This window comes from Schistocerca serialis, chromosome 1, assembly GCF_023864345.2.
Source record: "Schistocerca serialis cubense isolate TAMUIC-IGC-003099 chromosome 1, iqSchSeri2.2, whole genome shotgun sequence".
Lineage (NCBI taxonomy): Eukaryota > Metazoa > Arthropoda > Insecta > Orthoptera > Acrididae > Schistocerca > Schistocerca serialis.
In genome coordinates, this window is record NC_064638.1 from 594,226,552 (window position 1) to 594,514,909 (window position 288,358).

At 41.8% G+C, this 288,358-nt stretch overlaps 1 protein-coding gene across 1 annotated transcript; it reads left to right on the forward strand.

Moving 5' to 3' along the window:
* The first annotated feature begins 30,107 nt into the window (after positions 1 to 30,107).
* Positions 30,108 to 216,177, forward strand: LOC126417575 (zwei Ig domain protein zig-8-like). The gene is made up of 6 exons (XM_050085133.1): positions 30,108 to 30,774; positions 168,741 to 168,901; positions 201,094 to 201,304; positions 207,192 to 207,319; positions 212,620 to 212,788; positions 215,981 to 216,177. Exons 1-6 carry the CDS (start codon positions 30,711 to 30,713, stop codon positions 216,175 to 216,177), a joined length of 930 nt encoding a protein of 309 aa, XP_049941090.1. The 5' UTR covers positions 30,108 to 30,710.
* The last annotated feature ends 72,181 nt before the right edge of the window (positions 216,178 to 288,358 follow it).

The window sequence follows — 288,358 nt, forward strand, 5'->3', positions numbered from 1 at the left end:
CCTCTCCAGACCTTTAGGTACTAAATTATTGATGCTGCGAACGGGCATTAGAGCGACAGTGCCAGCTAGTTTTCCGACCCGCCTTCTGCAACGGAAGTGGCCGCTATCCCGTGGATATCGTCGTAATTGTTTTGAGGCGGCACACGGCTCCCGTTTCTGGAGCGTTTCTTTGCACTCGAATTACAGCACTGTGCTGACATTACATTCCAGTCGTAGTAATTATCTGGGTGGAAATTCTTGCCTTATTCTCGAAATGACTGACAGTTGGCCTCTCCAGACCTTTAGGTACTAAATTATTGATGCTGCGAACGGGCATTAGAGCGACTCGTTCCTACGATAGATATTCGACTACAGTTTCTCTGCTCTTGGAAGTCGTTGATCGTCAACAGTATTTCCAAAGAGTGTTTTATACTGACCGTCGGGGTAGTTAATAACTGTCGCCTCGCTCATTCTGGCAACCTATCTACGTTAATGGAATCATTTCCTCTGGAACAAAGCGTGGCTCCAAGTTCCATTCAGTGGAACCTTCGCATAGAAAAAACTCACGCAGACTTCCGCCAGTGGGACAGCCCCATCATCAGAGATGGCCTAACTGACTGCTGACGTACATGTTGCAGTGCTGAGCCAGGAACACAAGGCTCAACTGCATGAAGTCTGCATAGTGATGAATGAATGAAGTCCCATACTCCTTGACAGAGCGTAGAGGAACGTTGCGGGAGACCCGCACCGCCGTACTAGGCAAGGTCCTAGTAGAGGTGGTTTACCATTGCCTTCCTCCGACCGTAATGTGGATGAATGGTGATGATGAAGACGACATAACAATACCCAACCATCTCGAGGCAGGTGAAAATCCCTGACCCTACCGGGAATCGAACCCAGGACCCCGTGCTTGTGAAGCGAGAATATTACCGCGAGACGACGAGCTGCAGAAGTCTGCATAGTATTGCCACTACAGGTTCGCCTCAGATACAAGGTGTATTCTCATGGAGTTTAGTAACTGCCGTTGACTGATATTACCAGACTCGTACTAGTCTCCCAAATTCTCAAGGACTCCCAGTTAGAGGGAGTGTAATGACTGGTCTGCTTCAGAAACAGATGGCTGTAGCTTCCATGGGACTAGAGTAATTCCTCTATAACCGAATTCAAAATACTAGTTCCCAGCTGTAGGTGGAAGTTATCAATCTCATGTTATTCGATCGTTTTGCCACAGGAAACATTCTTACTGGTATAGCTCGACTAACACACCCAATCGACCAAGGGGAGGTCACCACGGCTAATCCTTCTGACATGCCATCGTTCTCTGCCCATGCGCTGCCACAGCTAACATTCCCCTGCCCTGTCTGTACTTCATGGACGACATCACTCCAGTCACTGTCTCAGACGTTTGCTGGGAAGGCACTGCACTGGCATTCTTATCAGCTATTTAGGATTCTAGGTTTATCTCAGACTCCACGTATTGCGCGCAACCTTGTCTGCATTCCTAGTTTCAAATCCTCCGAATTTTTCCTCTGCTGACTAAGGCGGGATTTCAGAGTACTGAACATTTCAGTGTGACCAGAGATGAGTGTATCGGACTGCCCCACACATTCGATCGGCGCTCCAAGCTTAGTGTTTTGCTCTTCAGTGTCTCAAGCGACATTTACTTCTTACTCGTCAACGCCTTTGAACTTTTCATCGTTTCCTCCATCTTATTCCAGCGCCGGCAGTGGAGGCGGCTGGAACCGGGGCCAGCGGATCACGCCTGGTGGCCATGCCACCAGAGTGGCGGGCTGGCGGACTCCTCTGGGTCGCACGACCCCGACCGTTAACCTGGCCAGGCTCCATACAAAGACTGGGTTCCGCCATGAGCGCTTTGAGATGCAGTCACGGCCAACAAACGGCTCAAAATAGCTTACGTCGCGTGTGTGGCAAGAGTTGGGCATTAAGAGTCACTTGTCTGGTTGTGATTCGCGCCTGCAACTGGCAGAGTCCGCGATAGCGTGGCGGCTCCCCCAATGTCATTTGGCACACGAGCGGCGAAGCCGGCCTTGGTCGGCGTTGTTGTGTCTGCGAGGACGGCGTCGCCGCTTGCGGCGGCGGCGGCGGCTGCACGTGGCGTCAGCGGCGTTGTGGGTGTCGACATCGGCGCCGTCGCCGTCAGCGTTGGCAGTGGAGGCGGCTGGAACTGTGGGCAGCGGATCCTGCCTCGTAGCCAGGCCACCAGAGTGGCGGGCTGGCGCACTCCCCAGGGTCGCAGAAACCCGACCGTTGGTCTGACCTGGCTCCATACGAAGACTGGGTTGCGCTATTTTGCGGAGAAGGGGGTGAGCGTCACACGAGGCGTCCAGCCTTAGTCTTTCTCTTTCTGCCCGATCACCTGATATGTTCCACAAGAAATCCCTCACCTAAAAGTGTAACTGCTTGCCACGAAACAAAAAGATAAGATCCGCGCTCTCTCTGAATAACAATTTAAATGTCGGTCGCCACCTACAGAGTAAGAGTAGGGAAAAAGAAATGATGCTCCTGTACTCGGCCAAGAGTGGCTAGCAACGGTAAGACAGCAAATATCCTTGCTGTTAAACCTAGTCAGTCCCGTCACAGTCGCCACGCCTGCACATCAGTAATGGAGCCCTGGCTGACCATGTTCTCTAGCAGATCGTTCACCTGAGGATGTTCTGTCCCAGCCGACGGACTTCGTCTCTTCTGCAAGTGTTGCATAGGCTACCAAGAAACTGGTTAAGGAAAGGGACAGTAGGGAAACCACAGACAGTGAAAGTCGGGGTAATCTGGCGCAACATATTTTCAGAAATCAACACATAAATTCAGAGTTATCCCTGTCACAAGTATTCATACATTGTTACACACGGATTGTAGCCACTGGACCAACATACGTGTTGTAGGACAAATTCAAAGCACACAAGATCACTCACAAACCCGTCATCCGTACGATGAGCAGTCCCCAGAGAGGGCACAGAAATGAAATAGCGGGTTTCACTATGGCCACAGAAACTAACCATAAGTCACTCTAACAGCAACAGTGTTTGTCCAAAACAGCTTACTACGTTACATGCTGCCTGCAGCGTTAATATGTTGCTGTAAAGACGTAGCACTATCGCAGTCGTAAGTATTGTAATTGCGGAGTTATTTAGAAACATCACGAGTGGCTCCCGGTTGACTAAACGTATGGTGTTCCCAGAGCCAAAGGAACCACTAGCCATTAATTGGCGGTAACTGCCGTACACTGAACATCGTGATGTTGACTCCTCTAGAACGTCTAATGGAAAGGGGCTGGAGAGGTGCTCTCCTGGTTATTTATAGGCTCCGTTGATGAGCTACAGTGCACCTCCGTGGTAGGCAAAAACATGCTTGCAGCCAACCTAACAGGGATGAGAGGTGGGACCGTTCCTCCTGTTGTGGACCCCTGTAGTAGAGTTCCGCACCTCACGTTCGGTGCCTTGAAATGGCGAGAATTCTCGGAAGGCTGGAGAACGGTGCGTACTTCCGTCACCACGTGGATCCAACAACGATATGAAACTGTGGCCGGGAAATTAAGGTAGATTTTGCCATCCTGGGCGTTTCCTGTATTAATTAAACCGGAGAATGCTGTAATAAACCTGCCGCCTCTAACTGATTGTCCTCTACGTAAAAAACACCTCGGTAGTCTGTGGACTTTGGAAAATTAATTTAGCGGTATTAACTGAATGATCAAATTTGATGAACTTTTAATTAATTATTCCACTGGTCGGAGTTAGCTGTCAGTTTACTTGTAATTTTATGTGGGGTCAGAATCTTATCAGACATGTGAGGGCTGGTCAGGATTGGTGCTGTGGCCTTGTCACGTGCTTTACAAAGTCACAGCATTACAACAGTACACAGGCAGATTGTAAAGGGTTCGAGGAAGGCTACATAGCACGGCAATAGCACCACTTTGATTATAAGTGGAACTGTTCAATGTAAAGTTATCTTACAAATAGGTTCTTTAATTCTTAACCTTTTTCCAAACTGAATTTCCATCAACTGTAACACTATGTGAGCGTCCAGACACGATCTCCGACGCAACGGCGTTGGACGCTGAGTTCCTCTGTTTCAACATTTCGTTGACAGGGAACGGGAACTTCATTTAAATTCCTTAAATCATTTATTGATGATTCTCTGAATAGTTGCAACTGTTGACAGAACCATTGATAAACGCTTTGAGAACATTGAATTGTTTCCAGTCTTCTAGTTTGCATTATATCCTTCGCATGCAGCACCCGCCGAGTCCCCTATTGCTTCGAAACGAGGTTTACTACAGATTCAGCTTTATAATTGCATACGTTTCAAGCTTTTCCCATGCGAAATGGATGCATGCACATCATTGGAATGAGGAAATTCTCAGAGTTTTTTAGTGATAGACGAATATTGCTCGTATAAAGCCCAACAACACGTGGTTACATTACCAATATGTGTAGATAAACATCGGAAAATGTGGGAAAAAATAAAATGAAAGTTGTAAAGTTGGAAAAAAACTGAAGGAAAATACTTATAAATTGTAGAAAAACGACAAAATGAGGGAAATTTGAGGGCGAATCATTTAGATTAGCATAAAGTATGCTAAACTGTGATTACTTTAAACTTTACATTCTTCTTAGCTAAAAAGCATTGGGATGACACTTTCTAGAGAGGAGCCGATGTTGTGGCGGTTCATTTATAGCATATTTAACCATTTAACAGTTGTTATCTCGGTCTGTATCAGTTGTTTGTTATAACCTGCGTTCGACTTCCATACAGTTTGTTTCGTCTATATATGACCTAGAGCGCACTCTTAAACAGCAGACCTGCTCCATACCACGGCCGTCAGAGGGCTTCCAACACATAGGTGATAAATTTTGTTCACCAAACCGATGGAAAATCAATTTCGGTACATTTACGTAGACCAATGAATATGTCTACGAGGTAGGTACACAGTAATCTTTTTTTTTCTTTCAAATGTAGAAATTGTAGATCGTTGTCATAATGAGTATGCATAGAATACTTGCAGTGTTGATATATATTTCGTGCATTGGAGTGTAAACAACGTTGCATTCCACGACTAATATATTGGGAGCCGGCCGCGGTGGTCTAGAGGTTCAGGCGCTCAGTCTGGAACCGCGGGACTGCTACGGTCGCAGGTTCGAATCCTGCCTCGGGCATGGATGTGTGTGATGTCCTTAGGTTAGTTAGGTTTAAGTAGTTCTAAGTTCTAGGGGACTGATGACCACAGATGTTAAGTCCCATAGTGCTCAGAGCCATTTGAACCATTTTTTAATATATTGGAAGTCACACCGCTTTAACATTATTGCATTTTTAAGTGCGGAACCGTGTAACCTTAGGAGTGTGTATTTATGTTCTACAACAATTTCTTTCTATCGGGTACCTCCTTGGTATGGACTCCTAACGTTAGAATAATACTCCAGAATTGATAGCACTAGTGATTTACGTAAAATGTTTCAAATTCGTTCCGTCTGAGGCTCCACCATGCATAAACCGTACGTTCCTTCTTCTTCTTTACCGTCTGTTATTTCACCTCAACACTCTGAAGTGTATCAGGCTTGTATCTACAGTCTTCACAGGACGGCAGTTACGGTACTGGAATGAGAGTACGGGCCTGTATCACTAGCGTCGATCGATTGTGTACGCATTCCGAAAGCAAAATACCGAAGTGTCATGAGTACTTCAAACACAGCTCGTTCTGTTCCTTCACGAGACGTCGAATATCGAGGGTATACTGCCGTCCTACATATGGTCTGCTCCAATTTAAATCGGAGACAATGTTGCAGGAAGGGTTGGTTGACGACAGTGGAAGAGTTAAAAAATGCCTAGAGAGAGAGAGTATCTAGAATTTTTCTCGGTATCCTCAACATATAGGTCAAAAGAACGGACAGACCGTTTCGAAAATGAGGACAGGGCGTTGTTACGGATATGATTCGTTGGTTCTGGAGATAACCATCAAAGATGTTGTTGAGATGTCTCAAGCTCTGACTCCCATCCACATTGGGAGAGATAGCATGTCGTAATGAAATCTTCCACAATTTATAATGTTTTGCGGCTAAGGAAAGTAATTTCTGCACCTCCTAATCTGCTACTGGTTATTTATCACACAACGAAACAGTTTTTGGAACACGTGATGTAGGAAGCGTAAAAGGGTTCACAATATCCCCACATGTATTAACACTCACAAAGTAACAGAGGGGTCAGCTTAGCAATGATACAGAGTTGAGAACCATGCTGCAGTGTCACTGGCCAATACCAACACGATAAGAAGATTTCTTGACATGATATCTCGTCTAGAACTGCAGTTTTTAACTCGTGACATTGGGTAAAATTCGTTGAAATTACGGAAAATCCTCGTAAAACTGCCAAATTTAGGTAAAATAAGTATAATTACGTGACCTCGGCAGTTTACTCATTCATCATCGACAACAGTATCGAAGACTGAGTTCACAGTTTTACTAAGTTGGATGGTACGAAATGCAAAGGCTCAGTCTAGATATACTTGGGGTCAGTGAGATGAAATGGACGGGAGACGACGATTCCTGGTCAGAGGAATATAGGGTAATATCAACAGCAGCAGAAAATCGTGTTACGGGAGTAGAGTTCATGTGAATAGAAGGTAGGGCAGAGAGTATGTTGCCGTGAACGGTTCAGTGAGAGGGATGTTCTTATCTGAATTGACAGCAAACCCACATATTTAGGGTATACATGCCGAAGTCACAAGCTGAAGATGAAGAGATAGTTCATGTATATGACGATATTGAAAGGGTAATACAGTACGTAACAGGAGACGAAAATCCCATAACCATGGTGAACTGGAATGCTGTTGTAGGGGAACGAGTAGAACAAAAGGTTACTAAAGAATATGGGCTTGGGACACGGAATGAGACGGGAAAATGACTAATTGAGTTCTGCAATAAATTTCTGCTAGTAATAGCAAATAATCTCTTCTAGAATCACACGACGAGGCAATATAGTTCGAAAACGCCAGGTGGTGGGAGAAGATTTCAATTACATTATGTGATGGTGAGACAGACTTTCGCAAATTATATAATGAATTGTAAGGCGTACCCAGGAGCAGATATAGATTCAGATCACAATTTAGTAGTGATGAAGAGTAGACTGAAATTCAAGAGATTAGTTAGAAAAATCAGTGCACAAAGAAGTGGGATATTGACGTACTAACAAATGACGAGATACGCTTGAAGTTCTCTAAGGCTATAGACACAGCAATATGAAACAGGTCACTAGACAATATGGTTGAAGAGTAATGACATATCTAAAAAGGGTACAAACAAGGTAACTGTGAGGAAACCATGGATAGCATAAGAAATGCTTCAGTTGATCGATGAAAGAAGAAATTACAAAAATGTTCAGGGAATCTCAGGAACACAGAAATACAAGTCGCTGAAGAATAAAATAAAAAGGAAGTGCAGGGCAGCTAAGACGAAATTGCTGCAAGAAAATTGTGAAGAAATTGAAAAAGAAATGATTGTCGGAAGGGTTGATTTACCATGTAGGAAAATCGAAACAACCGTCTGTGAAGTTTAAAGCAAGGGTGGTAAAATTAAGAGCGCAAGAAGATATCCACTGTTACATGCAGAGGTGAGAGTGGATAGGTGAAAAAGGTACATTGAAGGCGCCTATGAGGGGGAATTTTCGTCTGATGTGATAGAAAAACAACAAGAATCGATTTAGAACGGGTTGGGTATCCAGTATTAGAATTACAAGGAGCTTTGGAGGACTTAAGATCAAATAAAACAGCAGGCATAGATAACATTCAACAGAATTTCTAAAATCTCTCAGGGAAGTGGCAACCAAACCATTATCTACAATGGCGTGTAGAATGGGTGAGTCTGGTGACATATCATTTGTCTTTCGGAAAAATATCATCCATACAATTCCAAAGACATCAAACTTAACAGCTCACACTTCCAAGTTGCTTTCAAGAATAATATAGAAAAGAATGTAAAAGAAGAGAAAACTAAGGATGTGTTAGATGACGATCCGTTTGGCTTTGGAAAAATAAAGGCAGCAGAAAGGCAATTCTGACTTTGAGGTTGATAATGGATGTAATTCTAAGGAAGAATCAAGACAGGTTTGTAAGATCTGTCGACCTGGAAACAGTGTTCGACAACGTAAAAAGGTGTAAGAAATTTGGAACGCTGAGAAATGTAGGGGTAGGCTATGGAGAGAGACGGGAAATATACAAGAGCCAAGAGAGACAACAAGAATGGACGACCAAGAACGAAGTGCTCGGATTAAACAGGATGTAAGACAGGAATGTATTGTTTCACCTCTACTGCTCAGGCTGCACATCGAAGAATCAATGAAGAAAATAAAAAAAAAATTCAGGAGTGGAATTAAAATTCAGGGTGAAAGGAGATCAATGATACGATACGCTGATGAGTGACACTGAAGAAGACTTACGTGATCTACTGAACAGAAGTAACAGTCACATGACCATGGAGTATAGAATAAGAGTAAATCGAAGATAGACGAAAGGAATGAGATGTGACAGAAATGGAAACAACTAGAAACTTCATATTAGGATTGAATGTCAAGAAGTAGATGAAGTTAAGGATATGTACTACCTAAGCAACAAAATACACAATGACAGATGGAGCAAGGAAGACATGAAAAGCTGAATAGAGCTGGCAAAGAGGGCATTCCTCCCCAAGAGAAGTCTGCTAGTGTCAAACATAGGCCTTTATTTCAGGAAGCAATTTCTGAGAATATACGTTTGGACCAAGGCATTGTATGTTAGTGACATATAGACTGTGGGAAAACTGAACAGAAGGGAATCGAAGTATTCATGACATGGTGGTACAGGAGAATGTTGAAAATTAGATATACTGATAAGGAGGTTCTGCAGTGAATCGTAGAGGAAATAAATATGTGGAAAACACTGACATGGAGAGGGACATTTGTTAAGACATGGTATAAGAAGGAGCTGTAGGGGGCAAAAGCTTTAGAGGAAGACATTAGAATACATCCAGTAAATAACTGAGGACGTAGGTTGCAAGTGCTATTCTGCGGTGAGAAGTCTCGCACAGGTGAGGAATTCGTGGCGGGCTGCATCGAACCAATCAGAAGACTGATGACCCAAAGAAATAAAGTTACGAAATAACGAAGAGAGGGCAATGCGAAATGTAACTTGCTGCTAGGTGTAAAAATTTCTATGTTTTCTTTTCGATATGTGAATAGATGGCGTCATTCCATTATTCTGTATTGTTATTTATGAGTCTAAAATGTATGTACTTTTCACATGCGTGACCATTTACTTGCAAGACTTCCATAGACACTAATTTTGAGTGCTCAGACTATGGGAGATTGTTGATAATATACTGCAAAAGCGGAATGGTTATTCCAAACTCATTGAATACTGACTTCCCACTGTGGCCTCAACGGCTACCATTCACTGCACATGCTGCAGTCACAGCCTCTCCCCTCTGGCGAGTTCTGCCTCTTCCCACTGGGATATGTAGGCGGGGGCTGTAGCATGCTGTGGACCATTTGTGGAGAACAGTTAATTTTTTCGCTATTTTTCCAGTGGCCAGTATTTCCTAAATATACACTACGATGGATTTCTGCTGCATTGAAACAGTATTCATTGTCAGCCCGACACCAAGCGTAACAGGGCACAGTCTGGAGATGGATCTCTTAATGTACCAGCAGCGAGAGGATAGAACTGCCCTGGAAACTAGAATGAGTACCTATGTAAGGGTCCAGCTGCAGACTGGGAAAAAATATATTGTGGTCAACTCAACCTCAACACCGAACAAAGCAGAGCACCTGCAATGAATGGAGCTCTTTGTGTACAGTCACTGAGGACTTCAAAAGGAGAGTATCACTGCCAAAAATGGCACTCCTGACTAAGAGAAGTCTACTAGTATCAAACTTTGCCCTTAATTTGAGGAAGAAATTTCTATGAATTCACGTCTTGATAACAGCATTGTATGGTAGTGAAACATGGACATAGAGTAAACCGTAACAGAAGAGAATGAAAGCATTTGAAATGTGGTGCTATGGGCGAATGTTAAAAATCTGACGGACTGATAAGATACAGTATGAAGAGATTTTGCAACAAATTGGAGAGGAAAGGAATATGTGTAAAGCACTGACAAGAGGAAGAGGCAGGAAGGTAGGATATCTATTAAGACATGAGGGAATAATTCCCATTGTGTTAGAGGGAGCTGTAGAGGGCAAAACCTGTAGAGGAAGACATAGATTGAAACACATCCAGCAAATAATTGAGAACGTAGGTTGCTAGTGCTACTCTGAGATATAGGGATTGACACAGAAGAGGCATTCATGCTGCCCTGCATCAAACCAGCCAGAACACCGATGACCCAAAAGAAAGTATGGTCCTTGATGCTTCACGAGGAGTTTTTCATTTTGCTCTTTGGGGTATAAAGGTTTGCTAACAATTTACACTAGTGCATCCTCTTTTGCGGTAACCCATTTCCACATCACTCAAGACATTCCTCATTTGGAAAAACCTTTTTGTAGGTATGTTTTACTGTCTTCTAAACGTTTTTTAACCATCTTGGAAATTGTTTTACTGATTCACCTTGTGTTCCTAGTTTAGGTTGAAACACATAGAAAGGTGATAGTATTTTCCACCCATACATCACTTTGTATGGTGAAAGACCTGTCCCTGTTACACTTCTGAATTACATGTGCTCTCTACAAAACTTAAATAGGTACTTGTCTACATGTTGGCTATTTGCATAATGGCTTAACATGTTTAAAATTGCGTAGAAATCTCTCTCTGTTTGCTCATTCACTTGATGATGGGATGGGCTCATTTGTAGCTTCTTGATTCACAGTATACGGTGTAATTATTTCCCCAGACTGACCACAGAGTTAGCCTACGATTACCATCACTGACATTCCAAATTTGAGTAACCAATGGTTTCCTCGCGATCGTGAATATGTATTGGTTACTACCTGAAGTTCAGTTGACAGGTCCCAACACATCAGTTACTACATTATGCAACAGTTTTTCAGCTCCTGGTAATTTCTGTGACTCTATTTCCTGATGACTTAAATCTGCTGTTGAGGCCCATTTATCACAGTTCTTGACTTACTGTAGTACATCACAATGTCGTTTTTCCAACTAAAACCTTTCTGAAACTCATTTGTCAGTTGTCCTCCTACACCTTTGTATTGTATGGTCAAGTACATGTTGTACCACATTGGTTCTGAGTGTTTGTGGAAGTGGATAGTAAGTCCTCATGTTTTACAAACAACAGAGATTGCATTTTATACAGTTGACATTGTTTGTCAGCTGCCTGTGCCTTTTCCTACTCTGCTTGATTCTTACCTAAGGCTTGTAACGTCCCTGCTTCATAATAAAACTCACTCAAGTTGAGTGCCCATCTTGTAAATGGATTTATAGAGTCTTTTTGGCCGATCAGCTACTTTAAGGGTGCAAGATCTGTTGCCAATTTAACTTTCTTACAATTCCATTAACAACAAAAATAAGGAATTCCACATATTATTGACAACATCTCTTTTTGAGTTGTTGAGTGATTTCGCTCAGCCTTGTTGAACGGTATAAATGTGTATGCCACTAGATGTTCCACCAGACCTCCCCTCCCACTGTAATTCCGACTGAGAAAAAAGGCTAATGCATGTTACTATCATCATACAGAGGTATGAATTCCTTCTCGAATTCAAGGAATGCTAGCACAGGATCTGATATTAGTATTCCCTCCAATTTCTGAAGAGATTCCTGACACTCTGCTGTCCATTAAACCTTAAATTCTTTCATGCTTTTATGATAATAGTTACATAAGCCAATAAATGATTGCAACTGTTTTGTAGTCCACACTGCTTCATAATTGTACACTGCTGGTGTGACATGAGAATCCAGTCTCACTCCCTCTTGTCTGGTAATATAAAAATGATAAACTGTTCTTTTAGCAATATGACACTTTCCTATACTAAATGCAAGATGTACCATTCTCAGTTTGTTGACCACTTCATCCAAACATTTGACATACAAGTATTATATCCTCAAGATGAGCGATAAACATCTTTGGTTTCAACCCATGAATCACTCCATCTAACAAGCTTAGCAGGAGCATTTTATAATGCAGATTGCATCCTGCAGCCATGATATTGACGATAGCGACCTGAGGGTGCTGTGAGTTCTGTTTTAGTCCTCTTTCTGTATATACTTCAAGTTGGTGATAACCTCTTCCAAGAACCATTGTCGAAAAGTATTTACATTGTCCCAAATTTTTAAGGATTTTCTGACATTTGGGATTGTATACACATCTGTTATAGTGTGTGCATTCAGGAAACGGTATTCACCAGAGGATCTTTACTTGCTGCTTCCATCGAATGACATTATTTGTGCAATGACAATACTGGCTTACCAGGGATGATCGCTATGACTGATAACGCCTTCAGTTAGCTGCTGACCTATAAATTCGTGTACCAGCAGTTATAGCCCCATTGCTACTCTGTATGACGTCTTGTAGACATATTTTCGACTGCTGGAATGCGATGTAATGCGATGTTATGTTATGGTTCCAGAATGAGATTTTCACTCTGCAGCGGAGTGTGCGCTGATTGAAACATCCTGGCAGATTAAAAGTGTGTGCTGGACCGAGACTCGAACTCCGGACCTTTGACTTTCGCGGGCAAGTGCTCTACCATGTGAGTTTGGAAGGTAGGAGACGAGGTACTGGCAGGAGTAAAGCTGTGAGGACGGGGCGTGAGTCGTGCTTCGGTAGCTCAGATGGTAGAGCACTTGCTCGCGAAAGGTAAAGGTCCCGAGTTCGAGTCTCGGTCCGGCACAAAGTTTTAATCTGCCAGGAAGTTTCTTATTTTATGGTTGTAGGAATCAATGAACCATCAGAGCTGAACAAGTCATAGTATTTTACAACAGTGTCTCCATGGCTTCCAGTTCATAGTCTTTAAAGTGACCAACCTTGGCACATAGTATACATGCATTGACTGTTTGTTTGAGGCTATGAACATCTGTTGATTTACCAATAACATCCCCACTGAGTAAATCCAAATTTTCTACTATTAACCCTTCAGGAAACTCGCGCCGACAATCCCAAAGCCATCCAGGCCTACTGGAAACATAAGTTCGCCATTCATATGGTGGACACATTTTGTGTTTCTATGTATAACACAATGCCTTTTATTTAAATGCTTCGTAGTTCAGCAGTGGCTGAACCACCCATAAAATTCGTTGTCTTATGTCAAAATCCACAGTTACCCAAATCAACTTTCCTTTACCTGTTGGTACTTGGATATGCAAAACTGTCTTTCATGCAAATATTGCAGTTTAGTTGCTGACGTCTTCACAATTGGTATAACATGTGATGCTGAAACATTTGCAATCCTTACACCCTTGAGAAATGAATTCCCTCTACGTTCAACTGCGCGTCGCCAAAATCAATTTTGGCTGATTGAGGAAGCCAAGTCCAAGAGTCGTAGTTAATCTGTGTCTTACAGCTTGCTACACTTCTGTGTATTCAAGAAACTCTTTAGCTCCTATCTTAAGACTGAGCTATGTTGTGCCCAGTGGACCACATCATAATTTTCTTCTCCACATTATCTGCATCCAGGAATGAAACATCCTGGCAGATTAAAACTGTGCACCTGTTCGCATCTCAAGTCGAGACATTTGTCTTTCGTAGGGAAGTGTACTGCCGACTGAGCTACCCAGGCATGGCTCCCAATCCGTCCTCACAGCGTAAGTTCTGCGAGTACCTCGTCTTCTAGCTTCAAACCTTCACAGAACTTGTCAACCGAAATTTTCAAAACAAACATTTCTGAAATAAAGTATACTACGGTTACAGGGCGTAGCCAAAACCAGAGGAATATACCCACGATGAAATGTTCATTCTGCAGCGGAGTGTGCGCTGATATGAAATTTTGTGGCGCCCGAGACTCAACTTGGGATCTTTGTCTTTTGCGGGCAAGTTCTCTACGGACGGAGCAACCCAGGCACGACTCCCTACCCATCCTCACAGCTTCACTTCCGCCAGTACCAGTCTTTTACCTTCCAAACTTCACAGAACTTCTCAAACGAAACTTACAATAATAGAGCTTCTGGCAGAAAGAATATTGTAGAGACGTGACTTAGCCACAGCGTGGGAGTGTTTCCAAAATGAAATTTTCACTCTGTAGGGGATGTGTGCTGATATGAAACTTTCAGAAGTGCCAGTCTTGAAAGTTTCGCAGAAGAACGTCTATGAAATTTGGGAGGTAGCAGACAAGGTACTGGAAGCTGCGAAGTTTCATGTCAGCGCACAGTCCGCTGTAGAGTGAAAATATCATTCTACATACTGGAATGTTTCATACCCTCCTGCCCATCAGTTCCAGACTCACACATACATGCGCTCCATTGCCTACCAAAATTTATGTTCCCTATCGTGTACTAAGCCCATGAAGTAGCAGGCTGTCTCAGCAAACGCTTTAGCGGTATTTCCGTTTACTGGGAGTCTTTCATGATGGGCAAAACATTCCAGCTTTCGTTCAACACCTGCTTCTGTTTGTTTCGTTTAACAAGTTTCTTGCTTCTGCGTTCGTTTGCATCACACCGATAACATTCTGTTTCGAAGCCAAAGATTCGTCCATCATTGCTTTGGTATCTATGTCACTTTCTTGCAATTGTGTGGACTCTACGTGAAAATTCCGCACGAGACCAATTTTCCGCTTGTCTGAGCATGACTCGATTCGTTTCTGTATTTAGTGTCAACTCATACTTCTGTGCATTCACATTCAGAATTTATCAGTAAAGGCTTCGACAGTTTCATTGGCATTCTGCACTAATCTACTCACTAATCCACTCAACTTCACTCCGAATATGTTACATTGTTCTGTTTACGCTGCATCTGCCGTAACCCTCTGCTAATTGTTGGAATGTGCGAGCGTTTCTGTGAGTCTCGTGATACGTCACATACGTTTTTTCACAAGTTAGACATAGAATGGACATCTGTAGACACATTTCATCTATGTTTGGCTGTTGCTTAAACATTATTTGCGATTACTGTCACGTCCTCTGTAGCAGTTGCTGAAGAATCACTGGAGAAGGAGGGTACACTCACTACTGCCTTCACCTCATATTAAGCTGACTGTGACTGTTGCGCAGCCTACAAAGCTTGTAGTTACTTACTAAACTCGTCTTCCAAACAATTTTGGCTGTGTATTACCCTTTAACAATTTCAATAACTGCTTCATGACACTGGCTACAGCATCACTGTTATTATTAAAACTCATTGTAACATTTGATCTTACAAGACTAATAGGATGAAAACACTTCCTCTTTTAAAAGCAACAGAAAAATCTCCATAAACATAGTTACACCCAACAAATAAGCGTAGATAATCCTTAAGTATAATAATTACATAGAAACAGTCGGTACTACGGTGTGCTGCATTACCAGTGGTGCAAATTACTGGTGCCATTTTACTACATAGTGCACTATGTCCAGTTCATTTACAGCTCTCCCACCTCACGAGTACGAAATAAGGTTCCTTTCAAATTCCCCTATATTTAGACACATCTACTCGCTTCTCAGGTTTGGCAGAAGTTACTTTGCACATTGCACGCCAAACTCTACGTGCAATCACAGTCACAACAAAACAACAAAGGACAGCTGGTGCAGTTGTAGCTGGTATTCTCAGACGTCATTCGAGACTGCAGAAGGCTGTTTCTAATGCTGTGACATCCTCTCCTGGTTTATCAGTCTCTCCAGGACAACTATATCGGATTGACGTTACTGGAGGACCACTGATGGCACCAAATAGTAGAGGTGCCGAGAGGTGATTATGTTGTACGAATGATGTAGAAGAAACTGTAGAGCACCTTTTGGCAGTAATAAATAATGATTAGCAAGTTAATATTCATTCATTTGGATATACAGTTCCGTGACATCTCGTCAGCCACAGCAGACGCTTACTACTAGTGATACGGTGACATTCTGGTGGCTCCTGTTGTCGGCTCGACTGGCAAGACTGCGTATCATGCTATTCAGCTGAGGTCTTGCAAGCTGAGGTCTGCAGCCCACAAGCGAAACTTTAACCTGAGGTTGTGAGAGTATGCCTTCACACTGCGTTAGCGCATCCTCGATCCTACTTCGGATGACCTGGAGCGATCAGTTGGGATGTACCGTGAAGTCGGCTGACCCTGTACAGACCAGACAGGTAAACACTGGTACTCGAAATTGCCTACGCAGATCATCAGGAGCAGAAGTACCGAATGGCCCTTTAAGGCAGCGGTGACACTGATGTTATTGCAATAAGCAGCAAGAGATTTACTGGATTTGGAATACCCTCATTCTACCCAGTAGCGTTGTGGTATTAAAGACAGTACGAAGTCTCACAAATGGCAGATCACGGTTACTTGAATGCTACAATCTTTGTAATGACAAGCAGCGTGTTCACACGCACAGCTGTAACATGTAATGCACGGTTATGACTATACTGTATTAATAATTGAATCAATTGCTTCAGACAAACACCTGAATTAAGTTGGTCGTTAGACGACCTATTGAATACAGAGCTGGAGATTTGCAGTTTTAGGAAGACGGGCTGGAGGTAATGACATGAGGCCCTGTTCGATACGTCCTCTTGGGGCCTGCGACTTTACGGGTGCTGAGTAGTTATCCTTTCACTGTGTTGGCCTAACAATTTGTTACAGGTTCTTAACTGAACTTTCTAGTCTCTGAAAGATGTTGTTGCATTCGAGGTATTGCTCGTAGATCCACATAACAAGAGCCCACAAATATGCCTCTCTCTCTCTCTCTCTCTCTCTCTCTCTCTCTCTCTCTCTCTCACACACACACACACACACACACACACACATACACACACACACACACACACACACACACACACACACACACACACAACCACACACACACCGTGGATATTATACTGAATGGGCTTGAGATTGGTGCCAAAGTAGCAATGTGTGCTCATGTAGATGACCGACTTACAGTGTTGACTGTTTCTCTCTGCTACATAGCTATGTCGCCTGGGATTATGCTATTGTGAACTTAAGGAATATATTACTTTCTTCTTTCATAATTCCAGGTTATGTTGAAGCTAATTCTGACGTCGACCAACTATTGGCACTTTAATGGTGAGCACTCCCATAACCAAGGTAGTCAAGAATGTAGTGTTCCAAGAGACACCGTATCAAAGAATTTTACTGTACACAGGGAAACAGGCAACAACATCATCCGCTAAGTGCTGAGTGATCGTGGCAGGCAGTAATTGAAGAGGATCGTGACGAAAAAGCCCAACGGCCTTGCCGCAGTGGTAGCACTTGTTACCATCGGATTACCGAAGTTAAGCGTTGTTGGACTAGGCTTGTGCCTGGATGGGTCACCGTCCAAGTCTGTTGAGTGCTATTGGCAATCTTGGTGCACTCAGCCGGTGTGAGACCAAATGAGGAGCTACTTGACTGACAAGTAGCAGCTCCGGTTATGAAAAGTGAAAACGGCCAGGTGAGCGGTGTGATGTTCATATGCCCCTCCATATTGCCATTCAGTGACGCCTCTCGGCTGGAGATGAGACGGGGGTCTGTCGGTACCGTTGGGCTTCCGAGGCTTGTTCTGAAGGAGTTGTGACGGAAAATAAGACGAGGACAGCCGCTGAGTCTCTGCAGAACTTAATGTAAAACTTGCAAACCCTGCCAGCATCAAAACGATACGAACAGAGCTCGAGGAGATGGGATTTGGAGGGTGAGCTGGAATTTGTTAGACATTTTGTACACACCATGAGCTACTCTTGAGTTTTTTATAAGCCAAACAGGTATTCGAGCTCATAGCCGGTCATCATTGGCCTATGACGTAAATGATTGTAACTGGAAATCTGGTTCTGAAGCCACGAAAACCTCACCCTGGGCGCAATGGCAGAATGCCATTTGGTCGGATAAGTCTGGTTTCAAACTGTTTTAAATTTCAGGCAGGATTAAAGTCTCAACAGTGTACCGTGGTGAGATTTCGGTGATGATTTGCTCAGCAGTATCGTGGTATGCCAGGCCTCACGGGTATCCCTGAATGTCGTGTAGCTACCAACAATTAAATGACCGTTGTTGCCGATCCAGTCGACGCCGTAATACAGTATTGGCTCCAAAATGATGATGCTGTGTTAAAAGATGGCAGGAACTGTTCATAACGCTCGCATCCTGATGTACAGGCTTTGTGAGTTCGAGCTATAACTCTAGCACCTTCCGTGGTCACCATATCTCAGTATTATAGGATCATTGTGGTCTACTGTAGAGGAATGGTGCGTGCTCGTTATCCATCCCCGTTACCTGAAATTGCCATATTTTGCGGGCTGAATGGTATAAGGTTTCCTTGATAACATTGTTTATCATCTTCGAGACGATTGGAAACTGTTTTGAATTGCAGTGGTTTTCCTGAACCGTAATAGATATTATAATGCTGTCTGCTTTTGGTGTTTCCTTAAATTTCTCCACATCTTTCCATGTGTGTGTGTGGGGGGGGGGGGGGGAGGAGGGGGTAAGAGTGTGTGATTGTTGGTGTGTGAGTACCTATGCTAGTATGCAGCTTCTTTAGTGTATACGTGTACCTAACTTCTGAAATTTAGGCCAACAACGGAATGTCAGAGAACAGTGTCAAGGTTATCGATCGTGAGCCCATCACGTATTATAGAGGGAGGGAGTTGGAGGATTCTGCTTAAACGCGGCTTTGCCTTATCTCAAGCGCCTTAACGCGTCAGAGCCGATGCCGGAGTGGGATGTAAGCCGACAAGAGGCTCTTCGTTAGATAAGTACTTTGGCGCCTGTTGGACCGTATCAGCTGATTATAACACTTCCATAATGATGTCGCCCTCCACAGTTCGCGCAAATCCGCAGATTTTTGAGCCCTCTGAAGCGTTATTCGGCTAGCGACGCAAATGGGAGAGAGGAACGGGAAATTTGGCAAACGAGGATCTGTGAGCACCGCCCGATTGTCTGCACCGTGTCTAACCTAATAAAATAGATGCTTCAAGTTTATTTTCTCGTTAATGTGTTACATGAAGGTCGCGTTTTATATCTTGTCTTGTTCTGTTCGTTCTCAGTAAGAATGTGTATAGCAAAGCTTAGAAATAAGAAGACAGACTCATTTGATTCGTCAGGATGTAATCCTTTTCCGAAATGACATAAATATATCTATGATTTTAGTACTTCACGGATAGGAACTAGCTGGGAGCAAATGTCTTGAGACTTTGTAAATAACATGCTACAGTGGAAGCGAAATACTGTTGTTTTACATACATATAAAACCATACATTAAACATCAACTGAATATTTCGATTTTGGTTCAGTTGTATGTAACAACGTTGCCGCGGATCGCTAGGAGAAGGTGTTTCTCGACGAACGTAAAACGCTGTTTAGTAGTGCTATAAAATAAACGAAGGAAAAATGACAGTCGATTGTGCCAATATTGAGCAGCATTTCAGACAGCTAATTTACATGTGGAAATTTAAAATTCGTCACAAAGTAACATTCTAGTCGAGGAACACATGCGCAGAATTGTTCGTTTGTAAGCTAATTAATAAATTTTAATAGTAAGTGTTCTTTTACTTTGGTTTCATCATCGTGTCTTAATGCAAATACGGAAAAGAAATAATGACCACAGGAAACTTTAGTAGGTAATGCCGAAATACTTAGTCAGCCTGTGTGTAAATATGACTAAAGAATAACCAGAAAAAATAGTATATTCAGGTCTTCTTAACCCAGCAGAAAATAGTATTCAGAATTTCGTATCATAATTAATGTGTAACGATACAGTATTCTTCGTGTTAATACAGTTGATATGTCCTACATTACCAAGGCGAAAGGAGTTCGATTAGATCACCGTAAATGTTAATTACGAAAAATACATATGAGTTTACAATTTCAGACTAACTTTTTCAGGTGACTTTAAGGCAGAACAGGTCTAACGTGGTCGAACGCAGGAAGAAAAGCTACAGTTACTGTTTTCATTGTTAGTGCAGTCTTCAGTCTCAAACCTGTGGTTAGAAGCAGTTCTCCACGCCAGTCTATCCTGTGCAAACCCTTCGTCTCTGAATGACTAATTCAACCTAAATACATTTTAACCTGCTTATTGTACTCCTCCCTTGGTCTCTCTACGTATTTCACGCACACAATTATCTCACCTGTCGAACTGATGATACCTTGATACATTTTCTTTTATTCAAGTTGTACTTTAAATTACATTTTTCCCAATTCGATTACCTCCACACTAGATACTGCATGTACCCATCAAATCCTCAGCATTATTCTGTAGCACCATATTTCTAACCTTCCAACATTGTCTTGTCTAAATCCCTTATCGACTACATTCATCATCTATACAAAGTAACACTCAACACGAATATCTTTAAAAAATACTTCCCAAGACATAAATGAAGTGCTTATTTCAATTGTGGTACTACTACATTTTTGTTCATTTTGAGATCCTAAAGTTAAATGACCGCTGAAAAATCTGCAGTTGAGATAACGGGAATATTCAAGCATATAGCTTCTTGCTAGAAATGAACCTTTCTTTCTGTTTGTTTGGATCATTAATTTCAGAAGCATTATAGGGAGAAATGTGGAGGTAGTGGACTTGTACCACTACTGAAATAAGCCCTCCAAATGTACATTAGATGTTACCGAAAATCAGTCACATATTATATTCAGAACTATCAAACCTGCTGGAGAAAACAATTGCAACCAAAGATCTCAAAAAAGGTCCAAAAATTGATGCTGTGCCGCCACCCAAAATGTTTAAAATTGCTAGGTCGACCAAGGAAGAGGATGATACGAGAATTTCTTGAGGAGATAGTGACATGTGAAGTGGCCTAACAGCAAGAAGGAAGATTATAATGATGATGATGATGATGACAATGATGATGTTAACAAGTTCCTTTCTTTAGATATTCTTTTCTTGTTATGACTGATCTTCGTTTTGTCTACCCCCCTCCCCTCCTCCTCCCTCCGCGTTTGCAACCATCAGTTATTTTTCACACAGATAGCGAAACTCACCTACTACCTGTACTATCTTATTTCCTCGTATCATTCCTCAGTAGCACCTGATGTAATTGAAATACATTTCTTTGCCCTTGTTTTTCTTACTCTGATATTCATCACTTAAATTCTTTTCTAAGCATTATTCATTCAGTTCATAGGCTTTTCTAAGTCCTTTGCTGTCTGTAATATATTTAAGACGTCATCAGCAAACCTCAGCGTGTTTATTTCAAATCCAAATTTCTCCTTGGTTCCCTTTACTGATCGCTCATTATGCTGACCAAATAATATTCGGGACACGTTGCACCCCCATGATTGCACCCCCATGACTTGTTTCCCGATCACATATTCCATGTCATATCTCTTTTAAAACAACTGTCTGGCTTCTATACAAATTGTAAAAAGCTTCCACTAGACTCAATAATTCTATGAGACTGTTAAAATCACCATTGTCGAAAGATTTCAATGAATCTACAAATGCTATAGACGCAGGTATCCCTTTCTTTAGTCCATTTCATAAAATATGTCGTAGGTTCAGTACGGCATCAAGTGTTGCTACATTTGTATAGAATCCAAAATGATATTCCCTGAAGTCGGCTTCTTCCAGATTTTTCACTCTTGTGCAAGAGTGAATGATTAAACTGCCAGTTCAGTCATACTGACGACGGTCAGTACCTACATTCTTTGAAATTTGAGTTGTTTAATGCTTCTTGAAGTCTGCTGGTATTTGATATTCTTCAAATAAACATAATTCCTGGAGGAATGGTTATTGTCATGGCTGCCTCTACAAAGCATCTCGGAAACTCTGTAGGAACATTGTTAAGCCAATGACTTTGTTTCAGGTTAAGTCCGTAAGTATCTTTCAAATTCTTCTACTGCTTCATCTTCTACCCTACCTTCATCTAATTCTTTTATGCTTTCTATATTACTTCCAAGTTAATTTCGCTAATAGAGATCTCCTATATATTTCTTCCGCCTTGCAGCTCTCCTTTCAATACTTACTACTGACGTGCTATATTAGTTGATAATCTACATCTACATCAATACTCTGCAAATCGTGTCTGCATAATCATCCACTTGGTCGCAGGTGTTCCCCCGTTTTGAGGAAATCGGGAATAATTTGTTGCAAACTCTCTGAATGGAAGGATTTTCTTTTCGTTGTTACTTGTTTGCGGATTACTTCCGTAGCTCTCGCCTAGTACAGGCCTGTATTGCTAGGTAAGAATAGTTAAGAATAGTTTCCATGGTTGGATACTGCTGGAAAGTCACGCTACCATGCATCATCTACAGTAAGCCACCAATAAGAAACGAGGAGTTATTAAAGTGGATTTCTGTACTGGCTCTCTCTCTCTCTGCCATCTGCCTCCGAAGAGACAATTTTCGTCCTTTCCTCGCTCCTTGGTAACTTCGTTAGAATTGCTCCTCCAAGCCACAGACAGTCGTGCACCTCTTGAATTAACTTGAATTAAATGTTCCCAGATTAGCATATCTTCCTGTCCTTATTTTAAAATATGTACTTCAGTGCCCATTCCTAAGTCCTGTTACCGTCCATTCTGAACAGCTGGTGACATAACTGGGATCTCACTTAACTTATGATCTAGAAACAACTACTAATTTAGCAGCTGGATGCCACTTTGCGTATGTTGTCATGATAGTAAATAGAGTAGTTACGTGAGTGGCTTGGCCGTGAGAAATATTTATCCATTGATGCTACGGGGTGCGAGACTTTTTGATACTAAACATGTGTTAACATGTTCCCAGTTGATGATAAATTCTGATTTGGAGATGCAGTTGATACTGTCGTATAGCACATTTGATTTTACTGTAGGATGTGAATACAGATGAGTCAGTAAGGCAAAAAATGTAATAAAGATGTAATAAAATCGAACACCTACAGTCTTCCTTTCGATGTTATTCATTATATGGCTACCAATTTAGGTGATTCAGTACACCATCTTCAGGCTTTAACTGACGTTGAGGGGGTTAATTCCCATTGTATAGACGGTTTCTTCAAAGACCAACATGTATGAACTTATTTCCGTAGACGGTAAACGATGTAATCTCTCCAACCATCAGCTCCCAGTACCAACATTCGGCTAATCTTTCTTCTTATATCAATGGAAATGGTTACTACAACAGTCATATTTAGCAAGCAGTTTCACCTAAGCAATGAAAATAGAAGACATCCAAGAAGACAAGAAGAAAATTGCTATTTTACTTTTCTGTTGCTCAGTAACAGCGAAGATTAACCGGCTCTTGAAGAAATGTGAAATCATGAAAATCTTCAGGTTACAGAGAAGTTTCGGCAACTAATGAAGCATGTGAAAAATGACGTAGGCCTCCGAACACCTGAAATATTCAAAATACCATGAAAGTGTGGGCAGTTTTGTCCGGTCAGACTGTCGAAACTGTAGAACAACTTCGCATACAGCATGAAAGGTTTTTCCACCTACGCTATCCTGAAAAATCAGCTGTTGCGGTGCATGCACAGGAAAACGCTCACAAAACTGCATTCGACGATACGTCTACTATTAAGCGGACCAATGGCTTCTAAGATAGCGTAATTAATGCTTGAAGCAATAGAGATCAAGACATCACATAACACCCTCAGTAAAGACTGTGGCTTGTAGCTGAGTACGACCTGGATAGCGTGATCAGGGAACTGAAGCGAGCGCGGCGGTCACGCCACCTAAATATTGCCATCTATAGCGGGACACTAGGCACTAGTGACGTCACTGACGGCAGCGCGGCATTCTGGCAGCAGTTGACCACTCGATAATGTCAGAGGAGATGTGTGCCGAACGTTCAAGGATAGTGGCCGAGTGGTTTGAGGCGTTATGTCACGGACTGCACGGCCACTCCCGCCGGAGGTTCGAGTCCACCCTTGTGCATGCGTGTGTGTGTAGTTCTTAGCATAAAATAGTTTAGGTAGTGTGGAAGCCTAGGAATTCACACACATTTTAACACGTTCTATATCCTTTTAAACGTACGTAAGAAGGAGACTCCTTCAAGGTGTGAGCACCATCGGATAGCCGATCTATAGACTTGCAAATGAGAGAATCAGAGAAAGACCGCTCTTTGTCCGCCTTAAACCCAGTGATGCCACGGTCACAGCGTTTTTGTCAAGCACATCCACACGGGTTGGTATCTACCCACCGCTAGCTACCACCATCCAGCATAGAAACGGCCTGTTCTGGGGACCTCGGCATATCGATCTGATACCGTGTGAGACGCTGAAAACCTTGCGAAGGAACTGAGCCATTTATACAAACTTTTCAAGGAAAACGGTTACAGAAGACAGATTCGAAAACAATTTCATCTAGACCACGAAACAGAAGACATGCATAGAAGATTGCGTTTTTACCTTTTTGTGGCTCAATAACAGGAAAGATTATCCGTCTCCTGAAGAAACGCCAAATCGTAAGATCCTTAGATGCCAGCAAGGATCCGGTAACTAATGAAGCCTGTGAAAGACAATGTAGGCCTTAGAACACCTGGAATATGCCAAATGCCCTGTGGTACATGTTGGAAAGAGTATCTACACTATCTACGCCATCCCGGAAAATAAGCTGTTGCAGTGCATACACTGGAAACCGGATACCGAATTGCGTTCGATGATACTTTTATTTTTAAACGGACCAATGGCTTTGAACTTCATATTCTTACATGATCTGAGTTGAGACCGGCGAGAGCCAGGTCGTTTTCTATCCTAAGATTATTTACAGTGTCCACGAAAGGACATGAAGCAGTAGAGATCACACTATCAGACAGCACCCTCACTAAAGACTGTGGATAGCTACTGAGTACGGTCTGTGATCCTCGTATCGGGGAGTTGCAGAGGGCGTGGCTGTAACGCCACCAAAACACTGCAATATATGGCGGGACACTAGGCACCAGTGACGTCACTAACGACGGCGAGACTCTATAACCACGGCAGCGGCATTTAGGCAACAGTTGACCACATGACAGTGGCAGAGGAGAACTCTGCCGAAAGCTCGTGGGCAGACCCACCTGACGTGCCTTGAAGCCCCAGAAATACTATTAATGGAGATCGCCGAGAGAGCATGTATTCGAACATTATATTTTCATTTTCTCGAAACTGGATATCTGCTGGAGATCTCCAAACCGCGCTTGATACTTCAGCTGCCTCTCGTTTCGTTTCATGGTGGGACACAGAGCGATAGGTTTAAACTTAACCTATTCTTACTTCTTCTAATCAAACTTGCTTCTTACTTGTAAAATAGCGAATAAAATTATGGTTGTCAATCGAGGTGAGGAATCTTATCGTTGTGGAAAAAGAGTAATAGTAATACGTAACATAATACTTCATTATTCAGACAATTATAAGACAGTGAGGGGATTTACATTGTATACAGAGTATTTATTAATAATTAAAACTTTCGAAAATATAATTTTCGTATTCATATACTTAAACCGCACACCCAATGATTCAGCCGAATCTGTGTGTGCGTGACACTGTGATGGCACTGACACTCTACTGTCATTACTCTCGTTGGTAGCGCTGATGCTTGAAGTGAAAGTGTCAGTACAGTTATTTAATGACAAATGGTTCTAATTTTTCTTTAAATGGCTCTGAACACTATGGGACTTAACATCTGAGTTCATGAGTCCCCTACACTTAGAACTACTTAAACCTAACTAACGTAAGGACATCCATGCCCGAGACAGGATTCGAACTTGCGACCGTGGCAGCAGCGCTGTTCCAGACCGAAGTGCATAGAACCACTCGGGCACAGCGGCTGGAATTTAATGACATGATCATTCCTAGAACGAATAAAAAACTTTTCTTCTGTCATGTTTTTACGATGATGTGCTACGCAACATTAACGGATTTCTTCCTAAGTTAACAAGCCTAACAGTTTCGTCGCTGAGTGCCTCGAACGGCCAGAAAACGAAATTTTTATTATTACTTATGCATTTTGGTCCATATCAACTCTTTTGGATTTAAATAGTAGCGATACGTTTACAGACGAATACCTACATAAGGTTATGTTTCCTTTTGCTCGATTACTTTTCATCACTCAATAATAAACGTCTTTGGGCAACAATGGCCATTTCCAGATGGTGGGCAAACCTTCAATGCGTGAACATCTGTTGACCAAGTGTGGCCCGTGGTGTCTCGAGATAGTCTTTGTCGGTGAATTGCGTCATGATTCTCTCTTAAAATGTGGCTGTATCGATAGTGAACAGAACCAAATAATAAGCCAGTGGCCGATCTCCTTAAACGAAATGTCGCTATTTCAAATGGGTCTGCGAAAACTCGTCGACTTCTATAACTGTGTAGGCTTCCGCGGCCAGAGTCAGTCGACATAAAAGTTTTCTGGGTATGGTACCGCGTCATAATGAAAAGCTACTGCTGCTATAGAAAAGCCAACGTTTCGGTCACGATTGCAGCGGCCTTCTTCTGGTTCTAATGGTGCGTTCTAGCTATGCAGTGTGCTTTATATTTTGTTGTTAGTATTCACTGCGCATGCCATTACGTCATAATTTCAAAAAGATAGTCTGTTTATTGGTCACTTGAGGAAGAAGGAGAGGGAACATTATTTTAATAGGCCATTGCGGTGGAGGGAGTACGTGACCTCTGTTGTCCCTTGGCTCTTGTGTTATGTATCATGATTGGTGGCCACCGTCGAATGCGAAGTATGCTGCTATTTACCAACTGCTGGACGTCGGCCGCGTGGCGGCAGTTACTCGCCGGTAGAGCTCGTGCCCCGTGTCGACAGTGCGGTCTGTTGGGCTGTGATTCCTGGCAGCCAAGATGGGGCAAGCCTGAGTCCATCCTCCCTGTTCATGTTGCTAAGGTGTTTGAGTATTTCGATGGCCTCTCTGATTTTGCGTCTCGTCATAATTGGCTGCTTGGCCAACACACAGGCTTTATTTCTTCTCCGCAGTCATGGTGGTGTTCTGCCACTGCGGATTTGTTGTGTTGCCCTAGACGAATATAACGCTCGTGCTCCCGAATGCGCGTTGCTATTGGCCTACCAGTCTCGCCGATGTATGCCTCTCCACATTCGCATTCCACCTTGTGAACACCTGCAGTGTGTAATGCATCCACCTTGTCCTTGGTGGAGCCTAGCACGTCCTGGATCCTACGACGACTATAGAAGACAGGCTGCACCCCACCGCGGCGAAGGTGTTTGCCTATTGGATCAGTAACGTTTTTCACGTAGGGTAAGCGTACTGTTGGCTGTAGTTTGTCTATTTCCTGCTTATCTTTCTTGCTTGTGTTCGTCGACAAGGCTGTGTTTATCGACTTGTGGCTGTAGCCATTGGCTAAAAACGTTGTGCGTAATCTTTTAAGCTCAGGTGTGATGTTTTGAGCATCACTAAGGCGCTGCGCACGGACTGCCAAAGAGCGGATGACAGAGTTCTTCTGCGCTGGGTGGTGGTAGGATTAGGAGTGCAGATACCTGTCGGTATGTATAGGCTTACGATATACTCTGTGCCCCAGTTTGCCCTCCGTTCTCTTGTACACTTCGACGTCTAGAAATGGGATAGCACCATACTGTTCTACTTTCAGCGTGAACTGTATCTTCCCGTGCATACTGTTCAGATATTCGTGAAACTTGTGTAGCTCCGTTTCACCATGAGGCCATTAGCGAACGTGTCGTCCAACGTACCTAAACCAGCAACGTGGTCGTAAAGGAGCTGAACCGAGGGCTGCCAGCGGAGATAGGGGAGATGGTGAAACGGAGCTACACAAGTTCCACGAATATCTGAACAGTATGCACGGGAAGATACAGTTCACGCTGGAAGTAGAACAGAATGGTGCTATCTCATTTCTAGACGTCGAAGTGTACAAGAGAACGGAGGGCAAACTGGGGCACAGAGTATATCGTAATCCTACACATACCGACAGGTATCTGCACTCCTAATCCTACCACCACCCAGCGCAGAAGAACTCTGTCATCCGCTCTTTGGCTATCCGTGCGCAGCGCCTTAGTGATGCTCAAAACATCACACCTGAGCTTAAAAGGTTACGCACAACGTTTTTAGCCAATGGCTACAGCCACAAGTCGATAAACACAGCCTTGTCGACGATGACAAGAACAAGGAGGATGGACTCAGGCTTGCCCATCTCTGCTGCCAGGAATCAGAGCCCAACAGACCGCACTGTGAACACGAGGCACGAGCGCTACCGGCGAGTAACTGCCGCCGCGCGGCCGACGTCCAGCGGTTGGTCAATAGCAGCATACTTCTCATTCGACGGAGGCCACCAATCATGGTACATAACACAAGAGCCAATGGACAACAAAGGTCACGTTCTCCCTCCACCGCAATAACCTATTAAAATAAAGTTCCCTCTCCTTCTTCATTAAGTGACCAATAAACTGACCACCTTTTTGAAATTATGACGTAATAGCATGCGCAGTGAACACTAACAACAAAATATAAAGCACACTGCATAGCTAGAACGCACTATTAGACCCAGAAGAAGGCCGCTGCAATCGTGGCCGAAACGTTGGCTTTTCAATAGCAGCAGTAGCTTTACATTATGACGCGGTACCAAACCCAGAAAACTTCTATGTCGACTCGTCGATCTCGTCCATCCGTCGTATGTGGAGATTAAAAATAATCACCTACCTCGACAATTCGATGCTTGGCGTCTTTTCTACGTCAGATGAAATGGTGACATTGTCAGTAGCTATTGTTGACGATGAGAGCACGTAACGTGCAAACTACTTCCCTGACCCAACCTTCGCACGGTATTCGCCCAGCTAAGACGGCGTCACCAAACTCTCCCACTAAACCACATTTGTCGGACGTGCTTCGGTCATTGTTCAATAATATTGGTCAGGCGTTTCAGAGAGAAGTGTGAAGACTATGTAGAAATTACACGATAGACTTTTTTCAGAACTTTCGTAGCATGTGAAGCGTAGGAAACACAAAAGTGGGATATCAGACTTGACCAGCGTGATAACTGGTTTTATAAAGAAAGATTCAAGCCACTGAAAGAAATCAAGTTGTGTAAGGAAAACTTAATAAGTGATTTGAAGGAAATTATGCACAGTGGACTGTTGTCCGAATTTTCATAGTAAACAGAAGAGTAAAAACTGGACAGATGGGTTATCAAAGTAACCAGAATGAGGTCTGTTTTGCTAAAGAAAAAGGGTTAATTCGTTGAAAGTATTTGGATCTAACGAAAAAATTTACTTTATGATATGACAGAAATCTGAACTATTTCAACAACTGCTGGTAGCTGTGTAAATGTAGTGTTTGTGCATGAAAATTGACATTGATGTGATATTTAACTTAAAATAACAAACGTTTTCAAATGAATAAGTTTTGAAATAACCAGTCAATCGTATTGTGGCATAATTTTTGTAAAAATAAGAAATAAAATACATTAGAGATAAATTTGATACATCTTTTAATTATGATGGAAATGATGTACACCATTTCAGGCGTCAATTGAAAGTTTATTGTTCACTGTATAGCTTAGAATTTTAGAGGTTATTTGTCTGTCGAATTACATAAAGTCGCATTTGCTGTACATAATTTTGTGCATCATTCAAACGAGCGTTAAATATTTATCTGACGTGTTTTATTTCTTATAGTTTGACCAATCATTTCACAAACCATTTGAGCCATTTTTTCTCCAGTTTTGCTTTTACATAACACATAACAAGCTGTAGTGATAACTAACAAATTACTAACACATTTACAATTAACCACGCAACTGTAAGATATAAAAACGATCGCAGTGAATGATTCCACAGGATATCTAGCCATCTGAAAATGCATCAAAATGGGAAAGGCATGTGTTATACTGGCGGGTATGAAGATCTGGCAACCGTGGTTGTCTGCTTCTTTTACATGCTTGGAGATTGGCTGAATAGGTGCCTCCCGCATTATTTCTTGCATATTCCTTAAGTAACTGTGAGCTGACTATGGTCTCTGGGTGCTCGGTGCTCGAGGTGTGCTTGCGACCGCCTAGGGAAAAGCGAGGGCCCGTTGTGTGCAGCAGGTGCTGGATCGCAGGCGGCCCGGCAGAGGGCAGGCCGGTCGCTGGCGAGCGTCGCCGCAGTTCGGCAGCCGGCAGTTGCGGCCGAGGCGTCGCGTCGACAGGCGGGCGGTGGGAGAGGTAGGCTGACCCGCCGTGCACACGCTCCGCGTCCTGGGGCCGCCGCGATCCATCACACCGCGCTGCCCGATTGCAAGTGACGTTCGGTCAGATAGTTCCAAACGGAACTGGTATAGTAAAATGAACTTTAAAAAACGCTGATTTGTCAGTGAACTGCGTACTAAGACCAATTTCTCAAAGAAATTTAGCCCACTTTACAGACCGAACACTGTTTGTCTAACGACTTATGACTAAAGTATCAGTTCTGTTGAAGGAAATTCCACGTCCCATATCTTCATGAACAGTATATGTAGACGAGCCAAACGATGCACATCAGCTGTTATATTCTACGAAAGTCAAGTGACTGTATCAAAACTGCGGATAATATATTTGTAATTTATCCAGCTTGTGATTGAGCGTACATGTAGGCCGATAATCATATCTGTTTACGATAGTACGCTGCATCTTTTTCTATTATTCGGCAGAGAAGGTAACAAACCCAAAGTCGTAATGTGTTTGCGTACGATAAGCGTCTCGTTCCCGTAAATACTACCTTATTAAAAACGCCTGCGTGTGAAAATATCCTACCTAACGACTTTTTGTGTGACACTGACTCTGTGATATGTGTTGAGACATGGAGAGCCGTCTTCTAATGTTGCTGACGCTGCAGCTGCTGGTGCTACCCCCCGCACTGGATGGTGAGTGCTGAATAAATGTACGTAGAGTTGCGCTCACATTACTGGCAGCAGATTGGTTATAATCTGATGATATTCCTTGCGTTCGAAACTTTCTTTGTGTTAAACTGTTACAGGATAATAACTGAAGACTGGATGTGGATGACAGCACTGGCAGTTGTTTAATATTACACGAAATTAGGAACCTCATCCTACAAAATTACTTCACAGTAAGCAGAAATGATTTGTGATGTGTCCCGCTAGCGTAGGCGCATCTTTAACGTTTATAACCGAAAAAAGCTCACTCGTATATTCACTGATTTGTTCACTGAAAATGATATTTACTGCATTCACAGTAGTATCATGATTCACTCAATGATTCCAACACTGTTAGTAACAACTGTAGCTTTCAGTTACTTCGTTTTAATGCTTTAGCAATTGCCATGTGCAAAATATTCCCACAAAAACTTTTACTTCAAACTAGAAAACAAGAAATAAGTCACCCCAGCAGTCTGTATGGAAGAAAACACATTATAGTGCTATATTACCCTTGTTGTTTCCTATATAAGCCTCCAGAACTATATGAGATCGTCGTATGGGTAGTCTGCTTCTCATAGTATCCTGTTTCGCTCGTGGCATTTTTTACGACAATTTTCATACATGCAATGTAAATTCTTGCCATAGTATAATTGCTATATCCGCTCTGTCTTCATAGATGATGTATAAATTAATTATTACTTTCTAATACGTACTACAAAATTGTAGTCTCCTCTTTCCTAGCCACTCTTACTAATTCCACTATCGATAGTGATTATAAAATCTTAAAAAAATGACTTGTACTGTATATTCGGCGCTAGTCACATGTTGTTTAAAATTTTCTTTACAAAAGAGATTTTTCTATTAATGTTAAATTTACATTTACAATGCCAACGATTGCGCTCCCTTCCTTTGTTACAGCTCTGATTTTAGCACATTTTATAGTACTGCCTCATAGTTAAATCACGAACGTGAATTATAACGGCTGTTTCTGTGGAACATTTACTAATTCTTCTTTCCACAAGGAGCTGTATGGTTTATTGGAGAGTTATTGGCACTGTTGCATGGAGCAACTTTGCCACCAGGTGGTGTGTTTACTGAATTATGACTGTCTCAGGTCGGTGCATAGCGGAAGATCAATGTATTGCTGGAATGATTTTTTTCTCAGAAATCAACTCTCTCCTTGGTCAATAACAGTATTCCTCCAAGCAGTCTCTTCATTTTTCGGATTGAGGTGACTTCTCTGTCTCTAGTCCTTACTAAGCAGTTCGTTGTACTTTTAACCAATCCACAAAACTCCACACTACTCAGCATCTTTCCATAATCTTGTCGCCTTCATCTCAAAATTTGATTTTAATTTGTTTTTGTTAATCTTTTAGGAGTAGCTTTTTCTCAGTATGCCTGTAGAAGTAATTTTTTCGTGGATAGTATTTCTTGCAATATTCTTTAGTTATACTGTACAAATATAAAAATTATTTTAATTAAAATGCTGCATTTACTAAATATTCTCTCCGATGGGTCGGAATACCGTAAAAACTATCTTTCCAAATTTTTTCCAGAAGGTCATGATGTCACTATTTATTATGTCCAGTTCCTTGTTGTTCCCACCAGGTTAATTACTCTCACAAATACCGTTCTGCGATTAGCCATTAGGCGGTATCGACCTCTCATTCCATAGGTAAATAAATTATTACAGGATAACATACATGATGAAGTAAATTTAGCGTAGTAAAACGGCAGTAGATTAGTTCTAACCCATATAAGTAACAATGTCGAATTTCTTGCTTTAACCAGTTTCTGAGAATACATGGTCTATGTGAGCAGCTTCGCCTTTTTCCTCACTACAGTGGTGAAGGCATTTTATGTAGACTCGTTGTGTGAAGCAGAAAGCTGCAAATACGGGCTGATTATAATTAAAGTTAAACTTTCGAAACGGTACAAATAACAACACTTGTCAGAGTGACGTCACATTGCAACGTAATATTATCGGAGAAAGGTGAAACCGTATGGCAGAAGAAAAAAAATATTGTGAAAATTGATCATAGAATGCGCTGTATGAGTCAGAATACGCAAATGAAGACACCTGTCTTGCTCACGACCCAAGGAAGGTGGTATAAACACGACGGGTACACGGCTCTTTCTCCTTTCGCGTCTGCAACGTTTGCCATGACTGTCTCAATGCAGGATCGCTCTTTGCTTGTAAAGCTGTGTTACAAGAGTGATAACTGTGCACACGTCACTCTGCAGAAGTTCCGGACACTGAAGGGCTTGAAAAAAGGCAGTGATTAGATGACTGCCGTGGGTCTGGAGAAAATGATCTGTAAATTGGGGTCTTTTGTTGCGCAATCTGTTAGATCGCGGAAACGAATTGATTCGACGTTAGTGGAAGCAGTGGCCACAGCAGTGCAGGAGGCGACGAGTGGTGGTGTGAAAACGTATAGTGCCCGGAGAACTGGCCAAACATTGGACATACCCGTGAGCACAGTGCGTAGCATCCTATGAAACATCCTTCTTTGCTGTCCATTCAAAATTACCCATGTGCACGAGTTGCTTCCTGTTGACTTGCCAACAAGGGAGACCTTTGCTTTGGAATTTCTTGCTCCCATGGGTTGTGGACAATGATTGGCCATAAAAGATTTTGTGGACAGACGAAGCCCACTTCCATCTGAGAGGATATATCGAAATACATAATTGTGGAAATTGGGCAACGGAAAATCCACACCAAAATCAACCAATACCACTTCATCCTGAAAAGGTCTCTGTGTGGTGCGGGTTTACAGCATCATTTGTCATAGGGCCATATTTTTTCGAAGAGACAGGTTCTTCTGGTCCTGTTACCTGTATCATCACTGGTAAGCACTGTGAGTGTGTATTGCGTTACAACGTCATTCCAGCTCTCCAACAGCGTGGATGTGTAGATGGAAACATTTTTATGCAAGATAGCACACCTCAGCACATTGCAAATCCAGTTAAGTAGCTGCTGAAGCTCCAGTTCGGAAAAGTTAGAATTATCAGTGACTACTTCCAAACAGCCTGGCTTTCCCGATGATGTTAATCTGTGTGACTTCTGGTGGTGGGGCTATCTGAAAGATTGTGTTCAGTATTCCGATTGCAGACTTAGCCGCATTGAAGGCACGGATTGCGCAACACATTCTGAACTTCACCCCAGAAACATGTCGATCAGTTGTGGAACATACTGTTTCTCGATTTTAACTTGTTGCAGGAAACGGTAAACAGCATACTGAAAATGTTTTGCACCAGTGACACGAAAATTAATTATCCGATTTGATTTTTATTGATGATTTTTATACGGTTTTTGGTTCAGGACAGTTAAGAACCAATGTGATTGATGCTTTTTATTCGGTTTTGAGCCTAAAGACAATTAAAAACCGACTTTTCCTGTCCGATGTGATATCACCTTGCCGTGTTGGATGGGCTTACATAACTAACAGCATTGCACCTGTGCACCCATGCGCATTGAGTAGCACAGTTGGTTTAACTTCAAACGTACATTTTTGGCATTGTTGTATGATTCATTTGTCTTTTATAGTCGACCACTATTAAATTACATTGCTTAGAGCGCCATCTATTGCTATATTTTGTAACCATTTATTTTTCATCTGCCATACGTTTTCCCCCTTCTCCGATAATATTCAGTTGTAATTTGATGTCCTTCTATCCAGTGGTGTTATGTATACAGCTTTTAGAAAGTTTAACTTCATTTATAATACATCGGCTCTCCTGCTTTCCGGACACATGGATGTCGTTAACCGTGCTCACTCTGATGAACGAACATAAACTAGTGTAGGCACAATATCAGTAGCCAACCCGTAATTTCGGATATGTGCCTTTCGTGAGAGTGGTTTAGTGGTTGAGAAAGACAATAGATTCGAATTCATGAAGGCAGAGGTTATGTGCGCCTTCTGGTTACCCAGCTTGGCATTTGCTTTTGTTTCCCAGAAACAATTAAGGAACTTTAAGGCTTCGTTCCTTTGAAAACGATACGACTATTTCCGTATTTTTTCGTGTTCAATCTGAGCTTTTCCCCCGTCATTACTAACAAAGTCGTCGAAGGGGCATTAAATCATTCTTAGAACATGTCCTTAAATTGTAACCTGCGGATCTGGAAAATTAGTCACGCATTCTATTCCGCCATCTAAAGGTAAAGCTTCAGTGACTGATGAAGCATACGTTTTTTGTTTGCGTCTAGGATAGCTTACTATTTCAATATTCGAAAATATGACAGTGTTGCAAATATTATTTCTCTGGTCACTCAACCGCTATGCCTAAGAAAATTTTTGAGGTGTGTTAAGGATTGGACGCTTTTATCCTAATTAACATAGGTAAGTTTTGAGTTCTTTCTTTCAAAATCATACTGTTCATTGCCGTACAAGCCGGAGCCCAGTTTCTAAGAACATCGATCTCGGCAACATTGATGTCAAACTTCCTTTCACTAACAGGGAATGTCAGTAACGAACAATATTACCATTCTCTCTCTCTCTCTCTCTCTCTCTCTCTCTCTCTCTGCATATCTAGACAGGTAAAGGAAGCGTCCACTGCGTGGTAAACTTCTGAACTTTCTGTAAACAATACTGTGCGTAAACATGCCGTTCCATGCGTCTCTGGTCTAAGTTGACTCAAAACGAAGGTTCTTTTTCGCCCAATAATGACATTTTTTGACCCTGCAGTTAAGCCGGAGCTAATGAGGCAAGTACATTTCTTTTGTTAGGATCTATTTTTCTCCTAATGTCTTAATATCACTTCGTTATAGTGCTTCAACTAAAGTGAACATAGTGAATGAGAACAGTGTAAATGTTGACTTCGTACATCTGTCTTCATACTGCATATTACAAGCCCGTCGTCTGACTTCTTTTCTCGGTTTGCGAAGGAATCTAATATCCAGTTCTTTATGGCTGATTCGTGACATCAACGAGATAATATAATGGTTTGTCATAGAAAATTCTACGCAGATACTCGTTGGGTAATAAGAGCGAGCTATAACTGTAGACATAGTGACTACGCTTCTTTTCTATTATTTAAAGTACGTGTAAACTGCTTGACGTACTAAGAATATAAAGAAACTTCGCTCTGATTCTTCCGTGAGCAACACATCTTCTGTCAGTAACACATCAGGAAACAATTTATGGAATAATAATAATTCCCAGGATCTGTATATAAGTATAGACACTGAAGATGAATTGTTACAAATTCCAAGTATTTATACATACTTAAACAAAAATTTTGTCCATCATCGTAACTCTTTTCAACGAAAAAAACGTAATATAACATTCATTGCAACCTACCAGTCCAGGAGAAACTGTATAACAACATAGTTGTCAATCTTCTTCCATATTTTGTTTCTAAAATTTACCTTGTGAGACACAGCTTTGGTTAATACTTTCATATAATGCAAGAAAACAATGAAAGAGATATATTTCGTCGACATGAAAATAATGTTACGGATTTAATAATGTTGTGTGTTATTATCTTCCTGGGTTCCAGATAATGTATCGAATTGTTGAAGACTATTTGTTACGTACAATGTGCAGTAGAATTGGTCTTTAGGTCCTTAAGTCTTACAGAGTGAACCGTCTGACTGAAACGAGTTCCTAAGAATGTTTTAAATGTTCTGTTTGAGGCTCTACCAACTGAAGTAGTATTCGACATTGCGACGGCTGATGTTCTGAAAATTGCACATGAGAATGACGAGCAGTTGCCTTGCTGAAATATTGTGTAGTTAACATGCCACCAACCTACATACCTCTTAAACATAATGTATGTAGTTGTTTCAAGTACGTGCGTTGATTTGATTGCTTGTAACGCCATGTGGAAAAATCCTTTGATATTTGTTTTAATTTTTGCACTCTGCATGTGGTGTGAAATCTTGTGTCACCTGTTCACACCTGCTGTGACACTCCATTTCAGTTATAGCATTCCGCGAACACATATTTTCATTAGTACAAACAGAGCGGCCACTACCAGTGAGCCTTGGAGCTAGTTAATTTCATGAGACACACGTTATACGCACGATGTACGAAGATTTGTCCCGAATAGAATCCTATTCAGTAAAGTTCATTATTCTTATGGCAAACACTTGAGCAATAGAAATTGGAATTCAAAAATACGAATTATCGTAAAATGTATCCCAAGCGACATAACGTATTAAAATTAAGAGAAGTGCCACAGTATATTGATAAATGAAGGCCGATTTTTTCAATTTGATTGTTATATTAAGAAAAATTACTGTATTTATGTAGAGAGAAAAAGTACGTGTAAGCTGACTGTATTTTAAAGCTACTCCAACTTTCAAAAACAATACTATACTAAGTAGTTTGCCGTTAATCCTTCCTGTGAGCTTACTGTGTTTTGTCATTTTGTCGAGTGGTACTTATCAATTCGGTTTACCAAAGAAGTGTCAATAACCTGTAATAATATTGCAAATGCAAAATTAACTCTGTCTCTTACGTTTTGACGACTAAACCGCTGAACCTTTTAGATAAAATTTGGTATGAAGATAGCTTAAAAGCTGAAGGAAGACATAAGCTACTGTAGGAAGTGTGTAGTAAACACATTTTTTTATTTGAAGAATTTGATGCCAAATACGGAAAATTAACTACTCTATGAAAATGTTATTTATATTTTTGACTTTTGCACTTAACCATAGTTATGAAAATGCTTTTACTGTTTGATATATTCTACATAACACGATTCAACGTAGAGATCGCAACGTTTATACAATCCTCTACGTGTTTCATCCATATTTCCGTACTAACATCAGCCACAAACCCGTCACTTTCTAGCCGCAGAGTGTCGTGCATTAGCAGCTTGTTCTGATCTGGTTAGCATTGATCTTACACGCTACTGGGTTCCGCGGTTCAGTTCCCACCTGTGTGGTTTTTTTCCCTCTATTCGCATATGGTAGTATGCTTTGCCCTCATTAGTTTGATATCAACAATATCCAAGTCACCACACTGCGTCAAATAAAAAGACGTTACAAGCTCCAGAACATCTAAACCGGGGTCCCCTTGTCAATAAAGCCATAAGCGTACTTCATTTAATTTTGCTGATACGCAAGCACAGCCGTGGGTGACAGCTAGAATAGAATACCTGTATAATACACGGCGTGTGGTCTGAGGAACGCCATAGGCTACTTTAGAAATTCTTACCTATTGAGCATTACTAACATTTTTAATGTGGTATGCGGTAGTGGTATGCTGACGGCACTGGCGCAATGGGCGGCCACTGTCGGTGTTAGTAGATTATCCAGTGACAGTGCAAATCCGATGTTACTGTGAGCATGGCTTATGACATTGAGTTCCTACGTCACCTGGAATTGCTGGAGACGTTTGTTGGAGATATAACAAATAAAATGGGACGCTAAGCCCGAGATCTACATTTAAAACTATTACTGTAAGCCTCCCAATTGTAAGTCTGATATAGCACATAATTTTAAGAGAGCTCAAGCTGCGAAAGTCACTCGAATCCAAAAGACCTCAGAGCAATATAACGTCCGCCAGAACTTAGATGCACAGCGTCAGGCGGCGTTAAGAGCTGCAGAGAAATTAGAACAGTTGCAAACACGTCAGAATTTAGATGCTGAGGTTATAACTTCCAAGACACTTGCAGACACAACGACGGCATCATTTAGAGGCTGTTTGACAATCAGAGACGAAACTTTTCATGTGGAACGAGGAGGCGTCTCGTCAGCCTGAATTTAATTATGATATATTAATTATGTTAATCGTAGATTAGTCATAACAGGGAGATTTATCAATAATGTAGACACAATAACGGATTAAAATGAAAAGGAGAAACGGTTGGTATGTGCTGCTCTGGTGGCGAAATCTCAGATCTATAGTAGGTGAGCCAGAGACACCCTTGGAATCTCTACTCCTACACGAATGTATTAAGTCGAGGCATTTTTTAAATGAAATTGGAGAATATAATTTATGCTTTCAGATTCGACATACAGCAAAATAGCAGAAACACATTCTACATAACGGCGCTGTATATGTTTTTCTTTATACATGCGTCTGAACGCTACTATGTATTACTAGCTTACTAGATCACAGTCACTCTTCACAACAAAAGTATTGATATGCGAACGAAGCAGCAGGTAACAGCAAGTGACAAATAAAGCGAGAGTATCGTTGCCTCTTAAACTGAACATAATACTCATATAAGCTTATTGACGCAACGATCCCTTTGAAAAAGATTGTGCTCCGCCGAAAATGAACTCGTCGTTCAGGATGAAGATAAATCCTAATCTTCCTTTCTGTCTTTTCATTCCGTTAAGTATCAGAAAGCCAACAGCCTTGGCGCAGTGGTAACACCGGTTCACGTCAGACCACCGAAGTTAAGCGCTGTCGGTTTGGCCTAGAAATTGATTGGGTGATTATCCGGCCTGCCGAGCGCTATTGGCAGTCGTGGTGCTCTTAGCCATTGTGACGCAAACTGAGAGCTACTTCATTGAGAAGTGGTGGCTTCGGTCTTATAAAGTGACATACGGTCGGGAGGGCGGTGTGCTGAGCACACGCCCCTCCATAACCGCCTCCAGTAACGCCTGTGAGCTGAGGGTCAGTACCGTTGGGCCTCCATGGCCTGTTCGCGTGTTGTTAAGTTTTAAGAGTTATAAAGCAGTAAAGGTATTGGTCGGAGACATTATGTGAGGCTGTACTCCGAAGGAATAATCAATGTTCAGACTGGTATGATTGTAGATGTTGAATAGGTCTCACTATAAACGGATGTCCAATTCAAAACGTTGAATTCGTGTATGTTGTCTATCAATATCTTATATCCGTAAAGAGAGCGTGGGTATTAGCCGTAGCTGTAGTGCAGACGTTTGATGGGTTTTATTGCTAGTCTGATCACCTTTCGGGTCTAGATCGCCCACAGATCTGGCTTACAGTGGCGTCTAGTATCAACTTCAACCTATTAGACTGCTGTAATCACTCAGTGCAATGTATTTATTATTTCTTTTTTGGCCATCAGTCTACTGACTGGTTTGATGCGGCCCGCCACGAATTCCTTTCCTGTGCTAACCTCTTCATCTCAGAGTAGCACTTGCAACCTACGTGCTCAATTATTTGCTTCACGTATTCCAATCTCAGTCTTCCTCTACAGTTTTTGCCCTCTACAGCTCCCTCTAGTACCATTGAAATCATTCCCTCATGTCTTAGCAGATGTTCTATCATCCTGTCCCTTATCCTTATCAGTATATTCCGCATATTCCTTTCCTCTCCGATTCTGCGTAGAACCTACTCATTCCTTACCTTATCAGTCCACCTAATTTTCAACATTCGTCTATAGCACCACATCTCAAATACTTTGATTCTCTTCTGTTCCGGTTTTCCCACAGTCCATGTTTCACTACCATACAATGCTGTACTCCAGACGTACATCCTCAGAAATTTCTTCCTCAAATTAAGGCCGGTATTTGAGAGATTGGCCAGAAATCTCTTTTCTGCCATAGCGAGTCTGCTTTTGATGTCCTCCTTGCTCCGTCCGTCATTGGTTATTTTACTACCTAGGTAGCAGAATTCCTTAACTTCATTGACGTCGTGACCATCAACCATGATGTTAAGTTTCTCGCTGTTCTCATTTCTACTACTTCTCATTACCTTCGTCTTTCTCCGATTTACTCTCAAACCATACTGTGTACTCATTAGACTGTTCATTCCGTTCAACAGATCATTTAATTGTCCTTCACTTACACTCAGGATAGCAATGTCATCCGCGAATCGTATCATTGATATCCTGTCAGCTTGTATTTTAATTCCACTCCTGAACCTTTCTTTTATTTCCATCATTGCTTCCTCGATGTAGAGATTGAAGAGTAGGGGCCAAAGGCTACAGCCTTGTCTTACACCCTTCTTATTACGAGCACTTCGTTCTTGATCGTCCCCTCTTATTATTCCCTCTTGGTTGTTGTACATATTGTATATGACCCGTCTCTTCGTATAGCTTACCTATACTTTTTTCAGAATCTCGAACAGCTTGCACCATTTTATATTGTCGAACGCTTTTTCCAGGTCGACAAATCCTATGAAATTGTCTTTATTTTTCTTTAGCCTTGCTTCCATTATTAGCCGTAACGTCAGAATTGCCTCTCTCGTCCCTTTACTTTTCATAAAGGCAAACTGATCGTCACCTAGCGCATTCTGAATTTTCTTTTCCATTCTTCTGTATATTATTCTTGTAAGCAACTTCGATGCCTAACTGTTAAGCTGATTGTGCGATAATTTTCGCACTTGTCAGTTCTTGCCGTCTTCGGAATTGTGTGGATGAAGCTTTTCCGAAAGTCAGATGGTATGTTGCCAGACTCATATATTCTACACACCAACGTGAATAGTCGTTTTGTTGCCACTTCCTCCAATAATTTTAGAAATTCTGATGGAATGTTATCTATCCCTTCTGCCTTATTTGACCGTAAGCCCTCCAAAGCTCTTTTAAATTCCGATTCTAATACTGGATCCCCCATTTCTTCTAAATCGACTCCTGTTTCTTCTTCTATCACATCAGACGAATCTTCACCCTCATAGAGGCTTTCAATGTATTCTTTCCACCTATCTGCTCTCTCCTCTGCATTTAGCAGTGGAATTCCCGTTGCACTCTTAATGTTACCACCGTTGCTTTTAATGTCATCAAAGGTTGTTTTGACTTTCCTGTATGCTGAGTCAGTCCTTCCGACAATCATATCTTTTTCGATGTCTTCACATTTTTCCTGCAGCCATTTCGTCTTAGCTTCCCTGCACTTCCTATTTATTTCATTCCTCAGCGACTTGTATTTATGTATTCCCGATTTTCCCGGAACATGTTTGTACTTCCTACTTTCGTCAATCAACTGAAGTATTTCTTCTGTTACCCATGGTTTCTGGGCAGCTACCTTCTTTGTACCTACGTTTTCCTTCCCAACTTCTGTGATGGCCCTTTTTAGAGATGTCCATTCCTCTTCAACTGTACTGCCTACTGCGCTATTCCTTATTGCTGTATCTACAGCGTTAGAGAACTTCAAACGAATCTCGTCATTCCTTAGTACGTCGTTATTCCACTTCTTTGCGTATTGATTCTTCCTGACTAATGTCTTGAACTTCAGCCTACTCATCATCACTACTATATTGTGATCTGAGTCTATATCTGCTCCGGGGTACGCCTTACAATCCAGTATCTGATTTCGGAATCTCTGTCTGACCATGATGTAATCTAATTGAAATCTTCCCGTATCTCCCGGCCTTTTCCAAATACCTCCTCTTGTGATTCTTGAACAGGATATTCGCTATTACTAGTTGAAACTTGTTGCGGAACTCAATTAGTCTTTCTCCTCTTTCATTCCTCGTCCCAAGCCCATATTCTCCTGTAACCTTTATTTTAATCCTTCCCCTACAACTGCATTCCAGTCGCCCATGACTATTAGATTTTCGTCCCCCTTTACATACTGCATTACCCTTTCAATATCCTCATACACTATCTCTATCCGTTCATCTTCAGCTTGCGACGTCGGCATGTTTACCTGAACTATCGTTGTCGGTGTTGGTCTGCTGTCGATTCTGATTATAACAACCCGGTCACTGAACTGTTCACAGTAACACAGCCTCTGCCGTACCTTCCTATTCATAACGAATCCTACACCTGTTATACCATTTTCTGCTGCTGTTGATATTACCTGATACTCATCTGACCAGAAATCCTTGTCTTCCTTCCACTTCACTTCACTGACCCCTACTATATCTAGATTGCGCCTTTGCATTTCCCTTTTAAGTTTTTATAGTTTCCCTACCACGTTCAGGCTTCTGACATTCCACGCCCCGACTCGTAGCCTTTTACCCTTTCGTTGATTATTCAATCTTTTTCTCACGGTAACCTCCCCATTGGCGGTCCCCTCCCGGAGATCCGAATGGGGGACTATTCCGGAATCTTTTTCCAATGGAGAGATCATCATGACGCTTCTTCAATTACAGGCCGCATGTCCTGTGGATACACATTACGTGTTTTAATGCAGTGGTTTCCATTGCCTTCTGCATCCTCATGTCGTTGATCATTGCTGATTCTTCCGCCTTTAGGGGCAATTTCCCACGCCTACGACAACAGAGTGCCCTGAACCTCTATCCGCTCCTCCGCCCTCTTTGACGAGGCCGTTGGCAGAATGAGGCTGACTTTTTATGCCGGAAGTCTTCGGCCGCCAATGCTGATTATTTATCAAAATTCACGCAGTGGCGGGGATCGAACCCTGGACCGAACACGTTTTTGATTATGAATCCAAGACGCTACCCCTAGACTACGGGTCTAACTCAGGCTGCACTAACATGTTGTGCGAGCATATGGCTTTACTTTAGTACTTGAGAATAGCTCGTAACACTATCTTATCGCCATATCGGCAAAAGACTGTCCGTAACGGCAGCTTTAATTGTGGGTCAGTTGCCATTCGCAGCAGCTAGCTATCTCTGTATCAACATGGATGCTCTGCAAATCATATTTAAGTGCCTGGCACAGGGTTCATCGAACCACCTTGAGATTTCCGCATTATTCTCATCTCCTACAGCTCTCGGAAACAACGAACACCTATATCTTCCCGTACGAGCTGTGATTTCCCGTATTTTATCGTGGTCATCGTTTCTCCCTATGTAGGACGGTGTCAAACAAAATATTTTCATATTCGGAGGAGACAGTTGGTTATTTGAATTTTGTGATAAGAATCCGTGGCAACGATAAACGCCTTTGTTTTAATGATGTCCAGCCCAAATCCTGTATCATTTCAGTCACACTCTCTCCCATGTTTCGCAATAATACATAACGTGCTGCCCTTCTTTAACTTTTTGATATACTCCGTCAGTCCTATCTGGTAAGGATCCTCTGAAACTCTTCCTGTATGTCGCCTCTACTGTCGAGCATTGCAATTATTATGTATGCAACAGCTCCGCGAAAATCCTCATGCTACTGTCAACGGTGTCTACTAAGCCTTTTACGTATCATGCGAAGAATTATGGTGCTCTTTACTCCACTGAGGTACGCTGTTTTCTCGATCTCGTGGAGGACTAGGACTGCTGAGATTTTTAAAAATTTCGTGAATTCGACGTATCGATATTTCAGAACTCTGATCAGCCATAATAAATCGAGATAAAGATCGATATCGACCTCTGGTCTATAAAACTATCAGGTGCTGATTGTAAATATGAGATCTGTTTGCTAGAAATTCTTCAGTACAATCAAACAGTTGCTCTGATGTTGAGTACGCTCGTATTTTATTCATTACGAGGCAGTGCGCAACTGTACTGAATGCCTTTCGGAAGTCAAGGAACGCATCTACCTTGGTACCTGTATCTACTATTTTCTCGATCTCATGGAGAACTAGGACAGCTGAGATTTTAAAAAATTTCGGGAATCCGATGTATCTATACTTAAGAACTCTGATCAGCTATAATAAACCGAAAAAACCATCGATATCGACGTACCGGCCTATAAAAATATCAGGTGCACATTGTAAATATACTGCCAGTTTTAGAGCGATATATTTAAATAGTGATTTATTGTTAGATTTTCTGCAGTGGTGGCTTTAGGCGTCGGCGACGTCGACAGCCATTGACGGCCTCGCACCCTGGGGGCCCTCGCAGAAAAGTTGTTCCAGCTGTTAAAATTTTAGCTAACTACACTATGTGATCAAAAGCACCCGGTCACGTCCAGAAACATACACTTCTCATGTTAGTTGAATTGTGCTGCCATCTACTGCCACGCATTCCATATCAGCGACCTCAGTAGTCATTAGACATCATAAGACAGCAGAATAGAGCGCTCCTCGGAACACACGCACTTCGAATTTGGTCAAATGATTGGGAGTCACTTGTGTCATACGTCTGCACGCGAGATTTCCACACTCCTATACATCGCTAGGTGAAACGTGGACACTTGTAGCAGAAAAGCATACAGGCTGAATTCGTCTGTTGACTGACAGAGACCGCCGACAGTTGAAGAGGGTAGTAATCTGTAATAGACAGACTTGTATCCAGACCACAAAACAGGAATTCCCAACTGCATCAGGATCCACTGCAAGTACTGTGACAGTTAGTTGGGAGATGAGGAAACTTGGATTTCATGGTCGAACGGCTGCTCGTAAGTCACACATCACACCGGTAAATGCCAAACGACGCCTCTCTCGGTGTGGACGACTGAACAGTGGAAAAATGTTCTGTGGACTGGTGAGTCACGGTACACAATCTGGCGATCCGATGTCAGGGTGTGGGTACGGCGAAAGCTAGGTGAATGTGATCACGTGATCTGCCAGCGTGTGCAGTGCCAACAGTAAAATTCGGAGGCGGTGGTGTTATGGTGCGGTCGTGTCTTTCGTGGAGGGGGTTGTAACCCTTGTTGTTTTGCGTGGTACTATCACAGCTCAGGGTACATTGATTATTTAAACACCTTCCTGCTTCCCACTATTGAAGAGCAATTCGGGGATGGTGATTGCATCTTTCAACACGATCGAGCTTCTGTTCATAATGCACAGCCTGTGGTGGAGCAGTTACACGACAGTAACATCCCTGTAATGGACTTGCTTGCACTGCGTCCTGACCTGAATCCTATAGAACACCTAAGGGATGTTTTCAACGCCGACTTCGTGCCAGGCCTCACCGACCGACATCGTCACATCTCCACAGAGCAGCACCCCGTGAATAATGGGCTGCCGTTCCCCAGAGAACCTTGCCACACCTTTTGGAACATATGCCTGAGAGAACGGAAGCTGTCATCAAGGCTTAGGCTGGGCCAACAACATACTGAATTCCAGCATTACCGATGGAGGGTACCATGAACTTGTAAGTCATTTTCAGCCAGGAGTCTGCATACTTTTGATCACACAGTGTACCTGGACCATCTTCGTATTACTGGTTCATTGCGTGTTGTTTGACAGTCATCATCGACAGCTTGTTAAATAAAAATTCATTGAAATTTTGCTAACAGAAGTGTTTCGTTGATGTAGAACGATTCGGAATTTCCATAAGCGCTTACACGTATGCTGGAAATTAATTTATTCGTTGATAGCAATGGAATTTTTCTACTCGTCTGTTATTATGAGAATTTTACTCCCAATTCAAAAGTGTCACGTAACTAACTTTAGGTCAATGACGGAAGCAGCTCATGCATCACGAACATCATACATGATTGTCGTAATACATTACAAACGATGTCGCTAATTCGATTTATTTCCTAATACGTGTGTTGCAATAAATAAATGAAACAAATTGTGTGTGGAACAGCATATATTATATTATAACAAACAAAACGTTGCCAACAAAATAACAGCAAGAAAGACGTTGTAAATTCGCTATATCAGAAATCAAATAGGTAAAGTCTACAGCTAATTGCAATATTGTAATTATTTAAGAGTTGTATAAAAGGAAGTGCAATCGACTTTGGAAAGACGTAATACCAACTATCATAGTACATTTACCTAATGGTTGAAGGAAAACTGAACCGTTTTCCTATCAGCTTACATGTTCCACTGATGTTCCAAAGCACAACATGCGTCCGTAGATCAACCGTTAAGTGTTGCAGGTCCTCGCCGTCCGACTTTTAATACATCATTTCAGACGTGATTGTTTCACCCCTAATGCTATTTTACAACTTAGTTCAGGATTATCCTGTACAAATGGTAGGAAATTTAACAGTAGGTTATTTTCACTTTCGTAGTATATTCACAGTTATTTTACTCTTTAAAGGGCTTCATACTGCATTTAAGATTTATAAGAAACTAAAGTGGTGTGACAGATCATTACTAGAACTATGCTCGGTAGCACTATCGCTTGCATACAAGCTCTCACGTTATGCCGTATACCATGCTAAGCTATAGTTTGAATGTTAGTCAGATCCAGGAAACAATTTTAAAGTTTTCCGTGCATATTAAGCTAAAATTGTCTCAACGGTGTTGGCCCTACGGCAGGTCGATACAGCCTATGTGAAATTCGAAATTATCGAGAGAAACTGACATCTCTAAATATACCGTCTATCGTTCAAGCATATACGAGTACTTAAAGCGACGTAGAAACTGTATACGAATGACAGCAGACCTGGTTTCATTAAAGGGATACTTTTACTTCAGTAAATATATCTTTATTTTTTATAAGTATTCGTGGTAAAATGTGCTGTCAAATCAATATTTCAAGTTCGAAAATAATTCGATGACTATGTTCAGTCGATCTTAACAGTATTAGGCCGACCACTGTAAGAAACTATGGAATCTGTTGCTGAAACTGCTAGTAGACTTCTTTTGTCCTGAAATGCTGCCTTTGCCTGTGCTACCTCACTTTCATTTCCTTCATGCTACGTCCGCCATTTATTTGGTTAGGGAGCATAATTCCTGACCATGATCTATTTCATGGTCTGAAATTTTGATAAGTTTTCGCTACTCTCGTTTCTGCTATTCTTACTTTCGTCCTTCTCCGGTGTACTTTCAATTGACAGTATGTGCTCAATACACTGTTCATTTCAGTCAATAGATTCTTTCAGTCACCTTCATCTCCATGGGGAGAGTAGCAAATCATCAGTAAATCATCCCAAACATTCATCACATTCTTGTTCAAAATTTTATTCCCCTCATTGTTTCTCCGATAGACTGAGCATTGGGGGGAAAACCTGAATCACTGCTTTACTTCGTCTCAATGTGAGCACCTCGTTCTTGGTCTTCCATTCGTAATGCTCCCTCTTCATTCTTGTACATTTATCTGTTGTCTAAATAAAAATGTAGTACTGTATGTTCATTGGTTCAAAGTCTTAAATCTCCCAAAAATCTTCACTGATTGCTTTCAATTTTGACACAACCTTTCATTCGAACATGTTAATGTTTTCATGCACCTACTGGAGGCCCAACTATGGTATACAAATACATACTTACATATTTAATATAGCAAGGAGTTATCTTGTTCACAGAATTCTCTATAAGTACCTGTCCGATTTACTTAAAAATTTTACACGTTTCTGCAATAAACCTTCGGACAGACATAGGCCGTATTTTTATAAAATATATAAATGTATGTATAATGAATATTACGGAAATGTTGTTAGTCAAAACCCTCGAAAACTTCTTGACCAATTTATTTCAGATTTGTACAGGTCACTCACATGAACATTTATATGAACTTAGACTGAATGTCCAGGATTTCTGTTAAAACTGACTGCGAGAGTGAAAATGTAGTGCGTATTCTTCTGTGAAGATGTGCGGTTTTGTTTATTTCCCGATATCTGTTTTTACAGCAAATAGAAACGTTTTATTTATGGCTTATGACAATACAGTTATCATATTACCACCGAACTTGTAATTGCAATACGGACAAATAAGGCTCAAGGATGAGTAGAGAGACAGTAGAGGAGTAGAGAGACAGAGAGAGGGGTGAGGCTAAGGAGATGAATAATAGAGCGGTGGAGGAGATATATAGAGCGAGAAGGCACAAGGAGTACCTAAAGCGACGTAGAAACTGTATGCGAATGACAGCAGACCTGGTTTCATTAAAGGGATACTTTTACTTCAATAAATATATCTTTATTTTTTATAAGTATTCGTGGTAAAATGTGCTGTCAAATCAATATTTCAAGTTATACACGATTGCCATATTATTTTGCAGTTATAAAGTATTATGAGGTTCTTTGGTACTACTATATGAAAAGAAGACGTTATTTAACGTGATCACTAAATATGTCGAAATGTTATTAATCGACTTACTTCAAATTTACACAGGATACTGTACTAAATATTCGTGTGGTCGTGGGCAATATGAGTTTATTATTCGAACATTGTTAGCCAAAATCTCTGTAAGTTCTTGACCGATTTACTTTAACTTTACACTGTGGTGTACTAAACATTCGAACGAATAAAGACTATGTATACTTAAATTATATATAATATATTAATATACACAAATTTCTTTAACATGGGCACTTGTTAGCAACAATCTCGATAAGTTCGTCACCGATTTATTTCAAACTTTTACACGGTACCCTAATAAACATGGAGAGGGACATAGGCTAGATATTTTTAAGGAACAATGTGCAGTTTTAAATTAGCCAGCAGAGCATTTAAACCATTACACAAGTCTTTTCTCCCATGTATATTTTTCCCTTATTTATTTTTTAAAAAATGTGCTATCTTATTCTCTTCTTTGTAATCAGTTTTAACAGAATACACGGAATCTGTAATTATGCCATAATGGATCATCATTAGAAAACTACTACGGAATATGAATAGTCAGAAACTTTGCAACTTTGCATGTTCCCTGATGAAAACTGTGCAAGATACGATCATTGAAAATATTATTTTCACATATTCAACAGTTGGCGTGGTCTCTTCATACCCCGTATAACAACGATTTCAAGCGATTTCATTAATTTTAAGTGACTTTAGTTCTCAGGGTCCCGTTTTCAATGACAATAAACAAGGATCAAGGTCAGAGAAGAATGGGAAGAAGAGATGAGCAGAGAATGCCGGGAGGTAAAGGACATAGAAAAGGGGGAAGGAGGAGATGGACACGGAGAGGGGAAGGCGGAGATGGACGAGAGAGGAGGAGGAAGAGGAGGAGGTGATGGATATAGAGAGAGAGTGGAGGGGGGGGGGGGGGAGCGGAAGACTTCATGGCATGGACAAAGACACGAAGTTACGGGGGACAAAGAGACTGACAGAGAGAAGGAAAGATGAAGATTAGAACGTATATCCAATTCCTACCCATATTGAGAAACTACTAAGCATTACTCGGTTTGCTAGTCTCTCCCTGCAATTTTCTCCTGCTTTTCTGTGACTTTCGAACAATCTGCACAGTTTTATAACACTGAGCGCTTTTTCCAGGTCGGTATATTCTTGCTTACTCTTATCTCTAATTTCCATTATCAGATCTGGCTCTCTGGTGCTCTTACCTTTACGAAAGCAAACTGATCACGGTATAACATGCCTTAAATTCTTTTTTCCTTTTATCTGTTTACTTTTGTTGTCAACAGCTTGAAAGCGTGAGGCAAAGGTTGATTGCGTGATAGTTCTCGCACTTAAAGTGCCTTTACCGCCTTCGGGATTTTGTGCATGACAGTATTCCAAATGTCTACTGGTATGTCTCCATACTCATAGATTCCGTATACCAGCATGAACAGTCACATGGTTCCCACTTCACTTAATGATTTCAGATATTTCGAAGAAATATTATCTATCCCTTCCGCCTTTTCTGATACCCTATGTTTTCCATAGTGTCTGCCATTTCATCTTCGATCACGACATCAGAGAAATTCTTACCCTCGCAGAGGCCTTCAGTGTTCCACTCACCTATCCACTCTATTCTCTGCATATGGCTGTAGAACTCCCATCAAACTCTTAATCTTGTTGTTATTGCTTTAATATCAGAGATCTTTGTTTCGTCATATATGTATGATAAATCATCCTGAATACCATTTCCTTTTCAACTTCTTATTTCTGTCCTCCAGCCATTTCGACTTCGTATCCTATTCACACACATCAAAATAGTTTTGCATCACTTCGATTCCGAGAGTTCCTGGATCTGTACAGAAAATTCGAATAGAGATCAACATAAACATCATTTCCTCCCTGCTTACGGCTCATGAAAACCACAATCGCCAATAGTACTACCATACAGCGAAAACTTCAGCGGTTGTAGTCCTGATTGCTGCAACTTTAATAGCCAGTAGCACGTTCTCTTGCATCTATGCATGAATGTATTCGTAGTAGCATACTATCCACAAATTCATCATGGCTCTGTTGGTCCAGATTGTCCCACTCCTCAACGGCGATTCGGAATAGATCCCTCAGTGGTTGGTGGGTCACGTCGACCACAAACAGCCCTTTTCAATTTATCCCACGTATATTCGATAGGGTTCATGTCTGGAGAAAGTCAAGCTATGTCGTCATCCTGAAGGAAGTAATTCACAAGGTTTGCACGATGGGGGCGCGAATTGTCGTCCATGACCACCAGCGTCGTACGTCGGCTCCACATAATGCCACGCCAAAAAACTCGGCGGACAATGTGTATAAGGCGTTCAGCCTGGCCGGATTGGCTCCAAACACGTCTCCGACGATTGTCCCGTTGAAGGCATATGCGACACTCATCGATAAAGAGCACGTGATTCCAATCCTGAGCGGTCCATTCGGTGTTTTGTTGGGCCCATAGCCCGCTACATGATGTCGTGGTTGCAAAGATGGACCTCGCCATGGACGTCAGGAGTGAAGCTGCGCATCCTACATCATATAGCGTACAGTTTGAGTCGTAACATGTGTAAGTAGGCTGTTAAGGTTTTTTTATTGGTAACGCCACCTCTGTATGAAAATCACTGGCTGTGCTGTGCGCAGTCTGTGTCTAGTTTGCATTGTTGTCTGCCATTGTAGTGTTGGGCAGCGGCAGCTGGATGTGAACAGCGCATAGCGTTGCGCAGTTGGAGGTGAGCTGCCAGCAGTGGTGGATGTGGGGAGAGAGATGGCGGAGTTTTGAAATTTGTCATGAACTGCTATATTTATATATGATGATATCAAGGTAAATACATTGTTTGTTCTCTATTAATATCTTTCATTTGCTAACTATCCCTATCAGTAGTTAGTGCCTTCCATAGTTTGAATCTTTTATTTAGCTGGCAGTAGTGGCGCTCGCTGTATTGCAGTAGCTTGAGCAGCGAAGATTTTTGTGAGGTAAGTGATTTGTGAAAGGTATAGTTTAATGTTAGTCAGGGCCATTCTTTTGTAGGGAATTTTGAAAGTCAGATTGCATTGCGCTAACAAAATATTGTGTGTCAGTTCTAGCACAGTCATGTAGAATTGTTCAAAGGGGACGTTTCATATGGCGACCCTGCCAGGATACCTCACTGGAATCTTCTGATTTTTTCTTGTAGTTTGTGTAATTAGTGTAGCTATTGTTTATTGCTAGCGCATAATTGTAGAGAAAATCTCCTTTGTAGTTGCAGTCTTTCATTGTTGTACAGTAAAACATTTGTGGCATGCATGTAGATTTGCACCAAGTATTTCGCAGCTGCAATTAACTAGATATTATTTTCAGTGCTATGTTAATGTGTTCTCTTATTTTTGATCTTCAAATTGTGTTTTTCTGTGTTGTCGTGTGAAATACTGTGACAATAATGGCGTGTGAAAAACGTAATACTAGGCTCCAAAGTAAACTGAGTAATGACAGTGAAAATGAAAGCAGTGTGTTAGCGCCACCGAGTAATGAATTAACTGATGTTCAAAGTAGTAATTTGGTAATTGTGCATAGGGAAATGGAGCGGGCTGCAAACAATGGTGTAGACAGTGAAACAGGTAGTGAACAGGGAAGCATTATCGATCGATCGGTCGGCAACAGCTCGCTTCAGGAATCCGAAATGACAGGACACAATTTCGCAAATACTGTAGATTCAATTTTTGGGTCATCACCGTTTTCTCAAATAAGTCAAGACACATTTTCTGCTTGTCAAAATGTGAATGTTGCTGGTGCAAATGCACTGCCGAAAAGTGTAGAGAAACAGATTCCAGACACTAATACATTATTATTGCAATTAATGCAACAAATGGAACAAAATCAGAGACAAATGGGACAAAATCTTAAAAAGTTAGACACAGTGGAACAAAATCTTAAAAAGTTAGACACAATGGAACAACATCAGAAACAAACACAGCAACAGTTAGACACAATGGAACAAAATCAGAGACAAACACAGCAAAAGCTTCAAAAGTTAGACACAATGGAACAAAATCAGAGACAAACACAGCAAAAGCTTCAAAAGTTAGACACAGTGGAACAAAATCTTAAAAAGTTAGACTCATTGGAACAAACACTTGAACAAACACGTGAAGATTTAACTACTGAGTTACATAACATTGAATCGAAATGTCAAAAAGTCTGTAATGACGTAAAAACACAAATTTGTGAGCATTTTCAACCTATTTTTTCGCGGCATGAAAATGCATTACAGAATCACGAAGCAGCCATAAAAGAACTGCAAACCATTGTTCATGAAAATCATGAGACCTTGTGGGCTAAAATTGACTCAGTTGCATCTACCGATTCGGTTACGCAACTTGCAAAAACTCAGGAAAACTTAAAGGACACGTTAGATTCGATTTCAACACAAATGGACACTCTGAAACTTGGTTCAGAAAAACACACTGAGGAAATGTGTTCACTATCGGAGAAAGTAGCCGAACTTTCGGATCAGGTCACTAACTTATCTACAAAGGTAGATGATGATCTGAATGACACAAGACCTGTAGTCTTCACTGACACAGAAGAGTATGAACAAATTAGAAAATTCAAACAGAATCAAAATCAAATCAATACACAGTACAAAAGAGAAATCCGGGAAGTACAAGATCAGCTGACACAGGTAATACAAGAATTACGTATTTAAGAGGATACTCGCGCCCCTATACGGGAAGAGGGACACAGAAATACGGAACAGCCACAAAATAATAACACAGGGCATTTCGGAAGTTATGAAAGAAATTGGCAATGTGCACCGAATTTTGAGATGGAACGGCCGACATGACCTAACAATGACCGATATGCAACTCGGTGACATGATGATTTTGACTATAAGCTGCTCATTACTACACATAAATTCAAAACATTTAAGAATTCTGGCAACGACATTCATCCACAAGCATGGCTCCATCAATTCTCGCATTGTTTTCCTCCCAAATGGTCGTTAGAGCACAGATTAGAATTTATGTGTGGCTACTTGGAGAATGAACCAGCTGTAAGAATGCGATCGGTAATTCACGATTGCCACAGTGAAGGAGAGTTTTACCATGCCTTCCTCTCAGCATATTGGTCTCAAGCCACACAAGACCGAGTAAAACATAGCATCATAATGATGAAACGTTTCGAACAATCTGAATTTTCCAGTTTTATGAAATATTTTGAAGACATGTTGCATAAGAATCAGTATCTTTCAAACCCATACAGCCCCTCAGAACTCATCCGCATTTGCTTAATCAAACTGCCTGAACATTTACGACATATTATTTTGGCAGGACGTTGCAAAGACGACATTGAAGCATTTCAGGGACTCTTACAAGAATTAGAAATTGACACTGACAATCGCGGAATGCGAAACCAGGACCACAACAATTACAGGTCACATTCGTCGCAATTCCGCGATGAAAGAAGTAATAACTTGACACGACAAGGCTATTCTCACAACACAAATCGTGACCAAAACAGACACCACCCGTATGACAACCGTTGTCAGAGTACTAATAACTACAGGGAAAGACCACCTCTCTGTGGTAATGAGTATCACAGAGACAATAAGAGAAACAGACAATATGGGAACCAAAATAAATACTATCAAGGGAGACAGAATAACTTTAGACGCAACAGACCAGCGCGCAGTTACGATTCAGGGAGAAATTCTCCACCATGTGACTGACAAGAAAGAAACTATGGAATCTACCGACATGACGACAGACGATATGATTGTAACGACAGACCTGAATTGCATCAGAACTGGCGGGATTCAAACAGAGCAGGGCCCTCTCGTCACGGTGAATTTGTAGAAGTTAGGTCTCCAAATCCCAATAACGACGCGCGCCAACAAAGAGACAATAGGCAATGACTCACACCGCTGGCAGCAACAAAACGTACTTATGAAACTAACGACGCAGCTGCCGTAGCTAGTAATTACGTAAAAATGGATGACATTATGGACATCTTACTCCAAGAACACGACGTAAAACATAACAACATTGCATATCCTGTGATTCACATTACTGTAAATGACGTAAAATTTACGGCAGTACTTGACTCTGGCAGTCCCATCTCAGTAATTAGTGAAACAGCCTTTAGAAAATGCAACAAATCGAACGATTGCCCCACACTTCCGTTACGTAAGATTTAATTACAAGGTGCAATCTTTGGAAAAAGTGCAGATGTACGCCAACAAACCAATTTAGAATTCTTTTGTCAAAGCCACAGCTTCTCTACGAACTTTCTTATTGTTCCATTATTGTCGACGGAAATTATACTGGGAGTAGACTTTTTGAATGAATACAAAGCAGTCTTAAGCTTTCACGATGCTGAAATAAGTTTAGAGAAAGAAGGTAAGTCAATAGCTTTGAAATTTTAAGACTGGCTCTCAAACCATGATGAGGAAATTAATCGGCTTTACGTTCTGTTAGACAACAGTTCAGAATTTTCTACGGAACTAGACACTAACAATCACTCTGCAAGTACTGACAGGGATGACATCGACGGCATATTTGAAATTAATGAGTTAATTCAGAATAAAATTCAAACAATTGTGAATTGTAATGACACTGATAGGCAGGACCTTTTTGAGATTTTACAAGCACATTCCACAGTTTTTACTCACAAAACAGGAACAATCAAGGGATTTCAATACCAATTTCGTGTTCGTGAGCATACTAAATTTTGTGTTAGACCATACGTAATTCCGGCGCATTATAGGGACCCTGTTAGAACAGAAATACAATCTATGCTTAATGAGGGCATTATTGAGCCTGCAGTAAGCTCATACAACAACCCATTACATGTTGTTGAAAAGAAAAATGGATCGATCAGGCTTGTTTTAGATTCGAGACAAATCAATACTATCATCATTCCTGAAACAGACAGACCGCAGACGATGGAAGAACTTCTTCAAAATTTTAATGGTGTAAAAGTGTTGTCTTCCATTGATCTCAGATCCAGCTTTTAACAGATCGAACTTCATCCAGAATGTAGAAAATACACAGCTTTCCTTTGTTTCGGCGTTTGTTATCAGTTTCGGAAACTTCCTTTTGGTTTGAACATTTCTTCGGCAGCATTCATTCGTGGGTTAAATTCCATATTACCTGAGTTCTTAAAACGTCACATCACCTTATATGTGGACGATATTCTGATAGCAGAAGCTTCATGGGAACAACATAATCGCATACTCAACAGTTTGTTACGTATTTTTGCAGAATCTGGAATTACAGTTAACTTGGAAAAGTCTGAATTCGGTAGGACAAAGGTGAAGTTTTTGGGACATATTATTTCTTCTGAAAGGATTCAGCCGGATCCTGAAAAGTTAGAAGCAATCAGAGCCATTCCAGTTCCATCCACAAAAAGACAAGTCCGCAGCTTTCTAGGTCTCGTAAATTTTTACCGTCGTTTTCGGAATATGCAAATTCTTGTTACACCAAAACTTTGTTCTCTCACTGGAAAAAATACTATTTGGAACTGGGACGAACAAGCACAATTGGAATTCAATTCTTTGAAAGAAGCGTTACTTCACGCGCCAATCTTAGCTCATCCAGATCTGTCACAAGATTTCTGCCTTAGCACGGATTCTTCTAAAGTCGGTCTTGGTGCCCATTTATTTCAAGAAGCCATAGAAAATGACACTACCATTCAGAAAACCATTGGTTTTGCTAGCCGAGTGCTAACAAAATCTGAAAAAAATTATTCCGTTATTGAATTAGAAGCTTTAGCTATCGTTTGGGCATTTAACAAATTCCGTTTCTTTCCTTCTGGTAAGCACGTAAAAGTATACAGTGATCATCGTGCATTACAATTTCTTATGTCTTCAAAATTAAATCATGACAGGTTAAAACGTTGGGCATTGTTTCTGCAAGAGTTCCGCTTTACAATAGTCTACATTCCCGGCAAGGAGAACATTGTTGCGGACGCGCTGTCACGCGCACCGGCTGGGCTTGTGAAAAGTAACACAGAAGGCAACCTCGAGAAAAATTTCAGTATTCTTTACATTCAGAAAGTCGCCTTTGAAAACTTCATCACCACATCTTTAAAGGACATTGCTCATGAACAAGATAAAGATCCGATTTGGAAAGACATCAAAAGTAAGTGGCATGAAAAGACATACACTCAGATTCGGCATTATTACCTGGTTAGAAACAACATACTCTTCAAACGCTGCACTGTTGATGACAAGCTATGGGTACTTTGCATTCCAGACGATTTTGTTAATAAGCTCATTTGGTACATTCATTTCAGCTACGCACACTTTGGTCCACGAAAATGTTATCATATTCTTCGAACGACTTGTTATTTTAACAATATGGGAAAGCGAATTCGAAGAGTCTTGTCTATTTGTAAACTTTGTCAAAAGGCGAAACCATCTACTGTCTCACATCGTGCTCCGTTGTTTCCTATTATTCCTTCTAAATTAAAAGAATTTGCTGCTGTTGATCTCTTGGGACCCCTTGTCAGAACATCGAATGGATTTTCGTATGTTCTAGTCGCTGTTGAACTTACCTCAAAATTTGTTTCTTTCACTCCGTTACGTGAAGCCACTGGACGGTCTGTATCCAACGCCTTTGTTAAAAATTTCTTATGTGAAGTTGGACACGTTAGTAAAGTCATTTGAGATAACGGACCTCAATTTAGATCTGCTGTTTGGTCACGCACGCTTCGGAATCATAAAATCAAACCTCTTTTTATTTCATTGTACTCACCACATTGCAACCCGTCTGAAAGGATTATGAAAGAAATCAATAAGCTTTGCAGACTTTATTGTCACAGAAAGCATCAGCATTGGGACAGATATTTACACTTATTTCAAAATGTGCTGAATGAAATGCCTCATGATTCCACTGCTTTACCACCTATTCTTGTACTGAAGAATGAAGAACCACTGAACAGAATCAGAGAGCTTGTACCTTTCCCGAATACACGTAAACTTCGACACAAAGACATAATTGATTTGGCTCTTAAAAATGTAAAATCTGCAGCAGACACAAGGAGAAAACTACACCGTAAAGCAAATGCAAAGAAATTGTATATTGGTCAGAAAGTTCTCATTAAAGCTCATTCATTGTCACATAAGAAGAAACACTTGAGTCACAAATTCTTTCTAGTTTACAATGGACCTTACAGAATCCGACGTATACAACATGATAATTGCGTTGAAGTTGAAACTCTGCGTACTAGGAAGAGCAAAGGTTTACACCACATTCCACATGTAAAACCGTTTGTTGAAAGATAATCTGCTTTTTAACTTTGTCTTTGCCATAAAACTTTTCACTTCACATTTCTAGTATGCTTTGTCAGACTTAAGAAACTGTTAACATGCAACAATGTTTGAAGTTAAATATCCTGTCAAGAAACTGCTGTCGTAAATATTTCCGTAAGAAAGTTAAGTGACCACCTGCACGTAATGCGTCGCGGGCACCCACCTGGGCGACAGCCGCCCGAAAAAAAGCCATTAGCCTTTCAGTGGCACAGGTAGAATAAAAGAAAAGGGAGGCCATTGTCCTCGCTATTGACATTTCCTTGTTGAAAGCATACTGTGGAGCTCATAATTTATGATATCTACTAAAATGTCTAATGAAATGATTAGAAACATTTTACATCTATTGTCTTTGTAGTTAAGAGATTGCTCATTTTGTTTAATATCTGGTTTCCAGCTGTGTTGCAGCATTGGTTTCATAAAATAAAATGAAATGCATTTGCTAATGTGAACATTTTCTGTCAACAGATCTATTAAATAATAATTTTGTGATCCACATTCTTCAAAAAAGGAGCACTTGGAAAGGAAAGAACAATAAGAAGGGACTAGTAACAGTAACTGCATACATAATATTCTTTTCAAGTACATAGTAATATTTCTTTTACAATAAGTTGTTGTGGTGCACCACTTTAATTACTTAGACATTAAGATGTGATTATACATTTCCCTTACCTGTATTGTTATCTTTAGTGTACTATTTTTTCTGCTTGAGCTATGTCATGTTTCGATATAAGCTGCTGTTTGCCAGGCATAGTGCTACTGAACTTTAATTTGTGTTACTTTGCTAAGCCAGATTTATTTTTTTGTTTGCTGCGCATTGCCTCATATTAGTTGTAATGTTGAATTGCTTGGTAATTTAGATTTACTGTAGCTTGCTTTGCGATTTTCCATTTTTTTTCATTGCTGTTTATATTAATTGTTTTATGTGCTGCTGCATTGCCTCGTCCCTTAGTTTAGCATCTGAGCTCAGTAGATTTAAGTTAGCTTAAGAGGGGGTAGACTATATCAGAAACTAACTATGATGAATTGGAAGAAATGCATTGAGAAGATATAAGAAAATGGTTTGGCCAAAAAAAAAAGTAGTGTACAGTGGAGAAAAACTATTTTGAAAGAGGATGTGAACAGAATACAGAAAGCAGGCTTAGATAGTGATTTTGGGAATAATGATGAACAAAGGGAGATCTCCATGCAAAATACTGCAGTAAAACAAACCCTGTCCTTTCCCTTTTGTGTTATCCCACTATATGTTTTGTGTACCCTTGTGTATTTGTTTTCTTCCTGTCTCTGTGTACTGTTTCATAGAACTTTTTTCTCTTCTAATACTAAGTTACATTCACTATGATGAGGAATACTGTTATCCTCAAATACAATTGGCATTAATAATGTGTTATTTACTTTGTAAAGATGTTTAGACATTATTTATTCTGTTTTGTGTTAATGCTCATGTGTGAAGTTGATGTTTCAAAAGTTATTGTGATCTTTTATGTATGTACTCATGTCATAATTCCACTGATGTATATGTTAGTTCGATTCTTTTGTAAAGCCTGCACTACAAATGTTTTCTGTATTGTTATGTTTTTAATGATGTATTTTGTACCTTTGTAATTATATTTTCGTGTTGTTGTTGTTGTTGTGGTCTTCAGTCCTGAGACTGGTTTGATGCAGCTCTCCATGCTACTCTATCCTGTGCAAGCTTTTTCATCTCCCAGTACCTACTGCAACCTACATCCTTCTGAATCTGCTTAGTGTATTCATCTCTTGGTCTCCCCCTACGATTTTTACCCTCCACGCTGCCCTCCAATACTAAATTGGTGATCCCTTGATGCCTCAGAACATGTCCTACCAACCGATCCCTTCTTCTGGTCAAGTTGTGCCACAAACTTCTCTTCTCCCCAATCCTATTCAATACTTCCTCATTAGTTATGTGATCTACCCATCTAATCTTCAGCATTCTTCTGTAGCACCACATTTCGAAAGCTTCTATTCTCTTCTTGTCCAAACTATTTATCGTCCATGTTTCACTTCCATACATGGCTACACTCCATACGAATACTTTCAGAAATGACTTCCTGACACTTAAATCAATACTGGATGTTAACAAATTTCTCTTCTTCAGAAACGCTTTCCTCGCCATTGCCAGCCTACATTTTATATCCTCTCTACTTCGACCATCATCAGTTATTTTGCTCCCCAAATAGCAAAACTCCTTTACTACTTTAAGTGCCTCATTTCCTAATCTAATTCCCTCAGCATCACCCGACTTAATTAGACTACATTCCATTATCATTGTTTTGCTTTTGTTGATGTTCATCTTATATCCTCCTTTCAAGACACTGTCCATTCCATTCAACTGCTCTTCCAAGTCCTTTGCTGTCTCTGACAGAATTACAATGTCATCGGCGAACCTCAAAGTTTTTATTTCTTCTCCATGAATTTTAATACCTACTCCGAATTTTTCTTTTGTTTCCTTTACTGCTTGCTCAATATACAGATTGAACAACATCGGGGACAGGCTACAACCCTGTCTTACTCCCTTCCCAACCACTGCTTCCCTTTCATGTCCCTCGACTCTTATAACTGCCATCTGGTTTCTGTACAAATTGTAAATAGCCTTTCGCTCCCTGTATTTTACCCCTGCCACCTTTAGAATTTGAAAGAGAGTATTCCAGTCAACATTGTCAAAAGCTTTCTCTAAGTCTACAAATGCTAGAAACGTAGGTTTGCCTTTCCTTAACCTTTCTTCCAAGATAAGTCGTAAGGTCAGTATTGCCTCACGTGTTCCAGTGTTTCTACGGAATCCAAACTGATCTTCCCCGAGGTTGGCTTCTACTAGTTTTTCCATTCGTCTGTAAAGAATTCGTGTTAGTATTTTGCAGCTGTGACTTATTAAGCTGATAGTTCGGTAATTTTCACATCTGTCAACACCTGCTTTCTTTGGGATTGGAATTATTATATTCTTCTTGAAGTCTGAGGGTATTTCGCCTGTTTCATACATCTTGCTCACCAGATGGTAGAGTTTTGTCAGGACTGGCTCTCCCACGGCCGTCAGTAGTTCCAATGGAATATTGTCTACTCCGGGGGCCTTGTTTCGACTCAGGTCTTTCAGTGCTCTGTCAAACTCTTCACGCAGTATCGTATCTCCCATTTCATCTTCATCTACATCCTCTTCCATTTCCATAACATTGTCCTCAAGTACATCGCCCTTGTATAGACCCTCAATATACTCCTTCCACCTTTCTGCTTTCCCTTCTTTGCTTAGAACTGGGTTTCCATCTGAGCTCTTGATATTCATACAAGTGGTTCTCTTTTCTCCAAAGGTCTCTTTAATTTTCCTGTAGGCTCTATCTATCTTACCCCTAGTGAGATAAGCCTCTACATCCTTACATTTGTCCTCTAGCCATCCCTGCTTAGCCATTTTGCACTTCCTGTCGATATCATTTTTGAGACGTTTGTATTCCTTTTTGCCTGTTTCACTTACTGCATTTTTATATTTTCTCCTTTCATCAATTAAATTCAATATTTCTTCTGTTACCCAAGGATTTCTACTAGCCCTCGTCTTTTTACCTACTTGATCCTCTGCTGCCTTCACTACTTCATCCCTCAAAGCTACCCATTCTTCTTCTACTGTATTTATTTCCCCCATTCCTGTCAATTGCTCCCTTATGCTCTCCCTGAATCTCTGTACAACCTCTGGTTCTTTTAGTTTATCCAGGTCCCATCTCCTTAAATTCCCACCTTTTTGCAGTTTCTTCAGTTTTAATCTACAGGTCATAACCAATAGATTGTGGTCAGAGTCCACATCTGCCCCTGGAAATGTCTTACAATTTAAAACCTGGTTCCTAAATCTCTGTCTTACCATTATATAATCTATCTGATACCTTTTAGTATCTCCAGGGTTCTTCCATGTATACAACCTTCTTTCATGATTCTTAAACCAAGTGTTAGTTATGATTATGTTGTGCTCTGTGCAAAATTCTACCAGGCGGCTTCCTCTTTCATTTCTGTCCCCCAATCCATATTCACCTACTATGTTTCCTTCTCTCCCTTTTCCTACACTCGAATTCCAGTCACCCATGACTATTAAATTTTCGTCTCCCTTCACAATCTGAATAATTTCTTTTATTTCATCATACATTTCTTCAATTTCTTCGTCATCTGCAGAGCTAGTTGGCATATAAACTTGTACTACTGTAGTAGGTGTGGGCTTCGTATCTATCTTGGCCACAATAATGCGTTCACTATGCTGTTTGTAGTAGCTTACCCGCACTCCTATTTTTTTATTCATTATTAAACCTACTCCTGCATTACCCCTATTTGATTTTGTGTTTATAACCCTGTAGTCACCTGACCAGAAGTCTTGTTCCTCCTGCCACCGAACTTCACTAATTCCCACTATATCTAACTTCAACCTATCCATTTCCCTTTTTAAATTTTCTAACCTACCTGCCCGATTAAGGGATCTGACATTCCACGCTCCGATCCGTAGAACGCCAGTTTTCTTTCTCCTGATAACGACGTCCTCTTGAGTAGTCCCCGCCCGGAGATCCGAATGGGGGACTATTTTACCTCCGGAATATTTTACCCAAGAGGACACCATCATCATGTAATCATACAGTAAAGCTGCATGCCCTCGGGAAAAATTACGGCTGTAGTTTCCCCTTGCTTTCAGCCGTTCGCAGTACCAGCACAGCAAGGCCGTTTTGGTTATTGTTACAAGGCCAGATCAGTCAATCATCCAGACTGTTGCCCTTGCAACTACTGAAAAGGCTGCTGCCCCTCTTCAGGAACCACACGTTTGTCTGGCCTCTCAACAGATACCCCTCCGTTGTGGTTGCACCTACGGTACGGCTATCTGTATCGCTGAGGCACGCAAGCCTCCCCACCAACGGCAAGGTCCATGGTTCATGGGGGGATTTTCGTGTTATAATATTGTAATTGACACCAGTTAATCAAATTATTAACTTGTAAGTTCCATTTCACTGCACACGTTTCTGTTGGTCATAGTATATGGACGATATGTGAGAAGTAGGGACTGTTAGTGTTTGCATGTGTGTTAATCATTCAGCAAGGGACTGGATAACAGCATTGCTGGTTCTAAGGACAATCAGAAACTAACTTTGTGAGTGCACAAGTGGTGGTTTATGGACTTGCTGTATTCTCTGCACGACTCTTCGATGGTGATTGTGCACCTGCACAGTCGCAACAGATGGCTGCTAGCTTTCTCTACGAGGACTACAGTGGGTCTACACCTTTGATGACCCACCAGTACCATTATCTCTACAAGGACTACAGTGGGTCTACAATGTGATGACCTACCTACCAATAGTCTTCAAAACGTGGAATGACTCTGCTGTGGGTCTGCTCTGTTGTGGCCCATTACCTGTATGCATGTCAAGAGTCAGCACTGTCTTTCCGTTGGAAGGACAACACTCTTTCTTCAAGACTGCGTGGAAATCCACTACTTCTGTGTGCATTTTCTTTTACTGCTCAGACTTTGAGAAAAACACTGCAGTTTTACTGTGATGAATGATCAATACTGTCTTTATGGACTGTGAGAAAACTTTAGCTTTTGACCAACATTGTATGAATAAGTGTGTGCATTGGATTTCTTTCTTATTGTAATTATGAAAACTTTTTTCAAATCTGTATTGGCCACTGCCCAAACCAATTTGTAAAAATTTTTCGTGGGGAGCATGGGGGCTATGTAAGTAGGCTGTTTAGGTTTTTTTATTGGTAACGCCACCTCTGTATGAAAATCACTGGCTGTGCTGTGCGCAGTCTGTGTCTAGTTTGCATTGTTGTCTGCCATTGTAGTGTTGGGCAGCGGCAGCTGGATGTGAACAGCGCGTAGCGTTGCGCGGTTGGAGGTGAGCCGCCAGCAGTGGTGGATGTGGGGAGAGAGATGGCGGAGTTTTGAAATTTGTCATGAACTGCTATATTTATATATGATGATATCAAGGTAAATACATTGTTTGTTCTCTATTAATATCTTTCATTTGCTAACTATCCCTATCAGTAGTTAGTGCCTTCCATAGTTTGAATCTTTTATTTAGCTGGCAGTAGTGGCGCTCGCTGTATTGCAGTAGCTTGAGCAGCGAAGATTTTTGTGAGGTAAGTGATTTGTGAAAGGTATAGTTTAATCTTAGTCAGGGCCATTCTTTTGTAGGGAATTTTGAAAGTCAGATTGCGTTGCGCTAACAAAATATTGTGTGTCAGTTTAAGCACAGTCATGTAGAATTGTTCAAAGGGGACGTTTCACATGACGTCCTACGGCTGTACCAAAAGCGTTATTCAACATGGTGGCGTTGCTCTCAGGGTTCCTCGGTGCCATAATCCGCAGGTAGCAGTCATCCATTGCAGTAATAGCCTTTGGGCTGCCTGAGCGAGACATCTCATCGACATTTCCTATCTCTCTGTGTCTCCTTCATGTCCGAATAATATCGCTTTGGTTCACTCTAAGACAACTGGACACGTCCCTTGTTGAGAGCCCTTCCTGGCACAAAGTGACGACGTGGACGCGATCGAACTGCGGTATTGACAGTCAAAGTATGGTTGAACTACAGACAACACGAGCCGTGTACCTCCTTCCTGGTGGAATGACTGTAAGTGATCGGCTGTCGGACCCCCTCAGTCTAATAGGCGTTGCTCATGCATGGTTGTTTACATCTTTGTGACATCTCTGAACAGTCAAAGAGACAGTGACACAACAATCCCCAGTCAACGTCTATCTTCAGGAGTTCTGGGAACGGGGGTGATGCAAAACTCATTCTGATGTGTGTAGTTCATTGCTAAATGAGATGTGTTATTCTATGTCTGAATTTCCATTAACGTTTTTATACCTCCTTCCATAATCGATCAACTGAAGTATTCATTTGTTACCCTGGGTGTCTTCGCTATAACCTTCCTTGCACCTAAATGAGGAGGAAAAAAATACAGAAAAGGCAAAATTCAAAAACGTTGAGATCAGATTACTGTAGTGGCCAAGGAAGATACGATGATTCACTCTCGTGCACACAATACCAGTGGTGCATGATGCGATCTTTGGGATCAGGACCTCTATTGCATTGGAACACAGCATATTCATTGGAGGACAGACTTTGGACCTTGGAATTGACTTGATGAGCCAAAGTAGTCACATAATCCTTGGCAGTAATGTGATGTCGTAGTGAGCCCATGAAGTTTATACCACGATACGTCTGCCCAAATCATGACCGAACCACCGCCTGCTTCACTCTTTGTACATAGACATGGCCAGAAACTGGAAAGAATGTAACGAAAGACCCATTCGACTAAATTCCTTTCTTCCATTGCTCCGTAGTCGAGGTTTTATATCCAGTATCGTATTCCAAAGACTGGTATTTGCATCACTGATGAGTGGTTTTGGAATTCTAGCTCGCCTTGCTGTTTTTTATCCTTATGGTGATCCCTTCGTGTAGATTAGGTGCTGTCAGGGTTCGCTAGTGCCAAAATTTAGTTTTATAGTGTCTCTTCCAGCTTTCGTCGTTTTATTCTTTGTGATAATCCTCTTCACTGACTGTCTGCTTTCGGCTACTTTGTAACGCAACCAATCATGTGTTTAAACTTTTCCTCAATGGAGTCTAGGTCTTTCCTATGGTGCCTCTTTGGCTATCTTTGTTGTGGAAGCATGCACTGTACGGACGTCTATAATTTGCCCACGATCAGAGATAATGCACACAAACTGCACAGAACACTGCTGTGATCACGGGTGACAGCTGCATCGTATTGAGGACTTTGAACAGGAATTGTTCCTAGTGAAATAATAGGATGTTGCCTAAGTACGTTGTGATTCTCCATAAGTTTAATAAACACAACAGATACACATAACAGAGAACAGTCATTAATAACAAATTATCTATCACTATTTACAATATCCTTTAACGAAGGAGTAACTTCTCGATTGCCTGCCGGTGTGGCCGAGCGGTTCTAGGCGCTTCAGTCTGGAACCGCGTGATGACTACGGTCGCAGGTTCGAGTCCTGCCTCGGGCATGTATGTGTATGATGTCCTTAGGTTAGTTAGGTTTAAGTAGTTCTATGATCTAGGGGACTGATGACCTCAGATGTTAAGTCCCATAGTGCTCAGAGCCATTTGAACCATCTGAAATTCCCGATTCCATGACTATAGGAATCACGTGGCTTTGAGAACTCGTTGAAACATATTCGAAGCACATTTTTCATACAGAAGCAAGTTTTTTGAAGGGTGTTCATTAGAGAGCAGGAAAGTTGAAAACCTGAGGGTGCAGGATCAGGCGAATAAATTAGGTGTGAAATAACTTCCCATCCTATGTCGTGTATAGTGCTTTTTGTCAGTCTAGCAGTATGACGGTTCGCGCTGTTGTGGAACAGCATCACTTTCAGCAGTATTTCTGGTCTTTGTCCTTGGACTTTGTTTGATAGAGGCCTCAGTTGTTGACAATAAATATACTACTGGCCATTAAAATTCCTACACCAAGAAGAAATGCAGATGATAAACGGGTATTCCTTGCACAAATGCATTATAAGAGAACTGACATGTGCTTACATTTTCACGCAATTTGGGTGCATAGATCCTGAGAAATCACTACCCGGAACAACCTCCTCCGGCCGTAATAACGGCCTTGATACGCCTCGGCATTGAGTAAAACAGAGCTTGGATGGAGTGTACAGGTACAGCTGCCCATGCACCTTCAACACGATATCACAGTTCATCAAGAGTAGTTACTGGCGTATTGTAACGTGCCAGTTGCTCGGCCACCATTGACCAGACGTTTTCAAATGGTGAGAGATCTGGGGAATGTGCTGGTCAGGGCAGCAGTCGAACAATATCTGTATCCAGAAAGGCCCGTACAGGACCTGCAACATACGGTCGTGCATTATCTGCTGAAATGCAGGGTTTCGGAGGGATCGAATGAAGGGTAGAGGCGCGGGTTGTAACACAGCTGAAATGTAACGTCCACGGTTCCAAGTGCCGTCAATGCGATCAAGAGTTGACCGAGACGTGTAACCAATGGCATCCCATACCATCACTCCAGGCGATACGCCAGTATGGTGATGACGAATACACGCTTCCGATGTGCGTTCACCGCGATGTCGCCAAACCCGGTTGCGACCATCATGGTGCTGTAAACAGAAACTGTATTCATCCGAAAATATGACGTTTTGCCATTCATGCACCCAGGTTCGTCGTTGAGTACACCATCGCAGGCGCTCCTGTCTGTGATGCAGCGTCAAGGGTAAACGCAGCCATGGTCTTTGACCTGATAGTGCACGCTGCTGCAAAGGTCGTCGAACTGCTCTCGCAGATGGTTGTTGTCTTGCAAACGTCCGCATCTGTAGACTCAGAGATCGAGCCGTGGCTGCACGATGCGTTACAGCCATGCGGATAAGATGCCCGTCATCTCGACTGCTAGTGACATGAGGCCGTTGGGATACAGCTCGGCGTTCCGTATTGCCCTCCTTAACCCACCGATTCCATATCCTGCTGACAGTCATTGGATCTCGACCAACGCGAGCAACAATGTCGAGATACAGTAAACCGCAATCGCGATAGGCTACAATCCGACCTTTATCAAAGTCGGAAACGTGATGGTACGCAGTTCTCCTCGTTACACGAGGCATCACAACAACGTTTCACAAGGCAACGCCGGTCGACTGGTGTTTGTGTATGAGAAATCGGTTGGAAACATTCCTCATCTCAGTACGTTGTAGGTGTCGCCACCGACGCCAACCTTGTGTGAATGCTCTGTAAGGCTAATCATTTGCATATCACAGCATCTTCTTCCTGTCGGTTAAATTTCGTGTCTGTAGCACGTGGTGTAGCAATTGTAATGGCCAGTACTAAAGCAGTAGTGATGGTTACACCTCTAGGAAGCAATTCGTAGTACTCTACACCATTACTGTCCCATTGTTGTTGTTGTTGTCTTGAGTCCTGAGACAGGTTTGATGCGCAGCTCTCCATGCTGCTCTATCCTGTGCAAGTTTCTTCATCTCCCAGTACCTACTGCAACCTACATCCATCTGAATCTGCTTAGTGTATTCATCCCTAGGTCTCCCTGTACGATTTGTACCCTCCACGCTGCCCTCCAATGCGAAATTTGTGATCCCTTAATGCCTCAGAAGATGTCCTACCAACCGATCCCTTCTTCTTGTTAAGTTGTGCCACAAACTCCTCTTCTCCCCAATTCTATTCAATACCTCCACATTAGATACGTGATCTACCCGTCTAATCTTCAGCATTCCTCTGTAGCACCAGCTTTCAAAAGCTTCTATTCTCTTCTTGTCCAAACTATTTATCGTCCATGTTTCACTTCCATACATGGCTACACTCCACACAAATAGTTTCAGAAACGACTCCTGACACTTAAATCTATACTCGATGTTAACAAATTTCTCTTCTTCAGAAACGGTTTCCTTGCCATTGCCAGTCTACATTTTATATCCTCTCTACTTCGACCATCATCAGTTATTTTGCACCCCAAATAGCAAAGCTCCTTTACTACTTTAAGTGTCTCATTTCCTAATCTACTGTCCTGTCCCATAAGACGTATATTTTGTGAACGCCTGCAGATCTTTTACAGGGCGTTACTAATTTGTTTGAGCTTGACGATTCCTTTCTTTTCTTTATGTTAGTATACGGACACCACTTCTCGGCACAGTAACGATATGGGATAGGAATGGAAGGAGTTGTTCACGAGCCAGTTTAGTATGAGCAAGTAGAATTGCACATACGGCTAACCGCTGAGTTTTGCGATTATGGCTTGGAGAATGCGGCACACATACACCCTATTCATTCATGATCCTCATTGCGTACAAATATCGCACGATTGTGGAATTATCACTCTTCATCTGATTTATCAGTTCTCGAGTACACTGACTATGATTATTATGGATTAAAGGGTTTAAACGATCTTCGTTAAACCCCAAAGGTCTTCGTGAGCCTGAAAAGCTACTAATGTCAAAGTGATCCTCCTTAAAACTATGAAACCATTTTCTTGCGGTGCTCTGTGCAGTGGCAATATTCTCATACACGGATCAAATATTTCTGTCTCCCCCTATGCTGTAACCCATTACTGAACCCAAACATAAGAATATGTCGGAATCATTCCGATTTCTCCACTTGCCACTTCAGTATCTAGCGTCCACAGCTCCACTCTCGGTCTCCAAATGTAAGTAAGACAATAAGTAAACTCAAATACCAGCAGCAAGTTACAAATAAAAAACTGCAATCGATAATAAACCCATAGCAACTATAATATCAACATACAAAATAAAATCCATATGATCTTTTGCACCAACCTGATAGAACAGTACAGTCTTCCAGCCTGTGTATGTTTATCTATCCAACTTCGGTGATAATGCTTTGTAAGTTGTCCATTCCTTTTCAACTGAATTAGAGACTCTATTATTCATTATGGCAGTAACTACAGCCTCGGAGAACTTCAAACGTATCTCATTATTCATCATATCTTCGGTATCTCTCGTCCTCAGGACGATTCTCAAAAAGTTCAATCTAATCTTTATCATTTATGAATTCATAATCTTTGTGTGGCCGTCATATAAACCATATTCCCGTATCTCCAGGCTTTTTCCACGTGTACCTCCTCTCTTTGTGGTTTCTTAACATTGCATTCACTCATTTTTATGTTTTATTTATTGCAAAACACAATCAGTCTTACCGAGTTAGGTGGCGCAGTGGTTAGCACACTGGGCTCGCATTCGGGAGGACGACGGTTCAATATCGCGTCCGGCCATCCTGATTTAGGTTTTCCGTGATTTCCTTAAATCGCTCCAGGCAAATGCCTGGATGGTTCTTTTCAAAGGGCACGGCCAACTTCCTTCCCCATCCTTCCCTAATCCGATGAGTCCGATGACCTCACTGTCTGGTCTCCTCCCCCAGAACAACCCCAACCAACAATCAGTCTTTATTCTGTCTTGTAACTACAATGAAACTCATTTTATGCCGTCTTCCACTGTTTTACCTAGTACCATGTTCCGAGCCCCCCTATGATCTCTAAATAACCATCTCCCTTTACGTAACGATTTACGATTTTAATATCCTCATATACTCTCTCCATGGTTTACTGTCAATACTGAAGAGAGTAATCTTATCACTGAAGTGTTCAAAGTAACACACGGTCTGCCCTATCCTACTACTCGTAACGAATCATGTTATACCATTATTTTCGAGTGATAATATTACTCTATATTATTTAAGTCAGAAATCCTTACGCTATTTCGAAATCACTCTGTAACACCCCAAGTACAGATCCCATAATGACCACCCTTTTGTAGCAAAAATTAGTCATCCTAACAGTGACGGCAACTTCTGACAGTAAAATTTACTCTTGACAGTTTGATTTACAGGGATGATATATAAATACAAATGCTTATCATAAAGAAAGGATTAAATGAATGAATACCATACGATACAAAACAGAAACTTTAAGTAAAGATTCAATTATTATTTACGAAGGTTAATAGCCCAAACCATAAATCGACCTATGATAACATTTATCCTAGAAGCGAGTTGTAGCCGCATCGAGCTGTAAGTTCGCTGTGACTACAAGGTAGCTCGGCAATGGAAATGTTAACTTCACTTCTCTCTTGTATTTGGCAACAGTATTATGCATTTTAAACGCTGCAAGATTGTTTTGAAACTGACTTGAAGTTTAAAGTTTTACGAATAGCCTGGAAATATTAGTCAGAAGTCGGACTAAAGTAGGATCATCTTTACCGTTAGACGAATAACGGGATTTTCACGTATGTGACAGAAAATTGAATCGCGTGATTACTGTTTTGTGATGGGATTTAGCCTTTGTGATACTTAATAGTCACGAACATCAAAGGACACAGAAAGAGACTGATCGCCGACATAAACTCGATTATTAGACTTGAGTAGGCCACAAGTAAACGCAATCAGGAAGAGATTACAATTTCGCCGTATTGTCAGAAGTTATCGTCAAAGTCAGGATTACTGATGTTAACGCACATAATTCCCTGAATGCCATATCGGTGTGTGTGCTTAGTGTAGGGACAAACAATAATTACGAAAGAAATAAACCTTAATTCAACTTTAATTCTTCGTGTCGCGTACATCGATTAATGGACATTTAAAGTGTATTTTTGAAATTGACTGAGTCTTCGGATAACATAAAAGTGCCAAGTGAATTAGTGATAATTTAAACGCGACCTAGCGACGCCTTGACGACGGAATTAACAACTTAATATCCTCGCAAATTCCATAATACTTTTTAACAGTTGAATAACCATTCTCAAACCGGGCATAAGAACTATAGTGAGCAAGTTCGCTTAAACTGAAGGGTCTATCGCGAACACGCAAGGAATTTTTAGTTATTTCAGGTCCATGGAGGCATCGTGCTATCGAGTGATGCAGTCACTACACTTATAAGTAGAAAAGATCGACGGACAACGAATACAATTGATTTCATTACAAGCAAGGGCGGCGCACACACTCCGGCGTGCTGCTCGATCGAGACAATGATATCATTTCCGAGATACATACAGTATCTGAAAATAACCAGACAACGCGAGTAGTTTGTTTTTCTTCTAATAGTTACAGATTGGCGTTTTCGTTATCGAAAAACGCCCTTCCACGTCATCTGGACTGGGACACCCATCACCAATGAGCAGAGAGAGAACAGGGTGACAACTCCGACGACCTCCTCTGTATCTAACCCGAGACCTTTCTTACAGTTCCACCCTTCCCTACCCTGTTCACACTACTGACACTCCAACGCGCTGACTCCTAGTGTATTATACTCCCTTGGTTATTCTCACTTTTCCTCATGTTTTCCTTCCCCTCGGCGAGCTACTCCTCGCTTACTGAATCGAGGACTAATGCCGAATCTTTTAACAGTCGACGGATCATCGTGACCTTCTGCTTCTGTTTAGGGTTGATCATTGACGATTTCTCTGCCATTTAGGGACAATTTGATGTCCCTGGACGAAGGGTTCTTACGAATCTCTGTCAGCTCCTCCGCCCTCTTTGACAAAGCCGTTGGCAGAACGACGGTGAATCCTTATACCGAAATCCCTACACCATTGTTGATGATTTATATTCAGAACTTATTAGGAGACTAAGATCGAACCCAGGACCGAGGTCATATACATTTCCAAACAAAGACGATCACGCTGGCTCACGAATATCTACTTCTTTATTAAATATAGAAAATTACAAGATCAAAGCAGTATACCTCATGAACATAGACGGCCTCTAACGAGCCCTGACACCCTCATTGAATGTAATACAGTTCTAATGCGCTTGTATGATCTCACACAACTGCCCTGGACCTGAAACATCCGGATCTCTACATCTTATCACCTCACCATGATGATGTGGGAATCATACCGGTGGAGGTAACAAATCGGAGAGAGATCTAACGCCGCATCAGATGTAACTCTGATAAAATATCTGTTGGAGTGAAATAGATTTTCTTACACAATATACGAAAGTGAACAGATGTAGATAATACTGTACGGCGCTTAGTATACACTTTCTGTGCAGGATTCTAAAACGTCTTTTAATGAAACACATAGATTAACGTCGGGGGATTTGGAAGGTCGTACACTTTGACATTGCCTAGATGAAGCTGTCGTTACCGAAGATTTCTCGAAGCAAATTCGTCACCCGGCAAGCGACATGTGGTGTCGCCATATCTTGCTCGAATACAGTGATGTGATGTCGCTCCATGTTGCATGAAAAAACTGATGTGGACACAGTAGCATTCTTGCAAAGCAGTTTCTCATACGTAGAGATGTCACAATACACTAAAAGGACTGCAAGGTGTTATCTCCACGAAGAAAAAGGTATTGAGAATGAAGGAGCTTGTGAAACCACACCACGTAGTCACGTAAACTGAGTGCAGTGGATGTTTCTACAGAACATGTAGCGGAGTAGAAGCCCATATGCGCAAGTTCCGTGCCTCCACAGCGTCGTGTGGAGCAAAATTTGCCTCCTTCGTCCATACCACATTCCCTGGTCACATTTAAGCCTAACAATGCGCACCCAAAAACGAAGGGCAAATTCATGGTTTTGGAGTGTATCTTGGAGCTTCATTTCATGCACATTCTGTACCTTGTAGCGATGTCTGTGTATCATGCGTAGGAAAACTTTCTAACTGCTGACTAGGGACCAGATAATTCCCTCGACACAGCTCAAGCACTCAGAATGTGAGTCATGTGCTGGACTGTCGGCTATAGATACAGCAACATCATCAACAACTGCCACTGGAATGGGTAGCTTCCCTGTCCCTGCTGCACCCCCTGATTCGGCTGTTTCTTCAAATTTTTCTATCATATTCGTTGCTGCTTCGGTCACCGATATTCCCGCATAGAGAGCTCCCATTGCCTTTCGCACAGGATTTCTCAACCTCCTTAAGCCTTTACACCAACAGACGAGGAAGCACACAAAAGAAAGCAATACGTGTTGCTAAGGAACTAGCAGCTTACTGACGTCAGAAGTGGAAATATTTCACATTCTGACTCCCTCGCTGTCACCTGATGACAGAAAGTGACACTGATATTTTTCCAGCGCACTCCCTGATCACACCGATTTCTGGACATACCTACTATGTTTCGGCATCCCGAAGTGTATACAGCTGCACACGGAAATGGTCAGTTTAATTATAGCCCCGCGTCATCTCATTATTAGAAAGATATATTCTGGGTAGCAGAGGACATCACTATTCACAATATGTACCTCTCCGAGGAAAGTAAGTCACGATCAAACGTCGAAATAATTATAAAATGGCTCTGAGCACTATTTGACTTAACATCTGAGGTCATCAGTCCCCTAGAACTTACAACTACTTAATTCTTACTAACCTAAGGACATCACACACATCAACAACCGAGGCAGGATTCGAACCTGCGACCGTAACGGTCACGCGGTTCCAAACTGAAGCGACTAGAACAGTTCGGCCACAGTGGCCCTCGAAATAATTACAACATGCCAAAACTGTTGATGGAAAAGACACGATATCTTTTATTACTAAGCAGAGGAACTGCCAAATTACATTATTTTTCCTTGCTGAAGTTAACTTTGAACTTAGCAGTTCAACGGAAATTTGTATCATATTGGTTTTCGCAATGTGATATCAAGGTTGTCACAATTAATTAGTACGTTCTACTGGTCTCTTCCCCAATTACCAATCCTGAAACACTCCATAGACCATACCAGCACGTCCCACCCGTCATATATCTACAAATTCTTCTTCACCAAAGCTCCTTCCCCTTCCTGGCTGACATAATCACTCTTATCCCAACTCCAGTACAATACATCATTCGACGTTTTCACAGTGTAAACATCTGGAGGAATCAACCATCTAACTGCTTCAACAGACCATTTCTCACAGTACATGCTAGTCCTCCTATTACAAGTTTATCTTTTTCCGGTGCGAACAGTGTAACAGAATCTAATAAAGTCCTTCATTTTTATCTTGATGTCAAAAATCAGATTATGAGTTTTAGAACACGAGAAAATGGTTTTAAGGATTTGGAATGAAAAACCATTGTTCTTAATAATATAAAACGGGAAAAATTATTTTGTCTTCAATTGTTTCAACTGTTTATTTACATTTTTAAGTATGACTCTCACTGAACAGTGGTTGTTTTCCCACAGCCTGACGGGTGAGGGCATGGAGCTATGGTTGAAACAGAGTTGTCATGCCCGCAGGACAGACTGGCTTTGAATGGCAAACATTTCCATCCCATGATGTCAGTGAATATTAATAACCCTGAGTCTGCCTTACAGCCCGCACTCTTTGCCACATTCGTGCGTCTCCTGTTGCCATTATTACATTATCTTTGGCGGAAACTTTTGTTATAACATTTGTAAAAGGAAACGAGTGTTACAACGATGACAAAGTTTCGGTCAGACCCGTAGCTTGACTCTAATGGTCATTTGTTTAAGGCAATTGCTCACCATAGCCTGGAGATCCTGCTTCGAAATCCACAAGCTGGCTGGCTCTTTGAATTATTGCGATACACTCATCAAACTTCAGGACCCCCATTTCCACCAAATTTTACTGTTATTTCATACTGTGTTACAGTGATTTAATTATTGGATTCACTGCACTGGATTTAGTTCGACTCATTTGGTGTCACAATTCACAGTACTCCTGCATACCTTATCTTTTGCGGTACAGTTAACGAAACGAGGATCTTTGGTCATGTGTATCAAGGACAATGCTTTCATTAATTTGGCTGTTTACGTTTGAACTGCCTTCCAATGCTAGTTTTTATTTCACGTGGAATGTACACTGCTGGCCACCGTAAATGCAACACCAAGAAAGACAAGAGGTAGCACAACAAAATTTATTTTGTAGATAACATGTTGACCAAGTATCAAATGATTACGTTTACAGACGTCTGTGACATGTGGTTCCTGCCAGAATCAGTAGCCAGAGTAGCCGCCATTGTTGGAGATCACCGCTGCCACACGTCTCGGCATTGAGTCAAAGAGACGTTGGATGTGTTCCTGGGGTACAGCAGCCCAAGCAGCTTCCACACGTTGCCAAAGATCATCTGGTGTGGCAGCTGGGGATGTAATCTGGGTCACTCGTTGAGCAACCATGGACCACATGTTTTCTATCGGCGAAAGATCCGGAGAGCGAGCCGGCCAGGGAAGCACTTCAATCTGGTTCTTGACGAAGAACCTTTGGACAATGCGTGCCACGTGTGGTCGCGCATTATCCTGTTGAAATATGGCTGTGGCCGAGCCCTGAAGGTAAGGAAGGACAACTGGCTCCAGCACCTCGGATATGAAGCGCCGGCTATTTAAAGTACCGGCAACGCATACTAGAGGCGTGCGAGAATAATATCCAATACCGCTCCATACCATAATACCCGGTGCAAGACCAGTGTGGCGGTGCATAATGCAGCTGTCCAGCATCCTTTCTCCACGGTGTCTCCACACTCGAATCCGACCATCGTGGTGCTGCAGGCAGAAGCGTGCCTCGTCAGTAAAGACAACGTCATTCCATTCTGCCGTCCACATCCGTCTGTCATCACACCATTGGCGACAGAGACTTCTGTGGTTCTGCGTCAATGGTACACGAAGCAATGGACGTCTTGCGGACAGACCACTCTGCTGTAAACGGCGTCGAATGGTACGCGCAGACACTGGATGATGCGTTACAGACGCAATGTGCTGTGCTATGGTTGGGGATGTCACTGAGCGATCCGTCACTGATATGCGCACAATTTGCCTATCAGCACGTGCAGTGGTGCACCGAGGTGAATGCGATCGACCACGTCGGTCCGTCGTACCCTCCTGCATCCAACGGTCACATATCCGCATTACAGTTGTTTGGTTTCGTCCAACACGACTAGCGATTTCTCTGTATGATAATCCACAATCTCGGTAAGCCACTATCCTTCCTCTGTCGAACTCGGATACTTGATCAAACGATGTTCGCTGTTGTCTACGAGGCATAACTGATCGTCTTGTGAAGCAACCACAAGGTAAACACACGTGCCGAATGTACACTCGTCGAAATCGCCAAGCCTTAAATGGCGCTATGAGGTGGCGCCACAGGCGCGCATGATGTGCGTCTGTGCTGAAATTCTAATCAGTTGCATATCTCATCGCTGCAAACCCATGGTGAAAATTTCACTTGATTCGGATGCTTCCTTCAGGGTGTTGCATTTACGGTGGCCAGCAGTGTATATTACATGGAAAGTAAAGCATTCATCAACGTATTTAAATGGCATTATTTGGCGTACAGAATTTAATTCCTTTCACCACCAATCATTCCATTAATTTCAGTTTGATGATTTTAAATTAACATATGATACCACTCTTCCTAATAATAAACTCCCACGGTGGAATTGTACCTATTGCTTGCTGTCGACTGCGTTTTGAAAGACTGAAGTCGATGTCAAAATCCTGATGCCATCATAAACCATAGATGCGCTTTCACTGTTCGGCCCTAATCGATTAACAGTTCTATAAGAGCTGTGTGTACCATGAAATACCACTATTAACGTCGAATGATACCAACAGTTGACATCAACTGCGCTGATACGAAACGAGATTCTCAAAGGCTTCAGCGCTTGGAATTTCAAATTATCCTGGATGATGTCATGAACAGGAGTAAATCTCATCAGCTACGGTAAGTAAAGTTCTCTATTTAATACATAAGTCATTTCGAAACTTTGCAGTCCATTGTCAGAGTCAAACAAGTTGTGACTAAGTTGATAGTCGTACGGTATGTTACAACGTCAGCACCGTCATGTTCCCGTTCATTTGTAAATAGAGAGTAATATTCAAAAACTAATAAGTGGATAACTAGTAGCTAATGGAAGACAATTAGTTCGAGTTCAAATTTTTTGCCACGGTTCGATCAAAATCAACGAAGAGAGGAATATTCTAAGAATATGCGCTTTCTACTTCAGTAAAAGTTGGAAGATAGGTTTTTGAGTAAAGAATTCTTACGGATGTCCGAAAACCTATGAATTTGCAACTAAGCTTTCGATACTGTATGTCCTGTTTTTGGTTTTATCGGTAGCGCTTTGCGAATTTATTAAGGAGACTCTTCATTTGAATTCTGGAAAAAGTCTCCCAGATGTGGCTAAGCTATTTCTCGGCGATATCCTTTCTTCCAGAAGTACTAGATCCCCAAGGTATGTAGGAGAACTTCTTTGAAGTTAGGAAATACGGAGAAGAGGTATTAATGGAAATGAAGTTGTGAGGATGCGTGGTAAGTCATCATTTGATAGCTCGACACTTGACTACCCGAAACCGAATCTCCCAGACCCGGGTCCCCGTGCAGCACCCAGGACTATTCTAATAGGAAGCTTTACTCTTCAGTTGTTCCAAAACGCTTTTAAGGTTACTTATTCTCTTTGAAGCGTGTCCGTATCAGCTATACGATATGAGCCCTGAAACTCTGAGTTCGAGTAAGGTCTATGTACAATGGTAGCTACTATTTACTCGTAGAGCTAAGTTAGTATGAGATGACTTATAGAAATTTTCTTAACAAAATTGTTATCATCCTTGTGAAAAACCGAAACCTCCTAAACCAGTAGACCGATCACCGTTCTTATTTATTTATTAAAACGAACAGTTTCATGTACTGATTCAGAAGCTGAAATTATTTATATCTTCCTAGGTCCACACTGCAAAAGTCCATTACTGTGTAAATGGATTAACAGACAATAATGACGATTTACCCCTGTCTGACAACTTCAATTCAAATGGCCCTGAGCGCTATGGGACTTAACTGCTGAGGTCATCAGTCCCCTAGAACTTAGAACTACTTAAACCTAACTAACCTAAGGACATCACACACATCCACGCCCGAGGCAGGATTCGAACCTGCGACCGTTGCGGTCACGCGGTTCCTGACTGTAGCGCCTAGAACCGCTCAGCCACTCCGGCCGGTTGACAACTTCAGTCTATTGGTAATATGAAGCATAAAATATCAAGTAAGTACAGGTTAGCGCAGGGTAGAAAGAGTCCACATATAACTTTTAGCCCATAAGAAATAAGAAATCTACAAGAGGGACCTCGGTGAACAGTGATACAGCGTAGTATCTGATTAACAAGAATGAAGAAATTTCAGCTTGCAAATAAAATCTTGAGGTTTTGCCTTTATGCTGAGAATAGTTCTGCACAAATCGTCTTAATAATGAGGAGAGGTATTAGGTAGCTTTGGAAGACAGACATGAACTGCAACTCGCTGGTCATCAAAGCGGAAAACTAATCTGAAGATTTCTTTGTCAATAATACTTCGACGGATCTACAAATTATGTCAGTACTCACACAAACTCTTGGGGGAGGGTCTGTGAAACTAAAAATTACATCAACATTCTCCAAAACCCTTGAGGAAGGGAACAGGAGCTGATATCGCCTCCTACTGGCATCGACTCAACTGCATTTTTACTGTCATATCACACTTACACGAAAGGAAGCTACTAAATCGCTTGGGTGCCTATAGGCCTATAAATTTAGCTAGTTAGTAGCAAGAACAAAGTGTAAGCGGTTCTACTAGACATAAAGTCCAATTGAGGAGTTCCGCCTGACTTTATGTAGCCCACATAACATAACCGTCATACATATCCTTCTTCATGACAGTTCTCCACCGTAACTGTAGACACAAGGAAGACGACCACGCAGCTTTTACAGTCGGAAGTGTTTGATCACTTACTATACGTCCCGGACTTGCCATTCTACGATTTTCATCTCTTTCTCACATGACATTATGTGGACAGAAATCTGACAGGGAAAACGATGTGCAGACCAGCGTAAGAAATTCGCAGGAATCACGGGCAGCCTTCTATGACTAGTGGGTATTTGATCGTTGGTACCACGTTACTGAAGTTGTCTTAAGTCGAAGCAGTAACTATGGAGACAAATTGAAGCAAAGTGTAGCAAAATGTTGTAAAATACGTTTGGATTTTCTCTGTAGTTTCCATTTCACGACCGAACGCAGATTGTAACAGTAACCCTCGTAAATGACGTCCATCATTAACAAAAACAGTGCTTAAAATGTGGTGTGGTGATCTCTAAGCAGCACATGGTTCCTGCAGTTTAAGGTAAAAAGTTTCCTATCGTGGATAGATTTTGTCTCTAACTCTTTTTGATGAAGCACCAACGATGCAAGGCTACTGTAATACAAAACTTCTCTGAGCGCTGGTGGCACACGTCTGTGGTTGAAAATTGCCTCAAAGAATAATACTAAGCCCAGGAGAGTTGTGTAGTTTTAGAGTCAAATAAAGAGACAATTCTTTGGCGTATTGGGAAATGTTGCGGGTTTCCTGTAGTTAAACATGTCTGTCGTCTAACGAGAGAACTCAGTGGCAGTGCGCAAGAAATGTCAGACCATCTGACAATGAATCTTATCCGTCTTTATCAAGTGAATAGGTGGAAAGGTTAATGGATTACATATATGTAGGCGAATTTTCGTGTCACTTCGACTGTCGTGTTTACTATGTACGTGTGTGCCTCACAAAATAATTTATACGTGTCATCCCACATTAACACCATTGTGAAACAGGAGCGGTGCACTTCCAGAAGAGAGTGCATGTTCCGAGTTCTCCTGCAGACATAGTTTTGCTGCTGTACGGATAATTGATACACCACAGGATGCGAGTGAAATGGCGCTTCAACTGGAAATGTATTCTAAAGTTGAATTATGTGGGACGCTAGGATTCTAGTGATTAAAAACCTCTAAATTTTACATAGATTCGCCCCGGAATTCGGTCCTTACGTAGACTAAATACAATGACGCGTTCAGTCGTAGTGCCATAAGAACACCTTAGAGGGAAAGATTTTCCAACGACGAGGACGTTCACATTTTGGTTCTCGAATGGCGCCTTCACATCTTTCAGATGTCTTTTGTGCTGATCAGGCGTTCTATTTTTTCGATTTGCTGCCAAAAGTACATTTAGGGCTTGAAAATGGATTTCAGAATTCTCCATCAAAACTCACCTTTAGTTTCATTTAAAACTATGAAAAGGCGCGTGGTCAGTGTGAGAAAACAATTTTGACCATCATACCCCAGGAGAAGGAAATTGTCCACCTGGTGATCCCAAATAGCTCGACGGCATTAGTACAGTCGTAAAATTTATACTGATTTCGATTATGGAAGATCTTTACGAGACTATTTTCAGACCTAGTTCTGTTGAATGTTTATGACGTTAGTGTACAGCTTATTTTCAAAAATCGTATTTCACAAACCAGCTTTATTACACATGTATGTATGTATATTAAAACCTTCTTTAATTGATGCTGTAAAGGAAGAATATATTTTTCAGGAATAATTAATGGTTGTTTGGTATTTCGCAAAATTTCAGATTGCTTCAAAATGCAGTTATACAGTTTTAAAGAAGGTTAATTACATTCTCATTAGAAACATTTTTTGTACATCATGGTTTTGAAGATATTCCCTCCAAACCTAATATGCCAAATTAACCTTCGGGATGCGTTTTACTCTTAAAAGTGAGATTAGACTCAAGAAAAGTATTGCTTTACTTTTCCCGTCTATACACAAGCCAGTCTTCATCAAGATCCCTTATTGATATTTGGGAATGTTCCGTTGTGAGCCAGATCCAGTACTTTTAATTGCTGGATTCGAGAATTTTCTCACATCAACGGTGTGGCTATTTTCTGTGCTGTAATTGCACGAATACACGGTGTGAACTAATGAGAAAAATTATACGGAAAAGTTATCCACATTCAAAAACTGGCATTTAGCACGAACTTGTTATCTGTACTTGAAACACCAAAGCAGCAGGCAAACATTTTCTTTTGTTCCACATATGTTATCATGAAAACATGCACTAAACGTGGCTACGTAAATAACTTCTTAACACTGGGAATCTTACTTAGGGGTGTCCTTGGAGCTCTTATTGTTTCGCTCTCCCCTTTACTGGAACTTTCACCGTCTGATTCTCCTACACTGTTTATTTACGGCGTTGGTGCTGCAGGATCTTTCCCTTTGTAACCGCCATTACTTTTTGTTCTCTTTATCTTCTCGCTCCCTCTAGAGGCCGGAGACTTCAGCGTTCACTGTTCGCTCTCTTATTTCGATGTTGTTTCTCGACACTATTTGATCTCGTTGATGTGCCAGTTACTTTGACTTGCCAGACGCTTCCTTAGCATCTCCGACTTCTCTACGTCATCGTTTATGAGTTGTCACAGCTACGCTGCTTCCTTTTCTCGTTTTATTAATTTACTGGTTCACAACGATGTTCAGATAGGATTACCATTAGTTTCACTTGGCCTTGGCCGCTTGTTATAGTTAAACACGAAGAATTCACAGCAGATCAAGCTAATAATTATTGTACTTTTCCAAAAAAAAAAATCTTATCTAGAAAGGCGTCACAGTACAGAAACACAAGAAACTGGTATTAGGCAGAAGATAAGCTTGAATGCTAATCTGTAAAACGACGTTTACTGCGGCATATTAAGTACTAGAACCAAACAGTTTCTGATATTCATAATATAAAAATCATTCGACATTCTACGAAGAACTTTTACAGTGTTTCATTTCAAATAAGGGATCATAACCGTACAAAACAAAATCTAGTGGCCAATTTTACATTCAACCACTGCTGCTGTTTCTCATAAATAATCACGTTGAATCATCAAAGACTACAAGTTCCAAGTTGCGGGCAAGCGAACACCTTCAAATAATAGATGAACACTACATAAAGCTGAACAAAGGCTGCTCGGTCTCATATAAGGATTTTGCTGTAGCACATGTGACATACAAGTGCATGTTGCAACTACTGCAAACAGTTACGTACTGGACGCTATGGTTCTACAACTACGTCTATATATATACTGCGCCGCCACCGTATGGTTTGTGGCGGAGGATATCTTTACCACTTCGAGTCATTTCTTTCCCTGTTCCACATCCACGTAGTATGAGGAAAAACTACTTTCTATATGCCTCTGTATGAGCTCTAATTTCTCTACCTTATCCTCATGGTCTTTAAGTGAAATGTATGTCGGCAGCAGTAGAATCGTTCTGCAGTCAGCTTCAAATGCCGATTCGTTAAATTTTCCCGATAGTGTTCTCGAAAAGGAACATCTCCATCTCTCCAGGGATTCCCATTTCAGTTCTCGAGGCAACACCGTAATACTTGCGTCTTTCATGAACCTACTGGTAACAAATATAGCATCCCGCCTTTCAATTGCTTCGATGTATTCCTTTACTCCAACCTGGTGCTGAGTCCTAATAATCGAACAGCACTCAATAACATGTCGCACTAGCGTAGTATATGCAACCTGTCTTATAAATGAAGAATACTTGTCTAAAATTCTTCCAATAAACCAAAGTCGACATTTCGGTACCTGTACCACAGTCCTCTCATAGTCTTTCCACTTCTTTCTCTCTGTGACTTCCTCTCTTTTTATTTTTAATCGTCAGTCTTCTGACCATGAATTCCTCTCCCGTGCCAACCTCATCACCTCAGAGCAATATTTGCAACCTAGATCCTCAATTTTCATGCCCTACGATCCTGTCACTTCTCCGCATCAATGTTCTCTAGATATTCCTTTCCTGATCGATTCTGCAGAGGACCCCCTCATTCTTTACCTTATTATTCGAAGTAATTTTCAAAATTCGTCTGTAGCACCATATCTCAAATGTTTCGAGTTTCTTCCGGTTTTCCCACACTCCGTGTTTCACTACCAAACAGTACTGTACCCATAATGTAAATTCTCAGATATTTCTTCCTCAAATTAAGGCTTTTGTTTCACGCTAGTAGACTTCTCTTGGCCAGGAATGCCCTTTTTGCGTTTGCCAGTCTGCGTCTGACGTCCTCCTGGCTCCGTCCGTCGTGGGTAATTTTACTGCCTAGGTAGCAGACTTTCTTAACTTGATCTACTTCATGATTACCCATCCTGATGTTTAGTTTCGCGCTGTTTTCATTTCTGCTACTTCCCATTACCTTCGTCTTTCTTCAGTTTACTCTCAACCATATTTTTACTAATTCCGAATATTATCTAGGTCTTTTTCACTTTCACTGAGAATAGCAACGTCATCAGGACATTGTGTCATCGATATCCTTTCACACTGCATCTTATTTCCTCTCTTGAACCTTTCTTTTATTTCCGTCATTGCTTCTTTACTATATAAACTGAGCAGTGGGAGCGAAAGGCTGTATTCCACTCTTCCATCCTTTACTCCAAACACTTCATACTTGGTCTTCCACTATTATTATACCCTCATGCTTCTAGTACAGATTATCCGCCTCTCCCTATAGCTTATCCCTATTTTTCTCAGAATTTCGAACATCTTGAATCATCTTACATGTCTAACGCTTTTTCCAGGTCGACAAATTCTATGAACGTCTTTTAATTTTTCTTTAATTTGGCTTCCATTATCAATCACGACATCGGAATTGCCTCTCTGGTGCCATCACCTTTGCTAAAGCCAAAGTAATTGTCATCTAACATATCTTCAATTTTCTTTTCCTTACCTCTGTATATTATTCTTGTCAGCAACTTGGATTTAAGAGCTGATAAGCTGATTTTGCAGTGATTCTCGCACTTCTCGGCTCTTGCTATCTTCGAAATTGTGTGGATTTCTTTCTCCGTAAGTCAGATGGTGTATCAATAGACTCATACATTCCACGCACCATGTGAATAGTCGTTATGTTGCCTTTTCCACCAATGATGCTAATACTGTATCTTCTATCTCTTCTATATCGATTCCTGTTTCTTTTCCCAACACGTGATAAGAAAAGTCCTCCTCTTAGTGGGCGCCTTCAGTAAACTCTTTCCACCTACCCGCTCACTCCTCTGTATTTAACAGCGGCATTCTCATGGCAATCTTAATGTTACCAACCTTTCTTTTGGTTTCAGTGAAGAATGTTTTGGCTTCCCAATATGCTCAGTCACTACTTCCTACGATCATTTCGTTTTTCATGTCTTCACATTTTTGGTGCAAGTTCGTTAGCTTCCGTGTATTTCCTGTTTATTTAATTACTGTGTTATTTGTATCGCTGCAGTCCTGTATTTCTTTGCACATTTTTGTACTTCCCTCTTTCACTGGCCAGAGAAGTATTTCTTCTTTTACCCATCGTTTCTTCTCAGCTCCCTTCTTTGAACGGACAGTTTTCTTTCCAACTTTTGTGTCTGCCCTTTTTAGAGATGCCCATTCCTTTTTCAATGAACTACCTATTGAGCTATTCCATCTTGCAGTGTCTATTGCATCAGATGACTTCAAGCGTACCTCTTCATTCATCTTTATGCACTTCTTTGTGTACTGATTCTTCCTGACTACTCTATTAAACTTCATCCAACTCTCCATTACTATTAAATTGTGATCTGAATCCATATCTGCTATTTCAACGCCTTACCATCTGATTTACGAACCTCTCCCTGACCATCATACAATCTAATTGTAACTTCCCGTGTGTTTCAGTTTTTTCCCAGTACAGCTCCTCCGCTTGTGATTCGTGAACAGAGTATTCGTTTTTCAACGTTACCCTCAGATTTTCAAGTGGACGACTCTACTGATTCAGTATTCATCCACGACGGTTTTGCCTTCCGTAATGATCTTCATGAACTTTTATTTTCCTGTACCTCGAGCTAGCTGGCACTTATCACACCATCTCGAAATTTTGTATAAATCATTTTGTGAGCTGCTACAGCAACTCAGTGATGATACCTTCCCGTACATCACAGCATGATCAGCAAACAGCTGAAAATTGCTAACAGCTCTGGCGCTTGATCATACACGTTTTCATAATATTTTAGCAGTCCCTATATTTTAGCGGTCCCTTTACGCTTCCATTTGGCACTTCTGACGAGACTCCCGTCTGTAATGAACACCCGTAGTCGAGGACAACGTACTGTGATCTATGAGTTAAGGAGTCTTCGTGCCATTCACATATCTGCAAATCTATTCCAACATGCCCATGTCTCCATTAACAGTCTGCAGTGTGGCATCGTGACAAACGGATATCTATAAAACGGATATCTATAAACCTGGTTTCTGCCTGTTTCCATTCATCTATAGCTCGCGAAATACACGTATCAAAAAAAGTTTTCCATCACCTCGGTTCCACGAGTTCCGAAACCTGTACAGAAAACTGGAATAGCTATAAGCATAAACGTCATTTCCGCTCTTTTTATTGCTCATGGAAACCACACATTGCATGTTGTACCACCATACAGCGAGACCTTCAGAGGTGGTGGTCCAGAATGCTTTACATACCGGTACCTCTAATACCCAGTAGCACATCCTCTTGCATTGACGCATGCCTGTATTCGTCGTGGCAGACTATCCACACGTTCATCAAGCAAGTGTCGGTCCATGTAGTCCCATTTCTCAACGGCGATTCGGAATAGATCCCTCAGAGAGGTTGGTGGGTCACGTCGTACATATACAGCCCTTTTCAATCGGATCCACGCATCTTCGATATGGATCATGTCTGGAGTACATGCTGGCCACTGTAGCCGAGCGATGTCGTTATCCTGATGGAAGTCATTCACAAGATGGACATGTTAGGGGCACTAATTGTAGTCCATAAAGACGAATTCTTCGCCGATATGCTTCCGATATGGTTGCAGTATATGTCGGAGTATGGCATTCACGTATCGTACTATCGTTACAACGCACCAGCGGCGCACGTCGACCCCACATAGTGCCACGCCAAAACATTACGTGGGCGTTCAGCCTGACCGGATTGGCTCCAAACACGTCTCCAACGATTGTCCCGTTGAAGGCATATGCGACAGTCATCGGTGAAGAGAACGTGATGCCAATCCATTCGACATGCTGTTGGACCCATACATGTTGTCGTGGTTGCAAAAGATGGACCTCTCCATGGATGTCGGGAGTGAAGTAGCGCATCATGCAGCCTATTGCGCACAGTTTGAGTCGTAACATGACGTCCTGTGACTGCTCGAAAAACATTATTCAACATGGTGGCGCTGCTGTCAGGGTTCTTCCGAGCAATTATCCGTAAGCAGCGGTCATCCACTGCAGTAGCAGCCCTTGGGCGGCCTGAGCGAGGCATGTTACCGACAGTTCCTGTCTCTCTGTATCTCCTCCACGACCGAACAATATCGCTTTGGTTCACTCCGAGAGGCCTGTACACTTCCCTTGTTGAGAGCCCTTCGTGGCACAAAGTAACTTCCTTCGTCTAACAGGCGCTGCTCATGCATGGTTCTTTCCATCACTGGGAGGGTTTAGTGACATCTCTGAATAGTCAGTGGGGCTCTGTCTGTGATACAATATCCACAGTCATCGTCTATCTTCAGGAGTTCTGGGAACCGCAGCGAAGCAAAACTGTATTTATGTGTCTACTATGTGAGATAAGAGCAAGCGATGCTTTCTCAAACCGCTCTGATAAGCAGACAGAGGCTTTTCGCTCTCAAGCAAATACATAAAATTCTAACCGAGATTCCTTTCTTTATGTTTATATTCCGTTAATCCGCAATTCAAAGATGTTTCCCATACGAAAACTCGTTGTCCAAGAATAAATATAGATAATAAAACATTTTGATGGTTTTACGAAGCCATTCTTTTAAATACATCGAAGCTGAAGTATTCGTTACATCCATGTTATTCTTTTACTTCTACGTGTTGCGTTCACGCGTAATTAACGCATCCTGTGTGTTCAACATATAATGTCCAGCTCAAGTTGTTTCTGCCATCGTGGTCATTGTACGCTTCTTTGGCCGCTAAACATTTCTCCTTGTGGATATGAACTTATGTGACAATTAAGGGTACCAGCTGTTTAAGTGTTAGATGACATCTTCAAGCAAGACTCATTCACAGGACCTACGACTTGTCAAAAAAAAATGAAAAACTGAATGGTCACTAAGACATAATGTTCGATTAAAGCAGCGTAAGATAAAGTTACTAATTCTATATTTCAAAATAACTGCGTACATTTTTAATCGAGAAAACAGAAAACCAGAAGTAAACGTCGTAGTGCAGACGTCGATGTATTTAACTTTAGCTACTAACGTAGATGATGCCAATATCAGCGTGTGGTAACTACACTCATGCACATAAATTAAGGATAATTGCAGAATGTGGTGCCACACAACGTGGCACTACACAAAACTGACGCTAATAGCATAGGCACATAGGGAACACACAGACGCAGATCTGTATATCCACGGTATTGGTGATAAGATGAGAAAATCGTCCCAAAACACATGTGCTACAAAACGCCACTGTTTCCTGCGCCTGTACCCCGACATCAATATGGGATATGATCACCATGTACACATTCAAAGGCCGCACAACGGGTTGGCATACTCTGGATCAGGTGGTCGAGGAGCTGCTGGGGTATAGCCTCCCCTTCTTGCACCAGTGCCTGACGGAGCTCCTGAAGTGTCGTAGGGGTTTGAAGACGTGCAGCGATAAGTCGACCGAGAGCATCCCAGACGTGCTCGACGGGGTTTAGGTTTGGAGAACAGGCAGTCCACTTCATTCACCTGATATCTTCTGTTTCAAGGTACTCCTCCACGATGGCAGCTCAGTGGGGCCGTGCTTTATCATCCATCAGGAGGAAGGTGGGACGCACTGCATCCCTGAAAAGGCGGACACACTGGTGCAAAATGACGTCCCGGTACACCTGACCTGTTACAGTTCCTCTGTCAAAGAAATGCAGGGGTGTACGTGCACATATCATAATCCCACTCCACACCATCAAACCACTACCTCCATATAGGTCCCTTTCAAGGACGTTAAGGGGTTGGTATCTGGTTCCTGGTTCACGCCAGATGAAAACCCTGCGAGAATCACTGTTCACACAATACCTGTACTCGTCCGTGAACATAACCTGGCATCACTGTTCCAGTGACCATGTACTGTGTTCTTGACACCAGGCTTTACGGTTCTCCTGTGTCCAGGAGTCAGTGGAATGCACCTTGCAGGTCTCCGGGCGAATAAACCACGTCTGATCAGTCTTCTGTTGACTGTGTGTCTGGAGACAACTGTTCCAGTGGCTGCGGTACAGTCCCGAACAAGGCTACCAGCAGTACTCCGTGGCCGTCTGCGAGTACTGATGGTGAGATAACCGTCTTCTTGTGGTGTTGTACACTATGGACGTCCCGTACTGTAGCACCTAGGCACGCTTCCTCTTTGCTGGAATCGTTGCCATAATCTTGAGATCACACTTTGTGGCACACTGAGGTCGCGTGCTACGACCTGCGGTGTTTGACCAGCCACCGATCGCCCTAGTATTCTACCCCTCATAACGTCCTCAATATGTGTTATTTGAGCCATTACGTGTTATTTGAGCCATTTTCAAGACAGTCACCATTAGCACGTCTGAAAACGTCTGCACACTTACTCACTGCACCGTACTCTGACATGCACAAACATACCTCTGCGTATGTGGACTGCAGCCAGCGCCACTGTGCGACGAGTGCAGGTCGAATGCTCCGCATGGTCATACACCAAGGTGATTTAAACCCGCAAACCGCCCACCAGAGCGTTGTATCGCCATGTTATCAGCATTATCCTTACTTTATGAGCATGATTGTATGTTTGTCTTATGGCAGCTCCAGACGCACCAAAGAGATTTACGCTACTGGTTTCGGTATTTTACACCGTTTTCAAGGGTTCGCAAATGTCTACAAAAGACAGACAATAAGTGTGAAATGAAGCATTAGCAATTATACATAGAATTATTATTAATAGATATGTGACAACTCGTCGTATGTACAATGTATATAACCAGTTCGCATTACGTTAAGTACATTGGTGTCCAAAATTAAAGCAACAAACTGGAATTTTGCATGGTTGGGTTTATTTTTGCCATAAAACAATATAAACAGGTGATAGTATAGTAGGAACAATGTAAAGGAGACAGAATGTAACTGCCATATGCACAAATGTTTCTCGATTCTTGCAACTTAAAGGATTTGCACAAACATTCTGACAGCTGGTTATATGGTCAGCATGAGGGTGACCACAAATGGCAGCAATAATGGCCTGACAACGTCGAGGAATGCTGTGAATGATGTCGTCAGTCTATTGTTGAATCAATAACGTCCGTTATTCCGGCAGAGCTGCTTGCAAGTCTGGGCCAGTAGTTGGTGAATGCATACGGGATATGACTAGTTTCCCTAGGGCATCCCGAACATGCTCTATGGAGTTCACATCGTTAGACCGAGGAGGCCACGCTATGCGTGCAATAGCTTCCGTTTGCAAGAAAACATTAACCCGCACTGTATGAGGTCGAGCATTGTCGTCTATCAATACGAAACCTGGACCCGCAGCATCTCGCAACAATCGCGCATGAGGTCCCATGATCTTGTCACGACAACTGACACCAGGTAAACCTTGCCGATTCACGCATCCATACCACGAAGAGCTGTTCGAGCGGTGAACGTAATCCATGCCCACACCTTTCGGGATCCTCCTCGATATCGTTCTCTTTCCACAATGTTTGGTTTCTGAAGTCATTTTCCATGTTCCCTCCTGATGCGACACCGTCGAGAATCACTTTCCAGACCAAATCGGGACTCGCCTGTGGAAACAACACTGGATCACTGTTCGACCACCAAGGTAGCATGATGCCGACTCCACTGTAAACGTTAACTTCTGTGAAGACGCGTCAGACGTTCACATAGTCACCCAAAATAAAGGGCACTCTGCCGAAGCCTTCTGTACACCTTTTGCCTCTATACAACACGTCTAGTGGACGCTGGAAAGTCAGATGCCAGTTGCAATGTAATTCTAAGGCGGAATCGTCATGCCACGGTCGCCACATCCGAAAAACAACATCAAGCCATCGGGTCACATCAACTTGCGACAGTCCTGCTTCCTTTCTTTCTATGGCCCTCCGCCGCGGAGAGTCTAGTAGGTGTCATCTCTCTGCCATACTGCAACATCTGTGACTGTGTACCCGTTGATTGTGGATATGGGACTATCTGGCAAACACTACCCCGTTTGGTAGGTGCCCTGATGTCATCGTTGGCGTGGTCGTCCATTGACGGGTATGCAAACTTCCATACAGTACACGATCATATGGACATCTGTTAACAGTTTGTATGATTATATCGTGATTGGACACAGGACTGGGAAATAGTGGTTTGTTGCTTTAATTTAGGACACCTGCGTTTATGCTGACAATCCTAAACAACAGGAACCGGGTTTTACAGCTGAAGTACCGAGAACAGATAACTGGATAAGGAAGAGCTGTTTCAGCTACAAGGACGGAAGAGAGGAAGAGAGGCCAGAAGAGTGCACAGAAATCGGAGTAGACGGTAAAAATATATTACAAATTACGATTACCAAATTATGGTATATTACTAAAAAAGATCGAATATTAGAAATTAATAAAACGAAGATAGAAATCCTACGCTTATTGTGATGGCAGAGAGCGTGACTGGCGAATGAGGCGGTTGGTGTTTTCAACGGAGGGTCCGTAATTCTTTTCTTTTGCTTCTTTCTCTAATTTCATCAGTGAGACCACAGATGTGACGCCATGTAAGAACGCTCGACGTCCTCGACGTGGTCCACGTACTGGATATGAAGACCTGACTGACGCCATTGATAAAGACAAGCACTCTAATTGTGAAACAATCTGAGTAGGCACTTTGATATCACTTCAAGCAACAACATCACTGGCGGATGACGTTTAGAATCACGCCAAAACATTCCGTGAGCCAATACCCTAAAACCTAACCAGAAATGCGTTAAAGAAAACTCCCGGCCTCAGTATATTTTAAAGGTGAAAGCAACAAAGATTCTACGAAACAAGAATTCACAGTCGAGCGGCAACATGCTTAGTATTTCTCCACGTGCCCAGTTAGTAATAAAGATAATTAGTAACTAGAAGACATGGGAGCTGCTGTTCTAAGCTACACACAAACCTACTTAAGCTAGACGACTGACAATGTCATAACTGTGACCAAACTGACCGTACTTCGAACTATACCAGAAAGTCCTTTTGATAAACTTTGACTCAGCTAATGGGACTATGAGTTACTTCAACTGGATTTTCAATTTAAAGCGTGAAGCTAACCCTTTCATAACTAGGCAGGCACTAGCCTGTGTAACAGTACAACCAGGCATACAGCGATAGCCTTAGTAGTATTCAGCACACTAAGCTAAATTGTGACTATGGCAATAAAGCAGTTCACTGTGTAGTACTTTGCAGATGAAACATTAATATCACCACTGAGAAAGGTAGACCACGCATGTCCATTCTTCACTACACAACACAAGTACCAAGCACCAGGCATCATTAATGAACTTTCGAGAACAGAACCTCCAAACATTTCTCAATCATGGCATACTTAAATATTCCAATTGGACCGGCACGTCACGAAGGAAACTTCCCATAGGGATCCAAAACAATAACACTAAATGTAGTGAGCCGTGGCGCGGCTCTCGGGCGCAAGACGCTATCGATTACTCCTCTGGTTGAGGTTGGCACTATGTGCGATCGCCAGCACCTCCTGTCGGAGCGGGTCCTAACGGGGGAGTGAGTCCGAGTACGGGAGTCTTGGGCGGACAGCAGGGGAGAACGGACATTGCGGCCGCACTCTGACGCGACAAGAGAAGAGTTGTTGAGCCAGGCCGAGAAGGGAGCGTTGAGCAAGGCGGTAGTCAGCATCGCTTTCCGGGGGACAGAGAGTTGCGGCAGTCCAGCGAGCAGACACCAGCTCCGGGAGCAGTGCTCCGGTTTGTGGGCGTGACGTGGGTCGTATTTTGGCGCAGTATAGTTTGCTTCGTACGCATCTGCTGCTCCCTTTATGCCCACGTGTGTTGTTCTGTCCGTATGTGCATTGAAAAGGATACGCTCCGGCTGGAACAGTGGCTTATGCTTTACGTTCATGCACCCTGACCCATTTGTTTGCTGCAGGCAGCTGTAATTTCAGAGACTGTTTTTCGTCGCGATTGTCTTAGCCCGGTGGTGCCTAGTATCCGAGAACAAGACAGCTATCGTGTGAACTGTTGTTTTGGATTTTGGAGTCCTGTTTGGGCAACTTAGTTATCACGCACACAGTCCTAATCTTGTGGAACTGAGCTTTCAGTGACTGGCTCGTCTGCAAATTAATTAATTTAACCTTTGTGGTGTGTTGTTTTCTTGCTTTCAATGGTGAATTTCTTGTCATTCATTTGTGTATGTTTCGCCGTTAACGATAACTGTGAGTAAGATAGCAAGGTCTTCAAGGGCTTGCGTATCGTGACTGCATTTTTGGCAACTGTTTAATTTGATTTCTTGTTTATCGGTCTGGTGAAAACTTATGCCAAGTTTACTAATTTCCGCCTGTGGTCCGGAAGTTGGTTTGAAGGTAAATCCTTTGGTAAATCTTTAGTGGACCTAACTGTTAACTGATCTTGCGTTGAACTAATGCCATTATTAAATCGTTTCTTGTGTGCTATAAATTGTATTACCGTAGACAAGGAGACAGGGCACATTCTGTGATCGAGGGGTAGGCAAGGTTGCTGCTTTGCGCGTGGCGTCTTGTCGCTCGCTATCATTTCCCGCGTTAGTACGGGCGGCGTGAGATTTGTTTGCTCATGGTTGTATGGCCGCTAGTCAGCTGTGCCTGCTCCCGCTTCAGGGTGTGCCGTGTTTCGTAAGGCGTACGCCGACTTTCAGTCACTGTTACTCCTGTGTTGCTGTTGGTCGCTTACCGAAACGTTAGTCTGTTTTAGCACGGTGGCCACTGGGCCGTGACGATGTCGGTTGATGACCAGCGTTGGGGCGGTCGTCCGCTCTGAGTGCTTCGGTCGCTTGGACTTGGCAGTTACCTTCTGGTTAAACAGATCAAACTTGTTTATTTGCTGTAAATTCCTAAGTAGTTTGTGAGAAATGTTGTAACTCAGCTTTTCATTTTGGTAAGGCATTTTCCTATCTATGTTTTATTTAAATGAGAATTCTTTATTGGGGTTATTCACCTGTTGAAGCTTAACATAAAATTTGTTACTTACCTTTTATGATTTTACTTAATTTAAGCATTCTTGTAAAGCAGTCCTTTATCTACGTTTTATTGATTGGTAAATCTTTATTGGGGTTATTCACTGGATGAAGGTTAACATATGTTTGTAACCAAGTTTATGTCCTTGCTTAATTAAGATTTGCTAAGAGCCTTTATTGCTGGAAGATCATTAAAGCTTGCGTGCTTGTAATTGTGAATACTGTTGTCTGTCTGTGTTGTGGCCTACCCTTCCACTTCCACAGCCAAGCTGTCCTATCTACCAGTACAAGTAGTGCCTAAGGCTGCTGACAAAATACACGCTCACTGCTGCAAAACATAAAAGCGACAAATATTAATTACTATTCCTAAACACATTTCGCACACTAACAAACAACACACATTCCCAACCACCAACCTTCAGCCGTTTCCTAAAATATTCACAGTGGAGTCAGCGCATTTCATAACAGGTGATTATGATCACAAACACACACTACAATCACCGTGAACCCACGATGACGTCATCTTGCTAGTGGCCGCGCTGGGTAGCCGCTCGGTCTCAGGCGTATTGTCACGGTCCGGACTGATCCCCCCCGTCGGAGGTTCAAATCCTCCCTCGGGCGTGGGAGTGGGAGTTGTCCTTAGTGTAAGTTAGATTAAGTAGTGTGTAAGCTTAGGGATCGATGACATCGGAATTTTGGTCCCATAAGACCTTACCACTAATTTCCAAATTTTTTTCATCTTGCTAGTCCCTAGGAGAAACAACACTCACTAGAGCTGGCAGAAAGTAAGAAATCTATATTCTGCTCCCAACATCCGACAAGTGAGTAATGGACAAAATACACATAGCAAAAAATGTTTTGCATAACTCCAGTTCCCAGAAAACCTGACGATAGACGTTGACTGTTCAGAGATGTCAGTAAATCCACCCAAAGACGTAAACAACCATGTATGTGCAGTCCCTAGAAGTTGGCGGGGATCCGACAGCCGATCAGTTCCAGTCACTCCACCAGGAGGGAAGTACACGGCTCGTGTTGTCTGTTGTTAATCCATGCCTAAACGGTCAATACCGTTCGCGCGCGCATTGTCACTTTGTGCCAGGAAAGGGAAGTGTCCAGGTGTCTCGGAATGAAACAAAGCGATGTTGTTCGGACATGGAACAGATACAAAGAGACAGGAATTGTCGATCACATGGCTCTCTCAGGCCGCGTGCTTGAAGCACTTCAGCTAATAGGAAGAACACAGAACATTACGGAGCTCCACCATACCGTCCCTACCAAAGAAAAACCTAGAGGCTCCCATACCGCTAGCCAGTTCTGCACCACTGTAGGTCATGAGGCATTCGACCTCCATCGCAGCTGGAAATGCTAAGTCACGAAAAAATATGCTATGGAATTTCAATCTAACAGACGACGCCGCGGACGGCAGGTGGTGGAATTTTTAAAATGCCCGCAAGTCAGGACCGCACGGCATAAGTACATTGTACATGACACATTTTACACGTAGGCTTTTAGCGTCCATCACACAGTACTCAAAGTGCTGTACATAAGCGAAAACGTAGCGAGAAACGCAGGCCAGCTGTAACAATTGGCTGGATGCCTGCGGAAACATCTCTGCTCGCAGACACCGTGTTTGACTAGCGATACTGCGTGCTTATCTGTTTACGAACTTGGCAAATACAGAAAACAAGGAAGTTACATGGCACATACAGCAAAAGATGCAAAATAAGCATGGAGATTCAGTTACATAAGAACACATAAAAGACAATTTGAACAGTAAGAAAGTAGATTTTTTAAATATTTATCTGTTCATCGAGAACTTCGCTATTTTTTGTGATGCGCATAATGACAGATTTCAGTATCTTCCAGAATATTTACTAGTGCGAATTTTTCCATTTTATAGTAATCGGTGGTGTTATTGCTTATGCTCGTAACATTGAGTTCTGAAAAACTCCTACTTCTTTTTTGTTCTTTTTTTTTAAATTTAATCTGAGCACTTGTAATGGACACACCCTGAAGGTATTTACTTGTTGTACAAAATTTTGACCCAAGAGTGAAAATTACAAGATTAACGTTATGTGACTGCTTTCTGAAAGGAAAGACTTTCACAGTGATACAAGTAATTTGAGGAAATTGGAACATGTCTGTAAGTTAATGCAACATCTCGCGCAACACACTCTGACAAAAAATGGTTCAAATGACTCGGAGCACTATGGCACTTAACATCTGTGCTCATTAGTACCCTAGAACTTAGAACTACTTAAACCTAACTAACCTAAAGACATCACACAAATCCATACCCGAGGCAGGATTCGAGCCTGCGACCGGCGGTCACGCGGTTTCAGACTGAAGCGCCTAGAACCGCACGGCCACACCAGCCGGCCCCACACTCTGACCACCAGATATGATCTGAAATTACATCTCTTTTAGATTAGAAAAACACTTATCACTTGTGTCGACTGAAAAACGTTATACCAGTCCTCCGGAGAATTCTCCTTACGTGGCCGGCTATTTTAGTAACAGGCTTACAGAATTTATCTGAGGTTCCTTGCTGTTCTTTGCACTATCAATGTTATCGCTTACTTTAGAGGCCCTGTTTGCGAAAAAATCACCACGATCGTTGGTCACCATCTGAAGAAGGAAATTTAGACCTGATGACAAGTCCTTACTATCATTGATACGAAGTTGTAGCAAAAACGATGTTTGGTGCGAACTGCTACTGGGTTGTGTGGTGGTGCTCCTTCCCGTCACGTCTACGCGTCAACTCATTTGACTGCGCAGATTCTATACCACAGACTGGCGCATGTGCACCACTATACCATTACTTACGTAAGTTACCTGAAGAAAGCTTCTCAAGATAAAAAAGCATTTTACTGTCTGACAGATTTCCACAGAGCTATACCGTCGCTTTGGAACTTACGTTTCAGAATTTTTACAAAACATCGTTCAACAGTCATTTCATATTGCATAGTGATCTTCATGGTAACGGGGACTACGTATACAGTGTGAAGCGACATGTAACGCTGATGGACAACATGCTGCAAGAATTCCAAACCATAAGATCTGATGAAGACAGCATAGCTCTGTCGAAACCGGTCATGCAGTAATAAGCTTTTTTAGCACCCTTGTCTTGTGAATTTTTTTCAGTTACTATACTTTGCAGATCGCGCCAAGACTGACCAGCTCAGGAATATACAGCGTCATTTTTTCCACCATGTACAAGCGGTTCTAGGCGCTAGAGTCTGGAACTGCGCGACCGCTCCGGTCGCAGGTTCGAATGCTGCCTCGGGCATGGATGTGTGTGATGTCCTTAGGTTAGTTAGGTTTAAGTAGTTCTAAGTTCTAGGGGACTGATGACCTCAGAAAATTAGTCCCATAGTGCTCACAGCCATTTATTCAGTGTTACGTTGTTAACAAGACTGCTGTCTAATATGCGTTGTACCACGCAGCCACAGTTATGGAATGTGACGAAAATGGTGTGTACGCGCCGTAGCATGTTCTGTCTCATATGTTCACATCGGCCAGGCTGCATCCGAATAGTGTCAAAGGCGGCATGAAAACGCTGCTCCATTGCTTCGTACATCCTTATTCAAACTGTATTAAGACGGGACATAGCTGATATGACTTTTATTAAAAATGAAAATCCTCCAGCTGTACCTAATGTTTTATATTTGCTTCGCTGCTCCATTGTATCCACATCTGGAATGGGCTCTGCATACATGATACTTCTGAGATGGCCCCAAAACAAGAAATCGCGTGGATTGAGATCCGGTGAACGAGCAGGGCATGCAGCTGGACCCTCTCGTCCGATCCATCGACCACGCAAGACACAACTGAGATGCGTACCGACGTTAACAGCGACGTGGGCAGGAGCAACATCACGAAGGAGCCACATAACCCTTCGAATCATCAATGGCACTTCTTGCAGCAGGGGAGGCGAAGTCGCCCTTTTAGGTGACGTGGAAGGGAGACTGGTCACAAAATACGCTGGCCAATTATCCTAGCCCTCACATTCCAGCTGCAGTGATCCTGATGATTTGCTGCAACCGGGTAACTGCGCTGTCTAACGCGATGTATCCCGAGCAGGAAGGCACGCCTGTCCCTGGCACGAATCCGCCTGGCGGATTAGTGTCAAGAACCGGTATGCCGGCCAGCCCGTAGATGGTTTTTATGGTGGTATTCCATCTACCTCGGCAAATGCGGGCTGAATGCCCTTCTTCTGCCTGTTACAGTGTGTCAGCGATTACTGCGCAAACGCACTTTCGACATACACATGCATCATATTTATTGTACCATGCGAACGTTTGTGGTTACTTTGGTCTGGTATGAGACGTTCCACTGGGGGGCAAACTGCACAGTTATCCTGTGTTCGATGCGGGGCGGCGATGGGGTGCTTGGACATCTGCGGCCTGTTGTAGGGTTGTGAACCGCTGAGGGCTACGGCGGGACGGCGCCTCTCGTCGTTTCTTGGTCTCCGCTTTAATAGATACGTACACTCCTGGAAATTGAAATAAGAACACCGTGAATTCATTGTCCCAGGAAGGGGAAACTTTATTGACACATTCCTGGGGTCAGATACATCACATGATCACACTGACAGAACCACAGGCACATAGACACAGGCAACAGAGCATGCACAATGTCGGCACTAGTACAGTGTATATCCACCTTTCGCAGCAATGCAGGCTGCTATTCTCCCATGGAGACGAACGTAGAGATGCTGGATGTAGTCCTGTGGAACGGCTTGCCATGCCATTTCCACCTGGCGCCTCAGTTGGACCAGCGTTCGTGCTGGACGTGCAGACCGCGTGAGACGACGCTTCATCCAGTCCCAAACATGCTCAATGGGGGACAGATCCGGAGATCTTGCTTGCCAGGGTAGTTGACTTACACCTTCTAGAGCACGTTGGGTGGCACGGGATACATGCGGACTTGCATTGTCCTGTTGGAACAGCAAGTTCCCTTGCCGGTCTAGGAATGGTAGAACGATGGGTTCGATGACGGTTTGGATGTACCGTGCACTATTCAGTGTCCCCTCGACGATCACCAGTGGTGTACGGCCAGTGTAGGAGATCGCTCCCCACACCATGATGCCGGGTGTTGGCCCTGTGTGCCTCGGTCGTATGCAGTCCTGATTGTGGCGCTCACCTGCACGGCGCCAAACACGCATACGACCATCATTGGCACCAAGGCAGAAGCGACTCTCATCGCTGAAGACGACACGTCTCCATTCGTCCCTCCATTCACGCCTGTCGCGACACCACTGGAGGCGGGCTGCACGATGTTGGGGCGTGAGCGGAAGACGGCCTAACGGTGTGCGGGACCGTAGCCCAGCTTCATGGAGACGGTTGCGAATGGTCCTCGCCGATACCCCAGGAGCAACAGTGTCCCTAATTTGCTGGGAAGTGGCGGTACGGTCCCCTACGGCACTGCGTAGGATCCTACGGTCTTGGCGTGCATCCGTGCGTCGCTGCGGTCCGGTCCCAGGTCGAAGGGCACGTGCACCTTCCGCCGACCACTGGTGACAACATCGATGTACTGTGGAGACCTCACGCCCCACGTGTTGAGCAATTCGGCGGTACGTCCACCCGGCCTCCCGCATGCCCACTATACGCCCTCGCTCAAAGTCCGTCAACTGCACATACGGTTCACGTCCACGCTGTCGCGGCATGCTACCAGTGTTAAAGACTGCGATGGAGCTCCGTATGCCACGGCAAACTGGCTGACACTGACGGCGGCGGTGCACAAATGCTGCGCAGCTAGCGCCATTCGACGGCCAACACCGCGGTTCCTGGTGTGTCCGCTGTGCCGTGCGTCTGATCATTGCTTGTACAGCCCTCTCGCAGTGTCCGGAGCAAGTATGGTGGGTCTGACACACCGGTGTCAATGTGTTCTTTTTTCCATTTCCAGGAGTGTAAATACGTATATGTGGGGTTGGTGGGTTCTGCATACTTTCCTACATATGATTGTTATGAAAGTTGAAGCTACCACCCGGCCTCATCTATGAATAAGATGGATGAAATCCATGAATCGTGGTTGCCTGGTGAAGAAACCAGTGAGAGAAAACTGCTCCCGATGTGTAAAGTTTGTCGCTAGTAAGCTCTGCTAACGCTATAAGTGATAAAGGTAGTAACGGTTGTCATGGAGAATTAGGGTATTGACAATTGGCGTGGAGAATGTACCACGTGGTCGTCTGGACTACCCTCTAATGGCGGGCCCACCGCCTGTATTGACACCGCACCCGCCTTCTACAGCGTTCATCACATTTTCCTCCAGTTCTCGGGTCCGAACATTTAGAAAGCGACCTTCATGGTTTCTTGCTGCCTGAGACGACTCTGACTCATACAAACGGCAAGACACTGTTGCAGACATTGAATGCTACGGTTGTTGCCAGCGGGGATAGGTCTCCTGATACAATCTTGCTGCCCGCCGCCCGTTGCTATTTGCCTTTCCGTAAGTAAACATCATATCGGCAAGCTCCCGATTTCAATAGGGAACCATTGTGTAATAATTTTTCCCATGATCTTGTGAAGCCTTGTTTCCATACAATATGAATCAATCTAGCGCCATAGTTTCCCATAGGTGTTTCCTTTCCAGTTCAATTGGTAGTACCATTCTGCTGATGTGCAAAAGCTATCCTATAATGCTTCGGCTCGGTTATCCTACTGCTTTTTTCGGCCTCTGTGTCTCAGTGCGGCATACACTCCAGGGGTGGCTCCTATTGCTGAAATAACTTGTTTTAGGTGATATCCACACAGCTTTAAGTGATAAACACGCAGAAAATAACTGGGTCCTCAAATAACCGAGATTAGGATTTTTTATTCATCTAATAAATGTACAATGAAAAAATTAAATTAAATAGCCAAACAAAGGGAAACTTAGTTCAACCACCGTTCGATATTTCTTTCGAAAAATGGTATGTAGCCGAATACTACAAAAAGAATCACCAGTACTCTCCTGTTCAATCCAATTTCATTGTACTCTGCTCAAAAATCTTGTTGTGGTCGGGAATCGTATCACTATTCTGCCATTACGTGTAGTCGGCGTTAAAGGGTGATATATCAGGCTCAATAGTTCTGTTTTTCGTGTTAATTTGTCGTTTTCAAGCGCTACAAGCTGAGGAAGACTAATTGTGTAGACACAGGAAGCAGATCAGTTACTATCTGTTTTTATTGTGTACTATGAAGGAATTGTTATTAAGTTCTTGATTTTTTACATTCAAGGTAATTTTCTTCCCTTTCTTTACTTCGCAGATATGCTAGCCCATATATAACTTTTAAAACCAATAATTGTTGTACTTCATTGCTACGCCACTTCGTAAAAATACTTGTACGGTTGGTTTGGTGCCATTCGGCAATACAATTAATGTCCGGCGACGATAGCCTTAAACTGAGGTATAGACCAGATAGGGACAAGTCCTGCACTATGGACATACATAAGTCTCTGAAGCTACATCGCGCGGCAGCAGGGACGGTATTGTCTCACTGTTGCTGTACCAATTGCTATGCCGTGTGTTTGCTGATCTTTTCTGTTGCTTTTCCCATTTTTATAATAATACAATATTTCAAGCTAATGCAAATTTAACGAATACAAATTTATCCTTTCTAAAAAAGGTTTCTTTAAAAACCAAAAATTATAGCACTGCTGCTATGGCTAATTGATATTTCAGTTTTTTTGCTCAGTTACTTGTAAAAAGAGGAAAATACATTTGATACACAAGACCAAAAAAGTCCCGGAAAATACTGGTTATTCAAAAATAAAAACAGATATCGGTTGTAACCGATCGGCCTTTCCCATCCCTAACCCACTGTGAGTTTGCGTTGCCCACTGCTTCACCCTTGTGCGTGGCGGGCGAGTCGCTGCGGCCCCTGCCTGGAACGCTGCGCTGTAGTCGCTTTTGATACGCACTGACCGTTAACATCGACGAGCTACGCCACCGATCGGTAGTCAGCACCCTCAGTTTCCCCGCCGTTGATCACAAATCTGCAGAGCTGAACACTTTTGGTTTAAGGAGTGAATCTTCCGGGATACTTTGACGTTCAGAGTGTGGAGCATGGTGGAGAACATTCAATGCAGATTTTTCATCCTACAACCTTGTTCCATTTGCGAGTTGAGTCTGAGAATATAAAGACGCATACTTAAAGTAGAACATTTTCGCAGTTTGCGTGGAAAAATAATTCTATATATACGCACACCAGCGTGTCGTGAAAATGGTATGCCATGTACTGCTGGTGTTATGGGAATAAGGGTGATATAACTATGCTTAGTAGCACATTAATATGCATAACGGATTATTTTCTACTGTGAATAGTAATTATCGATCGCAGCATGGACGTCGTTATCATTTACCATGTACAATTCACCGCTACATGAATGCTACATTTAGCGGACCACTGTCTAAGAGTATCCAGAACACATACAAAGTTTAGCTGAGCATTCTTTCAATAACCAGTCAGGAGGTGTGGGAGAGACAGCACATGACTGCCTGCACAAAGACCATTCTGATTCACGATCTTTTGTGTATTGTGCCTGGTCCAGGGGATATGACTGTAGGGCATCTGCCTCAGGCTCTCTTCCAACACCTATTACCTTCTTTTTCCTTATATCAGTCCGCTTTCGCTAAGAAACCCATCCCTGTTGCCAATGAGGCAGGCACGGCAATATACATACTTCCATTGTAAACTGAAACAGCAAGAAACGCAGAGATATTTTCATTTTATTCAAGATTTTTAGTCATATCTGACACAACCAGTTTTTCCACCCTGTCACATGGTAATCGCCGCCCTGTATAAACTGCCCTGTTAAATTACAAGCTTACTTCCAGGAGTGGTGGTTCTGCTAAGTTCCCGCAGAGAAGGTTCTGTGAAGTTTGGAAGGTGCGGAACGATATAATGGCCGAATTGAAGGTGTGAGGATGGGTCGAGAGTCATGCTTGAGTAGCTCAGTTGGCGGATAGGAGTGGTATCGTGCTCCTGTAATCCAGCGGCCTGAGGGCCGGGTGTGGTGAATTATCTGAGGATGGGAGTACTGTTCCCAACAACACGGCTACCAACGACGCGAGATGAGTACGAAATATTATTCTGCCAGTGCCCCAGGAATACCTTGGAAAAGAAGTAGCCAGACGAGAACTAGCGACAGATATGGAGCCGGCCGGAGTGGCCGAGCGGTTCTACGCGCTACAGTCCGGAACCGCGCGACCGCTACGGTCGCAGGTTCGAATCCTGCCTCGGGCATGGATGTGTGTGATGTCCTTAGGTTGGTTAGGCTGAAGTAGTTCTAAGTTCTAGGGGACTGATGACCTCAGAAGTTAAGTCCCATAGTGCTCAGAGCCATTTTGACAGATATGGCGCATTATACAGAACGTTTACCTCCCAACGTCGGTACGCTCAACATGGTATGCTGTGTTAAATAGGAAGTTCGGATTCATTTGGCAGACACTGTATTATGTTTAAGCTGTGCAACAGTGGACACTAATGAATATCGTTTAGCATGTAGTGGCGCGGCTCCGGTGTGACACTTGGCACGATAGATATAGGCGTTCATGTTACGCACCGCCCCTCACACAATTTCATCGGACACACCTCTTTTCCTCCAAGAATCTTATTTTCCTGTCCGTAAAACAAATGCAGTGATATGGGTATGGGGAATGGTTGTGGGCTATGTCTACAACAAATCGGAAAAGGACAAAATGGACTTTTGGAATTTTCTCTTGGATGGACACGCGAAGCTGCAATAGCATAAGAAAAATAGGCAAGTCTTCGCTAATTATCTGCGGCGGACATTTTTCCGACCCGCCGACCAGATGGTGTGTAACAGGTGAGAAATGAGATAGAGGAAGTAAGCCGAGACAGACATCGATCACACTTAACGGAGCCTTTCGAGAAGACGATCCAGTCCTACCCCAACGTCTGGAGAACGGGTCGATAGATGCTCTATCGATCGTCGGGTGGTGATGAGGTGTCGCGCCACACTTGAATTTCATTTCATTCCTAGAGGAGCATGTTTCTGTTCTATTTGTACTATCAGCGATGTCGACATGTCATTTTCATTTGCTAATTTTCAATTTTATTCATTTCGTTACTTCATTAATTTCTAACTGGCCACAATTTGACAAAATTTGGACATTGTAGGCAAAAAAAAAAAAAAGTTGGTAGAGCTATTGCCGTCGAAAGACAAAGGTCCCGAGATCCAGTCTCAGTCCGGCACGAAATTTTAATTTGCAGAAGTTTCATATCAGCGCTCACTGCGCTGCGGAGTGAAAATCTCATTCTTGAAATGTACCTACACCATTCAGTGAGCTTCATAGAATGTTTAGCTATACGTTTTTTCTATGTAAGGACGTAGGCTTACACGGTCAACAATAATTTCAATACAATCCTTTGGAGCATTAGCCGTGTCATTTTGGAACATTAAAAGCAACTATGACCATAATTTTCCTGTCATATTCTCACTGACAGTAAATGGTGAATATGATTCTCTCTCCAGTCCAATTACAGAATACGTCAAATGGCTTAGGAAAGGAATACATATAGGTGGAATAACGTACAACTAGGAATGTGGAGGTGCGATTTACCGGAATGGATCGGTATTCATGCACTCATATTGTTAGCCACTCAACAGACTGTAATAGTAATTATAAATTGTATTTTTTCTGGAACATACACTCCTTCAAATGGAACAGTGCCTCTTGACATTAACAAACTAAAAGTAGAGTAAATTAGAATTTCAGTGGTGTTTGTTGAAGGGTTCTTGTGCGAGTCATTTATGAGACATCGTATTTTGAAATGTTTCCACACTTGCACAATTCCTGTGGTGGCACACACTAAAGAACAACACAAGTGCAAACACTAGTTATGTGGTTTCTGACCGATAATGAGAAAACTGACTATCACAGGTTGTTTTTAAAACGACCACCGACTGTAGCAACTCACGCTTTCAGTCTGGTATGGAATGCCTGCTGCACACGTGCTAGCTTTTTATCGGAGATGTTAGAGACTGCTGTAATACGTCGTTGCATATCATCAATGCGTAGTTGGTATGTCTTAGTAGACAGCGCCTTTCAGCTTTCCCCACATAAAACACAGGCATCAAATCCGAGGAGCGGGCTGGCCCAAGGAGAGATCCCCTGCGCTCAATCCAAAGACTAGAGTAAAAAAGTGTTCAAATTTGTGTGTATTCCTAAAGGACCAAACTGCTTACGTCATCGGTCCTAAGGCTTACACACTATTTAAACTAACTTAAACTAAACTATGCTAAGATCAACGAACCCGCTCATGCCCGACGGACGACTCGAACCTCCGGCGGGAGGGGCCGCAGAGTCCGTGAAAAGACGCCTCAAACTGAGCGGCCACTCCACACGGCGACTGGAGTAAGTCGTGAAGACGTGCTCAAGGACTTCCTGTAGTATAAGAAGGACAATCGATCGTGTTCGTGCCAAATGTCCCCCAGTCTGCAGAGGAACGTCTCCTAGGATCCGTGGAAGATGGTCTGTTAGGAGATTGCGATACCTATGCGTGATGAGGGTTTCGTCTATGAAAATTGGGCCTATGAGCTGATGGTTCAAATGGCTCTGAGCACTATGGGACTTAACTGCTGAGGTCATCAGTCCCCTAGAACTTATAAATACTTAAAGCTATTTAACCTAAGGACATCACACACATCCATGCCCGAGGCAGGATTCGAACCTGCGCGGTCCAGACTGTTCAAAATCGTGCGGTCATCACTTTACCTGTCAATGATTGGTAAATGTGGCTGCGTCACCAGACAATATAAGTGATACATTTGGAGTATTCTGCTTAAGGCCCATGAATAGAAGTTACCATGATTCTCGTAATCGCTTGTAGGCAGCTCTTGATGGAGAGAAATGTGACAGGGGTGGAACGTATGTCGATGGAGAATGTGTAGAGCACTTGGCTGACTCACGCCACTTCCGCGTGCGATTGCGCGGGAACTAAAGTTCGGATCAAAAGCAGTCGTCACATGTTTCCTTCTCTTTCACTACCACTTTCACGTCACGGGTTGAAGAGGTTGATAATTATCGAGAAGGCTGACGTGTCTTGGGATATCTTTACGAATTCACCGTAAAAAAAAACTAACTGCGTTCTCCCTGCAATCCCCGTACTCCATTGATAAGTCCCATCGTCCACTCACAACCTACTGCTACAGAAGAAGTGTCACACACTAACTGAGTAGCAAGTCGTAATTCACTGAAGGGACACACAACCACACTGTAACAGAACATAGCAACATCGTGCCTTGCAACTGCGCGGTTTGATTGCACTAGAATCCTGCAACAAACATCACAGACACTCGAGTTTACCGTGCGTAGGGTTTGTTAGTGTCAATAGGAATTGTTCCATTTGAAAAACTTTATTTTTGCAAGATAAATATACTTTCTATTACTACGATCTGTTGACTGGCTAATAACGAGCCCCTGACAAACAAACCTATCTGTTGAAAACATATATATATATATATATATATATATATATATATATATATATATATATATATATATATATATATAGAGAGAGAGAGAGAGAGAGAGAGAGAGAGAGAGAGAGAGAGAGAGAGGAAGAGAGTTTTCGAGTCATTGGAGAAGAACGTACAGAGCTAAGTGACCTTCAAATGCACCCCCACTGCCACACTCTGACCCCAGGAAACATAAATCTAGTATATGTTCACAGTACTCATTCTCACTGTAAAAGAAATTGGGACTACATAAGTTATTTCCCAGGTTCGACTTCAATGTTGTCTTCATCGATTCCTCTTATTACTCCACCGGCTTAGTCGAGCTCTTACAGTTTATAAGACTAATGTCTGAAATGTAGACATTTATCTAAATTTCACCTAAGAATTTTGTGAATTTTAATAGCAGAGAGCAAACAAAGACATTGTTGTATTCGTCAGGTCTTGTGACTACGAAGCTACTGTGCTTGTAAGCATTAAGTCTGGATCGAACTGTCAACGCAATTATTTGTAGAGAAATGTTCAAATGGTTCAAATAGCTCTAAGCACTATGGGACTTAACATCTGAGGTCATCAGCCCCTGGACTTAGAACTGCTTAAACCTAACTAACCTAAGGGCATCACACACGTCCATGCTCGAGGCAGGATTAGAACCTGCGACCGTAGCAGAAGCGAGGTTCCGGACTAAAAGCACCTCGAACCGCTCGGCCGCATTACAAAATTCGTCTACATTAATTATTTTAACAAAGTTTCCCAATCAATAGGAACCAAAAATGTCGAATATCGGAAATAGTTAGTGTAGTCGGAAATATTTATGCAGTGGTAGGAGGGTGTGCTGGAGACAACATAACACACATCATATCTGGTGAGCGCTATGAATGAGGTGGAAGAGTGTTTGAAGATCATTTTTATATGTTTTCCCTGAAAAAATAGAAAACAGTGGCGTCTGGCGAAAATGTACCCAGATTACAATTGAACTAGTAGTTAAATGATAAATAAAAGAGAGGAATTTATAAACAAAATTATGAACACGGAATTTGAAGTAAAAGAAAAGAAAAATTAGGGAAAAATGGACGAAATGAGTACTCCCGTAATAATCTTATTAACCATTGCCTTGAGGGGAAAATGTGTAATAGTAATAATATATAAAACATCTTGGTCAATGACGGTTATTTTTTGTACAGTTATCTTTCTCATATCTCTGGCAAAACTGTCGGCTTAATATTTCCTACAGTCTCAGTACTGGACTACTACTGATTTATTTAGTTATTGGCAATATTAACTAAAGTACAATTAACGTACATGAATAGTATAATCTTAAAAAATAATTCATGCTAAAACACTAAATGTACGAATTAATACCTAAATTTTCAATCCGTTGAAGGGCTTCCTCTCTCATATCAAAGATGTCTCTTAGATTTCCAGGATAAGCTCCTCCGCTACAGCTCATTACGACGTGTTTGATAGTATCATATTTATAGCCACAATTACATTGAGAAGATGAGGCATTTCCCACTATCGGAGGCTTTCTGAACAAATGTCACTGTCTGTACTAACCCAGTTACTTTTCTTCCACGTATGTCGCGGTAATTTCATGACGGATGACGCTGTAATAGGTATTATGAGAGACTGATGTTCGTGGCTGACAATGCTACTTCACATTTGTGACAACTGCAGTTCATGTTGAAATCCATTGCTTGCTCCGAGCAAGGTGGGGCAGTGGTTAGCTCATTGGACTCGTATTCGGGGGGACGACGGTTGAAACCCGCTTCCGCTCACACTGACTTAGGTTTTACGTGATTTCCCTAAGTGTCTACAGTCAACTGCCGGAGTGGTTCTTGTGAAACGGCACGCCGATTTCCTTCGCCATCCTTCCCTAATCCGAGCTTGCGCTCCGTCTCTAATGACTTCGTCGTCGACGGGGCGTAAAACAATAAACTACTCCTCCTCCTACTCCACTGCTTGCTGCGATTCAAGCAGTATAATGGCGATCGCCTGGAATCTAGTAGGTTCATTTCGAGTATAGGCACATCACTGAAAACATGAGATTGAGACGTGGCCGTGCGGTTCTAGGCGCTACAGTCTGGAACCGAGCGACCGCTACGGTCGTAGGTTCGAATCATGTCTCGGGCATGGATGTGTGTGCTGTCCTTAGGTTTGTTAGGTTTAATTAGGTTTAATTAGTTCAAAGTTCTAGGTAACTGATGACCTGAGAAGTTAAGTCGCATAGTGCTCAGAGCCATTTGAAACATTTGAGGCATTTTTATTGGTTTTCCGAGTTCTTTGAGAATGGCAATGTGTCTTCGCAAATCCGACGCCGCAGATTGTCGGCATAGTTGAAAGTTGTCGACACTGTTACAGAGAGATCAGATGTACACAAGTTGACCAGATCTGGTGCTAAAACCTAAATTTATTACGTCTGTGTGTATTAACCTTGAAAAGTGCATAAGTATTATTATCAGCTTAAAAATTTAGAAAGAATGAGTTTCGCTCTGCAGCGAAATGTGTGCTGATTTGAAACTTTCAGGCAGATTAAAACTCTGTGACGCACCGAGACTCAAACTCGGGAACTTTGCCTTTCACGGGCGAGTGCTCTACCATCTGAGCTACCCAAGCACGACTCACGCCCATTCATCACAGCTTCAATTCTGGCAGTACCTCGTCTCCTACCTTCCAGACTTCACAGAAGCTCTCCTGCAAACCTTGTAGAACTAGCAAGCCTGGAAGAAAGGATATTGCGGAGACATGGCTTAGCCACATCCTGGGGGATGTTTCCAGAATAAGATTTTCACTCTGCAGCAGAGTGTGCGCTGATTTGAAACTTCCTGGCAGATTAAAACTGTATGGTGGACCGAAACTCGAGCTCGGGACCTTTGCCTTTCGCGAAAAAAGTGCTCTAAAAGCTGAGCAATCCAAGCACGACTCACGCACCCTCCTCACACCTTCATTTTGCCAGTACCTCGTCTGTTACCCTCCAAAATTTAATCTGGTAGTAGTTAACATATAAGTTATAAGAATTATTGATCGGTTATACATAACACGTATTGAGAATCATGTTACATGAAGACTTAATGTTTCTAAATTGTTTAACCTTGATAACAGGCCAGGTCTTAGAGAACACTGAAAATATCTTACTGAAGATTGCATTGTAGCAAAAACCGAAAAAAGCTCATAATACACACTAAAACTGGAGGACCAGAGTGCAGTTATATCGCAATTTGATACTGATAACTAATTTTCAAATGGTAATATGTATGGCTAGCAAAGTTGGCATTAGGTATCGTCTTTTGTTAAAGACACCCCTGCTAACTCACAAACCTTCCATTCCGTAAATATTAACTTTCAAGAGACATCGGGTGCCGATGAAAGATGCAGCTCGCTTTATTTAATAGAAGCATAGTTGTTTCAGTGTCTCTGTTGCTAAAATTTAATTGGAGGCCAACTGGTAAAAAAAATAATCACACTGCGTAAGATCTCTCCTCATAAACCTTGAGTGGATTCGTAATTGGCAAAATACCTTGCGTGATGTGCCAAGTAAATGTGTGACATTATCAGTCAGTAATTGAGGAGAAATGGAATGAAGTTTTCTGTCAATGATAAATTCCACTATATTTGTAAAAAGTATTTATTTCTAAAAAGGAAAGGTTTTAGTACTTTTGTTCCAGCTTAGGAAGTGAAGTGAAGTGGAAGGAAGACAAGGATTTCTGGTCAGATGAGTATTGGGTAATATCAACAGCAGCAGAAAATGGTATAACAGGTGTAGGATTCGTTATGAATAGGAAGGTAGGGCAGAGGGTGTGTTACTGTGAACAGTTCAGTGACCGGGTTGTTCTAATCAGAATCGACAGCAGACCACCACTGACAACGATAGTTCAAGTATACATGCCGACGTCGCAAGCTGAATATGAACAGATAGAGAAAGTTTATGAGCATATTGAAAGGGTAATGCAGTATGTAAAGGGGGACGAAAATCTATTAGTCATGGGCAAGTGGAATGCAGTTGTAGGGGAAGGAGTAGAAGAAAAGGTTACAGGAGAATATGGGCTTGGGACAAGGAATGAAAGAGGAGAAACACTAATTGAGTGCTGTAACAAGTTTCAGCTAGTAATAGCGAATACCCCGTTCAAGAATCACAAGAGGAGGAGGTATACTTGGAAAAGGCCGGGAGATACGGGAAGATTTCAATTAGATTACATCAGGGTCAGACAGAGATTCCGAAATCAGATACTGGATTGTAAGGCGTACCCAGGAGCAGATATAGACTCAGATCACAATATAGTAGTGATGAAGAGTAGGTTGAAGTTCAAGATATTAGTCAGGATGAATCAATACGCAAAGAAGTGGGGTACGGAAGTCCTAAGGAATGACGAGATACGTTTGAAGTTCTCTAACGCTATAGATACAGCAATAAGGAATAGCTCAGTAGGCAGTACAGTTGCTGAGGAATGGACATCACTAAAAAGGGCCATCACAGAAGTTGGGAAGGAAAACATAGGTACAATGAAGGTAGCTGCGAAGAAACCATGGGTAACAGAAGAAATACTTCAGTTGATTGATGAAAGGAGGAAGTACAAACATGTTCCGGGAAAATCAGGAATACAGAAATACAAGTCGCTGAGGAATGAAATAAATAGGAAGTGCAGGGAAGCTAAGACGACATGGCTGCAGGAAAAATGTGAAGACATCGAAAAAGATATGATTGTCGGAAGGACAGACTCAGCATACAGGAAAGTCAAAACAACAGTTGGTGACATTAAAAGCAACGGTGGTAACATTAAGAGTGCAACGGGAATTCCACTGTTAAATGCAGAGGAGAGAGCAGATAGGTGGAAACAAAACATTGAAAGCCTCTACGAGGGTGATGATTTGTCTGATGTGATAGAAGAAGAAACAGGAGTCGATTTAGAAGAGATAGGGGATCCAATATTAGAATCGGAATTTAAAAGAGCTTTGGAGGACTTACGGTCCGGCGATATACCATCTGACTTTCGGAAAAGCATCATCCACACAATTCCGAAAACAGCAAGAGCTGACAAATGCGAGAATTATCGCAGAATCAGCTTAACAGCTCATGCATCGAAGCTGCTTACAAGAATAATATACAGAAGAATCGAAAAAAAAATTGAGAATGCGCTAGGTGACGATCAGTTTGGCATTAGGAAAAATAAAGGGACGAGAGAGGCAATTCTGACGTTACGGCTAATAATGGAAGCAAGGCTAAAGAAAAATCAAGACACTTTCATAGGATTTGTCGACCTGCAAAAAGCGTTCGACAATATAAAATTGGGCAAGCTGTTCGAGATTCTGAAAAAAGTAGGGATACGCTATAGGGAGAGACGGTCATATACAATATGTACAACAACCAAGAGGGAATAATAAGAGTGGACGATCAAGAGCGAAGTGCTCGTATTAAGAAGGGTGTAAGACAAGGCTGTAGCCTTTCGCCGCTACTCTTCAATCTGTTCATCGAGGAAGCAATGATGAAAATAAAAGAAAGGTTCAGGAGTGGAATTAAAATACAAGGTGAAAGGATATCGATGTTACGATTCGCTGATGATATTGCTATCCTGAGTGAAAGTGAAGAGGAATTAAATGATCTGCTGAACGGAATGAACTATCTAATGAGTACACAGTATGGTTTGAGAGTAAATCGGAGAAAGACGAAGGTAATGAGAAGTAGTAGAAGTGAGAACAGCGAGAAACTTAACATCAGGATTGATGGCCACGAAGTCAATGAAGTTAAGGAATTCTGCTACCTAGGCAGTAAAATAGCCAATGACGGACGGAGTAAGGAGGACATCAAAAGCAGACTCGCTAAGGCAAATGGCATTTCTGGCCAAGAGAAGTCTACTAATATCAAATACCGGCCTTAATTTGAGGAAGAAATTTCTGAGGATGTACGTCTGGAGTACAGCATTGTATGGTAGTGAAACATGGACTGTGGGAAAACCGGAACAGAAGAGAATCAAAGCATTTGAGATGTGGTGCTATAGACGAATGTTGAAAATTAGGTGGACTGATAAGGTAAGGAATGAGGAGGTTCTACGCAGAATCGGAGAGGAAAGGAATATGTGGAAAACACTGATAAGGAGATGGGACAGGATGATAGGACATCTGCTAAGACATGAAGGAATGACTTCCATGGTACTAGAGGGAGCCGTAGAGGCCAAAACTGTAGAGGAAGACAGAGATTGGAATACGTGAAGCAAATAATTGAGGACGTAGGTTGCAAGTGCTACTCTGAGATGAAGAGGTTAGCACAGGAAAGGTATTCGTGGCGGGCCGCATCAAACCAGTCAGTAGACTGAAGACCAAAAAAAAGGATGCATATCAAAATGTTAGTTAATCAAGGATCGCTGACTGAGGTTAAATTAAGTTCAATACATTAATATATTGCATCTCTGGTACATATTTTAACGTATTTAACCTCAGCTGTGCATCCTCAATGTACTCGTATTCTAATATGCTCTTGAAAGTGGGACAAATGTTTTAAAATACGGCTGTCCTTTCCTTTTAAATAAATAAATAATTTCAATCATTGATGTTGAATATCTGCAGATGTGGATGTCCCTTCTAGAGATACGTGGATGAATTTCATTTTACATTTGGCGCAATCAGTAAAATTTTCGTTGTAGTGTTATCAGTTTTGGGAGAATACCTTAAATTTTCGAATTTAAGCCTTACTGGCAATTGTGTAATAAGCACCTACTGGATTAACGGCGGTATTGAATTGCTGTAACAGCTAACTTTCGCTTCAGGCGATATGAAAGCCATTGTGTCTATCTGGTGAAAGGATGATTCATCTCAAATCATAATCCTATAAATACATCGTGAGATGTGGCAGTGGTATGTATAAGACTCGGATTTAGCAGGGTATCGATTCCGAAATACATGCGATCATCCTTTGTTTTCCTTATGCCACACTAATAGAATGCTGGATCTTGATCGTAATCTAGTTATGCCAACACTGAAATTACTCTTATTAGCTAGTGCTCTATCTCACTTAATCAACGATTGTATTGCAGATCTTATTATTTTAATCTGGAATATTAGATATTAGAGGTTACATAGGCTCGGAATGGAAGGCGCCTATAAAATGTCAGGAGCGTCTCTATAACGTTTTGCATGATACTTTAAAAATTTCGTTATGTTGCGGCCGCGCGGGATTAGCCGAGCGGTCTGGGCCCTGCAGTCATGGACTGTGCGGCTGATCCCAGCGGAGGTTCGAGGCCTTCCTCGGGCATGGGTGTGTGTGTGTGTGTTTGTCCATAGTATAATTTAGGTTAAGTGGTGTGTAAGCTTAGGGACTGATGACCTTAGCAGTTAAGTCCCATAAGATTTCACACACGTTTGAACTTGTTTTTGTTATGTTGCGTTCCAAGTTTTATCATTGTTACATTTGCACCCAAAAATGTCTCCTAAGGACTATAAGCATGTTTTAACCATCAGATGCTATAATTTTGTAAGTACTGTGTACGCCGATGTTCAGTGGTAGAACGCTTATATTACGACTTTTTTGGTCGTTGTATATCAAACACGATTTTTGTCTTTATTGATTTTTCCAGGTGATGCTGGTTGAAATAAGCCACTCGGGAATGAATGTAATACATACAATTGATGGCAAATAAATATTCTTTTATATGTACAAGTTGAACATTAATAAAACGGAGAAACTGGAGGGGACAGATTCCTCACTGGCAATGGAGTAAAAAGGTCCCATGAAGACGTGTCCGAAAACGCATCAGTAGCCCAGTAGAGGGCGTTGACGAATGGGATAAATGGCAGTTCCACTGACCACGCGCTGTGTCTTCCTTGTGTGCTCTTAGACTGTGAGATTAACGCACCATACTACAAGTAGCAGAATGGTACGATATTCATGCCGGAAACTAGCCGAAATGCAGTTTGTGAACGACCAATCAGACAAAACAGGGTCAAGAGGTAGCAAAGCTATACCGAAATAAGTACCCCCACATACACCAAACACAGCCGGCCGCAGTGGCCGAGCGGTTCTAGGTGCTTTAGTCCACAACCACGCTGCTGCTACGGTCGCAGGGTCGAATCCTGCCTTGGGCATGGGTGTGTGTCATGTCCTTAGGTTAGTTAGGTTTAAGTAGCTCTAAGTCTAGGGGACTGATGACCTCAGATGTTAAGTTCCATAGTGCTTAGAGCTAATTGAATTTACACCAAACGGATCAGACCACATTTCAAGTCCTCTTTGTGCGTTTGTGAAATCACAGATCCTTTCGGGCCAACGAACATGCAGGGAGGCCGTGGACTGTGTGAACACCAGTTTTGGAGGCCGGATTCTGCAGGACATTGAGGTGAACGGTAATACAAGTTCCAGGCAAGTGCCCCCCCAACATGGCGCAAGCCAAACTACGATTATGCGTTCCTTGTATGATAACCGCTACAATTACTATCATCTGCGGTACACGAGGAACATACGGCACGAGTTTTTTTGGAGGTTACTCAAAAGTGCTTGTGACAAACCGTGGTCCTTTTGAGAAGCAAACATTGGCTTCCCTCTACAGTCCCAACCCGTGCTCCTTTCTAGTGACCTAGTAGTCGCCGAGAATTTGAATCACATATCTCCTGATTTAGATTTTTGAACCTTACCCAGAAGAGCTTGAGGACTGCGGGCACGATTCGTTTGAGAAGCAGATGGTCGATCTCACTCTCCACTACGATCTCATTCTCATCTCTAGTGACGTAGTCGACGGGTAGTTAAATCTTATGTCTTAGCTATCGACAATCCAATAAAGAAATTTTACTGACTGCGTCCCTCAAAGTAAGATTTCAAAATAGTTCGATGTCAGATCGACCCCGGACTATACCGAAAGTACAAAGTTAATAAATTATCCCATTAGTCGTTTAGGTATCGTATATATTTTGATTTAATTCTGAAATGGACTGCAATTTTTTTATTCGTATGCTACCATCAAGTTTCCGAAATTTTTACGTGTTCTTATGTTCAGTGATTGAACATTCACTTCTATCTTTTAAATCAATGACCTCGACGGATGTCAAATGCTCTTACGCAACTAGTCTATATCTTTATCCAAGAAAAGGAAATAAATCGTATAAAAAGTATGACTACATAAATACACTCCTGGAAATGGAAAAAAGAACACATTAACACCGGTGTGTCAGACCCACCATACTTGCTCCGGACACTGCGAGAGGGCTGTACAAGCAATGATCACACGCACGGCACAGCGGACACACCAGGAACCGCGGTGTTGGCCGTCGAATGGCGCTAGCTGCGCAGCATTTGTGCACCGCCGCCGTCAGTGTCAGCCAGTTTGCCGTGGCATACGGAGCTCTATCGCAGTCTTTAACACTGGTAGCATGCCGCGACAGCGTGGACGTGAACCGTATGTGGATTTGATGGACTTTGAGCGAGGGCGTATAGTAAGCATGCGGGAGGCCGGGTGGACGTACCGCCGAATTGCTCAACACGTGGGGCGTGAGGTCTCCACAGTACATCGATGTTGTCGCCAGTGGTCGGCGGAAGGTGCACGTGCCCGTCGACCTGGGACCGGACCGCAGCGACGCACGGATGCACGCCAAGACCGTAGGATCCTACGCAGTGCCGTAGGGGACCGCACCGCCACTTCCCAGCAAATTAGGGACACTGTTGCTTCTGGGGTATCGGCGAGGACCATTCGCAACCGTCTCCATGAAGCTGGGCTACGGTCCCGCACACCGTTGGGCCGTCTTCCGCTCACGCCCCAACATCGTGCAGCCCGCCTCCAGTGGTGTCGCGACAGGCGTGAATGGAGGGACGAATGGAGACGTGTCGTCTTCAGCGATGAGAGTCGCTTCTGCCTTGGTGCCAATGATGGTCGTATGCGTGTTTGGCGCCCTGCAGGTGAGCGCCACAATCAGGACTGCATACGACCGAGGCACACAGGGCCAACACCCGGCATCATGGTGTGGGGAGCGATCTCCTACACTGGCCGTACACCACTGGTGATCGTCGAGGGGACACTGAATAGTGCACGGTACATCCAAACCGTCATCGATCCCATCGTTCTACCATTCCTAGACCGGCAAGGGAACTTGCTGTTCCAACGGACAATGCACGTCCGCATGTATCCCGTGCCACCCAACGTGCTCTAGAAGGTGTAAGTCAACTACCCTGGCCAGCAAGATCTCGGGATCTGTCCCCCATTGAGCATGTTTGGGACTGGATGAAGCGTCGTCTCACGCGGTCTGCACGTCCAGCACGAACGCTGGTCCAACTGAGGCGCCAGTTGGAAATGGCATGGCAAGCCGTTCCACAGGACTACATCCAGCATCTCTACGTTCGTCTCCATGGGAGAATAGCAGCCTGCATTGCTGCGAAAGGTGGATATACACTGTACTAGTGCCGACATTGTGCATGCTCTGTTGCCTGTGTCTATGTGCCTGTGGTTCTGTCAGTGTGATCATGTGATGTATCTGACCCCAGGAATGTGTCACTAAAGTTTCCCCTTCCTGGGACAATGAATTCACGGTGTTCTTATTTCAATTTCCAGGAGTGTATATTAAGACTAATACTCACTTTTCTGAGCATTACCCTTGGTTTTCACGCACTTACTTCAACATGTATTTACGACTGATTACGAGTGTCTACGTCTCGCGAGAAAGTCTGCAATATACTGTGCTCGGTAAGTACAATGGATATTTTTAGTGGTGCGGAGAGTGTAATTGTAGGTTAACAAATTTCTGAGGGCGAGACGAAGCTATTTGTCGGTCTTTATTTTTGTAAATTGTCGTGTTCCGAATCTGCTGCCGTTGCTGGGCAAAATACTGAAATTTTTAAACGATGGGCGAATAGATTGGTGTCGGCAGGTACTACATCACAATAGACAGAGAGATATTAAGTTAACGCGGGATGAGGGGGATGTCATCCTCCTATCAATGGAGCTCCTTCACAAAGGATGGCACTCACAGGTCGCCAATACCAGCAATTCTGTGGAATGCATGCACATAATACTACTGTCGCCTCAACCGATAATATTTCTATCAGCTCAGCGCCATGCCGAATACCAACAGGTTGTCATTCATGACGAATTCTGTTTCAATTTTCAATTCAGTGGCTTCTGAATGTAGGAATGGCCATTATAGGGGATCATGATTTACTCCACTAGCTCTTAATGGTTACCATTCTCAGAATCGACTTACATCACGCAGAATGTAGTGGTTCCACATATTAAAAGAATGTTGACATCTACTTCGAATAACTTTAAGTATATGATTTAGCCTTCTCAATCGTTAGACCTTCCACTCATCGGTATGTTTTAACATTTCCGTGAAATCAACATGTAGCTGTCTTAGGAACGCCAATGTAGTCGAACTGTGAACTGGGCAAAAATTGCCTGACAAAACAATCTTCGGACGAAAGACAATCAAAGCTGAGATGCAGTCAAGAATTTTGCGACTCATTATAGGATTGTATGAAATGATTTGGTATGGTTGATAATAAATACCTTAATCTGGGTATCATTGTCTGTCATGTGTAGAGATTATTTCGTTCTCTTTTAATAATTCCGTTATGTTGTAGAAATGATACTGCAGCGAGTTGCTAATCATACAACAGGTGTCATGTACCTTCTTGGATACGTAATGAATACCTACATTGAAGTACGAGAAAATGCGTCAACAAACTTCAGTATAATAATGCTACTTGTTATATGAGGTTATTATTAGTTCCCAAGCCGAAATATTGAGAAAGAGAGTTTGCGCACCTTTCACTTCTAAAATGGTTGGTTTCGTTAAAAAATTTAACTGTACCTCTCTACAAAGCAGTAGGGAAATAAAGTGACATGTAACTGGCCCGTGGACTTAATGACCTGAATAAAATGTATATTTACCTTAAGGCACAAACATACAGTTTCCAAATAGCGTCGCTGTTCTTGACTAATCGTAACTTCTTGAACTGGTTATTTCTAGCACATTTCTATTGCTAGATTCATCTGCCGTCAATGTATAGAAGGGATCCAAACACTCCCGTCAATATAGTTGCTTCATTTGCTGCTCCTTTATACCGTGGTATAAGCGTATCCATAATCGAAATGGTAAATCTAAAGACAATGTAGTAGCAGAAAAGTAGTCAGTAAATGGGTGAGTTCTTAGAATCGCTGTATGTGAATGTACAATATCCCTGAGAATAGTTTCGAACATCAGTCCATTTAATAATCAACGACGTATTAGCGTAAAGTGTATTGTAAACAGATCTTTCATCCTTTTTGTCGTGTAAAGATACATTTTATGTACTAGGAAACTTGAGTATTTCTATGACTCCTTTGCGCTCTTATGATTACTAATAATTTTAGTAAAAACATTTGCTACTTTAGTTGTTCATTTATCGAATGCTAGTGACTGTCAGTATACTGGCGACAATCCAACCTTAGATGACTCATTCATTCATTCTTTTATTGAAGCTATCACATTCCCTGAACTATTATAAATTCCATCCGTATTTGTCACTGCAGAGCCGCGTGGTCTAGGGCGCTTTGTCACGGTCCGTTCGGTTACCCCCATCAGTGGTTCGAGTCTTCCGTCGGGCATGGGTGTGTCTGTTGTCCTTCGTGTAAGTTAGTTTCAGTTAGCTTTAGTAGTGCGTAAGCTTAGGGACCGACGACCTCAGCAGTTTAGTCCCATAAGACCTTACGACAAAAATCCAAATTCCTGTATCTGCAAAACTTGAATCACATCATCTAGAGTGCCTGTTAACACTTTGCTTTGTCTAGAGTAGTGGTAGTCAACCTGCTCCGTATCGTGATCAGCGCTAGGCGGTATAGGTCCTAAAAATATTTTCAAAACACTTTCACACAATATTTGGCTATTATTAATATATGCTTTAACTTGTTGTAAATCTGTTTATAAATGTTATGATGCAAACTTACTACCATACCTTCGAAACCATAGCTACTGTGGGTGGTTAGAAAATCTTACTACTAACAGCGATGCAGAAGGGGTGGTAGGTAAAATAGGTTAACTACCCTTGAAGCCGACTGGTCTCTAACAACTCCTAGGTTTTGAGCGGGAGCACTCACGCCTGATCAGGCTCTTACTCGCGAGCTGTGCAATTGCGTCACGGTGGGGAGTAAGGAGAGATGCCAACACACCCGGTGATCAAAATAACATTGGACCACAGCCAACTGTGAAATGGGGCAGCCTTAGAGAAGTCACCTAAGCAATCATTACTAGTCGGCGTTGTGTACTATCGGCAATGTCTTCGCATTTCAGTAGGAGGAATCTTCAGTTTCGCTTGATGCCATTAACAACAATGGCAGTCTTGCGTGGCGCACATGATATGGCGGACGACGTTCAGCTAGTTAATCATTGTAATGAGTTAGTCACGGCGTATGGTTCAAATGGCTCTGAGAACTATGGGACTTAACACTGAGGTGATCAGTCCCCTTGACTTAGAACTACTTAAACCTAACTAACCTAAGGACATCACACACATCCATGCCCGAGGCAGGATTCGAACCTGCGACCGTAGCGGCAGGCGTCAAGGCGTAGCTAGTCATTTTTATCAGATGCGTAAAAAGTGAACATGAGGCGACGAAGAGTACCTGCAGCTGTCAGTAGCAATGAAGAACATAATTTCTTACACTTTCCCAGGGGTTCATTGTCATCACGTAGAATCAGGTGCACTGCCGATAGTCTGATACTTTGACGTTGTAACTCGGAGTCTTCATCAGATGTATCCTGAGACTGGTTCGCTTTGCTCGTCGGGTCCCATATTTATGCCTCGGCGTGACTGGTGTTCACTATTTCTCAGGACACACCTGACCAAGACGCCGAGTTACGACGCCGAAGTTTCGTGTCAGCAAGACGCCGGCCACCGGCAATGCTCCCTATTTTACGAGATGACAATAAACAACGCTCCAAGTTGAATAAAATGTGGAAAATAGAGGTTTATCGTGGAATTTATTAGTTTCTGTGTCTAGACATGAAGCGACAATCATGTTGCAAATAAATCTGGATTCTAGCGCGACTGAGAAAATGAAAGAATATAATTCCATATGCTTCCGCGACCAGATTCAGTCGACATAGAAGCTTTCGGGGTATGGAACCTTGACATGTTGTATAAAACTACTGCTGGAAAAAAACCAACGTTTCGGCCACGGCAGCAGCGGCATTTTTTTTCCTTTATTCGATTTTTATTCCCGCCCCCCCCCCCCCCACACACACACACCAACACTCCAGAGGGAGGGGATTGCATGCTGGTTAGCAGCGGCCTTCTGGGTTCTCTTATGTTTTGTTATTACTGTTCACTGCGCATGCCATTACGTCATAATTTTAAAAAGGTACTTCATTTCATTGGTCACTTAGGAAGAAGAAGAGGGAACTTTTTTTTAATAGGTTATTACGGAGGAGGGAGAACGTAACCTCTGTTGTCTATTGGATCTTGTGTTATGTGCCATGACTGGTGGTCACCGTCGAATGAGAAGTTGGCTGCTATATATCAAACGCTGGACTTCGGCCGCGCGGCGGCGGTTACTTGGTTCAAATGGCTCTGAGCACTATGGGACTTAACATCTGAGGTCATCAGCCCCCTAGAGCTTAGAACTACTTAAATCTAACCAACGTAAGGACATCACACAAATCCACGCCCGAGGCCGGATTCGAACTTGCGACAGTAGCGGTCGCGCGGTTCCAGGCTGTAGCGCCTAGAACCGCTCGGCCACTCCGGCCGGCGGCAGTTACTAGCCGGTAGTGTGCGTGCCTCGTGTTGACAGTGCGATCTGTTGAGCTTTGACTGCTAACAGTCAAGATGGGACAAGCCTGAATCCATCCCCCTTATTCGAGCTCTTTGGGTGTTTAAGTATGTCGATGGCCTCTGATTTTGCATTTCGTCGTAACCGGCTGCTGCACCAACAGACAGGATTCGCAGAATTTTATTTCTTTCCCGCAATTTTACTGATATTCTGCCACTGCAGATTTGTTATGTTACCCTAACGAATATACTGCTCGTGTTCCAGAGCGCACGTTGCTATTGGCCTGCCAGTCTGCCGATGTATGCCTCTCCACATTCGCATTCCACCTTGTACATGCCTATATGCACCCACCTTGTTCTTAATTAAGCCTAGCGCATCCTGGATCCTACGACCGCTCTAGAAGACAGGCTGCACCCCAACACTGCGAAGGTGTTTGCCTATTTGGTCAGCAACATTTTTCATATAAGATAAGCGCACTGTTGGTCCAGTTTGTTTATTTCTTGCTTATCTTGCTTACTTGTATTCGCCGACAAGGCTGTGTGGATCGACTTACGGCTGTAGCCATTGGCTAGAAACTTTGTGTGTAGCCTTTTAAGCTTAGGTGTTATGTTTTGAGCATCACTTAGGTGCTGCGCACGGATTGCCAAAGAACGGATGACTGATTCCTTTTGCGCTGAGTGGTGGTAGAGCTGTGCGTGCAGATACCTGTCTATATGCGAAAGCTTGCGCTCTGTGTATCAGTGTGCCGTCCGTTGTCCTGTATACTTCGACGTCTAGAAATGGAATTGCACCATTCTGCTCTGCTTCGACCGTGAACTGTATCTTCCCTTGCAGGTTGTTCTAATATTCGTGAAACTTATGTATCTTCGTTTCACCATGAGGACATATAGCGAACATGTCGCCCACGTATCTGAACCAGCAACGTGGGCGCAAAGGAGCTGAACCAAGGGCCGTCGCTTCAAAGGCTTCCATGAATATGCCGGCTGCCAGCAGCGATAAGGGAGACCTCATTGCTACGCCGTCTGTCTGCTCGTATTATTTTCTTTGCCATTTGAAGTACGTTGAAGTCAGGCAGAACTCAGCCAAGTCGCATTGATGTCTGGAGGGACATGCTCCTGAAGGATGTGGATAGTTTCCTCTACTGGCAAGTCCGTAAGTACTTACAGTACCAACTGAAACCTAACGTGTGGCCTGCATCACTCACCAAGGGAATGTATGCCCAAAGAAAGTCACTTTGAAAAGTGTAATGAGTGTAGTTCGTACCATTTATAATATACGTGTGGGCTTCAACAGTGCCTATTTGAGAACTTTTTTGAAGATAACGATAGCTAGCAAGTAAGCGCCCGGTTTTACCGTAAGGTGCACTGGCTTAGGAGCGCCTAGTTGGTAAATTTTATTTTAATTCTTTTTTTTCGGATGGCAGTGAACAACGTGTAGATACGTTTATGTAAATGAGTACGTGTATGTTCTTGAAATAGTATTGTCTTCGTGGAAAAGTGGCCTAGCATTTCCTACAAATAGGCATCTGAATGCCTGAACACTTCACTTCATTATAAGATTCTTTGACATCGTATTTCATCGGACTCATACAAGCATTCAAAACGAAATTGTCACTTTGGGAAGGATCACTTGGTCAAACGAAGGGCAATTCGTTTTTCAGAATTGTGTACATCGAAGGAGTCTGATAGTAAGCGATTTAGAACGCTATCGACTTATTATACTTACGGGCGGTATATAGTTTCGACTTATAAAAGTGATAGTACCACAGAGTGATTTTGATGTTTTCCTCTCCGTATTCTATGTGAGATTTTAAAATCTTCCGACATGGCAATGACATGTATGCATGTCGGCGGATTTTAAAATCTGAGATTTGAAAATCTTCCTACATGACGATGACATGTAAACATGTCGGAGAATTTTAAAATCTGACGTGTGCTGAAGCAAAATTTTTTGCAGTACCAGTTGATAAATGCCGAAAAGCCGAAATTTCAATTGCGAATTATATAATTTGTACAGTCAACGACGAACATTATGTCCTTTAAAAAATTTCCCACGGGATCTACTTCCTATGTTAAACAAAGGGTTTAGGGGCAATATCAACGTCGCATTGAATCTACGTTTGTGAACAACGATTTTCAACAATGAGGAACAGTTATACGCGTTTGAGAAACTTGTTTTCAGGTGGGAGCCCTGCTCGCTATATCTACAATGCACACAGATGTTCTTGTACTACGGAAATAAGAACGAGAAAGTTGATAGAGTGAGAGTTGATGAAAAATGGTTACATGTGTATCATGTTATTACGAACTACGAGAAATACGTTGCTACTTGGCAATGAAATTATGTGGCAGCATTCCGTTTTTAGTTGATTTAATTCATAGTAGTGAAAGTTCGTTGACAGTGGACTGCACACTTCTGGTTGGAAAATTGATCTGCCTGAGAAATACTGGCCATCCTCTCTCAGCTAACTATCCAGTCCTACAGTGTGACGTGACAGTGGAGGGGAGGGTGTATGGTACCTGCTGCTGATGCACTTCTTAAATCAGGAAGTATTGAATGGGCATTGTCTATGGAATTATTCCGACAACTTTCTAATACCTATCATTTCCGCTCATCGGCTCATCACAATTTCACCTCTATTTTTATTTGTAAAGCTATCTTTTGCTCCCGGTCTACCCGTGAAATGTGTTGGCTGTGAAGCCCTGGTGTAGACAAAGCACTATGATTTTGTGACACTAGGTAGAAAGGCCACCATGAGTCATGTGTGTTGCCAGAGGTATAGTTATACGGTCCACAGCATGGAGGAAAATTAACATGTCCTCACAACTCAATTGGGAAGCCACTGATTCTCTCTACAACAGTAAATGACACATCCAGTCTTATTACAAAATCGCATTCACTGTATTTGTTCAGTATATTAGGCAATAATGATTGTACGTACTGTTAACTGAAAATAACAGTTGATGTGCGTGGTAGCGACATTGCCTCCAACATATGTTCAGATAACACTGTAATGCAATTCAGTGAGACGTACCTCTTTCCCTACATTCGCGTCTGTGTGACTTATTTTCCCGCATTTCTGCAGATATACAGGGTTCGCTCAATGTCCTGCAATGAAATATATCATACCTCTGCTTGAGTTCATATACCGCGGTTTCTTCCTCTCTCGATTGTCAGGGGATAACTAGTAAACACGAAGGCCAGTGTCTTCCTCTCTGCACCACGTGATGTCTCACCGGAGATTGCAATTTAATCGTAACTGTCCGTACATCCGTCCTGGGATAGATCATGTGACAACAGTTAAAGTACATCTACATAACGCAGATGACACATTCCGCAGTGTTCTATTACCCATCTATGATACCAGTGATGACGCAGTTACGGGGAAACCATGAATATACGCTTCATGGAGGCTAAAAAATACCCGAGTCCACTGTACTTCACCTTGTTGCCGACCTATGGTGTTGCTGTCTGCAGTACTAGACTGTTTCCTAATTATGGACTTCAGTCAAAAAGAATGTTGTTGCTGTATATCACATCGGTAATAGAGTAGTAGCAATAAGCACTTACGAAGGTAAAAATCAATAAAGAATTCATACCTGTACAAATAAAAACTTCGGTGTAATTGTGATGAGCTGATGAACTGTAATGATACGAGTGAGATAGGTGTCACAATAATTCTGCAGAAAAAGGCCATTAAATACTTTTTCATTTATGATTTGCTTCAGTTGGTTTCATCACATAACGATTTTTCAGTGGATTACCCACAGTAATACGTGCATAATTCTTCAGTTATGTATTACGAGGCTGCCCCCTTTTTTCGTTCAACATAAACGGAAATTGTTGGTAGAAAGACAATAAAAAATCCAAAGGTTTTCCATATTTTCAGTGGTAAACACTAGTACACACTTCCCAATTGTTTTGGAAATGAAATACACAGTTCTATAAAACCCATTATTGGTTCAAAACAGACATTTACAATTTATGCACAATGTGGTTCGAACAATTATGTTCATTCTCACAATAAAATGAGCACTAATAATCTCGTTAAATACTCCATTACGCTTAACGTAAGCTAATAATCTGTCTTAAGAAATATTTGCATATTTCCTGAAATTCTAAGTAATGTTAACTACCTTAAATAACTATGAAGATTTAATCAGTCTAATTTTTTTAAACACTTGACACAGGAAGATTTCATTCTAAAGGTCACTGTTTGCAGCCATGATCACCAAAATAAAATATTATTAAACCTTTTATATATGTGTTAGCTACAAAACGAGTAAATGATCTCTCTCCAATTTTGGGGTTCTCCAGATTTCACCGAATGACGCTTTGCGATTTGAATCATATCATCTCGGCTCATACGTTTACGATACGCTACAAGTGGTATTGCACATTCAATATGTAATTTGATTTAAAGCGTTCCCAGATTTGGTCAGTGTATTGATTGGTATTGTTTTGTTCAGGGTGTTGCTTAATTGTTTGTGCAGAGTACGTAGCACAGGATTTAATTTCCATGCTTTTTGAAATTAAAAGATTTGATATGGCTGCAAAGAACGATTATGTCTTAGGCACGAGTTCTATTGTGTCGACCCTCTTAATACACTAACAAGACATAATCGAACTGATTTTTGATATTAAAGTTGCTCATAATATCACTGGGAAGAAATAAGATGCCTAAATCTCGATTCAGAATCATGGAAGAAATATCCCGCTACAGCACTTCCCGTCGTAGGTAAAATTCTGTCAATGTAAGCATTATCGCTTAGGGCCTTTCCGCAGAAGTAACAAACACAGTTGTAACGTAAGCAACAGACACGGAATTCTGTTTGAAGTGAATAACAGATATCGACTTACATACCTCCAATGCACGTTCATGGAAATTGTCTAGCAGTTTGTACACAATGTCCACTTTGCTACTTAGATGTTTCCATGAAAGGGCCAGTCGTTGCCCTCTGTACACGCCACCGAATAAGCATTCAGGATGTAACGATTTCCTGGAAAGGGCAAATGCGTGCAGTTGATAGCCATGGAGCTGTGCACGTCAAATCAGTTACTAGTGGGTCAAATTATGTGAATTATTTCATGTTTCTCAGTGTGCAGCTCGAGCTCTCACAGTGTATATAAGAGTTCGAATGACGCATATTATAATTTATTGGGTTAGAGCCTCAAATTACTTACCACGACAAGAAACCGTTGACCTTAGTTACCAACATAAATTTTAGTTTGTTACCTCTGCCCATTCCTGAAAAAAAGGATAAAACAGACAACCAGACAGACAAATAAGTGATCCTGCAAGGGTTACGATTTTTCTCATTGAACTACGGAACCAGAAAAATGGAACCATTTCTGTAAAATATTGGCTCTCCGATGCGCAAAGCTGTCCCACCTTATTCTATAACCTACTTGTCAAAGGAACCGGAATATCGACGTATTCATTACAAGTAATACCGACAAAGTAAATATGGTTCTGTTAGCCCTGCGACGTATACTTTTGCTGACAGGTGAACAATTAGATTCACCCATTCTAACTGTTCACTCATCACAGAAGGACCCTTTCCTCATTGCACTGCAATTACAAGTAGAAGCAATAAAATATACTCCTGGGTAGTTAATCAACTGCAGACCGCAGCTTTCGGGAAAGTGCTTTGATATGCTTGGTTTGCCGAGAAATTATCCCTAGATCTTTTCCTAATGATATTCACGTTAAAGAATATCACTGTGGTGTATGTAACTTCGCACGTTACTGCAGAATACACTGGTCCTCTTGAAGTTTAAAAATAAAAATCGGAGCTACAACTTACATACTGCAATTAATATGTTTTGATTTTTAGTTAATGTTAATTACGCTATGTTATAACAGCTGCGATGATTAAGTCTAAATTTAATGCTCTTTTAAATATTTACTTATTTTTTAATATAACTCCAATATATTTCTCGGTGTCACATGCTTCCGCGACTACGAAAGGACAAGATTAGAAAATAAGATTTGATCTCAACGCGCAACACAAAAATTCGAAACTGTACAGCCTGCCGCTAAGCTACTAGCTTGCTTGGTACAACAGTGCCAACTCATGAAGTAATGTAAGACTTTCACACTCATTTTCTCGGGAACTTTTGAGTGTTGGCACTTAAGACAAAATGAATGAACATTTATTTTCGCCCTTCTTTTACCAGACGAACTTAAAACTGAATCAGAGAGCGACCTGCTGCGGCTAGAATTTGTAAGATTCTTTTTTTTTTGTGGCAAACGTTTCATCTCACAGTATTAGCTTTTACCGTCGACAGCTCCCTCTAATATCATTGACGTCATCCTGTCCCCTCTTCTTGTTGGTGTTTTCCATACGTTCGTCTGCCCTCTAATTCTGCGGAGAACCTCCTTATCCCTTTCATTATCAGTCCATTTAAATTTTCAACATCCTTAGATGCCACCACATCTCAAATGCTTCATTTCTCTCCTTTTCTGGTTATGCCGCAGTATGTGTTTCACTGCCATACAATGGTGTGCTCCAAGCGTAAATTCTCAGAAATTTCTTCTTCAAAGACTAAGTTTGATTGTAGTATACTTCCCTTGGCCATGAATGCCAATTTTCTCCACCGCTAGAGTGCTTTATTATCTCTTTATCATGTCATTCTTGATCGGTCCGTTATGGGTTGTTCTGCTGCCTAGATGAGAGAATTGCTTAACTTCATCTACTTCGTGATCACCATTTCTGATGTAAATTTTCTCGCTGTTCTCATTTCTGCTACTTCTCACTACTTTCGTCTTTCTTCGATTTACTCCCAGTCCATCTCATTAGACAATTCATTGCATTAAACAGATCATTTGATCCTTCGATCAGACTAAGGACACCAATGTCATAAACGAATCTTACCATTGATATACTTTCCCCCTTAAATTATGATCCCACTAATGAACCTCTTACTTACTTCCGTCATTGCTTCTTCCATGTGTAGACTAAACAGTAGGGGTGGAAAGACTTCATCCTTGTCTCTCCCTTTTGAATCGGAACACTTCGGTCTTCCTCTCTTATTGTTTCCTCTTGGCTGTTCTCAGTAGCTTACTCCCATTTTTCTCAGAAATTCCAATATCTTTCCCCATTTTATGTCGTTGAGCGCATTTCGCCGGTCAACAGATCCTGTGAATGTGTCTTAATTTTTTTTTGGTCTTGCTTCCATTATCCGCAGCAACTTCAGAACTGCCACTCTGCTGCCCTTACCTTTCCTATCATTATCTAACAGACCCTCAATTTCCTTATCCATTCTTCTGTATATTGTACCTATAAGCAACTTGGATGTATGATCTCTTAAACTAATTATGCGATAATTATCGCACTTGATGGATCTTGCAATGTACAGAACTCTGTAGATGATGCTACTCCGAAAATCTGGTGGTACATCACCAGACACGTACATTCTAAACACAAAATTAAAGAGTCGCCTTGTTGCCACATCCCCCTATGACTTTAGAATTCCATTGGAATTTCCGTTCCGACTTATTTGATATGAAGTCTTTAAAACGCAATTCTGATTCTAATATTCAACCCCGTATCTCTTTCCTGTCGACTTTCGTTTCTCCTTCTACCACGTCATCACACAAGTCGTCCCCACCTGATAGAAGTCTTCAATGTACCCTTCCCACCCAGCAGCTCTCTTCTCTGCATTTCACAGCGGATTTCTCATTGCACATTTCATGTTATCATTTTTGTTTTTAATTTCGCCTTAGGTTGTTTTGATTTTGTATATGCTAAGTCACCCTCCCGAAGATAGTTTCTTTTCCGATTTCTAAGTATTTTTCAGGCAGAAATTGTGCTTTAGCTTTCCTCCACTTCCTATTTATTTCATTGATAAGTCATCTGAATTCTTGAATTTCCCTAAACATATCTGTAAGTCCTTCTCTAGTTGAAATTAAGTATATTGCGTCCATGATTTCTTCGCAGTTAAGTTCCTTGTGGCTAGATTCTCCTTCCGTGATCGCCCTTTATAGAGTTGCCCCTGGCAGTACTTATAGCCTTAGCATAACCATATAATTCGTACTTCCGTACAATCCTTCTTGCCTATTGGTTCTTCCTGACTAGCATCGTAATCTTCAGAATATTTTTCATCAATATTAAATTGTGATTTGAGACTATGTCTGCTCCTGCGTACATCTTACAGTTCAGTATATGATTTGTGGATCTCTGCCTGACCATGATGTAATCTAGCTGATACCTTCCGTTATGTCCAGACCTAATCCCAGTATACCTCCTCCTCCTCTTGTGATTCCTGAATAGTTTATTATCTGTTGCTAGCTGAAATTTATTGAGAACTCAATTAACATTTCTCCTCTCTCATTCCTATTAACAAGCTCATACTTCCTTTTAAACCTTTCCAAACAGCTGTATTCCAGTCCCTCATGACTATTAGATTTTCATTTCCCTTTACGTCTTGAACTACCCGTCCGATATCCTCGTATACTTTCTCTATTTCTTCCGATGTCGGCGTATATACCTGAGCTATTGTTGTCGGTGTTGGCTTGCTGTCGATTTTGAAGAGAACAAACCTATCACTGAACTACTCACAATAATTCACTTTCTGACGCAACTTCCTATTCATAACGAATCCTACTAACGTTATACCATTTTCTGCTGCTGTTGGTATTGTCTTATACTCATCCGACCAGAAATCTTTGTCTTTCCATTCCTCTTCACTGGCCTCCACAATATCTTGATTGAGCCGTAACATTTCCCTACCACGTCCAAGCTTCTGATATTCCCCTCCCAGAGTGATAGAACGTCATCTTTTCGTCTGTTGTACAGTCTTTTTCTCATGTTAACTTCCCAGTTGCCAACCCCCTCCAGGAGATCCGACTGTTGTATTAGTCCGAAATCTTTTGCCAATGGAGAGATCATCATGACACTTTTTCAATTAACCCATCGTGTCGACACAAATTATGTGTTTTAACGCAGTGTTTTTCAATGCTTGCATGCTCATGACGTTGATCACAGATGATTATTCGGCCTTTAGATGCAGATCCGCACCGAAAGAGCAAGAGAGTTAGCTGAAGCTCTGGCCGCTGCTCCAACCTCTTTGACAAGGCCGTTGGCAGAATGGGGGTGATTGTTTATGCGGGATTTCTCCGGCTGCTATTGCTGAAGAGTTTTATTAAAAATCTTTGATTTAGTGGGATTCGAACCCGCGACGGAACAATAACTCCAAGCGTGATCATGGAACATGGATTTCTTGCAGTGTATCCACACAAGGAACATGGATCCGCTAACGCCTGCGGCTGAAAAATGGCGGTCTTGAGAAAGATACTGTAGAAAGTAATTATCATATCCTGCATCTCTCAGGGATACTATTATGTAATTAGGCTTGTTAAACCAAGATTAAATCATATTGATTCCTTGAAAAGTGACATGCTTCATTCCATGTAATTCGTGGACTCTGTTATTCTCTATCTTTGACCCTCTTCTTGATGCTATATTATTGCTGAGCTTTTCGATGAAGTTATAGGAAGCTACTAGGGCCTGCTTTAGCAACGGAACTGGGATGACCGTGGTATTGGGTAGCAGGTTCATTCCACTGCGACCTCAATTTATCGAAGTGTTTGAAACGACTCGAAGAAATCTTCAGTTACCTGTATTTTTAGTTTGTTAGGGGGAGAAGTTAGGTAGGTTTCATTTCGAACTCTTTAATTATTCTCATCAACCTCTCTTCATCTAAATTAGTTGTCTTACCCACGCCTAACTATTTGAAGAAATTCTACGGTGATATGAAGAATGATGTGTCTACTATCCCTGCCGATTTGACCTTCTGTTATCCTATTTGTGTGCCCATTAACTGTTTAATTAAGCAAGAGGCAACGAGCAACTGCCTCAGGAGACAAAGTTAGGTGCGTAATTGCTATCTTGAAAGCATTATTATTTCTCTCCAGTAGTCTCCAACTGGAAATGAAATTACAATCAGCGTTGTCCACGTGTACAAATCCTGTCACAAATGCCGTAATATTTAAGACAGTAATGTGTTTTAACAATTGCCTAGAATATTTGTTAGTTTAAAACAAATGATAAAAACACTACGAGAAAAATACGCAAGATACTTCACAGAAATTCCGTCCTATACTCACCTCCTCTTGTTAATTTCGTCTCCCTCTGTCTTAAGATGTCTGAAAAGTTCATTCATTAGACAGTTTTCGCTATAATTGAAAACTCTTGACCGGCACTTACACTGCAGTCGCTATTATTAGACGATATTATTCGTCTCATTGGTTTATATAGAGTAAATTACAGTTTTTCTTAAGAATACATTGCAGTGATCTCTTGTTTATGTTCGCTGCTTTTGAGTTCTATTTTTCGATATCTGCGAGAAATTCCCAAGTACGGTTTTCTTTTGTGATTGGAAACTGTAAGTTACTCGCAGCATATGAAATTTGATAACATCCACAACCAATGTTAGAGTATGTTGTCTATTCATTTCTGTTACTATGAATCAGAGGTGGTGATAATGCAAGCATTCATAAGAAAAACGATCTACAGATGTGTGATATTAAAATTACTGTTACTTACTCAGAATGTTAAGAGTCTGGTTGGGTTAAACAAGTGAATTGTTGCCAGTGAACGAGATTTTTTAGTTCGCAGTCTGAAAAAATAGAAATACCTTTGATAGCTACAAGAATAGGAAACTGCTGAAACAGTTTTTCTAGCTCTTTATACATAATGTTGGATTTAAACCTGTGGATCTGGATATTATTCATAACTATACTGTAGGCCCATATCATAATTACAGAAATACGAACGAAACTCATTGTGCCATATTATACCTGAGTCGGCGAGACATTGCACTTGACAATTTGCGTATTGGCTGCACTGCAGTAGCTAAGCACATAGCAGCCGTCGATACAGTTTTCCGTTCCAGCTCGTAAATGTAAGCTATTGACCAAGAACAGTTTTGTATAACAATTCGTTTTTGAGTTGCTACCACAATGGTAGCAAGTGAAGAACCACATAATAATAGAGATACAAGTGCATCAAAGAACTCGCTTTCGATAGAAAGAAAATCTGCAGTTGATGATAATCGATACCTTGAAAACAATACGGTACCTAGTTCACTGAATAAATAATAACCGAGACAGCAACTTCTTGTTCACCGATTTATAACCGGTATTCATAGCTTTTGACTCACCAATTTATGGCACCAAAGGCCTAATTCCGTCCGTCTCCAATCGTCGCAGCTGATGTCGGAAGCAGCACCAAACTATTTTTCATCATCGTCGTCATTACCTGTTCGTGGTCACTGAAGATACCTTCCATTGCATGTGCTGCTTGAATACGTTTTCTAACGTGTCCGACAATTTTCCTCCATGACGCTACACCACAGTTGCAAGAGTGCAAGAACTCCACAGAATCGCCTTTCCATCTCATTTGACGTGACGGGATTGTTTCCTTATGTCTTCATCTCATTCCATGGGACTGAAATGGCAGTGATATGGTAGATGCTCCTTGCCACTTTCGTCACGTATACAGGCGTTATAGCCTTATTTCCTTCAACAGTGAATATAAAAAAAGCTTTGTTATACTGATATCCGCAGTAATATTTCGTGCCTGTAACCACTGTACCATAACTTCTTTGCGACCGTAAGGAGCATTGCTCATATCAGTTGTTGTAAGAACCGAAAAATGTTTTAGAAGGTTCCTGAACCACTCAACAAATCGAGTGTGGTCAGTATCTTCGTGGTATTGTATTGTATTGCATTGTATTGTATTGTATTGAACTGGGGACCTAGAAATGACGGAGAGGCTTCGTCCCCGTCGCAGCCCTCAGTGGTTCACATTCCCACAACAGGCTACAGCAGTCCGTCCACTCACCCCACTTCCCAGAATTTCGCTAACGGCGGCTGGTAGGGAGAGTACTCTCTTTCCTATACACCACAGTGAATCCTATAACGCACCATTCGCAGAGTGGGAGCTCGTCAGTGCCATTGCACATTGCCCGGACACAACTCCTGAGCCAGATCGGATCCACAGTCAGATTATTAAACATCTCTCATCTGACTACAAGCGACATCTGCTCGTCATCTTCAACCGGATCTGGTGCGATGTCGTCTTTCCATCGCAATGGCGGGAGCGCACCATCATTCTGGTGCTCAAATCCGGTAAAAAAATCCTTATGTGCATAGCTATCGGCCCATCAGCCTCACGAAGGTTCTTTCTAAGCTGTTGGAACGTTTGATGTGTCCGCGGTTGGGTTGGGTCCCTGAGTCACGTGGCCTATTGGCTCCATGTCAGGTCGGCCTTGAGTCTGCCATCCGAACAGCCTTTACCAGATGTCAACACCTGGTTGCCATCTTTTTTGATTTACGAAAAGCGTATGACACTACCTGGCTACATCATATCGTTGCCACATTAATTATACGAGTTGGGTCTCAGAGGCCCGATCCTGATTTTTGTTCAAAATTTTTTGTCACTTCGTACTTTCTGTGTCCAAGTTGGTGCCTCCCATAGCTTCCCCCATAACCAGGTGAATGGGGTTCTGCAGGGTTCTGTATTAAGTGTATCTCTATTTCCAGTGGCCATTAATGGTCTAGCAGCAGCTGTAGGGCAATCGGTATCACCTTCTCTGTGTGAATTCTGCATTTTGTACTTCTCCACCAGTACTGGTTGCTGAGTGGCGCCTACAGGCAACTATCCGCAAGGCACAGTCATGGACTCTAGCCCACAGTTTCCAGTTTATGGCCGCAAAACCGTGTGTTATGAACTTCTGTCGGCATCGTACTGTTCACCCAGGACTAGAACATTACCTTAATGACGATCCACTCTTTGTAGTGGAGACCTATAGATTCTTAGGACTGGTTTTCGACACCCGATTGACTTGCTCATCTTCGTCAGCTTAAGCGAAAGCGCTGGCAGCACCTCAATGCCATCCGCTCCCTGAGCAACACCAACTGCGCTGCAGATCGCTCTAATCTTCTGCTGTTCTACAAAGCCCTTGTTCAATCCAGCCTTGACTATGAGATTCTGGTTTATGTTTCGGTGGCCCCCTTATCATTGCGTTTACTCTACCCAGTGCACCACTGTGGCGTTCGCCTAGCGAAAGGAGCTTTTAGGACGGGTCTGGTGACCAGCGTCCTTGTGGGGGCCGGAGTACCTCCATTGAAGGTTACTTGTGCACAACTGCTGGCCAGTTACGTTTCACACGTTCGTATTTCTCCTGCGCAACCAAATCACCGTCTCCTTTCCCACCCACGGAGGTTCATCTCCCACATGGGCGGCATAGGCCACGGCTTCCAATTGCAGTTCGTGTCCGATCCCTTCTTTCTGAACTGGAGTTCTTGCCTATACCACCTATACTTGAGGTCCATTCTCGTACACCTCCACGGTATACACCTAGGCCGTGGCTTCGCCGGGACCTTTCACGTTGCCCTAAGGACTCAGTTAACATCACGGCTCTCTGCTGCCACCTCCTCTTGATTCTTAACATGTACTGAGGCCACGAGCTGGTTTAGACCGATGGCTCGATGGCTGATGGCCACGTCGGCTTCACGTATGTCCAGGGATGACATATTGAACAGCACTCCTTACCCGATGGATGTAATGTTTTCACTGCCGAGCTGGTAGCTATGTCTCGTTCTCTTGAACACATCCGTTCATGCCTTGGGGAGTCGTTTCTTCTGTATATTGTCTACTGTATACAGCCTACAAGCTATTGACAAGTGCTACCCTCGTCATCCTTTGGTAAAGACCCTCCAGGAGTCCATCTATGACTTGGAACGGTCCAATCGTTCAGTGGTGTTTTTCTGGATCCCAGGTCACGTCGAAATCCCAGGCAACGAACTTGCCGACAGGTTGGCCAAACAGGCTACGCGGCAACCGCTTATGGAGCTCGACTTATTTGTTACTGACATGCGTTTAGCACTAAGCTGCAAGATTTTGCCTCTTTGGGAGACGAAATGGCATAACTGCTGCAAGGACAACGAAATGCGTGCCGTTAAGGAGACTACGAATGTGTGGCAGTCTTCCATGCGGGCCTCTCGCAGAGAGTCTACGGTTCTCTGCCGACTCCGAATTGGCCACGCCTGCGTGACGCATGGCTACCTCCTCCGTCGTGATGATCCACCTCAGTGTCGGTGCGGCGCCCGGCTGACAGTGGCACATATCTTGGTGAGCTGTCCTTCTTTGGCTGCCCTGTGACGGACTATTCAGTTACCGGACTCGTTGTCATTAATTTTAGCTGAAAACGCCTCATCGGCTAATTAAGTTTTACGTTTTATATGTGAATGTGGGTTTTATCATTATACACCGCTGGCCATTAAAATTGCTACACCACGAAGATGACGTGCTACAGACGCGAAATTTAACCGACAGGAACAAGATGCTGTGATTTGCAGATGATCAGATTTTCAGAGCATTCACACAAGGTTGGCGCCGGTGGCGACACCTACAATGTTCTGACACAAACAGCAGTTGACCGGCGCTGCCTGGTGAAACGTTGTTGTGATGCCTCGTGTAAGGAGGGGAAATGCGTACCATCGCGTTTCCGACTTTGATAAAGGTCGGATTGTAACCTATCGCGATTGCGGTTTATCGTATCGCAACATTGCGGCTCGCGTTGGTCGAGATCCAATGACTGTTGGCAGAATATGGAATCGGTCGGTTCAAGAGGGTAGTACGGAACACCGTGCTGGATCCCAACGGCCTCGTATCCCCAGCAATCGTAATGACATGCATGGTATCCGCATGGCTGTAGCGGATCGTGCAGCCACGTCTCGATCCCTGAGTCAACAGATGGCGACGTTTGCAAGACAATAACCATCTGCACGAACAGTTGGACGACGTTTGCAGCAGCTTGGACTATCAGCTCGGAGACCATGGCTGCGGTTACCCCTGACGCTGATTACAGACAGGTGCGCCTGCGATGGTGTACTCAACGACGAACCTGGGTGCACGAATGGAAAAACGTCATTTTTTAGGATGAATTCAGGCTCTGTTTACAGCATCCGTGTTTTGCGACATCGCAGTGAATGCACAATGGAAGCGTGTATTTGTCATCTCCATACTGGCGTATCACTCGGCGTGATGGTATGTGGTGCCATTGGTTACACGTCTCGGTCACCACTTGTTCACATAAACGGCACTCTGAACAGTGAACAGTGGACGTTACATTTCAGATGTGTTACGACCCGTGGCTCTACCCTTCATTCGATCCCTACGAAACCCTACATGTCAGCAGGATAATGCACGACCGCATGTTGCAGGTCCTGTAGGGGCTTTTCTGGATGCAGAAAATATTCGACTGCTACCCTGGCCAGCTCATTCTCGAGATCTCTCACCAACTGAAAACGTCTGGTCAAAGGTGGCCGATCCACTGGATCGTCGCGATACGCCAGTCACTAATTTTGATTAACTATGGTATCGTGTGGAAGCTGCATAGGCAGCTGTACCTGTACACGCCAACCAAGCTCTATTTGACTCAATGCCCAGGCGTATCAAGGCCGTTATTACGGCCAGAGGTGGTTGTTCTGGGTACTGATTACTCAGGATCTATGAACATAATTGCGTGAAAATGTAATCATATATCAGTTCTAGTATAATATATTCGTCCAATGAATACCCGTTTCTCATCTGCATTTGTTCTTGGTGTAGCAATTTTAATGGCCAATAGTGTATACAAGTTTTTAGAGCATGTCCTTTGTTACTTTGTGTTCTCCACTCTAATGACTTTAGGGTGGATGTTTAAATGTGTCGCAGAGTTTCTGCCTTTTCTTTTCTATTCTCGTGATCGGCCAGCCACTGTATCGGCTCTCTTGTTTTTACCAATTCTACCTGTTTCTTGTTTCTCTCTGTGCTTTTCTTTTCCTGTTTTGTCCGTAGTAGTGTTGGTTGTTCTTATGTTTCTGCCTTTCTCTTGCTATTGTGTTGTACGTCTCCTTTCTTTTCTCCTTTCGATTGTGTAATTATTTTGCTGGGAACAAGAGACCGATGACTTCGCAGTTTCGTCCCTTCCCTTCCTCTTTTAAACCAACCAACTAATCCAAAATATCGGAGATCTCCAAAATGGAACATTACTCCACTAGGTAATTTTCACATCGTGCTAACCAAAACGCAGGAGGAAGCAACCTGATTTCAAAGTGACATAGGCTTGTTTTATCACCTTTTTATACCTCGTGAATATACAAAAAGATCACGGTTATACCTGGCAGAACGGAAGTAAATGACTCAGTCGATCCCAAGGTAAATCGTAGCTAATTATCAGTAATTGGTAACTGTCCGGGAAAACACAAAAGCCATCTCAAATGGAGGAGAGACTAAGTTTTAGCACACGCTAGTTCGTGGCTATGAATATGGAATGTGGTCGCCGAAGAAAGAAATAGTTGATCACCACCCACCGGACGGCTCAATCGTTCCTTAAGTACAACGGCTGCACCCAGCCTTTTCACGTTCCAACTACGGTGCCCAACAGCTTGTTGTTCAAGCCGCCGCGCCTTGCGACTCTGTTCGGCTTGTCAAAGCATCTCGGCACCAGGCCCCACACACTGTACCTTCTCTCGCTCGCACTAGCCGAGCCAACCCCTCTCTCGGTTCTTTTCTTTCTTTATTGTTTTTTCTATTCCCCGCAATTGGGCATGTCAGGCAGCTGGCAATAACCACCCTTCCGCCAAAGTTTACAAAGGCTGTATTTAAAAATCGTTAAAACACATAAAAGCTAATAATATGAGATTGTATGAAAATACATAGGTGTACGATAACGACGATCTTTACATAAAAAACATATGATAATAAACGAGTAACTGTAAAACACATATAGATGAAAATACTGATGGTTTTTATAACTGATTTGCCGATTTCGTATTATAGTTAAAATAGCTCATTCTTGAACTTAAGCAATGACATGGTTTAATGATGATTCTAGGCGACACACAAAGATTGCCATGATGAAGGTGCGATTATAAGACTGTGGGGCCCTGTAGAGCCCCAGGTAGTGCCTCGAAGTGAACAAGGTGGATGAAGGACAAAGGAAAAAGTTGGAGGATGGTGTGAAGTGCAGCGCTGCGATTAGGGGTGGAATGAGTGGCGAGTCTCACGACGGATTTCATCACTTGAGAATGGGAGTTTATCAAAATTCCGGCGGGAGAGGACGGGTAAGGTACGAACGGTGCATAGAAGGTGGAATATCAGGGTACCTGTGTTGGGAAATTGGGTGATGGAATTTATTATCGAATTTGAAGGCACTCTAGAAAGTGAGGAAGGTGTGGGTACATGATGAGTTGGAACAGCATGCGGGTTGGCGAAGGTAGACGGACGCCGAAGGCGAGGTGGAGTTTCTCCAGGAGTTCAAGGGAGTTGTAAAATTTACGGGAGAAAGAGATCCAAGCAACGTTAGCGTAGGTTAGGATGGAGTGGGTGAGGGATTTATAGGTAGAAGGATGTACACCCGAGGCGCGGCCCGTTACTAGTTTTATTGGTTTTAGGTGGGATCGGTCTTTGCATCCATGGTCTAGGGTCAACTTCTTAGATTCATAATCAAAACCTCTTATGTCCTGGGTTCTAAACCTGCTGCTGTTTAAATTTTAATTAATAATCAGCATTGGCGGCTGAAGACTTCCTGCATACGAAGTAACCCCTCATTCTGTCAATGGCCTTGTCAAAGACGGCGGAGGAGCGGACGGAAGCTCAGGGTATTCCGTTGTCCCAGTGGTGGGAACCTGTCCCTAAAGCTTATAGAATCAGCATTGACCAACGGCATGAGGATGCAGAAGGCAATGGTAACCACTGCATTAAAGACACGTAACGTGTATCCACTGGTCATGTGACCTGTAATTCAAGACGAGTAATGATGATCTATCCATTGGAAAAAGATTCCAGAAGAGTCCCCCATTCGGATCTGTAGGAGGGGACTACCAGGGGGGTGATTACCATGAGAAAAAGACGGAATAATCAACGGAAGGATAGCGTTCTACGATTCGGGGTGTCGGGGTGTGGAATGTGAGGAACTTGAACGTGGTAAGGAAATTAGAAGACCTGAAAAGAGAAATGCAAAGGCTGAATCTAGATACAGTAGGTGTCAGTGCAGAAAAGTGGAAAGGAGACAAGGATTTCTGGTCAGTATAGGGTAATATAAACAGCAGCAGAAAGTGGTACAACGGTAGTAGGATACGTTACGAATGGGAAGGTAGGGCTGAGAGTGTGTTACTGTGCACAGTTCAGTGATAGGGTTGTTCTTGTCAGAATCGACAGCAAACCAACTCTGACAACGATGGTTCATATACACAAGCTGACGTCGCAAGCTGAGGATGAAAAGATAGAGAAAGTGTATGAGGATATTGAAAGGGTAATACGTATGTAAAGGAAGATCAAAATCTAATAGTGATGGGGGACTGGACTGCAGTTGTAGCGGAAGGAGTAGATGAAAAGGTTACAGGAGAATATGGGCTTTGCACAATGAATGAGAGGGGAGCTCTGCCACAAATTTCAGACAGTAAGAACGAATACTCTGTTCAAGAATCACGAGGAGGTAAACTTGGAAAAGGCCGGGTGATAGGGGAATATTTCAGTTACATTACATCACTATCAGACAGTTATTCCGAAATCAGATACTGAATTGTTAGGCGTGCCCAGGAGCAGACACAGACTCAAATCACAATATAGTAGTGATGAAAAGTAGGCTGAAGTTGAAGACGTAAGTCAGGAAGTGTCAATATGCAAAGAAGTGGGATACGGAAGTACTAAGGAGTGACAAGAAAGGGTTGAGGTTCTCTAAGGCTATAGATACAGCAATAAGGAATAGCTCAGTAGGCAGTACATTTGAGGAAGAATGGACATCTGTAAAAAGGGCCATCACGGAAGTTGGGAAGAAAAAGGTAGATACAAATAAGGTAGCTGCGAAGAAGCCATGGGTAAGAGAAAAAAATACTTCAATTGATCGATGAAAGGAGGAAGTACAAAAGTATTCCGGGAAACTCAGGAATACAGAAATACAAGTCGCTGAAGAATGAAATAAGCCCGCATCTCGTGGCCGTGCGGTAGCTTTCTCGCTTCCCACGCCCGGGTTTCCGGGTTCGATTCCTGGCGGGGTCAGGGATTTTCTCTGCCTCGTGATGGCTGGGTGTTGTGTGCTGTCGTTAGGTTAGTTAGGTTTAAGTAGTTCTAAGTTCTAGGGGACTGATGACCGTAGCAGTTAAGTCCCATAGTGCTCAGAGCCATTTGACCCATTTGAATGAAATAAATAAGAAGTGCAGGGAAACTAAGACGAAACGTCTGCATGAAAAATGTGACGACATCGACAAAGAAATGACTGTCGGAAGGACTGACTCAGCATACAGGAAAGGCAAAAGAACCTTCGGTGACATTAAAAACAAGGGTGATAACATTAAGAGTGCAACGGGAATTCCACTGTTAAATGCAGAGGAGAGAGCGGATATATGGAAAGAATACACTGAAAGCTTCTGTGAGGGGTAAGATTTATCTGATGTGATAGAAGAATGAAGAGAAATCGCTGTAGAAGCGATGGGGGGTCCAGTTTTAGAATCAGAAATTAAAAGAGCTTCGGTGGACTTAAGATCAATGGAGGCAGAAGGGGTACATAACATCACAATTTCTAAGAATCATTGATGGAAGTGGCAGCAAAATTTTATTCACGTTGGTGTGTATAATGTATGAGTCAGGCGACATACCTTGACTTTCGGAAAATCATCAGCCACACAATTCCGCCAAGAGCTGATCGCACAATCAGCTTAACATCTCACACTTCCAAGCTGCTTACAGGAATAATATACAGAAAATGGAAAAGAAAATTTAGAATGCGCTAGCTGACGATCAGTTTGGCTTTGGAAATGGTATAGGCACGGGAGAGGCAATTCTGACGTTTCGGTTAATAACGGAAGTAATACTGAATAAAAATCAAGACACGTTCATTGGGTTTGTCGACCTGGAAAAAGCGTTTGACAATGTAAAATGGTGCAAGATGTTCGAGATTCTGAGAAAGGTAGAGGTAAACTATAGGGAGAGGCGGGTCGTTTACAATATGTACAACAGCCAAGAGGGAATAATAAGAATGGATGACAAAGAAAGAAGTGTTAGTATTAAAAGAGGGAGTAAGACAAGGATGTATACTTTCGTCCCTACTGTTCAGTCTGTACATAGGGGAAGTTGGTTCAAATGGCTCTGAGCACTATGGGACTTAACATCTGAGGTCATCAGTCCCCTAGAACCTAACTAACCGAAGGACATCACACAAATCCATGCCCGAGGCAGGATTCGTACCTGCGGCCGTATCAATCGCTTGCGTCCGGACTGAAGCTCCTAGAACCGCTCGGCCACCACGGCCAGCATAGATGAAGTAATGATAGAAATAAATGAAATGTTCAGGAGTGGAAACAAAATTCATGCTGAAATAATATCAATGATACGATTCGCTGATGATATTGCTATAATGAGTGAAAGTGAAGAAGAATTACATGATCTGCTGAGAGTATGGATTGAGAGTAAATCGAAGAGAGGCGAAAGTAATGAGAAATAGTAGATATGAGAACAGCGAGAAACTGAACATGAGTATTGATGGTTACGAATTACGTGAAGTTATGGAACTCTGCTACCTTGGCAGTAAAATAATGAGTGACGAACGGAGCAAGGAGGACGTCAAAGGCGATCTAGCAATGGCAAAAAAAGACATTTCTGACTAGGAGAAGTCTACTAATATCAAATAGAAGTCTTAATTTGATGAGGAAATTTCTGAGTATGTACGTCTGGAGTACAGAATTGTATGGTAGTGAGACATGGACTGTGGGAAAACTGGAACAGAAAAGAGTCAAAGCATTTGAGATGTAGTGCTACAGACTAATGTTGAAAATTAGGTGGACTGATTAGGTAAGGAATGAGGAGGTTCTATGCAGAATTGGAGAGGAAAGGAATATGTGGAAGGCATTGATATGGAGAAGGGGCAGGATGATAGGACATCTCTTAAGACATGAGGGAATGACTTCCATGGTACTAGAGAGATCTGTAGAGGGCAAAAACTGTAGAGTATGACAGAGACTGGAAGACATTCACATCCAGTAAATAATTGAGGACGTAGATTGTAAGTTCTACTCTGAGATGAAGAGACTGGCGCAGGAGAGGAATTCGTGGTGGGCCGCATCAAACCAGTCCGATGGCTGATGACCTAAAAATAAGCACCTAATAATTCCTCTCTATGCAATCGCTGCTACAAGTATTACAAAACGTCATTTAAGTTTCACAGTTTTGGGAAGATAGTGTCTATTGTACAGCTCATTAGCTGATGGTGATGCGTTTATTCTTCTGCAAATCTTAAGCCCTCCCTCGGCTACCGATCACTTAAGAGATTTGACTTAAGTCTGTAACGGTAGCGTTCTTTCTTGTTTAGTGAGTTTACATAGTGTACAATGTTTTACATGGCTAATATTTCTAGCAGTTTCCGCTTGTGCCTTGTCCGACAGTTTTAGTGGACCATCGTTGATGTGGTGATTGCAATCGTTTACCGTTAGGGCCTTGTTGACAATACGTAACTGGGGATCCAGTTTCTTTTGTGTGTGTGTTTGAGTGTATATATATATATATATATATATATATATATATATATATATATATATATACACATATATATATATATATATATATATATATATATATATATGTGTGTGTGTGTGTGTGTGTGTGTGTGTGTGTGTGTGTGTGTGTGTGTGTGTGTGTGTGTGTCTGTGTGTGTGTGTGTTTTCAGGAATTTGAGAATGCTTGGGTGACTGCCAATGGTTGAAAGGTTGCTACTGACAGACGATTTGATGTATGAATACAGATAAAAATAACATGAAACAATGTGCCTACCTGTGAAGACGTGTTTGGTTTTTGTTGTGTGATATATGATAAGCCTTTTTAGTGCCAAAGTCGTGGATTACAATAATTCTGTAGAAGCGATTATTTAATGGACCAAATAAAACTAATGGGATATTGTCTTACTCCTGGGCGGATCCTGGGAATTTAAAGACTTCCAGATCCGAAACGAAATACATGTAGTTGTTGATTAAAGACAACAAACGATGATAAAATCTTTAATTTATGAATTGTATGATAATTTCAGAACAGTGAAATTAAAGCCGGTCTGATATCTGCAGCTGATGTTTAGGGAGTGATACCTCAAGGGAACTAGAGTCCCTGTACAACCCCTTTTTGCCTTTGTATGCTTTTCTCCTGGATTTGTTAAATGTGTAAGCTGTCGAGATATCAGATATAGTGTAACGTAGTAGATCGTCAGATTGCTGTTACATCAGCATTGGCAAAGAAATAACAAATCTGTATTCGTCGATACATCAACACAACACAACAACAAACATATCAATTCCATCAGTGTTACATACAAGTAAAAAAATTAAATCAGACCATTAACGTGAACCTTTAAACAATCACACGTCATTGGCTTATACCAAGGTGCTCAAGTTACTAAGTCGTAATTCAGTTATTCAGCGAAAGATGGACTAATCTTTCATCGCTATACGTCAATAGAAGTGAATTGATAGTAATAACCATATTTTACCTCGTTGTCATGTTCATAATAATATATTTTCTCGGTGTGTTTGCATACCAGGATACAATTACTGTTTGTTTCTTGACTTAAGATTTTAATTTTAACGAACGACTTACAGGTGTTCTACAAAACGTTTGAAAGCATCGAATGGAGGCACCCGGAGTAATCGTCATCTTTCCTTAAAATAGGAATATAACACAACTGTCTATGAACTTTACCGAGACCAACACTAATAAAGTCTACAAATTATAACGTCAGACGTAAGCAAACAGTTATCTCGGAAAGTCTTGTGGGATGGGGCACGAAATAGGTTACTCTTTTCTTTGCTCCTATGGCACGAAATAACTACTGACTTCTCATTAACATTTGGTGTATTACAGTGACAAAACTGGGACACGCTCTTCTTAACTGCACCCTTGTTATTTAGATAATCTTAACTGCCTAATGCTGGAAGTTTGTCGATTAGCTGTTTCAGTCGTTCGGTGTTACTTCTCGATGCTGCACAAAACTCTAGGTATTATAAAAGTCTCATTTATTCTAGAGCGAGTAATCACACATCGTTTGACACACTTAATTGTACCGTCCTTAAATCCCATTTTCATTACTATTCTAAGGACATCACACACATCCATGCCCGAGACAGGATTCGAACCTGCGACCGTAGCGGTCGCGCGGTTCCAGACAGAAGCGCCTAGAACCGCTCGGCCACCCCGGCCGGCGTAACATCAGAAAAGCAAATGTATATGTGACACATGGCTTTGTTCACGGCGTAATGTGTCACAAAACACAAAATTCAAAAGAAACTGCGGCACCTGAACGTAAACTGTATTGTTCCGACAGCAACGTGAATCTGACCATACGCTGTAAGCCATTACAGCTAGAGCAGTGTTTTAACTTGAAATAAACCTGGCGATAATGCTGACGTCTTCCTTACTGGAATTCTATCGAACGAATGAGTATCATTCAAGCGTTGATAGGCGAGATGCCAGTCAAACAAATAAACATACTTAACCTTAGGCTTCAGGGGAAGACGTGGACTCGTGTGTACAGACAAAAAGGATTTAAGAAGATTATATTCGCAGCAGTATTGGAATGTGGAATCTACTAATGTAAATACATGGAGGCAGCAAATGAACATTAAGTGGATCTCAATACGCCGTTTCAAAGACACATGCAGTAACATTCCCTTATGGGAATGAGGACGAAGATGTGGAGAAACAATGGAAAAATTTCAAAGGCATCGTTCAATATGCCCTAAACAAGGATGTTCTTAGTAAGCTTTTAGGGGATGAGAAAGATCCACATGGTTTAATAGCCGTGTTAGAAAAGCACTTCATCTCAGATTCAAGAGAAATAAAAGCCTAGCTGACAAACAAAAGCTGAACGAAGCGAATATGAGCATAAGGAGGGCAATTAGCGAAGCGTTCAATGATTTTCAAAGTAAGACGTTGTCAACCGACCTGAGTAAAAACTCGAAGAGATTTTGGTCGTATGCAAACTCAGTAAGTGGGTCAAAATCATCTGTTCATTCTCTCAGCGACCACACAGTCACCGAAACCAAAGATAACAGAGAGAATACCGATGTACTGAATTTTGTCTTCCGACGTTGTTTCACCGCGGAAGATCGTAATATTCTCCTTCCTCTCAATCGTCGTGCGAAAGTCGAAATGGCAGATATTGAAATAACCGATACAGGAACTGAAAAGCAGCTACAATCCCTTAGTAGCGGAAAGACTTCAGGCGGTAATTTATCGTTGATCGCTTAAGCAAAGAATGATACCTAACGACTGGAAAAAGGCCAGATTAGTCCCGTTTATAAGAACGCCGTAAGACAGATACACAAAATTATAGGCCTATATAGTTGACGTCAATATGTTATAGAATTATAGAATAAGTTTTATGCTCAATAATTATGACATTCCTGGCAATTGAACATCTCCTCTATTAAAATCAACACGGATTCCGCAAACAGAGTTCCTACGAAAGTCAGCTCGCTCTGTTCCTCCATGAGATCCGCAGTGCAGTGGACATGCTGTGTTCCTTGATTTCAGTAATGCATTTGACACCGTCCCGCATTGCCGTTTAATGAAACAAATTTAAGCTTACGGAGTATCGGAACAGACCTGCGACTGAATTCAAGACTTTCTTGCAGATAGAACCCAACGCGTCGCTTTTAACGGAACTAAATCGACAGATGTAAAGGTACTATCCGGAGTACCACAGGGAAGTGTGATAGGACCGTAGCTGTTCACAATATGTATAAATGATTAGGTAAAATGCGGCCGTTGTTCTTCAAGGCTATTCGCAGATGATACAATTATCTATACTTAAGTAGCAACGGCATGAGATAGTAAGAAGTTTCAGAACGACCTGCAGAGTATTGATGAATGGTGCAAATTCTGGCAGTTGACCCTGAACGTAAATAAATGTAACATACTGCGGATACACGGGAAAAAGAAATCCACCACTGTGCAGCTACACTATTGATGACAAACAGCCAGAGACAGCGTCTGCCGTAAAATTTCTAGGCGTAACTAACCATAGTGACCTTAAGTGTAATGACCACATAAAGTAGATAGAGGGAAAAACAGACACCATACACAGATTCATCAGAAGAATCTTAAGGAAAGAGGTCGCTTATAAGGCGCTTGTTCACCAATTTCTTGATTATTGTTCACCTATCTGGGATCCGTATCAGGTAGGGTTGAAACAGGAGATAAAGAAGATCCAACGAAGAGCGGCACGTTTCGTCACGGGATCGTTTAGCTGGCGAGAGAGCGTTACGGAGACGCTAAACAGACTCCACTGGCAGATGCTACAAATGGGGCTTTACTATTGAGATTTTCGGACAGCATTTTTCAGGAACAGTAGGACAACATATTACTTACCCCCACATACATCTTGCGTAATGATCACCAGGAGAAAATTCGAGAAATTAGAGCTTACCGACAATGATTCTTCCCACGCATTATTCGCGGGTGGAACAGAGTTGGAGGGATAAGATAGTGGTACCTAAAGTACCCTCCGCCACACACCATTAGGTGGCTTGCGGATTATGATGTAGATGGATCAACCAATTTTATACGTGGAGGAGATCCATCACTACTACAAGATTTTTGCACATAACTTAGAAATGACAACGGAAGTTTGTGTTTTACCGTGTTACTTTTTGTTTAATCGATGCAGCACTTGCTATATTCTAGCCACTAGTAGCACTTATTACGTAATACGTCAGTTACCCCGTGTTACTTGTTTCTGATGTAGCAAACCCATTCTGTTCACTTTTTAAATATTGACAACCCTATGCTTTTGAAATGTGGTGTGCTACAGAAAAATGCTGAAGATTGGACGGGTAGATGACATAACTAATGAAGAGGTATTGAACAGAATTGGGGGGAGGGCGAGAAAATTTGTGGCACAACTTGATTAAAATAAGCGATCAGTGGATAGGATACATTCTGAGACATCCACTAGTACCGGAGGGAACTGTGGGAGATAAAAATTTCTAAAGGAGTATTCAGAAGGATGTAGGCTGCAGTAGTTATCCTATGATGAAGTGGCTTGCACAGGACAGAGTAACATGGAGACCTGCGTCACACCAGTCTCTGGACAGGTAGGCTCTTAAATATTTTCCACTCGATGTATCATCAGACATTTCTATGTACGACGACCTTATGTCCATGATAAAAAAAATGATAAAATCCTTCACTGTGTACTTCATACAACATGGGATTCCTAGGGTATAGCGAGCAGTCTTTGACACTTTTTCTAAATCTCTCTTAATGTTTGTTATTTCTTACGTAATTTCTTATGTTTATACCCAAATGGCGGAGCTAATTATTACAATAAATGTTAAGTTTTGTCGTAAAATCTCGTTTTCTAACCAAGGTAAATTTCACTGGTCACACACACACACACACACACACACACACGTTGGCTCACAACACATTCCCCTACAGCGAGTGCTTCCCCCGCTTCCCCCCCCCCCCTCTCACCTCCCCCACTCCAATAAGACTCGTGCAGTGACGTCAAGGCGCTCCCATAGCCACGCCCGTCAGTTGCAGGAACTAGTGACAGACGATGTGGGTAGTGAAACCTAACTAGTCCCTATACGTTAAATCAATGAGACATTGTCTACTAAGACTTCTATTTCCTTTTATTTGTGTCACACTGCTCACTGCATTACGGTCAACAGATTAATGTTCTTCAGTGAGGAAAATGTACTTTCACAAACGTTTGTTCGTTAGAAAAGAAAATGTTTTGTTTTAAGAGCAAATCCTGCTAGTTTTGGGTACCGATATTGTGGAATTACACCTAAAATTGCTGCATGTCTTTCTGTCTGGAGAGTATGAAAGGGTCATTTTGTAAGCTGCAGGCTTCTTACAGAAGAGCACTCCTAACTCATTCAAGATTAATTTTCATCGAATTGTTAAATAAAATGATATCCGGCTCTAGAGACTTAAAACCTTGAACACCACTACGAAACTCATTGGAGACTTCGCCAATAATCGAACTAAACCACGAAAATTTTTCTTCCACGTATTAGTGTTTCAGTTCAGAGCAACGCGGTGTATGACATAAATTTTCCTTGTTTAGTTGCAGTATAAGCAACGTAAGAACCCAATAACATCCGGAACGTATCACAAATGGTTGTAGGACTACATAAATGAAGCAGGTTGGATTCCGGAGTTTCTCATTTCTTGACGGTCTATAGTGCCTACCTATGTAAACGCTTTGCAATACTGTGTCCTACACTGGTAAAAAGCCTTTCCGTCAACCAGGTCAATGGCCTAGGAGCAAAACTCATGACATCGTATCTTTCACGCTGCACACTGATCGGCAAATAACAACAGACGTCGAGGAAGTAAATTCCCTATTAGTAGAGAAGGGGTAGTGTAGTAAAGGAAAAATAACTCAGCTGGTTCTGGAACTGGGAATAACGCTACTATCTCTTCGACTACAGCAGCCGTCCGAAAAGAGCTTAATAAACGAATAAAATTAGTAAAAATGTGATATATGTTCTAGAAAAGAAATTTTTGTGGCAACGAATCTGTAATGAGTTAAAAATTCATCGCTAAATCTGTGCAGCATGCGACCAAAATTATTGAAGAAATTTGTTGGCTCTGAGCACTATGGGACTCAACTGCTGAGGTCATTAGTCCCCTAGAACTTAGAACTAGTTAAACCTAACGACATCACAAACATCCATGCCCGAGGCAGGATTCGAACCTGAGACCGTAGCGGTCTTGCGGTTCCAGACTGCTGCGCCGTTAACCGCACGGCCACTTCGGCCGGCGAAGAAATTTGTATTTTTCGTTCCTTGATAGCGGAAATATAAACGCGTTTCGTCATAATTCAGCTGTTACTAATCTTATGACAGCTTTGTTGAAATATGTTTCAGAAATATTACGTGCTCATTGAGTTCTGAATGTCGCAGATACAATGATGTGCCAAAAAATTACAACCACGACGTTGAATGCCTCCTGGTAGTACTGCGCACGTGATGCAGTAAGGAAGGAATGCAAGCGGAAGAGAGGCGAGTGGGCTGTCTTTATAGCGAAGATACTGGCTGCAAATGCGTAAATCCACTGATACAAGTGGTTTTGACAAAGGCCACACTGTTGTGTAGCTGCGGCTGGAAACGAGAATGTCTGAAACGGCGAAGCTGGTCGCCTGTTAACGTTTTACCGTCGTGAGCAGCTATGGTAATTTGTTGAAAGATGGTGAAATAACTCTAGGCCACATGGTATTGGACGACCCCGTCTCATCACGAAACGTAGAGGTCGCAGGATTCTCCACTGTATAATCCGAGATAGGCATGAAATCTGTGGCAGAACTAACGAGCACAGCGTCTCAAGCCCCTTGTGGAACATCGAGCTCCACATCACACGACGCGTATGTGTTCCTGTGTAGACCCAACGATATCGTGATTTACTCATATGATTGCAGTGGGCACTGCATCACTGACTTTTCACAGTGGATCAATGGAAAAGTATCGGATGTCAAATAAATAGCATTTCTTATTACACCAGACATTCAGGCGAATGGCTGCATGCAACGTGCACTGCGGTTCAGATGCAGGCCGGCGAGAGCAGAATTATGCTATGGAGTACGTTGACTTCCATCGGATCTGTGGTGGTAATGGAGCTACTTGATCATTATTGCCCACGAACTGCGTCGCTTCATGCTTGGACTCTCCCCCTAAGGCTATGACATCTTCCATGAGGATAACTGTCCAAGTTACAAGATCAGGCTCGTACTACAGTGGTTTCAGGGGAATTACAGTGAACTCACGTTGTCGTCTCGGTTAGCAAATGTGCCTGTCTGCACCCATTAGAACACACATCTGGCGCCAGCCGCGATCCCGTAAACCACCATCCCATAATTTGCGGCAACTGCTTGACTTGTGCGCAGACATCTGGTACCATGTACTTCTGTAATCCTGTCAAGGTCTTATATAGAGTCCATAGCAGGCTCAATCTATGTTGTATTGTGTTTTAAAAGTGGAACAACATGCTATTAAACAGGTGGTCTTAACCGTTTTTGCTCATCGGTGTAAACGGACGATCGCTTCTCTGAACTATCTTTGTCAATGTGAGGCGGAATAAATAGACACAATGTAACCGGGGACGATGTTGCGGAATGGAAATATGATAAAGACGTCAAGACAAAACAGCAATTTGTGAAGGGGGGAGGGGCTGCACATCATTAGCAAATGGAGGAAAACAAGATCGTCAAAGTTTATGAGCTAGAGGTATTAAAGCTGCACCTGTCTTGTACCTGCAACAGAAATTACTTTTTTGATTTAATTAAGGTAACAATTACGATCAACCCACAAGATATTCCACGTTCCAAGCCATTAGCTTCCCAGTGGAATACAGGGAACCTCCACAAAGTAATTTAGGAAATCCAGTTCTTAAGGAGTTTCGGTAGCGCAGTTACGTCTTCCGTCTGTCATTAGTAACGCATTGTCGGAGAAATTTAAAACTATAAAGCAAAGCTAGCTACTTCGTACTAGTTCCGTCACTTTCCCCTTTACTGAATCAGTCGCAAATGGAGCGCGGGCAAAACAATTGATAGCCGGCCGGAGCAGTTCTTAAGGAGTTTCGGTAGCGCAGTTACGTCTTCCGTCTGTCATTAGTAACGCATTGTCGGAGAAATTTAAAACTATAAAGCAAAGCTAGCTACTTCGTACTAGTTCCGTCACTTTCCCCTTTACTGAATCAGTCGCAAATGGAGCGCGGGCAAAACAATTGATAGCCGGCCGGAGTGGCCGAGCTGTTAAAGGCGCTACAGTCTGGAACCGCACGACCGCTACGGTCGCAGGTTCGAATCCTGCCTCGGGCATGGATGTGTGTGATGTCCTTAGGTTAGTTAGGTTTAAGTAGTTCTAAGTTCTAGGGGACTTATGACCACAGCAGTTGAGTCCCGTAGTGCTCAGAGCCATTTGAACCATTTTGAAAACAATTGATAGTTGGCCAGGATGTGAGCTCAATTCTAACTTTAACTTCCAGGTCTTCACTCAAGACACACGTAAGACGAAGCACTGGATTGCTTTATTCTTCTAGAAATTTAAGCCTTCCAACTGACATTATGAAACTACACCGTGTTGCATAAAGCTGCAGGACTTGAACCTCCATTACTCATTGCGGCTACGAAACGAAAATGCGGTGAAATGCTATATTCTTCTTTGAATCTCTGCTGTCTCTATCAGCCCTATATGGCAAAGGCGGGAAACTGACCAACAGTATTCAGCTTCGGTCGAACGACGCCGTTCTGTGGCCGTTTATATTCTCCCTCCCTAGCTGGCGGCGGGGTAGGCGGTAATGATATGCGGTAGTACCGCCACCCGTGACGGAGCCTAGGAATTTTGTAGGTATCAATAGCTTGTAAACATTTAGCATTCCTCCTTTCCAAATATACATGAGGCAGGTGAAAGGCCATTGTCGGCCTCCCCTGATGCCTAACTAATCATCATTTAACAGAATCGCAACAGTCTTTTCCGTTTTTCAGCATATTACTCTTGTTAGCAACTTGGATGCATGAGCTGTTAAGCTGATTGTACCATAATTCAGGTACTTGCTGACTCGGAATTCTGTACGTGACATTTCCCCAAAGTTTTATGGCATATCGCCAGTCTCAGAGTTTACACACCTACGTGAATAATCGATTTTGTTACCACTTCCTCCAATGATTTTAGAAATGTCGATGCAGTTTTACATATCTTTTGTGTCTTATTTGATCTTGTCTTCCAAGCCTTAAATTTGAATTATAATGTTGGAATTTCTCTCTATTCTATATCAAATGTTGTTTCTTCTTCTATCACGTCAACATACAAGTTCTCCCTTTCACATACGCCTTGGATGTAACCTTTCCACCTATATGCTGTGTCCTCTGCATTTAACTGTGGATTTCCCATTACTGGTCTAAGGGTTTGCTTCTAATTTTACCGATAGCTACCTTTTGTATATACTCAGTTAGTTCTTCCGATAACTCTTAATTTTTCTGTATTTTCACATTTTTCATGCAGTCCTTTCGCCTTAAGTCCCTGCACTTCCGGTTTATTTCGTTCCCAATTGAATTGTATCTCTGTATTTCTAAAATTCCATGAATATATTTCTACTTCCTTCTATCATCTGTGCCCGCATCTCGTGGTCGTGCGGTAGCGTTCTCGCGTCCCACGCCCGGGTTCCCGGGTTCGATTCCCGGCGGGGTCAGGGATTTTCTCTGCCTCGTGATGGCTGGGTGTTGTGTGCTGTCCTTAGGTTAGTTAGGTTTAGGTAGTTCTAAGTTCTAGGGGACTTATGACCACAGCAGTTGAGTCCCATAGTGCTCAGAGCCATTTGAACCATTTCTATCATCTGTCAGCTGTAATATTTCTTCTGTTACCCATGGTTTCTTCCACGTTACCTTCCTTGTACCTACCTTATTTCCTCCAACCTCTGTGGTTGTAATTATTTTCTCTTCAACTGAACTGCCTAATGAGCTATTTGTTATCGCAGTATCGTATCCTCAGAGAACTTCAAGTGTATATCTTAATTCCATAGTATTTCCGTATCTCACTTCCTTCTGCACTGGTTTTTCCTGCATACACTCTTAAACCTCAGCCTTCTCTTCATCAGTAGTGATGTTTGATCTTAACCTATAAATGCTCCTGGATACGCCTTACAATCTAAAATCTGATTCCGCAGTCTCTCCCTGATCATGATGTAATCTGGCTGAAATATTTCTGTATCGTCGGACATTTCCACGTGATTCTTCAACTGATTACTTACTGTTACTTGCTGAAATTTACTCTATAGCTCAATTAGTCTTTCTCCTCTCGTTATGACTACAAATACCATATTCATCCGTAACCATTTCTTCTTATCCTTCCCTACAATTGTGTTCCCATCCCCATGATTACTAGATTTTCGTTTTCCTTTGGGTACCGAATTAGTGTTCGACATCCACGTACAGATCATCCCCTCATCTTCTGCTTGCGAGTATTATTGTCAGTGTTCGTTAGCTCTTGTTTCTGCGAGAACAAACCTTTCACTGAAATGTTCACAGTAACTCACTCCCTGCCCCACTTTCCTAATCATAACGAATCCTACATCCGTTTATGATTTTCTGCTGCTGTATGTACTACCCTTTACCCATCTGATCAGAAATCCTTCCCATTTCACTTCACTGTCGCCCACTGCATGTGCTCTGAGCCTAAACATTTCCCTTTTTGGATTCTCTACCTTACCTGCCACGTTCAAATTTCTGACATTTCACGCTCTGTCTAGTAGAACATTATCCTTTCTGAGATGCTCTTCTAAACCCGCAGGACAGGACCGGTAGTTTAAGTTGTGGAAAGGGGCCGAAATAAGCAGCTGTCAGTTACACTCGAACATACAACCTTTTATTTGATCAAACATTGCAAGAGCCAAGAAAAAATATGAAAAACACAGATTTAGTTTTGCAACTTATGTAGCGGCTGAATGCGCTGTACAATCTCATGCGTTAAGGGCAATACGACTTTAGTTTTAAAACGGCTGAAAGCCAATAACTTAAAGCTCAACCAAAATCAGAAATTTAAAAGCCAAAGCCTTACCTTAAAACAGTTCCGTAATTAGGCTGATGGCCCCAAGAATCTGACACTTCAAGAGCAAAGCAGCTGAAATTCAAAATCGGCTGAAGGCCCAACACTTAAGACTCAATAACATTAATTTTAATAATTCCAAAGGCTTTACGAAAAACACTTCTTAAATTAGGTTGACAGCCCAAACCATCTGACGCCTTAAGGGCAAAACCACATTAATCTAAAAATCGGCTACAAGCCATAAAAGTACAAACAACAAGAACAAACAAGAAATGGCAGTATACCCAAGGGCACTCAGAAGTTCCGATGGTCGGCCTGGAATTCAAACACTAACGCTCGCTTAGGTGAGACAGGCAGTCGGCCCAACAATTGTCGATCGACTACAACCCAACCGACAGACAGTCAACGGACCCACCGACAAGATAACTCCGCTTCACACGACCAGCACACAACAGGTAGTTCAATGGAACAACGCAGAAGGTATTGGCGCCCACACTAAATATGCATTGAGCCGTCAAACTGCCAACCATGGTGGACAACGACAACACGATGAAGAAAATACACTGCCTGAATTTGCGTCAGCGGCCAGGGCAGGTAACCGGAACGTTAACGACCACAAGTCAGAAGATTCCGCTGGTGCACTTGAATTCAAATAACCAAGTACAGTTAAGCTCCACTGGATGGTAGCTAAAATTTGGCAACTTAAAAACACACGTTGTTACTCGCGGGAATATCCCAACAGCCGACAACGAACTCTTAAACGACACAATATGCACAGTCGTTACTTGCTGGTAGGTTAAGTCAAAACTCAACTTTCATGTCCAGGATCGGTGAGCCACGAACCTCTTAGCGCTGGCCGGGGTGGCCGAGCGGTGCTAGGCGCTACAGTCTGGAGCCGCGTGACCGCTACGGTCGCAGGTTCGAATCCTGCCTCGGGCATGGATGTGTGTGATGTCCTTAGGTTAGTTACGTTTAAGTAGTTCAAGTTCTAGGGGACTGATGACCTCAAATGTTATGTCCCATAGTGCTCAGAGCCATTTGAACCATTTTGAACCTCTTAGAAATAGGAACAGCACCACACACCGCGTAGAGGCCGCCAGGTGGCCCGGGTGAACTACATGTCACGGAGATTCCTCGCTGCTCCACGCCAACCGACGAACTGTCCGCTCACCGCCTAGCTGGAAACTATAAGCGCCGGGCGCCGCGCCGAAGATAATCCAGGGTGCGAATATCGAGACACACCGCTGCTGCTACCCGCAGAAAGAGTGGATAACAGCATAATCGCGATAACCGAGGGAGACTGAGCACAGAATAGCAACCAAGGTTTAATCCAAAGGATAGCATGAGCCAGCCACAGCTCACTTTCATTGGTAATTCAGTCTTTCTCTCATAGCCACCTCCATCTTGACACTTCCCTCTCGGAAATCCGAATGGGAGCTAGACCGGAATGTTTTGCTAATGCAGACATCATCGTAACACTTTTGCAATTACTCCTCACATGTCTGGTGCATACACATTACATATCTTTAATGCAGCTTTTCCATTGCCTTCAGCATCATTATGTCGTTGATCAAAGCTGTTTTTCTAGCCTTTTAGGGATACTTTCTCACTCCAAGAGCAGGAGAGTGCCCCGAAACTCAGTCCGCTCCTCCGCTCTCTTTCCCAAGGCCTTTGACAGAACGGGGACGATTTCTTATGCCGGAAGTGTTCGCCCGCCAGGTATGTGCATTTCACTGATAACTTTTCACTTGTTTTTTTTCTGGACGAGTATCCTTACCTCAGATTGATACAGTTACCCTTCTCCATAACCCTGAAAGCTTCTAACTTCAGCACGGCATCACTCTGTATGTGTACGTATTATTGGCAAAAGAAACCCAGTGCCAAGAAATGCTTAATGTATGGTAACGGAATTTCGGGAAAAAACATTTGTCAAGTTAACGTATTTAAGTGATTAACGTAGCAGGTTCACAAGTTACTCTACGCAAGAGGAAAGTCACTGACAATGTCAAATACTGGGACGTGAGTAACTGGTGTAACCGCCAGAATGTCGAACGCAAGCATGCAGACTTGCATATGTTGTGTTGTACAAGTTTCGGATGTCAGTTTTAGGAATGGAGTATCGTACCTGTTCCACTTGTCTGGTCAATACGTGGATGGTCAGTGCTGTTTGTTAATGATACTGGAGTATCCCTGGAATGGTATTTATGGGTGGCAGCACAAAAGGTCGAATCACCAGACTGACGTATTATTAAGGAAGTGTAGCGTAACGACGAGAATGCTCCCACTGTCATACGAAGTCGCACCTCTGATCATAAATCCCATTATAGGTACAGTGTGTCTAGCCTGCAGACAGTTTTGTTGCAGCCTTCAATTACACTCCTTGCCACCAACACATAGCCACCACTGGCACCGAAGCAGAACTGGTTTTTACCAGAAAAAAAACAAGATACCTCCTCCCCTCTTCCAATGATCTCTCTTTTGCCACCACAGAAGCTTCAAACGGCGGTGGTTTGGAGTCAGTGGAATGCAGCTCGAAGCTGTCCTTGAGGTACCTCTTCCCTCTCAGTAGCAACAAGTGGCCGTCCGGAGCCCGATCTTCTTGCGGTCTTACCTTCCCTTGACCACGTCCGCCAGCAGTAACGTGCGGTGGCTATATTCCTCCTAAGTCTGTGTGCTATAGCGCAGATGAACATTCAGCTTCCTTTAGTCCAATTATATGACCTCGTTCAAACAGAGTGACGTTTTCACAATGGCGCCTTTGTCCTCACTAGTGCTTTCTTCATGAACTTCAACTCTCTACCTCCTACCTCGAAGGTAAGTAACGCTCACTACCATTACAGCGCATGTTCAAAGCAACCTGATTTTTATGATTATAGTGGCGCTACTATTGCTACTCAAGCGACTGACGTGAAATCTCAATAAACTTCAGCTGTCGGATGTAGAAACACGCCTATCAATTTGCAAATTGTCTCGCAAAACTCCCTCTTGGCGTTGGGATTTTTCCCCGTTACGATATGTGTAAGAATGAAATTAGTTACAGCTTCCATGAAAGTACAGATAACAGTTGTAGTTAGACAGTTAATCGCCTTCCTCATTTGAGGTTATAGCTGTGCGAACATCCAGTGACCGAAGGCAACTGTTTATTTACATCTCGACTGAGAGAACGTCAGTGTCACTACCTCAGTGGCTGATAACACGCGGGTCAGCTTTCTTTACCCACGCAGTATCAAGCAGGATAAAATCTTAATTTTCCCCTTGTTTTTCGTCTGAGTTCTTTATTTAGTCACACACCCTACGGGTAAGAGGATATGTGACAGCATTATTATGACTTCATTACTGTGTGTGCAGAGAGCTAGGAAATTCCCCGTCTCTTCTACTCCGGAAAATTTCGGAAATTGGGACGGCTCAACATCGACCGACCGTTGTGGGTTGCAGAAGTTAATCTAAACTTCGTGTGCGCATTTACATGCTTGAACTGTGTGTGTGTGTGTGTATCCATACACATGAGTCCTTTACATATCTGGTACGTGCCTATGTGCACACGCACGTCCGTGTGTGCGTGTGTGTGCTCGCGTGTGTGTATGTGTGTGTGAAAGAGAGAGAGAGGGAGAGAGAAAGAGAGAGATAGACAGACAGTGTGTCCGTGTGTTTCGAGAGGTGGAGGAAGGCTTCTGGTCTGCCACAGGCATTCCGCTCGCCATGTTTGTCTGGTCAGCAGTCCCAGCAGACTACATATTATTTAAACTTTGCGTGCTCTGGTGAATAAAACGCAATCTGTCGACCGCCGAGGACCAGCAAGTAGGGCGGTTATAAATGTTGCGGTACGCGCAGTTGATCATTCCGAAAACCCGTGTGAGGTAAACAGGTTATATTTAATGTCAGTGGCTACGTATTTTCTGTCTGCTAATAAATACTGGATGGAAGTACTTCGGTTTTGTGTCATTAAAACTATCCGCAAATCGGAATGCGAATCCGGTGTGGCATTATGAAATATGCAGCAGTACCACTTTAAAACTAGCAGCTGCCCGTTATGTACTTACCTCGGATCTAACTTGTAGATAATTAATCCGCAGAAATAATTTGGTTTTCAGGATCAGAACGTCCACTACGATGTACAGAACAGAGTTTAAGTATGCTTAATTTATCATACCGCTTGCAGAAATTTAACAACGAACTAACTATTCAATAAATACGCGCCTAAATTTTTCCGATGTTCATTAATTTACCTTCTCAATATTTCAAGTATCTTGAGTAAATGTGACGAAAGTTCCGAAACTGCGTAACAACAAGATAAGCCCTACTATTCCCGGAGATTGTCAGATATGAATTTCTGTAGAACTGTTCACTACAAATAACTTATTTTATTGTTTTATGTCTCAGAGACGTTGCTTCAAAATTGTTTCCGTTTCACATTGCATCACACAGTGCGAATTCACTGCCCTTTTTTCTGTCCTGTCTGTTTGTGGAAACCACATTCCCAGTTTATCGATCAGAAAACCTCGTCGTGAGACGGTCCCGATACCGCCCAGCCTTGTTTACTACTTACTGGAGCTTTTCGTGGCTAGTTGAAAAGATTCCAAAATTTTACCCTATAGCATTTCTATGAATGATTAGTGCAGTTTCGATATTGTATTACTTTACGAATACTATTACACACCGTTATGTCAGTATCAATGTATTAGTCATCATTGTTTTCTTATCATTACGTGAATAACAGTCACCATCAAGCGCCTTAATGACCTGGTGCAATTCTTTTAGCTGGGACCCTGTTGGGCGACTTGGATACCCCGAACCTACTGCAGTAATTCTGCTGGGGCAAGGAGATACACAATCTAATGTAGAATCCAAACCATGTGTGGTTCCTCGCGAATCTTCAGATCATTGAGGGCTGGAGGCTAGGTTATGGACAGTCAGAAATTTTGCGTTGGCCGACCGGAATAATATGCTACGAACTTCCTGTATCCATACACCAATTATGCAGTGACTCGTAGCTACATACGCTTCCGCGGCCAGTGTCATAATGATTAAAATACTTGCGGGAGCTGTACCGCGTCATTTTATAAAATACTTCAATTGTAAACTACGAGGGTCACTCCAAAAGAAATGCACAATAGTTTTTCTAAGATCCATCTTTTATTCTAAATGTTTGAAAGTTTTGCAGTGTGTAGATACATCCTTTACGAACAATAATTTCATTTCTCCACATAATTTCCATCCCTATTAACCGCCTTACGCCATCTTGGAACCAGCGCCTGTAAACCTGCATGGTAAAATTCTGGACCAACCTGTTGGAGCCACTCTTTGGCAGCGTGCACAAGGGAGTCATCATCTTCAAACCTTGTTCCACGAAGACTGTCTTTCAGTTTCCCAAAGAGATGATAGTCACATGGAGCCAGGTCAGGTCTGTAAGGCGGGTCTTTCAGTGTCGTCCGTCCGAGTTTTGTGATCGCTTCCATGGTTTTTTGACTGACATGTGGCCGTGCATTGGCGTGCAACAGCAAAACAACCTGCTTTTGTCCGGTGTGGTCGAACACGACTCAGTTGAGCCAGAATTTTCTTCAGTGTCGTCACATATGCATCAGACGTTATGGTGGTTCCACTTGGCATGATGTCCACACCAAGAGTCCTTCGGAATCGAAAAATACCGTAGCCATAACTTTTCCAGCAGTGGGTGTGGACTTGAATTTTTTTTCTTGGCTAAATTTTCATGATGCCACTCCAATGATTGCCTCTTCGTTTCTGGTGAAAAATGATGGAGCCATGTTTCATCACCTGTCACAATTCTTCCAAGAAATTCATCTCCGTCATTCTCTTACTGTTCCAAAAGTTCGCTGCATACCGTTTTCCTTGTTTCATTGTGAGCCACTGTCAACATCTTGGGAACCCACCTGGCGCAAACCATTTTTAACGCCAATACTTTCAGTATTCTGCAAACACTTCCTTCCCCTATCCCAACGTGGCATGACAATTCGTTCACTATGATTCGTCTATCAGCAGTCACCAATTCGTTAACTCTCTGCTCACTGTCTGGAGTGTTACAGTACGAGGCCTACCACTGCGAGGACAATCCTCAATATTGCCATGCCCGCTTTCATCACGTAACCTGCTTGCCCACCAATTAACTGTACAGCGATCGACAGCAGCATCTCCACTCACCTTTTCAAACCTCTTGGGGATGTTTCCCACTGTCTCGTTTTCACAGCACAGGAATTCTATGACAGCACGTTGCTTCTGACGAACGTTAAGTTTAGCACCCATCTTGAAGACATGCTGTGACGGCGCCACTCACGGGAATAGGTTGAACTAAGTTTGAAAATAACCGGGAAGGATGTATCTACAAGCTGTAAAACTTCCACACATGCAGAATGAAAACTGTATTTTTACAAAAATAGTGTGCATATCTTTTGGAGTGACCCTCGTATAAAATCGACCTTTTGACGGTTTTGCTACGGCCTTCCTCGGGGAAAGGCTTGCCCTGAGGAAGACCGTTGTAACACGGTCGAAACATCGGTGTTCATCATCATGTCCAGCTCTGGTTTAGGTATCCTTATATGTTCCAGTTTCAAATAGAATGCATCTGATTTTTTATCTCTTCTTAGGATGCACAACAGTCATTTCCCTTAAGATGCATATTTGTATATTAATTTAGATATTAGTTCTTCGCCACGCGGGGTTAGCCGAGCGGTCAGGGGCGCTGCAGTCATGGACTGTGCGGCTGGTCCCGGCGGAGGTTCGAGTCTTCCCTCGGGCATAGGTGTGTGTGTTTGTCCTTAGCTTAGTTTAAGTTAAGTAGTGTGTAAGCTTAGGGACTGGTGACCTTAGCAGTTAATTCCCATAAGATTTCACACACATTTGAACATCTTTCTTATTAATTCTTCTGACATCCCTTGAATGTGTTTCTGACATTTCTATCTGTACTCTTCTGCTTTCTAAACTATGCTTTTGACCCCCAGTTCGTTCGTTCAGTCACTGTTATTTATCCTATCTATGAGTCTGTAACCAGCTAAAGGTCTTAGGAGTCTCAACTCTGCTCGCCCAGTGCTCCTCCTTTAACTTGGGGTTAGAGCCCAACTCTGTGACCCTTACATTAGCACTCGTACTGGCATCACATTATAATTTTCTTTTTACTGTCTCTTTTCTAAAATTTCTCAGGAAAGTGCGATTTATAGTACCTTAACAACTTCTGGAATTTTTGCAGTTTGTATTCTTGTTCGCTGTCGTTAATATATGAGACCTCATATCCCAGATATTCAAAAGTATTTTTGTCCCAGCGGTTTATCGTCAATTATTATTTTGATTTCAAATTACCCTTACCATTGAATGACTGTATCTTAGTGTAACGTTTAACCTTTAGAGGTTGTCTTATTATAACCCTATGCTACTTTGTGCAAGGACCAAACTATACTCTGTAGTTTATCTCCTGAATCCGCCAATATTATTTGATTATCTGCAAATACGAGCGTATTTTTAATTTTATTATTGTATTTATAATGTTGCACAACGTTACTCTCGCATGTGTGTATAACGTCGTGTACATGTATGTTAAATAATGTCGGTGGTCAAGAATAGCTTTGTCTGACTCCTTTGTCTCTAGTAAACGGTTTTCCTTTTTGTACTTTGAATATGTTTTGTGCGTACTTGTACATACTTCGACTGGGGTATACCATTCTTTTCAGAAGTTTATCTATAACTTAACTCTGTTTATCAAAAGCATTCTCGTGGTCAGTAAAGGCCACGTATGTGGGATGACTGGGTTTTATGTATTTTTTAATTATTTAGCGACTAGAAAAAAGCGATCTAAGCAAGATGCTCCAAATCGAAACGCGGTCTGCTCTACTGTAAGAAACGCTCTTAGTTCCGCGTGTATCTTGTGACCAGAGTTCAAATCGCTAATACCTCTATAATTGTCACACAGTTGGCTTTTTTTTATTTTTTTGAGTCATCAGCCCTCTGACGGGTTTGATGCGGCCAGCTACGACATCCTCTCCTGTGCCAACCCCTTCAGCTAAGAGCATTATTATTTGCTGGATGTATTCCAATCTCTGTCTTCCTCTACAGTTTTGCCCTCTACAGCTCCCTCTAACACCACGCAAGTCATTCACTCATATCTTGCCACATTGCCGATTATCCAGTCCCCTCTACGTATCAGTGTTTTCCACATATTCCTTCCCTCTCCGATTCTGCGCCGAACCTCCTCATTTCTTACATGACCTGTCCATCTAATTTTCAACAATCTTCTGTAGCATTACATCTCAAATGATTCTGTTCTCTTCTGTTCCTGTTTTCCCACGGCCCATGTGTCACTACCACACAATGCTGTGCCCCACAAGTACATTATTAGAAACTTCTTCCTCAAATTACGGCCTACGTCTGATACCAGTAAAGTTCAGTTGGCCAGGAATTCCCATTTCGCCATTGCTAGTCTTCTTTTGAGTCCTCCTTGCACCGCTCGCCATTGGTAATTTTGCTGCCTAGGTAGTAGAATTCCTTAACTTCACTTGCTTCGTGACCTAACAATACTGATATTAAGTTTCCCGCTGTCTTCATTTCTGATACTTCTCACTACTTTCGTCATCTTCGGTTTACTGCCAGGTAGTCCTTATCAGGGACCTCAGTAGTCATTAGCCATCGTGAGAGAGCAGAATGGGGGGCTTTGCGGAACTTACGGACTTTGAACGTGGTCAGGTGATTAGGTGTTATACGTCTGTACGCGAGATTTCCACACTCCTAAACTTCCCTAGTTCCACTTTTTGCGATTCAATAGCTAAGTGGAAACGTGAAGGGGCACGTACCGCACAAAAGCGTACAGGCCGACTGCGTCTGTTGACTGACAGAGACCTCCGATAGTTGAACAGAGTCGTAATGTGAACTAGGCAGACATCTGTCCAAACCATCACACAGGAATTCCAAACTGCATCACGCTCTACTTCAAGTACTGTAACAGCTAGCCGGGACATGAGAAAACTGGGATTTCATGGTTGAGAGGCTGCTCGTAAGCCACACATCAAGCCGGTAAAAGCCAAACGACGGCTCGCTTTGTATAAGGAGCGTAAACAATGGACGATTAAACAGTGGAAAAACGTTGTGTGGACTGACGAATCACCGTACACAATGTGTCGATCCGATGGCAGGGTGTGGGCATGGCGAATGCCCGGTGAACGTCATCTGCCAGCGTGTGTAGTGCCAACAGTAAAATCGGGAGGCGATGGTGTTATGATATGGTCGTGTTTTTCATGGAAGGGGCTTGTACCCCTTGTTGTTTTGAGTGGTACTATCACAGCACAGGCCTACATTGATGTTTCAAGCACCTTATTGCTTCGAACTGTTGAAGAGCAAATCGGGGATGGCGACTGCATCTTTCAATACGATCGAGCACCTGTTCATATTGCACGGCCTGTGGCGAAGTGGTTCCGCGACTATAAGATCCCTGTAATGGACTGGCTTGCACAGAGTCCTGACCTGAATCCTGTAGAACACCTTTCGGATGTTTTGGAAAGTCAACTTCGTGCCAGGCCTCACCGACCGACATCGGGCTGCCATTCCCCAAGAAACCTTCCAGAACCTGATCGAATGTAAGATGCCTGCGAGGGTGGAAGCTGCCATTAAGGATAAGAATGGACCTATACCGTAGTGAATTCCGGTATTACCGATGGGCGCCACGAACTTTTAGTCATTTTTAGGCAGGTGTCCGGATCCTTTTGATCACGTAGTATATATTTTGGGAAGTCCGATGGTATGTCTTCACACATTTATTCTACAGAGCAACGTGTACGGTCCTTTTGTTGGCACTTATAGCAAAGATTTTACAGATGGAATGTTATCTATCCCTTCTGCCTTACTTGACCTTAAGCCCTTCAAATTTCTCTTAGAATCTGATTCCAAAACTGGATCCCCTATCTCTTCTAAAACGACTCCTGTTTCTTCATCTAGCACATCAGACAAATCTTCCCCCTCATAAACGCCTTCAGTGTTCACTTTTCACCGCCACTTCTCTCCTTTACATTCAAGAGTGGAATTCCCATTGCACACTTAGTGCCACCACCCTTGCTGTTAATTTCACCGATGGCTGTTTTGACTTTTCTGTATGCTGAAACAGCCTTTCTTTACGTTTGTCAAGCTGCTATTTCATCTTAGTTTCCTTGCACTTCTGATTTATATCATTCCTCAGCAATCTGCATTTCTGTATTCCTGAATTTCCTTGCAAACTTTTGTAGAATTTTCTTTAACCGATCACATTTGCTATCGCGTTTCTTGACGTAGGTGTTATAGTTTATAATTAAAGTATTTTATATAATGACGCGGTACAACAGCCAGAAGAATTTTTGTAGCTATATAGTGACTCATTTTCACTTCAGTGGTTTAGGTCATACAATTCCATGGAAACTGAGAACAATATCCGTAAATAAAAGTTCCATTGATTATTGGCATGGTTTTTAGATGCAGATTTTCATCTTCCTTCGATAAGTTAATTACAGGTGTTCAACAGGTTAAGCCAAAAAAATAAAAAATAAAAACAAGAGCATGACCTCCTTCTAGCACTCACTATTTGTGAACTAGATTCTGTTTTTCATTATTGAAGGAAGGATAGAATAATGTGTTCTTTAGTCCTTTAATGACTCGTTAACCATGCGACCATAGAGGTAGACGACAATATCCGACACAGAAGGAAGAGAAAGTACTTTCCCGTGTTGATTTTAAAGACCACCTTGCATGGCTTGAATATATTTAGCTAAACTACTTGAGAAGCAACTGAAGGTGCCTGGATAGGTATTTCAACTCCTCGCCTCTCGACAGTAAGTTCTACATCTACATCTGAACGCCGCAAGCCACTTTACGATGTGTCGTGACTCTGCAGGACGCAGCTTTTACTGAATCAGATAGTGTGCCTCTCTGAATTTTTTTATTATTTCGCATGAACGTTATACACACAGAGCCTTTCTCAGAAGCAGATACTGGCATAAAAGTACAACACAGATACGAAGGCCTACGTTAATATCATAAGCAACGAAATACTCTCTCATGCGAGGTAAAGGACCCCTAGACTGTATGGTATGTAACTGCCTCCCGATGCATCCACCCACCAAAATATAATTTCAGGTAGGGGAATAGATAGTTATTTATTCTGTTAGTCAGTCACATGTTCGAAAGATCATTTGAACGATTATTTTGTAGGAAGTACGTAGAATGTGTCAGTTTACACCACAAGTACACATGATTAGCGTTAACCTTAATGAACACATTAACATTTTTAGCTGGAACCAGGGAATTACGTAGGAAAACAAGTTTCCTTCATATTTTTATGGAGGTGCCTTTATTTAAGGAGAAATTCTTCAGTAGAATAGAAGAAAGGGTGTAGATGAAACGATTTTAAATTAAATATACAGCTCGTTTCGCTAGCTGTCATATATTTTATGTTATTGGGGAAATGATCAAGAAGTTTTCTTGCTCCATACTCAGCTCCTTTCTGAGCTACTGACAGCTTCAGGAATAGGTAATAAAGGTAATTATTCCTTCTACTGTTGTAGGTGTGAACATCAATATTCTCAAATTGTGATAGATTATTTATAAAGAATTTAATTAGTGACTACTGTATATGTATTGTAACGATGCAGTTAAACTGCCTACCTCCTCGAAAAGGTACTTGCATGATGTCCATGTGTGAACACCACATATTATTCTTAGTGTTAGCTTTTGTGTAATGAATACTTTTTTTCTAAGTGATGAGTTACCTCACAAATTATTCCGTAAACCATAATTAAGTGGAAATGCGCAAATTATTTCAGGAGGTTGCTGCGTTTGTTTCCAAGATTAGCAATTATACGAAGAGTACAATTAGCAGAACTTAATTGTTTGAAGTCAGCAATATGTTTCTTCTAGTTCAAGTTTGCATCAGTATGTACACCTGTCGGCAGCTCGTGGTCTTGCGGTAGCGTTCTCGATTCCCGGCGGGGTCAGGGATTTTTCCAGCCTCCAGATGACTGGGTGTAATTGTGTCGTCTTCACCATCAACATCATTCATCCACATTACGGTCGGAGGAAGGCAATGGCAAACCACCTTCACTAGGACCTTGCCTAGTACAGCGGTGCGGGTCTCCCGCATCGTCCCCTATACTCCTCGTAGAATGGGACTTCATCAGCATCATGTACACCTAAATATCTGAAGCACTGGGCGCTGTTTATTGACTCATGCCCATGTACTACATCAATTGTTGGTATGAGTCCCCTTGTTGGACAGAACTGAGTATAGTGTGTCTTTCGAAAATTTAGGTAGCATCTATTTTCGGAGAACCAATTAACAGTTCTCTGGAAACCTTCATTAACAAACTCGTCTGTTGTTTTATGTGTAATTGGATTTGTTATAACTCTAGTATCGTCTGCAAAAAGTACCAGTTTTGCTTGTCGAATGATAAATGGATGATGATTCATATATATTAGGAATAGGAGTGGACGCCAAATTGAACCCCCTGGAACTCCGTTTGTGGTTTTCCCCCAGTTACTAAAACTCTCAACATTTTGACTCCGAATTATTCGTCGCGACCTTTCTCATTCTGTTTGTTAACTATGATTCAAACTGCTCGGAGTAAAACAATAAATTCGATAAAAAAATTTTTCAAGGAGAGTAACGCAGTCTACACAGTCAAACGCTTTGGAAAGATCACAGATGTACGAAATGTGATGTATTGTTATTTAAGGCTTCTGCTATTTGAAGCGTTGAATGTATGAACAGCATTCTTAGTCGTGCGTCCCTTATGAAATCCAAACTGTGATATGCTAAGTAAATTGTTTCCACTCAAGTGTGGGACTACTCTTGAGTACATTACTTTCTCGAATATTTTGGAACAGGATGTCAGTAAGAAAATTGGGCAATAATTGTACAAATCTGTCTTTCCACCTTCCTCATGAAGTGGTTAACCATGGCGTGCTTTCACCAGTCTGTAAAAATTTCTTGCGCCGATGATCAGTAGCATATATAACTAAGGTCACAATTTATTGTGTTGCAATCTCTTTTCAGAATTTTGTCTGAAAATACATCAATCGCACGTGAGCTTTTGTTCTGAAGGATGTCCGTGCTAACTGTCGCTTTTCTAAGTTTTGTGGAATGACATTTTAATGTATGTTCTTTCTTCTTTTACTGAACCATTTAATCCTCTATGTGCTGGTACATTTACAGAGGGAATTATCAGCTGCAACTTTGTCATTTTATGTTTATGGAATACTGTACATTGAGTGGCCGTTTTGTCTCCCATTCGATAATGTTTCATACAGTTTATTATCTGTGTGATTCATTTCTATCAGGACATGCGTATTTCTGGACACTTTAATGACTTTTCGTACAATAATACAGCATTTTATGCAGCACGCTTGTCGGATTGTTACATATGCTGACCTTACATAAAATTTCGTCTTGCTCTTAAATGAGACTCTAATTCCCTTAATTATCCACAGCTTACTTGCTTTTTTTAATGGAAATTTTCGATATTCTTTTAGGAAAACTATTTTCAAATATTGATACAAATTTAGTACGGAACAAATTGAAATACACATTAGCGACTCTTTCTATGCATACCTCATCCCATACCATCCCTTCCAGTTGGCCCTCAAAACAGTGAGACCCGTTCTCATTAATAAGTCCCACTGCTTTTTATAAACCTGCCTTAGGATTGTAAGCAGCCGAACCGTTTATTTTCAGTAGTGCATCATGATCAGCTACTCAATTAGCAATTGGTTATACATTGTTTCAATTGAACACAATCTACAAAAATATAAATCAGCGTCCTACTATTTTGCTGAACGCGAGTTGGAAAACTGACTATTGATATTATGTTCAAACACCCGAATTAAATTATAATTCATATTTCCTTTCTGTATCTTTTAATGTACATTGAGATCTCCATAAACTATTATCCGTTTCTTATTGTCTCACTGGTAGCTCAATAACGCATCTAGATTTCACATAAATAGCTGAAAGTTCCCTGGAGAGGATTTGTAGGCTGTTAGAATTATCAGAGACAATTTCTGCACGAACAACCTTAAGCACATGCTACGAGGGTCTGAGCAACGGAAAATCTATTTGTTTAAATATATTTTATTTTGTCTGCAACTTTTAGGTTTGTTGCTGCTCCTCCTTTTTCCATGTTAATCTTACACGAAAATGATCCCCGGTATTTTACTTTTCCATCGCTGTGGGTACATGGTGTTCAGAGATACACAGAACATCTACCATCTAGGCATACATTATGCTCAGCTATCTTGTTTTCCAGTCCTCCAGTGCTCTGAGGACACCAATTAATTTCATATTTCTGGAAACTGTTACACAAATAGTGGTCTTCTATTGCTCTAAATTTTTTCAGTACTCTGCACCTGACTCCAAAATAAAAATTCTGCCCCTTTGATGCCAGTAATCAAAGCGATTTTGTCTTGTGTGTTTGAAACCCCCTTTTATATTTTCTGCGACGCTTTCAGCTAATATTTCCTTCAGTCCTTCTCTTCAGCAGCAGGTCTTGATTAGTGTAGCTCCATCTCCCAATCGCAGCAACAGCCACGGACTTTGTTTCAGTCAAAAGCAATTCTCTCTGTTCTTTGTTCACAAGGTTAACAGATGCGTTAACCCAGGGCTGGTCATGTCGCAGCAAAACCTCAACATACCTCACACGTGTGTGTGCTCTTGCTGCTTCTATTTCTTCGAGTCACTTTGAATACTATAATCTAAAATACTAGGCAGACTATTTAACCTTATCCCCAGCCCAGATTATCCTCACGTTGTCCCTGCCATCAAAATCTCTGCTCAAGGCACCTATGTGGTCTCCCACCCGGCTATGCTGGGCGCCAGATTTCATGACGCTAGTGACCTGATCTTCAACCCCTAACTTTTCCTTTGCTAATTGGCCTTTGCCGTGCCGCTTCCATAACAGCAATATTTCTTTCTATCCATATTACTTTTCTAATGATGTAGCCGTAAAATAGTTACGAGTCTGCTGCAACCTATTATACTCAAAACCTGGTTGAGTCTCTTCTCCTACTACCGGTAACAAACGAAGTTTTCCCTTTTTGCCTATTGCTGCTCACCATCTCCCAGTTCCCATTGTCTCTTTCCCCATTCAAACTATATAATTCAGAAAATACCATTACTAATTCTGCCTGGAAGGCACACTTTTTCTTCCATGTTCCACGATTTTCTTGTCCCGACTACATAATCTACATCTGTATGGAAGAGCCTTATCTGACACATTTTAGCTCCCCTGCTGCATTTTCAATGTGAAACATCAACCCACAGTCCCGAGATGTTTATCTTATACCAAGTAAGCTACGGCAACATCCAGATTTGTCACGCATGACGCAGGTCTTATGATAAGCTAAAAGGCACTACAACACACTTAAACTGTAATAAAATAATAATCAATGAAAGACTTATATTTTGGTGAGCTGTGCAGCTAATCCCCAGGTGTTAAGTGCACCTGGAGTAACATGACCGAAGTTCCTTGAATGTAGGTATTACAAAATATAAAGTGAAGGGAAACCATGAAAGCACAATATTTTCTAAGAACACTCTTCAACCATCGCTATCAGGAAATTATGCAAAGCACTAATGGAATCAAAGCGACAGCGAACCGAAGTTTGCCCTAGCTCGTAACATAACACCGGTTTTCAATTAACGTAGGTTTCAAATAACAGAAGACACCAAACGAATGAAAACTCTTGAAAGTACGATATTTATGTCAACGGTATTAGAAAGACACAATCCGGAAAGTATGGAGAGCACTGTACTGTATTCAAAACAACTCATAACACTCCGCCACTGCTGTATCTTCGCTGCTGCTAGTAATAAAATCTTATTGTGTTTCAGGTAGCATCTGGTCTCATAGCTACTTCACGGACGTCCTTGTGGAGCAGCCAACTCATGTAGCGGGTCCTGAGTTCGACACCACAGTGCCCAACAACCTAACTGGTCTTGTCGGGAAGACAGCGCAGCTGCATTGTCGTGTCAAGAACCTAGGAAACAGAACGGTGAGCGACTTCCTGGTTGTTCCATGTTCTTCCCAGATTACACAGTTTACGTTTTACATTAATACGGATACAGAGCAGTGGAAGCAGTGCATGACGATTTATGCAGTGCGGTCGGGAACAGTCTGAAAAGTTTGTAAGGCTGTTGCAGGGGAGATTGTCAATAAATTCGACATGTTGTTCAGTTAGTGGATAATTTATCATTGAAATTAGCCAATCAGTTCGTCTCGCACACAAATTCAAGAAGCTTGCCAGAGACGATGTCGCCAAACTTGTTCTTCCTTTGAGGTCCTAAAACCGAACAAACGTAGCTTGTGTTCACCTACTTTAAGTTTATCACTTGCGAACAGTCTCATTTTATGGGGTGATAAGCATTTTAACAAGTGGTGACCCATGAACCCACAGATATCTACACATTACAACAATTTAACCCTTGCAACTGCTTCACTTTGCTCATGTAACGACCTGATTGGCTATTTTCAATGTTAAATCACCCGGAGACGCCGCATCGTATCGCATTTTTTTTAATTCTCAGCACAATCTCCCCTGTGCCACTCTTACAAGGTTTGCATGCCGTTTCTGAAGACCCTGTATGGTGGCGTATTCCCGGAAATCATTTTTCCCATATTACATAACAAACGAAATCCACTGGTTATCTTGTCATCTTGGAAGCACAATAACTGAAGACTTGAGATGTCACCTAGAAGTGAAAACGCGAATTGCCACAGCGAAGGAGGCATTCAACAAAAAGAGGAGACTGTTACCAGTCAAAATAGATGAAGGTCTAAGGAAAAGGCATGGCAAATGTTTTGTCAGGAATGTGGCACTTTATAGGGCTGAAACATGGACGCTGAGACGAGAGGATGAAAAAATGTTTGAAGCATTTGAGATCTGGATGTGGAGGAGAATGGAGAGAATAAGCTGGATGGAAAGAGTGAGTAATGAAAGAGTATGGGAAAGGGTTGGTGAGAGAAGATGTCTACTGAAGGTTATAAGAGAAAGGAAAAAGAACTGGTGGGGACATTCATTCAGAAGGGACTGCTTGCTAGCGGATGCTTTGAGAGGACTGGTTTGTGATAGAAGACTGCGAGGAAGAAGGAGATACAAGATGATAGACGCCATAAAGGGAAGAGGACATTATGCCGACCTGAAGCGGATGGCAGAAGATCCAACTGCCTGGAGAACTTCCATGTGGAAACCTGCCTTGTGGCAGAGCACTAATGATGATGATGTCATAGTTAATAAATACAGGTACAAATAACCTCATTTGAGCAATCCGGTGGTAGCGCAACATAAGCGTATGGAGGTGAAAGCTTAAGACAGCAGAGTCGACTCCCACTAAATCAGTCTGTTATAAAGATTAGATTAGATTAGATTAATACTAGTTCCATGGATCATGAATTCGATATTTCGTAATGATGTGGAACGAGTCGAATTTTCCAATGCATGACATAATTAGGTTAATTTAACAACATACTTAAGTTAATATAAGAACTTTATTTTTTTGTGTTTTTTTGTTTTTCTTTATTTTTTATTTTTATTTTTTTATTTTATTTTTTTATTTTTTAATATTTTTGTTTTTTTTTCTTAATTTATATCTAAAAATTCCTCTATGGAGTAGAAGGAGTTGTCATTCAGAAATTCTTTTAATTTCTTCTTAAATACTTGTTGGTTATCTGTCAGACTTTTGATACTATTTGGTAAGTGACCAAAGACTTTAGTGCCAGTATAATTCACCCCTTTCTGTGCCAAAGTTAGATTTAATCTTGAATAGTGAAGATCGTCCTTTCTCCTAGTATTGTAGTTATGCACACTGCTATTACTTTTGAATTGGGTTTGGTTGTTAATAACAAATTTCATAAGAGAGTATATATACTGAGAAGCTACTGTGAATATCCCTAGATCCTTAAATAAATGTCTGCAGGAAGATCTTGGGTGGACTCCAGCTATTATTCTGATTACACGCTTTTGTGCAATAAATACTTTATTCCTCAGTGATGAATTACCCCAAAATATTATGCCATATGAAAGCAATGAGTGAAAATAGGCGTAGTAAGCTAATTTACTAAGATGTTTATCACCAAAATTTGCAATGACCCTTATTGCATAAGTAGCTGAACTCAAACGTTTCAGCAGATCATCAATGTGTTTCTTCCAATTTAATCTCTCATCGATGGACATACCTAAAAATTTGGAATATTCTACCTTAGCTATATGCTTCTGATTAAGGTCTATATTTATTAATGGTGTCATACCATTCACTGTACGGAACTGTATGTACTGTGTCTTATCAAAATTCAGAGAGAGTCCGTTTGCAAGGAACCACTTAGTAATTTTCTGAAAGACAGTATTGGCAATTTCATCAGTAAATTCTTGTTTCTCAGGTGTGATTACTATACTTGTATCATCAGCGAAGAGAACTAACTTTGCCTCTTCATGAATATAGAATGGCAAGTCATTAATATATAATAAGAACAACAAAGGACCCAAGACTGACCCTTGTGGAACCCCATTCTTGATAGTCCCCCAGTTTGAGGAATGTGCTGATCTTTGCATGTTACGAGAACTACTTATTTCAACTTTCTGCACTCTTCCAGTTAGGTACGAATTAAACCATTTGTGCACTGTCCCACTCATGCCACAATACTTGAGCTTGTCTAGCAGAATTTCATGATTTACACAATCAAAAGCCTTTGAGAGATCACAAAAAATCTCAATGGGTGGTGTTCGGTTATTCAGATCATTCAAAATTTGACTGGTGAAAGCATATATGGCATTTTCTGTTGAAAAACCTTTCTGGAAACCAAACTGACATTTTGTTAGTACTTCATTTTTACAGATATGTGAAGCTACTCTTGAATACATTACTTTCTCAAAAATTTTGGATAAAGCTGTTAGAAGGGAGATTGGACGGTAATTGTTGACATCAGATCTATCCCCCCTTTTATGCAAAGGTATAACAATAGCATATTTGAGTCTATCAGGGAAAATGCCCTGTTCCAGAGAGCTATTACACAGTTGGCTGAGAATCTTACTTATCTGTTGAGAACAAGCTTTTAGTATTTTGCTGGAAATGCCATCAATTCCATGTGAGTTTTTGCTTTTAAGCAAGTTTATTATTTTCCTAATTTCAGAGGGAGAAGTGGGTGAGATTTCAATTGTATCAAATTGCATAGGTATGGCCTCTTCCATTAACAGCCTAGCATCTTCTAATGAACACCTGGATCCTACTATATCCACAACATTTAGAAAATGATTATTAAAAATATTTTCAACTTCTGACTTTTTGTTCATAAAGTTTTCATTCAATTTGATGGTAATACTGTCTTCCTCTGCTCTTGGTTGACGTGTTTCTCTTTTAATAATATTCCAAATTGTTTTAATTTTATTATCAGAGTTGCTGATTTCAGACATGATACACATATTCCTGGATTTTTTAATAACTTTTCTTAATATAACACAGTAGTTTTTATAATTTTTGATAGTTTCTGGGTCACTACTCTTTCTTGCTGTCAGATACATTTCCCTTTTCCGGTTACAAGATATTTTTATACCCTTAGTAAGCCATGGTTTGTTACAAGGTTTCTTACGAGTATATTTAACTATTTTCTTGGGGAAGCAGTTTTCAAATGCATTTACAAAAATGTCATGAAATAAATTATATTTTAAATTGGCATCAGGTTCACGGTACACCTCATCTCAGTCTAACTGCTGTAGGCTTTCCCTGAAATTTGCAATTGTTAAATTGTTGACTGAACGTACTACTTTGGAGGACTGTTTAGTATTGCTGAATGGAGCTATGTCATATATTGTAACTAGCTGTGCACCATGATCGGAAAGACCATTCTCAACAGGCTGAGCATTTATCTGGTTAAACTTATCTTGGTCTATAAAGAAGTTATCTATCAGTGAGTTGCTATCCTTTACCACCCAAGTAGGAAAACCAATAACGGGTGTCAAATTGAAAGAACCGAGTAATACTTCAAGGTCATTTTTCCTATTACCCTCTTTCAGAGAATCTACATTGAAGTCCCCACAAATAATAATTTGCTTCCCCCTGTCTGACAGATAGCACAACAGGGAGTCCAAATTTTTCAGAAATAGATGAAAATTTCCTGAGGGGGACCTATATACAGTTACAATTATAAATGTGCCTTTATTTAATTTAAGCTCACAGGCACATGCTTCTATATGTTTCTCTACACAAAACTTTTTTGTTTCTATACTTTTTGCACAATGATAACTTTTGACATATATGGCAACTCCTCCTTTCTCCATATTTTCTCTCATTACATATGCAGAGAGCTTATAACCTCTTACATTTACCTTATCCATATCAGTAACAATGTGATGCTCAGACAGGCATAGTATATCTATTTCATTCTCAGCTTCTAAATCTTCCAAACAAACCAGAAGCTCATCTACTTTATTCTTTAAACTCCCAATATTTTGATGAAATATACTTACATTATTTTTAATTATACTTTTATGAGAACCTTTCCTTATTCTAACATTTGCAGTACTCTCCCGTCTGAGTTCCTCATTGTGCTTAGGCCTAGTTCCTATACCAGTGGTCACATGGTGTTCAGAGAGGCAGATTATGTCAATTGGGTTGGGTGACTTTAGTTCATCAATTCAAAAATTTCTACGAAAGTTTCAACGCCGTTTTGATACAAAACCAACGAAAACGTGTTAACAGTGTAGTTAAAAAAATGTCTTTACGTGAAGGTAGATGAAGTACTCGACGGCAAACAAAATAAATTCTGAATGCAGAGTCTCGCGGCGATAACATTGAATAAAATGTTCTCGGGTTTCTAACCGCGTCAATTGCTTAAAACTACACGAGCTTTCGGCCAAGCACTCCTTGGCTATTGTCAAGTGGTATGACTGCCAGTGGGCTGATGGTGCGCCCTTATATACGCTAGCTGCCGGCTGTGACGTCACTGGTGCCCATGACATTGCCATATATGGTCATGTTTTGAGTCGGCTTTCGATGTGCCCTCTTCAACCGAGAGATCGCTGTATCCCACACAGCGCTGAGCTGCAAGCTACCGTCTCTATTCAGGGTGTTTGCGGTAATTTTTATTTCAATAGCTTCCTTTATTAAACTGTCCCAGAAGCCGTTAGTGCGTGCTACAAAAGAGGTATCGTCAATTTTTATGTGGTAACTGTTTTTTAACGCATGCTCAGCTAACGCATATTTCTCTGGATAGCGTAGGCGATAATACCTCTCATGTTCTCGGAACAACGTCTCTTAAAGCTGCGTGTCATGAAGGCAAATCTGTTAAGTTCGCTAGCCTTCCTACGGCGCTGCCGCGACGAGAAGAAAATTCCAAGGTCTCCTATGGTATCCCATCATATTAACACCGCTGCCATTAGGAGGATATTTCGTCTTGCCAGATTTACATTATTACGAGAAAGGATTCACAACACTAGTCAACATCTGGATGCAAATGGACGTGCTCTTATGGCCTTGCACCTGCAGTTACCAAGAGTACTCACAGCTTTGGACTGGGAATGGGTCGACGCTGCTACGGTTTCTCAACAGACGTCAGCACAGAAACGAACTACAGAGAAGCAGAAAGGGAAGTTCAGCCGCCTTTCGCAACAACAACATGGCGCAGACCACAGATCTTCAGGACGCACCGTCATCAACTTGACGGCGAGAGATATAGACGCGGGTGCAAAGTCGGCACTTAAGGAAAGACTTAAATTCGTACCTTCACCGCAGGACGTTTCTGTCTGTGAAATAATAAGCGGTGTTTAACAGGCAGTCCACAAGCTCCCACGTGAAACAGCGGACGAAATACGGCGAAGTAACTAGCATCCAACATGACCATGGGTGAGCGCAACGGCCTTCGAGCATTACGTAATGATGAAAGCATTGTGGTACTTTCTCCTGACAAGGGCAATGCAACCGTAATTATGGAGTTCGAGGACTATGATACGAAGATCTGTGCGCTACTGAAGGGAGATACTTATCGGAAGCTCCCACCCGACTCGACATCAAGAATAGTAAGAAAAACATCAGAACTTCTTAAGCGATCTTCAGTGGAATCTTCTCCCACAGGCGCCTAGACACCTACTGCTTACGGTTTACCGAAGATACACAAGGACGGGACGCCATTTCGCCTTATTGTGTCCACAATGCGTTCTCCAACATATAAGCTGGCGAAGTACTTGGCCAAGCTCCTCGCTCCACATGTGGGACACTGCGAACATCATATAAAAAACTCAGCAGAATTTATCAGCACAATCAACCGTCTACGCCTTAGTGAGGATGATATTATGGTCAATTCTGATGTAGCGGCGCTGTTTACGAATGTGCCTATCAAAGACGCTTTGGACCTAATTTCCCAGTACTTTGTAAGTGACGTGGTCGAGCTATTTAGGCACACTCTCACGTCCTGCTATTTCGTGTGCAACGGCCAGTATTACGATCAGACAGACGGCGTAGCAATGTGCAGCCCGCTGGCTCCAGCTGTTGCAAACCTCTTCATGGAGAACTATGAGGATATTTTCATAGATACTGCGCCATTGAAGTCGAAGTGTTTCTTTCGATACGTTGACGACTCGTTCGTCATTTGGCCACCCGGACGCGAGATACTAGACGAGTTTTTGGAACATCTCAATGCCATCAAAAGTAATATCCAGTTCACTATGGAGTCGGAGCAACATAATGCGTTGCACTACCTCGACGTCCTTGTCCACCGTAAACGAAATGGGTGCCTCGGCCACAGCGTCTACAGAAAACCCACCCACACAGACCTGTACCTGCACGCCACCAGCCATCATCATCCAGAACAGAAGTGCACAGTATTACAAACATTGGTGCACCGTACAAGAGTAATATCTGACGACGATAAACTTCCCCATGAACTGAACCACTTACGCAAGGTGTTCAGGAATTACGGCTACAGCGACCTTGAAGTGAAAGAAGTGATTTCTGGGAAATATCAGAATAAGACCACCGACGAAGAGCAGGAAAAGAATCTTGCTTTGCTGCCATTCTGTGGCTCTGTGTCGGGAAATATAAGCCGCTTATTGGAAAGACACAAGACCAAATCAATCTTCAGGCCTCCAACGAAAATCCGTCAATTACTGAGACCAATTAAAGACGCAGTAGGTCTCCGAACACCTGGAGTCTGCGAAATAACTTGTGAGTGTGGCCAGAAGTACATCGGACAAACAGTGCGCACTGTTGAATAAGGCAGGAAAGAACATGAGAAGTATTATCGCCTACGCCATCCAGAGAAATTTGCGTTAGCAGAGGATGCGTTAGAAAACGGTAACCACATAAAATTTTACTATACCTCTGTCGTGGCTCGCACTAACGGTTCAAAATGGTTCAAATGGCTCTGAGCACTATGGGACTTAACTTCTGAGGTCATCAGTCCCCTACGACTTAGAACTACTTAAACCTAACTAACCTACGGACATCACACACATCCATGCCCGAGGCAGGATTCGAACCTGCGACCGTAGCAGTCGCGTGGTTCCAGAGTGTAGCGCATAGAACCATTCGGCCACACCGGCCGGCCGCACTAACGGGTTCTGGAACAGTTTAATAAAGGAAGCTATTGAAATAAAACTTACCGCAAACACCCTGAATAGAGATGGTGACTTGCAGCTCAGCGCTGCGTGGGATTCATCGATCGCGCGGTTGAAGAGGGCACATGGAACGCCGACTCAAAACACGTCCAAGTGTGACAATGTTACGGGCACCAGTGACGTCACAGCTGGCAGCTAGCGTATATAAGGGCGTACCAACAGCCCACTGGCAGTCATACCACTTGGCAATGGCCAAGGAGAGCTTGGCCGAAAGCTTGTGTAATTTTAAGCAATTGACCAGGTTGGAAACCCGAGAACATTTTATTCAATGTTATCGCCGCGAAACTCTGCATTCAGAAATTGCTTTGTTTGCCGTTGAGTACTTCATCTACCTTCACGTAAAGACATTTTTTTGACTGCCCTGTTAACACGTTTTCGTTGGTTTTGTATCAAAACGGCGTTGTAACTTTCGTAGAACTTTTTTATAACAGACTGTGATTTAGTGGGTGCCGACTCTGCTGTCTTAAGCTTTCATCTCCATATGCTTTCATCTCCATTTCTGTGTTCATTCATTTACTTTATTTCTCCATGTCTCAATTTCAGCTAACTGAGCTCAACAGCATCTCTACAACTTTCGAGGATAGCGTACACAGTGAGAGAAAGACAGGAACTGAGGTAGATCCTCATAGTAAATCAATGTAACGCATTGCGCATGAACACAAACATCAACAAATGTTCACATTCAAGGCCCACAAAAAACGCTCTGAGTCATGCGTACACTTTCCTTTGAAATGTGCTCCGATTGGCAAATAAAAAAAGACATTTGTGTGACGAGAAAATCATCTATTTCGCGTGGTGGTTCTTCAGAGCCCTCCTGAGCAACGTCACCCCGCATGCAATCTTGAACCTGTCGTGGCACAATATCGAAGAGACCGTCATCCAGATCCAAACTCTCCAGCTCTGTAATACCGATCTGGGTAAATCGCGCGAAACACATGGCCATTGCCGACGTCCAAAGAACAGCTAGTTTCAACCGATCTGACACATGTTCGACAAGGTTCAAGTCCGAGGAATAGGCAGACCACTCCGTTGTCGTCAAAATATGACTGAGTCCCACTACTGATTCCAAAAAATCGGCCCTGTACCGTAGAGATATGAGACTACCCCAAGCACCAAGAGTAGCTTATCGTGCTCCCCTGTAATGTCACCTCACAATATCAGTTCACCACGACATTACTGTACGTCTACCACACTGTCTCAAAATACGTTGTCTGCGATTGTCAGGGTTCCAACAGATCCGAGTTTCGTCCACAAATAACAGCTGTTGCCAATCTTCTTAAGGCCATTCTGGATAATTTCATCCATTCTGTAAAGGAGTCCGATGTTTTGTGAAGCTTGATGTAGATCTAGCCATGGTCATGGGCAATGGAGATTCTCATCAAGCAAACAAACGTCTCCTGATGGTCAGAAGCGATACATCACGTCAAATATCCTCTTCGATCGCGCGAATTGTGCACAACTCAGCCCACAGTTCTTTTGACTCAAAAGTCGTAGACAGCGATCATCCTGTGCATCTGCCTTACGTGGAGGACCTGTGCGATGTTAGTCTTCAACACTACCTGTCATCTGCCAGGGTTTCCTTCTTCACACTACATCACTTTGACGTCGGTGGATAAATTGAGTAACTTTCCTGATTGACAAGCATTGGTTGGGATTTTCTTTGGGGCGTGATGGATTTCACTATAATGCTCTAATGCGCCGCTAATAGTGCTTCACTTTAAACTGAAATACTCCAGCCCACTCGAGTGCGGCGTTCTACCCGTAGATAGCGCTCATGGCAACCGAACACCGTCAGGGGTGACCTTCCTACCGGTACAGAAATACTCACAATAGTGACATACTTGCACGACATACGGCATGATGATAAACTTTTGTTGATCTGTGTATAAGCGGCGATATCCACTACCTTCCGATTCCGTGATTACATGATACTTGAACAAGTAATTAGCATCTTGAAAGATCTAAGCTGGAATGACCACACACAATAACAAGTAGGCAAGGTGGGCACCAACCTGAAACCGATTGAGAAAACCTGACGAAGCGGGAATACGTGACCTGTGCCATCAGTTTTGTCAGTTAGGCCAAGAAACTTAGACTAACATAGCTGTCATATCGGGTTAGTGCACTCTCATTGGTCAGCAGCGACCTGTTACATCACCCGGCAGCCTTACAGCACCCGTCTCCGCTTATAGTGTACGGGAGATAACAAAATATATGTTTTTCGCGTCTCTTCTTATCCCATTTAACTTCAAGTTTTGCGCTGACAGGGTTCACAGCACTTAGTCTTAAATTTAGAAACGAAGTTCCCGAAAGAAATGCTTTAAATATTAGCTGCAATGATGATATATCGCCACGTAAAACTGGTAGGGAAATTCGCATTCATGCTCGTGCTTAGGTGTCTAACTATTGTAAATGTTTTAAATTTGTGTACTGTTTATTTGAAACGTATTTCTGTGAATAGAATAGCCGTAATTTCAAAACTTGCCTCCACAATCCGACGCTGTCCCAAGCAAATTTTTTTTTGTCGATTTCCGTTTCATCGCATCAGTTTCAGCGTGTTTATTTAAATGACTAATGCGAATAAAAATTCTTGTTCTGAAATATAATTGAACTATTTTGCTAATAAGCTCGGTATATTTCACTTGTATGTAATCTACTAAGGTTCCCATCATTTTCCTAGATAACGTTTTTTAGCCAGCCTGTCAGGAGAGGGGCAAATGAGGTCCCCTTTTGAAATGATATGGTTCAAATGGCTCTGAGCACTATGGGACTTAACAGCTATGGTCATCAGTCCCCTAGAACGTAGAACTACTTAAACCTAACTAACCTCAGGACATCACAAAACACCCAGTCATCACGAGGCAGGAAAGATCCCTGACCCCGCCGGGAATCGAACCCGGGAACCCTGGCGCGTGAAGCGAGAACACTACCGCACGACCACGAGCTGCGGACTTGACATAATAGTAACCCAGTCTTGTGTCAAACATAAGTCTGTATGAACAACACGATTTCCTACCGTATTTCCCAAAGCACTGCAAATGTTTTTGCATTTGGAAGCTATGTATCTTGGAAGATAATGTTAAAGCTTTATCCTTCACGTCTTCATTGGTAAACACTGAAAAACTTAGCTCGAAGACTAAGATCAGGTGTTCATCATCTGTAGCGACGTCAAATGATTTACCAGTTACTCCGATGCATACATCACCTGAGAGAAAACGTGTAAATTCTTCCCGAACTTCAACAGCAGGTGTTGTGTAGTTTTCAACAGCAGAAATCTTATTCCTGTCCTTTGTAGTCGAAGCACCTACATACAAAGGCATTTAACTTGCACTTCCGGTCAGTATAAATAAACGAATTCTGTTTTTCGCTTTGAAAGGTGTGGTATGGTTGCAAAATACACCAACACCTCGAATTCGAGAAAAGAAATTTTTAGACAATATCGATTCAGTCTGGCTCTCAATATGTAGGTTGTCCCGGAATTTCTCACATCATTTTAGAGTACAAAAAGTCAATTTATTGATATAATGAATCCCTTTCTTTTCCCTATTCGCATATTGGAGCAAATATCTATTAATGCTTTCAGAGAGTTTTCCTGACTTCTGATATAAAACCCGTAACCACTTATAAGTGCAGCTGTATGATCTTTATGATATCGCGAGTTCAGTACATCGAAAACATCGTTCTCCATTTCAATGAAGCTTTCTTCACGATCTTTGTGCAGAGCATATTTCACAGCTTGGGCACCCATTCGGACATTCTGACGATCACGTCGACTGACGTTAAGTGGAACTTCCGATACGTGATGAATGATCGAAACGTCACCTTTCTGATGACGAACAAGATCTTCTATCACAATTTTTGTAATCACGGTACTATCAGGCAAAGCGAAACCATCATCAAGGAAATGATAATTTAATAATTTCAGCAAATGCGGAACATAAAATAAACAGACTTTTCCATTATGATGAACAGGATTCGAAAAAAATGTCTTGGATGAAGAGACTCCAAGTTGCTTCTACACTAGCAGATTTTTGCACCCATGTCGCATGTAACAGCTACGATATAAAGTCCTGCACTTTCAATATATTTTGTGATATTCTGCAACAAATCACTAGATACTGCTACTTCCACTTTGGAAACAAGGTGTGTACCATGAAGACTTGGACATTCTTGTGTGGTATGAGTACCACACCATCGGATGAATCGGGTGACACGACCGTCAACATTCATTTCGTCAAAGCTTGCGACAGAAGTTGCCTCTAATGACGTGAAAATTTCTGGCCCAGCTTTAATTAACTCCAAAATGGGTTTCAAAATACCTGGTTGGCACTACAACTGTTTTGTTAGTTTTTTGTAATGTTGACCCACAGGGTAAATGATAGTTCTTCCTCTGCAGACACGTATATGCTTTAGGAGACAAAGCTCTCAAAGTAAGAGCAATAGCAATGTCCTCTAGCTCCACTGCACTTGCTTTCTTTTCTGTAACAAACAGCGAATTTGACCTGGAGCCAAACACTGAGAAAGTATTGTTCTCACATCAGAGCATAAACATTTATGCTTCTAAGTTTGAGACACTTTGCGTTTTATAGATGCAGCCTACTTTTTAACTTTTTTCCATGCACTAAATATTTTGTACCAGTAGAGCTTTTTTAATCCTGAAACTCACCAGTTCTTTCATTAGTTCTAGAATTTTCTGTCCTTTAACTGAGATTATCGGACCAATACAAAAGTCTGTGTTGTTAGAACTGTCCAGCTGCCCTTTCTTCAGAGCCAGATTATTAACGTTGAGTGAGGTCTTTTGTTTGGCGTTCTAGCAGTACGACGACGTTCTCTCTCTGTTACAACGCTGTCGGTAACATTTACGGTGGTAGGACCTGCAGTTACAAATTTATTTCCGTGCCAGTTTGGCATTTGATGAGATGGAACAGCATTACCCTGCAGCAGTTTCCGTCTACGTGTACATAACAATTCGTTTTGGAAGTCGCGTTTGTAATCACTTTCACAGAAATGTTCAGAAAAATCCACGCATTTTCAACATTATAAATTTATTCTCTCCCCATTTTTTGGAAAATGGGGTAAATTACGCCTTCAATCTCACGTCCACTATTGCTACGTTCAACAACTGCTAAATACGTCGTATTAGTAGACATTATTCCTGAATATTCACAGAACAAGTTGCTTAATAACTGAACACTCGGCAGGCCAAGAAATACAAACTAGTGCGTTTAACACGAACACACAAGCACGCCTCAGTAAAAACACTGAGCGACACTGCCGTAATTAACCAGCGGCAGCTGCCACGTTACGTCACAGATCGCGATTCAATATCGCAGACTAAAGCGCAGGACGTCGATTACATTCTTCCAAATTAGCACTCAGATATGGGACTTTGCCAAGTAAGACCAAAAGAAGAGACAGAAAAATCCCGCTGCGGGAGAGAGAGTTGAGAGGAAACTTAACCAGCTCCAGTAGGAGACGCTACAACAGAGACGTCGCGTATCTCGGAGAGTTTTCTGTTGAAATTTCAAGAGTGAACGTTTCAAGAAGAGTAGTGGAATACATTACCTTTCCCCACATTTGTATCCCACATACTACGACTCACACGCAGCTTACGGACAGACTCACAAGCAGTGTCATCCAAGCCTCAACGGATGAAGACCTCTGAAAAAGACATCAAGCAGGTTGCATTCCTACCGTTTAGTGGTTCGACAACAGGGAAGATTTGTCGGTTCCTGAAGAGGCATAAAATAGACACAATCTGCAAACCTCCGGCAAAGACCCGGTAAGTAATGAAATATTCCGAGATAAAAATCTGTTATTGTAGTGCGGCCACAATCACGTCAGAAAACTTTTCACATCAATGACCTGAATGTAAATGACTGCTTCGTCACTGCACTGCCTTTTGATACCTTGTGTTCGCTATACTAACACCGTCTGTATGTGAGCATACCGCTATCCCATGACTTCAACCATCTCAGTGTATGATACCCCTGCTCGTAGAAAATCTGGCATCTGTATTCGTGTTTAACACACTTCTGGAGACGGGTACGTTTAGAGAGGCAGTGCATCACCATATTTCTTGTAAAATGATTGTTAGTTGGACAACTCTCAAAAAGTAAAAGAGGGGAGGGGAGCAATAGTCCACCAGGTGGCAAAAATTATTGTTTTGACCGATTGATAAGAAGGAACTTACAACTGACTGTAAGGTTGCTGTATTTTCTGCCCTTGTAATACATGAAATCAATTTATTTGTAGAAAACATTGCACTGTAGTTTTAGCACAAATATAAAGATGATGCAACCACATACGATTCCTCCTCCAGTGGCATATTAATTCGCAGTGGTATGGGAAAGGGAATTCAGGGCTTGTGCACGAAAGCTTGTATCAAATATACATGAGTGGCAATAATCCTCACTCAGATTGTCTCTCAGATTCTGTTAAGGCACTAGAGTACTTAATTGTAGTTACAGAGTAACAGGGAAAATGTAGTCGCTTTCATTTTCACATTCCTACAACTTTCGAAATCATTTAAGAAAAGCACAAATCTCAACCGATGAGTAAACATTGAATTAAATTCATTGGCGAAAGGTGAATATTTGTGTCAGGCTGGGACTCGCTTACGGATTTCCCTCATTACGTGAGCAGTCATTTTTAACTGTTACTTCTATCCTGACACACTTCCGCCCCCCCCCCTCCCACTAACCGTTGTTCTTAACTCGTCGTGTACTATAGTCCGATTAAAATTTGTTGACACTTGATGTCTGTCACTTGCCGCTACAGTGTTGCTACATCGGCTGCAGATCCTGCTCTGTTGTATGTGACACAAAATGGTTCAAATGGCTCTGAGCACTATGGGACTTAACTGCTGAGGTCATCAGTCCCCTAGAACCTAACTAACCTAAGGACATCACACACATCCATGCCCGAGGATGCGACCGTAGCGGTCGCGCGGTTCCAGACGGTAGCGCCTAGGACCGCTCGGTCACTCCGGCCGGCTATGTGACACACACACGCACACACACACACACACACCCACACACACACACGGTGGGTCACTTCACAAGTACTCGTATTGTTACTGTCTACCGCGGAGCAGTGTTAGAGGTGGCCGCTGCAAGATCTGAAATGCGTGATGCTCTGTCGACAGCCGAATTTATGTCACCAACGACCAAACTGCCGCAAACGACTCATTTTTAGCTTTGAATTTAAACTCATATACTAAGCTACTCTCAACGTCTTGATGTGCAATGTATCCGAGAAACCGACAGTGAAAAATCTGCAGCAGAACTCAAATCTCCATCGCTTCGTTCACGGAGATTAATGCTAACCTCCACGGGCAAACTGACGAGAGAAAACTATCAGTTTCAGTGCTAAAGGGAGACTGTAAGTTCTCGATATCATAGGTTACGTGAAACAATCCTCACACTAGCTACTGGAGCTGTCTCGTTACCAACCGATGAGCAGTCCTCGCTGGCACTCGGCGACTCAGGCAGATTCCATACGAAAAAGGAATGATAGGAAGAAAAATAAGAGCAACTAAGGGAGTCAGTTCACTGATCAAAATGAGGCGGAGATGAATTATGAACAGAAATAAATAACACTCATACTAATTATTTGAATAAAAATAATGATCAAATACCTTCGATCAGATTTAAAAATAAAAAAAGTCACTATATTTGACAGCACACGAACCACCGTTCTTTTACACGTCGGGTTAATATGCTAAGCACTGCACTATGTCACTACGACGAATTGAATAGTAGTATTTATGAATGCGCTGACCCAGTTACAAAGATTAATTGCTGCCTTCAGAATTTCGGCTTCACGTTAAGTTCTGCCAAGCTCACCTAATGTAAGTCGATCTCTGTGATTATGATTACTGTGTACGTGACGCCAATCGCGCCTTGTGAGGAAGTATCCAGCAGTGTTTGGTTACAGTTGTGTATGTAGCGTATGTAGTTCGCATCGTTGTGTACGTGTTGTTTTGGGTGTAGTTATCATGTCTGATGAAATACGAACAGAAGTGCAAGACCTATGATTCTGGATCCAAACACATCAAGAAAGAAGTTGGGACGAGGAAATTGAAGTGAACTGAACAATTTTGGCAGTTTCGAAACGGCGAACGGTTCGGTAGTGACATTCAGCTCTCTGACTGGAGAAAACCAGCTCAAACGTGTGAAGTGTCGACTGTCAATTAATTTTAATCGCATTAAACACGTGTAGCAACGAACGGTGTCACCGCAGTGGTAACCCCAGTTCCTGTCAGATCACCGAAATTAAGCGTTGTCGGGCTTGGCTAGCACTTGGATGGGTCGCTATTCGGGTTTGCGAAGTGCTGTTGCCAAGCGGGACGCACACAACTCTTGTGAGGCCAATTGAGGAGCTACCTGATTGAGGAGTAGTGGCACCGGTCACGAAAACACAACGGCCGGGTGGGCGGTGTGAAGACCACGTGCCCCTCCGTATCCGCATCTGATGACGCCTAAGGGCTGAGGTTGACACGGCGGCCGGTCGGTAACGTTGCGCCTTCAAGGCTTATTTGGACAGTGATTGTTTTTTATACGTATGTAGCGTCCACCGCTGCTAGCAGCTTTACATAACTCTCACACGAGTCTGGACATAGTGTGCATCCGCACTGAGCTTATCGTTACTGTCAAGACGCCTGTATTGTATATTATTATATGTGTGGTGTCTGTTCTGAAGGGACATGTCCATCAAAACAGGCACTGCATTTATAATAATTTTTAGAGCGTGCACGTCTTTGATTCGCAGTCATCACAAAGATAGTTTTAGAGTGTCTTCTCCCGAATATGCAGTAATGTTTTCTCTTTACCTACTTATCCACAAATGCAAAGCAGGCTTGTTATGTTCTTTACTCAATGTAGAAAACAACTTCGATGCGCCAGTAGAGCAGTCACCATGATCTTTGTAACTGTCTACATCAAAATATTGGAAACATACGATTGCTAAAATTGCTCTGATAATTCCTCCTTACTAGTGGCTTTCAGTTTATATGTTTCTGCTGAGTAAAGCACCCACGAGCAGCTTTGTCATTCTTCAAATCGCTCTGCTGTTGTTTCTCAGTTATATCTTCCGTCTTCATTTTAGGTTCTTCCAGCTTCCTTTTCACAGGGTGCGCACTTGTTCTCATTCAAAGTACCATTACCGCACACTGACATTACACACTAACGTGAGCAGATTCTGTTGGTTAGATTTAGAAATCATACCTATGCAATGATATATAGAGTAACAGCTCTTAAGAACTGACTGACATAAAACAAATTAGTAATAAATGCTGGTTTATCTTCTAATTTCACGTCCGTTCAAAATGACAAGAAACTGGCCTGTTTTACTAGTCTCACACTCACTCACTGCAGAGCTCAAATGATGCCTGTCTTTGTGTTCCTGTTTGATGCTAATAGGAATCAGAAGAAAAGCGGTACGGAAGTTCTGACTTTTATCGCTAGCTTCAATCGGGAATGCGCACTGTTACCCAACTAAACTATACATGCGTAACGCCTAAAATAATCAGTTATCTTCGAAAAATAAAGAGAATTTATAAAAATGCAGTAAACGAAGCAGGCAAAAAGGAATACAAACGTCACAAAAATGAGATCGACAGGAAGTGCAAAATGGCTAAGCAGGGATGGTTAGACGACAAATGTAAGGATGTAGAGGCTTATCTCACCAGGGGTATGATAGATACAGCCTTTTCTTTCGGTCATCAGTCGACTCACTGGTTTGATGCGGCCCGCCACGAATTCCTTTCCTGTGCTAACCTCTTCATCTCAGAGTAGCACTCGCAACCTACGTCCTCAATTATTTGCTTGACGTATTCCAATCTCTGTCTTCCTCTACAGTTTTTGCCCTCTACAGCTCCTTCTTGTACCATGGAAGTCATTCCCTCAAGTCTTAGTAGATGTCCTATCATCCTGTCCCTTCTCCTTATCAGTGTTTTCCACATATTCCTTTCATCTACGATTCTGCGTAGAACTTCCTCATTCCTTACCTTATCAGTCCACCTAATTTTCAACATTCGTCTATAGCACCACGTCTCAAATGCTTCGATTCTCTTCTGTTCCGGTTTTCCCACAGTCCATGTTTCACTGCCATACAATGCTGTACTCCAGACGTACATCCTCAGAAATTTCTTCCTCAAATTAAGGCCGGTATTTGATATTAGTAGACTTCTCTTGGCCAGAAATGCCTTTTTTGCCATAGCGAGTCTGCTTTTGATGTCCTCCTTGCTCCGTCCGTCATTGGTTATTTTACTGCCTTGGTAGCAGAATTCCTTAATTTCACTGACTTCGTGACCATCAATCCTGATGTTTTTTTCCTCTCTGTTCTCATTTCTACTGCTTCTCATTACCTTCGTCTTTCTCCGATTTACTCTCAAACCATACTGTGTACTCATTAGACTGTTCATTCCGTTCAGCAGATCATCTAATTCTTCTTCACTTTCACTCAGGATAGCAATGACATCAGCGAATCGTATCATTGACATCCTTTCACCTTGTATTTTAATTCCACTCCTGAACCTTTCTTTTATTTCCATCATAGCTTCCTCGGTGTACAGATTGGACAGTAGGGATGAAAGGCTACAGCCTTGTCTTACACCCTTCTTAATACGAGCACTTCGTTCTTGACCGTCCACTCTTATTATTCCCTCTTGGTTGTTGTACATATTGTATATGAGCCGTCTCTCCCTATAGCTTACCCCTACTTTTCTCAGAATCTCGAACAGCTTGCACAATTTGATATTGTCGAACACTTTTTCCAGGTCGACAAATCCTATGAAGGTGTCTTGATTTTTCTTTAGCCTTGCTTCCATTACTAGCCGTAACGTCAGAATTGCCTCTCTCGTCCGTTTACTTTTCCTAAAGCCAAACTGATCGTCACCTAGTGGATTCTGAATTTTCTTTTCCATTCTTCTGTATATTATTCTTGTAAGCAGCTTCGATGCATGAGCTGTTAAGCTGATTGTGCGATAATTCTCGCACTTGTCAGCTCTTGCCGTCTTCGGAATTGTGTGGATGATGTTTTTCAGAAAGTTAGATGATATATCGCCAGACTCATATATTCTACACACCAACGTGAATAGTCGTTTTGTTGCCACTTCCCATAATGAATTTAGAAATTCTGATGGAATGTTATCTACACCTTCTGCCTTATTTGACCGTAAGTCCTCCAAAGCTCTTTTAAATTCCGATTCTAATACTGGATCCCTTATCTCTTCTAAATCGACTCCTGTTTCTTCTTCTATCACATCAGTCAAATCTTCACGCTCATAGAGGCTTTCAATGTATTCTTTCCACCTATCTGCTCTCTCCTCTGCATTTAACAGTGGAATTCCCGTTGCACTCTTAATGTTACCACCGTTGCTTTTAATGTCACCAAAGGTTGTTTTGATTTTCCTGTATGCTGTCTGTCCTTCCGACATTCATATCTTTTTCGTTGTCTTCACATTTTTCCTGCAGCCATTTCGTCTTCGCTTCCCTGCACTTCCTATTTATTTCATTCCTCAGCGACTTGTATTTCTGTAATCCTGATTTTCCCGGAACATGTTTGTACTTACTCCTTTCATCAATCAACTGAAGTATTTCTTCTGTTACCCATGGTTTCTTCGCAGCTACCTTCTTTGTACCTATGTTTTCCGTCCCAACTTCAGTGATGGCCCTTTTTAGTGATGTCCATTCTTCTTCAACTGTACTGCCTACTGCGCTATTCCTTATTGCTGTATCTATAGCGTTAGAGAACTTCTAATGTATCTCGTCATTCCTTAGTACTTCCGTATCCCACTTCTTTGCGTATTGATTCTTCCAGACTAAAGTCTTGAACTTCAGCCTACTCTTCACCACTACTATATTGTGATCTGAGTCTATATCTGCTCCTGGGTACGCCTTAAAATCCAGTATCTGATTTCGGAATCTCTGTCTGACCATGATGTAATCTAATTGAAATCTTTCCGTATCTCCTGGCCTTTTCCAAGTATACCTCTTCCTCTTGTGATTCTTGAACAGGGTATTCGCTATTACTAGCTGAAACTTATTACAGAACTCAATTAGTCTTTCTCCTCTTTCATTCCTTGTCCCAAGCCCATATTCTCCTGTAACCTACAGGAAAAATAAACAGACCTTCAGAGAAAAGAGAACCACTTGCAACAATATCAAAAGCTCAGATGGAAACCCAGTTCTAAGGAAAGAAGGGAGAGCAGAAAGGTGGAAGGTGTATATAGAGGGTCTATACAAGGGCGATGTACTTGAGGATAATATTATGGAAATGGAAGAGGATGCAGATGAAGATGAAATGGGAGATATAATACTGCGTGAAGAGTTTAACAGAGCACTGAAAGATCTGAGTCGAAACAAGGCCCTGGGAGTAGACAACATTCCATTTGAAGCACTGACAGCCTTGGGAGAACCAGTCTTGACAAACAACTACCATCTGGTGAGCAAGATGTATGAAATAGGCGAAATACCCTCAGACGTCAAGAAGAATATAATAATTGCAATCCCAAAGAAAGCAGGTGTTGACAAATGTGATAATTATCCAACTATCAGTTTAATAAGTCACGGCTGCAAAATACTAACGCGGATTCCTTACAGACGAATGGAGAAGCTAGTAGAAGCCGACCTCGGGGAAGATTAGTTTGGATTCCGTAGAAATGTTGGAACACGTGAGGCAATACTGACCATACGACTTATCGTAGAAAGTAGATCAAGGAAAGGCAAACCTAAGTTTCTTGCTTTTGTAGACTTAGAGAAAGCTTTTGACAATGCTGATTGGAATATGCTCTTTCAAATTCTGAAGGTGGCAGGGGTAAAATACAGGGAGCGAAAGGCAATTTACAATTTGTACAGATACCAGATGGCAGTTATAAGAGTCGAGGGACATGAAAGGGAAGCAGTGGTTGGGAAGGGAGTGAGACAGGGTTGTGGTCCCTCCCCGATGTTATTCAATCTGTATATTGAGCAAGAAGTAAGGGAAACAAAAAAAAATCGGAGTAGGTATTAAAATCCATGGAGAAGAAATAAAAACTTTGAGGTTCGCCGACGTCATTGTGATTCTGTCAGAGACAGCAAAAGACTTGGAAGAGCAGTTGAACGGAATGGACCGTGTCTTGAAAGGAGGATATGAGATGAACATCATCAAAAGCAAAACGAGGATAATGGAATGTAGTCAAATTAAGTCGGGTGATGCTGAGGGAATTAGATTAGGAAATGAGACACTTACAGTAGTAAACGAGTTTTGCTATTTGGGGAGCAAAATAACTGATGATGAAATAGAGAGTATATAAAATGTAGACTGGCAATGGCAAGGAAACTTTCTAAGCACTCCGTCTTCAGGCCACAAGTGGCCCATCGGGACCATCCGACCGCCGTGTCATCCTTAGTTGAGGATGCGGATAGGAGGGGCGTGTGGTCAGCACACCGCTCTCCCAGTCGTTATGATGGTTTTCTTTGACCGGAGCCGCTACTATTCGGTCGAGTAGCTCTTCAATTGGCATCACGAGGCTGAGTGCACCCCGAAAAATGGCAACAGTGAATGGCGGCTGGATGGTCACCCATCGAAGTGCCGGCCATGCCCGACAGCGCTTAACTTCGGTGATCTCACGGGAACCGGTGTATCCACTGCGGCAAGTCCGTTGTCCAAAGCGTTTCTGAACAAGAGAAATTTGTTAACATCGAGTATAGATTTAAGTGTCAGGAAGCCACTTCTGAAAGTATTTGTATGGAGTGTAGCCATGTATGGGAGTGAAACATGGACGATAAATAGTTTGGACAAGAAGAGAATAGAAGCTTTTGAAATGTGGTGCTACAGAAGAATGCTGAAGATTAGATGGGTAGCTCACATAACTAATGAGGAAGTATTGAGTAGGAATGGGGAGAAGAGAAGTGTGTGACTAGAAGAAGGGATCAGTTGGTAGCGCATGTGTTGAGGCATCAAGGGATCACCAATTTAGTATTGGAGGGCAGCGTGGAGGGTAAAAATCGTAGAGGGAGACCAAGAGATGATTACACTAAGCATATTCAGAAGGATGTAGGCTGCAGAAGGTACTGGGAGATGAAGAAACTTGCACAGGATAGAGTAGCATGGAGAGCTCAGTCTCAGGACTGAATACCACAACAACAACTCCGAAAAGTTCTCAGCTCGACTTTTTTTGTGTATCCTTAAAGTATGGAGTCCATTACAAGACGAAGCATTATTGCCACGAAGGTGAAGTAGGCAGTATGGGAATTCTAATATATCATCTAAATCTACATGTACATGGATACTCTGCAAATCGCACATAAGTGCCAAGCAAATAATTGTCTATTGTTCCAATCTTGAACAAATGCTAAATATTCCGGTGCGATCTCTGATTTCCGTTATTTTATTAAGTGATCTTTTCTACCTATGCACGTCGCCGTGAACAAATTATTCACATTTGAAGGAGAAAGTAACTGATTGAAATTTCGTGAGACAATTCCACCCCAACGAAATAAGCCTTTGTTTTAGCATTATTGCCATGAAGGTGAAGTAGGCAGTATGGGGATTCTAATATATCATCTAAATCTACATGTACATGGATACTCTGCAAATCGCACATAAGTGCCAAGCAAATAATTGTCTATTGTTCCAATCTTGAACAAATGCTAAATATTCCGGTGCGATCTCTGATTTCCGTTGTTTTATTAAGTGATCTTTTCTACCTATGCACGTCGCCGTGAACAAATTATTCACATTTGAAGGAGAAAGTAACTGATTGAAATTTCGTGAGACAATTCCACCCCAACCAAATAAGCCTTTGTTTTATATCCAGCCCAAATTCTGTATCATGTCAGTGACACATTCTCCCCTATTTCACGATAATACAAAACATGCAGCTCTTCTTTGAACTTTCTCGATCCACTCTTTTAGTGTTATCTGGTAACGATCTCACGCCGCGCAGCAGTACTTCAAAAGTGGCCAGACAAGTGTAGTGTCGGCAATAAAACGCAGTGTTTGCTTTACGTGTTCTTTCCAGTTTAAGTTGTCATAAGCGTAATTCCTAGGTATTTAGTTGACTTTATGGCCTCTACATTTGGTTGACGTATCGTGTAACCGAAGTTTAACGGATTCCTTTTAGCACTCATGTGGATGACCTCAAACTCTTCATTATACAGTGACAATTGTCAACCTTCGTACGATACAAATATCTTTTCTCAGTCGTTTTGCGATGTGTTTTGATCTTCTCATGACTTCGCTAGACGGTAAACGACAGCGTCATCTGCAAACAACCTAAGACGACTGCTCAGATTGTCTCCTAAATCGTTTATATCCATAAGGAAAATCAGAGTTCCTATAACACTACCTAGGGGAACCCAAGAAATCACTTCGATTTTGCTCGATGTCATTCAGTAAGTTACTATGAACTTGACCTATCTGACAGGTAGTCACAAATCCAGTTACCTAACTGAGACGATATTCCATAAACACATAATTTCATTACAGCCCGGTTGTGTGGTACAGTGTCAAAAGCTTTCAGAAAATCTAGAAATACGGAATCAATTTGAAATCCCTTGTCAATAGCACTCAGCAATTTGTGTGAGTAAAGTGCTAGTTGTCTTTCACAAGAACGATGTTTTCTAAACCAGTGGTGACTGTGTGTCAATAGACCGTTTCGAGGTAATTCATAATGTTCGATCACAGCTGCATGTCGACGTCAATGAAATGAAGAGTTCAGTGGATGACTCCTACTAGCTCTGTTGAATGTTTGCATGACCTGTGCATGTTTCCAGTCTTTGTGTACGGACATTCCTTGACCGAGCTGCTGTACATAATTGTTAAGGTTCGAGTTACTGCGTCAGCGTACTCTGAAACAACCAAATTAGTGTACAGTCTGAATCGGAAGACTTGGTTGTATTAAGTGAGTTAAATTGCTTCACTTCTCCGACGATATTTAAAACTATGAGCGAAGTCATCGATATGTTATTTAACATTGGCACAGAAATGAAGTACGAACGAGAATACATTAATCCACAAGGAAAAGATACCAAATTGTTTCGCGATTTTATCTGTGAGTTAACATGGGAATTAATGAAACTTGGGATAATAGCAAGGTTTTTCAAACAAGACCGCATCTCTTGATTGTATATGTATGAACAGCAAGGGCTGAATAGATTGCACAAATGACGGAATGAATGAGAAATAAGATAATAAACAATTAGTGTTACATCAGCACATGAAATTAGTAACGAAAACGTGATGAAAATATACGCACGGCAGATGTCCGAGAGTGTAGTGCTGTATAACGGAAACTGTGAGACTCTATTACGTTGCGACAGAGGTAAATATACACTAGCTCATTAGTACGTTATGAGATTCACACACTGGACAGAGCTCATTGTGTCTCTTGCCTTTCTCGTATTACCATTTCCATGTCATAGGTAGATTACACAGTAACCGAACAAATATTTTGCTGCAGAATAAATAATTACAGCAATGTTTCCTTCGTGTGCCTCCCTATATGAAGATCGCAAACATAATCCTGCAAATATTATTAGCAATTTACCATTAATTGTAGCTGAATGTATGAAGATCAGCCTTTATTTTCTAAATCCCAGTCTTATAGGGAAAATACAATGTTCCTTTGTCGTTCTACCTGTTACGGTTAGGTTAGATTAGTGTTGTTTAACGTCCCGTCGAAAACGAGGTCATTAGAGACGGAGCGCAAGCTCGGGTTATGGAAGGATGGGGAAGGAAATCGGCCGTGCCCTTTCAAAGGAACCATCCCGGCATTTCCCTGAAACGATTTAGGGAAATCACGGAAAACCTAAATCAGGATGGCTGGAGACGGGACTGAACCGTCGTCCTCCCGAATGCGAGTCCCGTGTGCTAACCACTGCGCCAGTTCGCTCGGTTACCTGTTACGCATCTACCTGTTACGCAGTAATTTGATAACGTTTTTAATATATTGGTCCTTAACGAATGAAATAAGTTTCACGTCGCTGTTAAGACATGTTTAGCTCTTGCACGATCGAAGTAATTTCTTACGAATTTCATCGATTTTGTAGACAGTGTGTGCGGTTTAACATGACTTTCCTAAACCATTCGCGAGAATATTAAGACAGTTTCATTAATTTAGCGTCTGCCATTTTCATTCCTAACACTGAACTGAGTTATTGGATCGTCTCTAGCGACATCAATTACGGGGAAGGTAAGTGACAATTCACTTCCTGCTTGTCACTATTACAGGGCTTCTCCCCCATCAGTCAGCAGACTAGGAGATATCATTCACCTATTAATACAATCTAGAATTGACTTACGAAACATATTCAGATGTGTCCCACCTAGTATTAGTTGACTTTTTTCTGCGGGTGGGGGTGGGGGGTGGGGGGACGGAGACTTCTTTGTGTCCACCCTTCATCTCGATGTTGCTTTAATCCTGTTGGGGAAACTTTCAATGAGATTTCTGAATGTCTGTGGAGGAATGGCGTCGCATTCCAAACCGGAGAACATAATGACATAGACCTCTGGAGCGAGGTCGAACTTCTCACTTATCCCAAAGGATATCCATTAGGCTCAGGTCTGGACCCTAGGCGGGCCACTCTCTTTTCGGTATGTTATTGTTCCCAAACAATTTCTTAACGTGTGCTAAGTTATGACAAGTAGTATTCTCATGCTGATTCGATCATAGTCAGCCAAATGTTCCTGTTCTGTCTGCCTTACTCAATGCTATAAGATGTACTCTTCTGCAATGAGCGTTTCTTTACGCGCAAACATACTACAACACCGTTTCCTCCACACTTCACTGTGAGCGCTAAACTCAATGGCAATTATCGTTCTCCATGCCTTCGTGAAACCCAATTTCTTCCATCGGATACCAACAGACTCTATCATGAACTGTCACTCCAAATCTTTCGTTTCCAGTCATTCCATGTCTGGTGGCGACGATATTTACACCAATTAAAGCTTTGCGTTTGTTAGTATTGACTAGGGAAATTTGTGGCTTATGATGAGTTGCTCGACTATTCAAACACATTCTTTCTAACACACTATGCTGGGCTGGTAGTAGCGCTTTGGAACTAAGGAGTGAGTCCTTCTGCTGATTTCATGAGATTTTCTACAAACCCCATCAGATATGTTTGACGCTCCCTGTTCGTCCATTTCATGAGGTCTGGCTGGTCTCCTTTCTCCTATTATTTTTCTTTCACTTTTCCACTTCAAAGTCACGTCACCAAAAGTCGACCTACGTAGCTCAAGAGGGGTTTAAATTTTCCCAGTGGATTTGTTAATCAAGTGTCACCCAGTGACTAATTCAGGTTCGAAGTCATTTTACTCTCCTGACAGACACGTTCTGCTGAAGCCTCGTCTCACAACACTCTTTCACCACTCATGACATCCGAAGTTCAGGTCTGCGTTGCGTAGGTGTGTCCCCATACTTTTGATCAGATAATATATATATATATGTTACACTTTTTATTTAGACATGTTCACACCTAAGAAGCCCATCCCGTCGTACGGGAAGCATTGTTTTCATGAGTTCGCTAATTAATTTTAACTCATTGATTGGTGGCGTAATGGAGGCAAATCGTGTACGTCATGTGTCTGTGAATTTGTAAACTTTATTGTGTTTGTTACACAGAGTTAACAGACTCCAACTACACAAGAAAGAGATACAAACAAATCAAGAAATCGAAATTGTCATCTCGTATTACACACAGACAGCAGAGAAACTGAATTACAAAATGAAAGGTATAATACATAACAGAAATGAAACACGAACGCAATACAGAAACTAGAAAAAAATCAACAGATAGCGTACAAAGGCACTACATGCGCAAGCAGGCCATACAGACGTAAGAGAAGCATTTGGTACACTAAGTGCTCCAAAACAATCAGCCGTTTACCATCTCAAACGTCAAAGCTTCATTGCAGCGTTTGTTGGAACGATTAGTAGGACATTTTTAGCGTAAATGTAAAGCAGATGTCACTGTTGGACGTATGACACTAATTACTCTACATCTGCGGTACGTTTAACCCAACGTAGTCATTACCTCACATAGGGCATATAACTGCTTGGACTAATTGCTGCCTCATTTCAGGTTTTTCGACGATTATCTCCATCCTGTTTGTTAGGAAAAGATGACTGTCAAAACTGCATCTGTGGTAGCATTATGCAGCTCATCAGCGGCTTCTGGTCGGTTGCTAATTACATAATGCTGTTGCAGATGGTGTCAACGTCTGTGCCGGTGGCGTCACCGACCCTGTCGTAGGTATACATTGCGAAGCATATCTCTGCCTCAAGAGGTCGCTTCCATGGACCGCTTATATCCGCTGTCACAGTTGAAGTTCTTGTCGACCATTGTTTTTCCTACAGCCTCTTTAATTAATGAATTCCAGTACATAGAAGCATGAGACAAAACTTTTGTTTCGTCAAACAGTATTTTGTACATGTTTGTGAGGCTTCGTTCAGCAACTGCTGATTTCTGCAGTCCTCGATTTTTAATATGCCTTAGATGTTCTGCACGGCGGTCGGAAACAGTGTGAATGGATGCACCGATGTATTTGCTACCGCACTCACAAGGGTTGTTGTAAAACCCAGGGACCCTGAGACAGAGACTACCCCGTAAGGGCGTAGCTTACCCTTCATCTTCTTAGGTCTACATCTACATCTACGTGGTTACTCTGCTATTCACAATAAAGTGCCAGGCAAAGATTTCAGTGAACCACCTTCAAGCTGTCTCTCTACCGTTCCACTCTCGAACGGCACTTGGGAAAAACGAGCACTTAAATGTTTCTTTGCGAGCCCTTATTTCTCTTATTTTAGCGTGATCATCATTTCTCCCTATGTAGGTGGGTGCCAACAGAATGTTTTCGCAATTGAAGGAGGTAACTGGTGGTTGAAATTTCTTGAGAAGATCCCGTCGAAACGGAAACGTCTTTGTTTTAATGATTACCACTCCAACTCACGTATCATAACTGTGGCCCTATCTCACCTGTTTCGCGATAATACAAAACGAGCTGCCCTTCTTTGTACTTTTTTGATGTCATCCGTCAGTCCCACCTGATGCGGATCCCACACCGCACAGCAATACTCCAGAATATGACGGACAATCGTGGTATAAGCAGTCTCTTAAGTAGATCTGTGGCACCTTATAGGTGTTCTGTCAATCAATCGCAGTCTTTGGTAATCTCTACCCACAACATTACCTATGTGATCATTCCAGTTTAGGTTATTTGTATTTGTAATCCCTTAGTATTTAGTTGAAGTAACAGGCTTCAGATTTGTGTGACGTATCGTATAATCGAAATTTAGCGGATTTCTTTTAGTATTAAGGTGAATAACTTGACACTTTTCCTTATTCAGGGTCAATTGCCAATTTTCGCAACATACAGACATCTTATCAAAATCTTCTGGCAATTCGTTTTGGTCATCTGATGTCTTTAAAAGACGGTATATCAAAGCATAATCTGCTAACAATATAAGACGGTTACTCAGAATGTCTTCTATGTCGTTAATATAGACCGGGAACTATAGAGGTTTTAACATTTCCTTGGATAACGCCGGTTATTACTTCTGTTTTACTCAATCACTTTCCGTCTGTTACTACGAGCTGTGACCTTTCTGACAGGAAATCACGAATCCAGTCGCACAACTGAGGCGATATTCCGTAGTCACGCAGTTTGGTTGGAAGACGCTTGTGAGGAACGGTGTCGAAAGCCTTATGGAAATCTAAATATAAGAAATCAATTTCACATGCCCTTTAGATAGCACTTATTACTTAATGAGTGTAAAGAGCCAGTCGGTAGGAATGTCTTGCTGGCTCTCTGTATATTTTGCTGCATGTAGCATCACAGAAAGTAAGGAATACAATCGGTGGCCCGTCAGGAAAACGAAATGTTAAAACGTTCAACATTCACGTCTGAGCCACAGATTGTGTTCCTTCCCTTCTGCGGCTCAACACTCAGCAAAAATGATGAAGTCCTGGGAAGACGAGGAATAAGACCTATTTTCCGATCCGTTCCTCCTTAGTGGGATTTTATAAATAAAGTGGCTGTATAATTAAGACTGTGTGTGAAGAACTGCAACTGTGACTGTGGACATAAGCTTAGCGGTGCTTGGACGCAAGCTATAGGCAGAAGATATTCGCCGCAGTGTTTATGCTACCACGGGAGGAGTGGACCCACCAGCGCAGACGTGACACCATCTGTGACAGCATTACGTAATCAGAAGCCGCCCATTGCCTATATAAGACCACCAAAACCCCAGTTCTGACAATCAGTTGCCTCTGACGAAGACGATGGAGGTAACAGATGAAAGATCGAAATTTTACCCAGTACTGACGCGGCAAGAAGTCAGAGAACGTTTTATTCACTGTGCCGTCGTGGAGGATTTCGTTCTCATGACATGAAAGTAAACACAATAAATAATCGTAAGAGTGTCTCATCACAATACAAGAAATCTAACACAATCGAAATGTGATCGCAGAAAACAAGTAACTAATAAATGATGAGACACATACAGGATGTCTCACCTAACTTTGCCACCTCAGATTTCTCTGGAACAACAATACATATTCAAAAACGGTTTTCACCACCATGAACGTACGGCAGGGCCTTACGAAACCACATACTATGCCAAATTTTAAAAGTTAAAAAATATTGTTCTCAACACAAACGTGTGTATTTTAAAATGGACATCCCCTATCATTTCGTATGGAACCAATAGCATCAAAAATCGCAAAAATAATGGCGTTGGTTGCATCGCAATAAGGCAATGACATCCAGAGAAATTTCGAAGCGAAGTTGACGCTTGAAATAAATGAAGGACACACTTTGCGCACTCCGTAAGACTCAAGCGTGCACCTCACGCTGCCGGTAATCGTGATGTGATTGACGTACTACGTCAGTGGAGAGTTAATGTATGGTGTGGTATAGTATGACAACACATCAGCGGCCCATATTTCATTGATAGCACTCATAAAGGGGGATAGTTTAGCCATTTCTTCAGCTGTACCTTACTTGAACCGGACCAACTCTTATAATGCGTCAAGTAATGCGGTATCAGAATGATGGATATCCTGCGCGTAATGATTATTGTTGCGAAATGACAACTAGAGCTACAATTAGTGGCAACACACTTGGTTTTACGGTTCTAAACCTCATAAGTTCTGAAATGTGTGGCTTATAAAGGATAGCAACGGAGTCACAATTTCTAACGTAAAGCATCGCATGTAGTACTGTGCTCAGAGCACGGGTTGCCTTCACTGGCACCTATATCCTGCCGTAGACATACCAATATCACCACGGCACGCTCCACATTCAGTGTACAAGTGTCTCCTAATCTGATCTTCGGAACTGCTCTCATACGGTAACGTAATTCACATACGTTGCCACATTAAAAACTGTTTCCTTGTGGCTTGTTACATTTGCCGTCATGTAGCCGATATGTCGGCCTTCAGTAATGAAGAAAACCTAGATATTATTTTGATTTGTGGCGAATGGCACAGAAATGCTACCACAGCGGTGACACTGCATGCTGAACGCTACCCAGATCGGCGGTGTCCGTCACATCTGGCAAAATCTGCAAGACACTCACGGAAACAGGAAGCTGGGCTCCCACAAAACGTCGACGTACAACGCCAGTGACTGGCAATGGAAATGAGATTGCTGTTTTGTCTGCTGCAACACACAATCCTCAAGTGGGCGTAGGAGCAATTTCACGAAATGTAGAAATAAGCCACAGTAGTGTGTGCAGAATCTTGCATCGGCGTGGCTTTCATCCGTTTCATACCTCACTACACCAAGAACTGTACGGAAATGACTGTGAATCCCGCATTGAATTCTGTCGTTTTGCACTTCAGCAGTTGCAAGGTAATCCAGTATTCCTATGCAATACGTTGTTTACGGACGAGACTTCATTTACAAATCATGGTAATGTGAATCTGCGGAACATGTACTACTGGTCCTTACAAAATCCCCACTGCATTCGCCAAGTTGCTCATCGTCGACAGTGAAGTGTCAGTGTTTGGTGAGGTATCTTTGCTAACTGTGTTGTAGGTCCCTATTTTTAGGTTTGGACACTGAATGGACAGCGATATGCATCATTTCTTCAACACACACTAGTGATCCTCATGGAGGATCTAGGATTGGAAACTCCTCTATCGATGTGGTCCCAAAATGATGGATGTCCCGCACACAATGCAAAAGTTGCCAGATACGTTCTAGATCCGACATTTCCAAATAGGTGGATGGGGCGGGGAAATACTGTGCCATGGCCAGCACGGTCCCCCGACTTGACGCCAAGACTTCTTTCTATAGGGCGCAGTGACAGACAGACTGTATCAGGAACCCCCAGCGATAGTAGAGGACATGCCACATGATATTACTGCGGCGTGTGCGGCAGTATCTATAGAAACTCTGCAATCTGTGCAACGCTCTCTCGTTATCCGTCTGAAAACGTGTATTGGTACATACGGAGGGTACTTCGAAGATATGTTCGAGCGACAGTTTCATTGTTCGAGATGTGGGTGTGTTTTCTATGCTGGCTGTAATGCACATCAGTATAGTTTCTGTGGGCGACAGGGCACTAGTAAATGTTTTCAGCAAAGTGAATTCAAGTGTGTTATTTCTAATTATAGCTCTAGTTGCCATTTCGCTAGAATAAACATACATTTACAATTTGAAAAACGTAACTTTCCACTAGACGTGTTACTTGTTTATTTTTGTGGATTGTGCATACCTTCGCATTGTGTGAGCCCCTGACACAGGCAGCATGAGGTGCACGCTTGAGTGTCAGGACGTGCGCTAGCTGGGCGCTTCGTTTATCTCAAGCGTCAACTGCGGTTCGTAATTTCTTGGGATGTAATTGACGTATTTCGATGATACCAAAGCCATTATTTTAGTGACTTTTGATGCTATTGATTGCCTACGAAATAATAGGTGGTGTCCATTTAAAAACACACATGTTTGTGTTGAAAACAGTATTCGTTTACATTTTAAAATTTCGCACAGTATTTGGTTTTCTAAGCCGTACGTTCATGCTGGTGAAAACTGTTTTTGAATATCTATTACTGTTCCAAAGATATTTCACGTGATATAGTTATGGAAGACACCCTGTATAAATAAGAACTAAGGTTAAATCTTACTCAACTTGGGGTTCTTGAATCCATCCACGTTCTATCGACGCTCACGACAGTCCTATGTGAACAGTAGAGGAGCTTTGCTTTCGGAATGCTCGTTCCCATGTGTCAGTTCATAACGAGCTTCCCTTTGACAAAGCTGTAAATTTCAGTGGTTTTTCCCACTGGCGGCTAGGGTCGTCCCAAGAATGATCCTGCATTCGTCACTAATGCATTTGTATACCCTTATTTTCCTTACCACGTTACTATCATACGTCGCCTCATAGTAGCGTTCAGTCTAGTAGAGAGCACTATTTGTTGTGGTTTGGTTCATCGACGTTTGTATGATCGATAGTCAAACGAAATATAAGCAGAGTCGATGACTCGTTGGTTGAGTATTTGTTTATTTGTTGTTATAGGGCAGTTGCCAAAGAAACTGTACTCTACTTTGCAGATAAAATTGCTCTCGTAGAGCACTCACTTGTAACATGGCCACAGGTGTCGTGGGTGCGCCACCGCGACATCCATCTGCTGACTGTCGGCCGCTACACGTACACCAGCGACCAGCGCTTCGAGGCCGTGCACTCACCGCTTACCGGTGACTGGACGCTGCGCATCCGATACCCGCAAAAGAAGGACTCCGGCGTCTACGAGTGCCAAGTCAGCACCACGCCGCCCATTGGACACGCCGTCCAACTCAGCATCGTAGGTAAAATAACGGTCGCTACTTCTGCCGTCTATTAGCTATAACAGCTAGGTAGAAAATTGATTCCACTGGCGACTGCATGCGTAATGCTTCATACATACACTGCAATCCAGTAGTGAACAATATTGAAGGCATATTAGCTGGATTGTAGTCAACACTGTATTCATTATAGGTTGTTCAGGTTCTCTCCACCTAACATTGCCAAGAATACAGGGTTACTCAGCTGCCCCTAGGTATGTGTTTTATGAAACCCACAACGCTTTAAAGAGCCACTAACTAGATTTCAATATTCTCTCGCTCGCTGCACGCTAACTTTCAGTCCTGTAAAGAGTATGAACAGAACTTATTCGAGTGCAATTTAATGTAGTTTGATTTTGTACATGTATACTTTACCTATAGGGGCTATGGTTTTTGAGTTATTGAAGAAAAACACATTTGGAGGCTACATTTGTACGATTTTCTTGAATAATTCGAAACTATGACCTCTAGCGAAAGGTTAACGCGATACAAAATTTAACTACATCAAATGTCTTACAGAAATGTACCATTAATTTTTTTCTGTAGGACTAACAGTTTGAGAGAATATGAAAATCGTGCACGTTGCATGAAACCCTCAGAGGTGGTAGCTGAATCACCCCGTGTGTAGAGCAGGAAAGATCGGTCATACGTCGGTACTTCATGGAGGCTGTGATTCCACCATGTGCAGTAAACGAATGTCTAAGCCTGCACTGATGAGACTCTCTCACGGTGGAATAGACCATTTTACTATTTATGTTAACGAAGAAAATTAAACTATTTGTAATGTGGATAGATTAAAAAGCTGTGAGAGGAAGATCGATGTCATCTACACATGCGACCTTATGTATCCAATCAAGATCTTAGGTTAAGAAAGGTAACAATTTCACATATTTTAAGGAGTATTGCTTGGAATTACAAGGAAAATAAAAAATACAAAGAGGAAATAAATATTTTAATTGTGTTTCGAAGAAAATCGGAATCCAAGTATTCATTAACTATCACTACAACACCGTCTTCGCATATGCGCGGAAGCACTGCAAATAAAACGAAGGCTTAGAAAGTTACTATCTGAAATCTGGAGAAAAAGCTAAAGTCGATTGGCTTGGGAGTTTACATTCCGAAATCTGTTGGTTACATGGATGTCGGTCACCTAGATTGTAAAGTGAGTTTGCTAGAAAGTAATGCATACACGTCCGTCTCACCTCTGTCATCTTACACTATCAGTAGCCTAACCATTTACTCAACAATGCGGGACGTTGCAGAATAAATAAAAAATTTCAAGGGCAGTATTGATGCAATAATTCATTCGCTTCCGTTCAGCAAGTGTTTTCTATTTATCCTGTATATCATCTTAACTAGCGGCCTTGTGAAGCGATTTCCAGGGTGAAATGGTTCTTTACTGCAGCCGTTTGCAGATAAATAATACTCTAAGAAGAAAGCGTTGAGAGGCCTACAAAAAGTGATTTCTTGTATACTATTTGGTATGTATCCTGAGACATTGTAATTCTGTGGGGTTTATGCGAAACAGCAGTGCCTGTGTTATTAAGAAGTACTTCTTAATACCACTGGCAATATTACTTGTATTTGTTTGGAAACGCCTGACCTTTAACTCTCAATAAATAGTTTCTTTCTGGACGTGAATATACGTATCATACGAGTGCAGGGTTGTGCCACATGGACGACGACATATAGAAGTTTGTGTCTGAGCGTGATTCGTGCATGGATAGCCGAAGCGGTTAAGGCGACCGCTCACTTAAAGCGGAAGATCCAGGTTCGAGTCCCAGTCCGGTACGTATTTTCACTGTCGTCAGTCCAACATAGAGCTGATGCTGGTTCATATTCGAAATTGCAGATTTATTTCCCGTACTATTGGGTTTAGTTTACGTGTTCAAGCTCAAGGTAATTTCATTTCACAACCGATTTACGAAGAAATGTCTCTCAGCTCTGACGACTATTGTAGAGGAAGAGTTATACAGCCTCCAAATTTATGTGAAGAAAGCTTTCAAAACGCTACGCTAAATGACAGCACTTCAAATACGACATCATTCTTTCAGTGGCAGTTGTTTAGACTTTTCCACTAGAAATCATTTTCCAAGTAAATGCTATGGAAAACTGCATGTTCGTACTGTCAAATAACTGATGAAACAATTTTGGTTTCGACGAGAAGGTAATGAAACGTTATTCATGAACGAAGCGTAAGGAAAGCTGTTTTTGAAAGCTATAGGATTTTATAGTGACGTTCTGGTTAAATTTGAGAATAATACATTAACGTGAAAAGTAGCAAGACCAGAAAATAATGTAGAGCAATGACAGTTTGGGAATGAATTTGCCAGTACATTAATAACCTGTGTAACCGCCAGAATGTTGACGGCAAGCATATAACGTGCATGCATTGTGTTGATAAGGTCTCGGATGTCAGTTTCAGAGATGAAGTTCCATGCCTGTTGGACCCTACTAGTATTAGGAACACTAAGGTAGAATGATGGCACAATAAATGGAAGATGGAGAAATTCAGCACAATGTTACTCCGTGAACGGCTAACCGAAGATGTCATGAACACAGACACACTACAACAAACAACACTAAGAAATGTAGTACGTACATCGTACAACACGGTTGCTGTTACCTGCCCAGATGTTGAGGAAGACGTCGCAGTAGCGATGATACAACTGAAGACTAAAAAAGCCCCACGGCCAGATGACATTCATGCACAAGTATTTAAATCATTATCGCTATAGGTCACCCCATACCTAACAGAAGTAGTTAGTGACGCAGAAGGACTAGGCAGGGTACCTACAATATCGAATGCAGGGATCATACAAAAATCCAGAGACAGTGACCCTTCAAATCGCAAATCTTACTGACCAATGTGTCGTGTAAATAGAATGGTTAAGGTTCAATAGAAGCTAATGTGCATCCGACTGCAGACTCAGAGAGCTCTCCAAGGCCTCAGTCCCCGCCAGTTTAGCTTAAGAAAAGAAAAACTCATCGATGACGCAATTAAACTAGCAATCTAAATTGTTACAAGTACACCAAGCAACCACGCAGTAGCAACAACGATAAACATCACATGTGCCTTTGAGAACCTGTGCTGGGCAGCACTGTTTGAGAGGTTACGATAGTTGGAGGTACCCCGTTCCCTGTGTAATAGCCTTCTGGACTGCTGCAGCGACAGAGTAGTGAAGTAGCTTGTGGGTAATAACAAATTAGTCAGCAGAATTACCAAGGGATGCCAACAGGGATCGATCTGTGGACCCATATTCTGGGACATCACTATCGAACCCCCCCTATAACTCTTGGATGGAGACAACATGGTTGATGGAGTTGTCGCTTACGCAGATGACCTGCTGGTAGCAGTTTCGCTAGAAGCGAAGGCACGTGGCATCATACAGAAAATCGCACAGTAGTGAACAACAGACAAACTCCAGATATCGGGCCACAAAAGAACATATACCCTGTTGAGGAGTCTACTGAACACAAACATAAAGAGAATTACTGTAACACGCTATGAGTACGCATAGATGAAAAGTTAAACTTCCACGAACACAACAGAGTAACTACAGACAAGGCGAAAGAATACTACACAAAGTGGCAAGGCAAAGCTCAGGACAATACAGGCTACTCTTGTCAGTAATCAAAACATACCAGTGTGCACTCCTTAAGTGGGTACTCAGTTGTACAGCAAGTAGGTGAGCGCATCAACTAATCCTCGCTGTCAACAGAACAGTGGTAAGACGGGGCGGAGAAGAGTTCTTCTTAGACTTTCGAAAGATTTCAGCAGCATATCAATCGAACCTCTACACATGGTGCTCGGAATCTACCCGATTGGTATCACCACCAGGTATCAGGCTACAAAGTACTGGCTAAAAATGGGTAGACTAGACCGAGCTGGCAAATAACCGTTGTATCCTTAAACAACAAGCAGCAGCTTAAACTCTGGCTAATGGAAAACTTGCAGAATGAGTGAAGCACAAGTGGTAAGGGACAGAGTCCACACATTCTTTCCGCTCGCATCGGAACGGTTAAGAATGAATCATGCCTACCTAGATACGGCATGGTATACTTCTGATGACGACATGGGCCTTGTCCCACGCACCTCAACCGCGTGAGTCTGATGCAGACACATACTTGTACACGCGGGGGATGAGATCTTCCGAACATACAGTCCTGTTCTGCACGAATTACAGACAGGTCAGAGGCACAATACAAGCAAACGCCATTTACATGGGCCGCTCGGAGTGACCGATCGGTTTTAGGCGCCACGTGATGGATTGCGCGGCCCCTCCTGCTGAAGGTTCGAGTCCTTCCTCGGGCGTGGGTGTGTGTGCTGTTGTTATCATATGTTGGTTTAAGTAGTGTGTAAGTCTAGGGACCGATGATCTCAGCAGTTTGGTCCTTTAGGAATACACACACATTTGAAACATTTGAACGGAGGGCCAGTTGTGCGAAGTGCTACGAAAGGAAACAGAATGGACCAATTAAATATACTGGCAGACTAGATTTCGAATGTAACACCCAATACCGACGCACACGACCGTACAGAATACAAGCAATATACAGCAGGCTAATAGACTCCACAGTGTGGATAACGACACGGAGGACGACACAGAGATCAATGCTGGGGACAATGCAGACGACAGCACATTGAGTGGCTAGACCGATACCCAACTTAGACATTAAGTCATATATAGTAATAATACGTTATTCTAATCATGGACACTTGGTAGTACACCTTAGGCTAAGGTAGTTAGTAAAGTACCGGCGCATAATCTTAAATTGCCAAGGCAAAGGGCACTATAAACATGTATATGGTGACTTGGTAAATACCTATTGACATTTTAATATAAATTAGCCTTAAAAGTGGCGGCGTATTATTGGAAATTGGCAACGGTAGCTGACATTATAATCCTGCGAATGTGTATTTGTAGACACAACATTTACGTTAAAGGAATACATGAATATAGTGTAAGGAACGCCCTACTTACTAAAATGCGAGATACCTGGGAGTCAATGGCTCGCAGCACATACCGAGGTATTCAGTCTCAGACATACAGATTGCGGGACTAAATCTCTAACTCTTTCCAATCTTTCTTCTTAAATCCAACTAAATCTATATTTTTCCATTTTCAGTTTCTATATTCCATTTTTATGAAGTACAACGCTGCTAAACAAAGAAAGACGGAAATTAACAAAAAGCCGGCCTCCACGTGGCGGGTAACGGTATGGTTGGATGTGGGTGCCGGATGGAACTGGTACTCAGATCCACTACCGTCTCATACACCGATCATAGAGGCCAAGAGGCAATAAATGACCAACCGTAGGGTGGTTTGGTGAAAATCAGCAATACCTGGAAAGAAGTGTCACTGTGGTGCAAGCTGCTGTCGAAGTTCCTGCTGTAAAACAGTATGATGCGCCTGATTCATACACTGAACACGACGGTCTCCCCTCCCGGTAGTGACACGTGACCCTCCGGAGCCAGGTGTTCTTGCGACCGTACACTCTCGTGCCGCCAGCTGTCAACAGTCACGTACAGTGGATAAATTCCGGTCTAGCCTTTCTGCAGTATCGCCGAAGGAACGTCCAGGAATTTTTGACTAACAGCACTCACCACGCTCAATCCCGAGGGCAACTAATGCTGGCGGCCGTTATAGTTACCGCTACTAGCGCCACTGTTATGCGACTGGTGCGAAATCTGAATAAACATCATCTACCAGATGTAGAAACGCAACTTCCAACTTTCGTTTATTTCACTTAGCTCCTTCATGGTACACTATTTTTTTCTTCAGTGTGTTTTAAATTATGCTTTGTGCTAAAATATGGAGAACGCTGCCAGGAACCGTAGACGGCTGTACGCTTGGTGAACGTTTTACAGAGCCGCTGACGGAGATCCTAGGAGGGCCAGATCTGTTCATCAACACCGGCAGCACCATCAACCTGACGTGCCTGGTCACGTTCGCGCCGGAGCCACCTTCTGGCGTCCAATGGCTGCATAATGGGCAGGTACGTTTCAACAGGTACTGAAGCTACTGAAGTTTAGTCACAGCTTATTAGCAGTCATAGCTGGCCCCGTCATTTACAAGATGCCGGATACAGTACACGCGAACACAGTCAAACCTTCAATAATTACAAAGTGGCCGTGTATAGTAGGAGTTAGAGGAATATGATCAAGCAGTCAAGTTGACAAATGGAGAAACACACAGGTTCACTTGTGCAAGGAGTGCTCAGTAGTGAATGGTGTCGGTTGCTTTCTTCTTACCATTCATTACTCGTCTTTAATTGGCTTATTACGTCTCTATTCTGACATTCTGTTTGTCGTAACAGCATCAAACTTCTGCAAACAAAATCATCATCTGTGCACCGCATTGTGATTGCAGTGATACCAAACGATGGTGATTTTGTGCAGTGGGAGCACCACATAATTTCAAAGGGTCTAGTTACCCTAGAGACTAGTCTGCAATAGTGTAGCCAGTTAGGTTAAACAGCAGATGCGTGTAATGTACACTGATCAATTGCTACACAGCCGGTTTACATGTGAAAGGAAACCCAAATTATTCCATTAACTTAAAGGCAACGGTCCATTCCATAGTGGATGACAGATCGTGACTGATTTCTCACAATTCTCGGGATGACATGAAGGTATAAGAGAACTGTAAAAAGACGGGTAATTCTGAAACAAGTATGCGTTAACTGCAAATGCTTGTCTAGCATGCCGCTCGGTGTAGCCGCGTGGTCTCAGGTGCCTTGTCATTGTTCGCGCGGCTCCCCCTGTCGGAGGTTCAAGTCCTCCCTCGGGCATACGCCTGTATGTGTGTGTGTGTGTGTGTGTGTGTGTGTGTGTGTGTGTGTGTGTGTGTATGTTGTCATTACCATAGGGTAGTTTAAGGGGAGCCGGAGGTGCCTATGCTGCCCATGTAAAATTCACTAAGTTTGAGGAACATTTATGAATAAACTACCAAATAGAAAAAATTGAATTTTTTTTTTACATATAGAGTGGTTTAGTATTGCAGTTATGACAGAGGGATTTTGGAGTATCTTTTCTAGTTTCCTTCCAATTATTTTTTTATTAATGACCCAAATTTTTTTTACAAATAATTGTTTTATAATTAAACTGAAAAGAAACTACTGAGCATATTGCCAAATGGCTGTGTTACAATGTAAGTTTGACCACTAGGAGTGCTGTATAAAAATTTCATCTCTCTAGCTTTAGTGGATTTTGAGAAAATGTTCCTTATATTCGAAGAATTCTAATTTACGGGAAATGGCTATCAAAGTTTCTCAATACATTCCTGCACTATAGGATGGATTATCAGGGTCTTCTTCTTCATCCTCCAAAAGCTTTCTCTTCTGGCCTGTTGTTCCATCATACTTCATATGCCTTTCTCTTCTTTCTGCTCCTCTTATCTTTTCTCTGTCAATATTTCTTAGTGCTCGTACAGTGTTCACCCCAGCTGTAAATCCTAATGCCTTCAGAACTTCACACTTCACACTGTTCCCTTGGTTGTAGGTTGCTATTGCATCATAAATGCCAAAGTGCAGTGTTTTTATGTTTACAAACACCCTTTTAGGAGTCACTTTGCAAATCAAATTGTTTACGCTCTCATTATGATTCAGTGTCTTTCCGTGTAGACATTTGTGTAACAATTCTGGCTGTGCTAAGTCATGATAAATTGGTTTTATTGCATTTATCACAGCTTCTGGCAAACCATGTTTGTGATCATAGTCCTTTTTTGCATTATATTTGCACCAGGAATCTTTTGGGCACAGGCTGTGTTGTGGGTATTCATTGGAAGAGGCAGTATGAAGGAACAATGCCCACACTGCTTTTCGCATGTCACTAACATTACTAGTATTCTGCCTTATAGCATACCCATAGTATCTCTGTAAACGTTCAATCACCTCATCAGTAAGCCTGCCTCTCCCTCCTATTGTCTTTCCATCACTGAGCTTACTTGAACCCAAAGTTTGTTTGAGCCTTCGAAGCCGTGCACCCATACGCTTTTGCACATGCCCAATGCATTCCAACTTTTCAACTACAAATTCATTTCCATATGGTTTCAGTTCCTCTATAGTCTTGAAACCTTTGGAGTCACCATCCCCAAGGTAGTATTTGCTAGAAGATGTCACAGGGCTATGGCTGGCCATGTGTTGCTTAGCAGAAGAACGCACTGTTTCAGTAATTGTAGTATCGCAACTTGGTATTAGTGTTAATTTTCTTTTCCCTACGTTCTTCCTCTTCTTATATACACGGTTACTAAAACGTGGCATCGTAACCAGAACAACGCTTTACACAAGATGTATAATACTACCAACAACAGGCGCAACAATGAACTATTTCGAAACGGTAAATAGCAAAGAGACGATGTTCCGCGCTCTTAGCGCTTCATTTGTCATAGAAAACAATGTAGCCAACCCTTCCACACTCGCTGTATGCGCAACAAAAGGCGCTGTATGCGTAACAGGCCGAGAAAATCCCAAGCGGTTCGCCAGGAAGTCACGAGAGGGTGTTAGATGCATTCAGCGGCCGCCCATTTCCTCTGCAGGCGTGGGGGAAAATGGTAATAACTCCACTTCTAGGGCGAATAGAACAATAATTCAAAGTTTACATTAAAGAGGAATGTTCCAATTAATTTTCGGTAGCAAAAGAAAATTCGTAATTTTTTTGGATTTTACCAGCTCCGGTTCCCCTTAAGTTAGATTAAAGTAATGTGTAAGCCTAGGGACCGATGATCTCAGCAGTTTGGTTCCTTAGAGCCTTATCACAAATTTCCTTTGTTCTCGCATGATCAGCTCTGCATGTACAATGTTGTAATAGATATTCGCCGTTCACTTTGTCACTATGCGACGAGAAATCACGAACAGTCCTAACAATTCGTGGTGAAGTTCTACAATTCAAAATTCTAACATAAGGTGGGACAAATAAAACTGGCCTAGACGATTTGTGCCAGCGTTAACGAAGGAAGAAAACGCCTACAATTGCTTCCAACACGAAGAGGCCACTGCACATACAGCCGGCCGAGCCTTGGAGCACACTTACACAGTCTTCACTCTTAACAGAGTTGTTAGCAGAGGTAAGTCTGGTGGCAGCCCTAGCTGACCACTTTGTGTGGGAAACTCCCATGTCTAACGTGTATCGCAATAGCCCTCATAGTCTTCAAGAACTGCAGCAGAACGTTTCGGAAAAGACTGCAGTAATTCCAGCAATCCAGCTACGATTCCCCTTCATCAGCTTGATGACTAGACCCCAGAAGTGCCAAGAGGTGAATGATGGTCACTATCAACACATGTTATACTCAGGTTAGTACTGTATTTCGTTTCCTCTGTAACGTTTGTTTGTACCCTGGAGTTTTGTTCCCCAGGCCACTTTTATTTGCCCCACCCTTATATTCAGAAATAAGTTGGAATTCACGTAATAATAAACAATATTAGAAACTTAAACATTACAGTCCCACAACAATATTAATTACATTTTGTTCTGAACTTGTTTTCAGATTTCTGTGCCATCATCAGTCAACTTAATATCAGCGGGGACTTCTAATTGCGTGGAACCTTAATGCTGTGCATTACAGTTTTAAGGTGTCTATGTTCTAGAAATATTGCAACAACGTTAATAAATCAGTAAACAGTATTGATCAAGTAAAATTATTTAGGGACGTGAAACACAGGCATGTAGGGTCTTAAAATTTAGCATAAGCGTTAACAGGAGATATTTGTCTTCAATACATGTGAACAGGTAAACAAAAAAAAGCTAGCTTTCCATTAACGTGGTTGATGAGATTTATAAACAACGTTCCTACACAATTTACTGTGGTGCTTACGCTATAATGTAATGAGCTACGGGTTGTTCGAAGAGGTTAGCCAAACGTCCCTGTTTACCTGAACCTGCTCCTAAGATTACTTTCTGAGGGGACATTAAGCACTGGCGTATGGCAAGACAGCGACTATATGCAGACGTGACGGTTAACGTATTTCGTCTACAGCATGAAATCCGTCTGGATCTAGTTGTTTCTGTACAATTACAAAGTTGTTTTATAAGAGGGGAAGGGACTCTAGAAATAAAAAAAATTGTATGGGTAGCTAGCTGCACCTGTACGATACAGCTGTACATACTCGTATTTACATTTATTCTGGCCCACCTTCAGCTGGAAGAAAAATTATAGTACCTGTTGGATGAAAATGAATAAACAGCTTTTGATGTTTCTTAGCAACAGCCAAAAGATAATTTTTAAATGAACACACCGCCAGTTGACTGAATTGTTCATTACTTTTGTTTAATTACGACCCAGGTTTCGGCCTTTTACGCCATTTCCAAGTGACTGAGTTCATGTCATTAAGACATATTGCAGGACATCAAGCGCAAAATTGTCCATAAATTAAGAAAAATATTCTCTACCCACGAAATGCCAGACGTAAAATCATCATCTTGTAGAAAGGTTAATGAATAATAGTGGCAGCACATCATATTTAACAAAAATTAATATTTCTCCTAGAACACATATCAAATGTAACAATGCCAAAACGTGAACTGTAAGATAATCAAATTTTTGATATATCTTGAAAACACATCTAAGTAACATATTCTCCACTTATTCCATGAGTTTTAAGTTCAGTCCATAGACAGGCCAGTCTCCTCCACCTGCGATGTTCAATGCGGTCATGCAATGTCACCCATAGAAATGGAATCGGGGTCGAAAATACCCTCTAAGCGACGCACATGGGAAAGTAGTACTGTGTCACAATAGAGTTGGCCGATGAGATTTGGGGGATAGTATATTCATGCAACATTATGTCTACTCACGCCGTAAGTCCTAGGCAACCAAAACGATCATATTCGACAATTTTCCTGACAGCATTAAGTGAGTCCATCTCTTGCCGTATAAGGGTATGTAATGCACATGATCGCCTTGTTGGTACAGTCATGTTGGGAGGCATAATGTTACATGGGCATGCTGTCCTCAACATATGGGAACACGGTGTACTCACTGGTCAACGTGGTTGTGACAGTGTAATCCTTCTCCACGTGAGTCTTTTCAGGAGAGCATTAAGTTGTGACTTTAGTTTTATGGTGAGCGCATTTAACAACGCAGGTGGAGGGGCGATTGGGAGGAGAACATAGTCGTAGAAAGCACTGGACTATCCATCGCCCCGAACTAAATGCGATTGAGTACGTGTAGAAAGCGATGGGGAGATTTATTGCGACTCGTCCAGATGCACTAACGACCATATAGCAATGACACAAGACTCTTCTTCGCTCAGGATAACAACATTACCAAATGTTCTGCTTTACTTCCGGCTGCTTCCAGGTGATCAACTTTGATTCTCCGCGAGGAGGAGTGAGGCTGGTGACGGAGAAGGGCTCCATCACCACCAGCCGGCTACTCATCCAGAAGGCGGCTGCCGAAGACACCGGCCTCTACACGTGCGCTCCCAACAACGTCCCTCCAGACAGCGTCCGGGTCCATGTTCTCAAAGGTACAAGTCTGTATACTCGTATACAGAGAGCTAAGGTGATTCACTACATAAAACCTGAGATTACTTGCACTGATGTTTATTGAGACCACAAGATGTCTTATTACATACTGTGTCTTATGTAATAATTCTCATTTTAAATCGCCCATCCTTAAGGTGTTTGATGCTGTCCTCCAACTTTTCTTACCCGTGCTGATCTTGTAATCTCAATGTAACTTTGTTGGTGTTGAGAATTTCAGTCCGAAGACTAGATTGATCCAGCTCTCCAAACTACTTACTGTATTCCGTCTCTTCATCTCAGAATATGTATCGCAACCCACATCCATTTTAACCTGTTTACTGTAATCATCTCCTGGTCTCTATCTCAAATTTTTATGTCCCGAACTTTCCTCCAGTTCCAAACAAGATTCCTTGGTTTCTCATAACGTTTTCTGTCAACGTATCTCTTCTTCCAGCAAGATATACCACATATTACTTATCTCCCCAATTTTATTCAGTACCACCTCATTGGTTACGCAATCTACGCACCCAATCATCAGTACACTTCTGCAGTGCCACATTTCAAAAGCTTATAATCTCTTCTTGCCTGATCTGCTTGTCGTCTATTGTTTCGTGTCTCCAGAATCCAACGTCCCAGACATATGCTTCAGAAAACATCAATATTAACAAATTTTTCTTTCTCAGATCGTCAGACACACTTTTCTTGTCATTGCCAGGTTACATTTTATATTCTGTTGATTTTGGCAGTCATCAGTTGCTTCACTGCACAAATAGCATTCCTCATGTACATTTACTGTCTCATTTTCTAATCCGATGCTCTCAGCAAGAATTGATTTAATTCGACCGCATTCCATTACCATTGTTTACTTATGGCAATGTTCATCTTATATCCTCCTTTCAAGGCAGTATCTATTCTCTTCAACTACAGTTAAAGTCTGCTCCTTTCTCTGACAGAATTACTATATCATCGCCAAACACTCAGATTTTGGGTTTTCCCTGAACTTTAATTACATCTCCAAAACTTTCTTTGGCTTCCTTTACTGCTTACTCAACATTCAGACTGAACAAGACAGGGAATGCGCTACATCCCTGTCTCACTCCTATCTCAACCACTGCTTCCCTTTAATGCCCTTTAACTGATATAATGGCTCTCTGGTTTCTGTACAAGCTGTGTATAACTTTTCGCTCCCATTGCTTTGCTCCTTGTATCTTCAGAGTTTTAAAAAGTGTATTCCAGTCAATTTTGTCAATAGCTTTCTCTATTATTATTTCTTTAAGTCAGATGCTATTTCCCTTGTTCCATATACCTTGCACGCTATATACCTTCTGCTATGTCTGAGCATACCAGCAGTTCTGAGGAATGACGTCTACTCCAGAGGTCTTGTTTCTACAAACGTCTTTCAGTGCTCTATCAAATTATTCTCGTAGTATCATAACTCCGTCTACTTGCTCTTCTTATTCTACAACGCCTTGATTTCCCTTGTGTAGCCCCTTTACATATTCTTTCCGTCTTTCAGCATTCCCTTCTTTGCTTAATACTAGTTTTCGTATATTATTACTGCATCTTCATTCTGTTTTTCTTTTTTTTGCATATCCTAGTCATTGTCAATTCCTCCCACATTTTCCCCTTTTACTGCTTCTTCCAGAATCTATATAACAATTCCTGGTAACCACATCAGATATTGCCTTAGTCGATCGCCTACTCTGGTAAGGATTTTCCATAAAATCCTCCTAAACATGTTATTCGTAGTACATTTCTGTACTCTTAATGTTTAACATTCTCTCACAACTCTAAATGTTTAATCCTTCTAATTTCTACTACTTCGTATTTTCGATGACTCTCTTTTCACTTCACACACAAACACACACACACACACACACACACACACACACACACACACACACACACAAAGAGAGAGACAGACGGACAGAGAGAGAGAGAGAGAGAGAGAGAGAGAGGGGCGGGGGGGTGGGGAGAGGGCAGACAGAAAGAGATACAATACTTTCAGTGTCATCTACAATCACACTGCAGACCTTGAGAAGCTTTTTTTTCTGACATCTCTACCTGACCGATCAAAACGTGACTTCCAAAAAATTTGTTGAACGTGTGAACATGAGCTAGAAGAAAAACTACTGGTTTAGGACTATAGTCATGATTTAACCCTTAGAAGTCTTCTACGAAACACTACTAAGTTTAATGTATAATATGCCTAAAACACCTTCAACGCCTACCTTTAGCCACTCAAATAAGTTCTAAACACACGAAGTACCTAATGCTTGTAGTATAACTTAAATTCCCGTAGTTATTATAGCTATCTGCTAGCTGATAAATGTTGACTACATGTATAAGAACATCTCTTCGTTACCACTGTCATTTCTGGCACATTTAGGAAGTTTGTATGTTGCTACTCCTTTTTTCTAGATGACAACATGGTTCCACTATTGAATGAATTGGTATCTTCCTGTTGTGTTACTGTCGTTTCTGCTATTAGGTCGTTATAAGACTCTTATATCGAAATAAGTTTGTGCCGTACATAGATTTGTGCAAACTACATAGCACGAAAATAAAAAGTTTGTTGCAATTAATTTCACCTTGTTATTAGAATGCACAAGCGTCGTATTATTTCTCTACTGTCTGTTGACAAAATGTTCTGTTATTTGATTATTCCTCTGTTTCTAAAGTTACTATGTACAGGATATCTCCAAAGCCTGTAGCTGTGTTGCAGGTAGGTTGTGCTAAGAAATAACTGTAAAGAAAAGAAATTCGGTATGTTGCCCCGTTTCCTGTTTAATTAGCATCGTAGTTAGCTAATCAAATCGTTGCACACGCAAAAGGAGGTGGATCGTCTGATACATTTAGTGTCATTTGTTGATGATATGGCTGGAGATGGTTCAGCCTTCGATCGTGTTCGTTTCTTACTGCCGTCCTATGTCCTATTTTTGTATCCCTCTCTTGATCGCTTCTACAAAATTTCTCAAGCAAATATATGCCACTGTGACTATATAACATACACAAACGAAGTGTTGACAGAACTTGCATCATTGCTTCACTGCAAAGACACGCATACAGCCACACGGTGAACCATGTCGATATTCAGAAAAACGTATCTGCGGCCCCACAACAGAAAAATGAAAGAACTTTTTACTATAGCTGGTCCAGTTTAAAGATGAAGCGTTTTCTGTGGTGTTCAGCAGGTGACCTGCCAGCAGCCATGCAACACAGCGGTGCAGGCGGTTCCGCACTCCACTGGTCGCTGATGACGTCATCGCTGCTGCTGGTGCCGCTGCTCCTGCAGTTGCTGCGGTGTGCGGCAGCGGAGCGGCGCCTGTGCGCCTGCTCTGCAGGCAACCAGCTGCTCTCCTCCGGAGATCGTCGGATGCCTGAAAGATAGAGGTCCGCACTTCGTTGGTGCCTTCATTGAATTGATTTGCATTTTTTTTATCCTGTGGTTCAACAATTGTTCAGCTCTGTTATCATCTAATGTCTCGAGAAGGACCGACAGTTCATTGAAATTGGATGTTTTGTGAAGCGTAAAAAATTTTTATTTGATTATGATGTGCGTGTTACATATCTAGAGGTAAATCAAATTTTGGCCTGTTCCAGATCATTCATTGACAATTAAATGTACCAAGAGGATTTGAAATTGTTCGTATTATCAATACTCGTTGTATTTTTAAAGTTGTGTTTCCTGTGACTGTACATAAATTTTATCGACAATTTTCTGAACAGAGAATCTAGACTGAGACTTTTATAATAATTACTGTTTCATTTCCCCATTCCTCATAAACAATATAATTGGGTTTACACTTTTACCAGCCGAAACCATTTTGAGTATTTATCGGCGGAATACCAAACGTCTCAGCATTGGAAAACTGAACCTTGGCCATTCAAAAAGTAGTTAAGAATATATTGGTAGTAACAGTAACTTGAAGTGCCACATGTGGAAAGAGGTAAACTGAATAGTAACGGCGCTGTGAGCATATCCAGTTACATGGATCCATATTTCTGCTGCAGCACAGTGTGAAGTACAGAAATATAGTATCCATCAGGCTTTTACGGAAATGTTAACTTGACGGTATTTATTCTTTTTATAGTGGTACACATTCAGGTGTCAATAAGATCCTTGGAATAAATCAGCTACATTGTATTTTAAAGGAATCGTATGTAGTTTGTTCAAATGTAGTTTCAACACTAAAAAGTGAGGAACCTAATGCAAGCATGGCTGTAGTTTTCTTGAAGATGTTACAGGCATAGGACGTACCAAAATCACGACCACAGATGATTGAATCAAGATATTTTACTCTACTGTAATGAACTCTCGCCGATTGATGGTGTTTGTCAAGCAGCTCTCACAGAAATACCGGAAAAAGCAGTGTCGCACATTTAACATAACCTCTTAGAAATCTTTATAAGTATTTGCTGAAGACAAACGAAAATAAAATGTACAGACAGCGTTCTCAAGAACGGTACAAACAATTAACGAGTAGCTCAACCCTGATACATATTTCAATCAGAAATCTCTTCAGCTGGTCCTAAGTGGTTAAATATAAGATTTCAGAAACAGTCCCGCTCCTTACTACCTTCCACCGACGATCACTTCCGAATTAAAGGCTACCACAGTGAACGCTCACTTACAGTCTGTTGAGTGTCAGAACGAACTAACGCTAAACACAATTTTTTGCGGCGTCATAATCTTGCGGCGATATAATCTTGACTATCACTGAGAGCATTCTGAGCCCTTTCTGCTGCATGACATGGAGATTGCAGATCTTCTTTCAGGCAGCTACAAGTCTCACTATTCTTTTGAATAAGGCCCAGCAGTACGTAGAGAGTAATGTTATGAACAGTGATCACCTTCAGAAAATATTTGAGTTGCTGAACTTAAGTATTGTTAGTAACAGCAGACAACCATATGCTTACCTCAACCGATACAATTACTGAACTACTAAGAAATATGTGACCACTGGATTGGAAGAAAGGACGTACCATCCATTTACACAGTGAACCCTTCCAGAACTCATTCGCTACTAAAAGTTGCAAGTCTGCATCTACATCTACATCTACATTTATACTCCGCAAGCCACCCAACAATGTGTGGCGGAGGGCACTTTACGTGCCACTGTCATTACCTCCCTTTCCTGTTCCAGTCGCGTATGGTTCGCGGGAAGAACGACTGTCTGAAAGCCTCCGTGCGCGCTCTAATCTCTCTAATTTAACATTCGTGATCTCCTCGGGAGTTATAAGTAGGGGGAAGCAATATATTCGATCCCTCATCCAGAAACGCACCCTCTCGAAACCTGGCGAGCAAGCTACACCGCGATGCAGAGCGCCTCTCTTGCAGACTCTGCCCCTTGAGTTTATTAAATATCTCCGTAACGCTATCACGGTTACCAAATAACCCTGTGACGAAACGCGCCGCTCTTCTTTGGATCTTCTCTATCTCCTCCGTCAGACCGATCTGGTACGGATCCCACACTGATGAGCAATACTCAAGTATAGGTCGAACGAGTGTTTTGTAAGCCACCTCCTTTGTTGATGGACTACATTTTCTAAGCACTCTCCCAATGAATCTAAACCTGTTACCCGCCTTACCAACAATTAATTTTATATGATCATTCCACTTCAAATCGTTCCGCACGCATACTCCCAGATATTTTACAGAAGTAACTGCTACCAGTGTTTGTTCCGCTATCATATAATCATACAATAAAGGATCCTTCCTTCTATGTATTCGCAATACATTACATTTGTCTATGTTAAGGGTCAGTTGCCAATCCCTGCACCAAGTGCCTATCCGCTGCAGATCTTCCTGCATTTCGCTACAATTTTCTAATGCTGCAACTTCTCTGTATACTACAGCATCATCCGCGAAAAGCCGCATGGAACTTCCGACACTATCTACTAGGTCGTTTATATATATTGTGAAAAGCAATGGTCCCATAACACTCCCCTGTGGCACGCCAGAGGTTAGTTTAACGTCTGTAGACGTCTCTCCATTGATAACAACATGCTGTGTTCTGTTTGCTAAAAACTCTTCAATCCAGCCACACAGCTGGTCTGATATTCCGTAGGCTCTTACTTTGTTTATCAGGCGACAGTGCGGAACTGTATCGAACGCCTTCCGGAAGTGAAGAAAAATAGGATCTACCTGGGAGCCTGTATCTAATATTTTCTGACTTTAAACCATGCAACTCTTTTTTTCTTCGTAAAACTCACATGTGAACAGAATACATTATCGAACCACGGAAGAGACGAGAAATATTTTAAGTCGTGGGACACTCGACTCTTATCATGAGTCAATTTACATTAATTCAAAAAAGAGACCATAGCCGGTAGGTACACAGCTTGGTAGCATCAGTCATGAACCTCTTGTTTTCATAGGTGACTGCAGAAGAATTGTTAAAACGCTTTATCATAATGAGATTCAGGGTAAGTACGGTTACGTAGACAAGTATTAGGTAGCGCAGTTTACAAAAGCCAAAATCTGGATCGAATTTCAAATATTTGTATACTAATCGTGTACTCGGAATAAACTCACAGTGATTATGAAGAAAGACTGCAACAAAATAAATGTTGTCACTACCCATTAGCTCATATATGGCGCTACACAGCAATACAGTTAGTAGGACGGATCAGAGTTTGTATCTAGATGACAACAGGCCCTTCCATTGCTAAACATCAAACACCTAATCAAAAACCTGAAGTCACTATCACCTCAAAAATATTAACGCATAGGGATACCACTAACTAAAACATAGTTATAGCAGGAAACGATTCTAATACTGCGAATTTATCATATTAATGTAATCAAATATGAACATAGTGAAGTTTTATCTACCAAAGGTATAATACAAGTATTAATTGGACACTGACTGAAATTGAATTTAAGTGAGACGGTCTGACAGATACCCGTAAACCAAACCGAAAAATAAATTGAGAAAGATGAAATACTGAATTAGGTAATCCAAAATTGGTTCACTCCTCAGCGTAATGACCTTATTCTTCCTATCAACATTGACAAAAAAAGTCCTTGTGATTCTTACCATAAACGTGACAGGTTCAGCATTAATAGACAGGAAAGCTAGTAACTGCAAGGGCTACTGTCGTTTTAGTTTCCTAATTGATCAACAACTTGCTTTGGACGCTGTCAGTCGAGATAACATCAGCGTAGAAGATCCCACTATCCTGATTCTGCTTCAATTATAAGCAAAGTAGCTGAATCATTTTCCTAACATTATTCCTATTTTAAGCGCAAAAGAAACATTGAGTACGGATTTTTTTCCGAGACAGAGTGATGGAAAGTGTGCAGCAAGTCAAATTTGCCAATACCACACAGATACGTTTATTGTACAGGAATCCAACATGACTTACTATTGTTTGCTTACACAAAGACATTTGATCCAGTCAATGGAACACACCCATTAAAACAACCTTAGAGTACAGTACTTAAGCAGAGGCATCATATGGCAAAAGTAGCGAAAGGTGATAAGCACTTCAAACATGTAAGGAAACTCGAAGAACAAAGATCTTAGAGAGGCCTTAGCTATACTATATCCGTCGAAGAAAGGACTCCTTAAGGTATATATCATGGACCAAGAGGGTGTGCAGGCTACTACACACTACAGTGTCGCTAATTCTATGTGAGAACGGACAACACATACGTATACTAGAACGCAATTAACTGTAGAGCAAAGAACAGCAACTGGAATTCTGGAAGGTCCAAACAGAGAAACACCTCAAAGATACCACCGGTGTGCATAAGAATAGGAAGCTAAACCCATATCCTACTGAGAGGAGAGGTGACACCATGTGTATATTAATTTGACGTGGAGCGCATGTAGCTATAATTTCCAAAGATGAGTCACTTTACATACAAAATAGTCAGAGGGTACTGTTTATTTTCGTAAAAAATTCTGGGGAAAGAAAGTATCCATAAGCGATCAGAGTCCAGAAGAAAGCCGTCCCGGTCTGTCTGCACCCACAAGGCCAGTGAAACAGTCATTTATCAGATCTTCAAAGTTTTACACAACAATGCATCAACAATAACACATTATAAGTTTCTATTTAAATAGTAATACCCAAGATACTCAATAAACACCGCGCCTGAAAGACCTCACTAAGATATCCAATAACAAACACTCGAAATTAACCCAAAGGACATTTGTAAACAACTAGCGGAGAAACTCGACGTTGCCGAGGTATTTATTTATAGCTATGTTTCCACACTCATTTCACGTAGCGTCTGGAATTGTGCTTACTGCTTATTACATCATATCTCCAGAAATGTGTGTCGTAAAATGATATAACTTGCTAGGTAAATTCAGTAGTATATCTGGATAGTATCTGCAAAATGTGTTGCGAATAGAACTAGTAGCAGCAAAATAATAACCACAACCGTCAAATATATTGATGCAGATTTTCACCTGGCTCACTGTTTATGAAGTCATGTCTCTTGAACTACCAACCGTGCAACATTCAGTGGTATATGTGCGTACTGTCTGTGAAGTGTTTGGTGGATACAGGTAGTAAGAAAAAAATTTTAGTAAATTGTAACGCCATGCCTCATGTGGTATTTGTACTGCATGAACAGCGGGAACACAGTAAGCAATAAACGTTTTTTCTTTCATCGTTCTGTATAGGCTGTTAGCGAAAAAACATTTCGTAAAGGTTTGAAATATGTGTAAAGGTCGATAAACGTCGCTAATGGCCCTTATTCTCAAATACTGGATGAATAAATACCTGTAAATTCATGTGTTGCGGGTTATTCTTCTATTTCACCCCCACCCTTTTGATAGGTAGATGGTTGTTAACCACATAGCCATTTTTCTTTGAAAGCAGTCCTTAGGTTCAGGAAGAGATGTGGAACACACATGAACACACACACACACAGTTCAGTTTTTATTATATGTATTGATTTTAACTGCAAACCCTAGATGATTCCACATACCTGCAACCTCTTAAAACATTTGCAAATGACATTGCCGTCTTCTACAGGTTTGGCTATAGCAGACTTAATCATTACGGGAGAAACGTAGCGGCTGCACTGTTTGGAAATTTGTCGTAAGTTCTTATGGGACCAAACTGCTGAGGTCATAGGTCTCTAAGCTTACGCATTACTTAATCTAATTTAAACTAACTTATGATAAGGACAACACACATACTCATGACCGAGGCAGGACTCGAACCTCCGACGGGTGGAGCCGCGCGGACAATGACAAGGCGTCTTAGACTGCGTGGCTACACCGAGAAAGGTGGCGCAGTGGTTAGCACACTGGACCTCATTCTGGAGGACGACGGTTCAATCCCGGGTCCGGCCATCCAGATTTACGTTTTCCATGATTTCCCTAAATCTCAGGTTCGAATCCTGCCTCGGTCATGGATGTGTGTGATGTCCTTAGGTTAGTTAGGTTTAATTACTTCTAAGTTCTAGGCGACTGATGACCTCAGAAGTTCAATCGCATAGAGCTCAGACCAATTTGAACCTAAATCGCTCCAGGCAAATGCCGGGATGGTTCCTTTGAAAGGGCTCGGCCTTCCCTAATCCGACGAGACCTCCCAAACAACCCAAGCCAACCCCCGCGTGGCTACCCGGCACGGCGGCTGCTGCATTAGTATTCCATTTAGTGTCTCGTTCAATTTTGAGTGATAGTTGCACATTATTTACTCTGGTTTTGTATCGATCTGAATTCTCACAATGAACATAACTGTGCCCAAGCAGAGCGCTCAAATGCGTCCACTCTCTCGGGCGCCCATCTTGACAGTGTCCTATCTGCACAACAGCCCTTGTTCCTAACGACCCGCGCTTCTGCCGGAGCTAGCCTCTAGAGTAACAGTTACTGTCAACTTTGCAATAAGGACCCATCGCGACTCCTCAGCCCAGTGTCTGAGTGAACAAAGCAGAACCAGGCGCTCACTACCAGTTGTTTCGAAGCTATCGGCGATATATAGCTAGGGGATCTATAATAACAGATTAACATACGTTCACATCTGCAAACCATTAGTTATGTCTCCGATCCATTCCACAATGGGCGGATTGAGACAGCAACCGGTTTCCATAGTTACATTCAGTCTCGATTGCAAATTTTTTTTGTTACAAATAGTGCATTTCTTCTGTTTATGGATTCCTCAGATTTTATAAAACGAAAGGAAAAGCAAGACTTAATTCTACAAAATTGCGAGTTAATCTGCACTAAACTACCAATATTATTTTTAAAAATTAAAAAAAAAATTAACACTCACTGGACGCTATCAGAGCAGTACATATAACTGGTGTTACGTAATACTCTGATAGCATTTCGTGGTGTTAATATTTACAGTAATTTTTAAAAGCTTAGCGCAGCTGAGACTCATCCACCTTAACTTGTAATTTTGTGTAATTGCATATTTGCTTTTCTTTTTCCTTCAGAGTGTCTGAGAAAGCCTTCAACAGGTGAAACGCTTTATTCATAATAAAACAAATTTTGCAACCGAAACTATCTCTTTCTTTGTAGCGATTCATTATGCCTTTATATCGCGTGTTTGCTTAAAAAAGTTGAAGTTATGAAAAATGCTGGAACGTTAATAGCTGACAAGTTTAAGATTTTTAGATTACATTATTGGCGATAAATTACTGGTAGTCATAAAATTACAGAAAGTTACATTTCAGAGCTATACAATTAGTTGTACGAGTAACAGGTGCCAGGATAAGTTCATTCAAGCATGCTAAGGAAATGGAATTCCACCAAGATTGAGTTAGCTTACAAAAGCCTCGTGAATTATTGGTCAGTCTGGGATCGTTACGAGGTACATTTAATATAAGAGATACGAAGTATCCCTCAAGGCGACTTACGTTCCTTAATAAGTTCGCTTCATCAGAGCGAGGCGACGGAGTCACTCCTCGCTGGTAGGCATATAATAAGAGATAAGCCGACCAGCTTGTGGTTGTCTAAAATTCCAAGTAGATACACTCCCCGAAAAGTTAAGCAACACATTTCTTCACTCCACTACGGAGAAATCAGAGAACATCAAGCTCACGTGTCGGTTTGGTCAGGCACCATTGATGACTGGAACAAGAAAGGCAGGAAACCACAGTGGCATAGACAGATCCTCTAAAACCGTAAATCAGTACTGTCTCATTTGGTTCCACAAATCTCGCAAGAACAGGTATTTCATCAATGACTTCTGTTGTGTTAGCCTGAAAATATAATCACACAAATATACCTCCATTCAGCTGCAATTAGGTGACCACGTAGGGCTAAGAAATGGTGAACCACTACCAACCCACCTACGACAGTAATGCGATTATGTCATCAGGTCCACACGGTCAAATGCACTGGCGTGCCTCCGGCTATGGTGTAAATGCTTCAACGAATTCACCAAAGTAATGAAGTTAACTGAGGGATAAGAAGTTTCTACCTTTCGCCTCTAAGACATATAGTCCAATAAGAGCCTTGACGCTGCTGACTTCTTCCTAGCTCTACTCACTGTCGGATGAGAAATTCGACCTCTACATGTCAAACATTATTACTTTCGTAACACACGTTAAACGTTAAAACATTCAAGTATAAGGATCAATGAATTTGGAGTGCGCAAAATTAAGCGATGAAGTACATCTGGCGGTACCTTTTACGCATTAAATTTACATATGTTGCTAATTTAAATTTTCTAAAGGCGAGCACTATCTCTTCTAAGTACCTTGTATTTAACCATCCCAGTAATAGGTTTTCAGGGACAGTAGGTAACAAGTAAAGAAACTTTATTTTGATTGATACTTCCTGGCAGATTAAAACTGTATGCCGGACCGAGACTTGAACTCGAGACCTTTGCCTTTCGCGGGCAAGTGCTCCACCATCTGAGCTACCCAAGCACGACTCACGACCCGTTCTTAAAGATTCAATTATGCCAACATCATATACCTACCTCCTGTGTGTATGAGTACAACACATCCGTAACATGCTCAAAATCAGTAAAAACAACTGTATAAAAATTATATTTCACTAAAGAAGTATTGAAATAAATAGACAGTGGGTAATCAGCTTAACACGAACCTTTTAAAGTCTCTTACAAAGTCGCAGCAGTGGTCTTAAGTGACGAGTATGATGCGCTTCCGTTTCACATCGTGGAACCAATGATTGCCTATAATTTCTAGTAGGTACATTCCCTGAAAAGTACAGCAACACATTACTTCGCACCACTACGCCTAAGCCTGCCATCAGCTCATCTTTGGTTCAAATGCCACTGATCTCCTCCGGCCATTTTACGTAGAGTCGAAGGAAAACTAATACATGGCTTCAGTGGATATGGGTCATGCCCTGCTCGCCAAATCGTTTTATAATTCTGTCAAATTTCCCACATCATTAGTCAATCTAACATCGGCTGCAAGTAATAGATCAACATCTCATCGACCGCTTTAGATGAAAGACCATTATTTTAGTGTAGTCAAACCAAATATTGTTGTAACGAATACTTTCAGCGAAAACATAATTTCATTGCTACTGCCCGCATATATTTTCTGAATATTCCCTTAAGTTGGATGAAATTTTCGCTCTGCCCTCGAGTGTGCACTGATATGTAACTTACAGGCACATTAAAGCTCTGTCCTGGTGTGAGACTCGAACTCGGGACATTTGGTTTTAGTGACAAGTGCTCCACCTACCCAGCTACCTTAGCGCGACTCACGGCGGCTCCTCACAGCTTTACCTCTAGTAGTACCTCGTCTCCTACATTACAAACTTCAAGGAAGCTCTTCTGCGAAACTTGCGGGGCTAGCACTCCTGAAAGATATGGTACTGGTGAGACATGACTTAGCCACAGCATTGAAGAATGTTCCCATAGTGAAATTTTCACTCTGTAGCGTAGTGTGTGCTGACATGTAGCTTCCTGGCAGATTAAAACTGTGTGCGGGACCGATGTGGAGCACTTGTCCTCGAAAGTAAAAGGTCCCGAGTTCGAGTCTCGGTCCGGCACACACACTGTCAATCTGCCAGGAAGTTTCACATCAGCGCACAGTCTGTTGCAGAGTGTAAATTTCACTCTGGGAACATCCCCCAGGCTGTGGTTAAGCCATGTCTCCACAATATCCTTTCTTCCAAGAGTACTAGTTCTAAAAGTTTCACAGGAGAGCTTCTGTGAAGTGTGAAAGATATGAGACGAGGTAAGGGCGGAAGCTAAGCTGTGTGGGTAGCTTAGTCGCCAGAGCGCTTGATTGCGGAAGGCCGAGGCCGTGAGTTTGAGTCTCCTTCCAGCACACAGTTTTAATCCGCCCGGAAGTTATATTCTCTTATTTTTGGTGTGATTTCGCTTTGCGATTAATTTTTTCGCTCTAGGTTTCCTGTTTAGAAATAAACCCTAACAATACTAGTTTCAGCTGGAAGTCAGAAACATCTGTTACTTGTAGTAATGAACTAAGTTTTGCGGGGCATGGCTTCATAGAACTAACCACATGAAACCATATGGGAGACTACTAGCCCATAGTATTAATTAAGTGAAACATCGGTAAACCTACATTAATAACTTTTAAAATATTTTGTTTTGACCAAATTTGATTTCAGATTTGTGCTGTCGTAATCCAACACAACCTTTGATACATAGGGTGCTTAAACGAAAGTGTCACATATCCCTATATGAGGTAATATTCTTCAAAACCAGTTGAAGATGTCTTATAATCGCATATCCGGAGACAAATAAAAACGGGCATTTTCACTTTTTACCAGTGATGTGTAGTATATGGCAGTGAAGGCAGGAATTACAGGAATAAGCACGATAAAGTCATACAGTACACATGTGTGGGCTGATGCAAATCCACGATTAATGATGGAGGTGAGGCATCAGGATCGCTTCAGTATCAATGTAGGGGAAGGAAATGTCGGTGACCTACACATAGGACCATACATTAAATCAAATACATTTACATGTACGGTGTAGCACCGTTTTCTGTGTGGTGCATAACCAGCAATACGGGAGAAATTTACACTTGCACAAACGATTGTTGTTTACGTGTGACAGGACTCCACCTCATTTCGTGCAGACTGTGTGGCAGTACCTCGCCGCGACGTTTCAAGGGTGATTGGTTGGTAGAGGAGGTCCGGTAGCATGACCTTCCTGTTCATGGAAAATGAATTTGTTGTATTTCCGGCTATGGAGACTATTGGAGGTGTATACCCCACCCATCGATAATGTGTAAACGTTAGAGGGGCTTGTGACAAATGTGTATGACGCAATCAGAATGGCAGCAGGTCCATTTGAACTACATGCCAGCACTGCTACATAACAGACATAGGAATGGGAGGACATATTGGCCCTAACTTAACATGTGCTTATTTCCATGCATATCATTATAGGAAGTTTCCTTCTAATTTTGGCCAGTAGCACTTCCTGTAGGAGCAAGTGACACTTTTCGTAAACATTCTGGTACATGACAACTCCGTTCTCTTCCATTTTTATCATCATCTTTGATAGGGATAGTTTTTTGGCGGTTTTAGCCTTTCCATCCTCAAGTCAATCCGGTTCAACCAACATGTTAAGAAGATTAGCGTGCAAACAGAGACGGCGCTCTGTGAATGACCCCAATTCTTATTTTGGTGCCCTGAATCTTCTACAAATTTGGCCTACAACGCAAGATAAAATTATTTGAAAGTTAATTTGAACGAAAGGCTTTTTCAATTAAAATGAGGTGTTTTGTTGATGCCATAACAATGACGTGCTCAGGCATGATACCAAAAGTAGCTGTTTCAGCAGAGAAACGAGAAAACATCAGACACAAAGAGGGAGTGGTAGACATGACAGTATGTATCAAGTCCTCTTCTTCAGTGATGTGGGGCTGCGTTAATACAACCCATACTTGAGTGATGCAGATGTTTGTTTTTATTTGAACTGGAAGTTGAGAATAAACAAGCTTCACTGTCACCTGATGGATCGAATGAAGCACTGGACCAGTAACATTGTACGAAACAACATCAAATAAAGTACTTACATCCACAAAAGTTGTGGATTTGAGTATCTATTAATGATGGCCCTTTTAAGCACCAGAAAATGTTAGTTGGTACACCTCACTGTGTTCCTGAAGTCGATAACTATCTAGTGTCATGCAGATTTATAACAATAAAAATCAGCTACATTTCAGGGCACTTAAAATTTGTTAAGCCCATTTGAATGTGTTACTCCTCTGTTACTCCAGACTTTCAACTCTATCTCTAATTTTGGAGCCTCATTAATGCCAACTATGTCAAGATGTGTGCGTCTAGACAGTGGTAAGTAACAAAATCAACCGCTGCCAATAGTGATACCATGCGCAGAGTTCATGCCAGGAAAATGCTTTTCAAGACGATTTGTATTTCCTTTTTTTTAATTTGTGGTAAGTGGCTATAGGACCAAACTGCAGAGGTCATCGGTGCCTAAGCTTAAACACTACTTACTCTAACTTACGCTAAGGACAACACACAATCATGTCCGAAGGAGGACTCGATCGTCACATCTGTGGAGCAGCACGGACGGTGACAAGGGGCCCTAGACCGCGCGGCCACCCCGTGCGGAGACGATTTATACAAATATCTGTATGATGTGGATAACTAGGTCTCAGTTAATGACAGTGAATATGTTCCTCAACACAAATGCGTTCGAAAGTTGTTTCTACTCACATACTTTGATTAATTTTTGGGTTCGTTATTTGTTATTAGAAATATTGGTAATGTAGGTCTTAGTATCACAAAATGAAACAGTTCGGACATTTTTAATTTTGTATTTTTTTAGTATTTACAATAATGTCTCATTAACAGCCCATCAAGAAAACAGTGGTGGGACAACGTTAGCTCATATTTGAAAGGTAACAATAATTTAGGTAAATTTATAAACAACTCTTTTATGAAGTTAACGATTTTCAAAATATGTCCTTACTGTAGAAATATTTAAAACAATGATTTATCTGACTTAAGGAATCACAATGGATGCACATGAAATACCTTGCTTATGAGTTTTTATTGAAACTTCAATACGCGATTTCTCACAACAACGAACTTGTTCTTAACCATTGTTTACCGTCGAGGTCTTCAAATTCCGAAGAACAAGTGGTCTCTCCCTAAAAACAGCAGTGGAACCTATATTTTATTTTTGACAGCACCCGAACACACGAATTGTAGCTGAGGTGCATCGCAAAACACATGGAGTTTTCATTTTGGTGTCGTGGCGTAAAGAAGCATGAGAAAGTTACAAGTGTTATAGGGCACCTTCTTACCGAGGATCAACCACCATTAGACGGTGTAGAGCCAGTAACTGGATTTATATATTTTCAATGTACAGAACTGAAACTATACGAGGAGTTTCAATAAGTAATGTAACAATTTTTTCCTTGATCTGTTTCGGTGGGAAAAATGCGGAATTTGTGTAGCATTGTTGTCTTGTAAAGTTACAATAGATGACTGCACTAAACATAGCCTCCAGAATAGAGTCTGTAACGGAGGTGCGTTAGAAGCACAGCGCTGTCGTTAAGGTTCCTTTCGCAGAAAGCCTAAGCATCGCAAATATTCATAGGCGCTTCCAGAATTTCCACGAAGACCTGTGTGTGAATAAAAGCACGGTGAGTCACTGTGCGAGGGGTCTGTCTACATCGCAATAAGATAGTGCAAAGCTGTCCGATTCCCGCATCCTGGCCGGACTCACAGAGCTGTGACCTCTGCAGTATTTGAACGTGCGACATTCTCATTTGAGATGACTAGACGTCTCTGTTGATAGTACTGCTACACTCGTCCGCTATTTGTGGTACTTAACGGTGTCTGCCCGCTGGGTTCGTGCCTGCCTAATATAAGGGTAAGTTGCTTACGAGTTAAGAGTATAATCGTGACAATTTTTGTCGAACTTCGTCCTAGGTGATAAAGATACGGTTTCACCACTTAGAATCAGAAAAGAAACGGCATTCCCTGGAGTGGCGCCCTACCACTGCCCCCTCTCGAAGAAAAAGTTCAGAACCTTGCCATCAGCCGGTAAAGTAATTACGACGTTCTTCTGGGACTCTGAATCGGTTATTCTGTTTGTTATCATCCCTTATGGTACGACGATGAAGTTGTTATGCTACCCTCAGTAAATTGAAAAATAGGATTTAAACTTGTTCGTTGGCACAAAAATGCAAACGAACTTCTCCTCCTTGACAATTGGAGGCCTCACACAAATCTGCGCACCTCAGAGAAGCTCAAAAAATTTCGTAGGAATGTTCTTCTTCATCCGTCCTACAGCGCAGATCTCGCACCTCCCGACTTCTATCTGTTTGGTCCAATGAAGGGTACCCTCCGCGGGAAGCAGTGCGTAGGTGATTTGGAGAGCTTATTGACGCAGCAAGACGTTGGCTCCGGTGTCGCGCAATAGAGTGGTACCATACGGGCATACAGGCTCTTACTTACTGAAAACCCCTCGTAATGTAACATCTTTTTATCTCTTACAGACGAATTACAATTTTAATTTCATAGTAAATGAGCAAACTACACTTAAAGTTTTCTCACCTGAAGTAAAACTTTGCGGCTGGAAGAAAAATAGATGTACATTCTCCGGCGCATGTGGACGCTTCTCTCTCTCTCACTCTCTCTCTCTCTCTCTCTCTCTCTCTCTCTCTCTCTCTCTCTCTCTCTGTGTGTGTGTGTGTGTGTGTGTGTGTGTTTTATAGCATGAAGCATGACTTCTTATTACTTCTTATGGCAGGCTCTTCCTCCCCCAATCCATTGAACTTTCATGTATAAATATTTGTCAATGGGTATTGGCACGTGAGTGGTTTCTGATGTCGGTAAAGCACAGGAAGAAATCTTTCCCAATTTTTTTATATTTTAGTACGTTCTGGTAAACTACAGGTGGAATTTAATGTCATCACAACTGTCACCAATCAGCTTATGAACCTTGAAATCTTTGGAATCGATGTTAATAGTTTCGTATTATCACATACTAACCTATTCCTAGCCCCAACATTCCATTTAGATGATGGGGATGTCTCACCACCACAAAGCTTTCTTGCCAGGGTTTTCTTTATATTTCATTCAAATTACTTGAAGTATTTCAGAATTATGGTGGAACAAAGTCATGGAATATTTCTTAATTGTAACCTACCATAAGGCATTCAGCATCCTAAATGATTTTTGAGATACTAAACGCCCTAAAATATAGTTCCTTGTCATTTCTCATTCGCACTTACAGTTGTAGAACTACGACATTAGCTAGAATATTAGTCTACACGATAACAGTTTGGGCTGCTTAACCTATTGTCTTTGTGTTAACATTGAGGATTGTATTTATCTCTGCTCCGGTTTGAAACATAATGTCAATATGTTTCAAGCCAAGGTTACAAATATCTAAGTAATTCAGTAAGCAAATCTTTCTCCTATAGATTTTTGTGTAATATCCCTAACGCTCTACTCTGTTGTAATGTTTCTTTTGAATGTATACATGTGTATCAATTTCCCGGTGTATCATCAACTCCAAGGAGTTTTATTGGTCACAAGAAATATCTTAAAGAACGGTTAAGAAATGAAACCAAAACACTCCGCGCATAAAGTTAAAGAAAATGTAAACTTATTTGAGTACCATCGCTAACAGATTGTGCCAGTGAATGAAATACAGATTTCGGATAGCCACTGGCACCTTCTAACACATATGTTCTCCCTGTCTTCTTCGGTGTTGTAAAGATCTTCAGATGACGTGAAATTACGGTTTGGGCTAAATATTCGTGGTGGTGTACATTTGTTGCTGTAACAAATTCACCGAGAGCCAGAGTATTTGCAAAGAGTAGTTGTTCTCTTTAGTCCTCACTAGAGGATCAGAGTAGATGAACGAAACGGTCCACAAATAAGACGTTTTCCTACTGACCTTACGTCGCATGCTTCACGCTGTTGAAACTGAAATGGGGCCCCATCATTTTGGAACGATATACGGACAGGACGAGCAAATGGGTGTTTTCTCAACAACGTGAGCAGCGCGTCTCTTAGAAACAGGTGTGCAATGAGACAGTCTAACGGGCAGGAAGCAGATAAGAGCCCTTTCGTCAATGTAAAGCGGCGTTCATCAGTTCTCACGACGATAGCACAGAAAACGATGTGACGTTCGACGGCTGCAGGAGTTGTAAATTCCTCGTACTATCTATGCTACGGTCATAGCGACTGATTTACACACAGTACTGTGCTTGACATAGACTACGTCTGCAGCCGACAGCACTGCCCATTTGGGTCGTCAACACGGAGAGTTATCGGTCGTTGTACAGTGGTCGTTATACTTACCCACTACGACAGTCTCAAAAGCATGCAGCACTTCGGATTCCTCGTACGCAAACGTTTAGCTCGATAGCAATTGTAGGTTCCCAACAGTTTCGCTTTCCTTGCAAAAATAAAGGAATCATACCTGCCAGCTCTGTTGTGGCTTACCCCATCGTTCCATCAGAGATGGTCGCTTTTACAATTCAAGTTGTATGAGAAAACAACAGAGTGCCAGATTTTCACGCCTCATCATTTCACCCAGTGTACAATGCATCAGTAATGCTGAAAGCTGTCAACATTTAAGAATGAGTATTCTGTTCTGAAAACCTGAACAATAGTATGATGAGTGATGTACGAAACTGTGCAAACCATGAAGTGCATTAAAATGCTTAATGGATAGTTTGTAACTAGACTTTTTGAAGACTATCTAACTTGTAACCCCGGGAGGAAGAATACGTGCAACCGCATTTTTCCCTGCTCTGCTCTGCAACACACGATCTGATTCCGCGGGAAGTTAACATAGCAGATGAAAGAAAAGTGGTTTATTATCATGTCTATCGTGCACGCAGTGTAATATGCTACAATCGGGTGTGATGGCTTGGGCAGTTCAGAGGGGAAATGGAGAGGATAGTTTTTGAGTTGAACAAACTGATGTGAAACCTGGCATTCCAACTCACACATAAGTTCTTAAGGTAGGTGACCAATGGCTAACAAATACACGATCACTTACTACTACAGCACAAAATTTGAGATGAAGCGGGGAAATACTGACCCCACGACTTACCTTAGAAGATAGCTTACATAAAAGCAAACTTGCGTTTATAGCACTCGAAGATTTGCAAAATGCTTTTGACGCTGTTTACAGTGAAACACTCTTCGAAATTCTAAAGGTAGCAGGCATAAACTCTTGGCAGCGTACTATTATTTACAACTTATACAGAAACCAGGTTATAGTTAAAAGAACCGAAGAAAATGAAAGGGAGGCACTAGTTAAAAAGGGATCTAGACGTAATTGGAACACACCCTCAATGGTATTGAGTCTCTGCATTGAACAAGCTGCAAAGGAAACCAAGAAAATACTCAGAAACGAAATTAAAATTCAGGGAGAGGAAATAAGAACTTTGAGGTTTGATGATAATAATCTAATTCTGCCAGACACCAAAGGAGTCGAAAGAGCGGTTGAACGAATTGTAGATTGTCAATAAAAGGAACAAGAAGAAAGAATAATAGTTGAACGTCAAAAAACTTAATCAAGGTCAGATTCTCAACATCACGGGGTCCTAGTTTCTATTCCCGGCCGGGTTGGTGGTTTACTCTGCGAGGGTGTTTGTTTCATCATCATCAAGATCATCATTCGTGAGAGTGGCTAGATTGGACTGTGAAACGAACTGGACTGTGTAAAAATTGTGACTTCGTCTGGTCGCTGATAACCGCGCAGTTGAGCGTCCCAGACACCAATCATCATCAAACTTCTTGGCAGATTAAAACTGTGTGCCGGACCGAGACTCGAACTCGGGACCTTTGTCTTTCGCGGGCAAGTTCTGCAGTGTTCGCAGGAGAGCTTCTGTAAAGTTTGAAAGGTAGGAGACGAGATACTGGCAGAAGTAAAGCTGTGAGGATGGGGCGTGAGTCGTGCTTGGGTAACTCAGTTGATAGAGCACTTTTCCGCGAAAGGCAAAGTTCCCGAGTTCGAGTATCGGTCCGGCACACAGTTGTAATCTGCTAGGAAGTTTCATATCAGCGCACACTCCACTGCAGAGTGAAAATCTCATTCTGGATAATCATCATCATTTAGTAACATCAGGTGATAGTGAGGGAATTAGATTAGGGAATGAGAGCATAAGAGTAGGAGACGAGTTTAATTATTTAGGCAGCTAAGTAAATGATTATGGTAGACGTAGAGAGGATATAAAATGCGGACTGGCAATAGCAATACAATCACTTCCGAGAAGGTTATATTTATTAACATCTAGTATGAATTAATACTTAAGAAAGCCTTTTCCGAAAGCACTTGTCTGATATGTGGCCATATGTGCCAACGAAGCACCTATGACAAGGCGTCCTGACAAGAAGAGATTTGAAGATTTTAGAATGTGGTGCTACCGGAAAACACTGAAGATTAAATAGTTACCTCTATAATGGATGAAGATGTGGGGCAAAAATTGTAGAGTTAGACCTAGTAACGAATATGGAAGCTAGTTCAAATAAATGCAGGCTGCAGCTGTTATTCAGACATGAATGGAAGGATGCGCTAGTATGGAGAAATGCGTTATACCAGTCTTCGGACTGAATACCGCAACTACAATGTGGCAAATCATAGAGTGACGAAGTTTTGTTTTTTCACATACTAAAGCCCCATTTTACTGTTTCTCGTCTCAACCTCTCGTAATGTATGGGTGCACGTCGTTCAAGTTTGCTTACCCTACATTGCCAGCAACATTGCAAGTAACAAATCAAGTTTCTCACATCGGACAAGCAACGCTTCGTAGATTCTTTAGGTGTGTGTTTCAACTTACTCGCTTTATGCGTTTGTCCTTTTCTGAAAATTTATGTCAGAATTACCCAGACGAAAAGTCTCATCCACATGTCTCACATGTTTTGAGACTGGGACAGGAAAGAGCCCCCGACCTCGCTCACATAACTAAACATCACCGTAGGGCACCCATTAGGCCGGAGACCTCGGCGTGCCGGCGCTGCTAAGTGCTAGCTCTAGGCAGACAATGGAACGCCAGGCAGTTAGCTGGCGGCCGCGGCACGCCTGGTTTCCGCAGCGTCAATGTATAGCTGCGCCGGCAAATTGACGTCATAGAGCTGAACATCAGAATGCTCGGCGCTGAGCAAGTAGAGCTCCCGGTTTCCGCCACAGTTGAGGCCGGCACCATACTTCCGCGAACGGTACGGTTTCTGCACAGATATAGCCTCGCAGAGGGCGTATACGTCTCTTGCTCCCAGAGCACAAAGTGAAAGACGGTAGCACATTACTAAATTGCAGCTGCAAGGACAGCCGTGCCGAAATGACAACCTGCAGAAGCGCCAAAGCGACACCTCATCCCCCGCCCCCGCCTCATCCCGAAAACTAAATTTCTGCAATAATTTTCTGGTCATACTTAGGAAATTTTGTAATTCGCAAGGCAAGTTTAATAAAAACCAAGCGTTAGTGAAAAATGTTACTTAAAATATATACAAGCGCAAAATATTAGACGCAACAGATTACGGGCCATTGAAGTAAATAAATTTCTAAAAGAGTAAGAAATTGAAAGTAGAACAACATCTGTATTATTGTTTATGGCAGATACTTTATTATGGTATGGTGAAACCCTATAATAAAGAATGGACCTTATTTGCTCTTTATTAATTACAGCAGTGCGTAAATTATTAATTCTAGATAAAAGAAAAAGGGATACAATTGTTTCACAACACTTTCTTTCCAAGATCTGAGTTTTTAATATAATTATAGTTTAAATTTCCTTGCTTTGAGCAAAGTAAACTCATTGTTAATGCCACTGAATTCAGATGTATCCACTGTGGCACATTCTGTCGACAGGCTACCTAAATCTGACCATCTGTTTCACCTATACTCAGCCCTAGGTAGTTAATTTTTTGAAACTGCCTTCACAAGATATTGCAGTCACTGGAATTGTCATAATGTCCCTAAATGGCATTCCAGTGTTCGGAATATAATCTCATAACCCAGACAGAATATAGGAAGACGGGATAAGAAAACTTCTCCAGCCTAATTTCTAAATCGTCTTTTGCTCTTTGCCAGTTTTCACACCCTGTTCTGGGTCCTTAGCGGGGTCCTATCTCGCCATGGCCGAGGTACGGTCTTGATTACATCTGCTGTGTGACGTAAGAGAGCAGCGTTTTGCAGCCTGTGTATCATTTAGAAACCTGTCATAAGATGGCATTTCAAAGTACTTCTGAATGTGAAACACATTTTACCAGTCCATTTAGCTCAATTATTCTAAGCGATTGGTGACAACACTATTGTTTATATTAATTTGTCGGTCTTGTCATTGGTCTCATGTCGTTTCTTCCAGTACCGTGTTAAATTTTTCATTTCTGTATACTTCATACCAACGTCCAAGCCTTTAATAAATAATTTAGTCTCAGGAAAATGGAAACAAAATTCTGTTTGAAATACAGAGCTGTACATTCTTGACGTCATTATTGGATGAGATAGATCTCTATGTAACAAGTTACAAGTAACCAAAGGTTAGAGATATGACGAAGGTCATGTTCGTCTGAGTTGTCTTGTGACTGGAAAAAGAAATGTCACTAGCAGCTACCGTGTAAAACCAGCCAATCTTCGCCAGTCTCTGGCCTCCCCAGTGCTGCCTCTTCCATAGCCTAACGTAGAACGCTGCTTCTTCATGAAAGGATTTCCGTAGTCTCATTGTTGTTGTATACCATTTCTCGCGCACCTCTCTTCCATACTTTCTCTGTCCACTTACTTTTTAACAGATCTTTTCCGCACCTGATATCAAATCTTTGCTATTCCTCCCTGTTCAGTACTTAAACCTTCCTTTCCTCACGTTGCTGTGCTTATGGTTCCACAGCTTCACAGACATTTTCGTTAATTTTAAATTAGCAGTGGGTGTGCATAAAAACCTTTTAGGTGTACGTTAGAAGTTAACTTCTTTCAGCCTGTTGCATCTTGATGTGGATTTTTCCACTGATGTGTTACCTGTCTCACTAAACCATGTGATCAAAAGTATCCGGACACCCCCTGAAACATATGTTTCTCATAATAGGTGCACTGTGCTGCCACCTACTGCCAGATACTCCATATCACTGACCTCAGTAGTCATTAGATATCATGAAAGAGCAGAATGGGGTGCTCCGCGGAACTCACGGACTTCGAACGTGGTCAGGCAATTGGGTGTCACTTGTGTCATACGTCTGTACGCGTGATTTCCACACTCCTAAACATCCCTAGGTCCACTGTATCCGATGTGTTAGGAAAGTGGAAAAGTGAAGGGACACGTACAGCACAAAAGCGTATAGGGTGACGCCGTCTCTTGATTGACAGAGACCGAGGTTAGTAATGTGTGATAGGCAGACATCTATCCAGATCATCACAAAAGAATTCCAAACTGCATGAGGATCCACTGCAAGTACTAGGCGGGAGGTGAGAAAACTTGGATTTCATGGTGCATCGGTTGCTCATAATGGTTCAAATGGCTCTGAGCACTATGGGACTTAACTTCTGAGGTCATCAGTCCCCTAGAACTTAGAACTACTTAAACCTAACTAACCTAAGGACATCACACACATCCATGCCCGAGGCAGGATTCGAACCTGCGACCGTAGCATTCGCGCGGTTCCAGACTGTAGCGCCTAGAACCGCTCGGCCACCCCGGCCGGCGGTTGCTCATAAGCCGAAAATCACTTCAGTAAAGGCCATACGACGCCTCGCTTGGTGTAAGGAGCGTAAACATTGAACGATTGAACAGTGAAAAAACGTTGTGTGGAGTGACGAATCACGGTAAGGAATTCGGCGATCCGATGGTGGGGTGTGGGAATGGTGAATGCCCGGTGAACGTCATCTGCCAACCTGTGTAGCGCCAACAAGTAAAATTCGGAGGCGGAGGTGTTATGGTGAGGTCGTGTTTTTCATGGAGGTGGCTTGCTCTCGTTGTACTGCGAGTCACTATCACAGCACAGTCCTACATTGATGTTTTAAGCTCCTCATGATTCCCACTGCTGAAAAGCAATTCGGGGAGGGCGATTGCATCTTTCAACACGAACGAGCACCTGTTCATAATACACGGCCTGTGGCGGAGTGGTTAAATGACAATAACATACCTGTAATCGACTGGCCTGCACAGAGTGCTTACCTGAATCCTATTGAACACCTCTGCGATGTTTTCAAACGCCGACATCGTGCCAGGCCTCATTGATCGACATCGATACCTTCCCTGAGAGCAGCACTCCGTAAAGAATGGGCTGCCATTCCCCAAGAAAATTTCCAGCACCTGATTGAACGTATGCCTGCGAGAGTGGAAGCTGCCATCAAGGCTAAGAGTGAGCCAACACCATATTGAATTCCAGCATTACCGATGGAGGGCCCCACGAACTTGTAAGTCATTTTCAGCCAGGGATTCGGGTACTTTTGATTACATAGTGTGTCTTTAGATGCTGTCTTTTAGGCAGAATTTTTGTTTGGAATATAATATATTCCACTACTTGACAACAGGAACTTACTATTTATTTCATGTTATTTGACGCCACGGCTTTTGTATCCCACGTTAGCTGCTATAAATGTGTTAAGATATCTGGTGATGGTTCGAAGAATGAAATCACTTTTAATAAAAAAAAAAGGTATTTACCAGCAGCTCTTAAATAACCAACGAGTTTTCTTTTTTACAGTTTCTTGAAGCTTCTGTCATGATTGTAGTTGTACTTTTGATATTCATATTTCTTCACCTATCTTTGCTGATCGTGTTACATATGAAGCAGAGTATTTCTATCGCACAACTTTTTGATAAGTTTAAATTAATTTCAGCGTATCAGTCTCAGTCAATTGATATAACTTAGTTCGTTTTCACTTTCTGACAGCAGCCTACATTACGCGCAAAGTAGCTTTCGTTCAGCCAGCAATATCCTACCGAATTTTTATTTTCATGTGTCATCTGTTATACTACGTACGGAAAATACCTACGTAAGGAAAATACCAGGGTCATTAATACTTAATTAATCCACAAAACACATGCAAAATTTTGAGAAACAACACAGAAATTATTAATTTTAAATACGTATTTACGAGACGCTGGCACTGTGTGCATAAATTGAATCTATCAGTGTTACAGAAGTATGAGAAAATACTCGTACAGATTGGAATACAAGAGTTCGATTTTCAAATTGCTGTAAACGCAGTGCTTTGACAGTACGTTGAATCATCACACCCACATACTGCAGACTTTCTGATTACCGTACGTCCCACTCGGGATATCGTTCCATTAATATCACTAAAATGTGGTTCCCCGTTAGATTTTATGTTTCTTTCAATATGGAGATCTAATACACGTTACATTTCACAAGACGTTTCTGAGCACCTACTGCACGGTGAACAGAATGCACAAATTGATTGGCTAATACCACTCTAAACCTCAGATACATATATCAGAGACGTGTATTACACAACAGCACCGACTGTAGATAAACCGCAGTAACGTTTCTCCAGTGTGGGAGACAAGCCACTATCTGCCAAGCCCACAATCATTTAAGTGATATATTTATATATATACGTCTACATAAGATTTCAGTAATAAGGTTTATGAGAAAGTAAGAGTGTGGAACCACCCAGGCCAGTGACAAAAATTAAAACAGAATGGCATTCATTTAATATCAGAGGGCTCACAAGAAATGAATAAAATGAAATGCTGAAAATTAGCTGTTGCCGAAATTTCTGAGCGTTATTGTATGTATACAAAAAATAAATTTGCATAGTATCTCTTACTTCACATCAGCCTTTAGCCATGATGAGAAGCAACTCGAACGATAGATGCGCCCATATTCACTTGAAACTTAAGCTAAGTAATAAACTTCCTTGGTAGCTCTCAGTTGGTACATTCCTGCTTTATTTCATCAAAATACTACTTGAGTGCACTTAGCACCTAAAATGTATAATTTTAATATCAGTCTTGCCATCAACGGAAAACCACGTATTCGAACTTTGGCTGAATCGCACTACGTCATACCAATAATTAGTGATTAATAACTGGACTGATATTCGGTTTCCGTGGTTTTTTAATGCCAAACGAAGCTTGTAAACAGAAGGTGTTCAGCTGCGTCAAATTTACATTACAAAAAAAGGAAAGAACACATGGCTACTTCGTACAAAAGGGAACGTGAATAGGGGATAAGAATATGTGATGTATCAACGGGCAGAGTAAAATAGCATTTCGGGTAAAGAGTACAAAAAGCGACAGTCATAGACAACTTTCAGCTTAAGAGGTTTTTAGTGAGATTTAGAACATTTCCTGAGCGTGTGCATTCTTGGGAACGATCACGACCTGATCATTATTCCATTGTGCCTCTAAATCCTTAATAGCAGTACGTTACATATTTATGTACGCAGACTAAACCATAAACAAGAGAAGTGTGGATACATCGACAACACTTATAATCTAAATGAGATACTCCTAGGTCATAGCTAACTAACAGTGCTCGGTAGCAAGGTGCCTACCAGAACAGTGCCATCTGAGTTACAAATGCATATTTTTTTATCTCTAACAAAAATAAAGAATTTAAAAACTAAAAGTATGCTTGACTACCGCTGTTTGTCAAAACTTATAATACAAATTTTTGTTAAGTAAGTGAAAGGTGCGATCTGCACGATATCTGAAATAACATGTTGGTAGACTCATATTTGGAATTTATTACGTTTATTGTTGAAACTCAACATTACTGACCAAAGCTGGAATTTTGAATGAGAACACAGGAAACAGAAGAGGCGAAATATTTGCATGCCAATGTGGCTATTAGCTACGAATCGACATTCCGGCTATAGATAGATATGATTTATCATAATGTGAGCGGACACCGTTTTGCAGCTAGATTAATATTCTCAGAGTGATTGTTTAATAGGTGAGATGTCGATGAGCTTTAGTTGTTAGGAGCCTTAGGTGGAATGGTTTAATTACTGATCGTAAGTTTCATATTCATTAGATGTTTCATTTAATGTGAATACCTAGTTTTTTGAGCTTTTGCAGCTGTAAGGGTTTATAACTTACTGCAAGCACTTCCGTTGTTCACGGAACCTTGGTTAGGTAACTGCGAAACATACTTTCATGACATCATAAAGGGGTATCGTTAATCGACTCAGTTGGCTTTATCTGTTATGATTATCTGTAGGCTGGAAGAGTCTATTACAGGAAAGGCCAATAGAGCTACTCAAAACACTTATGACAGAACTAATATTATCTAAGGAATAATGATCACGACTCTTACGAGCCACCTTCAAATATTTTAAGTTAGTATTAAAAAGGGAGAAACGTATTAATGTGAAGCAAAACTACGTTTGTTCGGTCGCGAACCGGATTTCGGCTTCACAGGGCACATTCAGGTGACAACTAAACGTCGCAGACTCAGGTAAACATGATGTGCGACTAACACAAATATTATTTCTACACAAGTACGCCTACTTAGCAGAGTAGTTAAGTGCTTGCCAACCATGCAGTGGGCAAGGGTTCGTTTCACGGCCGGACTACAGATTTTCTCCTCCTGTAGAATGGGTGTTGTGTTGTTCTCACCATCATTTCATCCTCATCACCGACAGGCGCGTCACACAGTGTGGGGTCCACTGAAATACACTGGCACTCGGCCACCAAACTTCCGCTGAACGTAAATAAATGTAACATACTGCGTATACACAGGAAATGAAATCCATTATTGTACAGCTACCCTATTGATGAAAAACTGCTGGAGACAGTGTCTGTTGTAAAATATCTAGACGTAACTATCCAGATCGACTTTAAGTCTAATGACCATATGATACAGATAGTGGGAAAATCAGACACAATACTCAGAGCCTCCGGAAGAATCTTACGGAAATGTAACTCATCCACGAAAGAAGTGGCTTATAAGGCGCTTGTTCGCATGATTCTTGAGTATTGTTTATCTATCTGGGATCAGTATCAGGTGGGACTGATAGAAGAGGTAGAGAAGATCCAACGAAGAGCGGCGCGTTTCGTCACGGGATCGTTTAGCTGGGGAGAGAGCGTTACGGAGAAGCTAAACAAACGCCCCTGGCAGATGTTACAAGAGGGGCGTCGTGTATCACGGAGAGATTTACTACTGACATGTCAGGGCAGCACTTTTCAGGAGGATTCAGACAACATACAACTTTTATTCCCCAGCCCCACTTCCCCTCCACGTACAGTCATGCTCAAAAGTATCCGAACGACGTGAATTGCATTTAGCCTCATTCACATGCAACCCGCAAAACGCAGCTGTCTAGCAGCTCTTCTAATCGCTGCTTGGTACAGTCGTTTGACTATTGAAAATTGTTCCAACAAGTCACCACTAGAAAACACTGCTCTGTATCACGCTAACTCAAGATGAAAGGAATATCACAATGCTACAGGTATCAGGGAACTCCTTATCACAGATAAGACTGTCCTTAATACTTGTAAGCTCACATCTATTACGATAAATGACATACCTGAAATGTTACCACTCTCGTTATTACGTCAGATATCTAATACACTTAGTAAGTTCGTCGTATTCATGATTTCCTCTTCAAAGTAACATACCGTACATATTATTTAACACAAAATGACATTAAAAATTTAAATTATTCACGAGCAGCTAGGTGAGAGTATGTATGAACTTCAAATGAGACAACGAACCGTTCCGTTGTGTATAAGGATTCAAACCCAGACTAAACAAAGATTTCGTGACTGACGGAAAGTGACAGTCATTCCTGACTAGGCTTATAGAGAGTGATGTACCTCGATTTTAAACAGTATCAGTTAGCAAACATCAACTTTAAATTCCATAGCGCAAACATTTTTAACGGACGTGAATTCCTTTTCAGCTTCTGTTGTCCCAGTTAAGGAACTACGAGAAATGTTAAATATTGCTTCTTCACAAGTAACTTACTTGAAATAAGATCAGGTAGAGCTTTGTGTGGGACAGGGATTCATATCCAGAACCCAATCGGATTGTTATCGAGGCACAATCAGCTGTGACATATCGGATTTCTCGGCAGTAGTTTGATGTTTTAACTGAAATGAAGAGACGAAGCATTAACTTTTTCCTTCCCAGGACTCCAACGCAGCACCTATCGCTCCTATATTCCAGAGAAAACGAACGTTAATTGTGGGTTTGTTACACCAGCAGCGACATGTAAGCATGTTTGAACTAGAAATAACATGACGAAGAGTTCAGTGCTGACTGGGAATAGAGCTCCACTCATATCGTTGTTGACTACACACAAATAGACGTTAGGTACCGAATTTTTCTCCACCGTCAGCTCGGAATAAGATCCTTGAACTTACAGTGATCTCGCAAATAGTCCTGTGTCTCACCGGGAGTTAAAAAGCGTCAGATATCGTTAGTGTTGACAACGAATTAAAATACATTAAAATCAAAATTATTATCCAGAAGCAGACAGGTGTTCTCATGCAAGGGCTTGATAATACAAAATGAAAAGTTTAGTGCTGGGCCAGGATTCGAACCCATTCACGCGCAGTATGTGGAGAGGTTGAGGAGTCTGCAGTTTTGAAGAAACAACAAATTGTTCTCGAGCTGTATTGTCACGAAGGAATTAAATTCCGTGCTAACGGCGGTCTGAGTTGTATTCCCAGTTCAGAAACAATTTTATTGATATACAGAAGCTCAAGTAAAAGAAGGACTAAGTGTCCTGTGACCCTACATAGCGTTTGTGTCGTCGATAGAAATAAATAACTAGTATAAGGAAGGTTACTGGTGATAGAGTTTCTACATGTCGCCACTCCTGGCTTAATTGGGGTTCAACCTAACGTCTACTTGGTAGAGAAGGAATATCATGTTTAATGTGAGTTTCAGATCACAGTGCCATTATTTCTTCACTTGGCGTAGCCAGAAGAGAATAGAATCTGTCCCACCCTATCAAAAACAGCAGCAGAAGCTGTAATCGAAACCAGACCACAATTATATGAACCTATCATTAATCCAACAGAATACCAAATCCTCTTCTCTGTGACTCATTTTTCTATCGTAACGCCGTTACGACACACTGGATGATAATTCTGACACACAGGCTCCCTGCAGTGGTTTGCAGTATGTTCAGTACATTCATTTACTTGGTTGACCGAATCGCCATGAACTAGCTGCCTCGGCTACCCAGTACATATCTTGGAATCTATTTGTAATCACAGAAATAAAATCACGTAACTGCCACCTACACAGAACTGCCAATAGTATAGGATGCAGAAATTTAAGTAGGAAGTTTTTCTTTCCTCTTGAGCTACTCATTTGCGATTTCTGTTTGTTGAAAATGTTGTGCAGTGCAAAAGATAAGCTGTAACTGTCTGTCTCTCAGAAGTTTAGATACTGCCTTATGCATTATCTGATAGCACTGTGAAATGTGAAAGTTCTTGGGGAATTGTCGCCAAATCACAGTTACAGCACCACCAGGAGGAAGACGCATTGATGTGATGCTACAACGGACTGGTAGGTGATCTTAGCTGGCGTCTCAAGGTCGTGGCTGCTACGGCCTGGAATACGTAATGCATCTGATTCGCATTTATGTAGCTATGTTTAGGGACTGGAGAGTAGTTACTAATAATAATCAGAACTGACTGCTAACTGTGATAATTAAATATCCCATAGTGGTTTTTGTATTTCTTCGTAAGTGTACTAAATACTAAGAAACTCATTTACAGACATTTTCCTGCGTCGGCGATAGTCGAGCACAACAAGCAAATAAAAATAAAAAAGGAATGTGTGTGTGTGTGTGTGTGTGTGTGTGTGTGTATGAGAGAGAGAGAGAAAGAGAGAGAGAGAGACAGAGAGACAGAGAGAGAGAGACAGAGAGAGAGAGAGAGAGATGTAAGAGAGAGAGAAGAGAGAGAGAGTAATAAAAAAAAGAATTAGAGAGATAGAAATAAAAAAAAGAATGAGAGAGAAAGAGAAATAAATAAAAAAGAATGAGAGAGAGAGTAAAAAATTGTTGTACAGAAATTGAATTACGGTATGTAAAGAAATCTCTCACTAAAATGACATGTTCTACATCATTACAAATGTCGTATTCATGATCTATGGAACAATTATTAATCTAATCTAATCTAATCTAAACATATAATTTTGCTGACTAGCCATGAGGAGTCATGAAGTACCGAAATTTTCACCAATATCAGTAACCAAATATAAACTTGAAAATAAAAGACTACAGTTTCTGTAATAAACCGGGACTCCTATCAAAACCCTTTCGTCCCTGTTAACTAAACACGAAAGATGTCTGATATACCTCCATTCAGAAGTAACAAAGTGTGCATGCATTTAAAGATGAAGCACATGATTAGAAGTTCCGTGGCGGAGTTACAAACCCAACACGTAGTCGGATCGTTAACTATGTAAAATCAAATGTTACATATCGCTTTTTCTTACCAGCTGCTATGTGTTTGAATATAAAATACGGATACAAATTTTTGCGCCTGAACGACAATCGAACAGCACACCTACCGTCCTTCTTTATCATCCACGAATACAGCTTAAGTGTCAATTGCTTACTCACCAACAGTAAGATGTGTGCGTGTCTGACCAGAAATAACGACACCTGTTGCGTTTGTTGGCAACACATGAAGAGACTTTAAAAATGCACGTTAATTTTCACTAACAGGCCGGTGTGCACGTGATAGGGCTTGAAATGAAATTATGAATATTTTTTACTGGATCAGGATTCGGACACACATACTCACCTTTGGAGGAGACCTAGAGAAGATTGCAGTCTTGGGAAAAGGAACGGAATGATTAAACTATACCGTTCCGAGAGTTTCAGATCCTTACAAGAGGAGATAATAATTCGAATCACAGTCCGGCACCAGTCCATTACAAGTAAAATAAGAGCCTTGTTCCTTTAAATTGGTATCAATTCATCAAGTGAAATAAAATTTTCTAATGTAAGTAAGTTTACTGGCGACAGTATTTCTCTTTACCTTTACTTCCGCCTATGTTATTTCCCAACGTAAACCGACCCTACCTAGTTGGTAATCAAGGAACGTGAAGTTTAATGCGGATTCTGGATTATAACGTCTTTTTCTTGAGGTTACCAGAGGTAAAGTAAATCTGTTTATGCCTCTTAAAAGTAAATGCCTGAACCCACACATTGCACCTGTGATAGTTTCACCAGACCATTGTCTTCACATTTCCCAGCCCCTGGAGTGTGCTGCAATGGGTGTGCTTAGCTTACAAAATTAGTCACAGTGGAAGAAATGCGAGTCTATTAAATGGTTAAGTAGAAGCAAGCTCCTGACGCAGAGATTATGCTATTCATATGTCAGCAGGATGTAAAGAGAATTCTAGGAATCATAGCCTCGATGTGAGGCCATTTTCACTAAATCAGCAAATTTATTAGTTGTAGAAAATCCACTGTGAAGTGTGAAGTTACCAGATAATTCGATTATTACCGTAATTATTACTATCACTTTCTTTATACCGTTGTCGAACACTTATGCGTGAAGATATTTTATACATATCGGTCATTATTGAAGTAGTTGTCCAAGAACAGTTTCTTTCCCTATCTACGGAATCCTTTTCATGTTAATATCAAACATCAGCAATTACACATAGATTACATTAAAACTAAAGTAATTGACGAAGACGTTACTTTATAACAAAAACGCGCACTAGAAAATACTGTGGAATACTGCCAAAACTAATGGCAACGGATCTTACTGCCTTTCGATATACATCGCTGTCAGTTCTTCCATATTATTTGGTCACCGTGACCTGTTTCAAGTTGTGTATGACACAGAATGTTTTAGAAAATTAATTGTTTTCCTTTGCAATAGACAGAAAGATTTTCATTGTATGCTATCCAAACTCAAAATTTTCGCAACATTACCTCAAATTTAATATTCGCTTCTGTAACTCGCGACATCTTATCTACTGTGCGCGATGCTTACTGTTACACTACTAGCTGACTCGTAGCTACAGTAACTCCAGAAGTCAATAACAATTCCTCCTGAACTTCACATTCCACAATGCTGTGAGATAATGCGTATGGCCATATCTGGACTTCTGAGAGACAGACAGTTATAGCTTTTCTTTTGCACTGCATGACGTATTCAACAAACAGAAAGCGCAAATGGGGAGCTCAAGTGGAAGGAACACTTCGTATTTAAATTTCTGCACCCAATACTGTTGGCAGGTCTGTGCAGGTGGCACTTACGTGATTTTATATCTTTGATTACAAATGGACTCGAATGAATGCACTGGGTTGGCGAGGCAGCTAGTTCATGGCGATTCGGTCAACCAAATAGGTGAATGTACTGACCACTACTGTGTGTCAGAATTCTCATCCAGTGTGGAGCAACGGCGTTACGACAGAAAAGTGAGACACAGAGAAAAGGATTTGGTAGTCTTTTGGATTAATGATAGGTTCATATTGAAACACGTATGTAACGCAGCAGCGATGGCGAGGCATTGTAGCATCTGTGACCAGAGTATGCGCTTGACCGCGCGAGTGTTGCGAGCGGTTCTCAGTCAGTCAGTAGTCGTTGCTCTGTCTGTTAGTAGCTGTAGGCCAGTGCAGTATAGTTCAGTCTTTGCGAGTTAGTTGTCGCTAAGTAGCAGCCCAGTGCGGTTGTGTGATGTAGGCGGTCGGCAACAATGGTCAAGATGAGGAATAAGGTATACTGATAATTAATATAATCATTAGATAATGAGAAATTTTATTTATTGTAATTATTCTCCAACAAGTCTCCCAATAATAATTTTTTATTTCAAAAGCATTTTCTCAAAACTTTAATTTTTTTTGAACTAAAGATCTCGTTGCACTTCCCATTTCATTCCACTTCTTTTTGAAGAAAAATTTCACTAGAATCACAAAAAAAAAAGAGAATATTATTATTTGCAATGCAGTTCCTCCAAGCGGTGCGCAACAACAAGAGCAGATATGTGACATCGATTTATTCTGAGGTAAGATTTTAATTCTGATTGTTTTACACAGGGCCAAAGACCGATATTTCGGTTTAATTGAATTTTTTGTCACTGAATGGACTTTAATTTTTTCAAGGATTTATATTTGAGTCAGATTGCGTATTTCATATTTTTGTTGCCATTTTCAGTACATTTCATTGTGGGCAGGTTACGCTTAGAGTCATGTCGATTAGCATTTCTAATTAGTATCGTCCTTTTCTTTTAAAGTTTTTGTGGGGAGGTTACACTTGGCCCCCATTTCTATTAAGTATTGTCGATTTTCTTTCTTTTAAAATTGCGGTGGGGAGGTTACACTTGGCGACACCCAGTCCAGGATCGAATTTCGTTGAGAGTCTTTTGAGCGACAGTCAGATATCTGCTCTTGTTTGCTTAGATATAATTAGGATTTAGCGCAACGCTTTTAATAATATTGTGACTTTCTCTCTACAGGTCGACGGCAATTTGTTGCTTTGTTGTATTTGTGTGTTGCTTTTGCATTGTGTTTATTTGCTTTGTGAAAAATTTTGACTATTGTAAAAATGCCGCGAAAGACTGTGAATAGTGTATCGCGAAGTATTGTGAATGAAATTACCGACTTAAACAACGTGACCGATAGTAATTGTGATACGCAACGTAAAGATGACAATCCTGCGTTCACTAACAATCTGTGCATTCCAACCACTAATGATGACTTTCACCTTAATGATGAACAAACGAACTCAATTGTCTCGTCTGTTAACTTGACGACAATTGATGACGCAGAACGCTCTATAGTAATGAGCGCTGCCGAGCTTAACACACCCGATTTAGAAAATTCAAAAAACGTACAGACAAATTTTTCGAATGAAAATGGTCAGTGTACTGAAAATTCGACGGATTCATTTAACGCGACAATTGCAGGTATCCAGTCAAACAGCATAGATCATGGAGTAGGTAATGTTAATTGGGATCAATATATGCCATTTTTGCAACAAATGTTTAAACAACTTCATGAAAAACTTGATGAGCAGCACAAAGAATTTATAGAATGGAAACAGCGGAACAAAAAACAAGACGACCGTAAAGAACAGAACAAACAAGTTAGCGAACAGATTACAGCTGTTACCATACAATGTCAGGACAGTAAAGAACAATTACATGCGGATACTAAGGCTTGTGCTAATAACAGTAATGAAGAAGTTGGCACTGTTGCGCAAGGCTTAGATAATTCAAATGCAACACAGATACACGAGATTAATGCAGTCACCGAACAATGCCCTAAAAACGCAGTACAGATTCGCGACGAAATTAATTTAGAGTCAGTGGAAGTTTCACACACTCCGAATACGGAGGCTGACGAGAAAAGTGAACGACACAACAACCAGATTGACGAAAGTATTAAAGTAACAGAATTAACAATTATTCCAGTCACCAATACGTCACAGAATCCGCCACTTTGCGAGCATTTATCAGAGTCACGCAGCGTGTATAATGTGAACAATTTACAGAGACTACGCGACTTAAAATCCGAAAAACTACGCGACTTAAAATCTGAAAAGCTACGCAACTTGAAATCCGAAATGACACAGACGAACAGATTCACACACAAACCTGAACGTGTTATCAAACTGAGTGACGATAACGTAGATTTCGAGCAATTTGCATTTGTAAGAAAATGTAAGGAATTTAATAATGACAGCGTACAGGTACACGATTTGCACTGTATACGACAATTTATCTTTGTACATTCACCGCTATTACCTGTAATGCAGAAGCTAGCTTTGAACCTGAGGCGACAATTTGGTATTGCATTTTCATCAGCATTGCCTGTAATGAGGAAACTTGAATTAACATGGTTACAACAATTTGCTTTTGGAATTTTACCGCTATTGCGTGCAACGCAAAAGCTAAAATTTATTTGCAGTGCGTAATAGACCTCAGGGGATTCATTACGCTTTAATGAATATGTGCCGTAGCGAGCATAGGGCCCCGAGCTGTAGTAGTGCTGTTTCATCTTTAGTTTTCTGCACTGCTGCCTTTTCTTCTACTATCCTTTATATCTATCAAAACTGCTCTTTAACTATTGCTCTACCTAGAATTAAGAAAAATGACAATGAAAACCGGACATGACAAATATTTTACCGAATGTGACAATTTTCATTAGGCACTCCAGAACCAGCGTAACTTTATTAACAGATGAAATCGTAATCATCAGTATGTACAAAATTTCAGCAGTCGGAACCACATTTTTGGTAACAATACACGCTTTTCACTACAATAGCATGAAAGTCAACCGCTTAGCATACCTAACCAACAATGCAGTCTACAAGGTCAACCAAACTTTAAGGTTTCGCCGCGTGCATGTATAGTCTCAGCTCCAACAAATAGTAACGCATGGCAGCAAAGAAATAACTACGTACAGACAACACTCTATTTCAATTCCTATCGCAATACACCGTATAGGAATGATTATTAGGACAGACGTAAAAAGAATGATGAGCACAATTTTCAGCGTACATTTAATAACAGTCGATCTTATGAGCAGCAAGAACATCAGCAACAACACATTATCATGAATGAAACAGACAATAGGTGTCATCCATAGCGTAACACGTCAGTAAGAAATAACAAAGCAGTTCATATAGTGGATATGCCACAATATTCTCCCGTAAATAATAACACGTACGATAGAATTTAACCAGATACAGCACAGATTGCATACTACAGTAACGCAAACATTACTTTTGACAAGCAGAATTTTGCTCACGTGAATGTTATTTGAAACATGCTTTATTGAATGCTCTACTTTTATCGCACCCAGATCTCACCAGAAATTTTTCCATTGCCACTGACAGCTCTAACACCGCTTTAGGCGTACATATTTTCCAGGAAATAGAAGAAGATGGCTGTATAGTAATTAAAAACATCGCATTTGCAAGCCGCATTTTGTCACCTGCTGAACGAAATTATTCCGTTACAGAACTTGAAACATTATGTGTTGTATGGGCTTTTACGAGATTTAGGCACTTTCTTTATGGCAGACATACCACTGTTTACACTGACCACAGAGCGATACAATTTTTACTTTCGGCTAAATTCACTCACGATAGATTAAGTAGATGGAAACTATATTTACAGGAATTTAATTTTACAATAGTTCACATTCCCGGTACGCAAAATGTTATAGCAGACGCACTATCGCGTTCTCTCAGTAACAATCAGCAAGACGTAGCAACCAACTTCTGCAAAGCAAATTTCAGTGTCATGTACATTCAGCAAGTTGCATTTGAAAATTTTATTTCATCGTCATTACAGGACATAGCACAAGAGCAAAATAAAGACAATGTGTGGAAAGAAATTAAACACTTTTGGGAAGATAAGAATAATGTTACGATTAGGAACCACTACACTGTACGCAATGACATTCTGTTTCGCCGCTCTCATCCTGACAGCAACATTTGGTTATTATGCATTCCTGACGAACTGGTTAACAAATTAATTTGGTACACTCATTTAAGTTACGCACATTACGGAGCACGAAAATGTTTTCTTATACTGAGACAGAACTGTTATTTTACCAACATGGAAAAACGTATACGACGAGTTTTAGCGTCTTGTAAAATTTGCCAGAAAGCTAAATCAGACACCACTTCACATATTCCTCCTTTATATCCCATTATACCTGTGAAATTAAGACACATGGCCGCAGTAGATATTTTTGGTCCGATTCCGAGAACTAACAGAGGTTTTTGCTACATATTTGTCGCTGTTGAGCTCACTTCAAAATTTGTTACTTTCACTCCGTTACGCAAAGCTACTGCTAAAACTGTTTCGAAAGCATTTGTAAAACATTTTCTGTCTCATGTAGGGCATGTAATGAAAGTAATTTCCGACAATGGATCACAATTTCGTAGTAGTATATGGACACGCATGTTACGAGCTAGAAACATTTCTCCGATTTATATATCCAAATACCACGCTTCTTCGAACCCCTGTGAAAGATTAATGAAAGAAATTGGTAAGCTGTGCCGAATATACTGCCACAAAAGACATATTGATTGGGATACACACATACTCTCATTCCAAGATGTAATTAATTCCATTCCAAATGAATCCACTATGCTATCTCCGACTGTTATACTGAAAAACGTTGAACCACCGAACAAAATTAAAGAATTAATAGACTTCCCCAAAAATCGTCGCCTACGACACCACGAAATAATTGACATTGCGCTGAACAACATCAAACGTGCCGCAGAGCGCCGGAGAAGACAGCAAAAACAGGTTTGTACACGCCGCGACTTTCACGTTGGACAGAAGATATTAGTACGTACACACTATTTATCCAGCAAATTAAAAGGTAAGTGCAGTAAATTTGAACTTCTATACGCAGGTCCGTATCGGATTCGCAGTATCCCTCACCCCAATGTTGTACACGTCGAAACTTTGAGAACCAGAAAATCGAAAGGCAATCACCATATCTCAAACATTAAACCGTTTATTGAGTGAAACCACTGTATGATTCGACACACTATGATGCCATTTACTAATGCAATTATTTCACGTGACTAATTACTGATGATTATCGTATTTTTTCTTGGCAAGTGCCCGGCAAGGTAAGGTTAGCAGGTCGCTTTTCTTGTCGTCACACATCAGACCATGCATATTTTCCAGATGAATTTACACATTTACGACTATTTCTGCAATTATATTTATGTGACTACTTCTTGATGATTATCGTATTTTTTCTTGGCAAGTGCCCGGCAAGGTAAGGTTAGCAGGTCGCTTTTCTTGTCGTTACACATCAGACCGTGCACATTTTCCATTTTTTGTGTATATGACTGTACTCCAGTTTTGTTTGTATGCACTATGAAATAGTTAAGATATAACACACACCAGTCGACTTTGACATTTTTTTTTTTGCCTTATGACATCTCAACATCGTGACTGTTTCACATTTTTTTGCTACTGCATTGTATTATTCTGTGTACATTTTTTCGCATTCGAACACTGTCAATGTCTTGGACATATTACGTTTTCTGTCATGTTATGCTGTATGGTTAATTGTGTCACCATAAACCAGTCATTATTTAGTGGGTATAGGATTTAAATGCAAGACATTAATCTTTGTTCATCAATTTCAGAAAGGAATGATGATTCTAAAGAAATAAATTTAACATAAATGGGAATTTCACCTACGGAATAAACAAAAGGAGATGCAATAACTTTATGAGGAGGAGTAAAGGGATCAGGATTAACAAGCATTAACAAGACTATACTATACTCATCACAGAATAGCAGTCTTAACTAATTTTTCTTTCAGAATACAAGGTGATTGATGCAGGCTGTCAGACTGAACTACACATCTTAGTTTTAGTGATGAAATATGCTAGAGATAAGGAATAGTTATGTAATGAGTAATGAAGTGATTTTTTGCAGATGATAGTGAATACTGATGAATAATGATGAAGGAAATGGTATTATGAATAATGAAGTTTTTCTTTACAGGTGATGATAATGGTGAAGTTATGATGATATGGATAATGAAGTTTTTTTTTTTTCTTTATGCCACGTAGTTATTTAAGTATTTGTTGCGGTTTGCTTTGACAGCAGGTGTTACATTGCATAGTAGGATGACTGAAAGTTTTGGAAAGGACAGCTATGGAACACATTTTATACACATTTCACTACTTGTTAATTCGAAGTTCACTACTTTTCAGCATAGTGTGCGTTTCTTCTTTCAGGTCAATAATCCGTTTTTGTATTTTTTCCAGGAGAAGTTTTTCATGACACTTACTAAACCTGTTACTTATTATACCTGTTCTAGTACTTGCATTTTTATATTTTTACCCATTTGTGTTTATCATTTATAAATGTGATCACATGTACTGCCTTGTTACATAATCTTGCTACAGCTGACTCATGACGAATGACATTACTTATCCTCATTTGCAGCAATAGGTCAAAAGCAAAAAGTATTATGCCTCAGCAATTAATTATCGATCCCAACGCAATGCATTGCTACCAAAAAATGTATTACCAGTCCCACATAATGTCACTAGTTTATGATAATTCTGAATAATACTGATCAACTCTGAATAGCATGTCACTCGAGTAATGACCTCTTAATGAGACTGTATTCAAAATAATGCTTTGTCACTAGCTAATAACTGCCACTGTTTATTGTAATGCCTGTGATTACTAATGATTTGACTGTAATTAACTGATTTTTAATAATGACTTTGTAATGATCTGAATAATACTGAATGATGAACTATGTTTTATTCTATTCAATACTTGATGGCCACTGAGTGCCAATAATTAATGTCAATCAACGAAATTGTTATTAATTATGCCATTAATTAACTCTTGTTTTCAATGTTCATACTTTGTATTTGGAAATGAATGTGACTGTTTCATAATGCTTTGTAATTAGGAAAAGACTAATGATTCTTAATAGATTGGAATGACACATAATTAATTAACTATGGTACTGTTTAATAATGCTTTGTAATTAATTAAGGCTAATAATTCTTAGTATATTGAAATGACAAATGATTAATTAATTAACTGTAATTAAACAAATGATTAATTAACGACAAATGATTAATTAACTGTAATTATACAAATGATTAATTAACTGTCATTAGACAAATGATTAATTAATGACAAATGATTAATTAACTGTAATTAGGAAAAGGTTAATGATTCTTAATTATACTCTGTAACTGAAAAGAATGCGATTATTTCATAATATTTAGTAACCAGGAAAAGAAGGCTACTGATTCTATGTAAAACAATTAATGAACATTTTTCTGTAATACTACATACTTGGTACAGAAATGTTCAATAACTGGGCTATGAATGCCACGAATTATCAATGAAGACTGTAATTGTCAATATTATGTGACTTGATGTCCTTCACCTCATAAGCTGACTACCCTGAATTACTGCAATGTCCATTTGTCCTGTTTATCCCAGTGATCATGGAGCACTATATTTGGTTTTGCACTAATTCTACGTTGGTGTGCCTTATAAGAGTGTGGTGTTGACACGACATGCTGTCCACCACCATGAGCGATGAAGACATTATTATGGTCCCACTGTTTGGTGTACCTAATGTACTGCCAAAATGAAAACATGGAACATTACTACGACAGTTCAGTGTCTTGGCTACACTGATAAATTCTGATGGGAAAAGAACTTCAAGTTGTGTCACTTGGTGTTGTACTACTGTGGAAAGATATGGACTTTCAGAGCAGCTGTGTGCAATCTAAAGTGCTACAACCATGATGCAATCCTTCCCTTTCCTATCCTGATTCTTGTCACAAAAAAAAAAAAATTTTTTTGGTAACATCATTTATGTTCATAGGTTATACATTTTTCGATTCGCTAAACTCCAGTGTGAGTACACTTATGTCACTGGTCGACATGATGTTTGCCATTATGTTTATTTGTTGTGAAAATACTAAAGACATTTTTCAGTGCATGTACACTTGTCAACATAATATTTTTTGCCAGTCTGTTTATTTGTTCTGAATATGCTAAAGAATTTTTTCAGTGCCTGTGCACTTTGTTATCTGTCAAATAATTTGTATATACTTTTCTGATTTGCTACTATGTTTTGTACTCACATTTTGTCTTTGTCTGATATATTTTGTACTTAGTGCGTGTGCACAACATTTACTTTATGTACTACATCTAATTATTCTTGCCAGTCTGTTTATTTGTTCTGCATATGCTAAAGAATTTTTTCAGTGCCTGTGCACTTTATCTGTCAAAAAGTTTGTATATACCTTTCTGATTTGCTACTATGTTTAGTATTCACATTTTGTCCTTGTCTGATATATTTTGTACTTAGTGCGTGTGCACAACATTTAAATATTCTGTAAGTTGTAGGATTTTGTTAATTAAGGAAAAATTTTGCCGCGCTTGGCAAGTCCAAATGACTCACCATCGCTGCCAAATTTTTGCCCCCCGAGTGGAGGGTTATGAAACACGTATGTAACGCAGCAGCGATGGCGAGGCATTGTAGCATCTGTGACCAGAGTATGCGCTTGACCGCGCGAGTGTTGCGAGCGGTTCTCAGTCAGTCAGTAGTCGTTGCTCTGTCTGTTAGTAGCTGTAGGCCAGTGCAGTATAGTTCAGTCTTTGCGAGTTAGTTGTCGCTAAGTAGCAGCCCAGTGCGGTTGTGTGATGTAGGCGGTCGGCAACAATGGTCAAGATGAGGAATAAGGTATACTGATAATTAATATAATCATTAGATAATGAGAAATTTTATTTATTGTAATTATTCTCCAACAAGTCTCCCAATAATAATTTTTTATTTCAAAAGCATTTTCTCAAAACTTTAATTTTTTTTGAACTAAAGATCTCGTTGCACTTCCCATTTCATTCCACTTCTTTTTGAAGAAAAATTTCACTAGAATCACAAAAAAAAAAAGAGAATATTATTATTTGCAATGCAGTTCCTCCAAGCGGTGCGCAACAACAAGAGCAGATATGTGACATCGATTTATTCTGAGGTAAGATTTTAATTCTGATTGTTTTACACAGGGCCAAAGACCGATATTTCGGTTTAATTGAATTTTTTGTCACTGAATGGACTTTAATTTTTTCAAGGATTTATATTTGAGTCAGATTGCGTATTTCATATTTTTGTTGCCATTTTCAGTACATTTCATTGTGGGCAGGTTACGCTTAGAGTCATGTCGATTAGCATTTCTAATTAGTATCGTCCTTTTCTTTTAAAGTTTTTGTGGGGAGGTTACACTTGGCCCCCATTTCTATTAAGTATTGTCGATTTTCTTTCTTTTAAAATTGCGGTGGGGAGGTTACAATATAATTATGGTCTGGGTTCGATCCCAACTTCTGTTGATGATTTTTGACACGGTGGGACGGATTCTATTCTCTTCTGGCTACTCCAGGTGAAGAAGGTATAATGTATTTGTGGTCTGAAATTCACATTAAACATGATATTCCTTCTCTACCAAGTAGACGCTACTATGAACCACAATAAAGCCAGGAGTGGCGACATGTAGAAACTCTATCACCAGTAACCTTTCTTATACTAGTTATTTATTTCTATCTACGAAACAAACGCTATGTAGGGTCACAGGACACATATTCCATCTTTTATTTGAGCTTCTGTATGTCAATAAAATTGGTTCTGAACTGGAAATAAAACTCCGACCGCCCTTAACGCAAAATTTGATCCTTCGTGATAATACAGCTCGAGAACAATTTGTTGTTTCTTCAAAACTGCAGATTACTCAACATTTCTACATATTGCGCATGAATGGGTTCGAATCCTGGCCTGGCACTAAGGTCTTCATTTTGTATTATCTAGCTCTAACATGAGAACATCTATCTGTTGCTGGATAATAAGTTTGCTTTTTAATATATTTTCATTCGTTGTCAACACTAACGATATCTGACGTTTTTTACTCCCAGTGATACACACGACTATTTACGAGACCACTGTAAGTTCAAGGATGATATTCCGAGCTGTTTGTGTGTAGTCAACAACGATATGAGTGGAGCTCGATTCCCAGTCAGCACTAAACACTTCGTCACATTATTTCTCGTTCAAACATGCTCACTTGTCGCTGCTGGTGAAACAAACCCAAATTTAACGTTCGTTTTCTCTAGAATATAACAGCGATACGTGCGGGTATGGGGTCCTGGGAAGGAAAAAAAATTAGTGTTTCGTCTCGTCATTTCAGCTAAAACATCTAACTACTGTTGAGAAAATCCGATGTGTCAGAGTTGATTGTGCCTCGATAACAATCAGATTGGGTTCGTGGTTCGAATCCCTGTCCCACACAAAGCTTTACCTCACGGCATTTCACGTAAGATACTTGTGGAGAAGCAATATTTAACATTTCTCATAATTCCTTAACACGGACAATAGAAGCAGGGTAGGAATTCTCGTCCGTTAAAAATGTTTACGTTATGTAATTTAAAGTTGATAATTGCTAACTGATATTGTTTGAAACGAGGTGTATCACTCTCTGTATGCCAAGTCAAGAATGACTGTTAGTTTCCGTCAGTCACGAAATCTTTGTTTAGTCTGCATGACCTGGGTTTGAATCCTTATACACAACGAAACGGTTCGTCGTCTCATTTGAAGTTCATACACATTCTCGACTAGCTGCTCGTGAATAATTTAAATTTTTAATGTCATTTTGTGTTAAATAATATGTACGGTATGTTACTTTGAAGAGGAAATCATGAATATGACGAACTTACTAAGTATATTAGATATCTGAAGTAATAACGAGAGTGGTAACATTTCAGGTATGTCATTTATTGTAATAAATGTGAGCTTACAAGGCTTAAGGACAGTCTTATCTGTGATAAGGTGTTCCCTGATACCTGTGGTGTCGTGATATTCCTTTCATCATGAGTTAGCGTGATTCAGAGCAGTGTTATCTAGTGGTGACTTGTTGGAACCATTTTCAATAGTAAAATTACTGTACCAAGCAGCGATTAGAGGAGCTGCTAGACAGCTGCGTTTTGCGGGTTGCATGCGAATCAGGCAAAATACAATTCAGTTCGTTCGGGTACTTTGGAGCATGACTGTACGTGGAGGTGAGGTGGGGCTTGGAGAGAGAAGTTATATGTTGTCTGACTCCTCCTGAAAAGCTCTGCCCCGAAATTTCAGTAGTAAATCTCTCCGTGATACACGACGACCCTCTTGTAACATCTGCCAGTTGCGTTTGTTTAGCATATCCGTAACGCTGTCTCGCCAGCTAAACGATCCCGTGACGAAACGCAGTGGTCTTCATTGGATCTTCTCTATCTCTTCTATCAGTCCTACCTGATACTGATCCCAGATAGATAAACAAAAGAATCACGCGAACAAGCACTTTTTAAGCCACTTCTTTCGTGGATGAGTTACATTTCCGTAAGGTTCTTCCGATGAATCTGAGTACTGTGTCTGATTTCCCCACTACCTGTTTCATATAGTCATTAGACTTAAGGTCGCTCTGGATAGTTACACCTAGATATTTTACGGTAGACGCTGTCTCCAGGAGTCTATCATCAATAGTGTAGCAGTACAATAGTGGATTTCGCACCATTCATCAATTCTCTGTACTTCGTTCTACAAATTCTTACTATCTTCTGGCGTTGCTACTTTGGTATAATCAACTGCATCATCTGCGAATAGCCTTAAAGAGCAACCAACGCTTTCTACTAGATCATTTATATACATTGTGAACAGCAACGGTGCTGTCACACTTCCCTGTGGTACTCCGAATGGAACCCTTACGTCTGTCAATTTGGTTCCTTTAAGAGCGACGTATTGAGTTCCAAGAAAGTCTTGAGTCCAATCGCTGGTCTGCTACAGTACTACGTAAGCTGGTATTTTTTAATTAAACAACAATGCGGGACGGTTTCAAATGCCTTACTGAAATCAAGGAACACTGCATCAATCTTAGCGTCGTTGTCCACTGCGCTGTGCATCTCATGGGAGAACAGAGCGATCAGAGTTTCGCCGGGTCTGCGTTTCTGGAATCCATGTTGATCTCTATAGAGAAGATGTTCATTTGAGAAGGACGTCATAAATCTTGAGCATAAAACTCGTTCTATAATCCTACAACAGATTGACGTCAACGATATAGCTCTGTAACTGTGTGGATCTCCCTTACGGCCTTTCCTAAAAACGGGAATGACCTGCGCTTCCAGTCATTAGGTACGTTTCGCTGCTCAAGCGATCTGCGATAAATTACTGCTAGAAGGGGAGCAAATTCTTTCGCATAATCTTTATAGAATGTTTTGGGCATCTCATCTGGTCCTGAAGCCTTTCGACTACTAAGCGATTGTAGCTGCTTTCCAATTCCGCTATTGGTTATCTCAATATCTGCCAGATCCTAGCACTTCCATCAGATTACCACCCGCAACAGCGTGATTCATCACTGCAAATCACTCGCTGACATACACTCTCCAGTGCTGTCACTATTTGCAACATCTCAACCTTCGCTTGAATTTGATGATACAGTTGTATCGCCCTGAAGGAACTGCTCGGCTATTGTACACACTACCAACATTCTAAGGATAGCGTTGCTAGATGGACTGCTGTTAGGCACTTTGTCACTCACGACTGATCCCCTCTCTCTGCTGTTATCATGTGACTGTTGGCAGCCATCTCCGCAATGCCCGATATTCCTCGTCCGTCAATACATGAGGTGTGTCTCGTCATCTTTTAGCTGTTGCTGTTCCTTCCCTCTTTCGCATCACAGCCCCAACACCAACAGTCAACTTGGACAGCTTCAAAAAATGATTCAAATTGCTCTGAGCAGTAAGGGACTTAACATCTGAGGTCCTCACTCCCCTAGAACTTAGAACTACTTAAACCTAACTAACCTACGGACATCACGCACATCAATGCCCGAGGCAGGATTCGAACCTGTGACATAGCTGTCGCTCGGTTCCAGACTGAAGCGCCTAGAACCGCTCGGGCACTGCGGCCGGCTGGACAGCTTTAGATGGATTAAAGTGTGTCTAATGGATTTTTTATTTGGTTACATCCAATGACATCCAGTGAGTATCCATGTTGGAAATCACTGCTCATGACCAATCTTTACCAGTTCCCTGTTGGCAACACAATAGCCTCTGATTCTCTCCTCCTTGCCGCCACCCGCCTCTAGTGAAATCTAGTTGTCCATTCCGCATTAAATCGTGGTTTCCGGATACTTTTGATCGCGTGGTATATGTGTGAAATTGTCATGGAAAACCTTAGTTGAATTATAGAGAGTCACGCAGTACGGAGGAAGACAGAGTTTAGAATACAACCATAACATAATTGAGGACGTTCACTGTAAATATTACCCAGGATAGGGGGTCGTGGTGGGTAGCATCAGACCAGCCTGTAGTGTCTGAAGAAAGAACGGGGGCAACGTGGTGGATGTGATGCAATCCAGGGTGTTCCAGGTACAATGGATACGCAAGTCCAGAGCTCGGACGTTATGTGCACCAACTACTGCCCTCACTATCTGCTTCTTGACCGCTCTTCGCGTGTGTACTGAGTTGTGAATGGAATAAGACGCAAGGAGACTAAGTTCTGTAGTTGATGTCTGGGCGGAATCTGTGAAGTAACCACGTTGTTAGGCAATCGTCAAATTGCGGCTGTCGGTATTCCGGAAATCGCAAGCGAAACTCGTAACTCTTTGGATGAATGGAGACTGTTAGACGTTTCATTTAAATCCCCCAAAGATACAAATCAGCTGGACTAAAACCAAGAGAAATATTGATGAAGGAAAAGATAAAGTCTAGATACAGTAGCTATTGGCATAATGGCCAAGTCGTAAACTCAGCGACTCCTAACGATGATGTTGCGTCACTACCTCGCACACCGGCGTCAGGGATCTGTGGCTAAGTAAGCAGAACGTTTTCCCCTGTTTCTCGAACAGAGACTGGAAGGAACCGCGTCAACTTACGTAGGTCAACCCCGTGGCACCAGAACAAATCCAGTTGCCGTACGAATAGACCTGTTGCATGCTGCTCAGGCCGGAAACTGGTTGACGTAACGTAGTACAATGGCGAGAGTTTCGCAGTGGTCACTTTTGCTACAGCACGTACGAAACTCGCGCTGCGACGCTCCTGTGTTCTGTGCGATCGGTAATGATGTCCAGTTACAACTGAGATAACAAACAGATGAAGATGTAGATGTAGATGTAGAGGTTCGAGGGGCCGCAAATATCGCCGGCTCCAGGTACCCAGTGTGTGTGTGTGTGGTCGTTTATATATATTGTGAAAAGCAATGGTCCCATAACACTCCCCTGTGGCACGCCAGAGGTTACTTTAACGTCTGTAGACGTCTCTCCATTGATAACAACATGCTGTGTTCTGTTTGCTAAAAATTCTTCAATCCAGCCACACAGCTGGTCTGATATTCCGTAGGCTCTTACTTTGTTTATCAGGCGACAGTGCGGAACTGTATCGAACGCCTTCCGGAAGTCAAGAAAAACAGCATCTACCTGGGAGCCTGTATCTAATATTTTCTGGGTCTCATGAACAAATAAAGCGAGTTGAGTCTCACACGATCGCTGTTTCCGGAATCCATGTTGATTCCTACATAGTAGATTCTGGGTTTCCAAAAACGACATGATACTCGAGCAAAAAACATGTTCTAAAATTCTACAACAGATCGACGTCAGAGATATAGGTCTATAGTTTTGCGCACCTGCACGACGACCCTTCTTGAAGACTGGGACTATCTGTGCTCTTTTACAATCATTTGGAACCCTCCGTTCCTCTAGAGACTTGCGGTACACGGCTGTTAGAAGGGGGACAAGCTCTTTCGCGTACTCGGTGTAGAATGGAATTGGTATCCCGTCAGGTCCAGTAGACTTTCCTCTATTGAGTGATTCCAGTTGCTTTTCTATTCCTTGGACACTTATTTCGATGTCAGCCATTTTTTAGTTTGTGCGAGGATTTAGAGAAGGAACTGCAGTGCGGTCTTCCTCTGTGAAACAGCTTTGGAAAAAGGTGTTTAGTATTTCAGCTTTACGCGTGTCATCCTCTGTTTCAATGCCATCATCATCCCGGAGTGTCTGGATATGCTGTTTCGAGCCACTTACTGATTTAACATAAGACCAGAACTTCCTAGGATTTTCTGTCAAGTCGGTACATAGAATTTTACTTTCGAATTCACTGAACGCTTCACGCATAGCCCTCCTTACGCTAACTTTGACATCGTTTAGCTTCTGTTTGTCTGAGAGGTTTTGGCTGCGTTTAAACTTGGAGTGAAGCTCTCTTTGGTTTCGCAGTAATTTCGTAACTTTGTTGTTGTACCACGGTGGGTTTTTCCCGTCCCTCACAGTTTTACTCGGCACGTACCTGTCTAAAACGCATTTTACGATTGCCTTGAACTTTTTCCATAAACACTCAACATTGTCAGCGTCGGAACAGAAATTTTCGTTTTGATCTTTTAGGTAGTCTGAAATCTGCCTTCTATTACTCTTGCTAAACAGATAAACCTTCCTCCGTTTTTTTATATTCCTATTAACTTCCATATTCAGGGATGCTGCAACGGCCTTATGATCACTGATTCCCTGTTCTGCACTTAAAGAGTCGAAAAGTTCGGGTCTGTTTGTTATCATTAGGTCCAAGATGTTATCTCCACGAGTCGGTTCTCTGTTTAATTGCTCGGGGTAATTTTCGGATAATGCACTCAGTATAATGTCACTCGATGCTCTGTCCCTACCACCCGTCCTAAACATCTGAGTGTCCCAGTCTATATCTGGTAAATTGAAATCTCCACCTAAGACTATAACATGCAGAGAATTTATTTGAAATGTATTCCAAATTTTCTCTCAGTTGTTCTGCCACTAATGCTGCTGAGTCGGGAGGTCGGTAAAAGGAGCCAATTATTAACCTAGCTCGGTTGTTGAGTGTAACCTCCACCCATAATAATTTACAGGAACTATCCTCTTCTACTTCACTACAGGATAAACTACTGCTAACAGCGACGAACACTCCACCACCGGTTGCATGCAATCTATCCTTTCTAAACACCGCCTGTACCTTTGTACAAATCTCGGCAGAATTTATCTCTGGCTTAAGCCAGCTTTCTGTACCTATAACGATTTCAGCTTCGGTGCTTTCTATCAGCGCTTGAAGTTCTGGTACTTTACCAACGCAGCTTCGACAGTTGACAATTACAATACCGATTGCTGCTTGGTCCCCGCATGTCCTGACTTTGCCCCGCACCCGTTGAGGCTGTTGCCCTTTCTGTACTTGCCCAAGGCCATCTAACCTAAAAAACCGCCCAGCCCACGCCGCACAACCCCTTCTACCCGTGTAGCCGCTTGTTGCGTGTAGTGGACTCCTGACCTATCCAGCGGAACCCGAAACTCCACCACCCTATGGCGCAAGTCGAGGAATCTGCAGCCCACACGGTCGCAGAACCGTCTCCGCCTCTGATTCAGACCCTCCACTCGGCTCTGTACCAAAGGTCCGCAGTCAGTCCTGTCGACGATGCTGCAGATGGTGAGCTCTGCTTTCATCCCGCTAGTGAGACTGGCAGTCTTCACCAAATCAGATAGCCTCCGGTAGCCAGAGAGGATTTCCTCCGATCCATAGCGACACACATCGCTGGGGCCGACAAGAGCGAGCACCTGCAGATGGGTGCACCCTGTAGTCCATGTAGTCCATGTAGTCCATCAACAACGGAGGTGACTTACAAAACACTCGTTCGACCTATACTTGAGTATTGCTCATCAGTGTGGGATCCGTACCAGATCGGTTTGACGGAGGAGATAGAGAAGATCCAAAGAAGAGCGGCGCGTTCCGTCACAGGGTTATTTGGTAACCGTGATAGCGTTACGGAGATGTTTAATAAACTCAAGTGGCAGACTCTGCAAAAGAGGCGCTCTGCATCGCGGTGTAGCTTGCTCGCCAGGTTTCGAGAGGGTGCGTTTCTGGATGAGGTATCGAATATATTGCTTCCCACTACTTATACCTCCCGAGGAGATCACGAATGTAATATTAGAGAGATTAGAGCGCGTACGGAGGCTTTCAGATAGTCGCTCTTCCCGCGAACCATACGCGACTGGAACAGGAAAGGGAGGTAATGACAGTGGCACGTAAAGTGCCCTCCGCCACACACCGTTGGGTGGCTTGCGGAGTATAAATGTAGATGTAGATGTAGATGTAGAGGTTCGAGGGGCCGCAAATATCGCCGGCTCCAGGTACCCAGTGTGTGTCATAAATGTTCTGTACTTCACACCAGGCATCGACAAGATACGGATCACACTGCTGTTGCAGCGACCATATGCTGGTCTACATGTTATAGTCCAACGGGTACCACCTATATGCTGACCTGTCAACCACCCGGCTAGGTCAGTGAAACCTGCTGCTCATCCCTCACTAATACGAGCAAGAACCCAGACCTGAAGTTAGGAACGTTAAGTGAAACGAAAATCGTGGCCTGGAGGAGACTATCATCTGAGACCTCGCAACCAAGCATCGGGTACGAGCTGACAGCTACTCCTGAACATAGCGGCTGCACGTCAGTGGCCAGTGACCTATCTCGGCCGAGTGCAGGTAGAATGTTTACTTAGCGATTCGTAGATGAACGAAGGATTCTGTCGCCAGCCACTGCAGAAACAGTAGTAATACTTAATCAAGCCAAGCAGTGGACTGCGCTTTCCTGCTTCCGATCTGAGTCAAGCAACGCTGAGAAGACTCAGATTTGTTATTCATTTCTCTAATTCACTGTTTAAGCAGCTATAAAGAATAAAAGTTATCTCTTTTAAATATTTCTGACACTGCCATCATGGGGACGATCCATATTATAAAAGACTTCGTAAAAACTACAGACACCCAAGATCGCTAGTAAAGTATCTATTTAGATGACTAGTTTCGGTAAAACAACCTTACCGTCATATGATCTTCCACTTTACAATTCATACAATCTCTAGCGGCCGCGCTTTGAGTATTGTCATATCACAAATGTGTATTGCTCCATGACCCTTAGACATACATTTGTGAATAACCGATGCCGAGAACATCAACGGCACACTAGACTGCACCAGCCCAGTAAGTCGGCAATCGCTGAGCATTGCCTATCGGAACTCCAGAGCATGGATTATGATCAAACCAAACTCCTGACACAGACTTCCAAATGCTGGGACTGTGTCATCAAAGAAGCCTTAGAGATTAGAGTAAGGGAGCTACAACTGAATCGAGACAGCGGTTCCATCGTTAACAAGGCCTGGGAACCCGCGGTCACCAAGATTAAAAAGAAAAAGCATATTTTCCAGAGTGTACCGACTTCGTGGGAGGAGGGAAGAATAACGAGAGCTGTGCCGGCAGACCCTCCTGAACGAGAAGACCTAGGACGCAGCGCCCAGACGGCGGGAGAACGGACGCTGTACCTGGACCGCTCGCGGGGCGCGGACCGCACAGACTCATAGGAAGCGCCTGAAGGAGGAGGGAGATTGTCTTGTATACACCTGGCGCCGGCCCACCGCCGGTCAGTACATCAGGGCACCTGATAATGGCAACGTGGTCGATTGCCGAAATATTGTGTCCTATGCACATTCATACCAGGCTGTTCACCCGAAATTTATTTCTTCAATTTATATTTCGTTCAATTTAAAAATAAGTGAACGAAAAGGACATAATATTTATTTTATGGCAAATAGTCCCCTATCATCTTGGTACACGAAATAAGAGTTTACGAATAACTTTTATTACATTCAGCGTAATTACTTGACAATTTTCTATTTTTTACATCTTAAAACCATTTGAAAAATCAACATTTATTTTTTGTTTGGTTGCAAATAGAATCTAAAATAAAATTATAAAACCTCTTATCAATTTATTAATATTACTGCATGACCAAAAGGTGCATATCTGCATTATTGTTTTAAGGAATAGTGCAGGGTTACACATTTGTGTTTTCTGAAAGCACGTAGACTTTGTATCAAATTAGCGTAGGTACCAATGACCTATGATAGATTAATGCTAAATAAGAACCCTGACACTGTGAACTCACCGTAACGATGATGAGGTGGTAATGTGTACTCCAAAATAGGCATCAGGTACAACATCTTGGCCAGTTCAGTCTGTGCAATAGGCCTTCCTTTCATTTTCAGGCATTCATACTTGAGCCAATGGAGCTGCTCTGGTAATCTGAGTTGCACGTAATGCGGCAGGTGAAGTATACGACTGCCATTAGCAATCAGGTTAATTATTTGGTGCTGCAGTTACAATTAAGCAAGCTACATGTAACAGAGTACTTAATATAGAGTCAGAACATTAATAGGAGGTGCACCCACGCTTCGCCTTTATGACACTGCAGTATGTCATTTGAGAGTATAGTTTATTTACTAAGTTAGGTTACGAGTATGCGCTTGGCGCGGCAGTTATGCCTCTGCTTCAACAGTCGGCCATCCACAGAGTTTATATATGCTACTACTGTAGGGTTCCTTCCTGCATATTACCTCCACTCGCTAATCCGTATGTTTTCATAAAATGAAGTACAGTGCTATTCCTAATCGTTTATTCTGTCTATGATCTTGTATTGAAGTGACGCTATTGCAGGTACGCTGTGTATTAATCGCTATATCATGAAAATAGTCATTTTATCCAGTTCTCGTCTTTAAGTATTTTAAAGTAAAACATTGACCCACAATGTGATGAAAAATATAGGACATGCAAGCATATCCTACGGAACATTGCACCGTTCTCTTTAACAACACGGGTGCTGCAGTATTATATTTATCCGCAGATATCACGCAGTGACAATTAATTAAAAAATCTTTCCCTGTATAGAATTTGTGTACAAGCATAGACTGTGACGTAAGAACGACGACGTATAGAGCTTTGCTCTGGCCGTGGATTGGGCACGGATAGCCTAATCTGTTAAGGTGATATCCTGCATCAAGCGAAAAATCTGGATTCGAGTCCCAGTCAGGTACAAATTATCATTGCCGTCACTCCCTTATACAGATGATGGTTGTTCATACTCGCAGTAGCTAATACATTTCATTTCCAAATATCTGTTTCCCTGATTGTTCAGTGACGTTATGTGGAACCTGCACCTTGCATTGGGGTCCGATAGTGATTATTACTTTTATTATCATAAAGCTTCGGATTTCAATACCGTTAACATCAGAAAGGTCGGATGGCGTTACTTTTACGTACAGTGTGTTTTGGCACAGCGGTTAAATATTTTCAGGAGAGGTGGAATACACCCAGACGTTGTAAAACCACATAGCAGAGCATGATCGGTAGCGCTGTCCGCTTCTGCAGTGAAGCAGTAGCGTCTAGCCTACCACGCAGGGGGTCCGAGTTCGATTCTTTCGTCACTGACACGCAAGTCGCCGTAAAGGCGTCAACTAAAAAGGCTTGCAATATGGCGGCCGAACCCCGAAGGGGATATCGCGGCCAATAAATGCCATACGATCATTTCATTTCATCGGTAGCGCTTTCCAGGCGGACAAACACAAGAAAGAAATGACAGGAAAAACGAAAACAACGATAGTCAGCGAGGACGGTGTTCGAAATAACGACCCCAGGCTGTGATGCAGGCCTCACAACTGCGGTACGAGGAAGACCTGAAATTCTAGAAAATACGAAGAGCGTCCCTCCCTTCTCCAATAGCTGCCATGATGCGTACGACATGTTCCTTACACTACTGACGAGGGTTTTATGCACCACTCTAGATGTATCCCCAGAGGAAATAGCCAATGCACCGGTGATGTGAGACCTGCATCACTTTCTAGGGCTGATATCTCGAACACCGTTTATGACGATCGTTGTCTGTTTTTGTTCTTATTTTCGGTTTCTCGTATACTATGCTTTACAAATTTGTTTCCTCATCCTTTTCGTGTCCTTCCTTTCTAATGTTTTGTATCGTCACAACCACTCAGCGAAGATGTTTCCGTTGCTATACGATCTTCCATAATCTAGAAGCACTCTGTCACTTCAGAAAGTTTGTAACAGGTGTGCTGAAACACCCTGTATATTCGTTCACATGAAGTATGTAGCGTGCGTTCTATAACTCTGATGGAGATACTTTGATTGAAGTGGCTGAACGTCTGAGGAGGGATGACAGTCCTTTCTTTCTCATGAATGGAAACCTCAAAATGTAGTGAATGTCCCTGTCTGTCAGTACGTGAGATCTGGTTGGTCTTGGTTCATGTGTGGATTTTCCTTCGATTTCGCACTTCATAGTCACATCAGCGCCAGTAGGCTTTAGCAGCTTTCAAGATGATGTGAAAGTGCAAAAACTCTTTTGTTTGTTAATGTGCCGTTTTATAAGAGATTGGTGGGGATACATGGTGGTACTACACATGCAACATTGAAAGCAGTGGTTTCGGAGAAACCCTACGTGTGATTGACTACAAGTACACCTCTTCCTGGAACGACCCACATCTGCACATTTCATTATTGAGACATTGAACGTAATTACAAGGCGTAGAGTGTGGCCTTGACACCGGTTTAATGACGTCATCTAAGCTACTCATCGGAACCTTTACATCGGGATTGACTAGAACAGTTAATCTTCCTCAACATATTTCCCACATATCTGAAATCACCTTAAAAGGCGGATATTCCACCCTTCTAAACAATGATGTAGCTCATCATTTGTTATCCCAGAATATGCTTCTTTCTCTTAGACATGCCTCGATGTATGCAACTCTTTCATGAACGATTAAAGTATGCTTGAGGTCAGATCTAGCGAATATCTAAAATAGCACCGGCCTACACTTGTTCCCCACACGAATGAGCCGACGCTGGCAACTGTCGCATTGTCCTGATGCAGAACGAAATTGTTTACTTTTCTGTGCATTCAGACATTGCCTCCTTGTTATTTCACTTAACCTCAGTGAGAAGTCATCGTAGTACACCGTATTCCACCGTTTGATTATAATTACTCAATTGATTCATGATGACACCTTTGCAAGGTTTCGCTGGAGATTACAAGATGAGAATGGGATGATCGACTTTAATTTTAACAATGTTTCAGATTCAGCAAGACCACATCGCCCTTCACGAAGAAAGCTGAGAGGTTAGAGGTTTCTATGGTGGCATTAAGATCATATGTAGCTCCGTCAATAGATCTCAAGGCTAGCGACGAGTAATTACATTACCATGATGCAGTATCGGCCATTGCCGATATATACTACCTCCGTATAGTAAACCTGTTTCATTTACTACTGATAAGACGACATGAATCAGTTTGTTCAGTGCACCTCTGAAGTGGCACCTACATACCAAAGAGAGTCTAGGTCCTGAAAGCCACAGATTATGACACACTTCAGAATATTAGTCGGGGGCTAACCACAAGACCTCCAGTTTCAAACTAACTACAATAATTACGCAGAAATAATTTTGAACCACAAGGAATTGTTAGAACTGTTTGAATTAAGAAATTTTTTTTATGCATGTAAGGGCGCAGACTGAATCCTACAGAAAACTCGAGGATTTAGTGGTTTTTCACTGAATCGAGTGATGGGCCTTCAAGGAAAACGACTCCTTAAAAACACTCAACATCCATGCGCGTGGTTTCTAATCAAACCTTTCGCAATACCTATTTTGAAAGAAAATTAAATCTGGCTCGAAACTTAAATGTTGTTATTTCAAATAAAGTAAAATTTATTATGAAAACGAAACAAACACTATCATGAAAAGTACTTTCAAACACTGAAGACAAGTGGATGTATCTCTCTAGCATGATATATGATCGTTTGGCAAGTGTAAGAATGGTAAACAATATGTCCTGAAACGTGGATCTAACACAAGCGCACAGTAGTTGACTGTCATTCTCAGCTCTTCTAGTATTCTGCACCACCTCTTTTAGCAGGACTGACCGAAATCACTAATTCATAAAAGTCTCTGAATATCTTAGGTTGGTGTTTCAATTTAGTGACTTTTCAGAATCCATGAAGAAATCCTCACTAGGAACCACCATAGTTAGTTACCAACACTTTCTGCTGTATTTTGTTGTTGCGAGTCATGACGTTGTGTTACGTACTCCGTTTGTGAATATTACGGGTTATACAAATGTAAATGTCTTGTGGTCCATTTGCGTTATTTGGTGGATATTAGTAATTCTTGAGTTACAGAGCTTTGAGCTGACGAAATTCAGCACATATTGGAATAAGTTACATAAATCATCACTGTTAAGCCATACTTCGGCGGTTGTACATCATCTTGTACCTTGAAACTGAAGAAGACCTTCTACCATCGAACACGTGATATTAGCAAATTAATGAGTACATTTAATGTCGTAACAATTTTACCTGCCTTGAAAATTCCAGTTAGTTTCCAAAATATTCCATTTCAATAATTTATTCCTTCTATCTAGTCTTGATAATACTTCTTAATTTGATTTTTCTTACTGATACTTGGCATGTAGTAGATTAGTAATGTAACGACATAAACTGTTCAACTCGGTAGTGACAAAAGTTTCTCGAGTGTAGTACTCGTACTTTTCTATTTAAATGGTATATTGGTTCCCAGTTACATGATCACCTTTCGAGGAAACCTTCCTTTCCTGGAGTGATATTTGGAATTCCAAAAATATGCTACAGCATACATGGAGAGAATGCTACTATTTCAAAATTGAATCCATACATGTTATAAAAACGTATGTGTGTATGTATCTTACACATGTCCTCCTAAACCACTGGACCGATTTCAACCAAAATTGATACACGTATCACTTACCGTCTGGAATGGATCGCTGTGTGATAAAAACCACATACCTATCAAAGGGGTGATTGTGGAAAAGAAGTGTAGCCCACTGCGATCGATTACCCGATTTTATTCATCCAGTTTTTGAGAATGAGTACACGTAGTGACATGCAACAAACTTTACGCATAATTTCACACAATTCTAGAAATTTTTCCCAAAGACAACCCCGACAAAATGATGAAAGAAAAATGACGCGGTAGGTAGGTGGTTGTGAAACTTAAAGGTACTGGGACCACAAAGTAAAATTTACGACAACAGAAGTATATTGACAAATAACTTAAGTTTTTACATTCAGAAGGTATACAGCTAAGAACAAATTAAAAACAACAAGGCTCGCTCTAAGTTGATTAAAAATTCAAGCATTTAGCAGTTGTTACAAAATTGTTGATCATCGTATGACATTGCTCAACACTCAATTGACTATACTACGCTACTGCTCCAAAGCATTACGGCCTAAAGATAAGTATCTACCATAGCGAATCCATTTCCAGTAACACAATATTACAAATAATTTTTATTAGCGAACATGTTTCCTCAGTCATAAGAACACTTTATTGGCTACAAAATTTAAGTGGAAAGAATTATACTGCAAAGAACGTTAATATCATTATGGACATAGTCAGGGGCAACAGAATCGACAGCTGGCCATACAACAACTTTAAAATTGGTGATGATCCTTCAGGATTTACAAAAATTAGTAACTATATTGGAGAATCTTAAGCTTAAGCACAGAGAGCATTAGAGCGCAATGACTGAGCGAAACTTACACTAAAGCCCGCTAGACTGTAGTGCTTAGATTTACTCAAACGAGATTTAGGGAGCAAAAGTTACATTAACTCACCTGATTCTGGCATTAAAATTAACAAAGAAATTCAAGCGCATAATTCAGAACTCACAGTTAAATAAACATCGTAATAGCCGACGAAATGTACGGACAAAATCAACTAAGCCCAGTGGGCAAATACGCTAAATAAGAAGATAATTATCACGCAGGTGGATAGCTTGGAAAATAGCAAATGAGAAAATAATACGAATTGGATTTAATAAGCTGGCCAGCTGTCTGAGCATAATAGACACCTTTTTCAGAGTTGTGTTACAAAATCGTTTGGTAAATGTTACCAGACCGACCAAAGCACACAATGACGTCCATGATAAACAATCCTCTAAATAAGAGATAATCTATTCTGTAATAGACACACATAAAGGCAGAATTAAATATTACCCTAGATAGATACAAAACGAATGCATAACGGAAGTTTGACAAGCACTCAATGCGTTAAACAGTATTGTAATAAAGTCCAGGAGGCCCAACGAGCAAAGCCAAACTAAGCACTATACGCTGTTCTAATAATGAAAACATCAAAGACTTAAATGCTGGAAAACACTGAATAAACACTAGATAACATGTGAGACAGATAATTTAGTGTTAAAGCCTAGAGTAAGTACTTTCAACACTACTTTAATAAAAGACAAAAAGTTTCACAGAAGGCTGGAAACGACAAAATAAAACAATCAGGTCAGGTTATACACTGCCTTACAAAAAGGTAACACATTATTTTAGAGGTTTCCAGTTCACCCAGCATTTATTGTTGCTACAGTGCATATGGAATACATGAAAATATTTCATTTACAGATCACAGCAATTCTGAGATACCAGGTAACGACACATGCTGAGTCACCCATATTAGTACTTGGTGTAGCCTCCATGTGCAGCAATGCAAGAACTGACTCTGGCATCAAATCGATCGTACAGAGACATACTATTGTTCAGAATTCGTTAGTCCACGCCTACACGACTCAAAGCGTGCTGGAGCCGTACACGTAGTTTGTAAAAGTTATTGCACAACGAGTCGTATGAGTCACTTCTCGCCCGCTCATATTCCACACGTGATCGATTGTAGACAAGTTCAGAGATCATACTGGACAGAAAATTGTTGCACATTATGTAGAGCACGTTGAAATTCATGGTAAATGTGAAGACGACCATTATTATCTTGGAACCATATCTACATCCTGCTCCAAGAACGGTACTAGAATGGTTCTAAAAAATCCTACACATACCGAACGATAGTTAGCTTCCCCTACGGAAACACAAAATGTGAACGAGAACACCCCAGGACGAGTGTTGGGCCTTGGCTGAATGCACTCTACGAGACAGTCACCATGACATAGCGCGTCATAGCGCAAATTACGATCACGTGCGTGTAGGCAGCATCTGTTTTCATCGTTGTAGACCACGAATCGCCATTCCAAATGATTCTCTGATGGCACCATTCGATCCGTTCACCTCGATTCTGGGGTTTGAGTGAAATACAGCCTAGGGGTGTGCGTGCCATAGTACTGGTAAGAACCAATTCGCAACAATTCGAGTTCGCACATATGGGCTCACAAGTCTTCTTATCTGTGCTGTGGTAGCTGTACTATCTGCTACTGCTGCCTTTAAAACACGACGATTCTGGAGGCCGTTCGTTCTGAATTTGAAATTTAGGGAACATTCACCATAAATCGCGAATATAGGTCCATAAAATAGCCAGATACAGTCAGACCCCAAAGCAAAAACGAGCACCCTTGGGTCAGAACAGAAGACAGAAGAACGACACAAAATCAAGTAGGCCCAAAAGTAACTCAGTTTGGGAACAAAATTACTGCGCTCTACAGAAAGTCACACCATTTAGCCCACAACATGGGCATCCAACAAGTCCCTGAGCAGGCACGTTTCCTCCAGCCGTCAAGTAGCAGGCTCCAATAAGCGTAAAGCCGCCAACTACACTCAGCAGGCCAGGCCATTGCCTCCCAGCATTGTTTGGCCCAACAAACCGCTCACGTATCCCACAACTGCACACACCGAAATTCCGCCGCAAGATGTGGGACGTTTAAATTTATTATTTATTCGCTGCTAAATCTACTCGCAACACATTTCGCAGACTGTATGCACTTACGCCATACAATGTACCTACAAAATTATACAATTGTACGAAACATAGTTCAGAAGATGTGACGCCATAAAAATAGAGCAGCGAAATTCGCTACAAATACGGGTGAAATATGTGTGCGTTTATGTGTGAACTATATTAGGCGGATGTGAATTATGATATGTTCTTATGTGGCCAAAGCTGGTAATGAAATTCTAGATCGATTTGAAACAAAATGGTGCACATACTATTTTATTATCTTGAGAGAAATATTGTGAGAGAGATTGAGGGGTAATAACTAGCAACCTCCAATTGAGAGGGGGTGATACCATGAAGAGAGAAAGAAGGTGGAGGAGATGGACAGACAGAGAATGAGAAGCAGGGGGTGAACAAAGAGACAGGAGAGGAGATGGACGGGGTGAGAGGGAGGGGCAAGTGGACAGAGAAACGCGAGGGGATGGATAGACAAGTGGGAGGAGTGGATGAACACATAAAAGAAAAGGGAGTAGGTCGACAGAGAGAGGCAGGAAGAGAAGCTGGGCTGAGAGAGGGGGGGTCGGAGGAGGTGTGCACAAATATGAGGAGGAGGAAATGGACAGAATAATGGTTATGTACAGGAAGGGGGGCAAGATGGAGACGGACTAACGGAACTAGAATATTCAGGTAGTAAGGGGTATAAGAGCAGATATTCTAATGGTGACTGCGGATGGCGTGCTGAACAACATTTCATCAGTATTTTCATCATTTGGAGACTAACAAGACGGTTACCACAGGTCGTATGCCTTTAGGTTGGTTAGTGCCTCCCAGTTCAAGTGGCAAGAGCAAGAAATTAATGCTTATTTTCCCTTTGGCGTAGTTAAGATGTGGAGCTGTAAACAAATCTACAGGCAAGGATACTCCACTTAATAGAGACCCTGCAGAAATCGTAAGGTATTACATTATGCGATGTTGATAGTTATTTTTAATAAAAATAATAAGATTGTTGTTGTTCATTAAAACTACTTGCCGGCAGTGGTGAGCAAAATCTGGTTGCGAAAAAGTAACCTGAAACTGCCTGTCTGGCTCCGTATCTGTTTAAACTTTCTTAATGACAACAATAATGTAGAAAATTGATCATTATGGAGCATTAAACTGTTAAACTGATAAATGGCCCAGGAAGAGCTCAATGTCCACCTGTTTATTCTTTAATTTTTAGCTTGCCTGTTGCACAATAGAAACACAGTGACATTGTTGTTCTTTTGAAAGCACGTCTCATTTTCTGAGCTACAACTAGCTACTGAGACTCCCCTGGTGCAATAAGCCCTTTAAACAAAAAAATAAAAAATAAAAAAAGAGAGAGAGAAGCAAACAATACTTGGTTTATCACAAATCAGAATCCGTAAAAATGATGCAGGCAATGACTTGTTATAAATTATATCGTCGGATTAACTAGTTGTTTGATTAGAATAGCTCTACATTGATAAATAATCTCTTTCTTTGCTTCACAAACATTAATCCACACAAAAACTACAGTTGTGAGTGGAACAACATAGACAGTCTTTAACATCAAAAAGATCTTTTAAAAATACAACTCTTAAAAATGACATTAAATATTCAGTACCTACCGCATTCCTAACCCCAAATTCAAACTGAAAATTATGCATGGTAGTTTATCTTTCCCTATACTCAGATTGGTTTATCTCTGAACCAGGGATGCGTACCTACAAGCTGCCGCAATAAAGCGCAAAATCTAAAATCACTTATCTTAAATTAAATCTTCTCTATTACTCAACAAAATAATCATAATTAAATATTCTTCTCAGAATGTTTCAATCTCTTTCCTCATCTCAAATCATCAATCAGTAAATCAGTATGTTCCACTTCCTCAGAATATAACTGCAACCGTGCAAATCGATCTATGCCTTTCTACCCCTCACAACACGCCTCTGCCGACTACTGTCTCCTCATCGCACGACTAACAGAGAGCCACATTCCCCTCGCATCTTGCAGTTCAGAGATGGTCCAAATGCCGCGCGGGATTAGCCGAGCGGTGGTCTAGGGCGCTGCAGTTAGGGACTGTACGGCTGGTCCCAGCGGAGGTTCGAGTGCTCCCACGGGCATGGGTGTGTGTGTTTGTCTTTAGGATAATTTAGGTTACGTAGTGTGTAGGTTTAGGACTGATGACCTTAGCAGTTAAGTCCCGTAGGATTTCACACACATTTGAACATTTTTTGATGGTCCAAGTGAGCACAGTATCTCTGATGAAAAGACACTCTTGTAATTTCCGAGAGTACAAAGGCGCTTGCACTTTCACGATATCCCAATAATAGGGAAATACCAACGAAATTATACAGGGTGGTCGATTGATCGTGCTCTGGCCAGATACCTCACGAAATAAGCGTCAAACGAAAACACTACAAAGAACGATACTTGTCTCGCTTGATGGGAGAAACCAGATGGCGCTGAGGTTGGCCCGCTAGATGGCGCTGCCATACGTCAAACGGATATCAACTGCGTTTTTTTAAATAGGAACCCCCATTCTTAATTATGTATTCCTGTAGTACTTAAAAAAATTTGAATGTTTTGGTTGGACCACTTTTGTCGTTTTGTGATAGATGGCGTTGTAACAGTCACAAACGTATAAGTACGTGGTATCACGTAACACTCCGCCAGTGCGGACGGTATTTGTTTTGTGATATATTACGCGTCTTAAAATGAACCGTTTAACAATTGCGGAAAAGGTGGATATCGTGTTGATGTATGGCTATTGTGATCAAAATGCCCAACGGGCGTGTGCTATGTATGCTGCTGGGTATCCTGGAAGGCATCATCCTAGTGCCCGGACAGTTCGCCGGATAGTTACGTTATTTAAGGAAACAGGAAGTGTTCATCCACATGTGAAACGTTAACCACGACCTGCAACAAATGATGATGCCCAAGTAGGTGTTTTAGCTGCTAATCCGCACATCAGTAGCAGACAAGTTGTGCGAGAATCGGGAATCTCAAAATCGTCGGTGTTGAGAATGCTACATCAACATCGATTGCACCCGTACCATATTTCTATGCACCAGGAATTGCATGGCGACGGCTTTGAGCGTCGTGTACAGTTCTGCCATTGGCCACAAGAGAAATTACTCGACGATGACAGATTTTTTGCACGCGTTCTATTTAGCGACGAAGCTTCATTCACCAACAGCGGTAACGTAAACCGGCATAATACGCACCATCGGGCAACAGAAAATCCACGACGGCTGCGACAAGTGGAACATCAGCGACCTTGGCGGGATAATGTATGGTACGGCATTATGGGAGGAAGGATAATTGACCCCTATTTTATCGGTCAGTTATTAGTCTCGCAAACATAAGACAAGCAAATTTTGTTGCCACAACGTATGTAATCTATGTATGTACCTAATAAGAAATCTTATGTAAGAAGTAGATGCTGAAAGCACCCTAAATATATGCCACGTAGATGATAAACAATAAAGAGATGGCGTAAAAAGGTTACTGGTAACCATCATGGAATAAACAGAAATCATGTGAAACAAAGTGATGCTGACCTCCTGAGAAAAACAACTACAAAATTAGGATCATGAACACAGGCAGTATGTCTCGTAATCACCGTGAAAAATGGGTCGATTTGAACATCACGACAAATCAAATGTAGCATCCTTCACCACAACCTTATCAACAACCTCCTTTCTCAGTGCTTACGAAATACTTTTATCAGCTCAAAAAAATTACTAAATCTGAAAAATAACAAATTATACATAGTTAGAAAATTATACATTCCCTAACCATATTCGCATCTTCCTATACATCATCAATACATAACTTAAAAATATGTCACGTAATGCAACTTGTCTGTACCGAAGTAAAATTTTTATCACATCATGTCACGCCCACTAGTTCTTTCCTCCAATCCGTCGTCGTTCATCTTCAAATTAATATAAATGTGCCTAAAACGTTCTGTGACTTCGCTCAGAAATGCTACCTCTGCCGTAATTCGACCCAGTAGTCGTAAAATGCGAATTTTTCAACATTTTAACAACACCTTCAAACAAATGGTACCTGATCTGCACAAGCATTCAACTTCATTTACCTTTATCTGTAAATTCAGCTGCAAGATACTGTCTCCCTGTAAGAACAATTCCTTTTTGTTGTAGCTCTGAAACTTTCATATGCGTTCAGCATTTGTTTCACTTTCATTTCATTTTGTTTTGTCCTCCTACCATGTGTGAAATACAATCTTTCAACGGCAAATTAAGTTTTACCAAGACACGCATATGTGAAGTAGACATACAAGAAACTGTTCACTTTGCATAATCAGAAAATGCAAAACCTACTGTGTGAGGGTTCCACTTACATCTAACTAGATATATAAGATTCATATGAAAAGCTGAAATAAAAATGTTCGTTTATAAACAAATTTTACGTGGTTGTGGATCAATATCCTGAATCAGTGCTGTCTAATTGAGTTATATACTGTTCCTACATAGCTGCAGGAGAAATAACAAGCCCCCTCTAATCTATCATTAATCTTGTAAATTTTGTAGAATGAAATTAGATTTTTTCGAGTAGTGGACCCATTAATTTTGTATAATTGCCTAATATGCATGATCTATTCCTGTTGTGCATTTACACTGATTTCGCTTGATTACTTCGTATTACGTTTGCAGACTGAAGAGCCAAAGAAACAGGCACACCCGCTAATATCGTGCAGGTCCCCATAGAGCACGCAGAACGGATGCAACATGACGTAGCATGGACTCGACTAATGTCTGAAGTAGTGCTGGACGGAATTGACACCATTAATCCTGCATGACTGTCCAAAAATCCGTAAGAGTACAAGGGCGTGGAGATCTCTTCTGAACAACACGTTTCAACGCATCCCAGATATGCTCAATAATGTTCATGCCTGGTAAGTTTGGCTGCAAGAATATGGGTTCCGAAATGAGAAGAGTGTTCCTGGAGAAACTCTTCAGCAGTTCTAGACGTGTGGGGTGCCGCATTGTCCTGCTGGAATTGCCCACGTCCGTCGGAATGCACAATGGACATGAATGAATGCGGGTAATCAGACAGGATGCTTACCTACGTGTCATCTCTCAGAGTCGTATCTAGACGTAATAGTGGTCCCATATCACTCCAACTGGACACGCCCCAAACCATTAGAGTCTCCCCCTTGAACTGTCCCCTGCTGTCACGCAGGGTCCATGGATTCATGAGGTTGTCTCCATAACCGTACACGTCTATTCGCTCGATAGAATTTCTAAACGAGACTCGTCCAGCCAGGCAACATGTTTCCAGCCATCAACAGTCCAATGCTGATGTCGGTGGCCCACGCAAGGTGTAACGTATTGTGTTGTGCAGTCATCAAGGGTACACGAGGAGGGCTTCGGCCCAGAAAGCCCATATCGATAATGTTTGGTTGAATGGTTAAAAATGGTTCAAATGGCTGTGAACACTATGGGACTTAACTTCTGAGGTCATCAGTACCCTACAACTCAGAACTACTTAAACCTAACTAACCTAAGGACAACACACACATCCATGCCCGAGGCAGGATTCGAACCTGCGACCGTAGCGGTCGCGTGGTTCCCGACTGTAGCGCCTAGAACCGTTCGGTCACTCCGGCCGGCGGTTGACTGGTTCGCACGCTGACACTTGTTGAGAGCCCAGCATTGAAATCTGCAGCAATTTGCGGGAGGATTCCTCTTCTGTCACGTTGAACGATTTTCTTCAGTCGTCGTTGTTTCCGTTATTGCAGGATCTTTTTCCAGCCACAGCGATGTCGGAGATTTGATATTCACGGTACACTCATGACATGGTCGTACAGGAATATCCCCACTTCATCGCTACCACGGAGATGCTGGGCCCCATCGCCCGTGCGCCGACTATAACACCACGTTCGAACTCTCTTAAACCTTGATAACCTGCCATTGTAGCAGCAGTCACCAATCTAACAACTGCACCAGACACTTTTTGCCTTATATAGGCATTGCTGACTTCAGCACTGTATTCTGCCTGTTTACATATCTCTGTATTTGAATACGCATGCCTACACCAGTTTCTATGGCGCTTCAGTATATTACATTCACACAATTAGATCTATAATGATGCGTTACTTTATGTAACTACCTAACAATGTTGGGTACAGGCCGATTTAACGGAGATCCCTTTCAACCTTAATCAGCCCATTTAATTACAAACATCCTTCTATATCACCATATCGGAAACGACAGCATCATCGTACTCTAATGGCAGCAGTGGCAGACCGTACAGCTACCACAGCAGCGAACTGTTACTATATAGTTATTAGCACTGGGACTATGGGTGCGCACACCTCTAGGCCATCTGCCACTCACGTCACGGCATCGACGTGCACAACTGGACTGGTGCTGTCAAATGACTACGTGGGACGGTGCCTCGCGGCCTTTGGCGAAGTAAGCAGATTCTGCCTGCACACAAGTGATGATAGTTTGCGCGTGCGACGTAGACCTGGTGAGTACTGTGCAGTACAGCGGACTCGTCGAATGCACGCTGGCCAAACCGCAGGCCTTTATTATCTGGGTTACGACAATCTACCGCTCTCGTTCACCTTTGGTCAAGGTGAAAGACGGTGCTCGGCCATTCGTTTGCCATTTTCAGAGCAGAGTATTGCTCGTCCACACATGTCCCGTGAAACCCATTGTGCTCTGCAAGACGTGCAGCAACTTCCCTGACCAGCATGATCTCCGGACTTGTCTCCAATTTAGCACGTGTGGGATATGAAGATGAGAGGAATGACTAGTGTGATACGTCAACCAACAGCTCTGACAGAACTATGTGAACAGGTCGAGCACGCATGGAATAGCATATCTCAGGACAGTATTCGTCGTCTGTGAGATCGACTGGATGCCAGAATCAGTGCTGTAAAGCCTCCTGTAGAGGCTACACCACGTACTAAAATGTTTGTTTCAGCTTGGGTCAGATCCTTGTACCTCAGAACCGCTTGTGTTATTGATCTGTAAATGTAATCTTCTCGTGTACTCCATATGCACGGTTCCAACAATAAGTCATGATTGAATCTGAAACCTCTATAAGGGTGTGCTATTTTTTCCGCAGTTTATGTAGCTTTATCAGCAACCCGTCGTGTCTGTATCAGAATACCGCATCAGATGAATTTGTGAGACAGTGTTCTGAAGTGAACTTCTGACACAGACACGACGGTTTGCTGAAGCAACTATGTAGTTCTGAAGAAGATCCAGATAGTTCGAAACGTATCGTATATTAAAAATTTATATTGAAAATGTCCTATTGAGACTGAAAATTAAACAAAAATAGTCTTTAACAGCAGTACAGTTGCTGTTCTTCTGCGAAGAATGCGTCAGGTATAGAGAATCTGGAAAATCTTACATCATTTCACATTTCTCTACGTCAACAAAGCCAATGAATATCTCTTGATTTTTCCTAATGCTTCCTTCCATTATGAAAGCTACATAACAACTGCCTCCCTGATGCTTTTACCTCCCCGAAAGCCAAAGTGACAATCATGTATGAGACACTCCATTTTATTTTATTTTCTACTGTGTATTGTCCTTGTCAGCGACTTACGGGATTGACGGATTTTTCGGTCAATGTCTGTTCTTCGAGGTTTTTATCAACGTGAACTTTTCCGAAAATCTTATCGTACGTCTCCAGTCTCATAGAATTTACATAGCGATTTGAACAGTCGTTTGGTTGCCACTTCGCCCACTGATTTTGGAAATTCCAAGTCAAAGATGATGATTTCGAATAACTGCCCAAGGTCTGCCTAGCTCACTAACGATCGTACGCAGAATCTCTTGTCCTCGCTCCATGGCGGAAAAGAAAAGTAATTGATGGCAGGTTCACTAGGATTCAGCGATCACTGTTATTTCGTGGTATATTTATTCTGTCAGCTGCATAAATCTGATGTGCCCATGTCTTCTATTATCGTGGGCCTCAAGAATCGACATTTTGGACATATTTACTATAATGCCATTAACATATTGCAACTCTTTGGTTTAACGTTGGAGATTATTAACATTGTTTCTTACCTCAGGAATGCTTTTGAAAACGTATCACTGGCGATGCAGGAGTCTAATACTTCGAAGAGATAACTTTATTAATACAAATAACTAATGTGCCATTGTCATTCAATAACTCCACCAAAAATTGTTTTCCTTGAGGTGGAATGAACGTCACCAGTCTGCACGTTCAAAGAAGACTCTGAAACGATATATCATGTACTATTGTCAAAGGCATTTCCAGTAACGTGTATCTTCGTGGAGAGACCACTGTATGGAAGCTGCAATGTCGTAACAACGCTTTGTTCGCCGCCAGCGACCCGTGGACTATTCTGGGTTGCTATCCGGTCCGACGCGGTCCGCTAGTCAGATGTGATACTTCACGCATGACTGGACGGCTACACGTGCAACCCTCCCTCGGGCCAGTAGCATATTGTAACTCTGAACAGCAAGCGGTACCCATAGGTGAAAAGGCGCACAATAATTCTGTCGGGATATCAATGCTACAATAAAAATTAACTGGTTCCCTTAAGTGCGAATTCGCTGTTCGAAATAAGTTTCGAGTAAAAGCAATAACTTCACGGTTAAAAGTCTCTGAAATGAAACCTAGGAAAAAGAAGCAAGGTATTTGTCACACTTGACTGAGTGTTACCGGAAATACGATTTTCTCTCCCGTGGATTGTAAGCTAAATTATTTGAGTTGTGGTGTACATTTTTGCCATCGTACTCTCATGTATTTTCTTTAAGTAGACGCTTTGTGTGTAACGAATAACTTCCTACATTACAATATTTTCTTAAGCTGCAGGAAGCAGAGCTACGAAACTGTAGCGGAGGCCGTTCCCGCGGCGAGTCAGAGCTATGGCAGGTCATGTAGTGCTTAAAGCAGGTCGGTGGTGCGAGAAGCAGCTCGTTACGTTGGACGACATCTGGCAGACTGACATATAGATCGAGACTAACTCAAACAATAATAGCCAGATATTCTTAACCTCCTTTATAATTGTTGATAGCAGTAATTCCTTTTTATACAGAATAGACTTTTTAAATGCTTGTACAATCATTTTGAGTTACCTAATACTGCATTCTCAGTAAAACGGGTTTGTGCAATGCATATGTATGAAAGAAACTTCACAGTCCTCGGACAAAGAGACTGCTTTTGCACTTCGCAAAATAATCAGAAGATCACTTTTAGAATTCCCGTCATTTTCCCCCATTGCGACGTAGAAATTAAAATTTGGCTCAAAGGTGTAAAGCGAGGTCACCCTCTGACTCGGCGACACTTCTGACAACAAGGTTGAAATGCATGGCTTTGCTGTACAGAGCGGATTAGGATGTGGAAAGGGGTCAAAATGAGCTCCTGTCAGTTGCACTCAACATAAAAACTTTACTTATAAACACACAATATTACAATAAGGATGTAAAACACTCAAAACTTTAATCGACCTGCTTTGATTAACTTTAGATCGGCTGAAGGCAACGTTCAAAATCCGAGACACAAGGCTTAAGCAAAATTGAAATACAATGTTCTTCTGGAGGTTTCACCCAAGAATATTTTCTAAAACTTCAATCTAAACAGGATGTAGGCCTTAGCAATTTAATTTTAATGAAACTTGGCTGGAGACCTCATATTAAGCAACAAAAAGTGTTTCAATCAAAAGGCAGAAGGCTTTACTTAAAACACTTCATGCAAAATTCGGCTGAAGGCTGTATCTTAAAACATTTCATAAAAAATAAAGAATAACAACCTCATGCCTGTAGGAGATATTGATACTCGACTGACAGCCACACGTCAACCAAACAACTAAAATCCAAACAGAGAAATTACTACGTAACACACGAGGAACGGCACTCATAAGTTTCAAAGGGTCGGCCTGGGATTGTAACACTAGCGCCCATTTAGGTGAGACAGGCAGCCTGTGCAAAGACTTCTTATGCTGGAGGCAACCCAATCGACAGACAGCTGACCGACCAATGAACCGAATCAGTTCCGCTCCACGCAACCATCAAAACGACCACAAGATTTCAATACACGACAAAACCGACAACACCTCAGCTGTCGAACTACACGCCGCTATGGACAGCAACAACACGACGAAGAAAATACACTGCCTAAAATTACGTCAACGACCAGGGCAGGTAACTGGAACGTCAACGGCCACAAGGCAGATGATACCACTGGTGAACTTACATCACAGCGAATAAACTAAGTTAAATTACACAGTAAGACGGCAGGAATCTTAGCCGACTTAAATACTCACACGTTGTTGCTCGAGGGAACGTCCGATAAGCGCCAACCAGGATCAAACGAAGGAACGTAAACAGTTGAGGCTCGATAGTAAGTTAAGTGAGACTCAACTTTCAAGCCCAAGATAGGTGGGTGATGAACTTCGTAGCACTCGATAGCAGCAACTCACACTCCAACCGTGCGTGCACGCCGTCAGCGGCTCCAGCCCGACTCTGTGCGACGGGGGCTTGCTTGCTGCTCCACGCCAACCGACCGACTGGACTGCTGGACAGTCAGCGACTGCTGCTCCATCGCGACTGCACTGCTGGTGCGTCTCCTATTCACTCACTACCCGACACAGGAGGACCCGGAAATACTATCGGTCGCTCCAGAGATGGTAAGGCAGTGCTCTTACCGATACTCGCAGCTGCTGCCACTCACGAGCAAGTAAGGCAGGAACTTAGTGACGCCAGTAAATGGAATAAGAAAACGAGGCGGCACTACCGTAATAGAAGATGGCAAACAATTAGTGGGATGAACACAAGCAGTGTAAGGCTCATAGCTGTCGATTTATGCCAACGAAAGCTCGGATGTTCATGTGAGATGTAAAGTGGGTTTATGGTGTAGTATTAGCACCCCTAACCATATATCGTTCCGCCTCTTGACGCTTCAGCAACAGAGATCAGAACCACGACGCCAAGAGTTGAAAACAAGCAGTTTTCTTATTGGGGTCCTAGAAAAACATTTCAGAAATCGTTTCCTTGGCCACCCATTAGAAAACTGCGAGTCTCCATCGTAGAGGCTTCGGGTTAGACGTGAGTAGCAAGGGGTGGAGTGACGACCTCTCCATTGTGTGACACGTCCACGGTGGCATTGGGCAGAAATATGATGGAATCCAATACCAACATGATGTCATGCACTCACCTTAGACGTCACAGCAACTCCTGAGGTCTGACCTTGTTATCGTATGTTTCGACATTTTGCTGTTTGAAGCGTCGTAGTGTACGAGCGTGAGGGCTCAAGGCGCCACAGTTTCCAACTATTAAAAAGAATGGTTGGTAGGTACCTTCGAGCCAATTTCAAACTTCTGCATCAAATTGGCGGAACATGACGGGGTTTCAAAGAACGTTTAATTCCATTGCCCAGTGTAAATTGCAGACGTGAGTGGGATGCACCAACGTTTGCCTCATCTCTCTCATTTAAGATTTCCTTGTTCATGAGACCGTTTTTAAATTGCACCTCTCGTGGGATTTTTCTTCTACTTTTCGCTGTTTCTTTATTGCTACCAAACATACTATTTGGTTGTTAAGTTGTAGGTTTATTTATAGAGCCTGTAGCTACTAAACTCCCACTGCATGAAACTTTACGCCGAGCTGACAAAAGTCATACAGCACCTCGAAATATCGTGTGGGACCTCCTTTTTCTTGACGTCGTGCAGCGCCTCGACGTGGCATGGGCTCAACTAGTCGTGAGAAGTCTCGTATTTAGCCATGCTGCCTCTACAGCCCTCCATAATTTCTAAAGGGTTGCCGATGCCAGATATTGTGCCCGAACTAACCTCTCGATTATGTCCCATAAATGTTGAATAGAATTCATGTCTGGCGCTGTGGGTAACCAAACCATGAGCTCGAATCGTCCAGAACTTTGAAGAACAAGTCAACAGGGGACAATCGCAAACCATTGTGTACCGGTGACATGGTGCATTGTCACCAATAGAATTGCCATCGTTGTTTGACAACATGATGTCCGTGAATGAGTGTAAATGGTCTTCTAGTAGCGGAATGTAACCATTTCCAGTCTGTCATCAGTTCAGTTGAAATAGAGGACCAAGTTTATTCAATGTAAATACAGCCAACACCAAGGACCACCAGCTTGCACAGTGCCTCCTCATTGACAACATGGGTCCATGGCTTCGTGTGCTGTTCGCCATAGTTGAATCTGGCCAGCATTCCTTACCAATGAAATCGGGACTAATCTGACAAGGTCATGGTTTCCCAGTCGTCTAGGACCAGCCGATATGGTCGAGAGCCCAGGAGAGGGGCTGCGGGTGACGTACTTTTAGCAAAGAAACTCGCGTCGGTTGTCTGTTGCCATAGCCCATTAAATCCAAATTTCTCTACACTGTCCTAACGGATACGTTGGTCGTACGTCCCACATTGATTTCTGCGTTTATTTCACGTAGTGCAGCTTGTCTGTTAGCACTTACAACTCTACGAAAACACCGTTGCTCTCGGTCGTTAAAATGAAGGTCGTTGGCCACTGCGCTGTCCATGGTAGATGTAATGCCAGAAATATAGTATTCCTGGCACACTCTTCTCAATGTGGATATCGGAATACTGAATTCTCAAAGATTTCCGAAATGAAGTTTCTCATGCGTATACCTCCAACTACTATACCGCGTTCTATGTTTCTTAGTTACCGTCGTGCGGCCATAATCACAACGGAAATTTTTGACGTGGATCACCTCAGTACAAATGATATCTCCGCCAATAGACTGTTCTTCTGCACCTTGTGTAAGCCATACTATCGCCATATCTACACTCCGGGAAATTGAAATAAGAACACCGTGAATTCATTGTCCTAGGAAGGGGAAACTTTATTGACACATTCCTGGGGTCAGATACATCACATGATCACACTGACAGAACCACAGGCACATAGACACAGGCATCAGAGCATGTACAATGTCGGCACTAGTACAGTGTATATCCACCTTTCGCAGCAATGCAGGCTGCTATTCTCCCATGGAGACGATCGTAGAGATGCTGGATGTAGACCTGTGGAACGGCTTGCCATGCCATTTCCACCTGGCGCCTCAGTTGGACCAGCGTTCGTGCTGGACGTGCAGACCGCGTGAGACGACGCTTCATCCAGTCCCAAACATGCTCAATGGGGGACAGATCCGGAGATCTTGCTGGCCAGGGTAGTTGACTTACACCTTCTAGAGCACGTTGGGTGGCACGGGATACATGCGGACGTGCATTGTCCTGTTGGAACAGCAAGTTCCCTTGCCGGTCTAGGAATGGTAGAACGATGGGTTCGATGACGGTTTGGATGTACCGTGCACTACTCAGTGTCCCCTCGACGATCACCAGTGGTGTACGGCCAGTGTATGAGATCGCTCCCCACACCATGATGCCGGGTGTTGGCCCTGTGTGCCTCGGTCGTATGCAGTCCTGATTGTGGCGCTCACCTGCACGGCGCCAAACACGCATACGACCATCATTGGCACCAAGGCAGAAGCGACTCTCATCGCTGAAGACGACACGTCTCCATTCGTCCCTCCATTCACGCTTGTCGCGACACCACTGGAGGCGGGCTGCACGATGTTGGGGCGTGAGCGGAAGACGGCCTAACGGTGTGCGGGACCGTAGCCCAGCTTCATGGAGACGGTTGCGAATGGTCCTCGCCGATACCCCAGGAGCAACAGTGTCCCTAATTTGCTGGGAAGTGGCGGTGCGGTCCCCTACGGCACTGCGTAGGATCCTACGGTCTTGGCGTGCATCCGTGCGTCGCTGCGGTCCGGTCCCAGGTCGACGGGCACGTGCACCTTCCGCCGACCACTGGCGACAACATCGATGTACTGTGGAGACCTCACGCCCCACGTGTTGAGCAATTCGGCGGTACGTCCACCAGGCCTCCCGCATGCCCACTATACGCCCTCGCTCAAAGTCCGTCAACTGCACATACGGTTCACGTCCACGCTGTCGCTGCATGCTACCAGTGTTAAAGACTGCGATGGAGCTCCGTATGCCACGGCAAACTGGCTGACACTGACGGCGGCGGTGCACAAATGCTGCGCAGCTAGCGCCATTCGACGGCCAACACCGCGGTTCCTGGTGTGTCCGCTGTGCCGTGCGTGTGATCATTGCTTGTACAGCCCTCTCGCAGTGTCCGGAGCAAGTATGGTGGGTCTGACACACCGGTGTCAATGTGTTCTTTTTTCCTTTTCCAGGAGTGTATATGTGTATTTCGCTAGCTCATGACTTTTCTCATCTGAGTGTAATGTGAGTACTGTATGGTCACATACAGCAATGAAACATTTCACATGACATCTGTCGTGTACTATATGTTGCAGGACGTACACAAGCAATGCGAATACTGACGTGTAGATTAAAAATGTATGGTATAATATATTTTCTTTGCCTAGTTAATCCTATTATCGCTCCCGAATCACTCTGATCTATATGAAGGCTGTAGTTCATCAGGATTATTTCTTCACTTATTTATCTTACTGGCCCACTGAGTAAAATGAAATGTCTTGTTACAATTTTGTGAGTGCTTTTTTAAATCACCCACTTCTATTATGTTGGTACTTGTGCTGCTAACTCGCCATGTTTGTCTGTTCTGTTCGTTTACGGTGCAAGCTTTTAGACTTCCTAACTGTAATATTCTACACATACGTGC

Excerpts from the sequence above, each read along its gene's own strand:
- LOC126417575 (XM_050085133.1), top strand. The coding sequence starts at position 30,711 with ATGGAGAGCCGTCTTCTAATGTTGCTGACGCTGCAGCTGCTGGTGCTA. Across the intron at positions 201,305-207,191 it reads CGTCCAACTCAGCATCGTAG|AGCCGCTGACGGAGATCCTA; the intron begins GTAAAATAACGG and ends AACGTTTTACAG. Across the intron at positions 212,789-215,980 it reads CCGGGTCCATGTTCTCAAAG|GTGACCTGCCAGCAGCCATG; the intron begins GTACAAGTCTGT and ends GGTGTTCAGCAG.